General features: G+C 39.1%; 15 protein-coding genes across 28 annotated transcripts; 3 read left to right on the top strand and 12 right to left on the bottom strand.

Annotated features, from left to right (window-relative positions):
- The first annotated feature begins 9,618 nt into the window (after positions 1-9,618).
- On the top strand, positions 9,619-13,308 carry LOC139625951 (angiopoietin-related protein 4-like). The gene is made up of 7 exons (XM_071486044.1): positions 9,619-10,305; positions 10,533-10,643; positions 10,846-10,933; positions 11,663-11,776; positions 12,117-12,212; positions 12,309-12,590; positions 12,768-13,308. Exons 1-7 carry the CDS (start codon positions 9,634-9,636, stop codon positions 12,947-12,949), a joined length of 1,545 nt encoding a protein of 514 aa, XP_071342145.1. The 5' UTR covers positions 9,619-9,633; the 3' UTR covers positions 12,950-13,308.
- A 1,128-nt stretch (positions 13,309-14,436) lies between these two features.
- Positions 14,437-28,923, bottom strand: LOC139625949 (dipeptidyl peptidase 9-like). Its single transcript, XM_071486043.1, has 21 exons — positions 28,757-28,923; positions 26,759-26,849; positions 25,714-25,958; positions 23,476-23,588; positions 22,897-23,070; positions 22,350-22,518; positions 22,155-22,265; positions 21,849-21,977; positions 21,455-21,516; positions 21,252-21,352; positions 20,908-21,085; positions 20,430-20,589; positions 19,691-19,770; positions 19,160-19,330; positions 18,751-18,886; positions 18,520-18,665; positions 17,540-17,686; positions 17,118-17,270; positions 16,652-16,794; positions 16,207-16,318; positions 14,437-15,700 (listed from the first exon to the last, which is right to left on the bottom strand). The coding sequence occupies exons 2-21, from the start codon at positions 26,812-26,814 to the stop codon at positions 15,608-15,610; spliced, it is 2,679 nt and encodes an 892-aa protein (XP_071342144.1). The 5' UTR covers positions 26,815-26,849; positions 28,757-28,923; the 3' UTR covers positions 14,437-15,607.
- A 927-nt stretch (positions 28,924-29,850) lies between these two features.
- dazap1 (DAZ associated protein 1) lies at positions 29,851-50,945 on the bottom strand. Of its 6 annotated transcripts, none has more exons than XM_071486037.1 (14): positions 50,792-50,945; positions 49,550-49,590; positions 47,604-47,770; positions 46,990-47,055; positions 45,728-45,832; positions 45,453-45,501; positions 41,202-41,284; positions 37,755-37,902; positions 37,498-37,530; positions 36,661-36,810; positions 35,761-35,925; positions 32,891-32,983; positions 32,388-32,435; positions 29,851-30,748 (listed from the first exon to the last, which is right to left on the bottom strand). In XM_071486037.1, the coding sequence occupies exons 1-14, from the start codon at positions 50,821-50,823 to the stop codon at positions 30,576-30,578; spliced, it is 1,353 nt and encodes a 450-aa protein (XP_071342138.1). In that variant the 5' UTR covers positions 50,824-50,945; the 3' UTR covers positions 29,851-30,575. The 6 variants fall into 6 exon arrangements, with proteins under 6 accessions (XP_071342138.1, XP_071342142.1, XP_071342139.1 ...); XM_071486041.1 differs by having other exon boundaries at positions 45,728-45,835; positions 50,792-50,943; XM_071486038.1 differs by lacking the exon at positions 32,388-32,435 and having other exon boundaries at positions 45,728-45,835; positions 50,792-50,944.
- A 9,481-nt stretch (positions 50,946-60,426) lies between these two features.
- On the top strand, positions 60,427-65,160 carry gamt (guanidinoacetate N-methyltransferase). The gene is made up of 6 exons (XM_071486035.1): positions 60,427-60,791; positions 62,690-62,835; positions 62,955-63,018; positions 63,368-63,435; positions 63,848-63,958; positions 64,910-65,160. The coding sequence occupies exons 1-6, from the start codon at positions 60,614-60,616 to the stop codon at positions 65,048-65,050; spliced, it is 708 nt and encodes a 235-aa protein (XP_071342136.1). The 5' UTR covers positions 60,427-60,613; the 3' UTR covers positions 65,051-65,160.
- Positions 65,161-67,460: 2,300 nt separating this feature from the next.
- ndufs7 (NADH:ubiquinone oxidoreductase core subunit S7) lies at positions 67,461-72,787 on the bottom strand. The gene is made up of 8 exons (XM_071486036.1): positions 72,676-72,787; positions 71,803-71,839; positions 70,954-71,025; positions 70,730-70,850; positions 70,145-70,324; positions 69,785-69,831; positions 69,380-69,468; positions 67,461-67,968 (listed from the first exon to the last, which is right to left on the bottom strand). Exons 1-8 carry the CDS (start codon positions 72,689-72,691, stop codon positions 67,871-67,873), a joined length of 660 nt encoding a protein of 219 aa, XP_071342137.1. The 5' UTR covers positions 72,692-72,787; the 3' UTR covers positions 67,461-67,870.
- Positions 72,788-75,618: 2,831 nt separating this feature from the next.
- Positions 75,619-83,491, bottom strand: LOC139625944 (uncharacterized). The gene is made up of 5 exons (XM_071486034.1): positions 83,335-83,491; positions 80,450-80,734; positions 78,248-78,814; positions 77,435-77,648; positions 75,619-76,344 (listed from the first exon to the last, which is right to left on the bottom strand). The coding sequence occupies exons 2-5, from the start codon at positions 80,721-80,723 to the stop codon at positions 76,089-76,091; spliced, it is 1,311 nt and encodes a 436-aa protein (XP_071342135.1). The 5' UTR covers positions 80,724-80,734; positions 83,335-83,491; the 3' UTR covers positions 75,619-76,088.
- Positions 83,492-85,112: 1,621 nt separating this feature from the next.
- Positions 85,113-94,298, bottom strand: ctdspl3 (CTD (carboxy-terminal domain, RNA polymerase II, polypeptide A) small phosphatase like 3). 2 transcript variants are annotated; one of them, XM_071486032.1, is made up of 11 exons: positions 94,018-94,298; positions 91,557-91,680; positions 91,266-91,406; positions 90,304-90,418; positions 90,080-90,191; positions 89,024-89,110; positions 88,539-88,601; positions 88,064-88,143; positions 86,522-86,648; positions 85,896-85,991; positions 85,113-85,636 (listed from the first exon to the last, which is right to left on the bottom strand). In XM_071486032.1, exons 1-11 carry the CDS (start codon positions 94,144-94,146, stop codon positions 85,571-85,573), a joined length of 1,140 nt encoding a protein of 379 aa, XP_071342133.1. In that variant the 5' UTR covers positions 94,147-94,298; the 3' UTR covers positions 85,113-85,570. The 2 variants fall into 2 exon arrangements, with proteins under 2 accessions (XP_071342133.1, XP_071342134.1); XM_071486033.1 differs by having other exon boundaries at positions 85,303-85,474; positions 94,018-94,291.
- A 1,856-nt stretch (positions 94,299-96,154) lies between these two features.
- On the bottom strand, positions 96,155-144,533 carry arid3a (AT-rich interactive domain 3A). Of its 4 annotated transcripts, none has more exons than XM_071486029.1 (10): positions 144,203-144,533; positions 132,079-132,148; positions 129,392-130,124; positions 129,009-129,291; positions 109,848-109,920; positions 107,663-107,846; positions 106,848-107,095; positions 106,135-106,422; positions 104,810-104,899; positions 96,155-103,886 (listed from the first exon to the last, which is right to left on the bottom strand). In XM_071486029.1, exons 3-10 carry the CDS (start codon positions 129,730-129,732, stop codon positions 103,735-103,737), a joined length of 1,659 nt encoding a protein of 552 aa, XP_071342130.1. In that variant the 5' UTR covers positions 129,733-130,124; positions 132,079-132,148; positions 144,203-144,533; the 3' UTR covers positions 96,155-103,734. The 4 variants fall into 4 exon arrangements, with proteins under 4 accessions (XP_071342130.1, XP_071342131.1, XP_071342129.1 ...); XM_071486030.1 differs by lacking the exon at positions 144,203-144,533 and adding an exon at positions 143,590-144,176; XM_071486028.1 differs by lacking the exon at positions 132,079-132,148.
- Positions 144,534-149,891: 5,358 nt separating this feature from the next.
- On the bottom strand, positions 149,892-158,943 carry r3hdm4 (R3H domain containing 4). Its single transcript, XM_071486027.1, has 8 exons — positions 158,771-158,943; positions 156,902-157,059; positions 156,532-156,653; positions 155,758-155,875; positions 155,582-155,667; positions 154,972-155,057; positions 153,610-153,665; positions 149,892-153,040 (listed from the first exon to the last, which is right to left on the bottom strand). Exons 1-8 carry the CDS (start codon positions 158,809-158,811, stop codon positions 152,937-152,939), a joined length of 771 nt encoding a protein of 256 aa, XP_071342128.1. The 5' UTR covers positions 158,812-158,943; the 3' UTR covers positions 149,892-152,936.
- A 401-nt stretch (positions 158,944-159,344) lies between these two features.
- On the top strand, positions 159,345-162,679 carry LOC139625939 (uncharacterized). Its single transcript, XM_071486026.1, has 3 exons — positions 159,345-160,639; positions 161,354-161,556; positions 162,538-162,679. Exons 1-3 carry the CDS (start codon positions 159,983-159,985, stop codon positions 162,677-162,679), a joined length of 1,002 nt encoding a protein of 333 aa, XP_071342127.1. The 5' UTR covers positions 159,345-159,982.
- Positions 162,680-162,711: 32 nt separating this feature from the next.
- Positions 162,712-196,356, bottom strand: abca7 (ATP-binding cassette, sub-family A (ABC1), member 7). 2 transcript variants are annotated; one of them, XM_071486023.1, is made up of 50 exons: positions 196,196-196,356; positions 194,636-194,734; positions 194,284-194,377; positions 193,503-193,644; positions 192,524-192,648; positions 191,197-191,315; positions 190,563-190,760; positions 190,325-190,417; positions 189,098-189,335; positions 188,530-188,669; positions 187,722-187,838; positions 187,425-187,622; positions 186,901-187,106; positions 186,240-186,416; positions 185,737-185,959; positions 185,241-185,462; positions 184,873-185,077; positions 184,097-184,210; positions 183,334-183,505; positions 182,812-182,943; positions 182,504-182,643; positions 182,253-182,390; positions 181,546-181,784; positions 181,083-181,140; positions 180,713-180,915; positions 179,414-179,543; positions 179,262-179,285; positions 178,551-178,696; positions 177,867-177,991; positions 177,584-177,691; positions 176,815-177,007; positions 176,503-176,597; positions 175,847-175,879; positions 175,588-175,693; positions 175,425-175,499; positions 175,120-175,289; positions 174,830-175,007; positions 173,978-174,093; positions 173,060-173,204; positions 172,575-172,698; positions 172,272-172,401; positions 171,946-172,072; positions 171,603-171,665; positions 170,368-170,474; positions 169,385-169,526; positions 167,853-167,987; positions 167,436-167,539; positions 167,157-167,249; positions 166,022-166,271; positions 162,712-165,404 (listed from the first exon to the last, which is right to left on the bottom strand). In XM_071486023.1, the coding sequence occupies exons 2-50, from the start codon at positions 194,699-194,701 to the stop codon at positions 164,910-164,912; spliced, it is 7,173 nt and encodes a 2,390-aa protein (XP_071342124.1). In that variant the 5' UTR covers positions 194,702-194,734; positions 196,196-196,356; the 3' UTR covers positions 162,712-164,909. The 2 variants fall into 2 exon arrangements, with proteins under 2 accessions (XP_071342124.1, XP_071342125.1); XM_071486024.1 differs by lacking the exon at positions 179,262-179,285 and having other exon boundaries at positions 196,196-196,355.
- Positions 196,357-196,830: 474 nt separating this feature from the next.
- On the bottom strand, positions 196,831-206,739 carry LOC139625938 (amyloid-beta A4 precursor protein-binding family A member 3). Its single transcript, XM_071486025.1, has 11 exons — positions 206,460-206,739; positions 204,395-205,412; positions 203,978-204,008; positions 203,707-203,852; positions 203,341-203,427; positions 201,952-202,146; positions 200,491-200,670; positions 199,111-199,323; positions 198,177-198,296; positions 197,693-197,833; positions 196,831-197,561 (listed from the first exon to the last, which is right to left on the bottom strand). Exons 2-11 carry the CDS (start codon positions 205,397-205,399, stop codon positions 197,490-197,492), a joined length of 2,190 nt encoding a protein of 729 aa, XP_071342126.1. The 5' UTR covers positions 205,400-205,412; positions 206,460-206,739; the 3' UTR covers positions 196,831-197,489.
- A 415-nt stretch (positions 206,740-207,154) lies between these two features.
- On the bottom strand, positions 207,155-211,970 carry pex11g (peroxisomal biogenesis factor 11 gamma). Its single transcript, XM_071486022.1, has 5 exons — positions 211,792-211,970; positions 210,211-210,408; positions 209,451-209,629; positions 208,808-208,876; positions 207,155-208,662 (listed from the first exon to the last, which is right to left on the bottom strand). The coding sequence occupies exons 1-5, from the start codon at positions 211,852-211,854 to the stop codon at positions 208,449-208,451; spliced, it is 723 nt and encodes a 240-aa protein (XP_071342123.1). The 5' UTR covers positions 211,855-211,970; the 3' UTR covers positions 207,155-208,448.
- A 3,721-nt stretch (positions 211,971-215,691) lies between these two features.
- On the bottom strand, positions 215,692-230,803 carry LOC139625933 (FYN-binding protein 1). Of its 2 annotated transcripts, none has more exons than XM_071486017.1 (16): positions 230,664-230,803; positions 224,743-225,367; positions 223,772-223,886; positions 222,995-223,050; positions 222,761-222,798; positions 222,357-222,388; positions 221,356-221,488; positions 220,925-221,087; positions 219,589-219,739; positions 218,978-218,994; positions 218,358-218,418; positions 218,074-218,116; positions 217,656-217,818; positions 216,910-216,943; positions 216,348-216,385; positions 215,692-216,210 (listed from the first exon to the last, which is right to left on the bottom strand). In XM_071486017.1, the coding sequence occupies exons 1-16, from the start codon at positions 230,664-230,666 to the stop codon at positions 216,182-216,184; spliced, it is 1,701 nt and encodes a 566-aa protein (XP_071342118.1). In that variant the 5' UTR covers positions 230,667-230,803; the 3' UTR covers positions 215,692-216,181. The 2 variants fall into 2 exon arrangements, with proteins under 2 accessions (XP_071342118.1, XP_071342119.1); XM_071486018.1 differs by having other exon boundaries at positions 223,772-223,883.
- A 984-nt stretch (positions 230,804-231,787) lies between these two features.
- LOC139625934 (disabled homolog 1-like) lies at positions 231,788-246,061 on the bottom strand. 3 transcript variants are annotated; one of them, XM_071486021.1, is made up of 10 exons: positions 246,017-246,061; positions 245,688-245,850; positions 240,538-240,677; positions 236,913-237,011; positions 235,953-236,084; positions 235,174-235,260; positions 235,032-235,079; positions 234,810-234,872; positions 234,225-234,315; positions 231,788-232,704 (listed from the first exon to the last, which is right to left on the bottom strand). In XM_071486021.1, the coding sequence occupies exons 2-10, from the start codon at positions 245,767-245,769 to the stop codon at positions 232,280-232,282; spliced, it is 1,167 nt and encodes a 388-aa protein (XP_071342122.1). In that variant the 5' UTR covers positions 245,770-245,850; positions 246,017-246,061; the 3' UTR covers positions 231,788-232,279. The 3 variants fall into 3 exon arrangements, with proteins under 3 accessions (XP_071342122.1, XP_071342121.1, XP_071342120.1); XM_071486019.1 differs by having other exon boundaries at positions 232,133-232,704; positions 235,032-235,097; XM_071486020.1 differs by having other exon boundaries at positions 245,688-246,038.
- Positions 246,062-246,965: the final 904 nt, after the last annotated feature.

Below are 246,965 nucleotides of genomic sequence, written 5' to 3'. Positions count from 1 at the left end.
AAATACATCTGTACTTTTACCTAAGTAAAGTTTTGACTTAAACTTGTTATAGAGCTTTTCCTTTGGGAAGCATTTGATAGGCGACTACTGCTCTCTCCTACCTGCTATCTGCCTTTAGAGGACATTTCATGCTTTTTATTAGTGTGTATTCAACCCCTCACCTCTATCATCTCTCATCAGTTACTTGCTGTGTTGCGCTCTGCTGTGATTTCAAGTCGGTTCTATTGTTTAATTCACTGAAAGCCACAATGAACAAGAGCATCAGCTTGTGCCAGTGTAACATTTCATGTTAACTTTGTGAAAACCTTTGTACATGGTGGCCCGACCAGGGAGGAAAAACAGAGTTGGAGGCCAAACACCAGCAGCTCTTTATCAGAACAATAACCTGTAAAGTGATTTCCCCACTGAGCACTGAGTGGTGCTGACAGGATGGAGGTAGGAGGATACCTGATCATCAGCCAGAGTACGCATCAAAGTCCAGAGACGTTGGCAGCAAAACATGTTTTCTTTAAGGAGAGTTCAGGCTGGGCCAAATAGGAAGATGTCATAAAGACATTTGCATTGGTTTCAAGGCCTTAAAGGAGGGAAATGACCTCTGTGTTTAGCTTGAAAAAAAAATCCATCCGGTTGTTTTGTTTTGACTGATCAACAGTCGATTCACAGTGGTATAAATCAGAGAAAAGCTGCAAATCTTCTGACAAGTAAGAACAAGTCAGAACTTGCAAGTGGTGATGGCAATGTGGTCAGTTGGTCAATCCATCATTTTAATCCAGACAGAAATATCTTAACAACTATACCACGAAATTTGGGAAAAACATTCATATTCCTAACCCAACTGTAATAACCATCATCATGGCATATTTTTGGTTTATGAGCAAATACATGCAAACTATCTGAATAACCGAATACCCCTCCCTGCAGGACAGTGGCCTTCAGGTAACATCCAAACTTAAAGGCCCTCCGTAGAGCCATTGTTTGGTTTGTGCATTCTAGGCTACTGTAGAAACATGGCAAAGAAAACACAACGATTCTTAGTTTCTGGTGATTATACAGTAATGAGAAAATCATTGTGAATATTATATCCCATCTCTGCCAATAGATCCCCCTAAATCCTATACACTGGTCCTTCACAGAGAACAGAGCCATGATTAATTGATTATCACAACAGTGGGCAATTGATTCCCTGCCAATGACTAATGGCAAATCACTTCAGCACTACTTAAAATATAGAGGAATTAATAAAAAGTCTAACAGTAGGGTTTGATCCAATGCATCAGATCAGCGTTAGTGTTTTCTGAAATATTAGACAACTGTGCTGCTAATGTGATGATCGTTCTTCCTTTAAGCCTAAAATAAATGGTTTAGAGAGAATTTTAGAGTCTCTTGATTTTTAGACTTTTCTGTCAGGAGATTTTTGCTCATTGACAAAGAGAATAAAACAAAAAAAAAAAAAATAAATCATCAAATTGAATTAAACTGTCAAAATTTCAGTGTTACAAATGAAAATTATGAATTTGTATATGTCGCTAGTAATGATGTTTTTAATCATCTGATGACCAAATGATTACTTCATGGAAAACAATTACAGCCATATATATATATATATATATAAGAAATAGACAGAATGAATGAACTTTACTTGAACAATAAACAGTCAAGTAAAAACAACAAGAATTCTGAGCATTTTGTCAGAATTTGAAGATGAATCTCTTACATATGGTTCTATTCCTCATCCATATTTCTCCAATTGCAAACAACACAAACTATGAAACATTAGAAAACTAATCAGTTAGACAAAATCCAAAATCACCAGCATTGTGTTGAATGTGTGTGTTTCCTCCTCATATTCACATACTTCAGGCTTCCCTCATGGTTTCTGGGTAAAAGGTGAACTGTGTAAGAGAGTAATATGACCTGGCTCACAGCAGAGGTCATGGCCAAGCAGAGCGTTAAGTAATGGGATGGAGGGGGCAATGAACCAGTGAAACCCCACGTGAGTAAATAGGCGTCTGGACTGAAACAGAGGTTAATACCAAGACAAAGAAAAAGTTCAACAGAGGTTTTATTTTAAGAGGTTGTTGAGTTATTTACATTAATAATAAGACACTGGGAACTGCTGAGTTTAGACAGTTTATCAGTTGCAGTATCATTGGTTCATTGTTGTTATGTTGAACCTAGGTACCAGTATAAATTTTAAGACAGGTAGAAATGTTTTAAAATGCAGAATTGTCATTTTAGAAATGTTACATGTAGATCAGAGTCAAAAATCCTATAAAATTTGGGTTCACTTAAATGAACCTGACAATAACAAACAGTCTGCTTCCGTTCATCAAGTCATTTTCTGTTAGACAGGATGTCAGGAAAGACGTCAAACAGGGAGGTGTACAGAAATGGTTGGACGCAGGCCTCTCCCTTATCCGACACTGGGAAGGTGTGGTGGGATAATCTAAGAGACTATAGTCAGTTTAGCAACTCTGTCAAGTTGTAATGCTCATTGTAAAGGAAGCCAAACTGTATAATGGATAAAGGTTCAGGCTGAAGTTTGTTTTTATCTTTTGCAGTTGTAGTTAAGTAAATGAAAAATGGCAATGGCTGGTATGATTTGGTGATTTGAGTATTGGACAAATTGAAATTTTGACATGATGATGGAACTAGATGAAAAGTCAGAGAATCACCAAAGTTATAACAATTCATCATAAGGGGAAAATGAATGTTTCTACCAAACTTCATGGCCATACATCTAGTATGTGTGAAATATTTGACTCAGTCAAAAATGTTAATTTGCTGGTGGCACTACATGAAATGTCAGGGGATCACAAAAATCATTATGATATATCACCTGGGAAACATGAATGTCTGTACAAGATATATTGAAATACTTCACTGGATCAGTGAAAACTTTGAACTGCTGGTGCTATAGAAAAGGTCAGAATATCATCAAAACCCATTAGGATTTATCCTCTGGAAAAACATGAGTTTCAGAATGAAATTTCAAGACAAAACATCTGCTAGGTGTTGATATTTAAATCTGGAGCAAATGGGTGGAATAACCTGACACTGTCATCCCAACAATGAAAAAATTACATGTAAACTATCATTACAGAAAAAAATACACATTTTCTAAAAGAAAACAACAAAGAACAAAAACACCCAGCACAGTGTGGAACGATTTAGGTGTTTGTTGGATAAACTGAGAAAATGATGCATTGAAACTTTGAGGCAGAGAATGATGATCCTTGTTTTGTATTGTTTTTCTGCCTCCGGCACTTAGACACCTACATTCACAGTGATTTACAGGAGCCACTAAAGCTCAATAACAGTCTAATGAAAACAACACAATTACAGTGGTTCACCTAGCCAACCTCTGACTTACATGCCTCTGCCCGTGTTACTCTCTTTGATCAGAGAGTTAGATGCCTCGGGGAGCGACGCTGCTTTCTAGGTTAAAGTGCAAGCAGGAGAATCAGATTGTAAAAAAAAAAAAAAAGAGGCAACAGGTCCCGAAGCGAGTGAGAGCACAAGGATACAGATGCTGTGTGAGTGTGGAATCTGGGTAAAAGGTCAGTGTGATGGAAGTGAACGAGTATCAACCTTTGACTTGTAAATAAAAGCTGCTTTAAAAGAGTCCTCCATGACATCAACATGTGTCGCTGTATACAAGCTCTACCTCTCACACACTTTTCTGCCACATGCCCTGAGCCTCCCTAAGACATTAAAAAAAAAAAAAAGAGCCAGACTGTTTTCCAAAAATTACATCTACTGTTTATGAACGCCTTTGATATATGAATAAAGCAATAAAATAAATAAAAGGGTGAATCAATTTTTAAAAGATTGCTGGTGATTTGTGTATTTTGGTTAAAAATAAATCTATAAAAAAAATTGATGACACTCTTACTGACTGGAAACTAATCATTCAATTTAAATATGATTTAAATAAATATAATCTAAATATGATCTAATATAATTAGCTTAGCTTGGCATAAAGACTGGAAACAGGGAAACAGCTAGCCTGCCTCTGTCTAAAGGTAACAAAACACAGGTCGTCGTCGTGGCTATCCCTCGGGATTCGAGGATGATGGTCCCCTGGTCGTTGGTGGTCTGGTGGACCCTGAGGTGGCTGAAGAGTAAAAGTGACATGTTATGGTTTCGCAGGCTAAGTCACTACACTTGGCCACGAAAAAATCCACAACATAACTTAGTTTTACTTGTTGGCTTTTGTACACAATTAAACAAAAGAGATATAACGTGTTGGCAAATTCTACAAATTATATTCAATAGATAAAAACCTCACAGTATGCAAATTAACACACTGATCTTAAGTCCAATTTCCTACTAGAACTGTATTTTGGTTTTGGGAAATGAAACTGGAGGAATTGCAAAAATCATAAATAACTGTAAAGCTATGTCACTCATTATTTCCTTACTCATAAAAAAGAACAAATCTCCTAAAATGAAAAGGGAAGTCACGGACATAAAACTTGAAATACACAGAAACTGCTTTAAGCCAAATTACAAGCTCTGAAACTGTTTTAAATACTTGAAAAAAATCACAATTATTGAATTATTGAATACTATTGAACAGACAGGAAAGTTTCAAGAAAGAAAAAAAAAAAAGAAGAATAAGTTTAGTGTGGTGATACAAATATGGTAAATCAGTGTCTCTGCTCTAATAAAAACCAAACCTTATTTCAAATTTTCGGTTTTCTGTTGACAGTTTTATTCTCCTCATCTGTTGTCTCTGTGAATTTCTTGTGTCTGTTATTTGAGGTTACTGTTAATAACGACACAAACACTGGAGGTTAAAGATCACAAAATAAGTTAAAAATAATCTCAGATCCAGCTGCAGCCTGCACATGTGGACATTTCTGTCCTTTTGGGTTCAGTTTCTCGGTGCGTAGGTCTCACTCTCCAGCTGTGCTGTGCGTGATCGAACAGAGTGAGGGGGTATTTTCTGCCCCTGAGGGGCTGATGCAACATACCAGGCACGTGACAACACCCTCACCTTTCACACACTAACCCACTGGTGCTTAAAAACACTGTCTACCCCGACGTCCCCGCCCCTCAGTGGAAGCTCATGTACTGTACATGTGCAGATCTGATTGGATGTTTCGTGTTGTTGTAATCTCCACAGTTACAGTGCCCTCAAGGTTCATCAACAAATCAGGAATGTATCTGTGTGTGTTCGCAGATGAAGACTGTCTTAACCCCTTAACATAACAGTGTGATATGATTTATAATCTGCAGACAACCAGACTCAGTCTGATGTTTAGGGACAACATCACCACTTTATCAGATTTCTGCCAGTCAGCGTCATCCACTTCTCTGTTGATGGAGGTTCATTCAAAGCACAGATACAGAAGCATAAAGGAAAATACAAGTGTAAAAGTTGTTTTCTTTCTTTCTCCTTTTGGCTCTGTTTTTTGACTCTACCGACTCCAGAGGGATATATCTGGAAGAATAGCTGCCAAATGCTCTACTATGTTCACCAGCTAGCTGGTAATTTTGTGCAGGTATAGTGGGGGTTTTTGTTGTTGTTGTTTACAGCTGAAAACAGCTGCCTGCTGAATTGAAAGATTACATTTGTGGGCTGTAAAACCAAAACAATGAGATGAAAAATGCTAAAAAGCTCAGTGGAGCTGAGGGGAACTGCAGCGTCAGGTGATAATTCTCTGTGCGTTTAAAGAAAAAGCTTTAAAGAAATAAATGACACTACAGCTAACCTTACAAGAACCTCATTCGTTGAAATGTTTGTTTGTTTGTTTTTGGTTTAGTTGAAATAAACAGAAGAGTCAATTAGTAAGAACGGTGTCAGCCACGATGATGAACAGCCAAAGCAAAAATCATCGCCTACAGACGTTCAAAGCAAATACAACTTAATTGCTACAACGAAAACCAGTGTTTCTTCAACAAGAAGATGTCTTCATCCTTCATCTTCATCCACATTTATTAGCTGAGGTCTAGAGAATCATTGCCCAACAACTCATAGATAAAGGACAGTAAGAATGCTGCAGCTCATTTTGACCCAAAGATAAACTACTGACCGTGTCAATAAAATGAGAATCACCTGAATAACTTCATTAAATGAGTCAAATCCACTTCAGTTTCATGACTGGTTTCATTTCTGTTTACCAACAGGTGCACTGGAGAAAAAGCAACAGTACAAAACAACAACAACAAAAATCAACTCCTGTTCGGTGTCAACACATTTCTGCCTTCATCAGGCATTTCGCAGCAAATGACCCCAAGTCTGTGTATAAGTAGCTACATAAAATCATCCAATACTAGGAACCAAGCATTCAACAATCTAAAATCAACAGGTGAACGATCCACAAAAATATCCTAATGTAAGTAGGTTCAAGGCCAGTGAACATAAAAAAATCTATGCAATTACCCAAAAAGTTAAGTATTTTACTGGACCACATCCAATATATTACACTAACAGTCTTATAATTATGTCTCATAATATTAATAAAAAGGCCAGAATTTATTAAACTGGAATTCCCAAAAATTTTTACAGGGAACAATGATGAACTGATGATGTACGGGTCAGTGTGAAACTAGAAAGTTTCCAACACCTCATCTAAAGATTTAGTTTCAAGATTTTGTGATGACAACCACCACAAATTTAAATAAGTGTTTTCATAACTTTTTACACAAACACTGGTCTCTTCCAGTGTGTGAACCCCGCGGCTGCTTGATGTTTTACTTGCAAATGACCTGGCTCCTCGGTTGTGTGATGTTGGACTGGCTTGGACGCACAACCTCATTTACAAGTTGAACATTGTGTTCTGATATAGCTGAGCAGAGGGAGAAAACTGCCTCGTCCGGCTGATTTTGGATGGAGCAGCAGACGTGATGCTGCGCCTCACGTCAGCTGCGGGCGGGAACTTCAGGGATACGTGCAGAACAGCAGCCAGCCGCACAGTCACGTGCACTGAATCACCAGCTGCCAGGAACTACCGTGTTCCCTGTACAGTCTCATAATTCAAAAAAAAAAAAAAAAAAACATCCCTAGTATCTGCAGTGTCATGTTAGTGGACACAGTTCAGGATCGCATGTAGAAATGATCATGTAAAAAATCTGACTATGTAATAGTTCCGCAGCTATATTAGGAACACAAACATACATGAAATCAGGTATCCTGGTTCATATTTCAGCAATCTGTCAATAGTTGTTTTAGTTTTAGTTGTATTATGTTACTGTACTTTGGACTGTGCAAAACGCCACGCAAGTTCCTCTTTGTCTGTCTGACATCATTTTTGGCATCACTTCATGTTTTTTTTTTGTTTTTTTTTGAAAGATTAAACAAACATATCAGCTGTTTGAAAAAGTCTAATGTGCTTGCCTTCAGAGTCAGAGATTGAGAATAATTAATAATGACTGAGGAGGAATTTGAGTTTCCTTTCAGTTTCAGTTTCAGAAAGAGCTAATATTATGGGTTTTTTTTTATCACCATAACAACAGGGTGTTTCTCAGTGACCACATTCAAACATGAACCACATTGACCTTTTCCCTTGTTGACATTTGTTGCCATGTGGTTCTTTTTAAACCTTGCCAGCAGCATGGCCCTGGCAATGTCTGTACGTCATCCACTTACTGTAACGCTGCTGTGCCTAATGCTGAGTTCCCTTCAGCTTGGACGTCACTGAACACTGTGGCAACATTTCCTCAGAGAGAGGTTGAACAGTACTGTGTTTACTACTGATGAAGTGCTAATAAACAGTATACTGCTACAGCTTTCACTTCTGTTGATGTGCAGAGCAGCCATCTTGGATTTTGTGATCGGCGACTGTGAGGTTCCTCTGACTTTACAAGTCTAAAAACACGACTTAAGGGGGCATTCCTGTTGAAATTTCTGACTTGGAGCTCGGAAATTCCAACATCCAGGTTCAAATGGATCACACCATAAACACATCCTCACAGAACCGCTGTCATGGCTGTCGACCTTTGGTTTTAATTTAGATTAGGAATACATAATATAATGAGCATTTTCAGTATTTATTATTGGGGTAAGTATTGTCTTAAGTAACCGATCGTTTGGTCTTTAAAGATGCTGTATGTAAGTTTTCTCTGCCACCGAACATGGTTTCTTGCCAGGAGTGGATGGTGGTGGTGATAATAGTCAGAGGTCAGATTGGGCAGCACTACTTCTTCTACCTCTCATACTGAGCTAAGAGCAGAATGGACTCTACATTGACTCACTGTCGCAAAGTCGTAGCCTACAACAGAACGGAGCAGGGCTCACTGGTTAGCATGTTCACTTAAGTAGGAGCGGGGAGTGGAGACCGCTCTTGGCGAGTAAAGGAATAAAGTTTGATGCTGAACTCATGTTTCTTCTTGACTGCTAACTAAACAGCTGTTAATGCTAATGTTGGATATGTTGCAATAGAAAAAAACTTAGATATAGCACCTTTAAAATGCTATTTAGTAGTGTAAAAATGCCCAAAAAGCCACATTGGTTTTTTTTGTCCATAACCCAAAAATATTGTTTACTTTCACATCAAAGTAAAGTAGCAAATTTCATGATGAAAAAATGCTGAATGATTAATGGCTTACTGAAATAGCTGCAGTTTATTGTTGTATTGATTGACTCAGTGAATTATCAAGTTATCATTTCATAAGTCTCTGACATAAGGTAAAAATAAGGAAAAATAAGTAAAATATTGCTTGAAGAATTTCCCAAAGTCACGGGCTGCTGACATGCATGTGTGTGTTCCAGTGTTTGTCATCTGCACCTCATCAGTGCACCACGTGCCTTGTGTCTGGGTGTGTGTGTGTGCATGTGTGACTGTAGGATTTTGTTGTCAGGAATGAGTGTGTAAAAAGGCCTGAGGGTTGAACTTTCCCCTACTTCTCACAGTGACTCCGTCTCAGAGCATTCTGCAGCATTCCTGATTCCTGCAAGACACACAGCAGCTGCCCCACCAAACAATATCAAACTGCGCTTCCAAACAATCATTTTACAAAAACTGAAATCTTTCAGTATTTGGTTAAATCTGTTTGTAGATAGATAGATGGTTTCCTGCATTTCTAATTTTGTTCTGGCAGTTAATTCAAGCACCTTTGAGCTTTGCGATTATTCTAGATCTGGAACAATTAGTCAATGAATCACGAGAAGATTTAAAAGCAATAATTTTGTTAATCAATTAAGTCATTTTAAAAGCAAAAAATGCCAAATGTTCTACAGTTCCAGCTTCTTAAATATAAGAATTCAATGCTTTTCTTGCTCTTACATTATAGTAAATTAAATATTTTTTATGACATCACCTTGTGGTCTTAAAGATTGTCATGTACATTTTCCTTTTTACTGTTTCTTGTGTTTTAAACACTAAACAATTCATTAACCGAGTAAATAATTGACAGATTATTTGATAATGAAACTCATTAGTTGCAGCCCTACAGAGAATAGTAATAGTATTTTAATAACAACTACAAGGAGCACAGCTGGGAAAAATAAAGACATGTAAGAAGTTATGGTATTTTACTCATCAACAAAAAACCTAGAATCTGTGCATCACTGGGGTAAAAATTTAAGAGAAAAGCTCCGTTTGAACTTTGAAAATAAAACTGAATCCATGTCACGTCCCTGTATCAGTGAGTCTTTAACCAGTAATTCAGACCTTTCATTGCATCATGGTCCAAGTCCTCAGACGGGCGAGCACAATGAAAACTTTCCACGCCTACACCCCCCCCCAATCCCAAGATCCAAGCTCTAGCAGCCAATCCGAGGAGCCCTCTGCTGCAGCACTGAGCTATAAAAACCTCACAGTTCCTTTTAGCAGCACACAACAGACAGAGAGCGACATCAGCACCAGCACCAGCATTCATATCGCGACAGACCACAGACTCTCAGCAGACACAAAGATGAAGATGCCACAGCTTCTTATCCTCCTCTTGACCATTTTGGTGCATGTGGCAGCCGGTTTCCCCACTGACAGAAGAGCTCTGCCAAGCCAGGACAAGCACGCCTCCTGGGACGATGTGAACGTGGTTGCTCATGGCCTCCTGCAGCTCGGCCAGGGTCTGAAGGAGCACGTGGACAAGACCAAAGCCCAGATGAGAGACATCAGCGCCAAACTCAAAGCCTTCAACAGCACGGTGGCCGAACTGGAGAAGCAGCGGGAGCAAAATGCCGGAGGTGCAGAGGCGGCTGAGGAGGTGAGGGTGAAGGTGGAGGAGGTGAGGAAGCAGAGCGAGGACATCAACTCCAGGATGGACAGACTGGAGGAGAAGGTGGATGAAGTGCTAGCAGGGCCGACACTGGACAGCAACTACAGCGATCACTCAGGAGTCTCATTTATCCAGGTGAGAGGAAAACAATGTTTTTCTTTTTTATATTTCTGGTAAATACTCAACAATCAATCAACAATTAATGAAAAATAGCAAATCCAACAAAAAACATGTTTTTGTAACCACCAGCTCTTCGAAATGCTCCATTCTAGAAAGATAAATGTTACATTTGAAACAAAGCTGTGAGAACACAATGATGCTGTGAGGCTGACGTTTAGGTTTGTTTGTGGGGTTTTTTCCAGAGACTGGTGGCAGCTCAGAACAGAAGAATCGAGCAGCTGGTGGAGAAAATCAAGCAGCAACAAAGCAAACTGGAAAAGCAGAGTCTGCACCTGCAAGCGCTGCAGAGCAAGGTGAGTTACACTGCACGAACATTCATAACATGTATCTAACACTGAGGAACTTGACTGGACTGATATAAGAGGGGACGAACTTATGGGATGATCCCTCTGAACATAACTGCTTTAACTTTGACGAGAGTACAGTATGTCTTTTTCTGATTGGAGACAAGTGATCGGTTTTGATTTTTCAAACTCTGCTCTGTGATTCTTTCAGGTTGCGCATAAAAGAGTAAAATCACACAGACGCAGAGATGAAGAGAGGGCACTGAGAGGAGAGGCAGAGCAGAGCAAAGACACATCAGGTAAGAAAACAAACTGTTCCAGGCTCTTGAACAGATTGACATTGATGGAGGCAAGTCGCCCTGAGGGAGGGGGAGAAAATGGAAAAAGATGATGATGATGTTGAAAATACTTTTTACGGGTAGCTGCTGTGAGAGTCTAAAACCTCAGGCTGCCCTTGCAAAGATCAACTGCTGAGCTCATCTGCCACTCAAAGCAGATCCGAAACCATCACTCAGTAACAAGTAACCATTGGCCTCATTTCTTCTGGGAATCTGAAGTTTATCCCAAATTTATCAAATCAACAATGCCTGAAAAAGAAACACAGAAAGTCTGTAGGTTATTGGATAAAACAGCTGTAAAAACCTGAGCAAATGTCCATCAGTGTGCGTCACCCAGGAATAAAAAGCATTTACAGGATTGCCAGTGACATCACCGTTCACCTTTGCACCTGATTTTTTTAAACTTGACTTGTTGGCTGAGCAGCTCACACAGTCCAAAGATCAAGGGACTGAACAGCTTTATAAACACACCTACTGTGCTGTCTGTCCTTAGGAGACTGCAACATCTGACAATTTTTTTTGCAGCTACACAGAGCTGAAAATTATAGTTTATATTGAAAACTCTGAGCCACAACACAGAGGCAAATCTGCAGCTGGACTGTGATTGTACAGCTGCAATGTGAACAAAAACCTGCGATGAGATTGGCCGAATGATCTGATCTTTGTTTTTGTGTGTTCTGGTTTTCTCAGGTTTGGCCAGAGACTGTCATGATCTGTTTGTACGAGGGCAGCGAGCCAGCGGCATCTACACAGTCCAACCCGAGAACTCCCAGCCCTTCAACGTCTTCTGCGAAATGACTTCAGGTGAGTAAGCAGACACAATGCCAGCAGTCCTTTGGTTTTCATTATTGGACAACATTGTTACACAGTCGAAAGCCGAACAAGGCAAATTTTTATCCCGCACACTTAACAGCACATAAGAGAACAGAGTCTGAGAGAGGAGTACTGGCCCTCTTCGCCCTAATCAACAGTTTAAGAAACCAAACACAGAGCCCTGCCTTCTCTTAGAAATTTTAGTTCAAATCATTGCACAGCTTTATATGATGGCTGCACATTTTACTTTATTGTATTTTTTTGGGAAACATGTTTTATGTGAAGTGGGATCTGCCTCTTTGACTCAACTTTTCCTCTCCTCTCTCTACAGAAGGTGGATGGACCATCATCCAGAAACGTCAAGATGGATCTCAGAACTTCAATCAGCTGTGGGAGAGCTATAAGCAAGGCTTTGGCCGCCTGAATGGTGAGTATAGTTCACTCAAAATGCAAACGTAAAAAAAATAAAATAAAAATCTAAACTCAATCATGAAATTAATCTTAACCTTTCTGGTCCCCTCAGGTGAGTTTTGGCTGGGCTTGGAGAATATCCACTCCCTCTCCAAACAGGGCCAGTATGTCCTGCAGGTGGAGCTCTCTGATCAGGAGGGAGAGCAGCACACGGCCAGTTATCGATTCCAACTTGACGGAGAAGAGAAGAAATTCGCTCTCCACCTGGGGCAGGAGACGTCATCTGGGGCTGAGGAGGAAATCTGGACCACTGGAGCTTCCGGTCTTCCTTTCTCCACAGCCGACAGTGACAACGACCTCACTGCAGACATCAACTGTGCTGAGCTGCTCTCAGGTACAACTGCTCATCTGAAATCCTCATTAAAAAGGGTCAATTCACCCAAAATCGCACACTACAACATGTTTCCTAAGTCACCCATTTTCCTCAGCACGACAATAAAACTCTCTACCTGGAAAAATGAAAATAAAAGTTGGTAGCAGTGGCTCTAACAAGGATGCTCTTCTGTTGCAGGTGGTTGGTGGTTCAGTGGCTGTGGTCAGTCAAACCTCAATGGCAGATATCCCAGAAGGCCGAGCCTGCTCAGGAGAAAGCAGTCCAGAAGACAAGCAATGTTTTGGACATCCACAAAGGGACAAAACAACTCTCTGAAGACCACTCTTCTGAAGATTGCACCCGTCACAATAAAGCAATAAGCTGCTCAGTCTGTCTCAGAAAAGTTCAACAGAAAAAGACCAAGGAAAACAAGTGTTTTTAAGTTAAATGTTGAACTAGTAAAGGACTGTTGCTTTGATATTTCTATGCTATGCCGTAATTATTGTCTCAGTCATATTGACAGATGTAAAGTCATTCCCTTTATAAGGGTTTTATGTCTTAATTTGTAATATTTGCTGTGTGTTTTAATTACTTTATACTTAAACGGTGTACAGTTGCTTGCTGCCAACATTTATACATGTTAAACATTTTATATTTCATTTGTATGCAGTGGATGGAGATAAAGTTGTTAAATGTGAGATAATAAACTCAACACAACTTATTGAACTAACTGAAATAACAGTGCCAGTGCTGTGTCTCTTTTTTTCCTGCAATTAGTGCCAAACCACAGGGTTCTTTCCAGGAAACTTTAAAGACATTATCAGGAAATAACAGAGCTGTAAAACAAAGCCATTAAGTCCAATGGCACAATGTGCTACATTCAAATCTCTGTCTACAAATGATGCAACTGAACAACAATTCAACAGTGAGATTTTAAATCAACACTTGAAATCTCCCAACCCACATCATTAGTGTCAAGTAAGCTACTAAATAAACACAAAAATTAAACTTCAGTGTTTGTTGTGCCTGAATTGAGAGTTTGCATCTTCATGTGCTTGACATGGGACATCTATTATCTAGCAGAGTCCAATTGAAGGCTCTCACTGGCCCCTAACACTTTTTTTTTTTCATTTACTGTAATTTTGTTCTGACATCCCATGAGTTTCATCCAGGATTCCTTAAGAACTACTGCCCCCTGCTGGAGAAAAGATAAAGAAAATATCTACATCTCTTTCTATGAAAACAAAGCATCATTTCTGAACAGGTTGTCACCTTGTTATACATGTTAAATAGTTATGTTCCACCTGTTCCATCTTCTTTTACTTCTAGTGTCAACTTGGTTTACAACATATAAGAACAGGATAAAATTCTTTTGGTCTCACATTTTTGACAAACAAATCCTTTCTTATGCTCACTGCTGTGTTGCTTTGTAACTTAGACCACCAAAATAAAAGCTGATTTGGAATTTTTTTTGTCGTTTTTCCAGTCTGGAGTGTGATCTGAAGATTGTAAAGCCCTCTCTGCTAAATGTATGATTTGGGGTTAAAGAAGTAAAACTGACTTGACGTTAGTTTTGTCTGTGTAAAGAGGAACCACCTGAGCCTGTCTTGTTGTTCCTGACAAAATATTTTCATTATGTTTCTGAAACTAGCTTATTCATTGACATTGATTAACCAGGTTTATGTTCTAATTCTATTACTTTAATTCTGTTTTATCCTCCTGCTCCAAAACTCAAACACATATCAAAAGACTTAAATTGCTTTCACTTTTACAAGTCTGTAGATTTTCAACTTTATTTCTCACAGAATCACAACTGAAATGGTTTTGAAAAATAATACATTTCATTTGGCGACAAGACTTTGAAAAAGATTGTTCACTTCTGTTTATTCTTCAGTATCTGAGAGTACAGGTGATGGTAGCTCATCTTACAAATGGTCATCAGACACACATGTAACAAGGCATTTTATTGTCTTAGGTCCTCAGACAGATTCCCTGATATAAACTACATGAGCAGGCGCTCTTAAGCTCTTGCAAGGCACCTCAGGCTGCCAACAGTTGTTCTCATTCATTGATGAGTTTGTTGGCACCAAGGTAAATGTGTAATATGTGCAAAAGTCCTCAGCAGCAGAAGAAAAAGAAGCTCCCGCAAAATGAAAGCAAGCGATTGTGTGAAACAGTAAGAGGTCACTACATATTTCCACCAGTTATGGATGCATAATAATCCATAAAAAATATTTTATGAATAATACACAATAAAATGTGACAAGTAACTTTTTTTTTCTTGTAGATTTGCCAAAGTGTGACACAACAGATATAGAGTCTTTAACAGCACACAAGAACATGGATTCAATGCAAGACAAAGAAAGTGGGGAAGGGGATTAAGAGCTTGTTTGTATGATCTTATCGAGGTTTACGTTTGCCAACTTCACTCCAGTGTTTATTCACGGAAACAGGAAAACAATAAGAGAGGTGGGAACGGCACAAAAGAGAGTAAGAGTGAAATCACTTGAAATTGCTTCCAGAGAGACCGGGCGCAGCAGGTCCACTTCTCTATGTTTGCATCGCTGAAGTTTCTGTTATGTTAAAGGTGCATTAAGAAGCATTTTATCACATCACAATTCATCACTTTCACGTTTTCATTTGGTGTTTTTCTTTTTTCTTATTCCACCATCTGCCATCACTAGAAACTCACAAAGCTTCAGCCCTGTTTGTTATGGGGCGAACGGCACCCTCTGCTTGTTTTGAGGCAGTTTCCCCTCCACTGTAAACTCAAGCTTTAAGACAACAAGACACTTATTTATGGTAATTATACATGTGAATATTAATCTTGTGATAATTTATTGATGATAAAAAACTACAGCACCTATGAGACTGACGAACGACTCTTGAGGTGTGACGAGGTTTGGCATAGCCTGCATTCAGCATATAATAAAATCAAGTGAAAGAGAAGGTGATGCAGGTTTAAATAGATGGAGGAATGTGAAGGAGGAGACAAGGAAAGGAGCCAGGAAGGAAAGGTCAGTGTGTTGAAAAGCTTATCAGAGGTTCTGCTGGAGGAAATGCAGCAGCGTAATCTCGTAATGTTCTCCAGACTCTGGACATCGGATGCTGTGTCGCTCATTAGGATAAACCTGGAAAAAATAGGAAACCCCCCCCCACCACCATGTTTAGCTGGATACCTAAACATTTCACTTTTAAAACCACCTCTCTTTTAATTCCAATCTGTTTTTTTTCTCAGACAATATAATGCATGATGGTGAAAGGAACCATCATGGGATTATTTTTTCCAGAAGCAAATTAAGTTTGTAGACAACAACAATATTCATGGTTGTAGATGTAGCCTACTTTTGTGGGAAAGCATCAAATACAAACTTTTCCCAAGCCGATCTTCAACTGAAATATTTGAAAAACCGCTGAAGCTTTGCACCTTGGTCTCTGCCAATGTCCCAAACAAGTTATCTTTTACATTTTTTGTTTCATACTCATTTAAATCTTCTTCGTAATGTAATGTGTACATAATGAAGGCCCAAGGTGAAATGTTGGTAAGTTTTAACTCAAATTAACTGATCCAAACTCTGGTTCACATCTATATCACAGACTACAACTAAAATCAGTATATGTGAGTAAATCCTCCTACCTGCAGGCTGTATGGCTTCCCTGCCCGGATGAGCTGAGACACCAGGAAGTTGGTGTGGAAAAAGTGCACATTCTCATCTAGAAACCCATGCAGGATCAGCAGTCTGTTGGGCCTGTGTTTAATGGAAAGATAGAGATCTTACATTCTCTTCTACAGCTCACATGGAAACATGTAGAGTTTAACCGTCACTACAGCAAACATGAAAGCAGAATCAGAATCAAATCATACGCATCTGCACTCCTCCTCCTGACAAACTACCATCTGTACTAGTCTGCAAAATGAACTATGTTGAAACCAGTAGTGTTAGATAAAAGTGGATAATAGAAGAACAATACTGCTGTGCCTCATCTATATAATCCCAGTTGATTGGTGGACATAGTAACTGGATGTCAGTGAAATTAAAGCATTAACATGAAAGTCTGTATTTAAACAAAAAAGCTCTCACTCATTCGGGAGTTTGTTAACATGCAGAGCAACTGAACAATCCTCGTATCCCTTCTGGTTTTTTTCAGGCGTGTCCAAATATCGCTCTGTGTAGCCGGTGTCGTAGGCCATCCACAACGTCACTGGAGCTCCTGCAATGGCAACCTAAAAAAAAAAAAAAAATGTATGCCTGAGGTGCAGATTGAGTTGAGTCTGATTTTTCATTTTTCAAGCCATTTGAGACTGTAACAATAAATGATGCAAACAAATCTGACGACTGTAACTGACATAAACACAAAGCAAATTACAATGAAGTTGAACGGTTACTTCAGCAGCTGTTACTGTCTCACAGGATTATTTTGTGCGACTGCCATATTTTCATTAACCAATCTGCTGTTAAAAGACCTGTAAACATATTTTAAAATCTCCATTTGAAGTCTCCTACTTGGTCACCAACTGTAAATTCAGTGAATAATCGTGGTTTTCACCTTGAAAATGTCAGGTTTATGGACGAGGCCCATGAGTGAGAGGAAGCCTCCGTACGACCAGCCATGGATGGCAACACGACTCAGGTCCACAAACTTGTACTTGTCGGCTACATAGTGCAGACCCTCTACCTGGTCTTCAATCTCCACCTGACCCTGATTGAAAAAAGGAGGGAAAACAGAAGTCACTTACTTTTAATACAATATGCACAAAGTGCAAAAACACAAAGAAATCAGGCTAAAGCTCAAACACAAATCTGATTGAAGTGTAGAAATATATAGTCCCTATACCATTTATGTCCTCGCAAGCATTATTACATTTCTTTTTATCAGGCAGTTGTTAGAAGATAGGAGGGAGGAGCTGCTCTCTTCATCACGATACAGTTTGTCTGATAGACAGACGGATGCTTGATGTAATAAAATACCATTTTGTCCTTCACAGCTCCTTCAAACTGGAGTCCTCGCTGACAGGATCCCCGCCCATCGATGACCAGCACAGCGTAGCCCAGAGAAGCCAGAGTGCTTAACCGCAGGTACTTGACTCCTTTATAAGAGTTATTCACTAACTGCACCTGGAAGAAAAAACAAACATGTTAACAGCAATCAAAGTTGGTAAAAAAAAAAAGTTACAGATGATGATATGATGACTAATTTCTGATCTCCACTAAAAATCATGTTAACCTTAACTGTGTAACTCTACACTCAACACTGCTGCGGTGTCCTAGAGTCAAACACTGAACCCCTTCTAATCACTCACAAGTTACAATAGCCTTGATGACAATGCCATCAAGACATCAGTCGCAGTAGTGGAAGAGGTACTTCTATCTTTAATTTAACTTACATTGACACCAAAATACAGTTAAAGTACAAAAAGTAAAAGTGCTCACTAAGCAGACTGCCCTATTTCAGAATAATCTATCTAATAATCTACTACTATCTGAATATGCAAAGAAACTCAAGTTCTCAAAATAAAGTTTTCAAATACTAAAAGTATATTTTTGTTTTAAGTGTAGTGGAGTACAAAGTATGAAGTATCAGAAATACTCAAGTAAAGTCTTAGTACCTCAAAATTGTAAAATGTAATTAGTTACTTTCCACCAACTGTACAACAATGACTGATTAAAAAAAAAAACAGGAGTTCTACACAAAACATAGACAAATATGTCTTTTTAAACAAAAAACTTTTATCTATATGCCTTCACTAGGCAAGACGGTTCAAAAACAGTTGTAACAGCTGTTGTAAAATAAGCGATAAATTGTCACTATCACCAGATCAATATAATCTGATAGGAATTCTGTTGGAATACATTCAATTCAAAAGTTCACAAAAGGGTAAATTCCTTACTATTCTACAGCTTTTCATCTACACAACATGAATCTAACTTTAAAGTGGAAGAGATCAAACCTGCGGGCCGCCATACACAAAGACGACAGTGGGATGCCTCCTGCCGGGGACCAGGTTGTATGGTTTGTACAACATGCCGTACAGCTCGAAGCCCGACTTCCCCGTGAAGTTAAAGATCTCTGGAGGAGTGTAGTCAAATGGGAAACCTGGAAACACAAGAAAAGAATTCCTTCAGAAAATCGCACAGTTGTCAGACGACATTTCATCCGTCGTAAACAAACCGTTCAGTACCAGCAGGCTCCATCAAGCTCGCCCAGAACTGCGGCTCTCTGTGTAGCGGGTCACTGTCTGAGCCGATCAGCTTGAAGATGTGCACACAGGGCGCGGCGGTCAAGCTGCTGTAATGGCTGATAAACATGTCAAAGGTCTGTGTGGAAGAAAAGAAAAAGACAAGTTTACTGTATCTGCAAAATCCTGAAATCACTCAATCTTAAGCTTTATGTTTCCATAGTGCAGCACTGAGAGAAAGAAAAATGCTCCTGCTAACACAGGAATTTTAGTCAACTTTTCTTGATGGTCAAAAGGAAACAAGCCAACCCTGGCCAGCATCACTTACAAGTAATCTACAGAGTAGGAAAGTAGGAAAAGAGTAGGAAAAGTTGAAGTTGTAGTTAGAGTGAGTGAGCGTGTGTTTCCATACCTGGCTCACAGAGCAGCTGTGGGAAAATCCTGGTTTGGTGAGTCGGACGATTTCACCCGGTGAGTCGTAGCTCACCACATAAAGATGATGCTCCAGAGGAGAGTCTTTGGTTCCCTGGAAGTAAACCAGCTTTGCAGTCTCATCTACCCAAATCTGAGGACTGGATGAACGCTACAACAAACACCACAGAAGAAGAAAAAATGTTGGTACATTTTATCAGTACAAAGACATGAGAAAAAAAGAAAGTCATCATGCAAGAATATTTTCATGATCTGGTCCTAAAAGGTTTGATCATACGAGTGCTCCAAGTCAGATTCATTTATTTTAGTTCCACTGGACTTCCTGTCCAATTTCATGTCTACTCTTCTTGTTTTTTTAAGCACTATTTGAAGAAGCACTAGTATCATACAATGATTCCAAAACCTGAATTATATATGGTACCATAAACAGAGTTCGGTGCAGCTTGTGTTAATTAAAATATTTAAAACATAACATACTGCACCAGACCAGTGACACAGTAAATTGCTTTACCTTTGCACCATGATTGGCCAGCACCTCCCACTCCCCACTGGTTATTGTCACCTCCTCTTTAACTGGACACTTGAAATCATCTGTTGACAAAGGAGCAAAGATGTCATGTAATGGATTAATTTAAGGACCAGTCAGCTTTGGTAACTCTTTAAGTGCCACTAGTTAACATTCACAAGCATACGATATGTCACATGATAATGTAGTGTTAAGCAGATACGTTTTGATCAATGTATTTTTCGACAACTATAACTTATGTGTGGAGGCTGCTGTGTGATACTAAATGACAATATAGTAAAATGCTGCTGTAATAAGATACAGTTGTTGACATTTACTGTAAAATACTGATGAAAAATACTAACAAATACTACTAAACTCTTAAAAAATACCATGGGGCATTGTACAACTACATACTCTAAACTATAAACTTAAAATAATTAAAAAATGTCTTTGAATGTGACACCACAAAGATAAAGTAAATCAAAACTTTAACTTTAACAACATCAAAAAACCTAAACTGAAAATAAAAATGAAACCATGAAGAAAAACTAATCTGAAAAAGGGCAACTAAAAAATCTGACGGACAGAATTGTCAGTAAAATGTTGGGAAATAAAGTGGTTTGAAAGGTGAGGTTGAGTTAAAAATCTACGGGTTTTATATCTTATTTCATCTCTTTTATTTGTCCCATGCAGCTCGTCAATGAATCTGTGACACCAGCCGGTGTTCTCCACATTATGTTACCTTCAGAGTGTGTGTAGCCTTTGGCCCAGTGATAGCTGCCCCGCTGTAACACTGAGGTGATCTTATACAGGTGGCAGAAGCCGGTTTTGGACTCATTTACTGTGATGAAGGTGATCTCATCATCACTGGTTTGGATGAAAGGATGGAAGATGTCATGGACCTGTAGGACAAACAAACTGTAAATATGTTGCTTTTTTTTTTGTCTTTTTTCACTTAAAATCTGCACTAAACAAAATCTTTTTGCATAAATTGAAAAACTGAGGTTATAGCAGAGAAGATTCCAAAGCAAACAGCTTCCTTGCAACAGCTTGTTTGTGTGAGAACCTGTGGCCAACCTAATTTTTCCACATTAAATATTTTTAAGGAGCACTAATAAGAAAAGATCAAATTTGAGTCAGACTTAAGGGGAAACTAAACTGGGAAACCTTTAAGATTCAATGTTAACAGATCCAGAGACAGATGTGGTGTGGAGTCTCACGTTGATCCAGATGTCACTAGTCTCTTGGTAGATAATGAAGGGCTGGACTGTGTCTCCGAGGGCCTCTAGACTCGCTTGTCTACTGGTCTCGTCCTGATTTACAGGGATGAAGAGCTCTGGAGGCAACAGGACCAACTGGAGATGCTGCTGTCGCCGTTCCATCATGACCGCCCATGCACTGAGACACACACACAGAGAGGGAGATTTGTGATGAGTGGCAATGTGTGTTACCTAATTCCCGGGATTTGGATTTTCAAAAGTTTGGCAAAGTTTAAAGGCTGCGTGATGTGCTTCTATAACAACAGCCTGTTCTGTTTTTTGAACCTCTTACAGAAGAAACTTACTATCGGCCATCCTTTGTCCATCCAGCTCTGGTGATGTATTCAGCACCTGGGAAGAGTCTGGTGAAGGGAACAGGCAGCTCCTTTTCCTGTGTGCTGACAATCTGAGGAAGAAAAACACCAAACTGACTACAGCACAGAACATTTGAGTGTGGGTGGATAAATGTATCATCACATAACAGGATGTTTTGTGGATGAGCACTCACTTTGCCGACATTATCTGTCCTGATTTCTGCGATTTTGAGAGTAATATCTGGATTCTTGCTGCCTGGAAATAAATAAAACTGAGTTACGTACCAAAATATAATTTATTATATTGTTGAACATTATTAACGAAAATAAAAAGGAGAAGAAATGTAACAAACAACACAGTAAAATCTGCAACTAACAATTATTTTTATTATCGATTAACCTGCAGATTATTTTTCTTGATTAATTAATCAGCGATTTGTTGCAGCTCTGTATACATACTACATGTATGGTTTTTCATTTAACATGTCTGCTCTTTGTCCAAAGAAGCAAAATACATAAATCTCACAGACAAAACTACAAAACTCTAAATGCATCACATTACAAATTCACTTTTCAGTGCCTGCCTACCTGCCCGTGGGTATCTGTACACATCTGTCTTACGCTCCTCCAGGGCCGGAGATGGGACATGGATGATCTCAACCTCAGACTCGTCCACCTCCTCATATAAAATCTGTAAAGTCTTACCACCGTCTGATTCTGAGACAGAGAGATGACAAGTAAAGCATGTAGGTATTATTTTGAAAAATCTTTGTCTTTGGAACAAAGTACACAGGTAAACTTAAGACCACATTTATGTTTGTTTCCAAACATGTTGTACTTTGTGATTCTTGTTGATAATATGGCTTCTCCTTAAGTCGACGCTGTACTACTCACCTTCTCGAGCAGCTGGTGACCACCAGTATCCAGTGAAGCGGTCAAACTCTTCCTGTGTGACAAAAGTGGCTACACCGGCAGATTTGGGGTCGTCTTTTGGGTTATCAATGCCTAAAATTAAAACACAGATAAATTTAAAAATACAATTCAGAGGACCAGGTAAGACTGAGTCTGTGAGCATGTTTCATTCCTGACCTTTGTGGCAGAACGTCAGCCTCCTCTCTTCACCCGTCTCGATGCTGGTCACCCAAATGTCATTGTTACTGATGAAGCCGATGAAGTTGGGGTCCCCAGCACAGATCTTGGGGTCCATGCGTGTGCCTGAGCTCTGGCTCTTGATCTCAACAGGATTCATTGGAGAAGTCTGCACGAATGCACAGAGTAAACAGAGGGCAACTTGGTCACAGCTTCTGTAGCTCAATGCTTCATTATCAGTGATGAAGACATAGAAAAGACAGATCATTCATCTATTCATTTTCTATACTAGATGCTGGTCAAGTCTGGATGTTTGAGGCTGGAAATAAGTTATACAATGGGTGAGAGCATGAGTGCAGCCACATTTTTATCTTTAACTGCAGCTATTAGTATTCTTACTGGGGAACTAAATAGAGACCCAAAGGTGACTTTAAAAAGGCAGAAATCTCGCTCTCTGGCTGGAAATTGTTGTCAGCAACCCTATCAAGTCCTGCAGGTCTGTAATAATCATTCTGTGAAAGTCTTAATTAACTGTCCTTTAACTCACAATAAAACTGTCTTTTCCACCGTCACGGCAATAGTACAGACTGCTGTTGGCCTGGAACAGGAAGAGGCCACTGGGTCGGTGGTAGTCATAGGAGGTGATGCCAGACACCCCCAAACGCTTCCTCTCTCGCAGCAGCTCCTCCTCGCGGGAGAAGCCCCCATGGTGTGGGCTGGCCTGAGGTGAGAGGTGACAGGAGGACACACAAAGTGACAATGCTGGTCGAGTGAGGTCAAGGTCAAAGACAGTTTGTTGAGGGCATGGAAAAGAAAACAGTGCCATACTAAATCAAAGAGAGAAAAGCAACATAGCAATATAAAGAACCACTTATCCCCTCCTAAGAACTGTTGACATCAGTACAGCTCAGTATAACAGCTGGATAGCAACGAACATCAACCCTCTGCTATTTTTTCTTTAAGGGGACACTTACAACAGCGGTTTGAAGCTCCATGGAGAAAAACACCATTATGAGGAACGGGTTGACTACCATCCTCAAAACATTATCTAAATAATATCATAATAATATCAGTCATCAAAATAATATCTGGTTTTAATTGGATCAAGAACAAGATATCTCCTCACCTGAAAGCGATCCAGCATCTGTTTCCATGACAAAACCAGAAGGGCATCTTTGCGGACTTTCTTGGGAATGTCTGAGTAGAGTAATGCGTTGTCCCTGCTGGCGTAAGGCATTCCTGTAAGAACAGAAAGAGTAAAGCTAACCTGTTGTACTGCCGATGAGCTCAGCTTCAAATGAGAGCGATAGTGGTGGTTGACAGAAGATTCTTACATGGGACTTTCAGGACATATAGAACAACCTCTAAAGCCAGTTACAGCAGCAGTGCAAACCTAGCTTAGTTATAACTGTTTACTACTAAATTAAAACAGGTTGCACCACACAAACTAGTTCTCACCTATAGAGATTAGTCGTTATTAAATATTTACACCCAGTAACTGCCCGGTGTAACTGTATGTTGCTAACTGAACCAACTGGCCAACAAGATGTTAGCTCACTAACGTCTGACCTGTTTAGAGTGGATAATTAAAGAGACGTGAACTGAAACTTGATAAATGCTGTTCAATAATGTTGTGACTTGAAGATTTTAAATTACATTTCACAAAAAATAATATGACATACTTCAAAATACAAAATATTGTTCCAATAATATTTGGCTAAACATCTAAATAATGTCAATTAGATATAGGCATAATCGGATATTTCCTGTTCATTATAAACTGTATCGATACTTGTAACTCTGAAATGCACAGATTTGTCCGTGTATTCAGATGTAAATAAAGCAAACACCTACATTTAAAAAAGACATATCTAAAGTCCTCTAAAAACTTTCCAAGCAAAATGACTTAGACAAGACTAAAATCTTTACTAGCCAAGACATTGTTTAAGTTTCAGCGGTACAACCTGATTTAGTAACTGATCAGGTCATTACTTATCCGTCGAGTGTGTTTAGTTGCGCTTCAGCAGCCTGAGTGTTTTCAGTTTTCTGTAGTTTCTTACACAAAGCTCAGGGGGGAAGAAACATATGGTGCATTAACGCAGCTGGATTTCTGCTGAAAAGTCCTGATGTCTTGTGCATGTATTTTCAGATTAACTGAGTTTCTGTTCATATGCATGACTTCAGATGTGGTTCATAAACGCAGTAGGTCATCTGTAAACTTAGGATGCATTTGTATAATGAGGCAAACATCTGTAACTAAAGCTTGATCTGTCTCTGCAACAGAAAAAAAAATTACAGATATACTAATAGACTGCTGAAATATGCCTGCCTTGATTAAAAAATATGGTTTGGAAGATTATGATTAATAACCAGACGCATGTGAGGTGAACTCAACCTCTTTGTTGGCTGCTTTGCATTCTGGTTTATCTTTGGCAACAATGCATCTAAAAACTGGTTTTACTTCCTCCTGTCCTTGTTTGATGGTCGAACACTGCTGAATGCAAGCTTTAAGAAAAAGCCATTACTTTTCGATTCTGACACCAAAACTGCCTACTATAGCTGTTTTAGAAAGCAGAAACGTTTTCTGTCACAAAATTGTAACTGTAAACTACTGTAGCTGTAAAGTCAACAGGACTAAGTAAAACCTTTAAAACAAGACTATGTACATTTTGCTGAACAGAGGTCAATGTGTCTACACGTAGAAATTACAGGATGATAGTAAATGCTAAACAAAGCATAACTAAGCTAACTTTAGTTAACATTAGCCACCATGTGTACTGGTCATATCAGACCAAGTGAAGCTGAAGCAGCAAAATCCCTGAGTGTGTTGAACTGGACCAGTGTTTTATTTTTATTTTTTATGAAGTCATCAACTTTTAATTTATAGAAAGAAAACTGTGTTATCAAATAAACTTAAACCAGGCAACAATTGTTGCTGGTATGACTTCTTGTATAGTGAACAAGTGAGCGACTATGAGTACAGGTTAAACAGGCTCTATGATGTGCACATTACAAAATTTAACAAAGCTCTGGAAATAATATCACGCACCAGAATTAACTGTTTGAGATATGACAGCAAAATAACTGTAACCATTTTCCACCAATTCTGTGCACCACAGCTTCACCAGAAACAAGCAGAAATACTTCCACAGTTCCAGGCTGGCAACTCTGACTCACCAGCTGTATTCACAGATTATTGACAGAAGCATGCTACCTTTCAAAGGGGCTGCAAAGAATCATCTGAATCTGTTGGTCAACAAGTCAACACCTGCTAAAAGCCCCTAATCCCAGCTGGATTTTCTGTAGAAAACTGAGATTATTTGCCTGAAAATTAATTCATTGTTGAACAAATGTGGCAGCTCACCAAGGTAGTAGATGCGGTGAGAGTGCGGGCTGGCCTCGTCCTTCTGGATAAACTGGAAGTCATGTGGCGCCTTGCTGATGACCATGCCGGTGTTCTTGCGGCTGTTGTGGATGATCTTGCGCAGGCCATCCCATGTATGCTTCTCCACCTGGAACTGCGTTGGATTCACGTCCTCCATCTCCACCACCTCTGTGCTGTCCGAGAGCTCGTCCACCCCCGTCATACCTGCCAGTGCTTCTTTGTCACTGTAGACAGTCACTCAAACTGATCAGTACGTCCGACAGGTATATTTCTGATTGACAAATGCAGGTGTATTTTTGACTAAGGATAGCAGAGACAAATAAAAGTCATGTTTATGTTCAAAACCCATTGTATCCTTGGGGTTTAATAAATGTGTAGAATACATTTATTTTCTCATAAAACATCTCCAATTTTATGAATATTTTAAATATATTTTACAACCATGTTTGCTCACTAGCAGTCTTCTTTTTTTTGCCTTTGTTGACACACTGATATACATCTTTGTGCATTACTGACTGTCATTACTGAGTCACCAACTGTCACTCAGTGGAACAAGGATGAAACTGGTGAAAATCAGTGTATATCGTCACCCACACTGCTCCATACTGGTAGGTGCTCGTGGTCAAAACCTCCAAAGACGTTTCCGCTGACAACAGACTATTGAATAATGTTAATCTAATCATAAAACCTAGGTGTCTGGTGAAGCAGTTAAAAACATCTTGAAAGATGTAAAAACGTATGAAAGTGTTTGACAGTTCATCAGTTCCTTTGGTAGAAGTGTATTTTCCTGACTCCCTAAAAATCTAATAAAAACCCATTATACTGATCCATTTTGTCATCACTGAAAGTTAAAATGAACCTCTGCCCTTCAGGGTATGATCTAACATACAGAGTTTATCTTTGTAGGCAGCAAAGACATCGGAAAATACGTCCTTTGGTTAAAATCTTTCATTTATCAAAATGAAAGAAAATAAAAACTTAATGAATGCGACTCTGACAACTCTGAGTGAAAACGTTTCCATACCTTTCCTGGCTGTCTTCTGTTTGGTCTTCGATTTTCAGCCTCTTTACTCTGTGCATTAACCGTTCAACAACCCTGGACCAGACCTGACACCCTGTAGAAAGACAGGTAACGGCATGAAAGCTGAACATGTGAAACAGTGAGGTTTATGTCGAGGTAACAGAAATCACAGAACTTTACATGGCAACACCTGGCCTAACTGATGAATAACTTTAACTTTAAAAATTAGTAAAAAACTAGATCTTTCCCTATGCTAAGCTAACATGCTATCAACAGTGAAACTGTTACTGAGAAGACAGCCCCGCTCAGGGCCAACGTGTCTTTGCTGCTTCATCGAGGAGCTGCTGTCCTTCAGCTGCCCACAGCCACACTTCCAGCTGTGTGTTCCTGATATGAAATCTCACGGTATGTGTGACTCAGCTGCACGACTCCAACACTTCAACGTCTATGTCATAACTGTGGCAAATGTTACACTGTTACTCCACATTTTACTGGAGACTGTATACTGTAGGCTGCATGGGAGGCTGTTTTGTTGCCTGGGGCCTTAATAAACTGCAAATTCTACAGAAGTTCATTCCCAGAAAACACTCCAGCATCTTCTTTGATCAAATCATGACCTCTGTCATCAGGTCTATCAGAAGATCAAATATCATACTTTCATAGTTATCATACTGCCTGGAGTTTATTGGGAGCTTATGCATAACACCTATTCATTCCTCCACATTTATGACCATGAGTAATCACGTGACTGAACTTCCAGGTCACAAGATCTGCCTGTAAAGATGTGAGATGGGCTCAAAGCTCTAGAAAAACCTATTCAGTGAGAACTGAGTTAAGGTCTGAAGTATCCTCGAATTTAAACAGAGAATGTCCTACATTAATGTATAGCTAAAAAAGTACATTTGAATTATAGAATTGATATACAGGTATGTTTGCATTGTAACAGCACTATAACTTCATTTCTATTAATTAAGACTATTACGGTCTTATTAAAGGTGTTTCATGTAATGAATTTGAACAAGCTTTGTGTTTCAAAGAGCTATACAAATATACTTGTGAAGAATGCACATTACCATGTTGTTACCTTTTTTCTTGTATACTTTTGCACTATGTGGATGTTGATCAGCTTAAAAGAATTTATGACAATACTCATCTGAAAATATCTGCTAAAGCAAGAGCAGGCTTAATTTAATTCAGCTTTTTTTACGGTAAGATTGAGATTGATTCTAAGAGGAGGAACAACTAAATGGTGTTTCAAAGATAAAATATAAAATACACTTCCTTGAACTGGGTACAGGGTAAATCACTGCTGGTAAACTGTAGTAATATGTGTCCATTTTCTGTTTCTGTTTCTGCAGACTCTTGGTGCACAATTAGACACTGCTGGTTTGGGTACACATTTAAAATTTGGTGTGTATCACAGTTGATATGTGACTTCAGTAATTTTCTGTTGACTACGAGCCTTATCTTTGGATATTTTATCATGAACTCATCAAATAGGACACCCTATGCAATGCTAAATAAGAAGCTGTATAGTGGTGGAGGAAGCATTCAGATCCTTTACTGTAGTAAAACACACTATAAAACATATCTCATTGTGGTCATTTCGACACAGTTTTTAAACATACATGTCTGTCGCCGCCCTGTTAGTTTGTACGGACTGCATATGCTTTAGTGTGTAAAAATCGGTTTTGTGTGTGAAATAGTTTCATTATTTCTGTTTTGACACATCAGCTGATGAAGCTCCAGGGTCCACTGACGGAGCGACAGCTTCAATCCAGACAGAAAACATCTGGCTGAGTGCGTCCTGCCCCTCAAACCTGACTAACACTCATTAAACAGCTTTGAAGAAAAACCCTCTGTGTCACTGTACTTTTCTTTTGATGCTACCAGGTTAGCCGCCCGTACTAACGTAGCGACTCGTAAGCTAACGTACCAAAACGGCACTTCTACACAGAAAACAACTCAAAGCACTGAAACATTCATTCATTTTTAGCTTACACTTTCTGCCAAAGACCTTGGAAGACTTTATCCGTGTGTCGAAGACACGCCTGTGTTGAAATCAGCGGTCAGGGTCTGAATAGATTACAGAAGTCAACTATTTTCAAAGAGAGCAGGTAGTTAGCTTGATGCTAATATGCTAACAACGAGGAAATGGCTTGTGGAATCAAACGTTACAAGATTACAACCTTTACCCCGGATATGATCCATCAAGTTTGGGTCCGCGTATTCCACCTATTTATCAGTTTTTATGTCTTTTAACTCCTTTTTTCACCTTTTAGTCTATAGCCGAATTAACACTCCTGCTATGCTGTGAAACAATCAAGCCATATTAAGGAAAGTAATTCAGAAATATGTTTGTTTTTTTTAAATAGTTCTTAAAATCTGATGAATGCGGGTGGGATTTCAGTGTAATCCCAGTATCTAGGACTCCCCTCTTACTTCTAGGATGTAACTACTGATTATTTTCATGATAGATTTCATAATCTGGCGATTACTTTCTCAATTAAGCAATTACTTATTTTAGTCTATGAAATATTTAAAAAAATGTTTACAAAATGGCTGTCTTTAAGCGCCCAGTGTGACACCTATAAAGGTCTCATTTTGACTAACAATAAAAAAACGTTTTGTTTACACCGACCTAAAACAGGGGAAAACTAGCAAATCCTCATACTGGAGATGATGTAAGCACTGAATTATTTTCATTATCAATTAAGGTGCTGATTATAAATCATTTTGTCCATAAAATATCATAAAATAAAATAAAATAAACAATCCTTTCCAGTTGATGTCGTTTTGTCCAACAGTCTAAAACCCAAATATATCAAATATATTTACATAGACGTAAAACAGAAAAGCAGAAAGTCTTATTTTTTGCTTGAAAAATTACTTACATTAATTGATAATCAAAACAGTTGCCAGTTATTTTGCTGACAATCAACTCATGGATACATTGGCTAGTTGTGGTAGGTCTAAAATAGTTGCTGATTTATTTCCCAGCCATAGGCTAGTTGATCACAGTTTTTAGCCCTACTTTGCAGGGCTACTACTGAAACACCAAAAGCAAATACACTCAACATCCATGACAATCATTGTATCGTTAAAACATTTATTTTTGTAATAATTTGTCCTTTTTTTCTTTTTGCATAAGTGCAAAAAATGCACCCAAAACAGCCACCTGAGGGAAGTCTACATCTTTAAATAAAAAAACAAGCAAAGTGTACATTTATAGTACAAAATTCTCTTTTTAAAAAATTGCACAGTTTGTGTATAATATATATATTCATAATCTCCATTTTAAACAAACTTTAAAGGCTCAGAAAGTAAACAAAATTCACCAAATGAAAAATAAAAACATTTTTTCCCTAGAATTTAAAGCTGAGGAAACTTGAGACCCTGTTTTCATTTGTGTCCACCATAAATATACATATTTATATGCAAGTCTCTTTACATATAGTCTCTGTGCTAGTGTTGACCAGACAATCAAAATTATTGCAAAGTAGTTTAGTTCTACTATAAAACATGGGGTAGAAGGTGGGGGATAAAAGCTTCTTTCTGCTGAATGTTCCTTAAGTTAGGCAAAAAAAAACAAAAAAAACAAAAAAACAAAAAAAACCTGGGTTTCAATACACCCTTTTTGAATTTACTGGAATCCCTGCTTTCACAAAGGTTTCTGTTTCACAAACTCTGTGCATTCAACATTCCCATAGAACGATCCAGAACTCCAGTTTTGCTTTTTAGCGAAAACAAACAATTCCCTGACTTCTTTTTTTGTTTTTGTTTATCAACTTTACACAGCGGCCACGGCCAGAGATGGCGGTCAGCGTCGATACGGGTGGAAGCCCTGTACATTGTGGTTCTGTCCTCTGCCGAACGCACTGGCAGCAGGCTGGGGGGCAGCGGTGGGCTGTGCTGTTGGTGCCCCGTATGAAGCTGTCGGCTGGCTGGGGTCTGCGAAGCTGTGGCCGAAGGCTGTCAGGTCCTGGCCGTACCCTGAGGCAGACAACACACAAACAGTGGAAAGAAGAGGGTGTTAACGTCTGCATCGCCAGACAGTGTTTAGGGACAAGCCTTGCTCCTTTAACAGTATTGATCAAGTAAAGTTGCCTGTGTAAAATTCTCACAATTTTGATGTTGAGGAAAAATCCACCATTTATCCTCACACTGGTACATTTACTGGCACGTCTGGTGTCAAGTGCATTCTAATTGTTATTTGTAGGTCAAGGGTTTTCATATTTGATGAATTATAATTGTGCTGTAGCTACTGAAAGTACTGGGATGTCACGTTACATCATAAATTATTAATATCACAGTGCTCACTTATTCCAATTTTACACTTCTGTCCCTGCAGCTATGTATTACTATGGCTGAAACAATTAGTTGGATAATCAATTAGTCAACTGACAGAAAATTAATTGGTAATATAATAATTATAATTATTTTTTTTAAAACAGTTATTAAGTACAAACAGCAACCTTCTGCTAGTTAGAGCATCTCAACTGTGAAGATTTGCTGCCGTTTTCTGTTTTATGACCTTGTAAATCAAGTATAATTGTGTTGTGGACCATTAGTCTGACAGAAATTGCAACTTGAAACCTTTTTTTTTTTTTTTTTTTTTTTTTTTTTTTACATTTTTGAAGTCTGATCAATTCATCTAAAACAATAATGAACAGATTCACTGATAATCAAAGTAATTGTTAGTTGCAGCCATACATAATATCTCCAATTACTCGTATTTCTTTTATTTTTTTATTTGCTTGATTCCATTTTCTTTTGAGTTTTTTCTTCTGTGCACAGAGACTTTAAGGCTGCTCTTGTATCTTCAATGGGCTTCAAAATGTGATTAATTTATGCTAATAAATTATCCTGCATTTGAGTAAAGGTAATACACAGAACAACTAAATGGCCTAAGATATGCATGTTTTTAGTGTTCAAGGGTTTTGTGGTGGATTTTTACTCTAGATTTAAATACTGTATTCTATCAGTGAGCCTTTAGTGTTATGTAACAGTACTGTACTGTAAAATTACAAAGACAAAAATGTGAATTTCATTTCAATTTAAAAAGGAGTTTAACTTGATTTTATTAAGGAAAATGATGTCTAGATTGTATTAAATGATCTGTGCAACTTGCATACTGTTCTTCTTTTTAGACACTGGATGGCACCATCTCCTTGTAAACAGACAAGGGACACCCAGGGAGGGAAACTAATCTGTCTGGAAAAGTGGCTAATGTATTCCAAAATTCAGCAGCCACTGTCCAGGCCAAAGGGGCTTTTAGGTTAAAAAGACTGATTTGTTAGCTTCCAAATGGCTGGTAGAATACAAAAACTAGTTGCAGCCAAATCTTTCCAGCATCTTGCTGGTGAGTGTTTATTTCCCTGCCCTGGTAACATCCAGTTAACACTTGACTCTTAAGAATGAGAACCAGTAAATACTGGAGCAGAGAGAAGTTAAAAATAACTGGAATGGAGAGACAAGAGAGAGAAAAGGATAGAAAAAAGGGAGAAATTTTGAAAATAATACATTTCTTTTGGCGTGCTCCAAGAATGAAAGACAAATAGGAAATCTGTAGAACGGGGATCGGTCCCAACAGGACCATCAGACAGAAGAATCAGAGAAATTGGAAATTTACTGGCATTGTGTCCTTCTTTACATCTTCTTTCCTTTCTCACCCCTTTAGCTACAATGTGGAGACAGTACATGGGGAAAAAACAACGGGTGAATGGACTGCTGATGCATAGAGACAACTGAACCATGAACAAATTTTCTGACAATTAGATCATCCTTTTATAATCAGCAAAGCAATGCAGACAGAGAGGGAACAAAAAAAGGAGGACATGGTCAGTCTTGGTATAGTAAAGCTACAGCCGCTGAGGGAGATGACAAGCTCCGAGCTCAAATTGCCAAATTTGTATGTAAATTTCTTTCAAATCCACTCAGCAAAGACACAGTCAGTGGCTGCCTTTTACTACACAAGATTACACACAGTAATTTGTATGTACATGCAAAATGTACATGCAAAATACTAAACACAGAGCAAAAGAAAAGAGGCAGAACCAGGTTGCAGCTCTATAAACACTACAGTACTGAACAAATGCTACTTTTGTGGTTGGAGAAGACGATGCTGGCACCTACCTGCACTATATCCTCCCTGTTCATCCTGACCATAACTGTGAGAAGGACGCGTTGGTCCGTAGGCAGAGGGGTCCTGAGGGTAGTTACCCAAGCCTATCAGGGAGATGAGGAGACCAGGTTGACTGAACCCAGATACTGCTGGCCGACTACTTTACATAGTTCCCCCCTTACTGAGCTATCAGAGCTTTACATTTACACTCATTTACTGGTTCTGCGCTATTCTTGGTGCGGCATCACTGCTCAGCTTCATCTGGAAGTCAAAACAAAATGGAGTGTGAGTGTGTGAGCTATCTGCTAGCACCCCTGACTTCTAATCACGCCAGCCTGGTCTCAGGAAATGTAGTGAAATGTGCATTATATGCTAAGATGCAAGTAACGTGAGAAATATGTTTTCCCACCAAGAAAATATTATGAGAAGAGGGCAACTACACACAGGAACTAGAAAAACCACACCAGCGGTTCTGCATGTCGGAGGGCATAAAATACGACTCGTATACACATCACAGAAATTTTCCAAAGCATACCATATGTTTCTAAATTCATTTCATATCTTCCAACTCGCCACTGGTTTCCATTCATTTCAGCACGCTGTGACAATCAACATGAAATTGACTTGAAACTTGTTTCAGATAGGCAATGTGCCAGATTTATCTTTATGTCCTTTCAATTTTTTTGGTTACTTGGGAGACCCCAGTTCCCTGAGTAGCGTGACATCAAAATGAGTGCCAAGATTCTTTATTGGGGTATTAAACAACATTTCATCATCCAAAGGTTGCCAAAACACTCCACTTGTGAGCCATATTGCTGAAAAAAAATCTAATCCATAAAACAAACATGTACATAACTCAAGGGACAATGTGAAGCTTCTTGCATTAACAAAGGCTTAGCAGTCATTTCTCAAATTTCAGATATTACAGTGTTCTTAAATGCACCATGAAGGAGTTTTGACAAAAAAGTCAATGAATTGTTTATTGTGATGAATACCCTATCATTTAAGTTTCAAGTTTCACAGTGTACTGTAATAAAAGTGAAGTCAGTGCCCACCTGGAAGATGGCAATCATTAGAATATATATGGTATGCAGTAGAAAATGGTTGGCATTAAATTAAACAGTAATGAATTTACATGCAAAACCACTGGTTTGATCCTTACTCTAAGTACAACCAATTTATTTTGACTGCCTAACTCCAAATAAGCCGAACTTAACCTTAACCAAAACCAAACTTACTTCATTTTCCTAACCTCCACCATTTGCTAATTTTACACAGGGGAAAATGTCAGATCCAGTGCCTGCTATTGTCATGAATAAATGTTTATGGTAGGGGTATGTGTTTTGTCTCCACAACACCAACATCATCAGCATTTCTGATTTTCTGCTTATTTCACAAAAACTTGGTGACTCTCTCTTGTCATCACTGGCTTTTATTACTGGATTAAATGCCTGAACAGGCAGCGGACACTAAATGCAGAAAGCTGGATGGAAGATAAGCACAAGCAGGAAACACTGAACAAGATGGGCGCCTGTCATGATTCACGGCGATCATATGACTGTTTTAAATGTAGATCCAGCAGTGTGAAGCAGCTGTAAGCCAAGTCAGAAGAAAAATACCAGCCAGCCAAAAAACTTAATGTAGCCTCTGAATGAATATCTGCTTCTTATCTGACTGTGTGTTTATGTTACTGAATGGGTGAATGCTCAGTGAAGACGAAGCCTGTCCCTGTTCCCTGAAAGCTGGTTAGTTTTCACAGTATCTCCGTCTTTGTTTTGGCTCAGAGCTGAAAACCTCCAGCCTCCAGTCGTGCTCTCAGCTCTCACTCTTTATCCTGCATGAGCATACAGTACGTCACTGGAAAAGCTAACCCTCAAACTGTTTTTAATCATACCAATAATAAGGGACATCATTTTCCATAGTTACACTGGAGTGGCTTGATGAAATGTCTCATTTTCAAGTCCCTGCATGCTGACTGAAATTTGGCAAAATTTTGACCAGCTCAGTAGAGATCCAGGAGAAATAATTATCCTGACCTAACTCAGTCCAAAGGTAATATTAGACTAGACCACAAAGACACCCACCAGAGAGTAAATCCTACACATTACACATTAGTCAAAAAAGGACTTGTCCAGGACTCTACTATCTGCACTGCAGAGGGGGAAAGTTCAAATTTGGCAGACAAGCATGCAAAGCTCCAGTTTGATAAACTGATGGACATGTTGAAAATTTTTGATAGGTAACTTGGCAGGTTGGACATGCCTAATTCCAGAAATAAGGTTTCATGGGCATAATATTGTCATGCTGGTGCTCTTCTGTGGCGATCGTGCCAAGACCAGGAAAAGAAGCCAGAAAAGTCATCAACAGGGAGGAAGAGGAGGAGCAGGTGTAGGAGGGAGTAATTAACAGGTAGGATTATTTGAATCAAGTGAAATGTCAGTACAGTCAGTCAGGAGAAGGTTGCACTCCCTTAAAAATTAAAACAAAATAAAAATACAGAACCAAAAAAAAAAAAAACATTGCAAGGCAGGATGATCTAATTAAAACCTACCAAGACCTACCAATCTTTTTACCAATCCACAGCCCAGCTGGACAGAAATGACTGCTGAAGACTCCTGGATATGGTGAAATTTCAGCAGCATCTTCACGGCAGAGCCAGAGGGGTTCATGTATGCAAGAAGCATGTATGCATGTGTAGCTATTCAAGCTAAATGGAACCAAGAGCAAGCTCCTGCTTGTTTTAGGATTGTAAATATGAACTTAAAAGAGCTGTAGTTGCACCCATAAAATATCGAGGGAGATGGGCGGGCCAGAGGGTTGAATAAAATTAAATGGGAGAGAAAAGGGCAGCAAACTGTTTTATGCACAATGCTTTTCTTACCATACTGGCTATAAGGGAAGTCAGGCTGCCCAGTGGGGGCTTTGCTCAAGTCCTGAGTTGGTGTGGTGGCAGGGGCAAAGCCCAGAGGTGCAGTTCCTGGAGTGGTGGGCGGAGGAGGAACCTGTGGAGCATACTGGTCTGCTTGGGGTGTGCCGAAACTGTAACCTGTTGGATAGGAATAAGATAATTTCTATGACCTTTCCTAATGACCATTTCCCTTTGTTGCATTATCACAGATTGTAAATTATGTTGTACATTATGCCCTTGGTCAAGCCCCAGTGTTGCTACTCCTGAGAAAAATACTAAACTTATTCCACAAGTAGTATCTGACTTAAGTGGAAGTCTTTAGTTGCAATTTGAATGTAAAAGAAAATCTAGTTGACCATATCATTATGCATAGTCAAGGTATTTTCGGATATTTCCGATTGTAAGAATAGTTCTGTTCTTTCTGTCTTGTTTTACTAATATTTTTTCTATGATTTTTCACAAAGCATTAACTTGGTCTGCTAATAAGTTTAGTTGGAGGAAAGTAATAATCCCCCCAGAGGCTTTACAGAAGCATTTCATGAAATGCTGGATATCTGCAAGTCCCACTGTCCACCTCTGATAAGATGAGGTTCCTCCCTGACCACAGCAACAGCAAAGCTGCCTGGAAAACCTGACATAGATTCAATAAACACATTTTACATTTTTAGTAAAAATAAATAAATAAATAAATACTGCCATGATACTGCTAGGGGCTATAAAAATTGCTCTGTTTTCAGTCAAAATCAATATCAGGTTTAAAAAAAACTCAGTAACACAGTTAGCCTTATGTATGCTATATCATCTGTAAGCACTTTGTAGTGATGTCAAATCAGCATCAAAGTGTAATGAGTGAGTGGATCTTGTATTACTGACCAAACTGAGGTGCTGTGCTGTAGCCCTGTTGAGGGTAGCCCTGAGGTGCAGCAAAGCCGCCCGCCGGGGTCGTGACCAGGAATGCGTTGAAAGGTGATGGAGGTTGTGTGGGTGTTCCCCGGCCTGCAGACAATGGAGGTCCATACCCGCCTGCTCCAACAGAGAACAGAGCTATTTCATATACATTTTTATATAAATATAATATATATATAAATATCTGTAGAAATATTATATATATCATCAAGTCTTGGATTAAGTCACAGTCAATTGTACTAATTATGAAAAAAGAAAAGTGGTGGCTCAGGTGTACTGTATTTGAACTGTATCTGTTTCAATTTGTCATGGTTTCACTGAACACCTGAATAAAAGATGATGAAGAAATGGTTTTAAAAAACTGAATTAGCAGGATGCCATCTGAAGCTGAATGAAACTGAAGTATCCTTTGAGCCAGCACAGGGCCGACACTGCAGTGAGTGCTGCAGGTTGACCCGGAGGTGGTGATATGAAACCAAGCCTGACCAATAGCAGAGGGAGGCCAGAATAAATTCAAGGCTGCCATCTGTCTCAAGCAGCAAATTATCAGTAGCCTCAGCCATTATGAATCAGTGATAACACGTGCTGTTAACTGTCATGAGCCTATGGGCCACACTGAGTACAGGCTCTTTCTGTGACACAAGCATTTCCAGATAAACACATGATCACATGGCAAACACACACATATCTATCTGCTAGTTTGATCAATTCCCAGTTACGCAACATGCAAAAAAACAGGTAATTCACTAAACTGGAAAGACAGGATATATTCTGCGTGTGGTCAAGTGGAGGTTTAACACCTACCTATGGGTTGGCCAGTAGTCGACACCCACACTCCTTCGGGAAGAGAGTAAAAAAAATTAGACTGAGGTCAGTACTGATGCCTGAAATATAAAATGCTCACATAACAGAGTTTAACATTCAAACAAACACTGCAAGCAGTGACCACAATGCACATGGGTAATGTTAAAGCAGAGGGTTAAACACATTACAGTTACTACTAGGTCTTCATCTGAACAGGGAGCCTCACTTGCTCTGCTCTGGGACTTGTTCCCACTCACCCTGTGGCCCATAAGCCTGTTGCCAGCCCTGGGCAGGCTGTGCTGTCCAACCATTAGCTGCACTCAAGATGCCCCTGGGTGCCCACTGGCCAGGGCCAAGCTGGCCAGGAGCTTTGCTGTCACGAGGTTCAGCCTTCTTTACTTCCACCTGGACAAAGGACAAGGAGGGCACATTTGGCAACACCAGCATAAGATCTACAAATCCCTCACCTAGACATACCTGTCCTACCACTGATATTTAATCTCAACATTTTGGGCCAGGTTGAAATCTTTCACTGTCTGTTCATTAGAATAATGTGGGGCAGCTATGTTAATTAATATTACTGTGTAGCCAGGAGAGCTGTTCAGCTATGTGTCTCAGGTACTAATTACCAACCGGGAATTTCACAGTGCCCAAAATCATATTGCAAAGACAGTACATGTAAATGATGGACAATTTTTTTAAAGTATCATCTCTAGATCACAGCTTCTTAAGGTGTACCTGAGAAACATAGATTTCTTTTTTTTTTTTTTTTTTTTTCCTTAAATGTATTGCCCTATATATGATGAAGACATCTAATGGAAGGTCATGACTTACCTTTCTCCTGCTAACGCTTATAAAGAGTGTCATTTTTATTTCATTTGGAATAAGTTTTGTGGGGGGAAGGGGTGGATGTAGAGAGAAATTTGTATCTCAGTTCTAACAGAATATAAGCTAAACATGCAGATAGTATAAATGAACAGTCTTTTCAGTCAATCTTAAACTGAATCTTCATACTGTGTCAAAGGTGAGAAAACTTTTTTTTTTTTTTTTTTTTTTTTTTTTTTTTTTTTAAATTGAGCACAAGTCACTGAAACAGTTTGACCCCAATATAATGTCAAATTGCTGCTGGAGGACAATCCAAACCTAAAATGTGTCAATGGTGACCCCAGGTTTCTTTTTGTTGTTATTCTTAAAATATATAAAAAGAACACTTTTAAAAGCCATAAATGTTTCTCAGAATTTTTACTGTGTTACACTGTTGATTTATTAATACTCAGAAACTAACTTTACTCATCCACTCGTTTACTCATATTTAATTTTTATATAGAATATCATCCATCGCTGTAATAGTTTAGGCTTGAGTCAAACACAAATTTATTGCCCCAATAACAAAACTTTCCTGTCTAACTGTCTGTAACTAGGCAAAGCTACCAGCAGTTAACCAGAGCATAGAAACAGGCTGAGACTAAGGGGGAGCCAACCAGAAATAGACTGAGAGGTTGAGTTATTGGGGTCACCTTGCAGGAGGAAAACGAATCACAGATTCCTCCCCGCTTTAAGGTGTTGCCACCTTCCCCAGCCTCCCCTCTTCCTTCTCTGTCGACCTAATTACATGCACATGTTTCCGGCAGTGTCCTCGCCGCCGCCGGCAGCTACCTGAGCGCTTTCTCCCGTGGGCATCACAGCTACGAGTGATGGATACCATGACTTCTGTACAGTACCAAACAGCAGAAGTGGGATTTCTTCCACAGTTTGATGTGCTCCAATTTCTAATTTTGTAACTCATATCTCCCAGCCTCCCTCAAGTCCCAGCGTAGGGTAATGTCAAGTCAAGAACAATGGATTAAGTCAAGCCTTGATTCTTGCTGAAAACCAGGGCAAAGTCAAGGGGGGCGGCTTCCACTGGAGAGAACACAGGTTGGGCAGAATCATTTACCAAGGAAATGGGATTGAGATCATCCCTGAAATAATTGGTGATATTCCATCAAAAATTTCATGTTGCCACTCTTTTATCTTTGATTAACAGAAAAATCCATCTTAAATAATTTTTTTTTTTTTTTTTTTTTTTTTAAACATATCCTGGTATTATCACAGGTGTCTGGAAAAAAACATTTGTCATTGAAGTACTTTCATTTATAGTTTGTTCAGAATAAACTGAAAAGGAGCATCCCCGGTAGTCAAGTCATTTAATGTGGTGACCAGAAACACCAACATCCCTGGTTTTCCTCTGGCTGGGAGACTTTTCTTAGGTGTCATTCCCTAATTCAGACCTGACACACACTCTCCCCTCCTGTCATCTCTCTACTGTCCATCTCATAGAAAAGCACAAAAGAATACAAAAATTAATCATGACTTAAAAGATAAAGAGTGCACCACTGACAGAAATTAAGCTTCATAAAGAATGAAATATACACAAAGGTCTTCAGAGAGTCAAATATTGCAGACTAACCTTCAAAAATTTAAAACACTAGTAAAGTGCAGCCATGTAAAGATCAGAAGGACAGAAACGGGATACTTGCGATGATGTGATATGACTGAGTGGATATAACTACACTGTGTTTGACTTTGATCATTTTCTTACACCCACAAATCATTACTGTCGGTATGGAGGGCAGAAGGGAGACTGTCTCTCTCCTGGTATCTCTGCAGAGTAGTTTAAAAGCTGCTAATTACGAAATGTCTCTTTTGGGGAAAAGGGGGGTTGTTAATGAATGAGCGCTTTAAGTGCCTTTAAAACCCAAGTGTCAGACCAATCCTTTAATATACGTGGTATGTACAATATGTTTCTGGTTGGTTTTATTCAGCTGAGGTGCCAGGTGGGTGGTGTTTGCCACATACAGTGGAACAACAGAGGGGATGCCAGAAGATTAGGAAGTGTGCTTAAATACTACACCATAGTGAATTTATAGTTTTTTTTCCCCAGATGGACAGCTTACCTGACACTATCTGAAATGTCTTTGAGCATTAAACCCCATCCATCTGGTGCACCTACTGAGTAAAAGCAAACACTATGAAGTAACATGCAAATATCACTGTGCGACTCATGTCTCATCCTACGCAGAGACTTTTGATTCGTTACTGAGAAAACTGAAAGACACAGTATGGAGATTCTTCAACTGAGGTCACTGAGCTGAGCTTTTTCTTTAACTTTTCAAAAAGAAAAAAAAAAAACATGTTGACAATTAAGTGACCTGCCAACAAAATATCAGAAAACAAAAGAAACAGAACAGAATAGACCAATCCTTTAGGTGATTTGTAGTCAGCGACTTTCTGTAGGATTTAAAACCTTAACTTTATCCTTTTGTTATTTTTCATTTTATTGGCACATCAAAAGCCAGATAATTGTATAACTTACATGTTTGAGGATAATCTAATGCACTTAACACATCCTAAAGGAGTGGTCAGTTTAAACAAAGCCTTGGGCGACAATTGAAACTGTAATATAACAGTATTTGTTAGGATGAGTGGCTATGGAAACTGTGAAAGCAATAATGGAAGCAAAATAAGATTGGTAAATTAAGTCAGAAGCTTGATTATTCTAAGATGTTAGAGGCTAAATTTGTACTGTATGATGCTGCAGTCACTAATGTAAACTAACTAGAGAATCAGCTATGATTAACGAAACAGCATCATAGTAAAATTCTTGCTCCATCGCCCAAGCCTCCGTTTGATCTTAAGGGTAAAATAAAACTACAACTACACACTTTTTTGCCCATGATGTCGTGAAAATGCATGTTGACAGCCTGGTCCACTGATTGTTCGGCCTCGAAAGTAATAAATCCAAAACCTAGCCAACGACCAAGAGTGAATCAAGGTAGCAGGGGGGTTGTGACAACACAAGATGAAGAACAGTATTGGGCTTCAGCAGAGTGAGGATCCATCAAGACTGAGCAAGAGGCTCCTGGGGTTCGGATGATGTTGCAGACTTGTAGAACAACACAAATCCAAGACTAAAGCCTGGGGGATTGAAGGAAACTTTTCTCTTTACTGTGCAAACAAATATTTTGAGAAGATAACAATACAGGACTGATTAACTGCTAAACATGAGGGATGACAGGTGAAGCATTTCATTTGATGTGAAATATCACAATGTCAATTAAGTCTCTCTTTCACCCTCCGATGATAAATGTCAATTGAACCAATACTAAATTGTGTTACTTCATGCTGTTTCATCCAAACCCCACCTTGATCTGTCCCTTGGTATATTGCTGTGGAGCACACACTCGCAGCAGCCATTGTTAATGCATCACAAAAATATGGAGAAACACAAACTGTAGAATGCCTAAAGCTTTCTCCAAGCTTTCCCAATTTCAATGTTTTACTTTTGAGTCAGCCAGGATAAGCCTAAAATGGACAATTAAAATATTGCTCACAACAATAACACAAAGATATAGGCCATAACTGGTTTCCCAAAGTGAAGATTTGCTGATTTCGCTCAAGAGTTTTCATGGGGCATAAACAACGTTCATCAACAAGAATATGAAGTCCAAAGTCTAAGAACTTTTTGGTCCAGCAATTTGCCACACCAGCTGTTCAGTAAACTACTTTATCTGACTATCTGTTACAGAACTTTTCGGAGCTTCAGCAGGCCGCTGCGCGCCGCAGTGATCTACTTTCAACTTGATTAACTTTTCGCTGTGGCAGAATTGGGTTGTGTTCACATCTCTACTTGGGGACTTAACCTGAATCCAACCGAACGTCCTGTGAGACATCTGAGATTTTAGAGACCCCTAGTAACATGCCAAGCATTTCCCAAGCCTCATGATCTATTGCTATTAATAACATCTGTCATTGACCTGTCCTTAATCTAAATTTAAAACCAAGTTGACACATTTAACAGAAGAGTTTGAAAAAGTTTGACATATCTTGGTCACATTGACATGTCTTGGTAACACTCAAATTGAAATTTAATGTGTAACTCAAATCAGATATCAGCTATTGATGAAAAATGATGTGTTCTACATACCATTTGATGACATAAAAAATAAAATTTACTGCGCACCAACTATAATTCAGACTACTAGTCATAGAACTGAGAAATAATTAGATATTATCATTTAAAGAGCTGCAATGATTTTATAACAATCAATAAGTCAACAGTAGAACATTTTTTGGCAACAGTTTTGATAATCGAATAATATGAAGATTAAGTATGTTTTATGCAAAAATTGCAACACTTCACTGGTCTTAGGAATACTTCTCGTTTTGTTACTTTACAATGACCATAAACTAAGTAACTGGTCATGGACTATTGGTCAGACAAACTCAACAATGGAAAATCTAATGCGCATTTTTCACTATTTTATGAATGCTGATGAAAATGATTGTCAGTTGCAGCCTTAATAACAATTATTTGATTACAGCATTTCATTCTTGTGAGACACAAAAAAAAAGCATTTGACCTACAATTGGATTTTTACTGTGTGGTTTTTTTAGCCTATATATTCTTGAGATACTGGTATTTTCAACAATATTGTTTGGCCATATCATAATATCTATGTGGGTCAACTCAGATGTCTATTTTCTTACTATAAATGAATACGCACAGATTAAGAATGAAGACTAGCTCAAATAACATGGTAAGAAAATCCTTAAACTCTTTCTCTCTAATTACTGGGAAGAGTTAAGCCTTCAGCCCAGTGAACTGTTTGATGCAACTTTGTGTACACCCCATTCCGACTAAGTGAAAAAATTTGGGTGCCTTTACATTTGGCCTGTACCTCTGTGCTACCAGTCAATGCACAGTAACCTAAAGGAGAAAAGACAAATCTTAAAGAGACACCGTTAATCACATTCAAACCATTCACAAGGAGAAGGGGGACAGAAGAAAGAAAAATAGAAAGGGCTTACTTACAAAAATACTTAACTTTCTACATATGGGAAAACACATACTATGCCGATTAAGATAAATGTATCAGTTACGTCTATATCAAGGTAAAGAAAACTTATTCCAATGTTGAAAGTCTAATGGTTTTAGTAAAAGAAAGTGTTTATACTATTAAAGATTATGTAATGATTGTTACTGGTGCAATACATCATGTTAAATTCCAATGACAAACTATTCTGGGTTTCTCCCAACAGAGAATGAATGGGGTTTTGAAGGAAAAGCAGCAATACATGTTGTAGGTCAGTGGCCGCTGTATCATTGCTATGTAGGACAAATGCAGATGAGACAACTATGACTGTAACTCAGTAGGCAGAGTCTGACACCAACACTGCCGGTGGCACAGGACTGATTCCCTGTGAGGCCATCCATGCTAAAAGTGTCAGCACATGCCATACACTGATTTTATGTTTATGACTTATCTGGACAAACTCCTCTGAGATATTAAAGTCTGTCATTGGTACTGTCAGGAAACAAGTTGAAGAGATTTCTTAAGTGTCAAAGGACACATTTATTATTCCATTGTTCTCTTGATAACAATACTATAATAATCACCTTCAGCGACTGGGATGAAACTGGGATGAAACTGCCTCTCTGAAGGACAAATATCCACATGGATACTCAAACTGTTCTCAATATGCCAGCTGCATGTTGTGATAAAGTACTGTATTTTTTGGAGCACCTACTTTCCTGCAACCTGCCTTTTCTTCAGCAGTTAGTGAGTCCCCTTGGTTCCTGGAACGCCTTTTAACAACTTTCCAATTAACTGTATCAACTTCTTTCAGCTGAGAGATTTTCTTTGACAAACCAAATGTGTTCAACTCCTCAAAACAAAGCATGCCTTACATAATATGCAGCTGTATCCCCATCTGCTTTATCAAAGCTGCTGTGGGAACATATTCTGAAACACAGTTTTATTATTTTCTTCTTCATTATACACTAATTAATCACCCAACAGAAAGGTTGATTATCCTTTAATTGAAATTTATAGGCAAACATGCCAAAACCCGACTGGACATGGACCTTTAGTTGAACAAAGCAAACGTGATTATGTCAATTTGGGTTTGGGAAGATTATAACAAATATTATATATCTCATATGATTGATTGAGAATAAAATTGGCTATATGAAATGTTTAGTTGCAAACCGTCATCATTTTAACTGCAGCAAATATTTGAAAGTTAAATAATGTCGCATTTACTCAGTTATCTCAATGAGTTGGGGGGTGGGGGGGACACAACAACAAAAAAAAGGCAAAATGTGAAGTACATCACCAGCAAATTCCATCATTTGTTTCATGGTGGAATTTTCCTTTAAAACTGAGAAGGCAGTCCAGCTGAAGCTAGTAATTATTCATATATCCTATAATAAATCTGAATGTGTCACTGCTGAGCTGTACGAATCAAACAAACGTTCCTCAGAGGTTTCATCATGTTTCTGAAGGCCCACTGTGCACCATTAGCTTGACTACTAAATGTTGATTTTAACATTTCCACTCTGATGATGACTCCTTGCTGGTGTTTTAACCTGTGAGCCCAACTAAAGGCTGCTAAGATAACTCTTCTCCTTGCTCTGACTAACGGTGCCTGAAGAATGCTTTCTTGTCAAGAAAAAAGTAACTGAGTACAAATGTGTCCATGAAACAGACTGAAATTGTCCCACAAGGTCATGAAGGACATTACTGAGAGGCCATCTACTGTTGTTTTATGTGAGCAAATTAAATGTATTACTGAACAAATGTGTAGCCGTCACATAAACTGGAGGCCTGTTGTACAATTTGATCACTCCAGCCCGCTTTTCATTTTCTGGAAATATCACAGTATATTTTCCATTTAATGTAACGCTGTGATGACCTTGTATGGGTTTCATTTCACATGCCTTTATTGCATTTTGTGTTTTATTGTGAGTCTTAACCATGCAAAAAAATTCCTGTTGAGGGTCACGGTGTATTAATTGAATTGAACATCTGTGGCTGAAAGGGCTTTTTTCTCTTTGGGCCAGAATAGTTTGTCATGAGATTTAAGATGGTAAGGTATGGAGAGGGGAGAGAAAAAACGGGATCAGCTTTTACCTCGGGGCCTCTGCTTCTCCGCATCATAGATCATTACCACCTCTGTGACCTTGAATGGGACAAAGGGAAACAGTGGCTCCATTTAGAAAAAACAGACAGGGTCCTTTCTTATTCAAATTAAATATTCAGCCTCAATTTGGACAAATAATTAATTGTCCTATCCCATCCCACTAAATGTTTATACTGTAGTATTGACCCTGTTCAATGTCACATCCATTCAAGCAGTCTTAATGACGATATGAGCTGACTTGCATTATGCACTTGGCAATACTCACCACTCCGAATCTATTGAAATAGTCCCTGAGTTCAGGCTCGCCGCAGTTATGGGGGATTCCACCTACAAATATCTTCTTTGATTTATTGCTATCAGCTTTGCTGCCCTTCTGAAAGAAAACAGGGAGTGTATGGATTTCAATATCTGTTAAAAGGATCACTCTGGGAAGGGGCCAGTTAGCCATCATCTATTCAGACAGTGCAGTAGAAATTAGGTTCTCCTCTTGCCCTCGGGTATAATTCTTAACATGTCATGTCAATGCAAACACTGGTCTCCACAGATCAGAGAACACAGCTTCCTCCACTTTCTCTCAACCACGAAGCATTTCAACACTATGTGCACTGCACTCATGGTATAAAGGCTAGAGGCTGCTTACGACAACAATGATTTTTACCAATTACATCTTCTGCTTTGTTAGTAAAACATTCAATACCAACTACATGACTTAAACTCAGTGAAATGAGTTCCAATAGCACGAAGACGGCCACATTTATAAAATCTTCTGACATACAGAGTCTGTGCTTAAGGCCAAATATGTGACTTATAAAAATGTTTTATTGACAGCAAAGGCGCAATAACTAAACCCATGGCTGCCAAAAGGGAAAAAATGATTATAACAGATCTGCAGGGGCTTGATAGAATTGTTGATCGACTGACGAATTACCCAAGTTGGTGCAGAGATTTCTGCCCAACAAAAAATTCACTGCTGAAAGCTATTTTCTGTACTTTAGTAGCTTACAAATCTTGTTGTGTTTTCAGTTTAACTAGAGACATAGAGAGGACGTTTGCAAGAACAACATATTTTAGCTACCAAGGCAAGAATTTTGCTTGAATTCAACAAAGGTAATGCAAGATGTTATTGTAATCCAAATATTTAGCACGGTGATACAGGCCTATGACATCCTCATGAGTCATTTTTCTAACAGCTGGGAAATTCTGACCTTATTATGTGTCAATCCTAGGCCAGTGTAAACTGTACCAGAGATCTGCCGATATTGCTGCAGTCCCTTAGAGGTCGGTACAACCCATGGATTCTTTAATGCTCCTGTGAATTTTTTTTCAAAGCCCCAAAATATATGAACAAAAATGGACAAAATGAGATTAGGTTAAAAGTCAGAGTGATTTTATAAATGAAGCTCAAATTCTCCTCATTGCCTATATAAAGGGGAGAGAAAAGAGGAGGAGAGGATGGAGAGACTGACAGCCTTACTCCATCAGAAACACCTAACCTAGCCATCCCAGAAGAAATCAGATTCCTCTTACCCAGCCCTCCTTGGTTCGAGACTTTTCAGGTTGCATTCCTCTAGGAGTGCATGGCTTCGGGTCAATCTGACAGCAGAGAGAGAGAAAATGTTTGCCCCAAATAACCTTCAAATGTTCATCATCTGCTTCCATTTCAGTATATTGGCTCACCTCACACAACATATGTACTGACATACATTCTTTTGAATATGTGGCCAATAAAATTTCATGTCCTTTTCTGCCTCTGTCGACAGAACAATGGTCATGGTCAATGTCATTCACAGGGAGCTGACAGAGTGGCACATTAAATGTAACATTAAATGCAGAGGGGAAACTATATTAACAGTTTGCTTCTTTTCAGCCATCTCCATCCAATTTCTACTGCCAGTTTTGCTGATTTGTCTTTGAACAGGTAAGTCTTGTTAGGCAAACAAATGTTAGTCATTGCAAAGTACATCATCTGTACCATTGGCTGCAGGCAGGTACAACCCAAACCAAAACTATATTTCTCCTTGAATAACTTCTAACTATGGCGGTTGATGAAATACAGTTAGTTTTTCACTTTGCTCACACAAAGCGCAGGAAGATTACTCAGGCTGCTTTGACTATCTGGTCCTTTGATTTAAAATACTCACATTTCTTCCATCAAGATTATGCGGCTTTGTCTCCAGCACTGTCCGTACACAATTGGGGTCTTTGAATTTGACAAAGCCGAAGCCCCGCGACTGATTTGTAGTTTTGTCCTTCATGATGACACAATCTACTACTTCCCCATACTGTGAGAAGTAGTTTCTAAGTGTCTCTGAGAAAAGACAGAAATAATATAACATGGATCTTCACAAAAATAAGCACAGAATCATACAATAATACTGCAAATGTTCAATGATAATAAAAGATTAGCTCAGCCCAGTTTGCCTCTTGAACACAAAGAAGTGCAGTCATGATTTATAGAACTCATGCTTTCATCGTGATAAATTATACTATGAAAATATCTTCAGCACTTTAACCTGCACTAGAACTGCAAGTAGGACTAAAACAGGTGTGAAAAGAAAAAAAAACACCAGCGCCACTTCATGAAATTACACAGAGAACACCAAAAGTCATTCAGTGACCTTGATTTTGTCTTATGCCAGAATACTGGGGATTGTGCTGATGTGTTTGTGTGAAAACGTAAACATAAACACATTCAAGTCACATATTGACACTCCTAAAGAACAAACAAAGCACTGACCCACTGTCATCTTGCATAGCACCAAACATACAACCAACTACTGCAATGCCAGTTCACGCCCACAGAGGCAAGGCGTGCAAGTTTGAACAAATGAGGAGTCACTTTGGAGAGAGTTATCGTAATTGTTTTTCTCATTGCTGGAAAACCCTGGGGCATTGCTGGGGAAACAAGCTCAGAGTTACGTAGTGCTGTGGTTTAGATCTTAATGGTAACAGTGCTGCTAACACAGACAAGCCCTTGTGCAAAGTTACACAATGGCAAACTGAGCATGAGCCAGTAAAGGGATATGGACAAACTACACCAACTCCGTGCAGCTCTGAATGAGAGGAGAATGTATACACAGGTTCGATGTATGTTGTAAGGGAGAAAGTATCAAAAATCACAATGACATATTCCAAATACAGGAAAACTGCATTACGAGGGAGGAACACTGACCACAAGTAGATCATCACTGACACTGACTGGAAGACACTTATTGGGATATTTGCTATAAACGACAAACTCACAAGAACCACTGAGTTGAGCTGCACCAAAGTGATATTTTCTATGTAGGACTATTGTACTCCAATGTGTTTTTGTTATTTTGTCCACCTCATATTATACTATTGTTATAATATCTATTCAGTGGTTTGATATGTTATAAACATTAATACATAACGTTGGTGTTATATTGTCTACTTGATGCCATATCATATCATTATTTCACCGTACAGCACTTGATATTGTCTGAACTTATGGTGAAGTTAAATGTTATCTTTTGCAAGTTACTTATGGCAGCGCACATTTATTAAAATTTTACTGGTATCAATGTGGTGCTTCAAACTTTTAATACCTTATATTAGTGAATATAAACATGACATTTCTATTTTACAAAATCAACCAAGCTTCTCAAATACATCAGTGTTTATGTGAGTCTCAACTCATATACAGGTACTTCTATGAATATTTTCCCTGAATGAACATTTCTTGGAATCATAACGATCAGAGCAATGGGGTAAAAAATACTATATTATCTTACTGCATGACCATTATAGCCATGTTAATGGTAATTATTGTCAGAGGCCATGTCACACATCCCTATTTTCATTATTGTATAAAAACAATACTAGTCAAAAAATATCATCCAAAAATTACCATGCATATATTTGACTAAAATCTTCCAAATTTACACTTTTTTCCATAGCTGAGTGCTACCTACTTGGGGCTTGATAATCTGTAGTGTTTATTCAAGCTTCCAAACAAGCAACCAGCCAGCTCCTCCAGTATGACAAAAAAGCCATGCAGCTATCAGCTATGCAGCTTCATCCAGACAAATTCCTGAGCCTTCACAGATTAGAAAGTATGACTTACCTTGTGTGGTACTCCAGTCCAATCCACCCACAAAAAGTTTCCTGTGAAGAGTAGATAAATTACCATCAAGTCAGTCACCTATCATCATATTAAGTCAGAGTAAATGATAAACTGTTCCACGAGCATCATTACAACACTCAAAAGGCATGATAAAAACCGTAGGAAAATGTTGCCTGCCCAGAGGCCTTGAACAGACTAACAACACGTACGTCTTGGTGGAGAAGATTGCAATTTTCAGAACCATAACAACGGTACAGCTGACCAAACAGCTAAGTACACAAATATTACACAACATGAGGCACCGCGCCACCAAAGCGCTGCTGCTGCTGCAGCATGGGGAGATATACACACAACTATTGTTTAAATACCCCTGCTTTATGTGACCGATGTTTAGGTCCATTCCTCGCCGTGGATGTCACTTCAGTCCTCTAACACCGACTGTAATGGCCTCGACAATAAAGGTCTTTTTATGAACCTCCTGCCACGTAAGTTACTCCGGGACAGAGCCATGGCGTTTAACAAGCTAACACAACACTGAGCCGACTCCAGAAGCTGCAGCAGTCCCCCTCCACCACCGGCTCCACTGACACCCCGAGTATTCTCCCGTCGGAGAGCGGCTCCCCGGCTCCCCGGCTCCCTGCATGCGGACCGGTGAACTCGGGTGGTGGAAGTTTAATGACAGTTTAAACGGCACTACTCTCACACAAGCTAGCGAGTTAATTAACATATCAATAGGATCACTACTGAAACATAATGGTGACAAATGCAGCGGCTGTGACAGAAGCGAAGGGCTAGTGAAGACGAGCACACTCCATCCTCCGGCAGTGCCCGCTAAATGTCCTCGTATTGGCGAAGTCGAGAAGAGGAGACTTTCGCTTCGCTGGCAAGCGTTAGCTAAGCTAGCTCCGCTGCTTCGAGCTAACTGAAAACAACACTAACAGAAGTAACTACATTTTCACGCCTTCTCCTGGCAGGCAAAGTGGCAGCACTAAAGACAAACGTGGCATCTTTCTCCGTAAACGATAACTATAACAACCGAGGTACTTCAATGATTAGTTTCACTTTTTTTGTCCGTCTTTCCTCGGGCTAGCGATCTCGCTAAATTACTACTGCTAGCTTAGCCTGCTAGCTAGCGTTAGCTGTCAAATGACAGCTTGACCAGAGAGCGCTCTAACTGTGAGTTACAAAGCTTTTTACTGTTGGATGCGTCCGCAGCGGAAGGCTTTGTTAAATGGATCTTACCCGACTTCATCTCCGACTAAGTTGTTGTTCATTTCTGAGGCTAGAGCGGGGGACTGTAGGAGCTGTGACCGGCTTATTGCTTCAGTGCTGCCCCTCTCAGACTGAGAGCGGAGGAAGGTCACTCCGCTTTTTGGTTCAAACTGTTCTGCGCAATGACGACGCTGCAGGGGGCAGCGGCCTTTAAAGGAACATTACACCCAACCAAACGCCCCGTTTGCTGTTTTAATCATCCCAGGGGGTCACCAAGTGCTTTAAACCCAGAGGTCTTTTTATTTTTATTTGGTTCAATAAGCATTCGTATTAGCGAGACGACTTTTATTAGGAAGACCCGGGCAACAAATAAACCTAACAACACTAAATGATGACCAACAAAAACATCTGATCAACAGCAAATTGAAAGCAGATAGACTTTCCTACAACCCTCCTATCTGACCTTTAATTTCTGATAGTGGGCTGATTATACAGTGCAAAGATGTGGGCAAAGATGGATTATCAGATGGGCAAACACGCAGCTATACCCAGAGGCAGGTCTTTGGGTGTATATCATTTGAATAATCACATAAAAAAAATTTTTAGCACTTGAAGTACTCCTATATATCAACTCTCACTATCCTTCATCCCCCATCTTGTGGCCATGATCTTGTTGAGTTAAAATCTAGTTTTAAGATTTAATTATTTAAGTTCATATTGAGCTCATTTGTTGTAATTTGTTTTATCACATTTCTTCTGTGCGTTAAGTAATTAACAGAGGAAATGTCAGGAAAATCTCAGGCAAGGTAGTGTTATTTCATCACACAAGTACTGTCCCACTGCAACCAGCAATTACTTTTATAATCAATACATTTGACAGTTATGTTTTTAATAATCATTGATTGTTCAGTGTATAGTGAACATTAAATAATCAAACTGACATGGATAGTGGGAGTCAATAGGGGCCACAAGAACAAGTTTTTGCCCCTGGGTATCATCAGGAGGTTAATCTGGCCATGCGTGTGGCCTGATTGGTAGGCTCATGATGGGATAAAAAGAAAGATAACGTGTTAAAGACAATTAGCTGGAAGCATTCTGTCCATAGGTCAGATTATATTATGTGAAACAAGATCTAAAAACAGAATCTCTTTTTCAAGACCTGCATTTAAGAATAAACAAACATATACAATATAAAAGTATAAACAATTACAATTCAAACATACAATTACATACGCAATAGACATATTAGTTCTACATTAAAGAAAACAATAGCAAGTGGCATTCAGAGCGCCACAGTGTAATATTTGCTTTTGCAGCCCATTCCTTGCAAGGAGTGAGGTAGGCTGCTTACACCAAGGTGAAGTTTAAAACAAAATATACATCCATTACAAGTCTGTTTTATTTTATTTCAAAAGTGAAAGCTTGGCCTGTGTTGGTGCCACAACAGAGGTCCCAGAGAGCATCCCAATGTCCAAAATCAAAGCGTATCTCTAATCTTCTTTGCATCAAAGTGCACAAAGCAAATGTCATGTAAATTCAGCCATTACTCTTCAAAATCTGTTGCTGACAAACTGCACAGAGATAATCACACGACATCCACTCTTTGGCTGAATTAATAAAACACAGCACAAATGACAAGCATTGAACAATGACACTTAAAACACTAAATGCAAATCCAAGTGACAGAGGTGACACATAATGCAGAGTGATTAAATAACACCTTTCAGGAACAATGCATATTATTTCGTATTAAAAACAGCCCGTGACAACGTGAACAACTGAAGTCTTAGAAGTGTGTAAAACTCTGCGTATGTTAACAAGCACACTGATTTACAGCAGTGTCCAACTATACAACATCCAGATACTACAGCATATTCATTTAATTTCAGATAACAGATCTGAAGAACCTACAATACGTACCAAACAAGCAACTTGTGTAAGATGAACACTATGAAGAAATATCTTAACAATTCACTCATTGTTACATTTCTACATTACAGGCAGCACCTAATAAATTCGTCTATCTTCACATCAAACTTGAGAAATGTGATCTTAGTGACTTTCACAATGGCATGATTGTTTGTTGGTGCCCTTTAATAGCAGTCAATCGTGGTTTGAATGCCACGATCTGAGTATTGTTACTGACCAGGAAACTGGCAGCATGAATGTGCAGCTGACAAATCTGCAGAAATGATGTGATGCAAACATGTCAACATGGAGCAGAAACTCAAAGGAACTTTTCCAACATCTTACGGTAACCATGCCATAAAGAACTGAGACTGTTTGAGAGCAAACGCAAGAACTACCCAATATTAGTACTTTTACTTAAAAGATCTTTCACTTGTAATGGAGTATTATTATTATTGTGTGGTATTATTACTTTTACTTTAGTAAATTATCTAAATACATATATTTATTATATTTACATTATATACTTTATATTTTGTAGTTGTAAATACCCTTATTTATTTACTTTGCTTACTATATTTAATCACTTATTATTTGATTCTGCAATGAAGCTGTTTTTTTTTCATTTTCCACTTTTATCACTAATAAAATAATCCACTTCTACAAACATGTACTGAAGGACTGAATTTGGGTATAAAGATATATACAAACAGGAAGGCCTTCATTTTCAGGGTAAAACTGTGTTTTACTAAGGAGGAAAACTATAAACTACTACTGTACTCAAACTGTTTTCGAGCAGCTCTCTGTTAATAGGCTCATACAACAATTATGGCACATAATCTGCTAAAGTTGACTTCATTTACTCTTAAGGTCTTTGGAGGACATCTGTTAATATTTGTGTACTATATAATTGTGAAAACTAGACCATCACATTTGGACACGTCGCCTATCTATAGTGTATGATTTAAGACATATGCAAAGTCAAATATGTAGCTTACTCCAAGACATTATTGAAGAACTAATTAATAATAAAAATAGCAATAGACAGACATCCATTTTGGTAGTAGCTACTCCCCAAGCTTTCACAGAGCTCCCAGTGGGAATCATGAATGTCAGAATGAATTCACCTTCTCATTCAGTTTAATGTTTGTCTCTGGTAGTTATTCTCGTTTCTATTTATCTCTCTCCCATCAGTTTTAGAGGACAAAATGAGGTCACACATCAGTTTGTCAAGATTTATAACAGACTCTCCGCTGGGACAGAAGTCCATCAAAACAGGGTTTTTCAAATAACAATGAATGTGGGGAAAAAAGCTTGATCGGGTTTCTCAGAGGAAACTGGCACTCCTGAAATGGGTCCTGTTTTGTTAATAAAGACTCAAAATAGAGCAGGAGGAGTAGAAGGCAATGTCATGTTGTTGGTGTGATTACCTAATGTCCCCTGGATTGTCAGTAACGACCCTCTGCTTTAGTGGGTTTTAAACGTACGTTAGAATGGCTCTTGGGTAATCGGCTAATCATCAATCAAGACTCTGGACTGTCAAATTATGTTCAACTATATTCTCCACATATATCTAATTTAGAAAAAAATGCTTATGGCAGACTTTACAGACTTTACAATTTGGCTTAAAGCCACTAGTAGACCTGAAAGTAGGTTTTCAAATCAGTGAGTCACATTTTTTAATTCAAATCTGATGCGGGTAAGTGCTGCACTTCAATACACATCCAAAGGCATTTGACAGAGAGAGAAGACTGTCACCAAAATCAATCTTTCATCAGCCATCTGAGACAATAGTCATCATACCATAAAGCCATGGACAACCATTGCCAAAAAATGTCACTGTAAAAACAGCTCCCTCTCCCTGTTGTCTGCAACGCAGCAAGCAGAGCCAAGTCTGAGCCAATGCTACCAAATCCACTGGGGAATAATACTTCGCGCTATTTAAAGTTGAGATTTGTTTTTCCTCGTTCAGGTTTCGTCTAGATATCTGTCTAGTTTGTATCTGAGATTAATGAGCACAAATGAATGAATTTGTGCATGAATGAATGAATGAATGAATTGATTAATTATGCAGCCAGGTCCACACAACGAAGATGAACTGATTTTTATTTGTGATGCTCACAGAACTGAAAAATTACATGTGTAAAAAAAAATTCAATAGCATTGTATCTTTCCAGGAACAGTGTCCCTGGATCCACAGAAAAAGTTGTCTTCAAGAGAAAGTAAAATGTTAACACAAAAACATTTTTAAATGTATACTGGTGAGCTTTGGTTTTTAAATACACTGCTAATTACAATGTATAGCCTTAATGGTTAAGGCCAATCTTTTAATACACAATATAATAAAATGGTTGAGATAAACTGTTGAATGGGAGATTCAGTGATTGTATAAATAAATGTTTTGCTGTGTATACTCCAGTAATATTCCAAAATGCAGTAGTATAATATATAATATAATAATCATCAACTAAAATTATGAAATAGACTCAAACTGCTGCTTATTCCTTTGTCATAGCAGCAGCACCTTGTACTGTGTAACATCCCATAATCTCTTCAAACTGCTCATTGGTGAGACAGGGAGCAGTGGAGAGGAGCAGTGTATTTAAATGGGATTTGCAAATAACGAGTGTTTGAATGTTTGCTTGGAGCACATACAGGCGGAGTTTACCTTACAGTAAAAAAGAATAAAAGAAAGATGGTTTAAACAGCTTAACAATTGACTGAGTGTTATTATCTGTGACTGATAACTTCTTTGAACTATAGTTTACAGTTAAACCAATGACAATTTGGCTCTATGATACTGCAGCTGACTTATTCAAATGTTTTAATACCTATAATTATTAGGCAAATAATTGCAGTTGAAAGAAGAGTCTTGCCTTAGGATATTGTCCTTGTTCTGCCACACCTTAGAAATTTTTATTTAGTGAACTTAATCTGCTGAGTTTGGTGAATTTGCTTCTTACTGCCTATTTTGACACATTTCAACAATCTGTGATGCTTTGAACAGATATCAGAGCGAAAACCACCCTACATCATGGAGAGTAGGATGTTGTAAAGACCCCTCTCCTTCATGGACAACATCTCCCCGCCTCTACACTGTGCTCTGGTTAGCCAGAGGAGCACATTCAGCCAGAGACTCCGAATGACTAAGTGCTCCTGAATACCACAGGAGATCCTTCCTTCCTGTGGCATCCAGTTATACAATTCCTTCATTCGTCACAGTGCTCTGCTATTAAACGACTGTTAATTCACTGCTGTCCCACACTACACAAGTTTACCTTTGCGCATTATGGTTGATCTACTTTTAAATTACTGTTTATCTACTCTCACATTTGTTCTGAGTACTCTGGCAGATGTCCAAATATTGTCAACACACTAGAGTGACAACTGCGCAAGATACAGTCAAGAAACTTTACAGGTGTGTGGGTGACATTAAAATAAAGGCTGAGTTCAAAGATGGGTGTGGCCTGACTCATTAATGCTGAGTACTTGTGTAGTAATGTTGTAATTATTATTCATGGGCTGAAATGTCACCGTTTTGACAGGCATTGCAGCTGCTGTGATCCCCTCACAAGATGGTTTTTCCATTGGATTTGTATATTTTTCTGTTCACTCACTGTGTATGAATTGCTATGACTATTTTATGTTTTATATTTAATTCCTCTCTCCTAATTGAGTGGTGAACAACTGTAACAAAGCAATCTCTCTGCGGGGTACAATAAAGTTCTTTTGATTCGGAGTCTGATTCAGATGTGACTCACTAGTAACTGCCACTAGGGGACTAAGGTTTTCCAACTGCAAGAACATATTTTTAGAAAATAACATGCAAGATAAATGTGTAGCCTAATGTGTTTTTTTTTAACTCAATCAATTTGTCAGAAACCTGGGAGACTGAGATGACAAAGTTCATGTTAAACTCTGCAACTGTGTCAAAGTGCATTAGATTATCAGACCTCATTTGGCAGGTAAAAATACAGTATTACATAAAACAGAATAAATCAATATCTAAAATGATGACATACTGATTTGCACTGCAAAGATTATATAGGTGTTTTCTATAACCTTGCACCAGTCTATCCCCCTAGAAGATTTATTTAGAAATAACTCTCTCTATTTTGGGCACTAAATCACATCACAATCTGGAAAACGTGAGTCACACTTTTGTTGATGAAATCATCTGGAATGTGAACTGAAAAACCTAAGGGAGTGGGGGTTATCTGGGGTTATCTGACTCACTTGGGGAAGTCAATCTTCTGCCCTTTAACTCTGATAACTGGATGTCACCTTTACTTGATATTGATGGAGAATTGCTGAGAACAGCGTTAAACATCAGTGACAAAACAGCGAAGAGTGATGGAGGACACCTTTGGTGAAACAGGTCACTTAATAAAACAGCTAGTTGTAACTAGCACAGCATTGTTTTAAAAACAAAATAAATGTGGATGACAGTATAACAAAGTGGGAGTGTGATAAAATGCATTTAGTCTGTGCTCCTCTGAAGATGATTTATGTTGGGGAATTTTACAACACTCAAACAAAAACAAAAATTGGTCCCTGTGAGTTTGGGATAAGAAGAAAACTTTTTTTATTGTTACATTATAGTGTTATTACATGGAAATGAACTTCTTCTTTTAACTGCTTTTTCAGTTTGAATATGAAATGTAGCTTTGTGTTTTTTATATTTTATTTTCTACATTTTGGTAATCAGCCCTGGTTGATTGAGATGGGAGGATAATAATTTCCATTTTATTTAGAGAGGAATAAATTCAAGCTTGAACACTGAGATGAAATAGGATGGTACACTCAATTATCTTAACCCGTTTTGCCCCACTGGCAACAATTGTTGCCAAAGTGTATCACTGTCATTTTTGACTCACAATAAAAAATCTCAAAGGTACTAATGCAACTTTTTCCACTGATATGCTAGTAGACAACTTAGACAAAGGTTTTGATTTCGAAAAAATGGTTTCCAAGTGCTTCCTATCGCATGACATCATCTGCTTCCTGCTCCTTCCGGCTGAAGAAATGGTGGATGCAAATCTTCCTGGAAAGAGGTCATTTTCATAAATTTCTTATGATTTTCCCCCCAAACATATTTATAATTATTTAATCATTCAAGTCTCTAGAGTAAAACAATTGTACCTAGGATAAATATTTTTTTGTTCATGGGCTTATTTCTGCGAGTGGCAACAATTGTTGCCAGTCATAAAAATGCTATTTTTCATAAGTACAAAATGGAAAAAATAAATACATAACATGATTCAGAGGGACTCAACTGATAATATGATATGCCTTACAACTCTGAAAAAAATCTGGGCACAAACGGGTTAATAGGTACACCTATCTTAAACAAATGCAGTCTTGTTCAGCTTTTATTGAAGTTGTTTTAGAGAGGTGTTGAACCAACCATATGATCATTTTGGAGGATGTAATTTGTGGTGCTTTTATCCAAAGCAATCAGTGTTTTGCTCAAGGACACTTTGGCATGCAGACAGAAGGAGCTGGGGACTGAACAGCCAACCCCACGATGACTGGACCACCCGCTCTACCATCTACAGAGAGGGTGCTTCCTTTGTTAAAATAAATAATGTGGACAAGAGAATAAAAACACCTGTCCATATAATGCCATACAATTCAACAGCAGCATAAATTGTAATCTGCAACTGCATTAGTTTTATCTAGGTTTACCTCATACAGCACAACAATTGAAACGTGGGTCTTCAGATAGTTTTTAAATATTTTGCAGTGATTTAGCCGTCATGTGGTATTAAGAAAGGGTAATCCAAAGTAGAGAAAGCAGCAAATGCATGATCACCTTCATGCTTTAGTTTAGACCTTTGACCAGTTAAGAGAGCATGAGGGGCTTTGTGGTGTGAATAGTTAACAACTGTGTAATGTTTTGTAAGTCATATTATGCACTGGATACAACTGAGATCCTTAACAGTTACTGTATCTGAAATCAATGGCAATGATCCTCATCAGGTTTTACTCTCAGGTGCCCAAGTGCTTCTGCAATTCAATATCAACATTTACCAAAGTGAGATATTTCCTGGGACTATAACTCATCAAATGGTTTCAGATGGGCTTTTTTGGGGTCTGTGACTGTGACAACACTTGAGAACTTCAGAATAAGAGTAATGGTTTATTGTTCCCAATGTCAGGCGGCTGTGGCTGCCGCATGAATGTGAGTTTCTGTGGAAATAAGTGCAAATGAAGAGCCTCGTTTAAGAGCGGTAGGTGGATGAAAACCTGCGATTTGATGAGGACCCACTCAGCTTCATCTAATGGGAGTGAAGTGGATGATGGGTAAATGGGGCAGAGGGGCTGTGAAGATGATCAGGTGATACATTTTTGACCGTCACGCCGTCTCATTGTGCTGTGAGTCATATAAAGTATTTGGTGACATTGAAAAATGTCTGGGTTTATTGGGGGATTGTGGGCCTTGCTTTTAGGACAACAATCATTTTTAAGTAAAATATTTGACTCTACTGATACATGTTTCTGTCGATACACTCTACTTTATTACAGTGTCTTTGTATTACTCAGGGCATCAATGACAACCTAAAATCCAGTGCTATTGCAACTAATGATTATTTTCATCATAAAGTTATCAGATTGTTTTCTAGTCAAATTGCGTAATTATTTCATTTACAAAATGTCAGAAAACAGCAAACGTCCTGCAGCAGTAAATTTATATTGATGTTATAATGTCCCAGCAAAAACAGTGATTGTGCACCATCATCCCACAGAAGACAACAAGGCAGTAAAAACAGCTGTGGACTTGAAACAGGTGTATTTACAAGATAGTTCAAACTATGAATTTTAAAAAGATATTTTAGGGGTGTAATACAATTATGAAGATAAATGCTTCTATTAATCTAATAAAGACTTTATTAATGATCTATAACCAGTTGATCAGGCGGCTCAGATAATGTTATGCAACAGGAAAAAATGCACATGTGTGAATAAGACCCAGTGCAATGGTTGACTTCAGCTGTCCATGCCAAGAGCAGAAAAAACAAAGAGCACTCACTCTGCTGCTAGATCTGAGCACTACTCAAATTATCAAGAGGTCTGCTGTGGCTGAGGGGTGGAGATAATGCAGTATTTCAATACAATGGTGTCATTTCAGTAAATTTTTTCTCAGCGCTGCAGGCCATTTTAGCATATTTTAGCCTATCATTTTGCTTTTACTGCAACTTTACTGTTTGGATTCAGTCACCACTTTAATCAGCCTTGTTTCCAGCTGCGACAGACAGCCTGCTCAGCACCAGATGCCGGGCATAGTTGGTGAACATACAGCGGAGAATTTAAGAGCTGGATGTCTCTTTACAGCTTTACACACTTCTCATAATGAATTCATGCATCAATGGGAGGTTTAGTTAAATGTTAATGTAATGTTAGTTTAGCAGGAACAAACTGATATACCAACAAACTAAGAGAACATTTTGCTGAACAACTGTAGTGAAGCAATGTCATCCAAATTGAATTTATTTATTTTTTTAATTGAATTTATTTATTTTTTGTTTGTTTTTTCTCTCTCTTCAACACAAAAACAAAGATGAGCAACCAAGGCTGCTCCAAAGTTTAGTATCACTGAGGAGATATCTGAGCTAGAAAAAAAAAAACAACAAAAAAACACTCTAAATCAGTGCAAATCATTTTCACTTTATAAGACGGGACCAGCTATTTCACTAATGAGTGAATCATCCTGTCTAGAGAAGATCTCTGCGCCGCCTCCAGTACAGGCTCTGTGTGTGTGTGTGTGTGTGTGTGTGTGTGTGTGTGAGTGTGTGTGCTTTTGACCCGTAGTGAAACTCCCGCAGTGTCAGCACTTCTGAACCCGATATAAACCGGCGGCTCCTGCCTTTCACCCTCTTCTGTCCGCCAAACAGTTTACCGGAACCAAACAACAACCACCAGCCTGCTCCACAACAAAACAAAATGACCACCGCCGCACAGCCGATCTTCTCAAAGGGAGAGGACTGCAAGGCCTCCTGGCACGACGCGAGCGCCGGATACAATGACACCGACACACACCTGGAGATCATGGGCAAACCCGTGATGGAGCGCTGGGAGACCCCGTACATGCACTCCCTGTCGACTGCTGCAGCCTCAAAAGGTAAAAGCGGCGCTTTGAGGAACTCGGCGTTGACCTGCATGCATTATCGGACAGGACATGAGTCTTAAAGGCCGTGTCCGATAATGGACGCATGCATGCATTGCAAGGAGCTACTGTCATAAACTATTCCAAAGAGTTTTGCATATAGCTATAAACCATCCTTATAAACAAGGTAAAATGTTGCTGTCAGGTGAAATAACTTAAATATGCTCAAAAGATATTCTCAGTGGTATACATTAAATAAGCAGTACCCTACTGTTGTTTGAATATACATTCTGCCACAGAATATATAGTGGGGTGTTGAAGGTGTATATGCACTTAAAAAGGAAAAGGGAAATTAAATTCTAATTTTGAATTACAAATTGTAACTATTTTCATACACTGGCCTGCTGTATAAGTTTGAAAAATAAATCAGGTTTCATAAAGTTGAAAAATCACAGAATAATCGTTATGGTGCATTTGTGAAAACATGAAGCAGGGACAGTATTTGAAGTTAGCACATATATTAGCTCTTCCCTTAATTTTTTGGACACGTGTGAGAGTGTGAGCGGCATGGTGCTTAGTGCTTGGTGAGTACTACAGCAGCTGTTACACTACTCATGAGAACTGGCCAAGAAAGTCTGCAGGGAGGAACAGCTCATCTGCTCGTAGCTTTATGTGAAAATAGACCAGTCCACACACCCTCACAGACACATGGGGAGAGAGCAAGCATTTGCAACAAGGACTGTCTGCACAACATTGCAAGAATGCACATTTCACTTGCATTTAAAAGTTTGTTTTGAATTATGTGTATGCAGTTTATTGACACTGAAAGTGCATTTTCTTTCCATTGTATTGACTTACAGAATTTCTGCAAGTATATTGAAGATACATTCTGGCATTTCTTAACAAATGCATGTTTAAATTCATAATTTGATTTCAAATATCCACTCGACAAAACTAACAGAGGACAGTTTAAAGAGGTCAGCTGTTGCATTTTAACAGGTTTTGTTTTTTTATGTTTAAATGTTAGTTACTTCACAGAGGAAGTGAGGAATGTGAATATGATTTTAACATGTGAAATGAGAGATGTCACATTTTCTGTATTTGCCCGATTTGCACCATTTACCACCAATTTTCCAGAGTCGATACAAAAATGAAAAAAAAAAAAAAAAAAGGTTAATATTAGTGTTTGCTGTTGGGACAGCTGATTATAGGCCCAATAAATCATTATGAAGGGGTCAAGCTCCAACAAATAGCCTTTACTCCTCATCTATTTATATGCTTCTCTGAAAGGAAATGAAACCCTTTGGCCTTTTTGCCCAACCGCATGTTACAGCCAACTGGCTGTCCCACCACACCCAGCAGCGGGAGAAAACTTAAACCAAACAACAAAACTCACTGTCATTAGGCATTATGGTCTGTCAAAAGAAATACTGTGAGCGGCAATACAGACAGTCATAATAGCTCAGAAATAATGCTATTTCTGTGGTAATGAGGCCAGAAACACCTTTTTCACCAGAGGTGGGATTGCAGCACTGGTACCAAAGTCAATGTCTTTGGCTGCTCTGTTGTTTTGGGTGCATTTTGGTATTTCATAAGTTAGTTAACACTGTAGAGAGACAGTTATGTGCATTGCATTGCATTGCATTGTATATGCCAGGATGCCAGAAACTGACAAAAATGTCACAGAGGTGTTTCACAGACATTCAACAGTTGTGCAAATTTGTCAGAAAAGAGGGGAGAACTACACCAAACTGTGTCTAACATTTTCTCTCATAAACACACTCACACACAGACACTGTATCACAGTAACCATGTCATCCTAGGTCATTTAGAGAGAGAGATATTCTTACATTGAAACACTGGAAAGCTTCAGCAGATTTACACTTTCTGTTTGTTTCGTTTTTGTCCGGTAGGCGGTCGGGTTCTGGAGATCGGCTTCGGCATGGCCATCGCCGCCACAAAAATTGAGTCTTTCCCCATCGAGGAGCACTGGATCATCGAGTGTAACGATGGTGTTTTCGCCAGACTGGAGAACTGGGCCAAGTCTCAGCCCCATAAGGTCAGCAGATCGCGAATGACGTACCTTATCACAGATATGTTGGTTGGCTCCGGTGATACTGTTCCTGTCCTTACATGTGAAGATGCTGACTAGTGACATTGGTGTTCATGTTGCCACAGATTGTCCCTCTGAAGGGTCTGTGGGAAAATGTTGTTCCCACCCTGCCAGACAACCACTTTGATGGTAAGAAATCCAACCAGACATGGACGAACTTGTGTGGAGATACTCTGCCCTCTGTTTTTCTCGAATCAGAAGCAGTAGGTCCAAATCAAAGAAGTGTTCACATAGCCTTTTCTAAACGCCACAACACCGTCAAACTGCAACATCCCTCGAAGTTTGCATCACTACAACCTGACTTGGCTGCTCGGTCCACGTTATTGAATGCTGCAACTCAGTGTGAAGATGTTTCATCCATATTCTCAAGTTAGAGTGATAAAAAGACAGAAAGTCAGGATAGAAAACATCTGTGGAAAAGTTATTGATCAACCTTGTATGTGCACTGCTAACACTGTGTCCCCCCTCTCTCTGTCAGGTATCCTGTATGACACGTACCCTCTGTCTGAGGACACATGGCACACTCACCAGTTTGACTTCATTAAGGTAGGTTGTTTAAATCCTCAAACAACACCCCAGTAGGTTATACACAGGACGTGGCATGAAAAGATTAAAATTCTGGGTGAGGATAATCACTGAATACTTGGAACCGTTTGCATGAAAAGTGGATTAAAAACTGTGGCTAATACTGCAAAACATGTATCGATACACAATGTCAATCGACAATAACAATGACTTTTATGTAAAGATATTGGCATCAGCTTTTAAAACCCATAACTGTCAGACTGTAGTTCACAGAGCACAGATAGAAGCTGCATAACAGTGATAACATTACTTCATGTTTCATCTGGTACACACACCAGACCAGTTTGTCTACTTGAGGTCATATCCCAATGGAGCTGACAGACTGATTGATTTGTTGGTGTGTGTGTGTGTGTGTGTGTGTGTGTGTCTGCAGGGTCACGCTCACAGGCTGCTGAAGCCCGGCGGCGTCCTCACCTACTGCAACCTGACCTCCTGGGGCGAGCTGCTCAAGACCAAATATGACAACATCGAGAAGATGTTTGAGGTGGGTCACCTTCATTATATACTAATCATTACGAGAAATCAACATGTTTTACTTCTTCATACTAGCAGGAAAGGACACAATGCCGAGACTTTAGAGCAGAACGTCCCTCCCGATTAAACTTCATTATGTTTATTTGGCGGTTATGTGTATTTTTTTTTCAAGAATCCTGTTTTTTTTAAAGAACTTTCTTTGCTGTTTCGCCTCTATTTGGAGTTTATTTTAATGTTTTCTTTTGTGCAACAAAAAATAGTGTCAAGTTGGGAATCAAGACTGTATTAAGTGTTCTTCAATCTGCATACTGACTTTTCTGAGTAATTATGTTAACTTTGTCAATGTGAAGGCAGTATATACTTAAAATCTGCTTAGAATTCATAGGTTGTATAGAATTGAGACACAGCGATTGTCATTAAAGTTATTGCAACCACTATTTTTCAAAAGAAAGAGGTGACATTTGCACAAAATCGAGAAACCAAACATTATGTCCAGGAGGTAAAGTGCATGTTTTAATTTAACACTTAAATTATGTTTTCTGAGGTGAGGAAAGTGAGTTTAGGTTGTCTGATCTCTTGAAGAAGAAACTTGAAGAAGAGTTTTAGTGACCTGTGGTGCAGTAAATAAAAGTATTCTGCAATTTTTTTTGGCATAAGAAAGATAAAAGTTGCTGAGTACTGAGAAATCACAAATGTCAGTATAATCATTCAGTCCCTGGTAATGGTTGAGCTGTGCCTGTAACTGCAGTTAGATTTTTCTCCCTGTCCTGCAACATGTATTTCAACAGGACTGTTTAGACTCTAGTATTTGATTGATTTCTGTCATGGCATCAGGGTTGAGCTGAAGTGCAACTCGTATTACGTGCTGCGATAATTTCAAGGTAAATGATAAACAGGATCAGGCTGGAGAAGCCGATAAAGCCGTGAGCCGCCTCACACTCTGTCTGTTAATGATTTTCAGGAGACCCAGGTGCCTCATCTCCTCCAAGCTGGCTTCAAGAAGGAGAAGATTAGCACCACCACCATGGACATTGCACCACCCAGTGAATGCAAATACTATTCCTTCAATAAGATGATCACTCCCACCATCGTGAAAGAGTAAAGTCCAAAGAAACTGCCGCAACCTTTTTTAATCTAATGTGCCTTCTCTACTGACCCTCCTGACCTCACTCCCCACTGTTTGCCATCTTTCAATAAACCCATCCATCCCCACTCAGTTTACAGGTGCTTGTATTTATTATACATTTATTTTTATACATTGATCTGTGTCTTTAGCTGTGTGAGTTTCAGCCTCTCTCTAGACTGTAATTTGTTTATTAGAGGTGAATTGGTGTTCAGTGTGGTCATGCATCTGCGCTGTACCAGCACACTGTGCTACATCTCTCCGCTGGTGTATTTTATTCTTCACAGTAACAAATAGGTGAGACGACAGCAGACTGAAACCACCAAAAATACATTTACACCCCACTGAGCCTCATCTGTTTTAGCTCTTACATCACCCAGCATCTTTTTTTTTTTCATGCGTAGCCCAGTTTTAGAGCAAGCAATAGATATTTTACTACATGTTTAGCTGTGAACAATTACACATTGTTCACAGGTAAACTCTGTAGACTCAGTGGGAATTTAACTACAAAATGCCAAATCAGTTCAAGATTGGTAGATATGTCAAGTTTGGTTTTTCAAACTTTAAATGCATTTTTCACAATTAACAATATGCATGAACATTTAAGAGAAATCATGTTTGGTAAATCTTAATACGATTATTTATGATACAACAGTAAACTGAGAATTAGACTATTGACAATATGTGCAATTGGGAAATGCATTGGTTTCATGCATCTTTAATGAGCGTTTAGTGTTCAGCTTTCTGCATAATGAAAAGCCTTTATTTAAAACAATGTTTTACCACTGCAGTGAGATGGACACAGAGTACAGTATACAGTATGTTTTAATTTGTGGTTGTAGATAACAGTGTGTGTTATCTGAACACGTGGGAATAAGTTACCACCTGGCGAGGACACATTAATCATTAGATGGATGGATGACGCAACACTCAGCTGCAGTCAGGTGGGAAACTACAGCAGCTGGTAGCGCTCAGATCTGAATTGGGGGCACGACTCTTATATTTTAGTTAGTCAGTCTTTTATACAGAGAAACATGAAGAGGCAAAAACAGGCAGGAAGCTAACACTATGACTGCTGCAAATAGTCAGTCAGTCTTCAAGCAAAAAATCTAAACATTTTCAGGTTTTAGCTTCTCAAATGTGACAAGTTTGCTGTTTCTGTCATGTATGTTTGTGAAGTTAATATCTACGGGACTGTTGGTCAAACAAAACATGTCAAGATGCCTCATTGGGATTTGGGATTTTAGAATTGACACTATTTTCTAACATCTTTTGGACAAAACAATTAATCAATAAATCAAATTATAATGATCACATGACCAAATGATAATGTAACCTGTAGGTGGAGGTGGGGCAAATTAAAGATATCACGATAAGATGCGATATTTTTGTCCTAAATGTGTTTTGTGATATGAGAGGCTGGCGCCAGTATTGTGACATGTTCTGCTGCAGATATTTAGCTGATTTAGGGAAGTTCTGCCTCTTTTAGTTTTTGGCTGCTTGACATTTAAATAATGGCATGTATTCATATTATGTGTATGTTAAACCCAAACCAGTGCACAGGCATGGCTGGTTTAGTTGGCTGATTTTAGCTTGTCACAGATACATCCTTATCAAAAATATCTATTAAACAAAATACAGACCAATGTTTATCAATATTAAATTGTTTTTACTCACAAATATTAATATCAGCCTTGAAAATCATGTATTGGTCGCATTTATAGACTATGGTTCATAGATTTTATTTCAGTTTTGCTAAAAATCTTAGTGAGTCTGAAGAGGCCTTAAAGTATAGTAAATGCAGTCGTACTTTGCTTTTACTGTGTGACACAATCCCAGTAACAGTGTGTACATTAAAAGATTCACTTTTAAAACGTAACACATAAATCGATCTTTAACTAGTATATGATAACTGCCAACAGGACAGTGTTCACTTTAATCTTTTTAACTCTGCACAACCACCACAGCTCAAAAGCAGAGTTATGCAGAACTGCTTAAAACAAGCAGGAAAGTAGGAAGTAAGTGTTTCACACAAGAACACTTCAGTGTTGCAGAGCGTTGAACCTGTGATTCTGTTGATTCACACTGAAGATGCATAAAAGTAACTCTGCATACATCATTTTAATAGCTGGTTTACTGTTGTAGCCAAACATACTGAACACTGCAGCTGATACAAACCAGTTTCCACACAGCTTTGTTGACAGAAATTCACCTCTAACCAGTTGACCTGACATTTCATCTGTTTGCATAGTGCTCCAACATAATGGCCTCAATTAAAATGCATTTCACTTCCAACCTCTGCTGTGGACACAGAGCAGTGAAGGTCAGAGTTGGTGACCACAGGAGCCACCTAGTGGCATTTAATGAGAACAGATGCTACAACAACGCATTTTCATGCAAGCGCAGTTTATTGAAAGTAATATTTAGGATATTGTAGTTTGCCATCCATATCTTATATTTATGCCTGATTGAGTTTGACATTAAAAATGCGAAAAATAATGCACATGGCTACTTGAATAAAGACAATTCAATTTAAATTGTAGTTTAAATTCTGACATAAGGTGGGTAACAAGCTTACATGTCTTTCCTTCTACAGAAACAATCTCCAGATATGAATATTGATCTAGAGAAGCAGAGACACTGCTGTGTTTAGTTGAAAACAAGCGCCATTGAGCTAAATTACAGCAATGATTTTATTGAAGTTAGTTCCTGCAGCTCTACATGGAGGAGGAGCGTTGCTCCAAGTGAAACCAGAAATACAACATTTACAAACCAGATACACACATACATATTACACATTCACTTCCGATACCAGATCTTCATCTTCTTTTCACGTTTGATTTTCTTCTGCAGCTGTAAAGTCCCATAGAGGAGAGCCTCCGCAGTCGGGGGACAACCTAAAGACAGATGAGTAAAATAAGAATATATTGTTTGGAGGAGATTTTACCTTACAAGGCTTGGTGGCTCACAAGTTCAGTCTCACTGATAAGCATTAATTCTCTCGCAGTCCGTTTATACACGGTATAATCCATCCATTTTATACAGTGGAAACCGCTTTAGTGACCACGGTTACAGTGGTCAACCACTTATATGGATCAAACCGCTTGGACAGAATCATTCCCAAATAAAATGTTGTTTAAATAATTTGCCTATAGTAATCAAGTAGTCCACTTGCAGTTTTCATTTTAGGTCTTTTCATACATCACAATATATGGGAAAAAAAAAGACTGCTGCAACAGTGTGTACAAACCGGTAATGACCAACTTAAGTGCACTGTGTGAGTGTGCATTTGCACTTTCTGTGCACACTCGCACTCCATGTGATATCTTTACCGCTGTGGCTCAATGAATTATTTTGCCCTCGTGCTCCTGCTCTGCTCATGTTTTGGGACTTGTACAGTGCATAATTATCATCCCCACTGTCTCACAGCAGCAGGTGTTATTGGCACTGCAGTGTAATGTTTCCACCCTGACCATTCAGACTGGGCTTGGAGCCAGAGAAGGCCACACTGCAGTTTGTTATTTAACATTTAAATCATTAAATAGTGATGCTGTCCAATTTATTACTTTGTATTCATGCAATCAATTTATAAATGCCAATTAGATGGTAATCTGCATGAGATATTAACAAAAGGAAAAAAAATATTATTCATCAATTGATCAATTTGATCCTGACAGACATGATCACTATAGACAGTTCCCACTGTGTTTCCAACAGTCACTGCTAAATAATGACTGGACTCAACTGGTGGCTGCTGCATTTGTAGTAATACTGACAGCAGGATAGCAAATGATCCAGTCATGAAATACTTACTATATATGACAATAAGTATTCACATTATTATTATTACTGGCAGGCTATTCATTAATAATGCAAATATTATGGGTAATACTGCTATTAAATCTACTACTGCTTCATTACAGCTACTTCTACAAATAATATTTTAACTAACAAATGCATCCATTACTGATAAATTATTAATGTTACTAAGAATACTGTCTCTAACAGTCACATTTACAACTGTTTCTTTTCCTAAACATCAGCCTTAACTGCAGACCAGAGAATGGCTACCATGAGCACTCGATTATAGCTGTAATGAAACTGTTTAACTAGTTAGGACAGGACCTACATGGCCAATGGTTTTCAAAATAACAGGCTTTAATCTGAGCCAGAAGACTGCACACATACGTTTAGCGATATAGTCTTTATGTTTGAGACGTCCTGATTTAAATGGACAGTATTTTTCACTGCCATTTATAAGGAATTATTTTAGATTTGATCATTTTCACATTGTGCAGTCATGTTTACCTGGAACATAAATGTCCACTGGTACAATTCGGTCACAGCCTCTGACGACAGCGTAGGAGTAGTGGTAGTATCCTCCTCCATTAGCACAGCTGGAAGAGGAAAATTCACCAGGACACTTATGAAGTTATTACATTACTTACCCTAACCCTAAATCCATTTGGTAGGAATAAGACAGCTATAAAAGTGAAAAAAAGTTGACTTACAGCAAACTGGGACCACAATAAAAGACACAATGACTTATAAGTTGCTGGGTGAAACTTTCAACTATGACAGTGTACAGTGTAGCAATTCAGTTAAACAGAAACATGAAAGCAGGAGAGCATATAGATCATGGATATGAGTGACAGGTGAGGAGGAGGAGGAGGGCACTGCCAGTAATATAAATCTCTTCAGGAGGTAACTTACCTTCCCATGGAAATGACGTATCTGGGCTCAGGCATCTGGTCGTACACCTGTTGGAGAGAAGGAGGAGTTTAGCTGTGATATAATGTCTGACTCACAGCTTATCTGTCAGCTGGAGAAAGGCTTCGTGCCAGTCTCCCAATCCATCCACAGGCTGGTCGTAATCCTGCCAGCATTTACACAGCTATACTGTTCTCAGCGCTCCCAGACAGAAACGTCTGAAAGACAGCACTTGCAACTGACAATGTCTATGAGCAGTGCAGAAACCCCAGATTTCACAAACCTGAATCAAACTTGATGCAGCAGTGTTATTGGAGTAGCTAAGATACCTGCTGTTATATCCCACTCTTTCCCTCTTCTCACCTTACGCAGAGCTGGAGCCATCTTATTGGTCAGTGTTCCTGCCACAATCATGACATCAGCCTGTCGGGGACTTGCTCTGAACACAACTCCGAAACGGTCCATGTCATAACGGGGCGCAGCCATGTGCATCATCTCCACCGCACAACATGCCAGCCCGAAGGTCATAGGCCACAGAGAGCTCTGACAAGGAAGTACAACAGTGATGAACCAAAAAACAATGGCAATGGTTGCCTTAAAACCAATCATAAGAAAATGTATGAAAGTCAGACCTCAGTGATTCAGTGGTGTTTAACATGATATAATTCACGTGTGTAGCTGCCTTTACCATTATTGCCTCAATTACTGGTGTAAATAATAGTTAAACCAGCAAACTATTAATAAGAAAAACTTTCACCTTCACGTGACTAAAATATGAAACAGTGTCAATTTAAGTGAAAGACAAAGAGATCCATTTACAAAAAGGCACCAAACTGTCACACACAGCACATCATACGTCTATAGACAGTGGACAATTAAAAATGCAGATATTCATTATTTCTACATATGCTGGATGTTAACACACCCGACAGCCGCTAATTGACTCACCCTGCGTGCCCAGTTAACCAGGTCGTCCAGCTTGGTGATAACATACTCCCCCTTGCTGCTGGCTACAGATGCTGGCTTGGCTGCTGCCACTGCCGTGCTCTTCTCTCTGACTGGAACCACACTGCAACAGAAGGAGGGAAAGGAGCTTTACCATGTGCAGCGTGTTTACAGGGTGTCTGTTCTTCATTCTGATATTTGCACCAGGGTATTTTTGGTAAACCCACCTCGTACTGGTATTCTCGCTTTTAGCACTGCTGTGCAGACTCTTCTGTTGAACGGCAAAAACTGAAAGAGGCCTGTTGGATGGAAAGCACATCAGTATTGACAAAATCAGATGATGGCAAGAGAGAAATTGAAATCTCTATCATAACATATTCATATTTTAAAACAGCCAGAGAAAGAATTGAGTTAAGCACCAGAAGACTCTCAGTTCCACAAGAGGGTTTGTAACATTGTAATACCGAGATGTGAAATTTTACCACTGCGATATATGATGAGTGATGGACAGATGGACAGATTTCATTGTGGAGGATGTTGATTTTGTCTGAGCTTCCTGAACTTGATGAAGCTTTAAAGGATTAACTTGACTGTTTGTTTGAGCAGCAGGCAAGCTGAGTGCTCCTGCTGCCAAAAACAAAAACAAAAAAACTAACAACAAATGTTTCAGCACTTGTTTTTAAGTGAGGATCCTTTTATCTTGCAAATTTCTTCAGTGGGACATCATCTGACATGAACAAACTAACTGATGAAATGACAAGTGTACAAAATAGAAATTGGAAAGGTCGGAAACATGTTGACATATGTGTCAGATGTGGGAAGAACTTTATGAGCTCACTGATGTAACTATTTCTTGATGAATGAATATATCATATTTTGGGTCAATATTCCAACTTTTGTTTTCTGTCTACTAAGTGTGAATTTCATTAGTTATGCTTTTCAAATGGCAGAACGCAAACAGAAGAGCAAACCCAACTCCTGTGAAGGATCATGAGACTGTGGCAGTTGCAGGACCTGCAGAACGGAGCTGGATCAAATTAAGTTTCGAAACAAGGAACAGGATTAGAAGTTCTTACCTTGTTGAAAAAGAGCCAAACATGACCAGGCGAGGCGCTGCAAAATAAAAGCATAAAACAACCTGATGAAAACTTGATAACTTGATTTCAAATATTATAACATAAATCATTGCTTTGCTTAATACACCACTGCGAAATGTAGTTGTTTTTTGTAGCCCAATGTAAGGAAAAAAACCTCAAAAGCTACAATATAAATCGATACGATGTCTGAATCATTCAGCTATTGTGGTAAATCCGATCTGATCTTCTCAGTATAATCTAAATATTTATAATTGAACGGTGCAGCACGATACTCCCTGTTCCACGATTTTTAAACTACATTCAAAACTGTATGGGCTAATTTATCACTGTATTGAGTGGTGCTTGATGTGTTTAATGCATGCCGAATTGTAGAGTAGCGATTGGTAATTTCTAAAAGCCTTTAGCTGATACTTAAAGGGGCACAATGTTTGAAAATAGAGCCGATGACCTAAAACTGGCAGAGTTTAAATGCGGAGTTTGGTTTGACGATCTATACATAACTGAAGCGTACTGGAGCTATCGACACATATGGTGTCGCACTCCAGCGACAACGTAGATAAAAAACTTAATAGTTGAAAGATAGCATGTGTCATTATATGTGTTCACTAATGTCCCTGCTAACATCATAACAGGAGTTCATGTTACCTAAACTAGTTAGCCGCTATGCTAACGCAGACAGAGCAAGGTCAGCCTGCGCATTCAGTAAAAGCTCCAAATCCGACAGCCAACACAGTCAAAACAACCGGCGGTGCAGTTTTAAGTGCCGAGTGTTTAAATATCGTGCACATTATAAACCCGAAAACCCGATAAAGTTTATTAAAAGCGTGTCATTTTAGTCAAAACATCACTCACCGACTAACGCCGCCATCTTTGGGATTCTCGTTACGTCAAACTGGAAACTGCTTCCGGTGTCTCTCTGGGCTCAGGCCGCTGAAGGCGCTGCGGCAGCGTGTGCAGCCGGTTTATCTGTGTCATAATAATAACACTGACTGTAAGTTGTAGGGCAAACGTCCCTCTCAGGTGCTCGGGAGACGGAGGAAACATTTATGTAATGGATGTCATAGCTGTGGGTAAATCAGGATGAAGTGCAGAACTGGCTGCAAGAAAATACAATTAAACACAATTAGGCATGCTACAGGATTAACTGTGTGGGAAACAAAAGTGCCCATCCACTAAAGGACATGGGATACTGTGCCCTTAAGATGCCCTTACATAAGTGTAAACTTGCCATTAGAGAAACTGAGATCCCTTTCATGTGGGATGAACCTTAAAACATTTTGTAGTGGTCATAGCTGAAACTTCTCTTACAAAGTCACTTTGGTTGGAAATAAGCCGAGGGGGGAGTGTTATCATCCCTATCCTTTTTAACATTTTAGGTAACAAGATATTTAGCAGAGTGAGAAAAGAATATGGTCTTTCATTATTTGCAGACCACGGGGCCTTCTGGAAGGAAAGGGTGGATAGATAAATGCACTCAGACACTTGGAGGTCTATTTAAAAATAATTGAAATCTTTTGTGTCGTTAAAGGAGTTTAATCTCCCTCTATCCAGTATGTGGCAGCACCCAACCACTGAGACACTTGCTGTTTACTGCGCTGCCCCCGCCCCCCCAGCCATCTCCACCGCTTTCTAAAAAATAATTAAAATATTTGGTCTGCGTCATGAGGCCTCTCAGTACTATTCAAAATATTTTGCCAGGCTGCTACACTTCCAGCAGTACTGAGAATGATCTGGGAGTAAGATTCAAACCTTTCATTTAGTGAATCAGAACGGGATATGCGGCAAATCAAAGGAAGCTGTCAAGAGATATAAAAGAAAGATTAATTCAACTTAAAATCTAACTGTTATATCAATTAGGCCCCAATGATACAGCAGACTGTCGACAACGTCAGAGCTCAGAGGGCACATTAATCCATGCTCTCTGACAATGCCTTAAAATTCAGGACAACAATCCACAATTGTACAAAGGAGACCACTAGCGCTGACTTTCAACCCTAATCAACTTTTGGAAATGCATGACAGAGCAGCCTAAATTTAAGATGTTGTGGTACAGTCCTTAGGATATTCCATCTAAATTTGCTTTGATCATTTGTTCCCTCGCAGGGTAATCTGAGAGAAACCTTTCTCAGAAACACTTTGGGAGGCATATTTGAAGCAGGATTGATTGGTTCTGGTTACTCACAGTCTTTATAAGTCTGATTTTATACTTTGATGTTAGGACTTGAGTTTTATGATTAAACTGGAGACGTCTGTTGTCATAACAAACAGATTTATTTAATCATAATTATCAGTTTTAAAAAATCTCTGTTACAACAGTGGTTTTATTCTGTCGTCCAATTAATGTGTGTTCTCTCCATCAGTTTGAATGACTGTGTTTGATGACCTTTCCAGTAGTGCAACGGCGATCTTAAACTTTTTCTGTATTTTGTTAAACTACTATTTCGAAGTTCAGGAATTAACTCAAATATTCTACCATCTTTATTTTTTAGGCAAAATTCATGTCTCTTAATCTCATTTGTTTTTCCAATAACACAGTGTACGAACACAGCGACTAAACTGCAAGTCCTGGCACTTCAGCACAATAACAACAACCAACACTGTCACTGAGCAAGGCGCTAGAATGAGCTGCAGACTGGTGTCACTGGGCAGCTTTCAGACCAGAGCAGAGCGCTGATGAATGTGAAGCGATGTGCAGCTGTCTGTCCATGGATGTAAGAGTATATGCTTAAATCTTATGAGGCTGTGGCTAAACAGCATCTGAGGCATGGAGCAGAGGATTCTCAGTTAACCTAACACTTATTTTTTGATGAATCAGTTCGTCTACAACAGGAGTCTCAAGCTCAAACTACCTTGGGGTTGTGTCCTGACTGCAAGTTTATTCTTGACTATTGAAACGGTACCTGCTCTGGAGTTTTCGTATGCATCACATGTTCATAAAAGCAGATTTTGGCAGGAATGAGATGCTCAAATTGTGCCATTTGAACTTCTGCAGGCATCTCTGACCAAAGTTCAGTTGATTTTACGTGATTTCAGTGTTTATGTCACTGTGGCATCTTCATTCAGGCACTTGGCTAAATGTTACATTTGAAAAAAAGTTCATTCGGATTTGGAAACCTTGCTAGAAAACAGCATGATTGAAATAAAAAGAAAGCGGGCGGTGGGATGGGAGAAACTGTATTAATGTTAATTAATTAAAAAAAACTTGAAAATGTCAAAAAATTATGTTTGCACATTAGTTTCCTGACCAAAAAAAGTTATAAGCTCAAATTTTAAAACTGCTTATTTAGTCTGACCTGCAGCCAAATAGATTATTTTTGTTATTTGATTGTGGTTTTAAATTGGTGAAACTTAGCGTTATCTAATGCACACCTGGCAGACAGGTGCATAGCAGAATAAAATAATGTGAAAGAAAGAAAAGTGTCAGTCCTGAGTTTATTAGAGACACATGTCATGGACCTCTGTCGGACATGCCTGACAACGTGCAGGAATTAAACCTTTCTTTCATGAAATTGGAACAAGCAAGTAAATCCTAGCATTTGAAGTTGAAAAATTTTTTTTTCTTATTAATCTCTCTCTCAACTCTCTCCAGCATCTTGTTTTTGTTTCTGTTTTGGCCTCAGCAGCAGTGAGGACACCAGCAGGGTGGAGACGGAGAGCAACCAGAGAACATGGAGAGCAAGTCATCACATAATGACAGCCGCAGCGCTGAAAACACACACTGCAGTTTCTCCAGGAATAGCCGCTCAGGCAAAGCAAAAGCAGCAACTGGTCAAAACCAACTGGAAAAGATGAAAAGACGTTTTTACAAATGGCTTTTATTCTGCCTTCATCATGTACAAACTTTTTGGACAGTTGAAATAATAATAAAGTCTGGAATTGAAGTTGCTTTGCTAGTGGGTTTTTTTTTTAAGGTCAAACCAAATTCAGCCATATATATATAGCAGAGCTTTTAAGTACTTAGAGTTCAAAACATTAAATATAGGCACTGGAATAGCTTAAAAGGACACATGTTTTAAGACTACAGCATTGTTCAAAGGCTCTGCCTGCCACTAGCAGGCAAAGAGCTCTTGCGTTTCAGATAATAAGCATGAATCCACATTAAAAAAGACAGTCCTGTATAGGAGGAGCAAAAATACAAGTTAAGCTGTCACAGACTTGGAGGTTATAGTGGCAGCATGTGTAGCTGTGCTGAACTGCAGACCACAGGAATGGCCTATTTTTGGAAAGATCTCCTCCTCTGAAAGAAGAAAGCGCGGCTTGCCTCCTCACTGAGAGTCCAGGATGTCTGTGGGTAGGATGCCTGGTTTGCCACTCGGGCTCTGTGATGTCTCCCCTGACCAGGAAGAGGGGGTGACCTGATTATAGAGGACGTCCTGAGAGCCAAAAAGTGGCTCTCTGAGATTCATGCGGTACATGAGGAGCAGATTGAGAGCCACCATGGCGAGGAGTGGAAAGATGGTCAGGCCGGAGCCGAAGCCGCGCCAGGAGCTGCACACGTTCAGGCTGACCCAGTAAACAAGCCTGTGTAGAGGATTAAAGAAACCAAAACAGGGAATCAGATCAAGTTCAAACCTCACAGCCTATCTGATGACAGTTTGATGAAACAAGATCACCTATTAAACCAGACTCACTTCATGTCATCAGGAATATTGTCAGGAAATGTTCTTTCATAAAAGAGGTTTGAATAAGTCTGACATAAGTTACAATGGAAACTTCTCCCCCAAGACTAGTTTTTGGACTTAGCTTCACAGTTAGCTTCACAAAACACAGTGTCCTCCAGTGCTGGAGGAAACACTGTAAAAATGTAGTGTAAGTATAATCAAGAGAGTGTATTAAAAGTATTAAATATAAAAGTACTCATAATGGTACAATATACTATGATATACTATATCAATAAATACATATATATAAATATATAAATATAAATGTGTGTGTGTGTGTGTTTGTGTGTGTATAATTTATGCTTTCAAGTGTATTGCCATGCAGACATTAAATGTCAAGAAAATGTAAGGATAGTAAATAGTTTAATGTATGGGGAAATACATCTTATCTTAGCTTAGCATAAATACTGTGAATGGAGGAAACAGCTAGCCTGGCTCTCTTTGAAGTTCTAACATTCATTAATTAACACATTATGTCTATTTTGTTTGATCCGCACAAAACCTGTAAAGTAAAATTAAGGAAGCGGACCCTCAGAAACTCACTGGACTTAAACACAGAATGGCAGAACACAAGCAGCACAAGATGCAGCAAACTGGGAAAAACAGAGGAGTCTGGAGGAGCTGAGTTCATCTTTACTTGTGTCACAGTCTGAGTTTACAACATGCTGCCAAAATTCTCTTTGGCTTTGTTAATGACAGTGGTTGTGTTTGTTTTTAGCCATGTGAGCGGCATGCCAGTAGGAAGGGCAGTGTTGGTCTCTCAGTCCACCACTTTGGTCCAGATTGAAATATCGCAGCAACTACTGGATCGACTGACGTGATATTTTGTGCAGAATTTTATGGGCCTGAGAGGATGAAGCCAAATGACTTTGGCGATTCCCCTGACTTTTCATCTGACATTTCTGAGCGATCTTTTCGAAACATCGCCTTGGTCCACTTTTAACCCTCACCTTGCAAAGATGAACATGGCAACCAGTATAGGCACCAACTTCAGCTGGTCTTGAGGAAGTAAAGTGGCCATAACGACGAGGTTGAGGACATAGAGGAGAAGCTGTTCCAAGGACGCCGTGACAAACAGCTGCTGAACCGCCCGTCTTCTGGGAACCGACTCCTGCAGATTGAAGGAAGCGGTGCAGAACTGGCACACTGCACCCACGAGCATCGCTGTGAGGGATAAAAGAGCAATAAGTCATTTCGCATCTTGAATCTGGGCCATTTTTCCACAAACAACTCTCAACTTTCAGCAACTTCTAGCACCACTTGATCTCATCTGACAGCATACTTTGTTTTTCTAATTCCTTCATTTGAATACAGCAACTGCCAGCAGAATAGTCCACATGCAAATACTCCTCACTGTCAACAGCTTGACAAATAGGCGAGAGGAAAATGGCCTGGACAGGCCTTGGTTTTGGATGTTTTTGCCACCTGCCCTCTCGTTCTAGTTGCCCTCGTTGGGAAGTGATTAAAATATTCTGAAACAATTAGGCCACAGCCTGGGAGACAAAAGCAGCGGCCAACCTCTTATTGTAGTTTCCATTTAAAGCTATGTGCAGGAGAAGGAAATTATGCTTCTCTCCAGAGGCCTGGGAAGACGTCTGCTGCACTGAGGTTGAAAGCGCATGAAATTAAAGGGGACAGGAGACACTGAAACATTCCAAGACGAGGCGGCCAGACAAACCAAATCCTCTCTTAATCTTTATCTTTCATTTGTGCTGCTCACATGGCTGTTTTTCAATGTCAGCGTGCAGGTGTTTGAAGCGTACCGAGCAGGATGGGGATGGTTGCCACCACACAGCAGCAGAAGGTGAAGAGGATGCGGCTGGCTATGTCGGGGCAGTCGGGGGGTTTAATGGGAACATAGAAATAGAGTGCATAGAACATCCCGGCCGCGCACAGAAGAGACGCCAGGACTGAGAAGAAGGCGGGAACGCGGCCGCTCTGACAGCATTTACACTGGCAGCAGCGGCAGCAGCATCGTCCCCGATCCGAAGCCTCCTCTGCAGCCTCGCAAGTCTCTCCCCGGCCCTCTGAGCTCCACACTGTCAGCTCCACGCTCTCTGGCGGCGGGCCTATCAGAGGTCGACCCTCGTCCACAGTGCAGTCCAGATTGGTGGATTCTGGACTCCATCTCGGTGTGTCTGTGCCGTTGGGAATGTCTCCCTGACAGGCCGGGGTTGGAGTGCTGATGCAGTTTTCCGTGGCAGCATCCAAATTGTGCGCTGTGATGATTGGACTGGAAAGAGTTTGATCCAGCTCCCCCTCCTCTGTCTGATCTGCTCGTGGCTCTTCTGAGAGGCCGTCACCAAGCTGCTGGTGGCAGGGAGCAGAGCCTGTTCAAATCAGAGCACATTTTAATACAACATCCAAGACCAGATACTAAAAATAATCAACTGCAGGTTTACTCTAGTCAGTCACTCGCCCAGGTTTACTTGACACTCTCTATTTATCTTATTGTCAACAAATACCTTTAAAAGACCCAAACCAGTGATGAATTGATTCCTCTAACCCAGGGGTCTCCAACAGGTGGCTCGCGAGCTACCAGTGGCTCACCGCCGTCAGTAAATCTACTACAAATGCAACTAAATCAAACATACAGACATACCCAACCGTCTTCAGCTCCAAATCATTATTTGTCAGTTGTCAGTCAAATGAGTTACACGGTTGTAGTTTGTTTACATCAGATATGCTGTAGGTGACATGCAGTGATAGAGACTCTTCTAGATAACAGAACTGATATAAACTCAACTTTTCCAAGAGACAGGAAATATGTTGCCATGGATTAGGTGAGTTACACTGTGGGCTTCAACTCGAGCCTCGACTTCGTAGAAAAAAATGAAACACTGTATTTGTGACCTGTTTTCGAGAGCCACTGACAGGGCAGGGACGTTTCCATCAAACGTGACTGATTGCAGATGTGCAGAAAGAGGCCAGATCAACATCAAACCACACTCCAGAAATTAAAGGTCATAAAAATCCAGATTTAGAAAACTGTTTTCAACCAAAATGCTAAAAGAATCCAGCAGTCATGATGGAGCAACTGTAGCTGTAGCTTTTACCCAGGTGCTCGCTGTTACTGCAGGCCATTATATCTTCTGAACATCTCAGCATTTTCTAGGTTGAAGCCTGAGCTACTTGTGTTGTGGATGGTTTCAAACATTCACCCAACTTCAGATTGTAGATGAAGTCTCACTTCTGGAAGACAGTAGCGCTTCTGTCTCTAAACAATTCTTCAACATCTTTGTCTGTCTCTTGTCTTTTTAAACTCTGTTTGTTTGTCTCGCCACAAATGCTGTTGCAGTGGAAAAACATTTCTCAGACACACAAATCTGCCACAAAAAAGGTTCCCATCCCGAAACACAATCTTGAATCCAGAAATACTGATCTAAAATGGACATTTTACAAAACACACTTCAATCATCATATAATGACCAATAAAACATTAAACAGACTTTAAATCTTCAGTCTCACTCAAATCACATAATAAACAAGGTATTTTCTCTTTTGGTAGATGATTACACCTGCCTGTTCCTCAATGCTAATGTTCCACAGTGTATCTGTATTGGAAGCCATTATCATTGTATTTTTTCTATTGATCACAACAAAATCGAAAGATGAAAAACATGTTTTCCCTCCTCATCCTGCTTTGTCATGTCCTCCCCAGCACTACAAACAACTTCGACCAAAAATCCAAATCTGCAGAAAGGATTTAAACATCCCAAAACTTTTCTGCACTGAATGCATGGATGCTGATTTAGCCCAAAGCTCCTGTTGAGCTTATTTTCAAAACCAGAGAGACTTACGCACTATTTATTAACTGCTGCTCCTCTTTAATCAGTCCTGACTCTGTCATAACTCCCCTTGGATCCCGTCTGGACTCAAACCCGACTTTGCTGATTTGCTTGGGCCTCCCCTCAAATCCTACAGCTCCATCAGACAGACGGTAAAAAGTTGCAGTAATAACTCACTCTTTGGCTGATTGGTTGCTGGTGGCGGTTCAAGGGAGCGCTGGGAGCCCGTGACGGAGTGGGAGGACGAGTGCAGCTCCTCCACCGAGGACTCTGGGCTGTCTGACACCGGCGCCAAAGAGATCTGAGTGTCCAGGTCCAGGAAGGGGGAGAAGGAGAGCCTGGCCGGGTCGATGTCCTGGAGCTGGTTGATAATGTCGCTGATGGACTCCTTCATGCTGTCGAGCTCCTTCACGTTCTGCCGGTTAGTGGCCTGAAGCCCTGAGGTGCTCATAGTCACTCAGCCTGGGAGGAGCAGGGAGAGGTCAGAAACAAAGCCAGAAATTAGTTAATACACCAAAGCAGGGACACATGAGGCAGCGAAATCCCCTCTGTTCTCCAAGTGTCAGAGAGGAGCAAACAGAGATCAGTACACACCTTTAAAAAAACATCTTTCTGTAGAAACCAGTCTTTCATCTTTACTTTTTTATTAAATAGTTTATTCAAACAACTGGTGGCACAGAAGGATCCCACATCAACATGAACCAACAGAGCAAGTGAGGTTATTAAAAAAGCTTTGGAAAACTGTTCTCAACAAAAATGATTTCAATCCTGATTTCCACGCAGAATATCACAGAGCAACAAGTCTACAGAAGCTGGAGAGGCCAGGCCAGTATCTCAGAATGAACTTAAAACCTACTTGTTTTCTTTGTTTTTATTCCTAATTTTATTTCACACTTATTTTGTTACCTGTTACCTGTAAAGTACTAGCTACCAGCTACTTGCTGACAGTCAGTTTAGCACTTTTACTGACAGGATAGTGACTGAGTTTTTTTTACTGAGTGACGTCAAACTGATATTATTATGTGAAGAAACTGTTTTTCTTCTTGTGGGAATAAAGGAAATTAATGTTGATATGAGTTCATGCCTGCGATCGTACTATAATCGTCACTGACAGGATGTCAGAGTTTATCTTCCTCTCTGAGGTGATGCTGTCTCTGCCAGTTTGAGTTGGAATCATTTAAATATCTAGTTTTCTTGAGACCTCTTCTAACAAAATCTTTTAATAACAATATGATGCACATCTGATCACATTCAGGAATAACATGCGATAGAACCGACTAACCTCTCTAAACAGAGCAGACTACAGTTTTACTATAAAGCTTAGAGATAATTGGCACACAGAATATTTATTTGTAATCCTGTATCCTGAAGATACTGCACAATCAAGACTGTGACATTTGATTCTGCAGCCGGGACGCTGAGATCATGTCCTCTGTAACTGTTCAGGTCGTGGTAGGCAAAAGCTGGTGGGCTTTTAATGCCACGGGACAGAGCCAGGCTAGCTGTTTCCCCCTGTTTCCAGTCTTTATGCTAAGCTAAGCTAACAGACTTGAACTTGTGACATCAGTGTTTGTAAAATCTTGGCTGCTGCAGCTGTAGTGATGAACCACTGCTAGCACCTTAGGCATAGTTGGCCTAACATCACACTGGCTCCCAGCCTTTTTGGGTTGTGAGCCCTGACCTCAGGCTGTGGCCTCGGTGGGAGCACGGCTTGTGAGCAGTGAAAGGAGCAAGTGTCCAACGTTTTATTTATTTTAAGGTTTTGCAGAATTATAAATATTTTGGAGGCCGATGAGGTGGGAGTACCACAAAGAGAGGGAACCACAGTGATAGCATATTCAGTGGTTAGCACATATGATGCTCAGACAGAGATAACACAAGGGAGGATTAGGTTGGCACCAAGACGGATACAGTGAAAGTTAACAAACCAGAGATACATATCATGGAAAACATATCAAAGATCCCATTTAATCAAGAGGATAATTAACTATAAAATCACTATGGAGACTCACAGACAGTTTGGGCACCAGTGGAGTTCTTTAACAGCTGGAGTTAGTTTTCAGATTGGATTTTACAAACAAAACATTCAATGGCTTTATGAGTCTGGGATCCATTGTAACAGATTCAATGACCACACACTGTATGAATCAGATAAAAATAGCTTCACCTCCACCTGCAAACACTGACGGGGGTCACTCTGCGTATTAATACTTTTACTTTTTAAGACTGAAGTACATCTTGGTGCCAGGACTTGGGCACATTTTGCAAAAGTTTGAATGCAGGACTTTTACTTGTAATGGAGTATTTTACAGCCTGGCACCACTATCTCACTACCTCTTCTGCCACTGTTGGTTACTTTTTCGCTCATTTGTTGCGATGAAAACGCCTGGAAGGCACTAACTTCACGACTATGGACAAAAGCCTCTGAGCAGTGAAAGCAAAAATATCCCCAAAGACGCGCAGTTGTTGCTCTGCCGCTATTTGGACTGTTTGCTGATTGTCAGAGCCTCTCATTTACATCTGCAGACTGAATTTGGAGCATTTCTTTTGGCGCACATCCGGCTGTGGCGCACGCAAAAATCTGCGGCGAGGACCTTTCTCCAAACAATGAGGACTTTACCATGTATAGAGCGCAATTAGGACACGGAGGGGAGTAAATCTCGCTGGTTCTCGGGGGCTGGCGTGGATGTGGAAACGCGCGTAGTGGGGCAATGTGCTTTTTTTTTTTTTTTACTCCCCGCTGAAAAATAACTTTCCTCCCGCTGCTGAGCAACTCTCCCAAAGGAAAAGAAAAAAAAAAAAACCTTTTAAATTCCTCTTACACACAGAGAATGAAGCCTGGTCTTGTCTGGCTCAGTGTAGCCGATCAATAAATCAAATGAAGCCAAAGAGTCTGTGCGTAAACGACACGCAAGTCCCACTGAAGCAGAAATCTTATAGTTATTGGCCATTCAGCAGCAATCACAGCAGCTCTCTGCTCAGCCTCAGAGATAAGTGTGAATTAATCCGGCTCCATTAAAAGCCTTTATGGAATTAGAGACATAACTCATACATGAACTTACTTTTGGCGCAGGCTGCGTGGTATTTGTTGAGTTTACTCTTCTCGCAGTGTGAAAAAAAAAAAAAAAAAAAAGAAAAGAAAAGGTAAAACCTCAGTCCGTCTCTGCTTTCCTTCCCTCCCCCTCCGTTTGCTTTTTGTCTTCAGGAGCCTGAACTTCTGAATCAAATTTCAGGACGGACAAAATACTAGGCTTTTCCTCCGCCCACACAGGAGTTTTTTTCTTCCTGGGTACCATGTCAAACACCATATGGAGCAAATAAAACCAGAGGAGCAGAGCAGCAGGAGGAGGAGGAGGAGGAGGAGGAGGAGGAACTCCCTTTCAGTTTACCTTCAAAGTCAACATTCACAATCACATCACAAACATAAGTTTATCTAAACAGGACAGTAAACATTTACACTGGGACTGAACCGCAGCGCTCCTCTAATATTCATACACAGGCTGATAGTGGTGCTACCACTGTGTTCACTGTGTCCAAGTCCTGCAGTTATAACCCTAACATCAACTCACAAGATGTTCACAGGGAGTTCTTATTGTGCTTTTGTATATATATATATATATATATATATATATAAAGATGCAAAGTGAACATATTTGTGTTTTGGACTCTTTTTTTAAATTTCTATTTGCTACTTGAAGATGTCACCTAAACCATTCATTAACATTCCCAGTGATCTCTGTAAAGTTTCCTGGAAAGAAGCATGTGGTCAGAGGGAGAAGAGAGACAAAGCCCTGACACAGTTATTCTAGTTAGTTCAGTTAGTTGTGCTGAGTTTATTTATTTATTATTTCCAGAAGAAGTTCCCGAAGAAATTGCGTCATCTAAGCCCCAGTGAATATTAATTACTCACTTGTTACTGGAATTTTTTATCATTCATTTCTGCAGAAGTGTTTATAGACACATTTCATGTTCAGTTCACCTGCAGTCCTCTGAATAAAAGTTTCGAGGTTGTCCTTGCTAAGCATTTAGAGACAGCTGAGGTGTGCCAACTGGTCACTGTTTTAGTCTGAAGTTGAACCAAATATTACGGCTCTTCTCCTGGAAACTTCTTAGATGATGTGGAAAAAAAAAAAGGACTTTACAAACCAGTAAAATAACGCATTACCCAGCTTCATAGTTTAATTTCAGCATTTCTATATTATTCATTCAAAATGTAGTTTATATTTATAATCAAATACAAATAATTCATTTCTTGGAAACGTGTCCTCAGCAACAAGTGAAACTTCGTCACATTCAGCTGCTTGTAGGGAACCTGACCACAACAGTAATTCCACCGTATTTCCCAAACTTTTCCATTTGCTCTTCTGAACTTTTTCTTTCCTGCTGCACAGGAAGTGATGAGGCTTTGTTTTAACAGCAGGAATGTTTTTTTCCCCTTTTCAGAAATCAAAAGCAGCCAGCAGTTAACACCACAGTAGTAACACCACAGAAATGGAACTAGAACCCCCCAGATGTCAAAAAAGATAAAAATATAGCAAAAGTCTTACTATAATCCATCAACTTAATAAAACACACCAGAATAGGGATGTGTGGAATCTGTAAAAATTCATGATTTTAACAGAGGATGACACAGATGTGGAGTTTCATTCTGCCATAACACTGTTGACGGCATTAACAGCTGTTCACTCTAACCTCCTCCTCCTCCTCCTCAGTCTAATCTGCAGCAGCTTTCATGACAAATCACTCATCTTGCACACTTCCAACGTTCCAGCATTAGAGTCGGTGTCAGGCCACAGAGCTGAAACACAATCCACACAATCTGCTCAAAGTAAAGCCAGAATGACTGACGGAAGTGCTTTATTTTCCCATTTATTATTAGGGTCATTTTATTGCATTAAAAAAAAGCTTATCTAAAATATACAGAGAAAACAGCTGTTGATTAGGAATATAATCAATAAATAAAAAATCATGACTATAAACAATATATTTCAAGTTTTGTCATGTAAATATACACAAACACTGGGTAGCAATTTATTGCCCTGTGGAATGAGTCTTAGAGAAGAGGGGTTTAGGTGATGAACGACCAGCAGCATGTTTGAAATACCGATCTGCCGGCCTTTTAAGTCATCAGGGAGGACGGAGGAGGGCGAGCAGGTCCACCACAACACATCGGGCTTCAGGTTAGCCAATTCCAACTGGATTCTGCTTTTTCAGCCAAAGCAAAAAAGAAAGCAAACATGAGCTGCGAAAGTCACGTAAAATGGTTAAAGTGAGGGATGAGGTGGTAGAAGAGTCCTGTCAGTCCTCTGACAGCAGCCTGTGGAAGTGATCCTTCCTCTTCTTCAGCACCTCCCGAAAATCCTCCTGAAAAAACACAGCAGGAGATATTCGGACAGAACGATGAAACCGGGGGAGGAAAGACAGCGGGCAGATGCTGCTGCAGATAACCAGCTGCTTCAATCTGAACTGCTTGTCTGGTTAAACTCTGAGAAACCGACCAGCTGCAGGAGTAACTCTCATTTGCCCGTACAGGAGACTGGGGGACGCAGCAGCTAATTTCTCCTACAAACCAGGTGTGAAACAAACATGAAATAAACACAAGCTGATAAGATGACAGACGTACCGCTGCAGACAGTTTCTCCATGTAAGGGGTGAGTTTCTGGAGCTCTCTGTCCTCTGACTCTCCAGACCAGCTCTTGATGGGAATTGTGTTCATCAGCTATGAAAACACATACAACCCAACTTAACCATCTTCACTGTGTAGTTGTAAGATGATACCATTGTCAGAGAACCGATATGGAGGTATTTTATTTAAAAAAAAAAAAAAAACCTCATCAATAATATTTTTGATGTTATTTAAGTGATATTCATTATATTGTTTTGTCAACAAATACCATGAAAAGACCAAAACCAACACTGAACTGATCGAACTGACAAGTACTGTCCTAAAGTAATGTCTGTGTGTCCAAAGCCTGAGAGATCTTTTTCCTCTTATACAGCTCCTCCCTAACAAATTCTGTCCAGTTTGAGTAACATTCAGTGCGGAGCTCAGAAATAACCCTTTTTATTTTTTTCTCACATTTACATCCTCAGTAAGACCCAGTGGCTCGAGGCTGAGTGGAAGTCAGAAAGAGACATGGACAAACACATTGCTGGTTTTGGTCCTTTCATGGGATTTGCTGATTAAAAACCATGAAAAAGATTTGGATTTTAAACTCCTGTGTAGTACAACAGCTCCACAGTGCTTACATGGTACGGGTAAGTGTGCGGTGCGTTGTCCAGAACCACCGTCTTGGTGAGATCCCTCCCCAGGAGGCTGAGATCTTTGATGTAGTGGCCGAGGACACAGGCACAGTCGTCCTGATACAGACGGTGCCTACAAGGAAAAACAGTAAGATGTTAAAAACATTTAGACCTGTTGCTGTGAACCAAATGTGTCTTTGACTTATATGCGAGTTGCAGATGTCTGGGGCAGCAACACCTCGATGTAGAGGTGTGCATCTCTCCCTCTCAGATGATACCATTTTTATCTACATACACACGGTACACAATCCAATACGAATACATTTGTAAATACAATACACTGCCATTCAAAGCTGATTTATTTCAGCAGTGATTAGCTAAAAATAATTTCCTTAAAAGGTCCCATATTTTACATGTTTGCGGTGTTTTATTTCAAGTTTTGATATCAAGAAGATAAATTTGTGGTTTTTAAGATGTAGTTTGACATCTCATCTCTCAGGCTTCTCTCTGGTAACAACACGTTGGTGAGCCAATCAGCCAAGTTCTGGGGCATGGTTGAGAGCAATGACTGCTTTGTTGTGACATCACAAAGTTACAGAAGTCCAAACACCTTGTTTTGAGGCTCAGTTTCTGAATACAGACTGTGTTCATTTCTCTGTAGACTGAGTGCTTTGACAGTATTAATATAAAACCTAGGCCTGCTTTATAATTTCTTTCAGTGTGGCGATGTCCTGAAGAGTTGGATGAAGGACAGGTTGCACACACCAACATACCTTTTTCTCAATTTCATGCAGAATTTGGGTTGGATCTGTGGTTCTGTATCAATCTCACTCTTTCATCAATTTTCTGATATGCAAACATCCAAATGCAGAAAATATGTGATCTTATTGACCATGGCATGATTGTTGGTACTGGTTTGAGTATTGCTGAAACTATTGATCTTCTGGGATTTTCTCACAACAGTCTTTAGAGTTAATTCAGAAAGGAAAAACAAGACACATCAGGGAAGCAGCAGGCCTGCGGATGGAAATGCCTTTTTGATGAGAGAAGGCAAATAAGTGAATGGGCAGACTGTGTCATGCTGACAAATCTGCAAAAATGATGTGATGCTATTATGTCAACATGGACCAGAATCTCATAGGAATGTTTCCAGCACCTTGTTGAATCAATGCCACCAAGAATTCAGGCAGTTCTCTGGGCCAAGTGGGGTCCTACCCAGTATTAGATGATAAAGCAGCAGCTGTGTTTATACCACCTGAGGCCAAATGGAAAACTAATTTATACTGCCCTCACTATATGACGGGAACACATCTGCACTCATTGTAATTCACTCTGGACAACAGTCATCTCAGTCCCTCACACTGTTACACAAGAACACTGAGAGCAACTAACTAATCGACCCAGCACAAACAGAGCATGTAACACTCCTGAGCAGCGTCCAGGAGACAATCGCTGGCTGAGTCCGATAAACCTGACAGAGTGCACGTCTCTGCGGTCAAGCAAAGAGTTTATGGAACACAAGTGGAGGGAGACGTCAGGGAGACATACCGAAACAGTTTTCTCTGCGGGTCCAGGATGTCCAGTATCTTCTCAGCATAGTCCTTCTTTGCACATGTGTAAACAAACAGCTGGAACAGAACACAAACAGCAGCTGGAACCGATTCCACACAAACCAGAACTCAATGGGCATCAGAACACCGTGAAAACTACGCATTGTTTAATTCATTTTCATATACAAAGATAAATAAGATAACGGTGGAATTAAACTGATTGAGTTCAAATTAAAATAAAGGGGGAGGTATGAAATAAGTATGTGTGTGTAGAGATGGAGAGTATTGGTTTTGAAAACTTGGAGCAGATCTGTTCATCAGAAAAGCCTTTAATATTTGAAGTTCAAACATTGCTGAATAAAATATATATCACCTAAAACAAAACAGACTTTCTCAAACAGACAGCACTTATCTACAGCCAACTGTAGCAATAAATGACCCGACAATTTATTAACTCAGTGATTAACACATACCTCGTAGATTTTTGCCATGGACTGCAGAAACTCTCTCACATGTGGTCGTAGGACCATGTGAACCTGTTGAGAACAAGGGAGGATGAAATGAATGAACAGGTAAATACAAACTCTCAGTTTTCTTCCTCATTTCAAATTTAATTATCGTTAACCAAGCATTTAACATAATCTTAGGCTGAGTTTTCTTTTTTTGCATTCTTTTGGTGTAAAAAAACCCAAAATCTTACTGTACATTTCTCAAGATCATTCTCACAGCTTAATACCAAAGCTGATAGAGTTCAAATTATTAATACTAAAGATAAAATGTAATACTAAAAAAAATGTTGGTTCTGTGTTATCAGAGCTGAAATGAGATGTTTTTAAATATTAAATGGTCGGTTTTTCAGGATTTAGCCCAATAACTACAAACCCACAGCAATAATTTGCTCAGTGTGCTTCAACTTTAAAGACAGGTTTGTGAACAGCAGCGAGCAGTGAGCGGTCACCTTGTATTGGTGGTCCTGGAAAGCTGTGTGGAAGGTGAACTCTGCGTCCTCAATCACGTTCAGAGAGCTGAACATCAGGGTCTCCTCCTGGAAGATTAGTTTATTTTAGTTTTTTTGAGTCTGCCTTCTTATTATGGTGATGGTACAGTATCTCTGCTTTAACTAGTCACATTTCACATTACACAAAGAAGAAAACTGACAGTTCCACCTTGCCACAGCAAGATACTCTTGGAAACTACCCAGATACATCCAAACACACGTATTTCTGGTCCAATTGAATTTGAGCTGCATCCATACAAATCAACACAAGTTATCTCACCAAACAAACAACGATGGGCATGATCTTAGTTTTAAGTTGATGAACTCACTCCTGTCTGGCAGTGTGACATTATGCTACTGTGGTGCAACATGTGTATGATGTAATACATGTTAACCACTCATAACAAGGTCCTCAATACTCTGAAGAGGTTGCTCTGCCACAGTTATGTGGATTTTAGTTGCTGCTGGCTCATGTAAGATCTCTCTTCATGGCCATGGCTCTACATCTAACCCACTGTGGCCCGGTCATTGAATGTTGATAAATAACCTACAGTGATTCATTTATCATTCATAGGAGCATCTCAGCATCAGCATCATTCTACCAACCTGAGGACTCAATCAATCACAATAACTATCCATACCTTATTTAAAAGATCAATACTACTGGTGTATTAGACATGTTATGTTGTTGCTGTGAAAATTATTAGACATCAGAGATTTTCTGATACCAATTTTTCCTCACTGATAGTGATTTGGAAACCTGAACTTGTGTATCAGCCGATACCGAGTACTGATTCGATACCAATGCGTTACCAATGATTGCCATCTGACCTACTTTTAATCTATTCAAAAATAGGTAGGTAAATAAATAAATAAATAAATAAATAAATAAATAGGTAAAAATAAGTACAGGTATTGTCTATTAAAAAAGTGACCAAACCAAGGAAAAAATGAATTAGAATTTGACTTGTTGTGCCCATGTCCTAAGTGAAGAAAGCTACAGAGGTGTAAACTCACCAGGTCGACCACCAGCGTTGGCTCTGGAGTGCTCCTGGTCTTGGGGGGAATATCTCTAAGTCGGGGTCGGGAATACTGAGACTGTGACGGTATGTTCTTGATGAAGGTAAATCTGGAAAAGAAAATAATCCTCTCAGAAACAGAAATACCAGGAGAGACAAATGGACATAATTGTATGGGATGAAGTTACACTAACAGCAGAGGACATTGAGACATGTACTCACGGGTTGAAGACGTCATCGTCCTCGTCTCCAGCCAGAAGATCAATGGAGCCATAACCAAATACACCTTGTTCTGGGCTCATCAACACATTGTTTCCAGTGCCTGGACATTTCATATCTAGACAGAAAAAAACAATACACACAGACTGTAAGAAACACAGGTCTGTTCATCTCTGAGTGAGCATGGAAACCTAATACTTTGGCACTGTCATTCAATGAGATTTCCATGTTTCCTTTTTTCACCGGGCTAGAGCGATTTTCTTGAATTAACAATAGCTCTGCCCAAGTGTAAAGAAAAGAACGTGAAACCAGGTTAAGTTTGCTTTACTTGATTAACTTGATTTATAAATTACTATATGATGGGATGCTCTGAAGTACTTTGTTTCCTGTCTATTCTCAGAGTTAAAGGCTGCAATAAAAACACCAAAATGTAATATTATCAAAGCATTTCGAGCTTCTCACATAGTGCACAAAAAAGTGAGAATCATTTACAAAAGCTGTTTACAGCATCAACATTGTTTTCAGAATTACATTAACTTTTTCAGACTAATTCATACCGGCTCTTACAAAAAGGACAGTAAGTCCTTTACCAAAGCAATAAATACCAACTGTCAGCTCACCACATTAATGTCTGTTGACCAGTTTAACAGGCTCACATTGCTCTTTCCATTTAATGCACTCAGGGTGGGAATTTACCACAAGCCACCAGAAAGATGCTGGTACTTTTATGCTGTGGTTGGTGAGTGAGTTTATGCGACCACTCGCTTTCGTCATGGAGAAAGTAAACAAACTTAAAAGGAATGAGTATCTCCCAAAGTGGGTGAAAAAGCAGCGAAAGTGTTAAGTGCATTTCTAATGTCCCACAACACAAAAAGGGTTGATGATGACAACTTTCTCTTTTTGAGATCTTGTAATCTTGTAGTCTAGATTGTAGAAAGTCATTCACGAACAGTAGCTGCACTCACTCTCTTTGCTGGGTGTGAGGAAACGCACGATGGGTGAGTAGATGTTTCTGGCTGTTGAGTTGCAAGGAGACACTGGGTCAATCTCTGACAATATGCGCTCATGGCGCATGATGGGCCTGATCGGAGTCTTGAAAGCCAAATCTAGATGACAAGAAGATGACCAGTCAGAAGACACAAAAACAAGAGCAGGAAATGGCATAAGGAATTCAACAAATGTAATGTAATAAAAATAAAAATGGTTTTATTAAATAAAAAATGTCCTTGACAATAACTATATCCTGCCAAACATACCTGTTTCTGTGTTGTCAACAGCAATGGCTCTTTTCCTTGCCCGCCCACGAGGCAGTGGTCGCCTTGTCATTGTGGGAACTTCATCATCTGAGTGGTGAGAGTCATTATCCAAAGTCTCTTCAACCTATGGAGTAAAGATTAAAAAAAAAAAGATGGGCAGCATTTATAAAACTTTATTACAATACTTTCATATTCCAATAGACTGTAAATGTTTGAGCATCAAAAGTGAGAAGAAAATCATTAGTAATCACACAGAGGCATTTATTTTTGTTCGCGTTTTGTTCTGAAGCAACTCAGAAACCTTGTTTAAAAATTCAAATACAAAAAAAGCCAGATTAAATACTGGACAAAAACTAAAACAAGAAAAAAGGGGGTCAGGGGTTTTAGTAGCTGACTCAAATAGAAATTTAAGAAATCATTCTCATTTCCTCATCACAGAATACTGTAAACTACTGAGGAGTAGTCTATAAATAACACTATTGATATCATTTAATAATATGTCAATATAAAATCCCTGGATGGTGATGCAGCTTTTAAAGCTACGAAAACATTCAAGCTCCATCAAACCAAAATGTCATTTCAGAAACTACTTACAGCTGTTAGTTTGAGAAAGAAGCTAGTTTCCACATCCCTGCTGAGGTATAATTCAAATCATATTCAGGTCTGGCTACAAAATGATGAAAACTACAAAGTGTGATTGTTTAGATGTTTTCAGACCAAAACCCAAACCACCACCACAAATGTTACGATGAAGAGGTCTTTTGTCCAGGATAGCATGCTGACTGAAGTCGTACAATTTCACCACAGCTTGTGATTGTGCTATTATTTAAATGCAAAACAGATACATAAAGAAAAGAGCCTTAACTAGCCAAAAGAGAACCATTTCAGACTTTAAATGTCTGCTGTAAAGAAAGGATACACAAGGTAAGTTTGCTTTTGTCCTTGATAAATAAAATAGCAGCAAAAGAAACTGTTTCTCAGTCTTATATTATATAATATCTATTTGTTGTATTTATTATTTTTTTTCTTGTAACTCTGCAACAGTCACACTAAAGGAAAATGCCCACATGTGAGCATGTCATCAATCTACCATGAAGAGCAAGTATACATAGTTCACGTCAAAGTGTATACAGTCTGCATGCATGTGTCCTGTGACCTACTTTTACTGGGACCCTCTCTCACATGCAACTGGTCTGTTTAATCCTCTGTCAGACACCACGTCACAGCGCTGTATATTCTGAACCTCACAAAGCCATACAGGGATGTAGCCCTAAACACTGGCAGAGCTTTTGACTTAAAACCTTCATCGACAGCAATGTTTCTGATACATAGGCTCTACTTGGGCCCTGGTAGATTAAGACTGATCCATGTGAAAAAAAAAATCACTCAGTTTCAACTTAGTTTGAAAAGAGTGATATAAAGAATTGTAGTGCAGTTTTAGTGTAGTGTAGTTTTGCCCAACTCATTTTTGGCCACAAACCTGTCTGAGTGTTATGCGCTGCACTAACTGAGTGGGGACTAAAGGCTTCTGTGTGAAGACACCTAGCTAGTGTCCACCATTAGTCTGCATGTGGGGCGTTTAGGGGGCACCTGTAAATTGTAGCTGAAGAAAATAACCTGAATTACACTCCCCCTCTAAACTGCGTGAATCACAGCATGCACATAACTCACACGCTGTGCCACCCACTACCACAAGTAAACTCTCAACCTTTGGGATGCACTGGACTGCATGGGATTTGTAGCCAAGTGTTAAGTGCACATAGTTTTGTCCAAGACATTCTTCTCGCCTAAAATTATTACAATGCTTGACTAAAAGCCCTCAAAATAGAAGGCGACAGTTTAACTAACAGCCACTACAGAGTGACACACAGGTGCAAATTATGATGAAATAAGAAGTATGATTGTCACCATAGCCAAAAAAATGCATGAGAACAACAAACAGTATAAGCACTTAAAGTAAGTAATAATGGCAGAAGAGACAGGGAGTACATATTTATGAGGCAGAATTCAAAAATTATTTATAAAGCACAATGGCACACAATAACAAATTAGCTGGTGGAGCTAAGGGAAGCTAGTGTTAGCTACATGAGTCCTGTAGTTTAATGGCTTTATTATTTATTAACTTCCCGTTAACTACAGCTCAGTAGTTTCAGATGTACGTAAAATAAAAACTCGTCTTCGTAACTGGGGAGGAAAGGGGAGCTGGTGATCTAGAGGAAGATCCCCACCTATCGTCCAGATACTGCTTCGCCACAACAACGGCGAGCTAACGTTAGCGCCTACTGTTTTGTTATTGGGACACAGGCTAACAGGTTAGGCTAACAGGTTAGGCTAACACACAAACGACCGTTAATACTCCTTAAACTGTGACTGACACGACGAGGACTGATACTACTGATAATTACGGGGCTATTACAAGGCTGCTGACAGAAAATAATCGCAGCAAACATAAATTAGTTACCTTGGTTTGAAGCGGGCTTTCGGCCACCGACAGGCGCCTTCGTCTCGGCGTCGCTTTGATAGACTGGCGGCGGTTGCTCCTCGGCGTCTCCAAACAAGAGGAAACCGTTTTTTGAGACCTGAGTCTCATTTTACTTCTTCATATGGGACTTGTAAACATCTAAACACAAACTCCTCCACGGCAGTGCGGACGCTTTAGATGCTTTTCTTTTCTCTTTTTCCCCCCCTCACCAAGCTGGATTCAGTTGTCGATGTAGCTCCGCCCGCCCCGCTCAGCCCCGCGGCTTCTCGAATCACCCTGTGCGGGTTTAAATCTGCCGGGGTGCGATAGGTTCATCATTGCGGACGCCGTAATTGGGCGGTGCTTCAGAAAACTCCAGCGTCAACGTGAGACGCGAGTCACGTTGCAGGGCTGAAGAGCCAGGTAAAAAATGTGTCTGCATGATTATATAAGGCAGGAGAGTGCGCGTTTTGTTCTGAAGCAACTCAGAAACCTTGTTTAAAAATTCAAATACAAAAAAAAGCCTGATTAAATACTGGATAAAAACTAGGTCAAAACAAGAAAAAAGGGGGTCGGGGGTTTTAGTAGCTGACTCAAATAGAAATTTAAGAAATCATTCTCATTTCCTCATCACAGAATACTGTAAACTACTGAGGAGTAGTCTATAAATAACACTATTGATAAAATTTAATAATATCTTAATATAAAAATGCCACATTTCCCCCCCTGAAGTTTACTGTCCCTGAGGCTCCTGATTCAGCTGCATATTGCTGGGACCTGTACCTGGTCAACACCTTTCTACTAGGAGCTAATTTAGATTAGCTGTTTTATCTGTAACATGGCCTTATATTTTCATTTGATTGTATGTGCTCATGAGGCGCGATGGGCCTGACTGGGGTCTTGAAGGTAAAATCTAGACCACAAGAATACGATCAGTCAAAAAACACTAAAGCAAGAGCAGGGAACAGTGTCAGAGATTCAGATTCTAGAAAACAAAATGTTTAATGAGATCAATCCCATCCTTCAAGCTTCATCTTTGTGTACACGACCTCTTTAAGGGAAAATTTAATTAAAATAGAATCAACATATAATACTATTTTAATGTTGTAGTTTTTTTATTTTATTTTTGGACTTAAAAAATGTTTATATGCTGTTATAACAGTAGATTGTAAACTTTACAGTACTTACTAGTTTCCACCACTGAACTTTGAGCTACTTGAGCACTTCCATTTTGTGTTGATTTACATCTCAGAAGGAAATAATGTAGTTTTTACTTAACTACATTTATCTGGCAGCTGGAGTTACTGGTTACACAGATTTGACATAAAAACCCATGAAGACCTTATAAATCTGATGCTTTGTTATAGATTAAACGACTCAACGACTTAAAGTTAAATTAGCTCCACCTCAACCACAAAAAGCTGCTTGTATAGTAGTGCCTCAGTAATAATAATAAATTAATATCATAATAATAATAATATAGACGTGACAGAGGACATTTTTCACATAATACGTGTTTAACTTGTCAGTATTTTATAGTCCGGTATCGCTACTTTTAAAGGATTTGAAGACTTCCGTCACTTGCAACTATTAATGTTTAAAGTGGGAAATGTTTAAGCTACTAATATAAAATATATGACCATAAAAGTGAGCACAGATCTATAAGTCTCTTCATTTTGTTAACTGTGATTCTGTTTAATTCATGCTTTATTCTGTGTATTTAAAAATAAGTAGTGATATATGGTTTTGAACATTTGATCTTACTTTATTTGACCAGGTTTATCTACTCAGTATCAATTCTCCTTTCTCGTACCTGTGTTTAAAACAAAGAATATAAAATAACCCAATTAAAACCAATGAGGTATTTTAGTCAATATGTTAGTGATATAGGTTTTTGGTAGCTAAGCTCCCATTATGCAGAAGATGTTCTACTTCAGGTAACTAAAATAATTTGTTGAAAGACTGATGTAGAGCTTTAAGTGCTTAATAACTTTTTGGAGCCAACATGAATGTGAATAAGTACATAATGGACACATTTTAATAACAGACTAACTAACTGAATGGGAAGGAACATATAGCTTTTTAAAATATACTGATTAAGAGGTTTGCTAATTTATAAAAACACCCAAAGCTCTGCTGACATTTAAGAAAGGTGATATTTTATTAATTTCAGATTCAAAATAAAAGTATTCACACAAACACATATTGAGTAAATAGGCAAGAATCGCTCTTCACCCTTCAAAAAAAAACAGAAAAAAAGGAAAACAAACAAAAAGAAAACAGTTGCATTACCCGCTGCCACTTCACTGTTACTGTGGTTACCGGGAAACATCCCATTCATCAAAAATGTAATCATTTATAGAAAAAAGAGGAATAAGCACACATTAATAGAACAGACTGAAAAACGACTCCCAGTACTAACAGTGGTACTAGAGGCAGTACTTGTCGTAGTACTAGTAGAATTTAGCTGTTGAGCTGGAGGTTCCCTGTTGTTGGTGCTTAAATAAACTTTACAGCAGAAGTGTTACGAACCTGTAACACAGAAGGAGAAGCAGAAAGACCGAGAGCAAGCCACCTCAGTGTCCAAAATGAACCTTTTAGGTCACCAACCAGGGTGAAAAAATACCTGATGAAGATATTTATTTATATCTAGCCACTATAATGTTAGAAATACTTCCACAATATTTGTTTTCAATACAATCTCAGTGTGTACTTCCAGCAAACTGTGTTCATATCTAATCTCAGAAACTATACTGGTATGTTACAGAGTTCATTTCGGACCCTGGTGTTAGCCTTCATGCCCTCTTTGTGTACCCATTACACTGTAACTTGAGCCCTCATTGGGTTAAATGCATCAAACTGGAGGCAGAGGTAGATTTTCCTGAGAAAAAGTTGTAAGAGACAAGAGACAAAGCCTTGTTTCAGTTCTGAAATTGACGCAAAGATGCACGTGAAAATCCACGCACACACATCACATCACATGCTTCCCTAAAATAATCACATTATCATCATAATCACTATATCAATAAATCTGCTCTACATGTAATCTCTGTGTGCACGGGTTGCTACAGCATATCCAAAAAAAAAAGGCAAAGAAAGAGCAAAAAACTAAACAAACAATATAAACATGATATAATCCAGAGCCCTAGTAAGCCATATTTCAGAAATAATCTATTTAATGAATTTTAGTAATACAGATTAATTCATACAATTGTCACAGCAGAAGGCATCTTGTTATACTCCGATCGTCATTTTCCCTTCTCCACCGTCCACCTGATGGAGGTAAAGTCAGTGGTGAAGTCCAGTCAAAAGCCCCCGAATCCACATGCACCTTAACCCGTAAATGTTCCGGCAAAATTTCCATGTTGGCAGCAAGTGGGAACAGGAGTCTGAGTCAATTTTCCATGCAAGACGCTCTGGACCTGGTAAGTTTTTAAGAGGTTATTTAAGCTACAGCTCTATTGGGAGTAAAAGCAGCAATGTTTCAAGATAAAACACCTGAAAATTACGACGTTCTCATCTTAGACTTTTTGACAGAGAGGGTTTTGTGCCGAAGCTCCAACATCTGAAATCCTGAGCAGCACAACATTTACTACTTATACTATCAGAAAATCAAACTCCAAGACAAACAAAATGCAAAGTAAGAAAATTAGTCCGGCTAAGTCATTGTTCTGATCAGTACAACAGCACATGAATGCATCAAACAAGCAGACTTTTAGAAATCAATCCAAGCTTTTAACTGCACTACCACACAACAATATTGTAACTTTGACAAATAAAAATAAAGCCAAGAACTGCAGATGCAAAGTGTCTAAACTAATGACCACAGATACAGAGAAACAGACGAGAAAGGTTGTTTGATTATTGATTGTTTACTGGTAATGTTTTTAATATGTGAATATATATGTGGTTATTAAAATGTTCCATGATGATCTAAAGGCCATTTCACCTCAACAAGAAGGAAACTCTGGAAACACTGAGAGGAAATGAAGATATGAACACTGAAAATATGTAATTTTTTGCCATAAATGGCCATACTGAAGGATAGTGAGTCTTGGCAGCCCTGAATCAAACCTTTCAGTTTTTCCCATCCAGGAAATCTTAACTGGTTTATTGTGTCATAATGAAGTCCTCCACTGTGGGGAGCTCTTTCTACAGGGGTGAGAGCTTCTCAACTACACTGACATCACTGATTCCCCTTACATTTCTAAAATGGTTATTGATAAAAGGTGCGAGTCACATTTTAGCTGTAATCTGATTGTCTGTGGTCTTTACAATCTCTTTCATTGTCAAACCAAACTCTTTATAAACTAGCATCAAAAACGTCTTGGTCGGTCTTCCTGCATCGACACAGCCTTCCACAGGAATCTCTGTAGGGGATGAAGCGAAGAAATCTGCCAAAGCTTTTAGTCTTTGAGGTAGAAGCGGGGCTTGATTATGGTTGAAGGGATGTCAAAGTGTTTGGAGGTATACAGTGTTGTCATAACATCTCCTGATTGTCGCTACCACACAATTACAAACATGCCAGCCTTCCCTGAAGATGCTGCCGTGCACAGAGAGACAGAGAGAGCCGCAGTACATCTGCTGTTCAAATGCAAATATCTCGCAGAGCAGGTCAATAGATATACGATAAACATGGATCCATAGAAGGGGGGCAGGTGCTTGAGTGTTGCCTCAGAGGCCAAAAGGTCACAGGGTCAAATCTAAAGAAGCAATGTTGATCCTTTAGATCAGAATTGATTGGATTTCGCTTTCTCCAGCAGCCTTCCCCTCCAAACTAAAGCTTTCAGCCACAGCATGTCTCTATTTGATTGTCAGCCACTACCAGCAACTGTGACATCTGCTACTCACAAAGAGACAGAAACATGGAGAGAAATGCAAGGCTCTCCGTGTGCAACTGAACTGACACTAACAAGAGCAAATACAGCCTTTAATATGGTAATACATTAAATTTACAGCAGCTTCTGATTAAATGTAAGAATCAAGCAGAAAGATGAGCAAAACCTAAAAGAGCTTGAACTCATTTTTTTTTTTTTTCCACCCTGGGTCTTTTTGTCATCCTTATGATCTATGTATTGTGTATAGGTCAGCATAGCATGTATTCACTACCATTACTATAGAGACTATGCTGCCCTACAAAGGCTACACATAATAACCATGGATTTGGTCAAAACTGAGTTAAAAACCTGTTAAAATCTGACTTTTTGACATCTAACATTACCATAGAAATTATAATACCATCAAATGTATCATTTTTGTGGACAAAAGAACTGCATGGAGTTGTAAGGTGTGTGACACTAATTAATAATGTGCACAGAAGGCATAAAATGAAGGTTTTACAGCTCATTTTTTTGTTACACATGTTTGCTAAGAATCTCTACTGTCATTTATTCTGTAGTTACTGCTCTCTAAGGCAGTAGGTCTAAATGAAGCACAATAAGTGGTTCCAAGAATGTTGTTGCCAAAACTGTAAGACCCAGAATGAAATAAAAAGATGTAAATTTCAAAGAGATTACAAGGTATATATGTAGCTACATTGCATAATGCTTTGCATAAATATGTCTATCAAATGGAAAGAAGACAGATTAGCCGTAGTGTGTGTCTGTACTGATTCATGTCACTGGTCAGCATCAGAAGGCACCGCCTGTTAGACATGTCAGCTACATTTTTCACTGTAGAAATGCACTGAATTCCTCTGAAACATCTACAGTGAGAAGCTGATCATTATTTCAGATGGGGTTGTGAATCTTGACATCAGGCTCCATCATATGAATTAAAACTGCTAAATGTCGTTCACCTTTTAAAAGGCAAAATGGTCGAGGTCTGATTGGTCTGCTGTCTGACTTCACAGCCACACCGCAGGGCAATAGCTGCAAAGCAACTAGTTCTTCCCCAAATAACTAAATTCATCATGTAAACACCCATCTGTCCTGTATCTTCTCCACAGATCTGGGGCAAGCTGTTCACAAATAAAAAATGAACCCAGCTCCCACCTACATAAGGCTGCTGACAGAACGCTCTAATCTTGCACAAACTGGAGTTTCAGTTCTGCAAATTCTTCTCAGACTTAAAAAACGACTCCACTGGCTGAATTAAACCTCTGTGGTCAGAGCCAAAGAGTTACTGTTTTTAAGAGGCGCTAGACTCATACCCACAGACAAAATACAGAGGCAGGAGAGGAGGAAACTTTTATCTAGGTTTGCTGCTTGTTATAGATATGATCGTAGATCAAGCTAACATTCGCTCTGTCCCTGTTGAATGAATGAGAACACAGTGCCACTGATGCAAACTGTTACAGAGTCACAACAACAGCAGCAGTTTCAGAAATGTAGGCGCACTTCGAGCCAGTCCAAGTTGCACCACCTCGTGGTAACAGCTGTCACAGTTTTGACACGTGCCACCTGCAGGCAACAGGTTACAACAGTTTTTCCTCTGTCGAACTGCTGTTAGGGTTTGTTTTGTCTAAGGTTTTGCATTTATTATTTTACACTGATAAAACAAGCTTTGTGAACATACTCTGCAAATTTCTGTATTTGGTGTTGAATAATTTAACTATAAACTTACTGAAATAATGAACACATCTGTTGAGACTGAAAAATGATCTCACCACAAGGTCCAGCTGCTCTGGGGCTTTCTATTATATCACACGATCTAGTTGAGCTTGTCTGAGGCTGATTCGCCTGAAAAAGACAGCTGGTGTTGTACATCCATGAGCTGAATTATATTTAATAACCACTGCAGATTTATGTGACACAGCGACGCTCTGCTTTTATGTTTTTATCCTGTGAGCCACGTCAAAGACAAATTTCCATCGACTTGTAAAGCACAATTAAGTTCTTCTGCCTCTGATTACTCATTATTTTAGCTGATGGGTGGCACAAATTTAAAACCTCAGACAGATGCAAATACAGCAGCAACTATGTAGACTGTAGCTGTATCCTCATATCTTCATCTGAAGGTCAAAACTGCTGCTGTTACATTTATTGCCTATAGGTGGCGCAAGATTATGTGCATTAGACTGGTCTGGCATTGTGAATCTACATAAGTGAGTTTTAGTTTTGTTATGATCTTTACATCTAAAACAAATATGATTTGTGTTTCAGGTTTCTCCGACAGTTCCTCTTTTGTCACTTAAGTAACCTTGAACTCAGTCACTTTGGAAACACTGTGGTTCTCTGTCATATTAAGATGTGACTCAACCAATGAGATCCTGTTTCTGTCTCTGAAAGTTATTTTCAAAATCCAACTAAAGCTCCACTTTTCTTTTCTATGGAGAAATAAAACCATTTATTTTTGAAGTTTTGCTTTAACGCATTAAAAAAGCACTTGATGTTTGTGTTTTTGAATGGGAGTTGTTGGTCATCTGAGTATAAAGAGTACTTTCTAAAACTGACCACTGTTTGTGTAGCAGCTGGTGGTGATTTCCCACCGAGAAGCAAGTCCAATATCAAAGCCTTGACAGCCATCTGGTGATATTTGACTGGAACAGTAAAAACTGATTAGACGGAGGTACTGCTCGCTCTCTGGTCATCTCATGCTGTGTTAAGGCCTCAGAACAGAACCCACATACAAAGCCTGATTTACTTCCTAACGTCAGTAGGAATGAGGCTGCTTTGTGTAGGGGTGGGGTCGAGGGGGTGGGGTGGGGGGGGGGGTGGGGATTTAGTAACAATCTTTAACAGCCAACAGTCCAGAGAGGTAACACAGGTTAAAGTTCAAAAAGCTGAGTGATTGATCTACTTCAAAATGCAGAGACACAACTACTTATGAGGTAACATTGTGTCTCCGCTGTGGCAGATTTAACCTATTATAAATCCAACTGCAGAGAGTGTTTGTGCAAACACTAAGACACAAGCAAGCACTCAGCTGAAGCTATGAAAGCCTCTGATCTTACATTATCAAAAGCCCCAATTAAGCAACATCTAAAAACAGTCAGAGGACCACAAGACATTCTCTGTGTTATCCTTGATAGCAAGCTACTCTCAAGAGGACCCTGTCCTTGTCACAGCACAGGATAAGAAGCACTTGGATCAGAAGTCATGCAAAAACACAAAGCTGAAACAAAAAACAAAAGCATCTGTAATCTATTATACAAGAAAAAAATAACAACAAAACGTCAGATATGAGCTGAAATAATTGTCAGGATATTTATCTTCTGAAGCTCAGACTGCGTCTCCTGACATTTGATTGTCCATGTGAGTGTCACCACAAATACAAGGACTCTTGTAATTTCAAGACAGGAAGTCACAGTTTTCCTGTTTCCTGAAGGGCTTTTATCTACAAATACATGCATGCATCTGGCTTTAAGACAATCACTCCACTAGAAGGCCAAGTCATAAAAAAGATAAAAATGGATCTTTCTGCAGGGAAAGATGTTGAAAAGCATTGCTCCATCAAGTGTAATAGAAGACTGTGGGATATTGTACAAAGTGATGAGCAGACGGACACCTGAGAACAATGCAACGTGTTATTCACATAAAATCTGAAGCCTGAACAGCAAGCAGTCGTGTGGACGCCGCTGAGGCTCAGAAAGTCCAGCGTGTTGAGGTGCAGTGAAAGGCTTTAGTTCATTTGCCCACCTGCACAGCTAACCTTACTCGTACATACAACCATTTTGAACACTAAGCTTGTTGATACACCCGCATGATTGCCATGGATATCTATTGAACTGGCCTTATGTCAACTAACAGGTGGGGGTTTTAGATAGCCAGCTGTTTCAGGAAGAGCAACCATAACAACTGCTTGAATTCAGCAGGGACGTCGGCTACCTAGCATTCTAGCTAACTAGCTGCTACCTAAACTGGGGTAGCAATCGAAGAATGGACCAAATATATTAAAAAGTCAGCCAATATCCTTGCAGATTCTTGAGGTCCAGCCATTTCAAATTTGCATTTCACTGGAGAATCTGTGGCATAGGTTTGATGTGTATCTCCGTACACAACAAGAGTGCAGACCTGCACCAGACTCACTCTTCCACATAGAGATCCAAACTGGCTGCCATGTGAATAAGGTTATAAGGTTTTACACAAAATGAGGTCACAGCGGTACATGGTTATATGCCCTGAAGAAACAACATATACCTTTAAAGCTTTTCTGATTAAAAATAGATTATATTCATATTTTCTTTTTTTTAATAGAATTCTAAATATATAGATTTTTTTTTTCCTGCAGTGAGAGGATTGTTAAAAATTTAAATGATAAACACAATAGAGAATAACAATAATGATAATAATGACACTGAAAAGTTAGAATAAAAAAAAAAAAAAAAAATCTCTCCCCTAGAGGATAAAACATCGCTGTCAGTCAGTAGCTGTGTTTGTGTGTGTAAACAGTGCATTGCTCTTCCTTGTTATTATCATCTCTTTTGTTCTCTGATAATCTGTACATTTATGCAGAAATAAATAATTCACAGGTTGTGCATACATATTTGTTTAGCATATACTGGCTCTCAGTTGGGATATTTTTTTTTTTCAAAATTATTTTGGCTATGAAGAACAAAAGAGGTGAGTATGTGAGAGAAAACCTGAGATAGTGTACTTCAAGTGATCTGAGTTTCAGTTTGTGTCTTCCTGTACGGTTTATGGTTCTTCTCTTTTTGGCATAGATGATATAGAAAATGAGGTTGATTTTTGGCTTTACTTAGCGTGGTAATTTGAAAAAATAAAATAAAATAAAATAAAATACAAAAAAAAATAAAGGGGAAAGGCTGTGGGTTTGTTAAGACAACAGGTTGCTGGAGGTTGAGGTTGAGGTAGGTGTGTTCTCCTGCTGCTGAGGGGCGACACGACCGCCGACCACCGAGTTGGAGACGGACATTCCAGATGCACCAGATGAGGCCGACCCTGCTGCTGCCTGAGCAAAAAGTACGCCTGGACAGGAAAAGACACAAGAAACAGAAAATAAAGTTACAAATATACAGTATTCAATGTAATCCCTATTTAAAAATGAAACTTGAAGGAGGTGTTCAACATTTCATTGGCTTTCTTTCTGAGTCTCAGAGGAGAAATTGGATTTGGAGCTGAGAGGCAATTAGCTTAGCTTAGCACAGAGACTGGAAGACACAGCTATCCACACTTTTAAAGATCACCAATTATCAAGCTGTATCTTGTTTATTCAGTTCACCTTTTCCACTGACTTCACACCATACTGTGCAGAGGTGAGAAACGAGCAAAGGACTGAACCTCTCTCTAGCTCTGCTCTTTCATTCTTACCACAACGCTTTCCGTCACTTTTTACGTGTATAATTCAGTGTAGGACTATAATCTCAAAGTCTCCTGTCCAGGAGGGATTGTTTGAAAGTGTCTGCTTCATATATAAACCCCCTCTGCTTTTTACTCTGCCTTTGAGTGAAGCCATTTGGAAAAGCAATGAACACGTTTGTCATCTGACAGGTCAAACAAAACTTTGTACAAATAGATTCTTTTCAAGCATAATTCCTCCATCCCAAAAAAATTCTCAAATATTGCAAACAAATTATACGCCTGCATGAGGTGGTTTTTCAGACTATTCAACAAAGCAATATTGCAAAAAATTCATATGGAAACATTTTTAACGCATTCAATCATGGTGCTTGCTATATCATCCTCAAGGGAGTCAGTTCCAATCGGGAGGCAGACAGCTGGAAATCCATCGTCACATTTAATTACAATGATATTGCAAGAGGAGAAAACAAAGCTTCATTCACATAACATACCTTAATGGAAGTACAGACCATTCGTAACTGTATTTTGTTGATTTTTGAAAATCAGCCTAAAGAAAGACTTTCATCATGTAACATAACAGCGATGCTCACCAGTGTACACTACTCCATTGAGCTCCACTGACATGCTGATGCTGTTTGTGCCATTGGTGGTGAGGTTCAGGGCTGAGTCCTGCCTGCCATCTGTTAGAAACACAGGAAGAGAACAAAACTGTTACACTTTGGTTGTATTTAACATAAAGACTGTGCTAGATGTCTGTGTATCACTACGTCAAAACTGTCTTTCCCTTTATCTGTGAACCAAATGAGCAAAGGTTCACAATATTCCTCTCCAAGAAAAGCAACTTTGTGTGTGAGTGAATTTGCAAAAATGTCCAGTTAAACATTTCCCTGAAGTCACCTGTATTATCAGTACTGAGAAACAGTTTGTGTGTTCAATCAGATAGACACTAACCCAGAAAAGCTGTGCTATAAGATCAAAGTGCGTACCTGCAGAAGGGAATCCCCGCACAAACACCCACGTTCTGTATGAATGTGTGCATGCATGGTGCATAAGCTAAACAGGTCAGCATATAAGCCCGCTATAGGTTACTTCCTCACTGTTGGGTGTTGTGGTTTGTGGTAAAATGACAAAAAAGTCTTGAGACACTAACTGTCAGGAAGAATGAGAATATGTGAAATTCAGCTTAGAAATTCTGGGGTGAAACAGGGAATGTAAAATCCACAATAATACCCACAGCAGACGTGATGTATTAATACTGATGTGTGTTAAGATCCTTCATGAAATAAAATAGCGGAAAAACACAAGTCAGACATACAGCAAACCACAGGACAGAAACTGTGCCGGTCAAGGTGGTAAATAATTTTAGACACAGAGCAGATTTTTGTTTGATGAACTGCTTGATTATTGAACTTCTGAGCGCATGAATATGGATTTTCAGATTCCTCAAGCCAGCATGTGGCAGCCTCTTGTGTCATGTACGTACACGTTGCCTTTTGGCAATGTCATCAGTCACTAGGGGTTAATATTTGACCCTGTTCCTATGTGCTGTCACTCTGGTGGAAATAGATGAATGGGTATTAACTGCCAGAGCGAAGATGAGATCTATTCATATCGAGACAGGACAGTTTGGTTTTGGTTTTGGTTTTAATGTTGAAGTTGACGTCAGTGTTGTGACAAAATTAGCCTTATTCCGTCTAAGAAACCCCTCTGAAGTAAGAACTTTCGAAACTCAGCAGAGGGAAAAAAGCATGTTGACGCTGTTGTCTCCTGTTGATTAGATAATGGAGGAATTTTTCTAAACCCACAGGGGGCCACAAACCCCTTCATCTGATGTGAAAACATGAAAATCATATCTGACTGGTTGTTTCACTGAAGTTAGCGGAATAGGTCAGAAACTTCCCTGCGTGTTCAGTACCTTGGTTGTTAATGCGGATATTCATGGGTATCTGGGCGGTCATGGCCAGCAGGTTGTGTTGCAGGGCTCTCTGCAGCAGTCGGTGGTGTTCCTCGGCCGGCAGTGCCATCTTCTTCTCTGGAGGCTCGCCAGCCTCCAGTTTGTCCCTCAGCTGCTCCAGAGCTGCCACCTGTGCTGCCATTGCTGCCTGGGCTGCTGCTGCCTGCACAGCAGCCACTGAGTGACCTGCCAAGGCCCCCACTGGCAAACGAGCCACACCAACTCCCGGCAGCGGCTGGCCTCCCTCTTCTTCCGGTAGAACAGCATGAAAAGGGAGAGAAGGGGGAACTGAGTCTGATGTGTTACCAAAGCAAGATATAGTTGGTCTATGATGCACATGTTACTGAAATGTCCCTGGTTAAGATCTGTCAAGGTAGAGAGAGAGCGGTAGAGCAAATCATGTTTTCATTCCTTTCATTGAGGATTGATTACTGGATGAGTGCTGGTCACGTGATTGAAGTTGGAAGCAAGTCTCATTTTACATGTGTTACTGTATGTGATATTTCCTGTGAATGTGGTTAAACCATAAGTGATGCTGGTAAATGAACGGTGAGGTTCTAATCCCTAATGGATGTGCAGTGGGCTTGAGTGATAAGTGATAAGAAAGCGAGACTTTGGTTTGGGAGTACAATTTCTGGAATACTGTAAATAGCAGCATAATAAACAAATTTTACCTTTCTTGATCTTCTGGATGGGGGTCAGCGAGGCCCCGTTGGTGCCCACCGTCAGGCCCACACTGGACGTGGGGAGCTTCGGCGAGGAGAGCATGGTGGGCGTCCCATTGGGTGAGTAGGTGAAGAGGGAGCAGCCAAAGCTCTGTCGTCGTCCCTCCCGCCGATTACTGTCGATGGCTGCCTGGAGCTCGTTGGGGTTGCTCAGACCCCTCTTATCACATTCATACGGGTACAGGTACTTCATGTATCTGTGAGGAACACAAAATATTTAACTAAAAGGTCCTTAACACTGAGATGCCCTGGGCTCAGATTATCTGGGACATTCACATCTTGAATCCATTTAAGTTTTAAGCTAATTTCTGGGTGGGCACCTATTTAAATACTTAGTAAGGGTCTCCATGACATGATCTTTGGCTATGATGAAACATGGCAGCTTAATCATACAAGAAATCAAGGGACTGATGATTTTACATGTGTTAACTTTAGGTAACATAAGGAGATACTAAAAATATGACAAAAGAAATTTGGAAATTCAAATCTCCTTTATATGACATGATATCTGTGGTTCAGCTGATTAATAATGAAAACGTACATCTGAGCAGCTCCTCTTACTTGAAACACTGGGCAGAACAAAAGGATTTTATAGCTGTGACAGCTGCCACTACCTAAAGTTATGGAAACCCAAATCACTTGCGTTGGTGTGTCTGTCTGTCCAATAAACAAGTAATTGGTTTTTTTTTTTTTAATTTTTACAATTCAGACCAAGGAAAAACAACTAGAGGCGTGGTGACACTCCTGTGTGTCTGTGTACTGACTGTGTGCGAAGGGTGAAGGCTGCACTGGTGATTGAGGTAGGCAGGTTGAGTCCCTTGGTGATCTCCCTCCACAGTTTCTTGTTGATGACCTCCACTAGGCCGCCCTTCTCTGTCACCAGCCTGTAGAGCATGTACAGATCCAGGACCTGTTTGGCCATGATGGGAATACGATTCACAGGGGTTCCTGGAACAACACACACACACACACATTGGGGAAAGGTCAACAGAGAAATAAAATGCTATCATGGCAAGAAATTGCTTTTCATGTTGACTGCGTGCAGCGTCCTGCTCACTTGCAGCAGAGAAAAAGACAACCAGAATATGACCAAGAAAAGTGAATATTAAACCAATAAAAAACATGAGAAATAATAACAATAAAGACAAAATAATAAACCTAACAGCTGTAATCTCTGTTTAAGAATAAGAGGTAGTACACTGGCCCATTATATAAGATAGCACTTAACTGCAGAAACACTTTTCCTGGACTGTTTCCTCCTGTGAATTTCTGGAGTATGTCCCATGTTAATAAAAGAATGCAACACAGGCCCTCATCTCCATGAACCTAGAAATTCTAAGCGAGCCACTTTCATCATTGTACCAGCCAAATGCATGTTTGTGTTTTTTTGAGATGATCACGACAAAGAATTATGACTGAAATATAATGACATTCATCATTATTTCAAATTAAGCTGCTGTTTATTCATTACCTCATACAGTATAATATAGGACGTTTACTCTACCTCCAGCTGAAAATAAGGCTTAAAATTCAGTCATTGGACTGATCGATGGATTGGAGATAAATAAAGCCATTTACAGACATGAAAATGTTGACTACAAGGAAGAAGAGGGTCACAGGCTGCATGAGTTATGGATTATAAAACTTATTTTACTGTTGATGCCTTTATCATTAACCAACGTGAGCACAAGGGACACTATTCACAGTATGCATCCACCTAAATATTTCTACAAAAACTTAATCACACAAGCATTGAACAACAGGTTTTTAAGTTTACATCTTTACATTTTGACAAAATTATAATAATTTTGACAAAAACATTTAAATGTTTAGAGTGTTTAAATGTGTCTGATACAACACACAAACCAGTATTTGTCTGGCTGACCTTACTCAGCCTGAGGCTGTTTTCTTGTCTTTGAACTGCACATGCAAACCAAGCATGAGACAAAATGCCTTGGGACAAGACCCAATCAATACTTACACTTTTATATTAATATATGACATATGTTCTTTACCCAGAAAAGAAAAACACAGCTTTCATTAATCTGATCATCAAATTACATAACTTTAAATAATGAGCGATCATAAATAAAGTCCTCAGGCCAACACATCTTTACATTAACATATCTGATCTTTGATTTGCATGTTAAGGAGGAATATATCAGTTATCAGTGTAGCCTGCAGATGGTGCTCTCAGATTCTCACAGATGACTTGGCAGACCCGCCCATCGGCAGTAGCTCTGACAGTGTAAACATCTAGGACTGGTTTTTCAGCTGTAAGCACATGTCCGTTGTGTCCAACGTCAAACAACAACCCACTGATCTGATTAAATCAGCCACTACTCAACCTGTAAAATCAGAAAGGCTGCTTGGTGTTTATGGGAATCATCTGTAATAAGCTGCTAGGCATTTGCATAGCCAATATGTGCAAATACAATTTTACACAATCCACATTTTCCCAAGTATAATGAAGAGTTTTCTGAATGAGGAGAAACGTGATTTCTTTTGGCTCAGTTTGCAGTTTTAGCGTTGTGTGTGTCACCAGTGTGAATCCTGTGTGTGTGTGTGTGTGTGTGTGTGTGTGTGTGTGTGTGTGTGTGTGTGTGTGTGTAAACCAATCCATTCCCAGGCATTGATACGATGTGTTCCTTCTAGTTATAGCCTGGGAACGACGCAACCATAAAGCAATCATTTCTGAAATGAATAAAGACCCCACCCATCTGAGTGAAAGATGAGTAGACAGCACTGTGTCGTATGTCAGACAGAGACCGGGTAGTTCATCCTCTCTATATTCAACTATCAAGAGCTTCTCAGTGACACTGAGAAGATATAGTATGACAAGATAAGAAACTGAAGGGATACGGTGTACTTTAATGAGGGAGAGCAAATGTGATGCGTTGAGACAGTATGTATGGATTTAAAAACATACACACGTGCACAGGAACATACCTCTTTTTTGCATGAAACTGAAGAGGTCATCCAGAAACTCCTTCCTCTTTGGGTCTCCATCCAGTTCATACAGCTGTGCAGAGGAAGAGGAGGGAGAATGATGAAGACGAGTGATGTTTTTATATGTAACATCAAATGTGAGATCTGACATAACAATACCAAAACCAGGATGCTCAGCTGTCATCAAAACAATCTCAATACAGTATGATGCATCGAGTAGTTTACAAAAAAATTACCTCGATGCCAGCACTGTTACTATGACAACCTGCGTCACAATGTGTGACAGCGAGATGACCACACTGTCTAAACAAAAAATACTTTTAAATGAACAGTTGTACTGTAGGATCAGTCATGAGAAACCAATCGGTTGCCTTCTTCTGATCACAGGAAGGGACGACAGAGAGAGAGACACAGAGAAATGCTGTGGACCAATGTGGCCTGATGAGAACCTGATGTGGGTCCAGCTGCTAGCGGGGCCCCGGGGTCTGGAAAGTTCAGTGAAAGTTAGCAGTAAAAGTGGGGCACACACTCGGGGGAGTACGGTGAGACCATTGAGCCTGTGGCTGTTTTTCCAACCTAGTTTGCCAGTGTGATAGTGAAGTCTCTCATGAAATGTTTTTCTATTTGTGTGTCAACAAAATGTGTCGCACACCGAATGCTAACATTTACTTTCTCATCAGCTACAGTGAGTTGTCTCAACAACATCACATCTATTTAAGGTAATGCAGTTTCATAATCTGTTACTGAAAAAGGCAGGTTGTGAAAAACAACGTACATTGAGCACCACCAAACAAAACCACAGAAATGGAACCAAGGCGCACAGACACAACAGCCCACAGCTAGCAGACCAGGCCATTACTAAGCCTCATGGTGTACACAAACACACACAAAGTTCCACTCACACAGTGTAGCGCAAACGTCACAACACAGGAAAGCTTTCAGCTTAGCACATAACTGATGCACAAAACCAATATGAACAAGAGGTGAAATGATTAACAGAAACTATTTTTTTCAGCAAATATTTTGATAGTTGCTTTATAAATGTCTTTGTTCTTCAGGCAAGCTAATCAATTATCAAAAAACTGCCAATCCATTTTCTGTCTATCCATTAAATGACTAAATGTTGCAGCTCTTCTCTTTATTTAGGAATTTTCAATATTATCCTGTGACCTGCGTTTACAGTGAACACGCCTGTGTGTGCCTGTGTGAAACTCAAACGAGACATCTGCTGGAAGACACTGCACATTCATTTGACGAAATTTGCAAACTGGGGTTTATCCTGATTTACTCTCTAATCATAAAGTTATTCAGCTACTACATCAATGACAGGGAATGAAACACCTTTCCCGATCTACAGGTTTCACAGACAACAAACTGCCGTCACCTACTATAAGCGTTTGCTTTAAGCAACAGCTCAGAGAAATTGAAAAGGAAAGGCTCATCCAGCTGAAGTTTGCTGCGATGGTGACAGTGATGGCTTCTGAGCTCTAACAAACTGTCCCTCATTGTGGCATTCAGCCCTCATTAGCGATGCCAAGCTGCCGTAAGATCTTATTATCTAGTGGGTGGGAGGGGACAGAAGGATGGGGGCTGCTAAACTGCATTGAGGGCTGAGGTGGATGGTTTGGTGGGGGATGCAGGCTAATGTACATGCCTGCTGGAGGCAAGGGGGAGTTTTAATTACAGGATGCATGCATTTCGTGAAGTGCCATGCCATAAATCTTGGAAATTACTCCCCCACCCCATACCCCAGACCCACATCCCCCAATGTTGCTTTATTCCCTCTCTCTCCCCCCTCCCTGTCCGAATCACACAAACATTTCCCTAGCGGCGTTGTGGGTGCACTGTCACATGGGAACAAGGGAACTAATGCGCAGATCTGAATCCCACAAGTCCTCCACATGTGGTGACATAGCTGGATACTGAAAATAAGATGTAAAGTTTAGTATTCTAGTTACTGTAATACCCCCATCAGTGTGAGCGAGACTACAGGGTATGAAACTAATTACTAAAACTGTGTTTTTCATGTGATGATTCATCAATCACAGCAATTTAAACAAGTGTGACTGCTCTGTTACAGTGTTTAAAAGCAGTTTGTTGATAAGTTTCACTGTTTCCCTGCAAACTGAAGGAGCTGGCAGTCAACAAGTGATGTGTCAACTGTGTTAACACGCTCACAGTATCCGTCTTACTAATGCATATCAAGTTTCATGTCTCATTCAGTATTCGCAGTTGACGTGGACACAGTATCCTGCTTTGCATCAATGAACAGGCAACAATAATCTAAATTCCTGTTGCCTGTTACCTTCTGTTTCGGTCTCCATTTTATTTTAAATCAGCCAATTTTCTAAATATTCTCTGCAAAAACTAGGACAAATGACATGTCAGCGTCCCCTTGTGATGCATCTCACATCAGCATAACAAAGTGTCTATATTTATGATAGTTTATATGAGTATTGATGTGGATGTATAGAGTATGTTTAAATTATGTTTAAATGAACTGGATCATTCGTTAATCAATCCAAGGGAGAAAGCACTCCAAATAAGAAATGGCCTTTTTCGATCCCATTTTTTAATTACCTTAACCTTAAATCCTGTGTACACCTTAATCAAATCATGAATATTTCACCGCAAATGGACATGTACATCAATCAAACTATGAAATGACACATGGAACGGCTTGACGCACAGTTATCTCGCAAAAAATTTCACAAAACAAAGGCTGGATGTGGAGTACAACACTGGAAGCAAACTGATGCTGCAACGTATTGTGGAGGTTAGGCTGTAGGAGATTAATGAAATATAGCTGTTCCAGTATCCAATGGCTACCAATGTGCACATCACTCTTCATACAATATATTTAGTTTAAAACATGACAACCTGCGGCATGGACAGAAGCTGGTAATGGACCAGTTCCATTATAGAGAGTAAAGCCGCAGGGAGTAGAAAATGAATTAGCAACAATTAATAAGATACTTTTCAAGCAAAAATACTAAACAAATGATTTTTGGAGCAGTGGAAAGGCTAAATGTAAAGATTTCCTGATTCTCCTTGTTATAAATCTTTGGGTTTTGTTGGTCAGACAAAACAAGACATTTTATGGTCTTTTCACCATTTTTTTGGCATTTTATAGACCAAAAGATGAATTGCTTAATTGAGAACATTATCAGTGTATTTATCAATGATGAAAATAATTGTTAACTGCAACCCCAAAGAAGAGAAATGGCTGAAAACATTCAGTTATGTGAAAAGGTGATACCATCAAAATGGGACACCTGTTTGATCGAATCTACTGACACACTGAGAGTCAACCAATCAGGATCCTGTCCAACCGGCAAGACCACTGCCACCCACAATCCCTCATTATATCCTGTCTGCCTTTATCTCTGTTTTCCCATGATAGTTTTCCTTCACTCTTCCCTGTATTTGTCTCATTATTACACTCTTCTGTTTTTCTCTCATTCCCTTAACTACCCTCAATTTCTATCAGTTCCTCTCTGTATGTTTGTCACTTGCCCTCCTTCAGCCCCATGTACATACACTCCCACCACCCACCAACACACATACACACTACATACAGACATTATCAGGCTGAGATGGGTGTGGTTGTTGTAGGCTCATATAGGTTTTCATGTCTATAGTATGTATGCTGGGGTTAGGGGCCCCTCCTGGATTAAAGCTCTGCTATTCAGATAAACGACAAGAAACTAGATAAATGACTAGAAACTGGGCCAACTAGTAACGCCTGGAGCCAGTTCACGCCCCTTCACCAAATCCCCTGGAACAAAAAGGCCTAATAAAACTGCAGAGCTAAAGTCCAGATCATTTAATAGGCTGCTGGGTTTCAAAACGTAATATTTCATGAACTTTTTATTTTTTTTTGCACTCCCAAACAGACAGGAGAGAAAAAGAGCAATGTTTAAAGATTATATGACTCAGAGAAGATTTACAGAGATCTTTCGTAGCATCAAAGACAAAAGTTTGTTGTGGTGACAAATGTGACAAGGAAAAGTTAACCAAATGCTGTTTTAAGCACTAAGCATTTAGTGTTTGACTGTTGTCAACAGTCCCACCCCCCCCAGCTGTGTATGTAGGTCAGCAACAGCCTCTCTACAGATAAATTATAAACAGAAAACAAAGTGGATTTATATGGCAAATAATCAGTAACCAAAGAGCACCCTGTTGCTCCAGCTTTGCTGCCATCAAAGCAGTGGTTGTGGTAGGTAATATTGTACAGAAGGTTTGTGTGTGTGTGTGTGTGTGTGTGTGTGTGTGTGTGTGTGTGTGTGTGTGTGAGGGGGGAGGGGTTCACTCCACCATTAATGCAAATGGAAGTTAGTGAGCCAGCGGCACACAAGTGTCACATAGCACATAATAGAGGCTTTGCAACTGAAAACCAAAACTGAGAGTAGACCGGGGTATCGGCAACATGTTTCCTTACACCTGCCAATCACCTCCATCACCTTGAGGGGAAGCTGATACACAAACAAACATGAACACAAACTCTCTAAGTTAAAAAAAAAAAAAAAATCTGTTTTTACTTTATGTGTGAAATTTTATCCTTATAAATGTTTGGCTCTAATTGGCCTCACCAACCTTGACCTCAAAATCCAAGATGGCTGCTCTGCGCACCAACAGACGCTGTAGTAATATACTGTTTATTAGTGTTTCTGTCGAATTGCCTTGTCTTACTATCTCATCAAATCAGATACAAGCTCATCTTCTATCTGCTTCTACAGTGTTTGTATCTGCAAAAGACCAACAGGTATTGTGAATACCAACAACCAGGCAAGCAACAACAATAACCATTTTTTGACTTGTTGTACTGGAACACAGTCAGTTCTGATGTGACGTCATTCCCAGCTCCGACATCCGATTTCCGAGGGCAGTGGAACACAGCACGTGTGAGTGATCAAGTTTCACCATTGCTAGGCCGGCTGAGTGTTGTAGTGTAGTGTTGTTGCCAACTTAGCACATTTGTTGCTAGATATACAGACTTTTCAGACCACTTTGGTGATTTTTTTTTTTTTTTCAAAAAAGCACCTAGCGACAAATCTAGTGACTTTTTGGACAAACTTAAGCTACTTTCCATTGAAGAGATTTGCCAGTATAGCCCCACGAGTGAGAAGCTCTCCTCTCTCTGCATTTATTCTGTTCAGTGACTCGCAGAGAGGCAAAGCACTAGTTTATTACCCAGACGAAGGCTGTATGACAAAATGAAATATTTAGTCTGTCACTTGTATCTCTCTCTCTCTCTGGGCAATGATTTCCCAAGTCTTACAGTCTTTGTCAGATGAAATCACTGAAATCAGGATTTTAGAAGTGCAGAGGAGCAGCTTGGAAATGGATTGGAAGTGGCTGCTGGTTAACATGGTCTTAATGGGCCAGGTTTCAGTTACCATTTCATACTTGTTCTGTTGTCTGACAACAGAAAAAACCTGCAAATGAGACCAGTTTTATTGGGAATTTGGCTGTTTTGAAAAACTGTCCCCAAAGAGAGTAGGACAGAAGCAAACACGCACAAAGGTCTGAAACTGGCTGACACTGGGTAGAATGCAAATATGACGTGATGACATCAGTTGGTTAGAGCAGTTCCACAAATTTTCAACTACTTCCTACATCACTGACCATACACGGTCCAGCTGTATACTAAGTTTTGACCCAGGTTTGTTCAGGCAGAACAGGTTTTTCAGAGGAAGTGTAATGGCGGCACAACACACTGGTACAACTAGTACACGTACGTGAAGTGGCACCTCTAATAGTGCAACATGCACATACATGTAGCACTATTAGAGGCTGGGGGGGGGGGGGGGTCATCTTCATACAGACTAAGTGCCTTCTTTATGCTATTCATAGTTAAGTATATTGTGTAGTATATGTGAGCACTGACGGCTGAGTGTATTTATCTCTACCTTGTTGAAATTAGTGGATCTGTTTGGTTCAGTTATTACAAGGAGCTGCAGTGCAGACTAAAGGGGAGTCTTTGAATGGGACTTTAAAATATATTCCAGAGAAGTCTTTTTTTTTCCTGTGGCTGTAGACAGCAGAAACCTGGTTTACACTGAGATGAAATCCCCCTTAATCCAATGCTGAAGGACCAGTTTCACAACTTCATATTAATCTAAGTCCTTGAGTTTTCTTCTCATGAAAGAGATTAGTATGAACATGTTTTCTTCATCTCCGCCTGCCTGACTTGAATGAAAAAATGCTGCTGTCTCATCTATGTAAGGTTGCTGTGTGTAACACTTTTAAGCATGACTAGATCAAATTAACTCTGCTAATCTGGGCTAACAGCTGTACAAAGAGACCCCAGTGATGGCGGACTGAGTCACAAAGCTAGTTTGTAAACATAAAAAGTGCTGATAGGAATCAAAAATGTAAACACACATACACATATATGAAAGAGGGGGAAGGGAGGCTGCAGCTAGCAGGGAGAGGGGTTGAGGGTGGGGGCTTGATACGGCTCACGAACACATGATCAGCCGTATTAAAACACAGCATTGTTCCAGGCCAAAGCCCTTTTATGAGTGTCATTAATGTACCAAAGCAAATACAGCCACCAACACAGCACTGCCTCAGCGTCCCCACAAAGAAAATACACAGTAGTATCAAAGCATCTACTGTACTTTAATCGCACAGACAATGCCTCGCCTTTGTTCCTGTAAGTACAAAATGTCAGTGGTGACATGCAGTGATGTATGCTTCAGTGTCAAACTCTGATTTACTGTTTGCTTTTAAGCGAACTGTTTTTCATTATTATTATCATGTAGCAAACATGAATTGGTGAACAGTGAACCGGTGAACATATGACACTGGTTATTTCTTACTCTTGACTTGTGATTGTTTATTTAATGGTGTGTTTTCACTAGAGTGCCACGTCAGAGGATATTTCATTATCCAAATGTAATGAGAGTAAGGCTGTGACAAATGGTAATTTTCATTATTTTTGAATGTGATGATTTGTTTTTTGTTTTTTTAAATCAAAAAAACGCACCACACAACACGCACACAAGCAACAAATTCTACCATTTGAAAAGCTGGAGGTATCAAATGTTTTAGCTTTAACAATAACCTGAGCGATTAATTAATTATTAAAATAAATGCTGATTGTCTGCCTATCAGTTTATTTATTAATGGACTGATCATTGCAGCTCTGCATGAGACAAACTATAAGGCTAAAGTCAAAGGTTCAATTTCAATATGAAAATATTTTTATTTAATGTGAAAAAAAATGAGGACACACTAGCTGAAAGATCGTGGTTTGTTAATGTGGTTCATCAGCTTTAAGTTCACGTCAATTTGGCCTCCGTACAAACACAGTTTCTTTTGTGGACAGAAGGAACTTCATGTAGGGGATTTACATGCAGGCCAATAATTCAATTTTATTGCATTGAAGGCAACACTCTGACGTCTGGAGCTTTTATCTGATTTTGATTTGATGTTGATTTTTATTCTGATGTTAAGGAATCTTAAGTTGAAGATAAGTGCAGCTGTAAGTCATGAAACACAGTAACACCACAGCCTGGTTTATTCAAACACACAACGTGTTGGACAGGAAAACAAAAAGTGAGTAGAAGCTTAGGGTGGCCACATTTGTTCCTTCTTGGATTATTATACTGAGACTGGGACAAATTGGAGTGCTTTTGTGAACTGAAACATTTTAAAACACAAATCAAAACAGCAAATCTTCCAGCAAAGACAAAGACGGGACAAAGACAAAGTCCATCTTCTAAAGAAATGGTGAGAAACTGGATATAAAAATGGCACTTGAAGTGAGCTCTTAATCTGTTTGTTCTGCTTGGCAGCTAACTCATAAAGAATCAAATTCTTGAAGTGACAGGCCATGTTCTTGGTTTTCTGTCTCTTTGTTGCTCAGGATTTTGTTTTGCCACTGTTGGCATGAGACAAAGATCACGCATTAATCAAAAAATGCAGTGAGCAGAACTTTGACGTCTCCTGAGTAAAGAGTTTGACTTTTGTACACACATCTACACACATACTGGCGATCGTTGCTCATCACTCGATAGTGTTAAACAAGAGAAATGCAAAGAATTATGGCTTCAAATTTCAATTCATTCTTTAAAGAGTAGCTACACGTTATTGATTTTGCAGTTCACATTTTGGCATCAGCACCTCAGAATCAAACAGTGTGTTTACATGCACCTAAGCTAACAGGTGACTCAGAGGAACCAGGTGACTCAAAAACAAAGGGTATCTTTGTGGAATTACATTTAGCACTGAGCCTCTATCGGTCATTCAGGAAGAAATCTGTTGTAAAATATAGAAAGAAAGATATCTATACCCACAGTAGTAGAAAACAGAACAGGATGCAAAACAGCTATAAGACAGCCAAGCATGTGAGCAAACACACTCTTCTTTGATCAGAAGCAACACATTTCACACACAAACTGAAACAGAGGATGACAAAGGCTAAAACTGAAACACTTCATCATGAAATAACTTCTGGAACTGTTTAGCATGAATGACTGCTGAGATCAATTTGCATAAAAGGATACGAGAAACATTTTCTTGCTTAAAAAAATGATAATCTGTAAGTGCCAGTAGAAATTAGCCACCTCTCTTTAGTCCGATCTGATTTTAAACTGCATCCTTGAGCGTCTTATGGCTCATGCGGAAAATACTTAAATCCAGTCAACTGACAGAGCAGACAGCAGCGTGACAGAAACTGCACTGACATGTCTCCATAAACTGACATCTATAATGAATCCATCTTTGTTTTCTCTCCACTCTGTTGTGCTTCTTCCCCATCCCCCACATGCACACAATTAACAGCAACAATAGAGCTGTCCAATTGCAGATGCATTGAACAGTCTTTTATTGACAGGAAGGATCAAATACATCATAACCCTAACTGACTGGCTGACCTTGTAAATTCAACTCTATCGACTGAGGATGAGGAGCGAACAGCCTGCCGAGACAAACAACGCAGCTGTGACTGACAGTATCTAATGTTGCTTAATCTGCAACAGTCACATTCGTGGTGATAAGCAAGTTAGAAAAAGGAAACTGAGAACGATACACAGGTAGTCTGCACAGCTGCTGAGCAAAACCACACATTTGGATGTGTAAAATGTGACACTACAGCAAGCAGCAGTGATTCATAAATCCTCTGCAGCCATCTCTTCCTAAAGGTGCCTAAAATGGACTTGATTTAAGGTTTCAAGAGTTTTCTGAGATTTTCTATGACTAAAAAAAATATTCATAAGATTCTTTCCGTTTTCTTTAATGAACCCTCTCAGGTTTCCACGACAGTTAGCCTGAAAAACATCAACCTGCAGGACCAATGTTTAGAAATCCCTTTTAATTCCAGACAGCATAAGTTTCCTGGTGCTGTAACACAACTCTGGAAATTCATTATTGTCCCAGACATCTTTGAGGACATTCTTTCTTAATGGTGTGAGAGGTTGTAAGTGATGCCTCAGTCTGCATTACTTTAATACTTGGCTTCTGTCGAGTATAATTGGATATACATTATCCCCTGCTGACATGAGAAAAAGGTGAAAACCAGTTGATGAGGATAGGACATGCAACCAGAATGAGCACTATCCCGCGCTTACATGCACTCCATTCCTGCCTGCTACTGTCAGCTGCCATGGCTTGTAGATTTGGATAAGAATCAGAAATAGCAGCCAGCTTTCCCAGGGCCCTTGAGAGTTTGATGTATGTAGCTGTGAGCAATCTGTTCTAACCGCACTGCTAATGAGTACTATCATGATGATGGATGCCCAGTCTGGGCAGGGCAAAGCTGAGCAGACCGAGGGAGGGGAAGTGGGTGTAACAGCAATTTAGAATCATAAAACGATGTGTTGGAAGGGAGCAGCCCAAAAAAAAAAAAAACAAAAAAAAAAAAAAGGTAAAACACTATCAGTTGTACTTGCTACTAGTACTGCTTCAAAGCGTTCTTCAGCGTTATTACCCTCACAAATATATCTTCATAAATGCATCTCCAAACCAGCCTTTGATGGAAAATGGCAGATACTGTCTGACCTAGATAATCATCTAATGAGCATTTGTGTGAAAGCTGAAGGTATTTATTCAGCGCCAGTGCAGATGCCGTGATAAGGTGCTCGTCTTGAGGCAGAAAGATGGAGACAGAGATAGAGGAGTAGCTGAAGTTTCAGAGGAAGGTCTGTAACTGCTCTTGTATACAAACAGGCTGCAAACCGATATTTAATCTGGCCCGGAAAGGCTAAAAAGAGGCATCCTGCTACACTGCTGCTCCTCAGCATGGAGCCAGGTGCTCCATGCTGAGGAGCAGACACATGGTCGGGTGCTTGCTCTGTCAATCAGAGTGATGGATGGGCAGGGCAATGAGTTTAATGGTTGACAACGGTGGCCTTAAAAACATATCTGGCCCACCCAGCCCCATGGAGGGCAGATATCTGTCCATGTGGCTCATCAGAGACTGAGATGTTGTGGCCACGTGCCTAATCCCACCCCAATCAATAGGTGGATGGGCTGTCGTTTGACCTCAAGCAACCCCTGGCTTTGTCTTCTGCATGGAGCAGAAGTCTTTTCATTTTGATGTGGAACACTTGGCAGTGCAAAATGAAGCCCTAAGACAAGCAACTGGAATGGGTCTTAAAAGGTACCCCGTGGAGTTTATGCATGTATGTTATTTTGTAAACAAACAAAGTTTGTTTAAAGTGAAGTTTACGGTCACTGTTTCTCTTTGTGTGTGAATGCATCTTCTTTCACATAAAACATTTGCAGAGCTGATTTTGGAATAATTTATATCAATGTTTGCTTGCTTACTGACCCTCCTCTGAACCTTTACCCACCGTTTCTTTCTCTGTCTTTTCGCTTACCGTTGTTGGTGCATTGCTACATTTCTTGGCCTCTTCAGTTTTAAAAGGACAATTTGCCTGTAACTATTTGGAACTCTAGTTTATATAGTTTATATAGTAACAAAAATGTGTATAAAACAAAACTGTCACTCACACTGTACATGTGTCCTTTCAACATAAAAGGCATTTTATGTCGGTTTTAGTTGACACAGCAGGCATACCACAAGTGTTACTAATAATATTACTGAGTGCTTCACTCCCTTTAAAGCATACCAATAAGCCTGGCCACTGATCCAGCATGAACAATACCAGAGCCCTGGAATTTAAATGTAATAAACCCGTCAGTAATGTTGTAAGTAATGCCCAACACCCCCTTGCTATGACATGTCAAGATATCTGAAATGAAAAAGGTCTATTATCAGTTCATATTGGTGTCAAATGAAAGATAAGAATTACTATTTGTACCTGTAGTGTGAACAGAGAGTGACAAGTCAGGCCTCTTGCCATATCACACAATTAAAAAAGGCCAGCTATTATCACACAGACAAGAATAGGCAGCTTGAGTGTCAAATGCGCCTCAAAGATTATGAGTCAAATCACTAATAGGGTCTTTCATAATACAATGTCAGGGAAGTGTGCCCTGTTCTGCATAATGTTTGAGCTATTGGCCACTTAGCCTCTTAGAGCCACATCTGAAAACATGCTGATTTGTTTTGCTATCCACTGCGATCCAGTCCAGTTTCATTTGACACTGGGACAAAGAGCGACTCAGACCTTGAAAATGTGCAGCTAAAGTATCTTTATCTGTGTTTGACCTATTCCTTAATTGATTCTTTGAAGAATGAAAGCTTTCAACACATGCTACCTATTCAGAAGCATCTGAAGGTGATAGCACACACGCAATGCTTTTGTTCAAATGAATACCTTCCACTGGGTCGCCATATGAAAAGATGTCATGTAGGGTTTTGTTTGCTGCCAACCTTTCAGTGCAGGTCTTGCCTCTTTACTACACACTACACTGCACTATAGCTATAGTTATAGTGCAGGCTAATCCAAATGCCCTGTAATAAATCTTCCTTCATGAAGGTTATTCATGCACAGTACAATACTTTTGGAGGATGTAGATTGTGGTGCTGTTGAAATGTAGTTGTTAATACAGATAAGCTTTTTCTATCATTTAGCCTACCCCAAATGATATAAACACATCAGTCAGTTTATCACAATACAATTTAACAGCACCACAAACTGCCGCCTCTGAAATGACCACACAGTTGAATCAACACCTTGAATAAACTACCAACTGAGCTTGTATCGAGATAGGAAGCTAAAGTAAAGAGTTTCTTATGTAGGGACAAATGACAAGACAGAGCTGAATCAGCACTCACATATTTCCTTTAGAGGAAGAAGGTAGAGAAAAAAAAAAAAAAAAAAGAGTCCCACATAACCTTGGCAAAAGCAATAAAGGGTGAGGGGCCTTTGTGCGACTCTCCCAAGCCCACAATAATCATTTTCTCATCAAGGCGTAAACACATTTAAGTCAGGAGGAAGCTTGTGAAGACATCCCTTACAAGTCATCAGAGAATGTGCCAAAATAAATGAATACTGCACAAATAAAACAGAACAGCCAATGAAATAGACAGGACGAAAGAGCTAGCCTCAGCCTTTACGCAATCTTTGTTTACATTCCTGCTTCAACCCCCTTCTCCTCCTCCGTATTGAGCGGCTGTCAATTTCCAGAATCCCCATGGCTGTACAGTTTCTGACATCAGCTCCGTGCTGCACACTAGATGTTGGACATGATTCAAATGCTCTGCAGTGCTTCACAGTCAAAATGAGCATGTACTAAATGCTCTACTTGGCAGTGGTTCAAAGCCCGACGCCAACCAACTGACTTTTCCTGCTCCCTCAGTCACACCTACCCTTTCCCCTCCTGTTCCTTCTTCTCTCAACAGGAAGACTTTCAGAGGCCTTCCCATGCTGTCTCGGCCTTTGTATTTGGCCTTTTGCTTTCATGACACGAACAGGGCCCATTAACTCCTTGTTTTTTCTTTTTGTTAAACGCAGATCACTGCACACAGGCACAAGTTAATAAATTAAACTCTCCTTTGCTAATTAATTCAACCCTCTGCGGGAAGTTAAGAAAACAGATTTCAGATAATGTGCTTTACAAAACTTCAAATCGTTGGTTGCTCTGGAGTTAATGTGCTCTGAAATATCGAATTAAATCCAAGCAAATTGACTGGTGTAAAATATTGTCTGAATAATGACCATACCATGCAAAGACACAGCTTAACATAGCTTCACATCAGTTGTTATCAGTTCATTAACAACAAAAAGGCCAGGGGATATGGGGATCCACGAGAAACTGTAATTTAATCTGAATCAATACAGTTAAGTACCATTTAATTGCATAAGTTTATAAACCTACCGACAGCGGTTTGTGGAGAGTGGGTGCAGAAACAGTCATGGAGTACATTTAGAAATTTGAAATGAGCAGACAAGCAAATCTTCAGCTGTGACAATGCACAAGTTCATATATAATGCAATAAACAACATGGTCAGACCTGTTTTTTACAACCCTTAGGCTCATCAAAAGGCCTCACAGTGGAATATAAACCCAACGATCACTTATCAGACAGCTGTATCAGCAGAAACCTGACGGGCAATCCCAATAAGTGTCGCTTCCAATTGGCTCTCATTCGAGCTACACTTCCTGCAGTTACTAACAGCTCCCTCCCCCCACTCCCAATGTGTGTGTGTGTGTGTGTGTGTGTGTGTGTGTGTCTGAGCAATTTAATGTTTAATGCCAACTCCCCTCCATTCACCCTGATCATGGTGAGTGCCATGAATTTTTAAAGACATCCCCACTTTACTGTCCATCTGGGCTCCATCTGCCCAGCTGCTGGTGTTTAAAGCAGACAGAGACACAGGAGAGGAGACTTCAAAGGCTCTGCATGGCCTCTGGACGATTTTTGGCCAGAGAAGGATATTGTTTATAAAGAGGGCAGGGGGAGCAGGGCAGTTATATGAGATGTATACCATAGCATTGAAGAGACAACACATTCATGAAAGCAGACTGCAAATTGTACATCCATGAACATTATGGCCAAGTGCAACATCCAAATCGTAGGAGCTGCAAAAAAAAAATTACAAAAATTAAAAAAAAATTTAAATCACAAGAGCTGCATTTTTTTGATAAAGGTAAAATGTGTCCACAAGCGCTGTGGTGCTACAGAGATGCACTGGCCTACAAATGATATTCTCCAGATGTAAGGGAATGTCCTTGTTTGAAACAAGCCCCAACACATCACATCACATCATCATTAAACATTTTTTTAAGTGAAAATGAAATGCAAAACGATCATTCCAACTGAAATAGTGACTCACATCGCAATCACAATATCTGCCAAAATAATTTTAATGTGATTTTTTGGGTATATTGTGCAACCCAAATTAATTGGATACAGAGTAACTCAGGAGGCGAAGATCTGCTGTTTCTGGAGTACTGAAACAAGCAGGACCTGGTGAAATTAACCAAGAAATTCAGTTGATAAAAACACAGTTTGTCATGACTTCTCTAATCCCTTCATATCTCGCAGTCATTATGTTGGGAGTTCAGCAGGCAGCAAACAAGTTTATCAAGAGAGCTATTTGCTAACGTAGCTAATATGGATAACATAGGTAACATATAATGGCTGGATTTTATGATTGATATCAAGATAACACAAAAAACTAGGAATTATAATGCGTCTTAAAACCACTGAATGACTGTATATTTAAGGCCTATTCAAACAGTACAAATTTATCTAAACTAGTTACCACAGCAACGTTAATATCTAGATAATCTCCATTTCACAACTGACCTCAAATTTTGACAGCAGCTTTAAAGCAGCAGTTTTTTCCACTAACTGGAGGGAAATTTTTTTAAATGACAGATTTAGTTTAGAGAGGTTTTAAGATATTCCTCTCTTTTCTGTTGCCCCATTACAATGGAATTAAATGAGTTTTGTCTGAGGTACTCAAAGCATTAAAACAGTTTTCAATGTAAGTCTACTGAAGAAAGAAAGCTTTTGAAACTACAGTATCTGCACAGCTAGAAAGCACTAGTGGTGACAAGATATATACACACACATATATATTATAATTTGGTTTACTAACGCCTCAATTAAGTATGCCTCAAGTAAATATGTGTAATATGTAATATTATCAGTATCAATGAAGTTTATCTTCTGTTCAGGAACCAAAAGTTTATTATTTAACAACAGAAGTAAAATACAAAAGAAAAAAGAGCCCTCTGCTACATCATCAGGAAAGTATTATTTTTAATCAAACCAAAACAGATGCATGCAAGCCTATCGGCTGTCGGACAACACTTATATGATTAACTATAAAAGGAGCGTAAACATGTCCTAGAAATAAAATTGCAGAGCGTGATGTAAAGAGTGACATTGATATGGATATCTTAAGGGCAGAGGGTTGCACTGGTATCACTGAAATAACTCAGTTGAAATGGCAATCCACCAGCAATGCAAATCAGTTTCAATTACAGAATAATCCAATGATGCTGGCATAATTTGATATCTATATTTTTGATATCTAGTCCTTTATTTAATTCTGCTGCTCTCTGCTGCAGCCAGATATGACACCGCTGGCAAAGTGCCTTGAAAGTTTTGATTAATTCCATTAAAAACCACAGTGTAATCAGACATCCGAAAAGACAGCACGTCCTGGCTTGATTTAGTCTGACCTTTCAGTTGAGTGGGGAGAGAGGATAGTGGCCGTGTGATCCACCAGGAATGCATTTTGGGCCTAGGCTGAACTCAGCCACACATGGCCTGGGGCAAACCCAAAGTAAATGTGAGGGATCGCACGGATATTTCCTCACCTACATGGCACCTTAAACCTGGATAGGTGTGAGCAATTGATATAAGACTTATTCTTGGACTTTCCTTGAACCTATTCTACTGAACATTCTTCACTGGACCCATTCTTTGGACTTATGTTACTGTTCCTCTTATTTTGGATTTTCTATGTTAGCACTGGAACTGTTGTAAACCCGTTTATGTTGCATTTCTGCTAACTATTAAAACTCTGCTCAGTTTTTTCAAATTTCTAAGCCAACAGCAATTTCTGTTTTCAAATTTTCTCTACTAAGGTTTTGTTAGTTTTTCTCTTCACACCCTAATGTTTTTCTTATGTGTACATTTTTGTTCACCTTAGGGTGAGTCAGGAACCACTGCTGTCATGGACCTGTGTGACACATCGAGACACTGTATGTGACGCTGGACTATACAAATGATGAGACATGAACATAAGAGAGCAAAGGACAGTTTTCAGTTTGGAAGAGCTCCAACTGCTGCAGACTGATAGAGGCACAGAAGATTTCTGCTGAGGATCTGGGGTTCCTAGTGGCCATATTATCACCCTCCCTCAGGCACATTCCAGCAGCCTCCACCCACCTGCCCAAAATAAACTGTATAGCCTTAACCCTTTCCTCCCCACCCACAGCCCTCCAAAACACTCAACTTGCACATGATTGAAGTCCAGAGCGCGCGTGTGTAAGTTAGAGAGTTTCACAATGCCGCTCAAAATAAGAATTACATTTTCATGATTTTCTCCTATAATCTCTATGATTTCTTAAATGAAAAAAATCTTTTGTATACTGCCTTCATGTAGACAGAACAAACTGTTCAACATATAGCTCATACCAAACTGCATGAAAGGCTATATTTACCAATAATCAGCCAAGTCTGATTTGATCATATTTAAAACACATTGAGGCATGATCCAGTTATCACAGGGAGCTGCTTTTTTACATCTCCATTGTGGATGCCTGTGTGGTCAGGCGAGAGGGATTTTCAGGTGAAATGATTTTAGCCTCGATAGCTGTATCGTATTGAATTTTCCTGGTGATAGTTCATGTGACTGCACAAATTTATAGTGGTACATTTGTTTGTGTGTGGCCCTTGTAATTTATGTAATCTTTGCACACTGCTGGGAAAAACTCAACTGTGCTCAAATCACTACTATTATAGATATTACTATATAACTTGAACATTTTACAATTCACAACTACTTAATCAAGCAAAAAGGAGACTGAAGGTTTGCACTGAAAGTTTAAAAGTGTGGTCTGCAGATTTAACTTACTGTCTCCTCTTCAAATAATAAGATGCAAACCACAAATGGGACACACCAAATATAAATTAAGACTGAAATCACTGAGTCTGATTTGCATAGGGTTAGAATTACCAAGGGACAGACTGTGCTCATCATCACAGGTCAGTCATTTTTACATTACACACTGCAGGCAGAGTAGATTTACTGAGGAATATAATCACAGGCCATAGCTACAATTATTACTAATCACTGTTATCATCCAAGAGCAAAACTGGCCCTGAAAGAATGGTGCGCAGGATTAAAATTTCTGGGTTCTTAATATTATAAACTATCAGCAGTAAGGAGTCTGTGGGCCACAACTTGTGGTGCTGTAGCCATACAACATAAAATGCAACAGGCTTTTTAGGACAGTACGCAGTTTGGTCTCCTCCTTTCTCTATAGTCTCCATTGTAGGAGGAGTTTCATGTTATGTAGGCGTCAAAGGTTTCAATCACCAATGGATTGGGTAACACTATCTTAACAGCCAAGGTACTGTCTGTCTTGATTATATAACCGTCAGCTCAGTAAATTCATGCTTGCATGATGCATGGTTGACTGACATGTGATAATAAAAATGTCCTGTATTTCCTACCTGACATATGAAAACCAGCAGGCTGAGTGTATCAATTCAAGTCATTCACACAAAGCTTTGCAGAGGGAGGGGTGGACTATTTAGAGAAGCAGAGTATAGGTTTAGGGGAGTTATATTCCTTATACTCTGTAATTACAAGAAATAGGCCTTAAATTACAGAATCTATGGTTAGGTTTAAAAATGAGGAGCATGTAGACCGGGTGAGTGCAGTAAATTTACCTCCAGCATTCCAAAGGCATGAATAAAAATGTTTGAAATTTTCTCCTAACAATTCCTAAACCTTTCTCTGCTCAAATATGTTTTACAGTTTGAAATACTGCTGCAGGCCATGAGTGTGTTTGCATCTCTATAGTGGCTTCCATTAAGTTATATAAACTGCATTTGCATGAAATTGTGGCCCAGTATAATCCACTTCAATAAAAGTAAGCCCGTCAGTTCGTTTTTTTGTTTTTACACAGAAGCAGAGGCCAGTATAAAGAGTGTCACTGATAAATTAAATTAAGGATTCAAAAAAATACAGCTCGATGTTCCTGCTTTACATTTGTAAAATACACCTCCAGTACTATCTCTAAAATGTTACTAATTTGAAAGGAAAGTGCACGAGCAGATAAGTAATTTCAGTTATAATAAATAACGTCATCCCACAAAAAGTCATTCTTGCTCTCAGAAGCTTTAAAATTTTTTTTCGAAGAAAGGTTTTCTGTAATGATTCAAATTCTCCAAATGGAGCTTTGTCATCTCATGACATACTGGGTCGAAGGTGGGTGACTAATTTGCAGAGGTATCAATGTACAATGTGCAAATATGACAGAAAATGCAGTCTCTCTGAGTCTTTTTATTGACAGCAGCCCTCCATCTAAACTTAGCTGTTGACAGATTTAAATCTCTTCATGTAAACAGCCCGTCTTATTCCACTGAGGCCTCCCTCATAATATCCAGCCCACAGCTTGTTTACAGTAAACGCCAGCATGGTAAAGCTGTTAAAGTGCACCCTAACCCCTCCTCCTCTTCTCCTTGCTGCCCTCGGCCTCTCTTCCTCAGCTCCCAGTCCCATTTGTGTCAGGAAACTACCATTTTCTACTCGTATGCCACAGCACTAGTACTGTTGTTGTTGTTCTAGACCAGAACCTTTAAGACATGTCCCCTGCCAGTATGTCAGGTGGCAAAGGCAAACTTTAAAGCCTAAGCTTAGGGTTTATCAACATTTGGCCAGTGGCTGGTGTTAATTTCCCACCCTGGTCAGATTACTTAATGTGCTGCTGAGAAAGTAACATGCAGTTTGATGTGAGGGGTGAAAAGGCCAGATGGGCCTCACTGGTCAACAATCAACATTTCTGATTTATGTACTGCCTCTGTGTGCAACAGCAGCTGGCTTTAGAGTATCTTTGGAATTTAGCTGATAAGACTCTCCACAATGACGACATGAGGGACATGATCATCCGTTTATAATATACTCAATCAATTGTAAAGACACAAAGACTCAAGGCTGCAAATTTTGAAATGACTGAATCTCCAGTGGCAATGTTCATTTACATGTAACCGTCTAACAAAAGTGCAACAAAAGAACACACTTCCCATGACACAAAGAAATGAAGAGATCCTACCTGTCTGAACTGCTCCTCGTAGGTCCATTCTCCGTGGTCCTGCCCACCCAGATGGCTATGCGTTGCATGTGGTGGTAGGATAGCTACGCGGGGCTCTTGGTCGACACTGGGGCGGGCCTTCAGCAGCTGAGAGTGAGGGTGGAGCTGGCGGTGGGGCAACAGGAGGATGCCTTTCCCAGGGGCCACAGCCTCATGGCCTGTTGGAAGACCTTCCTCTGCCAGGTCATCGTCAAAGTCCTCTTCCATCTCGCCTTCGAAATCCTCCTCGTCCCATTTCTGTTTGCTGTGTGTGTGTGTTAGAAACAGAATCGTATTGTTTAAAAGACACTGGAATTAATGACAGAAGTCTTAGGACAACTTGAGCAAAGACATTCAGTACTTACATCTGCTCCTCCTCATCTGACCCCATCATGTCCTTGTATTGCTCCTCCCCTTCTTCATTGTCATCATCATCATCACCTTCCTCCTCGCCGCCACTGCTGCGCTCCGACATGGGGCTGTCTGACACCCTCTGCAGCCCGGCTGCTGCGGCACGCATGGCCGCTAGCGCTGCCATCTGGGCCTGCTCTGCCTCCGGGGCCGGGCTTCCCATCAGCTCATCCCCTCCTCCTCCACCTGTGCGGACTTGAGTGTGCTGGGCGGCTTGCTGCTGTAGCTGCTGCTCCATCAGCAGCTTGGCCCTCTGCTGCCTGTGCAGGTTCTCCATGACAGCCTGCAGCTTCATCTCCAGGGAAAGCGGCACGGCGTTCAACTGCCTTCCTTCCCCTCCCTCCCCCACAGAAGGAGCACCAGTCGGGGCCAGTCAGGGGCCGATGGTCAATCCTTCTGCCCAGGGAGAGCAATTACCAACCGCGCCTGTGATAAAGTAGCTAGCAGCTGGCTGGAGGTTTGGAGGTTATGGTTATGTGGAAATGTGGGTCCTTGAGGAGAAGTGGAAGGAGGAGGAAGAGAAGGGGGGTCGGTCAGAGCTCTGAGACATGCAGTCAGGGGTCGACTTCACTTCTTGAGACAGAGGCCTCTCTCTTGTTCCGATGGTTTTTCCTGCAGTTGGGGGGAAACCAAAGCTGGCAGCAGAGCTGAGTTGCACACAAGTGTTCGCTGACAGACTACAAAGACCTGAGGGAGAAGAAAGAACAACAGAGTGTCAGACTGCTACTTCCTCACTCTCTGTTCACGTCGATGCCTTCAGTTGAAGGGAAAAAGCTTTTTGTTGTGGCAGTGACAAAACTGTGAAACAACTTTCTTCAAAGCATCAGATCAGAAAAACATGTTTCTATTTTCAAAAACCAATTTTCCATTCACTGGCCTTTCACTAAAGTGGACATCTTCTACACTATCTCTTCTGATCTGATTTGAAGCTATAAAGCAAGTATTTAAAAAGTATTTAAAAACACACTTTTAATTTGAATATGTTGTTAGTATTGGATTGGTTACATTTCAATGTTTTGCAATCCCCTGCATTTAAGAGATAAACAAAATTAATGGATGATGCTGCAATAAAAAGGTCCAACATGTTTTTTGATGAACTTGATCAATCATTTGAAATCATGACTGACTTAAGTCTTCTTCAAAAACTTTTGCGAGTTGCTGAAGAGCAGAAAAAAAAACACCGTTGTCTGCAGGGCTGCCCTGTTGACTAAAATCACGAGTTAAGAAAATGTGACTCGAGAGAAAATGCCCAATTTCACACACAAAAATGCAGTCTGTGAGTTCATGTCGGCTGTTTAACATGCAGGATTACTCACACAATCACAGACCAGGCACGCTGCTCACACAGGACAAAATGTTTTAACCTCAACAACAAGAGGAAGTGAAATCACAGGAAGAACCGTCACTTTCTTCACCTGGTTGGCTCCCAGCCAAAAAGAATTTGAGCCAAGCAGCAAAAATGAGCAGTATGAGTCAACATTGTTTGTTAAAACACACACAATTAATATTCAGAGCTGTTACCCAGCTGAGGTATGACTGGTTGTGTTTTTCCCCTCATTAAAATGTTTTATTGTAAGACAGAGACACAGTGGGGAGTTTTTCGGCAACTTCTGTGGGTGGTAATGGTTCTCCTACATACCTGTTCCCAAAATGCTCAGGTATGCAAAGCAGTCTCAGTTTTAAGCAGTAAGCTTTGACACTTTGGAACCAATAACATGTGCTCTCGATTACCAACAACCTATACCCTAGAGTCATACTTGAGGGACAGTCACTGTCTATCCTGCCCACTGTCTGATTTCTTAGAACGTGTCGAAAATGCTAAGTCAGGGTTTGGGGAGGCTGTGGCTCAGATCAGTCGGGCAATGATAAGAGCTGCACACCAAGTCAACAGCACATGGGAAAATTAAATTCAAGTGCAGGTGCTGGATATGTTAAAGTACCAGTCATGACAGGAGGCAGCAGTGACTGTATGCCACTACTCATTCAGCTACACTGACTAATACATGAACAGACAGACCTCTGTAACTACCACCTGCCCTGATCACATACGTTCAGAAACTACAGGTTTCTCACTAACCTTTTGCACAGGGTGCACTGCGGATAAAAGCTTGAATAATGTTCTCATTAGAGTTGACACAATTAGTTGTGCAAGTCATTTTTTACAGGAAATATTAATATTTGCAGGTTTTCTTTGGGGCTGTTTTCAATATTCTCTGACATTAAACTAAACCATTAATCAATTGACTGAGAAAATATTCATTAGTCACAGACATTTTTCTTATGTAACTTCAGTTAAAATTCCAATCAACACCTAAAGCATTTCAACCAGCGTATACTGTTTGAGACTATAAAAAGTCTATTCTCCCTTTGGTCAGCCTATCATATCTGCCTGTAGGATTATTTTAGAGATAATATTATTTTGTCTCATAAATCACCTAATCAATTTGTCTTGCCCTTAGGATTTTGATAGCTGATGTTTTGTGATGACATTTACCATTATTCCATCTGATGAAAAAAACAGAGTTCAGAAATCCTCTGAAACAGCAGAGTCATGAAGCACTAAAACAAAAGCTTTCACAAATGAGTCCACAGCCATCCTTTCCCACATTAACCTGTACCTCATCAATTACAGTGCACTTACTAGAAGAGATTTTTTTCTTTTCTTGAGATGTAGGGAAGGTGGGTTGTTTTATTCCCCCGCATGTGGCTCACTGGAATTCCACAGAAAAGCACAGTAGTCACAGCTGTGTTAATATAATTATGGTGTAGGCACATTCTGAATGCACGAGAAAGATAAACAGTACATATACTTCAGGTCCAAGATCTCTCAACAAGCTGGTAAGGAAGACAGACTGTTTTCCATATCTATTGTTTATATAGTCATGCATACATAATGAGAAGACAACACCATAAACATTCTGGTTATCACTGTTACCCTATAAGCAGTTTCATGTGTTTCAGTTTCAGTGCAAAAAATATTAAATCCAAATGAAAAATAACAACTTGTGTAGAATCACATGTATGGGACTCATCTGGGAGACCAATGTAGCTTTACACAGTAAAAGTTATGTGCAAATGCATAGAAATATGTACAGAGGTGTATGTGTAACAAGTGGGATCAGATATGTAAATAAAAAATTCAACTGCACAATTTGTGTACCTGCGGTCAATAAGAATCATCATAATGAAGACTGGCTGATATCTGAGACATAGTTGTAAAGTTTGAAGAAAAACAAGGAGACAAAATGTACTTAAAAAGCACTAAGTTCTGCCACGACTGCTCAGAGTATAAAAGCCTAAATATGGGTCACACTTTTGACATAACAACTGACATATAAGCAAAATGTTACTGTATATGAATCCAAGTCAACTGAGCAACAGTCATTCTGCAGAAGTTTGTTCTACTGCATGGACAGGAAAAATATTTCAGTCACCCTATACCATGTCTGTATGTTACAGAAATGTTGCGCAAGGAAATAAGAGCTGTGAAACTTGTGTTTCGTCAGTGGGTGAAGGAAGTGACAACTGACGGAGCAGATGTAGTGAGGCAGCCGACAGATATTCAATATTGATTCATGACATTCTACAGGCGATAGGGGCACAACTGAACGGCTGCAGTTGTCAGATGGGTGAATAGCCCCAGTATAAGCAGATCAGCACATCTTGCCTAACTGGATCTGGTTTGACTGAGACAACCTGTCTCTGTTCTACATTCTGGGCTCAATGTGGAAAGACATCAAGAATTACTGGTGGCACCTTTGGACTATTCTGTTGCATTAAGTGACCTGACAAATGAACCTAACTATAGCCCATAAATGCACTGTTTGTTTTTTTGCACTTTTTACACACTATGTAAGTTACACCATCCATTACTCAACATGTTACACCGCCACACTAGAACACGTGCAAAATGAGCACACTGTACATTTCAAGTTTGAGCTAAAAACAATACCAGCTCCTATACTGTCTCTCGGTATATCATATATGTAAATTCAAAGACAGAAGTGACTACAACAGCGTTGTTCTGATGACTCTTCCTGTGCAGAGGGAAGCAGAAGTGGTCGCTTTGTTTCATTCCGCTGCTGATCACAAGCATCATGATTTCCTACATGCGAGATGGTGCAAATTACATTGCGCCACTGCACATGTTCTCCCCACTTCCCCAAATGATGAGGCACGTTTGATGCTTAGAAGAATTTTGATGTGACAGTGATAATGATCATGCACCGACAAAAATATATGGCATGTGTCAGGATAACCTACTGAGTGTAGTCACTTTCTGTTAAGTTTGATCATGACCAAAAAGTCTAATCAAACATTACAGCAGCTGATCTCCCCCTCCAACACTAACGCTCAATAAATACAAGCAACAGATGCACACAGCCACGGCACATGCACAACCACATGTTGTTGATGGCAAACACAAAATCAGAACAGCAACAAAATCTTCCAGAATTAAGTTGTTTCAAGAGTGACTGTGCACATACAGCAAATGTTGCTACCTCTTCCAGATAGTTTGTCGACTGTCACAGTGGTATCTTGAAAGTTCTGAATTGTGAGCGGTCCTGAGAGCACCAATTCTTAGTACTGGTCAAGGCAAAGAGCCTGGTTTGTACTACAGTCTACAAGCCAGACACTGATTTACACAGGATTTAGTGTTTAAGCAATGCTTAAGAAGCTAGTAGAGCTATGCTAAACCAGAGTTCAAGTCTGCTGCGCAAAATGCTGGGTGTTGGTTTTGGTACCTTCATCTCACACATTCCAAATTACGAGACCTTGGCCAGAGTGATAAGGCATTTAATATCTAAATCATAACTTGTCATGAAACCAAGTAGTCTCAGTGGGCAAGGGCCGAATCCCCTTAAAACCCCCTGCTGGGTCTCCTTCACACTGTGGCAATGGTGGGAAACCACCTCTATACATTGTGTAATTTCTTAACATTTCTTTACATCAACCCCTATGTGCAGTAACCAGTTATTATTTGGAAGGCGTGCTTTGTTCTAAAACTGTTGCCTAGCTGACAAATTCTGTGAGGAAGTTGCTACTATGGCCAGGGAGTAAACAGGTTTCATGGTCTGTCTGGAGCCCTTTTTCGTCCAGTCCGAAACGCTGTTGAAACTAAATTACAGAAACCAACTTGCTTCATAGTTTTGCTCCATCACTGAGTAACATTCACCATATCTATACAACCAGGGTAAAGGTCATTTGAATAGTCAGGGGAATATTTAGCAGAGTAATTGACGATTTACGCTTCACGGTAAGTCTCTGAATTTGCCTCTAAATCAATATGACTACTTGGCATCTTGTGTTTGCCAGGGACAAAAGAACAACTGTGAAGTCTGCTGTGATGGCTGACATATGGTGATTTTCTTTTAAGGACAATTATCTGTTTCAGTGACTGTGAAAAACATGTTTTATGCAAAGCAAAGCCCTCCAAAAATCATTTTCTGATTGCTGTTACCTGCACCACCTCAACACCACTTGTTTGTCTGTTTGACATCTTGACGTGTCAACTTTCTCTCACATTCATATTTTTCCTCTAGGTGCTTAAATTTGCATTTTTATAACAGAATTTGGGGGTACACAAAATTTGCTCGGTACACTCAGTTCCCCTCAGAGAGACAGAGGTATTACCACACATTGCTTTTAAACAACATGAAAGACAATCTCTTAAATTGCACAGCTGACGATAAGACCAGGCTCATTTAACACCTTAATTGGCTAAAGGGAGGCCGGCCTGTTGGGATAGGTGGATGGAGCCCATGTTGGGGTCAAGGAGGGGAGGAGCCACCAGGACAGAAACTTTGACAGTTGGCTGAATAAAGGATAAAGCAGAAACAATGAGAGCTAATGGGTTAATCCTCTTTTTTTTTTTTTCAAACCCACATTTGAGGGGTGGAAGACTGCAAGGTCTGAGCAAACAGGACAGAGTGATAAGAACAAGAGCTAAGGGTCTAATTCCAACGAGATAAAGAGGCCCACTCTGCCTCACATACATGCACATATATATATACACACACACACACACACACACACACACACACGTGTGTGTAGTGACTACATGTAAGACTCGTAGTCCGTTAATGAATTCTGGAAAGCGTCAAAGCTGTCTTATACTACAAAAATATGAGTGCATTCGTCTTTGTGGCCTTTTTTCAGAAACACGTTAAAGATTCACTGCTGGTATAAAACACATATGATGTTTTCAACATGTTTGCTACAAACTAGTTTTGATAGTGCAGAAAGAGAGCAACACACACACCAAGACCAGTGTCTTTTCTCAGTAGGTAGTTTTCTTCTCATTTGCCAACATCAGTACAGACGCATATCTCACATTTAAACATTTGAATTCAAATTCTTTATTTCCTTTTATGTACTGAAAGAGCAAACCATCTTTTGCCTGATAAAGCCAAGGGGTTTGAGATGAACTGGGTGAGGTCTTGTGAGACTTGAAACTGGGTATTAATATATTGTCTGTTCTGCTTGACTGGAAAATCAGAAAGAACCAGATTCTTAAAGTGGTAATCCACAAGATTTCAGTTTTTCATCTCTGCTCATCGCATGCACTTTTTGGTGCTGTGTCTGCTCTTCACTCTCTAAAGATCACATGCAAATCAGCGTGGGTGGTACTGTAATGTCTCCCTTGGATTTCTCATAATGCAGTTTGAGTACTTTTTGTACTGTACTTTCTTTATCAAATTAGCTATCACACTGATGCTCATGCTACACCTGTTTTGAATGAAAGACTATCCAACCTGATTTGTAGTCTACATAAGATCTCTATCGTCTTCTATCTTTACCAGTTTCAGTGTACAGTATATGGGTAGATTAAAGGCTGTTGTCGGGTTGTATCATGTCATCGCTCAGCACTGTTGTCATGCAGTGTGGATCAGTACATACTATACTGCTGTTAGTTGTGAAACAGGCTTTGTACTGATGCTATCAACACGCACATTCCTGGACAAATACTTCTCGGTTGTTTTCTGTATGTAGTAAGACCAGACTGCTTTTTTCAGTTTGTCTCCTTTTTAGATATTTATTTATAACCTAATGTAAACCTGTCAGTTTAATGCACTATACTGCAGTTTACAGGGTAACACACTAAAACAACCTACCTATCAACCTAAACAAAGTTAATTGACATTTCTCCAAGGATTTACTATACTAATACTAATACTATGAGCTTTAAGATATTAGCGTTTGCTTCAGAACAGCCTGTCAATTTCAATTTGCCACAAAGCACATAAGAGGTTTTCCTCTTTGTTTTTACTTTACTCACTAGATGTTAAGAGACTGTAGAATAAAAAATACACACAACCACACCTCTCCTACTTAAAACTCTTTAAGTCAATTTCAGTTTACACATGTTTTTACATGTATACATTTTTAAATAGCAGCAGGATATAAAATTGCTGTAAATTACTTAGTTTCCACAGAATTATGTAACAACCAGGAAGAAACTATGGTCTTGTTTGTTTGTTTTACAAAGAAATTATTTGTTTCAATAAACAGCATTGAACTCTTCCTCACAGTAGGCTACTAATAAATCTAAAAGGGACAACATAAACAGTATGAGAGGCAAATGTTATAAAGGTTAGTGCCAAGTGTCCAGTGCTATTCAGTGTCCCGTATCGTGCTAGGATAGTGCCAGGTGCCAGTGATACTTAATATCAAAGGAATTCTGACTGCAACATGCCAACATGCCTCATAATAATCAAAAAATGATTTCAATGTGTTTTACCTGTTGATATAGAACATGTAATGTAAAACTATATATTTACAGCATTTATAGCATTCATTCATCATGTAAACACAAGTTAGCATTAAATATCACAGAAGTTAAAGAGTAATTATCTAGGAAGTAGCCAAACAGTAGACATTCATGATCCTTCCTCCATAAAAAAAAAAAAAAGGGGGGGGATAAAAACAAGAAGTTGGTCAGTGGTGCTGGTCTTGATTATGCGTCCCTCTCTCACATTCCTTGCACTATTACCTCGCAAGGCAATAACACAGGCTCCATTGAGTCGCACTGCACCAACAAGAAGATCATTGAGGAAGTGTCGCACAGGCTGGTCACGCACTTTCCACTAACCTCCTCCACCGAGCTGAGGCAACGCGGAGAGCCAAATCTGATTAGCCCCAGCTATGCTATAAATTAACTGGACATATAGCAAAAATAATCCGGTGATCCAATTCTCTGCAGTGAAATCTGTGGTTATCTATCAAGCAACAGGACTCAGCTCTGCATGCAAGTGAGGCTTAAAGTGATTTGTTGCAACTGTTCAACAAACCTGTATGATCTGATGTTTGGTCTAGTTAATATGAAAAGGCCAGATTCAAATGTTTGCACTGAGTAGTAAGAAAAGCAAAGTAAGGAAAAGTCTTTTTCCTCGTGGGTGTTGCATCTGTCTTACACGTATTTATTTGGTCAATGTAAAAGGGGCTTTTTACACTCTGAAAATAGTGAGGAAACAGTGGAGGAAACACTTAAGGTATTAAAAAAACAAATAAGTGTGACTCAGGTCAAGAAATATAATACCATCAAGGTATTATGTTGAACAAAATATTCCTACGTGGGTAGGAAATATCATATATTCATAGTACGTGTTAAACAAGTGCTATGCCAAGAGAGAAAAGCCCACTGACAAAGCGTACAGCAACCATTTGAACTCTGCTATATGGTCGTCTAACCACAGGAAAAGTCAGCAGATGAATAGTTCATGCTGATTCTGCTGAAATGGTTGCAGGCGTTTATGTCCTCCGCCTCACTCGTGGATATTGACCTCGCCATGTTACAACCCTACCTACAGTTTCACCTGGAGACCGTAGTATTATGAGAGCAAACATAAATCTCATGTGATGTCAGCACTGGTGGAGAAACACAGGCAAACGCAGTCACTAAAACAATGGCACTTCATGTCAGGTTGTCTTATGATTTACTGGTTGAATAGTTAGTCTTTTTTGTATTTTTGTGGCATTCAACCCCAAGTTAAATCAACACTTTATGGACACAATCTTGATATAAGGTGAACAACCTAAGCTTTTCAAACATAGTGCAGGGTTATTGTACTGAACTGCATTACAGCAGTTATTGTATCCATTACCTGCACATTTCTATTCATTTTTACTCAATATCGTAGCTTCCTATTGATATAATAAGTCAGTTTAACCAGAAACCCAGAAAACCGTGTGATAACTCTATAGGAGAAAAACATTTACTAAACTGAACTTTGTTAATGTTATATTCAACTACTTTTGCGGTTTATGTCCTACTTTAATACCTCTAAATTTAATTTGTATACAAGTAATTTCTGTTTTTATGATTATGTGAGCTGCAGAAACAGCCCACCAAGTCAAATACCTGTGTGAAACATGACTTTGCTATAAAAAGTGAGAATTCAGGGGGCTGCATGTTGCTGCTTGCAGAGTTCAATGCATTTGCTATTGTAGCTGTGGACTGACGGTATGATGACATTTCCTCTAGTGCGGGAGGGGTATGGGAGTTCATTTTCATTGAATGGCATGAACGTCCCAAACTGGATTAACTTGTTGGTTTATATGGTGACTGTGTGGTCACGTCATTGCATTGTGATGTTTAACAATCAAGTCTTTTGTCTGCTGAGAGGTGATGGATGAGTGAAAATCTTAGATAAAGCACTCTGTGTATTGTACATAGAGACATCCAGAACAAAAATGGTCACTTCTGTGCTAAATGTGGGTTATCATTTCATGGTCAGGTGCTCTGCCTAATAAAACCTGGCTGCTATGTCTGCTCACGAGGGATGCATATCTTTTGGCAAGGATCTGATTAAATTAGATCTTGATTGCTTGGGAAGGCTGCCAGCACCAGCAGATGAAAATATGAAACACAAATGCAGCTGGTTTGATGGACATGTCAGCATGGTGTGCTGGTATCCAGGCAGACAAGTACCAGGATAGATCACGTAGACTAGCATACGACCCTGTGTCAGCCACTGACTGAATACGCAGAGCCTACAACTGTCCCAGCAGCCTGGTTGAGAAACTGTAGGGCATCCCAAAACCTCAGACCCTGCTCTCTGCCTGCGTCACCATCAGCCCTGCTGGGATTCCCCCGTGGCTCCGGCCCAAGCACTGAAGTAACTTGTGAGTTTTTTTCCTGCATTTTTGGCAGGATAACAAAGTTCAAAGCTCCACGTGCTGTGCAGGCCCTTCACAAATGTTGCTTTTGGCAGAGGAACAGCTGAAAGCCGGCCAAGCCACGCTGCTTCCCACTTCTTTAATGGCAGGAAAGCTTGTGGTGTGCAGCAGTTGCATTCACAGCCATACAATTCATGCTGATATTTACAGGTGTGTTACTGAAACACTCTGACACAATGTAGGCCTTAAGCCCACGCCCTTAAGCCTCGAGGAAGATTTGAATGTAGTGACAACATAAAAGCAGCCTTTATAACCCTGTAGAGGATTACGGTTTGAGAATAAAAACACAAACAGGCGTCAGACCTGTTTGTCTTGCCTGTGCATGTTTGTCTGTCATTAAGTCACAGCCACTAACCTGTTTAGTGGCAAACTGCTAGTGACCACAGCTCTCTTAGCTATAATGCTCAGAGGCAAACTAAGCAAGCTCTTTGCATATTACACTCAATGCTTCCAAATGTTGTTCAAATACCTTTGGGCTGAGATCAAATGTCTGTGATGACAGGAAGCTGTGTGGATTTCTGCTTGTAAAGGTTTGAATGACAGCACAGCCCGCCTTGCATCTATATGTACATTGAACAAACTCAAACACACTGAGGTGTGAATTTACTAACATCACCAGCCTCTCAGACAACAAGCAGAACTCGTGCTCTGAACATGACTAATACACAGGTCTTTGTGTGAACCTGACTTGGTTTCAATACAGATCACACCAAACACTTGATTAGAGAAGAGGCCACAGGGACCAGTTTACATGTCAGGAGAGGGAAGGCGCAACAAATGCACTCTGGAGAACTAAGAACAACAAGACAGAAAGTAGACATACTGCCATAAAGCAAAGCCATGATAAGACTGACGTGACCAATGGGCAAGCAGAAATAACATGTGACGACTACAGCGAGACTGATATCAAGCTTTCATCACAAGTGCACCGGTGATATGATGCTCAAAAGCCAATTTTGGACCCCAATAGCTCTGCAAGTAACAATTCATTTCATTATTGATTCGTCTTTATTGATTATTTTTTTTAATGATTTGTTTATTGAGCTTCTAAATTGTAAGAAAATAGTGCAAAACGCCTATAAATTTGATCAAATTATGCAGTAAATTCTTGAAATTTCTTTCTTCATCTGACAGTCTAAAACCCAAAGACACTGGAGAAGCTTTAATCAGTGAGTGATGGGCTTTTTCCTTCCTCTTCTTTTTTTTTTTTTTTTTTGGATTAATAATTGATGATGACTGATTAAATGGTCTTTGGTTAATTTTCTGCTGACCAACCATTTCAGTATGACATTCAATTTTTATAAATCAAATCCTTTTGAAGGAGTTGATCTTATTACAGCACTTCATTGTTCAGTTAAGATTTCTTTCTAGTGATATGTCAACTGTCACGGAGGCTTATCCTCCACAATGAGAACTTTTTTAGGGCAACATTTGCAACTTTTGTTATCTTCAGATATTTACAAATTCACTTTGATATCAGATTCTGTCTAAAATTATCAATATCAATGAGCTAAAATGTTTACAAGCACTATTGATGATTCTAATAAGCTTTAGCTTTAGAAACCTGCAGCTTTTAAGCCTTGACAGACATAATAATCAAGCTATATTATGATAGTTTATCAACCAAAATCCTATGATTTGTGAGATCACAATATTAATATCATATTTATATTTTGCCAGCGCAAGGTTTGCAGCTACTTCAACATGTCCCTCTGACGTGAAATGACAGCAAAGGCATCAGTTCTTCAATTCAAGAGCAAAAACAAGCGTGTTTATCTAGTTTTGTAACAAGGAGAGTTGCTCATTAAAGCCAACCTACATTATGCAAAAGCAAGGGGAGGCCTTTTAAGACCTGAACTTGATCACCGGCCATACGTTTCTAATCCACTATGGGCCAATTACAATGCAAACACCCCCCTGCCCGCTGGCTGCAGCGGTGGTTCTCTCCATTGGAAACACTGAGCTGGCGCAGTTGGCTAGTGACGGTCAGAGGAAACCATATGCCAGATTGGTCCAAACAGATTAGTGTGGCAATTTCTAGGCAAGCCTCTAAGATGATTGGAGGATGGTGAGGTGCAGGGTGCGATAAGGGCCTGGAAATCTCTCTTAAGAATTTCAGTGCTTAATAATCACATTGAGAAGCTGCAGGTGGCAAGTTCTCCTATAGAACATCTCACTGATTCTTTCCCTTTGTCAGCCACAATTTTAAGAAGTTATACATACTTAGACTTGGAAGACAATGGGTGTAAAATAGAAACTTGCCCACTCAAAATGATGTATCAAGTCAAATTTTAAATGTAGTCACGCCTGCAAATTAGTGGTTCCCTGTCTAAGTGCCGGGTAGCATAAGAAACCAGGCGGAGTAAATCCTGCCCTGTTTGTGACCAATGACTGGTGGTAAATCCCCACAAAGCATGAAAAGCCTCTTTTCAAATTGTTAAGCTATAAAAATCTAAAGTAAACTTTCAAGTGAAGAGACTCTTCAAATTTCTGGTTCAGGTTTTAAGGTTTCAAAATCTCATTTCCTCATCAATTTGTGATGTTACAGGAAACCTTATGTTAAATAAACTTTCCTCATGCTAAGGACATTTCACAACAGTGTTCCTGTTATCTTACACAGTAGAATGAAAAATATGGGCCAATATCTTGTATCCTACTGACATGACCAAATGTTAATGTTCATTTTGCCAAACATTTTCTGAATAAGTGGAGAAGTCACTAAAGCCACATTTAGATCAGACCAGGACAATGAAAATCTCTACTGAAACCAGTGGTTGACTGATAACCCAGTAGTTTTCAGGACATGCATGTTTAAAAGTCATTAAGACAAAGTACTATAAAAGCTTTAAAATCAAACCAGCTTCCTGTGTCTGTACTCCCCCACCCCCACTACTTGGTGAGAAACTACAATGTCAACCACAAACCAAATGCTAGTCAGTATTGGTTGTGGCTGTGAGGTTTGTCAGCTTGGCATAACCAACCAGACTCCTGAAAAATACAGTACAAAGACCTCTTGAGCCCCCCCTTAATGTCTGTTGATGTCATAGAGAGGAATCCACAGCTTATTAGCTACGGTGGATTTTCCCACCAGACTTCTGTGGTACTGAACACATTCATTGTGTCCATATCGCTCCCCTGACATGTTGGACTTGTCCTGTGGATGTTTTGACTTGATTTGTCTTGATCTCAGCCACTAACAGATGCTGACAGACTCTATTATCCGCCTACTCCACCTTTGTTTTGCACTTACAAAGAACAATTTAAGGGATTTCACCAGTGAACAACTCTCAGATACAGAAGTTAGAGTGGGACAGATCTGCACCTGTGTTGATCCTTAAGACTTGTTTTTACATCTTTAAATACATGTCAACTCCACATGACTGAACTGGATTTCAATTTTCTCAGATTTTACTCTTATGTTTAGAACCGGTCTTCCAAAACCAATTTTACCACAATATTACATCATAATGAATACGTGAGCACAGCTGCAACCAAAACTATTTTTTACTATCTTTTAGTGTGCTGATTATTTTCTCGACCAATCGTTTAGTCTGAAAAATGTGAAAAATGTCAGAAAATAGGAATAAAAAAAAAAAAAAAATCTATCTCAGTTTCTCAGAGTGCAAATATGGCTTCAAAAGTCTTGTTTCGTCTTATCTGACGAGAGTTGCATGATTGATCGATTATCAAAACATTTGCCAATTACTTTCATGAGTTAACACCCGAATTAACCTACAATCTCTACTTTGACCCCCCAACCAAACTATTTCTTAAGGCCCAGTTGTGGATGCTGTGACATGCACTGACTTTTACATCCGATACATTGCACAATCATCCAGTGGGTGTTTCTAGTGGCATTTGTAAAACTAAAAAAACATGTTGGGCCCAAATTACGCAGTCAGATTGTACAGTACGTACCACGACTGTGAGCGTTTTAAATTAACTTCAAACAATTTCACCTGTAAATCCTTACCAGCAAACACATGAGCCATTTGTTTATCCTCTGGCTAAAGCACCGGATAATACGGTAAATAATCAGCTTGTAATGCTAACTGCAGTAGCTAGCCAGGTTACGGTTTTAACGTTTGTTACGAGTTTTGCGTAAAATCAAGTTAACGGTCGGAATTCGGTCTTTCATACCTGACAGTAAACACGGGCGGCGCTAGCTTACAACATTATTTATTTTTTTACTCCACTTCGTTTAAAATTAGGTAAAACAACCGAAAACTTACTAAAAATAAACAAACAAACAAAACAAACAAAAAAACAAACAAAAAAAAATCAAACCACCCCCTCTTCCGTTTCATTTTACTACAAGAAATAGTGCCACTACACTTAGGCGTAGGTAAAATTACACTCTTTGGGTGACATATGGCAGTCGAGTCCATCCGCTACCTTAGCAATATCCTATTGATCAGGCGATGTGATAACGTATCGATTAAAAAAAAAAAAAAAAGCTACCCCGGTCCTGTTAGTAGGGAGTTAAAGCTGAAATCGCTTGGAGGAAGACATTTACATACATGCTTTACACGCCCGTACATGAGGAAACAGAGTAAACAACAAAATAAAACGAAATATAAACTTACCACATCGGCTTCCGTTTGCTTTTTTCTTCTCTCTTTGGAACCGGAAGAAACATTCCTGTTTTCCCCGTCTGTGAATCCAGTCTCCCCTTTCGATTACAAACAGAGAAAAAAGCACCGAAAAGATGAACAGGAAAGGTGGTTCGTGTGTTTATCGGCGAGAAATGAAGCAGTTTCATGTGACTGCATGATATCCACGCATTCGGCTTTTGCGTGTGATTGTGTTTTCACAGTTTGAGAGCCCGCATCGCGCAGACAGACAGCGAAAGAGAGGCGTGGAGAGTCTCCGGGCTGCTCAGTCACATCATTGGTTGACAAACAGCAATCAGATGCAAATTCCTAACCTCTGAATCAGCAGGGGCCAGCCCCCCCATATACCCCCCACCCTCCGGCCGCAGGGGATGTCGGTAAATGCAAGGGTGTGAAAAAAGTAAATACAGCCGCAAACAAAAATGGCTTTTTTTTTTTTTTTTTTTGCTGTGTTATGTTATTTTCAATTTAATTAATTAAAAAAATATGGGAAAAATTAATAGTAATTCTGGCAGGTGCTAAAAGTTTAGGCAACATACAGAACATACACACAGTGTCTTTCTGTTTTTGATTTAGCTTTTTTTTTTTTTTTTTACCTAATCACTTCAAGTTGCAAATTTCGTGATATTCCATATACTTAATCCTCTGAAAATACTAAAATCAACAATGAACTGTTCCTATTAAGAATCTCTAATATACAGTATCATATTTCTCCATGCCATGAAGCTCAATTGTTGTCCTTCATTATGAAGAACATAGACACAATTTTGAGTCAGTCCAACATTTGCCATCTCTACTAGCACTCCAAATCCGCAGCAGAAAATAGTGCCCTGCAAATACACTATTCACTCTAGGTTGGTTAAAATCTAAAAACCACAGTGACCATATTAGTAAATTGTTTAGCTTTTTTTTTTTTTAAAAAAAGAAAGTATATATTATTACCAATTTTTAAAGTCTTTGATGGAATTTTATTATAAGCAAAATCAAGAAAAATACTAGCCTTATCCTATAAGATTTACCCATGGGTTTTCAATGATATTCAAGTCAGAGGATGGTGATGGGACTGCCAACCCAAAAGACGATTTAATTTTTCAAAATATTTACACCCAGTGAATTAGAGACTACATCTTCACTCCCACAGTGTTCACAAACACAAGGCAAAACGAGCAAGCAAAACAACAAACCAAAAACCTGACAGTGATCAAGTTAACACAATTACAGATGATATACACAATCTTGATACAATAAGGTGAGATATGATAACCTGACTATAACTTAGACAATAACCTATTTCCATTTCTTGACTGACTGCAAGACATTGGCAGATATCTAGTTCAACCCATTCTTCCCTCGATCCGTGCAATAGTTCCTGGACTCCGAAAGGAGTCACAATATCCTGATGTATATAATAAGATTATTTAGGGGATAAGAAAGAAACAGTTACACAAATTATTAGATCTGGAAATCTGAATTAATTAGAGATTATGATATAATAATTGAAACATTTCTCAGCTGTGATAATTTGTTGCTTTTCTTTGTCTTAAGTAACATTAAACTCAATATTTTCAGCGTTAGTCTAGATTAGAGTTTAGTCAAACAAAACAAGCAATTCCATTACCATATATGAATAAAACAATCTGCAGCTCAATCAGTAATGAAACTAGTTGTTAGATGCAGCCCCACAAATGATGTTGATTTATTTACTGGAGTTCTTCTTATTAATGTTTTGTTTTGTCTGCTGACCAGACTACGATGTTGAAACAAAGACAAAGACATGCAAATTATGTTAACTGGAAACTCTAAATTGTGAAATTGTGAACTCTAAGTGAACTCCAAGTGTGAATTAGAACGTGAATGGTTGTCCATGTCCCTATAAGGATAAGCCTTATGGCTAATGAATGAATGAATGAATGAATGAATGACTGAAGTAAACATATGGCTTCATTTCAAGGGGTCTCAAGCTGAAACAGTTGGGTACCACTTACATATGTTTTAGAGAGGTTCAGGGACAAAAAGCTAATCATTATGAAGATTCCCATGTGATGATCTAAAAAATCAAAAGGTTTTAAACTGTAAGACGATCCAGTTGGCATAATTGTTTTCTTCCAATCAAGACACTAAACAAGCTCAGAGGGTTAAATTCAGCCCAAAATCATTGTACATTTACAGCATATTTTCATATATATATATAAATTTGTACAGTGCAACTTGCAGTGTTTGTCATGGAACTTACAGTAAATCATATGTTGTGTTTACATTTCCTCTCAATGTTGATTTTTAGTGACGGTCCCCCAGTGGAGAGCCCCCTGTTCAGCAGGGAGGCTGGATGGTAGAATTAGTGTTTGGGATGAAACATGCATACAATAAGCAATAAAAATGAAGCCTAACAACTCAGCTCATCTGATTTCACCAGCTACAATATTATGATATATACTGTTATGGTTAATTTAGTTTTATTTAAATCATTGATACAGTTTTCTTTCATTTCAATAAGCTTCACAAAACTCATTTTGAAAACATGAAGGTGGAAAAGTAGTTGATTGAGCTGCTGGGAACTCACCTAAAGTCAACTTTTTACTTTCAGTATACGATACGCAGTCGAGCCCTGCAAACTGATGAATGAGTTAGAGTGAGAGTCTAAGTCCATTATTGATTTAAAAGATAAGATTGTGACTGAGTTGTCACCAAAAGTGATGGAAACTGTCGCTGTTGGTTGTATTTAATACAGAACTGGAGACTTCACCTTAAATAAAGTGACAGATCCGTCATGTAGCTGTCTCTTTTTTATGCTTGATCAAAATAAATCCACTAAAATGCTATTTGCGTTCAAACTGCATTCAACACATTGTCATATATATATATATATATATATATATATATATATATATATATATGTATAAATCACAATTCAAGGACCTTGAGATGCCCTACACCAAAAATGAAAAGTTTAGTACACCTGTAACCAAGGCTGGATTACCAACAGGGCCCCCAGAACTCCCAGAAGCCCCAGATTTACTCAATATTATCTGGGTTTACATAATTTGATTGCAAATTTGTCAAAATTGTTATAAATTGTTTTTCTGTCAAGAAATTAACACACAGAAAAGCTGAGGCAAGGTTGCATTATTCCACCATGGGGTGGGCTGTAAACCTGCAACCAACGATTATTTTCATTATCAGTACATCTGACAATCCTTTTCATTGATAATCAATTGCTCCATCCACAAAATGTCTGAAAATAGTGAATAACAACATATTCAAAGTCAAATTGTGTTTTTCTTTTGCTCTGATAATTAAAACCAAAGGTGTTTGCCAGGGAAAACTGGCAGTTAAGACTTAAACTATGAATCAGTTACCAACCAGAGCACTGGAGCTCTGGTTGGTAACTGAATGTCATGTTTCGTGGATGTTAATAGACGGGGCTCCTCTTGGAGATTAATCCAGCCATGACTATGATTCAATAATTTAATGAGCTGTTTTCCAACTTAATTGAGGCAAACGTCTGTTTAGGTGTCACATATTGACATCTCCTGTTGGACAGAGAAAACTAATAACATGCTTGAGAGTTGAAACATAAAAAAAAGGTAAACAGTAGTAGTAGTAGTATTTTCTGTCCTCATCCCACAATTGTTGACAGCTTTCAAAAGTCACCAGCCCTGTCATCTGTCTCCAGATATGATTTTACATTGAACACAGGCTGGTTGCAGCTGCTTACTAAAAAAAAGAGCCCAAAGATATTTAAAACAGAAAAACGATCCTCCCTCTGCCTCGTCAGAAGTAATAGGATCCTGGAAAGAAGTGTGGTTGTGGCCCTGACAGTGAGAGATGAAATTAAAATCAAAAGCGTCTCTGTGGTGATGAAAGCTTTAATTTCACAGTTGATACCAAAATGATTAAAGATGACTGATGTGTTTCAGCTTGAGTTGATCTTTGCCAGGGTGAGGTCAAACACAGGAAATGATGCATCAAAAATCAAGAAAGCATCGCTGATAGGGACAGTGTATGAGAACACAACCTCGTGCAACATATTCTTTCACTATTAGAAATAATCAGGTGTCCAGACAAAAGGTGAAGTTTTAATCACTTCAGGTTGATGTTTTGATGTTCGGTCAGTTTCTGAAAGAATTACTAATGAATCTCAAGTATTCTTGGTGTGACTTTAATCTTCTTACTGTGTATAACATAAACAGAACAGGAACACGTTGCATTGTATTTCTGTTTTCATGTACATACTTGGACTTTGTGTTATAAAGTTAATGCAAAATAGTTTCCTTTGCATATTTAAAGTATTCAGATTTCTCAAAATGTGTTATGATAAACTGATTAATTTGTGTTCTGAAAGTATAATAAATAATGTAAATAAATGCTTAAGTTTATGTTTCAATATGGAGCCGGATTCTTATATTTAAAACTTTTTTAAACAAGCAGTACAAGGGATAGACAAACATTTCACAACTGGAGAGACCTTAATATTAAAGTTGATATGTACTGTAAATAACACTGCAAAGGTGGGTCATATTCAGCTGAATACAGATTAGCAGTATCTGTTGACCCTCTAGATACTGCATATGGTTTTCATATTCATGGTTGCTGTTTCAAGGCCCTTTTCTGCTTCTGAAATAGAATAAAATAAAAAAATGAAATAAAAAAACAAAAACAAACAATGTCATCTATCACCTATAACACACCATTTTTCAAAGCTGGTGCTGTGAAAAGCTCTTTGACAGCTCCAGTCTTTAAAACTACAAACTACATGTGCGCTCTGATCAATTCAGACCCTTGTGCTCACTAATGACCTGTATTTCTTTGCACTAGTACGCCATCTATTGGTAAGAATCGAGTAAATCAACACAATTTTCATACTAAAAATACCACTATCATGTAAATAAAAAATACAAATATATATATATATATATATATATATATATATATATATATATATATATATATATATATATATATATATATATATATGAGGCTGAGAGAAACTTGCCTTAAATCAAAGTATTCTGCAGTTGCGTGGTTAAACCAATATTTTAGGATTTTCATCAGAGAATCAAAGGATTCTGCTGAATCTATTTTCCAGAATCTGTTTCCTGAAATTTCCAAATTTCTTGTTTCTAGACTTGCATTCACACCTTCATGAGTGAATCTGAACATAATGTGCAGTCTGCTTGTACTCTTTATAGCTGAGAACCATATCATGACTCAGCCAAAAGACTGTATAGTCATGTGCTCAAGCACACAACATGAAACTCACAGAAATTATTATGAGCAAAGAAAATGTGGTCAGACAGCAACCTCAGTAATTTCACGTGGGCGACAAACAGTGGTGGAAAATGACTAAATACATTTAATACATCAATCATAAAAATCCATTAACATAAAATATAATACACTGAAATACAACATATACTTTTACTTTTCATACTTTCAGTACATTTTGTTGCTAATATTTCTGTATTTTTACTTTTGGATGACTGATTTTTAATCAGGTATTTCTGAAGAGGGGTACTGATACTTCTACTGAAGTAGTAGATTTATCTACTTCTTCTACCACTTATAACAGACTGGCTGGAGCTGATATTTAAAAGTTCATGAAATTAATCAAGAAAATTGAAGACTTAGTGTATCACTGAATTACAAAGGTAAAAAACAGAAGTGCAGTTAAACTGACATTTATTAAAACCATATTTTCAGACATGGCTTTCAACATTTTTAAGTAAAAAGTACACAATGACATGAGAAAAAAATATCTTAAATCCTTTAATAGTTGCAGTGATAACTATAAATAGGTACCGTAGCACATGTCATTATATACACAAAGATGTTACAGTCTAGTGTATAAAGCTTTCAGACGATTACAGGATTTTTCAATCCAAATGTTGGCACAAGTCAATTATCTGAGTTCATTATATACAGCGCAACTACTTCAACAGGTATTTAAAAAGTTGGCAGTGCCAAACAAGTTCATCTTGATGAGAGTATACAGTACACAGAAAATGACACCATGCGAAATCACCGCATGACATTCAGAGTGAGAAATTGGAAGCCTGAGAAGTTGGATTTCCACACAACAAATGCACAAACTTTGGTTGTTGACAAAATGCACCAATAGGTCAAGTTTTGTTACACTGCAGACAACAGCATAAAAAAAGAAATCAGGGATAACATTTTTTTTTTTTAAACAACCTGGATAAGTGTTTCCAAAATCTCATCAAGTACAAATGTAGAAATACATGTACAGAAAAAACACAGAAACTTGTGTAAGGCAGAAGTGCTTTTCTGGGGTTGTAAATGTTAATATTGAGATGAAACACATCCAAGAGTAAAAACTCAGCAGGTTTTTACCATCAAAACACCTTATTAGTAGTTATTTCTCCATTAGTGTAACACATCTACTGTTCATACAGTATACCTTCAAACCATAGTACCACTTCATGTAAGACAGAGGCTGTTAAAGTTGTAGTTTTGTGTGAAGAGTGAACTGAGTAAACATTGTGCATGTTGCAAAAAAATCCATCAATAAATGTAAAAGTACAGGGATGCTAACATTTTTAACAAGAGTATAGTTCCTTATTTTGTCTTTGAATATTGACTGAAATAACATTTACACCTTGTCTACGCTGGTGTGCAGTGAAAGCAATGTATCAGCCACACAAGAGGAGCAGCTACAGCTGTCTGCCAGTGTCTACACTGGATCTGTGCAGTCACAGCGCTGTTATACAGTTACATAATTAAGCCTAAAGTGGAAAAAAAAAGCATAAGAAATACTGTCTCATGTCACAGTTGTGATGCAGTCTGCGCTCAGTTGTTTCTAAGTTGTTACTCTATCAGTGTCAACAGTTTGGTTGGTGTAAAGTAAATGTATCTCTCAGATGATAAGTGAAAAAATGCAGGTGAAACACGTCCAGTGTAGACAAGGCCAGACAAAGCTAGCAGAGAAAGAAGCGTAGAAAGAAATCCCCAAAGCAGATCCTGAAGAAAGTCTACCTAAAGAACAGGTCTCTTCTAATACATAACAAAGAGATGATTATAAAAGAATGACTTTACTTCCCAAGCATATTAGAAGCTGTTATTTTACACCCTTGAAGACAGACATTTACTTCTTTACCTATGATGATAATTGATGTGTCTGCGCACACAATGTAGAGATTATTAATATTCATGCTTCATACCTCACTACTTACACAAATCCTCCAGGCTAATCCCTCAGGCAGTAATGCGTCTCCTGATGCATTAGAGCGCCTTCTTCCGTCTTAGCACCTTTACAAACTGTCATTTATTATTAGACCTACAGGGTCCATACAGCCTGAACAGAGCTGAGACTTCATGCAGTGGAAATGGGTTCCAAGTAAACTTTCCATTCATTTTTTTGTTTTTTACTTTATTGTCATTATTTACTCTTATGAAGTTGTGCTTTACTGAAATGAATTAACAGATATGAGTCCTCCCCGTTACCATGTTACCATTACAAACTCCAAACTTGTGCAGTTGTTAGAGCAATGTTCATATTAGATGATATATTTTAGAAACCTGTTAAAAATCATTAGGGATATAATGATGGAAAATTAAGTATTGACACTGTCATCATGTTAAGGCGCCAGTGATTGTGTAAGTTTACTGCATGTCACACTGTGTGCGATTGGTCTACTAAAATCTCTGTCCCTATTTGTGTCAGACTGTAAGATAATAGTACCAATGCATGGTTAAGTGTAGCGCTCTGATGTAAACACAAGAACAGTATATGAGGAGAGGCACACCTAACTTTTTGAAAAAGCGTCTCCACAAGGTTTATTTTTACTGTAGTCTCCATTGTTTTGGTTTGTGTGTGTATGCATGTGTGGTTTTTGTTGTTGTCGTTTTGTAGATGTGAGTCATAGCAGCAGTCACATAGTGAAAATTTGATGCTAAATTTCTGCCACTTTTTTTTTCTCTTTTTTTTTTTTGCTGCAGGCTGGTTGGCAAATCTCTAAATCTGCTGTGAGTGACGTGGCTCACAGTGTCATCTAGGACCACCGTTTTATCAGGTTTCTCTCAAGACTTTGAACTACGTAAATCTCGGATGATCTACAATGTAAAGGGTCCTTTACTCTGAAATGACAAGTGTGCTAGAAGGCAGCAGTATGGTTGCTCTGTGGGGTTACAGAGAGACTGTATGTACAAATCTGATCATGAGATTACCACATTCTCCCAGTGTGAATAATAATTAATCCTCATTATACTAGTATTAATGTAAGCATCTGAAATACTTGGGAAATAATGGGAATTTTAAAGCCCTATATTGTATAAGAAACAGTACTTCATTTGTTCTTAAACTAAATGAAACCATGCAGGCCAATTCATGATGCTGTCTGCCTCAGATGTGTGAGCTGTGCTTTGAGCTGAATGTTAACCCCAGCATATTAACATACGTACAGTTATCAGGCTAACACGCTAATATTTAACATGTAACATTTTGGATGTATGCAAAGCCGGTTTACATAGAGAGATGGGTGAACTCTGATTTGTTTGTGAATTAAATTAATGGAAAATTTACTACAGTAACCAGAGATCAACCAGAAGGAAGCAGGCATCTTTCAGCAGTTTGTGGAGCTTGGAGGACATTACACAGACTACTACATACGGATTGCACACCTTATCTACATCTCTCCGAGCTCCCGCCTGCAGAGGAGCCATGCAGAGGAAACAGGGCCCGGTCCTGGTCTCAGCTCATCTGCTCCAGGTAGGCAGACAGCAGAAGTGTAGGAGGCAGAAACTCTTCTTGTTTGTTCACCACTTCAGTCTGACGTGAGCCTTTATAGTCGGCGCCTGAGGGTCCAACAAACAACACACAGACTTTGATCACTCTCATGTGACTCAAACACATTAAGATAGCTTTGTAAGTCCAAGCAGGCTGCATAAACAGGATTATGTAAACAGAAGTGAAATGATTTTACAAAGATTTCTCTCTAATGCAATTGCTTATGTGCTAGATGGGTCATCTAGCACATATTCAATATTCTAAATGATTCACTGGTGTTTTCAAAATTGAGCTGCCAAAATTTAAGTATTCATTGCTCTGCTCTGTATTTTTTCATCATCAGTGTAGAGAAGCCATGAAACTGAAAAATAACCCACCACACATATTTACTGGTTGGGAAACATTATTGCCTTTGAATGGAGGATTTATTTACAGTATTTATCAGTGAACAAATGTCAATGTCATGGATATTTGAACGGCTGCACACACAAGGAAAAACATACTATACAAATACAAAATTGTTGTGCAATGTTTAGACATGATCATATTTTAGTTGAAAAAACGCTGACTAGTCCGATAGATATTGGTTTTATTATTATATTACTATTACTATTTACTATTATATTATTCCACTCACTTGCAGAGACGAGGTCCATGTACTGGCAGACGGCATGAAGCAGCAGTCTCTCAAAGCTGATTTTACAAACACAAACAAACAAAGAAATGACTTTCTGCTCCTTCCCTCCACAGTGTCCTCACGCTGAGAATTCATTTGCTTGTGTACTGACGCATTTTTCTCCACACAGATCCATAAATATAATGTATGTTTGTGTTAAATGCCACCTTTTTTGACATTCTCTCACATCCTCTTTTTGATTGCAATAAAGTTTTCATGTAATCTAATATAGATTGGTTTTTCAGGTGTGGAAATTGGTAAGTAGGATCCATCAGTCTGGGCTTTCAACCTGGATATTTGCCAGGGAGTGTGTTAACACAGTCCAGGAGGCCGTGTAAGTGGGGTTCTGTTGTTTCAGGCCCTGGCAGTAAGATATGAAACACAATCCAGGAAGCTCAGATTGAGTAACACTTGGAGTTTGAAGGCTTATCAAACAAAACACAGCACAGTGGTTTCTAAAACTCTGAGACAGGATTTATCTTGCGATTATTGCCAGGAAAATGTGTCGGCATGTGTATTTTTTTTTTCAAACAGGTCTGAAGTCAGTCTGAACATGGTTTTATACAGCTCACTGATAAGGGCTGATAGTGAGCACATGTGAGAGGAGTGGAGGTGTGAGAACCTAGAGTCTTAACAATTAACCTTAATCAAACTTGTAACTTTGAAAACATTTCAACATTTTCTCAAACGTTCAATTTTAACTCTCAAAAACTCTGCATGTTTGTAGAAAATAATTATTTCTACGCGCTGGAAGCCTATACAGAATACCAAAAGGGTTCAAGTTAAATTTAACACTTCTTAAGACCTTTTAGTTTTAATAACATGGAATACAATTTATCATCTGCTACCAGTTTAACTATGACTGAAAATCAGAAGGGAAAATGTGTTGTTTACTAATACAGTTTATGATTTCAGCACTTCCCAGCAGTTTATAACATTAATAACAATAACAGTCCTAATGACATAAATAATCAACATTAACAGATGATTAATGGACAATGCGTCCCCTAGCTACGATAGTAGCAGTAGTGACGGTGTTTGTTACAGGTCTGACGGTGCTGACACTCAACCAGCCTCCTGCAGCACAATCTACTGTTACAACAATCCCACTTTTAGTTGAAGTGTAAAATGTCTCCCAACAGCCCACAGAATTTTACGACTAACATTACTGCCTAAGGAAGACAAGAGAAAATATTTAAGATTTTTGTTCATGAATTTTAAGACTTTCACCTTCCAAGGCCTTTCATTAAAGAAAGTGATTTCAGTGCTTTTTAAGCCTTGAGGACCTGCAAATATGTTGAACATATAAAAGAGGATTTCTACCTGCTGGTGAGGTTGGTTGTGTAAACTGAGTGAGGCTGAGCATTGAAGAAGCTCAGGAGATTTTCCTCAAGTACTTCCAGGGTTCCCTGTGAGGACAAAACACAACACAGAGGGTGGCAGGAGGGAAGAGAGGTTAGAGGTTTGATGTACACAACAATCATATTAAGGCTGCAACTGACAATTACTTTTATTAATTAATCTGCTGGTGATTTTTGCTAAGCAATTAGTTGTTTGGAAAATAAAACAGTGAAAAAAATATACATCCCAATTTCCCATAGCCCAGTCCAAAACCCAAAAATATTGAGCAATCAGAAGCTAAATCTGGTTCAGGGTGTTGGTCAATATGATTTTTGCCACACCAGATCAGTGTCACGGTTTTCTAAACAACCCAAAAAAACCAAGGTAGAGATTACATAATTAGCTGACTTAGAGAAAATTAGTCTGCTTTACTTTGATAAATGAAAGAACTGCCTGCTTTTCTCTGTTTTATGTAACTGTAAATTAAACATTTTGGGTTTTGGACTGGTGATCAAACTGAACAAGACGTCACCTTGATCAATGATCAAACATCTACTTTCCAAGCACAATGAGAAGAAGACATGAACCTCACCATAGGGATTTGCTTCCGTCTCAGGGTGGCTCTGAGCCTGCGATCGATTCTCTGGAAGCAGTCCTGAGCACTGAAGGCAGGATTTACTGTGAAGAGATGAGTGATAGTAAACGAAACAGCCGTACTTTAAACAACCGGCCTACAACAACAACAACAACTCAAACTGTGTCACTAACCATTCCTCTGGTCTTTGAGGAGTCGGTTGGTGTTTTTCTTCTTTGCCTCCTCCTGCTCCAGCAGAGACAACAGCCTCTCCTGCTCCTCTCCGGAGCAATTCATGAAGTCATTCCATGGCTATAAGAACAAGACAATAAGATAGATTTGACATCATGTGTAGATCACAGATGCAAGACATGCTGTAATCTGTGTGGTTTTTGCAGAAAGTTTAAAAGACAACAATTCCACCAGTGTGTCAGTATGTCTGCAGAATGCTCTCAATGACATCGGAAAATGGTGCATTTTTTAAAATTTAAAAAAAGGCTTATATAAAAGCTGGGCTGGAATGACCAAAACCTGAGCTAATACCAGAGTATTGCTGGCCAAAAAAGAATAAGCTCTTTTTTACTGGTATTTTTGCAAGTTCAATATGAATCGAACTGATAACATGCTGCCCACAGGAAGTAGTTGTATGCCGTCTGACACTGACAAAAGCTCTAACCCTCCACCATGCACACTGATATCCTGGCACTACACTTATTCAAGACCAAACAGCCACCACACATACAAACAAAATTTTATAGCATTTTTATGAGGATCAGCACAGATGTTGTTCCATCTGTAAGAGCACTAAATGTAACCATTAAACATTCAATTTATCAATAAATAAGATTTTAACGTTTCAGCTATTACAGACATATCACATACATACATACATAGTGCGTAAAAAATGACAGACTGACATGTTTCTCTTAAAATGCCAAGGCAGACGTGTTTACACATAGCTGTCTTACCTCTACGTAGTTTCCATTGGTACAGGCTTCAGTGAAGATGGATGGGATGGCTGGGTTACTGCAAACCTCCAGATCATCTTTGGAGCACTCATCCCTCTCAAGAAGATTAGCAAGAAAGCGCGCTGGTTTTCAGAGAGGGAGAAAAGAGACAAATGGAGAGTGGTGATATAAGCAAAACTTCGGTGACAGATCTATGAATTTAAAGTGGATGTTTGTAGAAACAGAGAATTCAATATAAATGCTCTTTTCCATCATTGAAGGCACCATTTTTCTGATGGTGGCAAAAGAGACTTAAAGGCTCTTAAGGCATAGTACAGCCCGCAGTGGATGACAGCATCTTCTCATCTGGTCGTGTGAAATGAGATCTTACTGTTCTCCTGTCGGCGGAGGCTCTTCTTGCCTTTGGCTCGGGGAGTGAGGTCAGAGTTGCGGATGGCTTGGTTGATAAAGAACTGCTTCTTTTTGGTGGGAGACACTCGCTTGGCGGGAGAGTTTGGCAGGGAGGTGCATTTACGCTCCTCTATCAGGCTGGGAAAACAGACCAACATTCACTTTAGTCAGTAAATATATACACACGCACATGGAAAGTAGTCATTCAGCTGTGTGTTATACAGGCAGACAGACAGAGTGATACTGAGGGCATATGCCATATTATATGGGATGGATGGTGGAGATGGGAATTATTCGCATGTAAATGATGTGAGTGTTCACGTCATATAGATAGTTACAAAGTTGGTCGTGTGAAAATTAAAATATTGTGCCGTGACAATATCAGTTTGGTTTTAATGACACTGAATGACTATGTTTAGTTTTCAGGCACTTACATATTAGAAAGTGCCATTTTGGATATAGGGGACTTTCACAAAAATCCATGTTTCCCAGTTGAAATTATGAATTGGATGTTTACATGAACCCCATTTACAAGTCAGAAACTCATAATTACAGCAACTCCAATATGACACGAACACAGAAACAGAGCAAGACAACAAGCTTTTCTTCTGTCATTAATTTTGCAAAAACGAACTGTTTATTCCTCCACTGCATGTGCTCTGTCTGAATTTGACATTTTTAAGGCCCACAGTTAATGTCATTTTAAAGTAGATGAGGGTCTGGAGCTTCATATTTGAGGTGGACAATGAGTTTGGGTCCTCCTGTCTCTTCAACAATAGCTTACTAATTGTATAATGGCTGGGTGTTGTGTGAAATGGTGTGAAAATTACCATTGCAGCTAAACAGGGCATGCATAATCTTACCATTGCAGATAAACAACATAATGTTATTTGACATGTTATCCAAGGAAAGAAGAGGAAAAACAAACAGCTGTAGTGGCCGTGTATGGACTTCACAGTTGTGTTTTAAGACACTAAAAATTGAATTTTGTGCTCAGTTTCTCTCTTTGAGCCTTGGAGCCTATAGCTTTATCAAAACCACACCTAAATGTGTCATCAGGAGACACAACTACTTTTGCTGTACTGTTCTGCCTGATTTGTTTCTGCAGTATCTTTAAATGGATCAGAGCAATGAGGAGCACCCTGCAGCAGCAGCAGCAGCAGCAGCAGCAGCAGATGTAGGTCAGTGGGCGCCTCTGCTGGGTTTTCTGCCAACTTGCTCAGTGGAAATGCCATTTTTAGCCTGAGCCTGTTAACAAGCAACACTACAGGAACATAATATGTCATCATCTCAGCCTGGCTTATTTAGGTTTGCCTACAATAAAAAAAAACAAAACAAAAACGTATAATGTCAAATTCACTCTGAGATGTACTTGGTTGTAACACAGGTTTTTACAAATATTTAAGATACATATAGCGACTTCCTCTCACTTTTGTAACTTCACCTTTAAATGTTAACAACTACATAATCTATGTAGTGGTTTCCTTGTTGCATGTTGTAAGAAGATGTGTTGTAGGAAAAGCCCAGAGCCGACATGGAAACACCCTGACGTGGTTTAACTGTATGAAATCAAAATACAACAACCAACAAATCCAGGTCGGCTAGATAATGGCTACAAGGATATCGGGGAATTTAACTCAGCAGCCTGCCAAACATAAACATTGACGTTAACCAAACTCGTCCAAACTAACAACTAAGAGTTTTGTCGAGTAGAAAGAGAGCTGGCGGCATATTTGGCTGATATAAACCCGACTACAGCTCCTGGCGTTAACTCAAGCTAACTAGCTGTTAGAATTGCGGCTAATGCTAAATAGCTTGCTAACGTAAGAAACTGGTAATTGTCACTCACATATAATCCTGTTCTTCATTGTTATTTGTCAAAACGACCATCGTATTGGAGCAAAACCGCACGAAAAGAGCCCGCAGCGTGGATCTTTACGGTCAGTGTTGGAAAAATAAACACAGATGAAGTTAAGACAGAGACTGTGTTGACTGTTAGCTGGACAGCCAGTCCTCCCACTACTGACAAAGAGAGGAGAAAAAAAACAGGAGCTCTCACTCCCTCTGCATGTAGTTACACCTGCTGCAACTCTAGAACATCTCATCTCTCCTACATATCACCTCTTGTTACTTCATTTTAACACATTTAAGAACATTTAAGACAGCATGTGTTTTCTTTTTAGATCTTAATTTAACTTTTGTCACGTTTGGTTGTGTCAGGAAAGGGATCTCGGCTAACCTCAAGGTGAGAAAGGAGGAACGTGAAAGGTACAGTGGTTAGAAATAGATACAGGAAGTATAGGAGGTAGAAATAGGAGGGCTGTGTAAAACTGAAAAATGCAAAAAAAAAGATGTGTGGAGTTGAGGTGAATTGTACAGTAAGGTGATAATTATCTTCATATTTGATCCTTTATTGGTATCGAAAATATTGATTAGTGCAGCTTTGAAAATGTTCAGAAACAAACTGTGGCAGAAATGTCTTTATTGTTACAGTAATTGTATTTAGACTTGTTGATAGCCCACTAATCACCACTAAGAAGCTAAAGTAAATGATTTTTGTTTCATTTGGTAGCTCATGCATTATTCAATTCCAACATTCAGATAAAAATGTGCATGACTCAAGTGTGTTTTTCTTAAACTCCTGGTTGATTCATCTTGCCAATGAACAATCTTTGGCACAACCCATCAAGCAAAAAAATTAATTCAAAATAAAGTCACTGCCACCTCCATTATCTTAATGATCCTGCTTCTTAGGGTGCTTTCATTTTAAGCGTTGTCATAAAATCTAAACTAACATTTTTTTCCTCCAAACAAAGGGTGACTGGGATTTGTGTGCATGTTACCATAACAGCCAGTTTAATAGGCCTGCCACATACTCACCTTATTGTTCTGAGCTTTTCTCACTGCTGCTGCTTGGAAAAGGAGCTGGGAAAATTTGGGCAGGAAAGAAAACACTTTTGAGTCTGAAAAACTTTTTATTTTTATTTTAAGAAGCTTTTTTAAGAGATGCTTGGACAATATCAGAGAAGATTCACTGAGGTGTTTTTATCTGAATTTTGTGATGGGGAAAAAGAAGAAAACGGTAAAACTAGAAAAACATGAACCAGACACACATCCGATCATCGTTGCAGATGTAAAGAGATCAGTTTCCAGGATGAGAATTGTGAAGTCAAAGGAGAAGGTCAAAGTCACCTCATCTACCAGGAGATCCACCACAGAAAAGGGTACAACTACATGTGAGACATCAGGGAATATAATGAGGCTTTGTGTCGACTTGATGCCTGTTTTAGCTTCAGCCAAGGAGTCTGTGGAGGAGGAGGAGGAGGAGGAGAAGGAGGAGAAAGAAGAAGATATCAGCTGTACAAATGAAGCAGAACCAAAATCCAGCAAGAATGACCCATCTGTAACCAAATTATTCCAACAAACACACGATACATGTGATTCTTCCACACCTTTGGACGGAGCCACTGAACCCAAACAATCACTTAGTCCTCTGTTTGTGCTGCCACCTGTGACTCAGCCTAAACCAGCCAACGAGTGTTGTGACCATCGGGAAGCCAAGAGATTCCTCACACCTCTACCTCCCATCAGTTTATCTGAGAAAACAACAACCATCTCTCCAAACTTTACAACCAAAGGCTGCGGAGGCGACGCTCCAGTTGCAGGACAAGTGTCGGACAGCAGGCCCTGGATAGATAATCCCCTGTTCTCAAAAAGTGTAAGTTAAATAAAATTTATTTACTGAAAATCTAGAGATGAGGAGGGGGTGTTGAAGGGTAGGGGGCATCAGGGAAAGTGGCATTTATTAAGTTTTACTGGCAACCCGGAGAAAACGGCATAATCACTGACAGATTTAGCACTGCTGTGATTGGGAGGAAATGTTGAAGTCACAACTTTGCTTCACAGAGACATTTTGAAAGCCAGAAATTGCAGCAACTTTCTGAGCAATGATTGACTCACTGTATGTTATACAACACAGTGCAAGACGTCCTTATTACCCCATTCATTTAGTCAGAGTAATAAAAGAGTTATTGAGAAACATTCAGTGTCTTTGCTCTAATTTCTTTCCTCAACATTTTTAACATCTTTCTAAATCTTAAAGGTGATGCAAATAGTTTGAGGAATCAGACAGACAAGTCTATAAAGTCAGATTTAAAATAAAACTTTGAAATGACATTACTAAAGAAAACGTGCATACTTAAGTGTACCCTAAAAGAACTTTAAAAGTTGGAAATTTGTATCTGCTTTTTTATGGTTTTTTTTTCAACATTTCAGTCACCAAACAGAGATGATATAGAACAAGGTGACATAAAATAAAAATTGAGAGTTTTGTCTGGCAATCCAAGGGATCCAACATCTACAGCAAAACATTTCCACATCTACAGCAACCACTGTTTTCTCAGCCTGCTGATGAGCTTTGTTCTCTGTGCAGAGATCGGCTGAGTTTCGTCTTCCTGACATCTCCTTATCCAGTCTGGATGCTCTGCTGCAGACGGTCACACAGAAACTGGCGAGGAAGAGGAGAGGTGATGAAGCTCCATGGAGACAGGTCCAGTCTGATCTCCTCCCCAGGGCTGTTGGTGAACAGCATTTGAGAGAGAAGAGGGTGGGGCAGCAGACCGACCTGGCCAACATGTATGTTTGGTGGCTTTGGGTTTATTATTACATTGTAGGCCTATGTTGACCAGTACATAAGGGGAATGCAGAATGATTGCATTTGATGTGCCTGTCTGACCTTTGAGGAAGAGACTGGAAAATCTGACAGGATTTTTATAATTTACTTATTTATTTTTTGCACCTTTTTTAAATTTTTTTTTTATTAAAGTTAAATTAAATTTGATGTCTTCTCTATAAATCACTGTAGCTATATTTTAACAGTGGACCCCCACCACTGACAATAAAAACTATAATATAGAGAGGTAACTAATGAGTGTAAATATAGAATATGTTATGGTTATAACAGAAAAAATGGCAGCCATAAATAGCATTAGAAATTAGGACTGATATGATGAAATTCTTAAGATTTCAGATCTTCATTCTTCATTTACAAACAACTGTATCATAAAGAGACACTAACTTAAACTTTACATAATGATCTTAAACTGTCTCTACCCAAACAAAACAAATAAGCAAACTTTGTTGTTTTTTTAGGCATTAAAAATGCTCAAATTTTAAGATACCCAATATCATTATAGAGATTTTTTGCAGGTGGTTGTAACCATGTGTAAACTTAAAAGTTTACAAAACACTTTAGTTGAAGTCCCTGTATTTTGCATTCATAAGCAGTATATTAAAATTACAAAATGATTTATAATAGACTATAATGTAGTTATATGCAGATATACGTGTTTATTAATTTATTTGTCTGCAACTTGAATCCCTCTTATGGACATCTGTCACTGGAGGCTGCCGTATTAATGATATAAAATACATGACTACAAGACTTAATAATTGTTGTCAAAGTCTGTATATTAATACACATTTTAAAATATCCTTACAGCTGCGTACAACTACATTATAGTGAGTTAAAGACCATTTATTAAATGTTTATATACTGCTTATCAATGCTAAACAGTGGGCCTTAAAGTAAAGTGTTGTCTTGTTTTCTTTAAACAGTGGAGCAGCAACACAAACATCAGTGGATGGACACAGTGTAAACAGACAGAGGAGCCTTCCTCCGCTTTTTTCTGCACCTAAACCCACACTCATCCTCACTATGACGAAGAAAAATCTCCCGACTTCGATCCCCCTGCAGTGACTCGTCAAAAACAGCAGACTGGGATCAGCGTATACAGCAAACAATATGTTTTTATTTTCCTTCACGACAAAACATTCACAACAGACATATACCCCTTGTTTTTTTCTACACTAGTTTTTCAGTATATAATGTTTGTCTTATAGTAGATACACAGATAAATTCATGTTCAAGTAGAATTGTTCAAGCTTAATACCATAACAGTACATTTGGTAGCACTGACTTTCATTCCAAAATGAGACTTATTAAATCCAGTTCAGTGTTGCCTAATCTCATTTTTTCCAACACATTTAACCTTTTTTAAACATTTAATTTTGATGTTACAGTCTGCATTTTGGGATGAAACCCTTCTGATATATTATGTTTGTCTCATGCCAATACTGTTGTAACAATCCTCTAAATATGTAACAGTGCATAACAGTGCAATAAAAACCTGCTTTGGACATTCAGTCAGCTGTGTCATTTTTTGATAGAAAAAAAAGAAAAAATATATACATAAAGAATTTATTAAAAGAAATGAAATGAAATTTAAAAAACAACTGTTGACCAAAGGCATTGTTGTTACATCTGGTGTTTACAGCTCAGACTAAACGCCACTATTAATCCTTTGATTGTTTATTCTTCATTTATTATTATTTGTTTGGTTCAGTTTGGAGTGATTAGGATAATGTAGAGGAATTTGTAATGACAGTTGTAACAATGTAGAGTCACACCTGTGTCTAGACTTCAAAGCTTTTTCAATAGTTTTATATTTTGAAAATATCTTAATATCTTATAATAATGCAATCAGGTTCAAGAGCTTTCAAGAGCTGAAGTCTGGATGTCTGATTCCTCTACACTTGACATATGGAAAGACAGAAAAGAAAACATGACTTCATCATTAAATAACCAAAACAAGAGTAAATACCAGGCAGAAATATAGCCCCCCCCCCCCCCCCCAATCATACGTAACACGATTCATTTGGACAGTGACACTGGTTCCCAATGATAAATCACAAAAAATAAAAAATAAAATAAAAAACCATTTTGCCAAAAGTTGGACAAAACTAGAATTACTGACTCATGGTTTTATGCCTCCGCGACTCAGACTAGTTCCAGATTACATCCCTGGTTAACCAGAGTCATATAAAATATTGACCACTTGTGTGAAATTTTGTCATATTTGCTGTATGACGTCTTGAGCAATGGCTAAAAAGTGTTTTGTGAGGTCACTGTGACCTTGACCTTTGACCACCAAAATCTAATCAGTTCATCCTTGAGTTCAAGTGGGCATTTGTGCCAAATTTGAAGAAGTTCCATTATGGTGTTACTGAGATATCGTGTCGAAGAATGGGACTGACAGACACACATATGTATGTATGTATTGGACAGCCCGAAAACAATATGGCTCTGGCCCTGGCTGTCGCTGGTGCGGAGGCATAAAAATTCATAATTTACAAGACAGCAATGTTAGTAAAGTTCATGATTCAATATCTAAAAGGTATTCAACAATGAACTTGCAGTAAGAATTCTCTCTGTATAAGAGATACTGTATATTGTTCAGAAAGCATTTACAACCACATAAACGCTTTCTAGCATATAAAATCATCTCAGCAATTACATTTAACACATTTACTTCAGCTATTGTGTGAGTGTCTGCAGCTTTTTTTTTTTTTAAAGTGCTTTCTCTAAAACCTGAGGAATGTCACCCATTTTTTTAATAATTATATTTTTGGGTAGGATAGAGACAGGAAAGGTGCGGCTAATGTGTTAATGGTACATGCTAAAAGGTGAGCCACTGTTGCACCACCACACATTGTTTTTACATTGAACCTTGCATCATATCCTTTCAGGATAAATAACCTATAACTTTGGACTGATGAGACTGATATAGAAAGAAGATACACAGTGTAGGAGTGATGAACCCAAATAAAGGTTATAAAGCTACAGATCTGTTAGCAGGTGAACAAGGCACCAAAGCCATTATTAAGAAACAATAACTTTTGGTTCTTTCTTCAGAGGAGGCAGAGGGAATTAACTGAACTTAACTGCGTCAGTTTTGCTGAGAGTAACACTTTCTAATTCCATCTTTTCCAACATTACTTCTTCCTGACAGACTCCAAGTGAGCTCAGTTGTCCTATGTTGCATATTGAGGTTGCTGCCAACGCTGAGCAACATTCAAATAAAAATACAATGAGCAATAAAAAATGTTTTTGTCTATAGTTGGTCCTTCGTCCTCTGCCACCAGTAACTTCACAGTGCGCTGTCCTGTGTGTCGCTGCCGACTACAAAAAGTGCAGAAGGATCTTTACTGGAGCCCTCTCCTCTGTGTCTGGACCTACTGGATTTACTGGATTCTCCGTGAACTGCACCATTGCTGCCGTCTGATCCACTGTTGCCGCTCTGGCTGGTCTGAGGCATCTGCTTGTCCTTCTCCTCTGCCGGAGGTAATCTGATCATTGCCGTGCTGCTGCTCTTCTCTCTGCTAGCTTTGCCTTCTTTAGATTTACCCTTGCTAGCCTGTTTTGATTTACCCTCTTTAGGACTGCTGTCAGATAATTTCGCACGCTGCTGTGGACTCTTGCTCTTGCTTTGCTGAACGGGTGTGATTGGCGGTTGTGGCTGGATGGTGGGAGGGTTGATCCTGGTGGCCAGTGCAGCCAGGTTGGTCTGTACTGTCCCGTTGCTGATGACGACATCTGTGAGGCGGTTGTCATCAGTCTGCTCTTTGGCAAAGTTGACAAACACCTGAGAAAATGCACCAGCTTTAGTATCACAGAATTAATTTATATTAGAATGGTCAGCTATCAAGCTAATGATAGTCAGCAAGTTAGCATGCACGCTAACTAACATATCTCGTAGAAGCATTAGTTTTGGTTTGTAGCTGCGTAACACCTTCTTTGGATTAATTAAGATGGTCTTAAACTAAAACTTAAAGACTGTTTAAGAGTTGTCACTATCTGTCTTTTCTATTCCATCATTACAGCAGACATCAAGAAATAAAACAAATAATAATTCTCATACTTGAGTTGAGAGTAGAGCTGGAGACTACAGTTTACTACATCACAGTTACATGCATTTAAAAACAAAACTATCTTATGAGACTATAGAGCACATTATTGAACAGATCAGACAGCTCTTTTGTCTTAGAAGTCTTAGTTAGTTGTTAATTTAAAAATACTTGTTTAACCTTCAAATTCATGTGTTTTGTGACTGACACACTGCCTCAGTAAGAGCTCTGTTTAGTTGTATTAACACAAGATCCCGGATCAGAACCACTGCACCTATTTCTCACAGAAATATTCATTAGTTAACGTGCTGAAAAGGCTTGCGTGCCTTAATGCCAGCTGCATCATCGTCCTCACCTGGTCCAATGTGGTCTGTGAAACAGAGAAGTCGATGATGCCCAGCTCCTCATAGTTGTTGGCCAACACATTGAAGACACGAGCCAGGCAGCAGGCGTGTGAGGGCAGCTGGTACTGCAGCACGTTGTGGTGACGCTCCTTCAGCTCGATGCTGGGAAAAGAGTTCTTCATGAAGGCGCTGACGGGACAGGAGTCGGGGTCGGAATTAATGTCTGACAGACGAAGGATGATGGTGTATCCGTCGCCAAACCTGAATGATGAAGGACGGAGAGAAACAATAATCAGCGTTTTATATGTAATATCAATATAGTTTAATGGGATTTAAGTCTGTGCAGCTCTAAAAAACAGATGAATATGTAACAACACACAGACTACAGAAAAAGCTGAACTTCTCCAAGATTTTAATGAAATGATTTCCTGCACAGGTATATACAGCAGATCCACATATACGCAAGGGATTGTATCCATAAACATATATCATACAACTTCTTAGTGAAGTCCATTAGTTTTGGTGCACTTACCTTTACATAACCCTTAAACTGGAGAGGAGTTATGCACTGTAGAGTAATAACTGTTTATTAGTATGAGATATTTAATCAGTTTATCATATTAAATACCAGTCAAAGCCTACTTCATCACATTGATGCAAAACTCAAATAAAATAAAAATACTGCTCCTTGTTTTTGAAGTGATAAATATTCAAAATATAGCATTAACGGTAGAAAAAAGCACTGACAAATTCATATTGTCTCACACTTGTATATGTAATGTATGACATGTATAACAGACTGACTGATTCATCTCATGACTGTAAACCTCATCAAGTGACTCAGTCAGCTGCTTTAATGTGACAGGAAACTCCACAGCTACATCAACACAGACAGGGTCCTTTGATAGATGTCTTCACCTAAGTGAGGATCAATTTATCAAGTCAGGAGGCAAACTTTTGTTTCAACGCCTCTAAAAAGCCCAGTGTTAATTAAATAAATGATGCAGCTGAGGAGGGGTGAAGCAATGTCAGGACATGAGGCTTTTGGCTTTAATGCAAAATGGCACAAATCTCCATAACATTTATCCACTGACCGATAAACTGTTGGGAGTTTGTCTTGTATTGTTCAGGTTAGAATATGCTTACCTGTTCTTCAGGTGTTGAACAGATCCCAGACACTGGAACCTGCCGTTGACCATGATGGCCATTCTGGTACAGAGAGCCTCACATTCCTCCATACTGACCATACAGGCACAGAAATAAATCCATTAGAGAAGAGTTTACTGTCCCTGCTGTGCTCACAATAACCACTGATTTCATTTAAAACCACTCAGCGTCATATTTGTTTCTCTGTGTTTTTCACTGCTTTGATAGTTACAACTGGAATTTGTTGAAAATAATAATTTAGTGTACATCTCCTCCTACCTGTGGGAGGTGAGAACAACAGCTCTGCCTTCTTTAGTGACGCTGAGGATGCAGTTCCACAAAAATCTTTTGGCTTTTGGGTCCATACCAGTGGTGGGCTCATCCTGACATGAAGTAAAAAGATCAAAGCATGAAGAAAACAGGTGGAAAGATGTAAGTTTAAAAAGATTGAGCCATTTTTATTGTGCAGGTATGTTTCTAATGTAAGGACTGTTATATGTGATATGTTGAGGATTTGGGGGATTTTCTAGTTCAAAATATTACGTTTTTCAAAGGTATTTTTCAAATGCTATCTAACCATTATTTGTAATTTAACAGGTGAAAGTGTTTTACTCGTCGACAGTTAAGCTTGACTTATTTCTAAAAGGTTCATCCTGTCTTGATGGCAAGTGTTTTTGCACATCAGCTGATCCTCACCAGGAATATAACAGGTGGAGCCCCAATGAGGGAGATAGCAGTGGAGAGTTTCCTCTTGTTGCCCCCGCTGTAGCCTCCGGCCTCCCGCTCAGCGTACTGCGTCAGCCCCAGTTTCTTAACCCCCCACTGAGCCACCTACAGGACAACAGAGAAGCAACATCATTGTGACATCTTGAAGCTTGAGAAACCTGTTGCTCCACATGAGTGTGCCAAACAGTTTGGTTATTAAATAGCGTGACATCTCTCCTGTGTGCTGCAGCTGAGGTGACAACCTGTAAGCGTCAGGCCATTGAACCTGAGACCGAATTCTGTTGATTTCTCTGGTTTGCACCAGAACTACAACAGACAACTAGGAACTGGCAACCTCATAGTGTAGTATGTAGTATGTATTCCTACAATATTGCCACAATGGAAATGTGATGGCCGCACCAGCTGTCACACACACACACGCGCGGTAACTCTTTTCATCTGTTTCATTTATTTGGTTTAGAAGTCTTCCTTTTTTTTTTTTTTTTTTTTTTTTTTTTAGAATGACACTCAAAATGTGCATCTACAAACAGATAAATAATTGGACAGAGAGGTTTTGGTTTGATATAACATGTACAGTATAGTATTTTTGACAGTATAGTTATCTATTTGGGTTGCACACATTCAGCTAACTTTCTTCATTAGTTTTACCATATTAGTTTCATATAAGTTATTTGATTTTCCTGAAGTAAATTCAGTTTTCTTTGAGTTACCAGTTCCTGGAGGTTGGTGTTGGAGTTACCTGGCTGGCCAAGGAGTCCCAGCTTCATCAGATCTGCCTAAATGGTGTCGATTGCCAACTGGGCTGCACCATGTTCCTCTGGCATTAAGGGAAAGGACAGCGTTTTCCAGTTTGATTTTTGTTATTATTGTCTATTGACTGACCATATACTAGACTTTGACCTAGTCTTGTTTGTTTGACAACTGTGTTTTCGAGTTTATTGATGTTTCATCACATTTCCTTAGTTAATATTATATGGTTATTGTGGTTTGTTAAATGGTTATGTCTTTTCCCTTGTGTCAAAATGGCCCGATATGCCACTACATATGCTTCTCCCAAGTTTCAATTTGTAAGGTCAGTTTGTGCTGTTAAGTTCCCTTCTGTTAGTGCTTGGGTTTAGTTCTGTTACGTGACTTCTTTTATGGGCCCAGAATTATTGTTAGAAGTATTTTTGCTATTGTTTTTGCTTTTTTGTAAATGAAAAAATATTTCTTTAAAAATCACCTGTGTCTCTGGTCTATCAGCTTGATCCCTGACAGGAAAGAACAGGAAAAAATTCCCTTAGTAGAGGGGTCGTGCCTCATTCTGAGGTGGTTAGCCCGAATGCTAACCTTGTATCCACAACAGATAAGCAGCCTGAATTAGCTTCTTTCGTCATGTTATGTAACTGTAGCAGTTCCAGCATCTACATCTATAAATGGCAGATGGAAGGATATGTATGTACATGTTTCACCATATGGTTTTAATTAATTTAGTTTTGGGGTGGACTGTTGCTTTATGGTACCTTGGCAACACAGTCCTCTTGAACACCACGCAGGCGGGCGTACAGCTCCAGATGTTCCCGACCTGTCAGCAGGTCGCTGAGGGCGTCAAACTGTGGACAGTAACCCATCAGCTGGTGGACTCGCTCCGTCTCTGTCAGCACACTGAGAATCACACATGCACACAGTTTATCACTACTATTAATATTAATGCTGCTGATATTACTACTAGGACAACCACTGATAGCATGACTGCCATTGCAACTACTACATTTATTACTTTATTGCACTGGTACTACTATTAATGATATCTATAACCCAACCACTACTGCTGCAACCTCGTCTCTTCATGGTACTACAATATCTAATATTAATACTACTATACAAATGGTACACCCGAAACAGTGGACTATTGCTAATACTGCAATGACTACTATCACTACTAGGACTTTTACGACCAGTGTAACCACTACTGCTACTGCTGCTACTACTACTGTGACTGTTATTACTGCTGCATCTACTAATACTACTGATGTTACTGAACTACTCACAGATCTAGTGCTACTTCTATGGCCGCCTCTGCCATTCCTGTATCTGCCACAACTTCTGCTACAATTACTGGTACTTCTACTGCTGCTAATACTACCCCCAAAACTAGCACTACTTCCATTTCTAATTTCCTCCTACAATTACTGATAACACTGCTATGACTACAACTACTGCTCTTATTGCTTATTTCCATGTTTAGAGATCCTGTTGATATTCAAATCCCAAATAACTGAAAAACCGTGTGAAAATCCAGTCTAATTACTATGTCTGTGAGTAGTTGCTGACAAGTCCCCTCTTCTCTATTGTGTTTACAAAGGAAAAATAGCACAGTGTGACCATATTTTTCGTGCCAAAATATATAAAAGGGACACTTCATGCGCAGTGGTTCATGTCATTCACTTTGTGGAACAAAGCCAATGTATAAGTTGAATAACTGGGTGGCAGAGACCATCTGTACCTGTAGTGGCTGAGGAAAGCGTCTCCATAGGTGATGGGTGTGTCTCCAGTCAGCATGCGAAATGTAGATGTCTTCCCTGCTCCGTTCACCCCCAGCAGGCCGAAACACTGGAGGAAAGACACAACAACACAAAGTTACAACATGCAGTTGTGTGAAATTACACATTTTGTACATTTTTGAAGTGAAAAGAAGTAACTACAGCCCCTGTAACAAACAGATACCAAAAACAAGTCTTTAGACGTTAATGGACTTTTAGTACTTATAAAATTCCCTTCATTAACTAATCAGGTCCCAGATGACTCGTTAGGACTTATAAGGCAGGTCAATAATTGTCATTAGTATTCTTTAAATTCTTAATCAATTAACAAAAGTGTGGCTGGAGAAAAAAATGAACAGCATTTGATGAAAAGAACAAATTCACAACAAATATTCTACTTTGGGGTTGTAGGGCAGACATTGACACAGGAAATGCTGCACTGACAGAGTAAAGGATGGTTTCCACTAAATATCAGCAAATTCTGGATACAAATGTCCTGCAGTCAGTCAAGAAAGTGAAACTGAAAAGAGGCTTCATCAGAACAATGATCCAAAGCAAACCTCAAAATCCACCATAAACTAAATCAAATATCTCCTTTTCAATTCAATATCAACAAAATATAAAATTTGCCCAGGGCTGCTCAAACATTTGCATACAACTGGATCGATATATAAAACAGTTGCAATCAGCAGCTTGACGAAAAAGTCATATATGTTCTTCGTCTCTACAGTAGCAGCACCAGCTTCTGTAGTAGCTGCAGTAGTAGTAGTGGTTGTAGCTGAAGAAGCTGCAGTACTAGAAGTACATTAATAACAGTGACTGCAGGCTCAGAAGCAGGAATCTCACCAGCAGCAGTATTTTTAGAAACAGCAACACTATTTCCAGAAGTATTAATAGCAGTTACAGTAATAGTAGACGTTGCATGAGAAGCAACAGCTATAGTAGCAAAAATAAATATAAAAGCAGTTGTCATTGTTGTAGTAGCAACAGTTATAAAATAATAGCTATTTTCTAATTATCTCTTTTAGGAGAAAAAAGTGATTAATCAATGAAACTATGTTAACTAGCAGTATTTTCAGATAATGATTCACAATCACTGTATCTGTAGCAGATATATATATAGCTGACAAACAGTGCTGAATAAAACAAAAGTCGGACAGAAATAATGAGTAGTGCATTTGGCATGTGAATGTCTCACCTCGCCACGAGGAATCCCGAGGCAGAGACGATCCACCGCCGGCTTCCTACCTGCTTTGTAAACCTGAAAAACACAAAGAACAACACTACAATGAAAGCCAAGAATTTTTAGTAAGACATTAACAACTTTAGCTACTCTGCTGTGTAGGATCAGTGGTGGGGATTTATCAAGGACTGTGCTCCTCTGGTTCTATCAAGTAAAAAAAAAGCAGCATAAAAATGACACATAAAGACAGATTTCAGTTTTATGAAAACTACAGAAACTTTCTTGTTACAAACAGGACTGTATTTAACACAAGAATAACAGTACAAGTTGACTTTGTAGGCTTGTATGCTGGTTGTACCTTGCTCAGGTCTATCATGGAGAGTATGTCTGATTGGGCTTTGCCACTTTTAACCCTCTCTCTCTCTCTGGCAACATCCTCATCTTCTGGACCAAGAGGAGGCATCTCAGGCTCAGCCCACCACGGTCTGAACAGAGAGATACAAGAACAGAGGATGACCACTCCATTTTTTTACTACAGTTTCTGAAGAGAATACATTCACTGATTTATATGTTTATTTATCTGCACATTATTAAAATATTTGCATCCCACCTAATTTCTAAATACAATATTTCTATTATTATTTCATGCCTACATGAAGGAGACAGGACTAGTTTTAATCATACCTGAGGCGAATGAAAAACTTGTATTGCAGCAGAATGGTGAAGATAAAGAAGATAACACCTTCAGCTGCCATTGCAAACAAGTTCTTCCCTACAAAATCCCACTGGAGAGGATTCAGAGTCTGTTTGGTGCCTGGAAAAGGAAGAAACACAAAAAAAGACTTTAATGAAAAAATGAATCTTCAGTCCTGCGTGTTTGGCTGCATGTGGCAAAGTGTGTAAGTATGTTTTCAAACTCTAACTGGTAGATATAGAAGAATATATATATTTTAAGAGTAGAGAAAACCCTCCTCCCTAGCTTCATACCTAGTCTCTGGAAGGCGTCTGCCATGGCCTGATTTTTGGCCATGTCGATGAGCCCTCGTCCCAGACAGAAATGAGGGAAGATGAGGAAGACCTTCTTCAGAATCCGGTTCACCTCATTCAGATGCTGCAAAGAACGAGTAGTTAAAGGAACACTATATAGATTTTTTTTGTAGCACAGTATCACTTAGAGATTACTGTTCCATGTGTCTAGATTTCTGGCTTTCCTATCTCACTTTATTTTTGCTGATGTAATTTTAAAACTTAAACAACTGATTTGTAAACTTCTTCAATTTTGCAAAGCTTGATGTGATTTAATTTAAGCTTCAGCTGATGAAGGCAGCGTTGCAGTAATGCAACTCTAAGCTTTATGTTTCTGTATATCTGTGTTGTTATGATTTAGCCATGAGACTAAAGGCTTTTAACTTGTTGGCTCATGTTACATGACATACTATCCCTTTTTTGTTCGATACTGGTGCAGTTTGTACCTTGTCTACAAACAGCTCCAGGACAAAGGTGGCGATGCTGCCATTGATTCCAATGAAGAGGTTGATGGAAGTCAGAACCACATAAGCCGTGCTCGGGACGGTGAACACAAAGGATGCTGGGTACATAAGAGGGGTGATGGACCACCTAAAAAAGATTATTAGGTTATCCATTAAGTACAGACAGATACTTTACTTTTATTACAGATCATCCCTGCAGGCACGCAGCTGGACACCAATGTCGTTAGATCTTATTATTTAGTCGAATGTAGGTTGTAACGTCAGGTGATTAAAATTCAACGCCAGGACAATGCCTAATGCCACCAATCTATTTCAATTGGACGTAGAATACTGACAACAGCTGATCTCTATATTTTGGTTTTTTTTTTTTTTTAATTGTGTTGTTATGTAACCAAAATCCAAAGTATTCCATGTGTGCCAATGACATCTTCACATATAAAATACTGACATTCTTGTCAGTAAACCCCAATGTCTGCCAAATATCACAATGTCAATTAGCCAATGTTAGGTTCTGATGTCAACCTAATTGTCATTTGTCAACCAAAATTTAATGTCTGTCCCATGTTAGAGTTCATCCTCTTGATGTTGCATTGATGCCCAGTGCCTACTGGGAGGACCAAGTTGGACAATAGAGACTTTGTCTACAAAGAGACACAAAAAATTAGAAAATAATGTATCAATAGATTGAAGTGATATTGAAGTCATTTTAACTTTTATTATTGGTGTGAATGAGTGAGTGAGGCAATTAGATTAAAATATTGAGACAAACTAAAATTTGATCCTGGACCACAGGAACCGACATGAACCACTCTGATCGTTCTGTCTGGTCAGACTGTATAATAGATGACTTTCAGAGAGTATCAATATGGACTGAAGTCAGCGGAGTCTGTTTAAACATACCCATAGAGAAGGAGCAGGAGGATGAGAGCGGGCAGGTTTTTCTCAGAAACATATGACTGCTGCTGGAAACAGATGAAGATCAGCACCACTATGGTGGCTGAGATGGTGTAGTTCAGCTGAAAACAAAATGTAATTCACCAGATGAAGTCTTTCTTCTACAGTGTGTAAACTAGAACAAGGGTTAATCTGAGCCAGTGATAGAAAAGTGTACGATTTCGGTTAAGATGTTATCGAGTTGACCACAGCATTGCTTCAATATTGTTCAGCTTCTTCAGTTACTGGCTGTTTAGACAGAAAACAGCACCGCGTGAAATCAATGGAGCTGTGTCAGTGAAGGTGTGCTGCTTCAGGGAGTGGGAGGGGATAAAATACAACCCAGGAAGGCCAGTTTGAGTAGAGAGTGTAGTAGAAGAGGAGAAATCTTAAGACTTATCGTCATATATCACTGATAACATATACTCACTAAAACTGAGCTAAGCTCAGGGCCCTCTGAGTTGGCACTTCCACTGTGTCAACACAGTGACCTTATTGAAATGAATGAAGGGTGCTATTTGTTATTTCACACACTGTCTGTCTGAACGCAGTCTTAGTTTTTGTACAAGGTCCACAATCTGAAAGATGGCAGTAAATCATTAGTTGTAATCCAAGCGTTATTATCTTAAAGCACATTAGTTAATATTAAATTACATATCTCAATATTCTGTGAGTGGAAGGTCGTGTTCTGTTGAGGAAGCCAATCGTAAGTATTTGCAAAGTGAAAAGTGATATTTTGTTGATTTTCAATCTGAGGTTGTTGTGAAAATCTATATATATAGTATTGGACTTGTGGCTGATTTTCTATTGAGTACTGACCATGTCCCATGTGAAGTTTGCCAGCCAGTAGAGGATCGGTTTGACCCCGCTGACAAACTGAAGGTGTTTGGCTTTGCTGACTCGCTCCTCGATCAGAAAAAGGACGAAGCTCGACGGCACAAAGGACATGGCAAAGATCACGCAAATGGAAACCAGAACATCCACTGATGTGGTGATCCTGAAAGAGTGACACAGAGTCAGGTAAACACATACAAAACATACACATTGAGTAAGTCTAGCCTAAACAGCTATGAAACATCTACCAAAATCAACCTAAAAAGAGAACTTACAAGGCAATTTCAGTGAGTTGCTCCTTGGTGAGGTTGAGCGGGTGGTTGTAGGCAGTGATGCCGTGCTTCCTCCTCTCTGGACCTGGTGGTAGGCTCGCTCTCAACAGGCCATTATTCATCACATTGACAAATGACACCATGGCATGCCAACCTTTGTTATTGTACCAGACCTGAGAACAACAAGGAGACACACTTTTCACTTAATCTGAGTTTTATCCGCATCGAAGTGTTTTATGTTTGATTTTTACTCTTCAGACTCGCTGCAGACAATGAAGAGAGAAGTTAATACACAGACACACATTTACCTTGACGTTGTTTTCACTGTTCAGTCCTCCAAGAAAATCCGGCAGGCGGTTAAGAAGATGATTCAGTGAACTGTTCTGTGATGAACCAACAGATATCACAAAACATTAAGAGCATTCTTGAAGACTGTCTGATTGGGTGAACAAGCCTGAGACTTCACTGTACCTGTGGAACTCTGTAACGAGTCCTGATTGCCATGACCGAGTCTTGGACATGATGGACCTGAGATAAAGTCTGGGTGGCGCTGCCCCCGAGGGAGAAGCCTCCATACCTGCAACACAGATATTAAAGTTTAAATAACTCTTTTCAGTCCTTCAGAAGAGCAAACTTTAACTGGGTTTAAGAGGCTGAAACTGTAGAAACAATAGCTATGGATACTGCAAACATTTTGCTCTCAAAATGGTCTTTTATTCCAGCAGCTTACCTGAATTCATTCACCCACTTCTTGGTTTTCAGGCTGTAAATTGGCACAGGGGGGAAAGAGTGAATCTATGAGGAAACTTAGTGTACTGTAAATATAGTACAGGGCTGAAATCTCTACATTAACATCAGCGTTCTCACTACAGCTATCAGGGATTTTGATATTCAAAATATGATGCCATTCACAGTCAGATATTTCCATTCTCATCTCACTTCATTGGCCTGCTTTCAGTGGAAAATGTTTGTGTCATGGTCATAGTCTAAATGTTGCATGTAGAGGTAAACATATTGTATGTCATCAACCCTAAAATAGATAGATATAGATATTCAAAATAAAACTATAAATAAGGTTATGAGTTATATAGTACACTAAATTAAATATTTTGCTTTTAAAAAAAAGGCACCTACAGAGAAATAAAAGCATTTATATTTCTGAGGCATTTTGGACAGGAATAGGAATTGGAAATGAACAATTAATATTTTCCTAAATAAAATTGGGTCTTGATCACTGACGTCAAAAATAGAAGCTTCAGCTTCCAAACACCAAAACATGAGAAGGGACAGCAATGGAAATTTATTTTTTGACCCTTGCTTATTGCAACAACAAAACTACTGTAAATGGATCTTATCAATCTTATTGTATTGTGTTTAATGAAGTACCTTTTCTTGAGGATCTGAGAGTAGGTTTTCACCAGGTAATCAGAAATGTTATAACTTGTCAGATTTTGGAGGATGTCTCCAGTATGCCTCTTAATCTGAAAAATAACAAATTAAAAGATTGCAGCTGTAAGTAGTAGAACCAAATAAAGGACACGCACTAGTTTATTTCACCCTGCACAGCAAACATTGAAGGAAATGTTTGTTTGGGATTGAATTTCTAACTGAACAAACATCAAGACAATTTCATATCAGTATATAAAAATGCAAAAGTCAGATCGATCAAAACTGCACTCAATCTGACACCAGTCCTACCTGAGGAGCCGGCAGTCCACCGGCACCCTGCGGGCAGTCAGGGAGCATCCGGCGCATGTCCTCTGTGCTGCACTGACATTCAGGAGAGGGTCTGTCTCTGCTCCAGTTGCCTCTGCTGAACATCTGCCACATGGAGTAAGAAATCTGCGGCCGCATGAACAGGCCACCCCGCACAGCTTCACACTGAGGACGACTGCAGGGAGAACAGGGAGTGAACATAGTGTGCGTTGTTTTGTGGTTTTCAAACATGGAAAAAAGTTGCCTGAATATCTGGTATTAAAAAGAAAGTGCATCAAACCACTGTGACAATTTGGAAGCATACAGCATCCAACAAAGTGGGAAACTAAATCCCTTTGATCACAGGTTTTTAGTTAATACATATGTATTTTTTGCCACCTTTCACACTATTTTTCTACACTATATTTCACTATAAATAGTTGTTAAATACATTAGTTAAACCTATAATTAATGGACACGTCAATATTTCTCTGATACCTTGGTCTTAAATTATATTAGCTTAATTTATTTATGTTATTGTGCATTTTTTTCATGTTTGTGATGGCACAGCTAATACAGCACATTTAAATATGTATTGTTTTTTATTATGATGATGAAATTTAAATGTTTTTTTTAACTTATCATTTGTGATGTATGATGTAAAATCTGATGTTGATTGTCATTAAAGATGATTTTCCACCAATTTTCTTACAGTTTCTACCTAAACTGATGCTATTGAGAGAATTTGATGTGTTTATAGAGATTATCTTACGTGCTGTTTTCCTCTTCCTCTGTCTCCATACACTTGGTACCAAAACCTGGCTTGTCCAGCAGAGCTTCCAGCAAGTTCTCCATGGCGGGGTTCCCAGGGGCGTCATTGCTGTAAGTATCAAAGCAGAGGTGAAGGAGCTTTTGAGAAAAACAATAAGAAGGCAGTAAGTGACAAAAACAATAGAATTAAACGTGCAGTTAGTCGCTGGTTCCCTCTGACAGAGGGGCAGAGAAAAGTCTTTTCTGTGCAGACTAAGGTAATGGATATTTAGGTGCAGACTAACCTGAAGAAGGTGTACTGTTCTCCATACATCCAGGGCTGCAGCTGCAGGGCGGGGTACTTCCCAAATGGAGGTACAATGAAGCTGAAGAGAAGGGCAACCAGGACGAACAGAGCAGGCAGAACAATCTGAAACATGAAGCAATCTTCAGCTGAGTGACTCAGCAATTTGAATGGAAAATAAATCTTTCTCAAATGACTAATGACTAATAGCTAATAACATCCATCCATCCATTTTCTATATTGCTTATTGGAACTGGGTCACGGGGGTGCTGGAGCCAATCCCAGCTGACAATGGGTGAGGGCATGGTACACCCTGGACAGGTCGCCACAGGGCTGACATATAAAGACACACAACCATTCACACTCACATTCACACCTACGGGCAATTTCGAGTCACCAATTAACCTAACATGCATGTCTCCACACAGAAACGCCCCAGGCCCGGGGTTAGAACCTAGAACTTTCTTGCTATGAGGAGACCACTGTGCTGCCCTAATAGCTAATCCCCAATTGAAAAATAAACATAAAACAGCCAACAAAACATTTTTAAGTCAACAAAGATTCTAACGACTGATTAGTTAACGAACTGAGGATACTGTTTTCATTATGGAAACCATAAAGCCCATAATGATAGATGGCTTTTGAGTGGAGCTCTTCAACATCTGCTGCTGGTGTTTGTCATCACCTGAGCTAAGAAGCCCCTGCGGCTCCTCCGCGTGTAAAGCCAGCGTTTAACAAATAGAGCCCACAGCTGTTGCCACGTCAGCCACCAGCCGGTCAGGGGGATCCCACCTCGGCCGTCTCCGCTCAACAGGTCTGTCTCCTGAGGTTCTGTATACAAGAAAGACACAGGTGAGAACTTACAGTGATCCACAGATCCCTGTCTGTATCATCCACCTTTGAAACGATTGGGACACTTGTCTGACCAGAGCCAGAGAAAACTAGAGCAGAAACGCAACATGATAACTGAGTTACATTTTATTGCTGTATTACTATTTCATAATTTTTCATCCCAAGGAAATCATGGAGCACAGAGTTCTATTCAATTCAATAAGTTTGGTGTGTGGTGGCTCAATCTGGCAGCTACTAAAACTCAAAGACCTTCAGAAGTCTGTTTTTTAAGGACAATTCATGTCCCATTGTTTTCTTGATGCTTTAACATAAAGCTCTAGGTGGAAACACTGAGTAGGAGATTTAAATTCAAGCTTAAAGATACTGAAAACGAGGACACTCAGCACAAAAACCTTGGTACGGATTAGCTTTCATCAACTGATACTTAGTTAAATAGTTGTTGCCACTCTAACAGTTAAAGTTATAGAGAGTTAAGACAAATTTTCAAACTGCTGTTTATGCTGCTGCTTATGATGATTTTCAGTGAGTGATGATCTGAGGGTACCTTGCTTACGAAGCCTTTTCCTTCCTGGCAGCAGTATGAAAACAAATAATCACAATTGGAGACAAAGTGGTAAACTGAACTGTACATAGAAACACTTTGTGGCACTGGTATGTACACAAATCTACTGTATGTCTGTGAGTGTTAGTGCATACCTGTCTCTGGTTCTTCAGCATGTTGTCTCTCCACTCTCTGCCGAGCTGATGGCTCTCGGCTGTGGGGAGATTCTGCCTGCAGCTCAGGTTCAGCATCCACACCAGTTTCCTCCGCCACTCGCAGAAAGATCTGGAGATGAACAGGATGGCCGTGATAAAAGATTCAAGCTGCACTACAGAGTTTTATTTATGACAACAGAGTAAATCTACAAGGTCTCATTTAAACATGAAACTCCTCTCCGTTGCAGCCCTAAAAAGGATGAATATTTAATAAAAACTGTCACCTACTTCAGCTTTAAATTCAAACTGAAATTTCAGCTTGTCCGTGTTTAGATATAATCATATTTCTTGCCAGGTTTGAGAAGAGAAGATTTTCATTTTTTAAATTTAAGACTTGTTTTGGAAACTATTCATCTTCATGTTCCGATATCTGAAGCTGCAGACAGCAGATGGCAGTAAAAGGTCAGAGGAGCAGAGAGCAAGTGGTGAATTCACACTGAGTAAACTTATCAGGCTCAGCGTGTCTGCTATCTGTGCTAATCTGATGCCAATGTTAAGCCAATTACGACCATGGCTGCTCCACAAATATCCAGCCCTGCTGATGAGACCTGGCCGAGTCAGTGTGGGTCACAGTGGCGGGACGTGGTGATTCTGACACGCACACACACCGACAGACACACAGCCAGGTATGGTTAGTAGGAAAGTGTTTTCAGGGCCATACACACATTTACCGGGGATACTTTATAGAAACCTGTTATTTTTTTTCAGACATCATTATTTATTTATCTAATTTATTTATCTTTTTATTTATTTACTCTATTTACTTTTAATCGTGTAGACTCTTTGACTGTGTCCAAAGTCACAGTCTGTGTGTATGTTTGCTAGATTATGTGTCTGTGCACTGGATTTACCAAAGCGTTTTGATCCTTCACAGTTTTTTTCTGGCATGAGGAAAATGAAATGAAGAATGCTTAAGAACTTTTTACACAAGTATGCATGACTGACTTTCACATTTTTTCAGAGTAATTTTATCATTTTATATTTTATAATTGGGGCTAATAATATATTTCATGAATAAGATGGTTGGTGGATTGATCTCGACTCCTCCAATCCACATGTCAAAGTGTCCTTGGGGAAGATAGTGAACCCCAAACTGCCTCTGATGACTGTTCCATCAGTGTACGAGTGTGTGTTTGTATGGTAGAAGCACTGTATGAATATGTTATAATATGTTATAATTTTTTTTATTTGTATTTTTTTTTTTTTTTTGATGATTCAAAGTAAATGTGAATGTTTTACCTCTTCCAGCGTGCTGTCTGAAAGGCCATAGCTGCTGATGCCCAGTTCACTCAGCCTCTGATCCAGTTCGGACAGAAAGACGGCCAGGCTGCTGTTCTTAGCAGCCGTCTGTGGCAGGTTGATGACCGCTTCGCGCCCTGACTCCTCCACCAGCCTTGCACCTGGGATGTGGTGCTGTGCCAGGGAGAGCAACGCCGCCAGATCTGAAGATTATGACCAGAGAGAATGACTTGGGTTCATTGTGATCTCATTGGTATCTAATCATTAATACTAAACTGGAGCTTATAGAAAGTGAAAATGCATTAAACTGCAACTTACTAATATTTAACCACCTAAGTTTAGAGTCTGTACCAGCCTGTTAAACACTCACGTGAACTGCTGTCCTCACTTCCCAGTCCTGTGTCTTCACTCATGGATGACTCGCTGTCCTGAGTTGACAACATTTAAAGACAGGGACAAACATGATGCTGTCACATGAACTACAACAGCTGAAATCCCAGTGGCTAATCGTCCACTAAGTGGTTGGATTTTGACTTACATGTCAATATAATCATATTTGAATTTCCCAATAGGGATCAATAAAGCATTTTTATCTATCTTTTGTTGTTATCACCTCATTTCAGTTGATTCTAGATCAAAACTAAACCAGTGTTTTTCGTAATTTGCTCTTTTAAGAAAAGATGGCTAATTTAAAAATTGGGTTGGTTTTACATTTGGTTTTACATTTACATTTATTTGATAATTTAAGTTTACAAACCAAAATCAAACCCTGGAACACATAACTTTTCCTGGAAAAATCGAAATTCAGAAAAAAAAAAAAAAAAAAATCTAACCTTGAGAGGAGGAAACTTGTTGGTGCTGCTGGTGCTGGTGCAGATACTGTAACTGCTGGGAGTACTGGTGTACAGGCCCTCCCTCTTCACCACAGTGAGGTAATAACCAGATCCCAGCTGGGATTTCAGGAAGAGCGGTGAGCCGCAGCAGCAGAGCTTCCCCTGGGAGATGATGGCGATCCGGTCACCTAATAGCTCTGCCTCATCCATGTAGTGAGTGGACAGGATGATAGTCCGGTCTTACGAAGAAAACAGCAGAGAAATATATTCACTTGGTCTTGTCATTTGTGTATTGTGTTGGTCTCAAGCAGGTCTTGCAGTATGTTTGACTTGTCATGTTTGAGTTTCTTTTTTTTGCACACTGATGAATCTTTGAATGGTATAACATAGGAAGACGGTGCACCCAGAATAAAAGGTTTAGCTCTCAAATTGGTAGATGACAGCAGTAATGGCAAATGTTGTGAAGACTGAAAAGACTCATTTACCACTAACACTAGAACTCATAATACCAGTGCACTGAGACCGAAGCTTTCAGAATTGTCATAACTTACTGACAAAACTGATCAGATATTTCAAATCTCTGAATATTTTGTAATCCTCCTATTCAAGTGAAAATCATCCCAAAAAAGGCCAGCATTACACTTCATATACAGCAGTTGCTCTTTGCCATTTCCTTTCCTAGCTAAGTTAATCACATAGTCCCACACCTTTGCGGTATTTGAGCAGCAGATCCCAGATCCCTCTGCGGGAGTAAGGATCAACCCCAGCTGTAGGTTCATCCAGAACAACCACCTTAGATCCTCCAACAAATGCTATCGCCACAGACAGCTTCCTCTGCATGCCACCTGACAGAAACACAGAGGGAAGGTTTTCATTTTGGGTCAGGAAAAAAGTATTTATCAATAAAAAATTGACGAACCCCTTTACATCACACTCAAAGTTAAACTAGCAAGTTCACCGGAGAGGTTTTTGGTCTGTTCATGTCGTTTGTGCAGCAGGCCGACATCATCCAGAAGAGTGTCCAGCTCAGATTTCACCTCATCTGTAGACAAACCCTTCAGACACCCATAAAACCACACATGCTCCTCCACTGTTAGTCTGAGAAAGAGAGACAGAGAGAGAAAGAGACACACATATGAATATGTAAATCTGTCATAACCAGATTAAATAAATCTGGGTATTTAAGTCAGACTTTTTCAGACTTGCTATTTATTTCTAATGTCTCTTATTCCAGAACACTGCAGACATGGGAGAGCTGAACCCTACATGTCAAACAGGACATTGTGTTGTGGACAAACTCCCAGCGTCCTTCGGATGATGTCCATGTCATGCCGAATGTCCATCCCCTTGATGTACACGGTCCCTGAGGTAGGTGGGAACAGGCCTGTCAGGACAGATCTGACATAAAAGAAAAGAAATTAAAGAAATTCTTTGTTCTGGCACACTTTCACATGAAATTACACAATCCCATATCTTATACAGACTTTAATTCCTGCAATTAAAAACAATTATGTTTCTATGTACACTAACAGCTGCTTAATGCATAATTAAGATATTAATTAGCTGCAAGGTAATGCAGATGTGAGTCTTGCCTTCTGTACATTGCTGAAAACACTAAAAATGTGTGTTTATTTTTGGTCTAGCCACTTTCACTCAACCAAAGAGATTATTTCTGCATCTTATTTCATGTAAAAATAAAAATCTACATTTCTTCAAAAGATAATAATAGAGGGCATTAGTGTTAATGGTGCTGATAATCATCATCTTTCGGTCCTTAGCTGTACTCACATGGTGGTGGTCTTGCCAGCGCCGTTGTGGCCAAGGAAGGAGGTGATTTGTCCCTCGTAGAACTTCAGGTTGAGGTGGTTGACAGCCAGTTTGGCCCCCTTCTTGTAGATTTTCACCAGGTTTCTGATGCTGACGCCCAGGATCAAGTGACTGGGTTCTGGTTCAATGTGATCTGATGACAGACAGAATTTATATACTTAAAACAGCCGATATGATTGGTCTAGTGTAAAAATCTTGTACTACTTTGGTCTAATAATCTCTCTATAATCAGTACAAAGAAGAAGAACCCAGCCAAATGGTCACAATATGTTTTAAATACTGAGAGCATAATTCCAAACAACTACAGGAAATAACTCCAAAATGCAAGGGATTATGGGTGGCAGGGATCAGACACAACTCCTCTGTCAACAGAACAATGTGTCTCCATGTGCTCTTAAACATTGTAGTTAATATGCTTATTGTCTCAGCTCATTAACTAGATTTGTAGTTAATGGGCTTAAGCTTACAAAACTACGAGAAGAGTCTTTGCACTGGTATGAAAAGCAGCAGAAGATGGTGGACAGCCTCCAAACTGCCACCGAAATCTGTAACTGGGCAGCACGAAAGGCTACTAAACCACTTTCCAATGGACAAGCTACTTATCCTCTGTTTACAAACCAAAGGCTGCTTGTAAATAAATGTGTCCACTATGAATCAGAGAAAGAAAGCCAACTGTACGTATGATTGTGAAAGGTGCTGGTGAGCAGAAACTTGAGTCTCGCACCTTCATTCTGCTCTGCAGGTGCCGGTGGGATCGGCATGCCTGCCTCCAGAGGAACTCCACCCCAGTAGTTGATCTGGAAGATGAAATACCACGGCCTGGGGATCCCAAATTCACCTGGTGTAAAAACACACAAACATGTTCAAACATTCAGTTGTGCTGTCACTAAAATGACAGTGTACAAATGACTACTAGTCTACAATGGTATGCAAAGATAGTTTTAAACAAAACACAATTTTCCTTCACAAGGTGGAAAATTATCATAAAGCCACTAGCAACACACTGGGGACAGGATTAAACAAAAGTATTTATAATCCTCTTTTTTGGTCCTCTATTAAGATTTAATTCTACATTTTTAACAAATTGAGAAATTGGCAGTTGTTGAAATAAAATCAGGTTTACATTTCAGTTTTCAAATGTAATTGTGTTTTCTTTTTAAATTGAGGTACAATAGCATTGTACCTGTATTTTGTCATTAAATCTTAAATTTTAATGTTTTACTCCAACTCACTCAACTGTAGACTTAGAAGGTGGCTGAAAAGAGTTTGTTGTTAGCTACTTTACAGAGAAGGGAACCTGCTGTCACCTTGCTTTCATGGCACTTCTAACTGTAACTCAGATGGAAAAAGATTACACACTATACTTTTTGTACTTCTAGCCAGACCAAGTTGGAGGAAGAGTATGCCTGAGGGATACACCTCAATGGGAGCTTTAATCCAGTGCACAGACACTACGTTTTTTTTCCAGCCAGATTAAGTTGAAAGTGAATGAAGTCGTACCAGGGAACACAGCTTCGATGTACCAGGCTGCAATGGCGTAGATGAAAGCGTCCACATAAAGCATGATTATAGAGGTAGTGAAGTTGTAGGAGTCTCCTTCCACAGGGCTGGAGTGCAGGTTGTACCACTGGATGCCCACACCTTGTTCCTCGTACTGAGAGAAATACTCACAGCCAAACCCGAACGCCACAGGAGAGAGAAAACTCTGAGGAAACAGGAACAAAGCATCTCTAATCTAGGACACTTGCTGTGATAATAGCCAGGACGAAAGCCCCAAATATTTACATTTAGTGAATTACATAAATTCATTGCAGCATAAAAACTGCAAAAAAAAACTTTATGATTGTACCCATAATTATTTTACTCACAGCAAGGACTCTGTGTGTGGTCTTGAGGTGGTCTCTCCAGGCGACACACAGTACATAGGGCAGGTAGAGACTGAAGTATATGAGCCCCCCACAGGCAGCAGCCAGGTTGGCTTTGGAGAAGAAGGTACTGATGAGGAAACACTGCATGATGGTGGCGGTGGCAAACGCCATGAGGAAGAAAAAGACAACAGCTGGGTCGCTGTATGGCAAGATGTCCCCCCACTGGAAAGAAATAAGAAAAGAAGGAAGGGTAGAGGGATTTAACAGTGACTATAGGAGCCTATCCTTTCAACATCAGTAATAATATTCCAAGAGCAATGAAACCCCAATACTAAACTATTTTCTGCTTCTTCCAAATTTGACTTCCCACTGCTTTTAATTCATATTTCTGATGTTCACATTTCTGTCTGCGATCATACCCAGTCCTCCATTTAGAATGTAATGTTTATTTATCTGTCCTTCAAAATGTTTGCTGCAGAGCGAGCAGTCATCTTACCTTGAGCAGAGCAATGAGAAGCCCTGCAGAGACCAGGAACGGAATCACGCTGCTGATGAACCAGCTGAGCCACAGCGTTCCTGTTCCCAGACCCATTATCCTCATGGTTTCCTTCAGCCTCGCCTCCTTCTCGTACACCATACCTTTAATGATCATGGCGACTGAGTAGATCCAGGCCAAAGTCATGAAGAGGGGCAGGGAGCGGTTCAGCACACGTAGGAACCTGTGGAGAATCAGGAGGGAGGAGAAATCATAAAAAGAATTTGGATTTACTTCTGAACAATAATCGGTTAACTCACAACTATTACATTTTCAAAATAAAACAAAAACTCCTTGATTGCCTTTCAGGACTACATATGATCCCTAAGCCACACTGAACCACTGGCCATCAGTCAGAGATCCAGAAGGGAGACTGTGGATGCATCCGTCTCTTCCTATTAAAAATGTGTGTTCCTATGCGCATAGTTTATAAAAACATCAATTTACAACAACATACGACTCACACATCATCCACATAGCAGGGGTAGGGCATCTGCTGGATGTAGATGCCTGTGGTCTGCTTAACTCCAGTCAGGACTTGGCTCACAGCTCTTTCCACCAGGTCCTGGATGTACACGAAGCCGCCCCAAATGTAGCGCATGTCATCAAATGGGTCGGCTGCTGGGCCAGGATCCCAAAACCTGATGATAAAATATGAAAACAGTGTTTTTGTTTTTCGAAATGCAAGTGCCAGAGAGGGACATCACCAAGAAAAACAGAATCTCCTTGTTGCTAGGTGAAAACTAAAAGCTTGTTTTTGGCTTAATATTATTGATTATAAAGCTCATGGAATTTCATAAACCCAAGAGTGGCACATTTCTTTCAACACACAGAGGAGCAGGTAATCGTTTCACAGCTAATAAAAAATCGTAATGAGCAAAACCTGAGTGTATGTAATTATTTCTTGTTCTTTGAGTTTGGATTTCTTCAATCAGAAATAATATTAAACTGTATTACAATTACGTCTGTCCAGTTATCCCAATATGCTCTAATGCTTTAAGTCTCTATTTCCCAGAGAAAAGTTAAGTGTTAGTGATGGAAAAACCAGCAGCTTTCGATGAAACAACCTACTAATTACTGTGAAAGAGAAGCAGAATAAAATCAAGACATTCTCAGTTTTTCTACCTGTCCTTGATTTTGTTGGTCCGAGTCACATCATCGATGTCCATTCGGATCTTGTAGGTGACGTGGGGTGGCAGCTCAGGAGACGAAGAGTTGGGCAGCAGGAAAACCACACCTGCCCATAACTGCCTGTCCTCCAGTAGCTCCAATGCTCTGTCAATCAACTGACCCTCAGTCTCCAGCCCCTCCAGTTTGTTCAGAGAGAAACACTGCAGCAGAGGAAATAAAAAATGTCAAAGATACAAATGACTTTGGCTTAGGGATTTACCTTTCACAACTTTGCAGTGAAAAAACAAAACAAAAAAATTATTTAATATCTAGGAATAAGTTTATGGTGAGCAAACTGGTGGGGTGTTAAAAGTAGAAAGCACAGATTAACATATCAAAGTGAAATATTTTCAAAACTACACATAGCTTCCCTAATAAATTCTTTTGTACTTATTCCTACTAGGATTTCTGAATTTCTTCTGAATTCCCGAATTCAGAAAGAAAAATAATGAAAAGAAAAGAAAACAGGAGGAAAGAACCTCAGTGACTTGTGCGAGAGTGTTGATGATGTGGCTGATGTCGTCGTAGATGTCCAGCCAGGAAGGTGGTGCCCCAGGAGTCCTACGGGCGTTTGGTGAGGGTGTGGCCAGGAAATTAGCGATCTGTTTGGCCCTCCAGGATGTGTTCGCCAATCGCAGGTTGACAGGTACTGCAACCTCTGGCCGCCTCAACAAATTCTGTTATACGGCACAGACACATCTTTTTTATTTTTAGCACTAAATATATCATGACAGATTCACCCCCCTTGCACACAGACAGTAGTTGGTTCATCAGACCTGCAACATCTTAATCTCCACGCTGGTTTCCATGTAGTTCTTGATGCGTGGTCCCACCTCTATCCAGGCTTCATTCAACTCCTGGAGGATCTGCAGGTCCTCAAAAGTTTTGTTCACCTTCAGCAGACACAACTTGTAGTTAGCTTAGTTAGCCTTAAGTTGTCTTACAATAAGTACAACAGCAAAATGCACTTCCAATCCAGAAATCATGAAGATTTAAAACTACTGGTTCTTTGTCTAAGTGTATTGCAGTTAAGCAGTATCTGATTTCTCCAACTGAGCCACCAGGAAATCCAAGAACAAGGACATTTTAATTTGATAAGCTTGTCAGACTCTTGTCCCAGTGTAAGATACACAACCCGAACATATGCCTTTCCGCTACACTCTAAAGTGTATAACACGATTACACATTAAAAGTGTGACACTTTATGAATTACAACACAATTGAGCGTAACTAGTGATACTCGTTGGTTTCAGCAGGAAGTCCTTTAAATGGTAATGAGGCACGTTCTGGTTCTGTTAAGTAACAGCAGTGAAACTTCCTCTTCAGCAGTTCCCCTCTATGGTAAATACAGTATATATTACTCTTTTCAGTGAAACACCTAAAGGACTTGTTGGTGGTATGAACCAATTCAGTGGACAAACAACCATCAGTTCCTTTCTTTCAATCTTTCTCAAAGGCGATCAATCTTGATAACTTGTCTCATGATGACAAAAAATTTTACTTCCTTGTCTAACTTCCTTCTTCTTCACTTTCAACAGGTTAAAGGAAAATCCTCATTCCAACTCTGACTTTCTCTTGTTGTACCTCTTTCATGACTTTTTGTACAGCAGGAGTGTCTGGTGTATACAGCAGTTTTCCAATAAAGAGAGGTTTGATTCCCCGCCACACAATGCGGGACAGAGGGTTGGACTCCAAATTGTGGATCAAACTTTTACAGAAAGGCGCTGCAAGGAGGAAAGAACAGACCAAACAGGACAAATGTTAGATGAACACAGCTGGTTAAACAATACAGTGCACAGAGCTGACACTGCTGGAATCTGATGCTCAGTGATGTTGTGCTGATTGTTGGTGTTGTTAGCAAGTGCAAAGCTTACAAAAGTGTCTAACCATGTGAAATCCATTTGTCTTTAATTTACAATATGCAAATCAACTAAAAAGTTAAGGAGAACACTTCCCAAATTTTAGTGTCATATGGAAAATAAAAAACTCTGAAACTGTTACACAGGAAATCATTCATTCATCTGCGTATTTAAATGACCTGTGACTTTAGAGAACAACTTGACATATATGAGCACAGATTTCAATTCATATCTAGTCATAAAGCATGAAAGAAAGTAATACCACACAAACTCTGATCTGCAAAGCCTCTTACTGGTGTTGTTGTCGTGGTCCAGGTCGGTGTCTTCTGTGGCATTCTTGCCCAAGAAGGACGTGATGTCATTGTCCTCGTACCAGTTCAGTGATGGGATGCGTTCGCCACCAACCTCAGGATGACCGCACATGATCCTTGTAAAAGCTCGGAAACTCTCTCTGGGCAGCGCCGTGCGATTCTCTGGAGACAGAAGACGAAGCGCTGCGCTCATCTCTGCAAAACTGGAGAGGGAGGAAAACTGAGGGAGGACAGAAGTAAGAGCAAAAGGTTTAGAGGAAGAGAAATGAAACACACAAGAGGGAGGAAATGCAGGGAGAAAACAGATGGAAAAAAAGATGACAAACATTTTATTCAGTCAGAAAATAAGAAAAAGCATTAGATTAGAACAGCAGAGAATTCTACACAACAACAGCAACAATAAAAAGAACAGGAAGAAAGACTTAAGTATACAAACATAACAAAATCTTCAAGTTCCATTTGCAGCCACTACCTGTATAAGCTGCAAGGCTGACTACACCCCATAATATTAAAGAGTCACAAGCAAAATTCAAATGTCCACCCTTCAGACTTGCAGACTGAGCAAGTCTTAATGGTATTGATGTTGCCCACTTATGCAGCTTTATATGCAGCATTATAAATGGACAAAAACCAACATCTGCCCATCTAGTTCTGTAGATTACAACAAATCAAGCCTGACTACAAAAATAAACTTATACAACTACATAAATATATAATAAATATAAAAATAAAAATTAACATTGTACTTATTATTGTGATTATCATTATCATTAATATCATTCATTTATTTATTTAAACTTTTTTTTTTCTGACTGTCTCATCCATAACGCTACGGATTGTGGGTAATTTTCCAAGTCCGGTGAGGTCTGCATCCTAAACAGTCGCTTTGGAAGAAACTCTGCTCGAGGACCATGTGGACTTGATGAGTTGTGGATTTTGGACAGCCCTCAGAAGACACGGACGTCCTGTTAGGTCAGTGAGTCTGCAAGTGCGGTGAAGTCTGGACATTTGGATTCAGCCACAACATAAAAAACAGCGGCCGCCTCAAAATAACAATTAATTCAGTGATGGTCTCACTTGTTTACAGTGACTTATTGATAATAAATGCAAATGTGCAGCACCTCCAAAACATTCTGTCCAGTCTTCAGGCTGTTATCTGAATGAAATACAGACACAGATGCATATGAATAATCACATGTATGTTCTTACGTCATCTATGAGGACAGCCAGCTCCTGGGAAGCTGAGGTGACGGCCTTACTGATGACCCTGAGGTCTTCAGCATTGGCCATCAGACGGTCTCTCTGATAGAAGGGAGAGATAGAGAGGTTTACTGCTGGCACTTATTGTAGCTCATTAGATACGTAAGCAACTCAGCATCACAGCAAACAGACAGAAAACTGTATCTCAATTTACAGAATTTTACTTTCCCAGTCCGCCGATTCCTACCGTGAGGAGCTTGCTGAAGTCGAGCTGAGAGATAAAAAGGCGCTCGGCCTCTTGCAGGACGTCAGCAGGCAGGCCGCACAGCTCAGTCTGAAGATCATTCATGACAGCTTCTCCTCCATCCACTGTCAGAAACTGTCCTAACATGCTCGCATTACACACCAGGTCCTTCAGCTGCATCTGAGCTCCGGCCACAGAAACCTGGATGGGACCAAATTGATTCCTCACATTTACTGTTACAAATGTACCTTTAATTATCATCTGTGTTGATTTTCAAGGCTTTCTACAATGCTTCCCATGTCTTTTTTAGTTTTGCTGAATTCAAAGTTGAACATGATTTTAACCCAGTAGATCAGATAACAGCAATTCATATTTCCTCTTTTATTTGTGAATATTATTCATTATAATAGATTCCACTCATATTTTTGTTGAATTGAGACTGAATTGAAAGTTGAAAGGATTTGAATGAATAAATAAATTTGAATGGATTTAGCATATTTTGGGAAAATCACTCCATTGGCATATGCCACTGATTTAACAAACTGATTTAGCAAAAGGCAAATTCTGAGGCCCTTAGTGGGCCCTTATTCTATACATTACATTTTTGTTCTAGAAGTATATACAGTCAAAACCTCACCTGCAAGTTGAGACGAGCCTTCATCAGCTGGTCCACGGCACCAGGTGACAGGCTGCTGTTGGTCAGGAGGAAGGTGGACAACGTCTCATTGGCTCTCATGTAATCTGCAATTGTTTCTGCTGCAGAAGAAACAGAAACAAGCATTTGTTGTTTAGTAATTCTTGACATCCAGCACTTTGCTCTGTTCTTACTTTGCTCTGGCTAGCTCACTACCTTACCTAAAGGGCTGGTTTGTATGGCTACATTGAACTTGGAAGGACAAATTTCATATTATTAACATCCTCCTCTCTTTCATTTTGGATTTCAATGAAATAAAAACCTGTTTAGCAAGAAAAAGTGGTTATTTTCTTTGGAATTTCCAAATATACAAGTTATTTTTGTCCCCAGGAAAGCTGTGAGGCCAAGAAAGCTTTATATAAATAAATAAATAAAGCAGCAATTACTTACTCTGGGAATCAGCAGATATTCATTTGACTGTTGATACGAAACTTGTTGCAGGAAAAAAAAGCCTGCTTTCATTCATCCTATTATTTGTCACGTAATTTAATCTGCCTGCAGCAAGGAGAGGCTGAACAGACACTCTGCGCTGCTTTCACAAAAGTAGTGAATGGCCACATTCAGCCGGTCACTCAACACCTGTTTAAAACCTTTCATGGCTTTACTGTAACCCTGACTGCTGCTGTAACCTCTCAGTCCTGCTCAGGTAAGTCTGAGAACAGTGCCGGATCAAAAACGAATCCTGAAGAGATTTCTTTCTTTCTTGTTGTTGATTACCTGGAGGGGCTTAAATCTGTTATACTTTGTGTAACTTTATTTGTTTGCATGCTTGTTGTTTTTACTTTGCTTGATAAATAAAGAAGGTTGTGCAGTTGTGTGAAAGTCAGCGGTTATATAACACTTAAAACATTAAAACATGCATATATGTGATCCAGAAAAGTTCAGCTACATGTCAAAGAATCTGTGCCTTCATTGATATATTCACTGATTCACTCCAACACACGATGACCTTTTAAGTTGCACTACAATTACTGACAGAGGCCAAGGCTCTACTGGGTTTCTCCATATACATAATTTATTCTGATTCCTGGAGGGCAATCTCATAGATATACACTGATATAATATACTCTTGTCCGTCTTGTGTGTTTTGCCATACTACATATCTGGACTCATCAATTCCAGGAAATCTAATGATATCTAACTTTCTCACTAGCATTGAATACGATGCTTGCAAAAAGTAAACCCCAGTGTGTTTAAGTGTCACTATGTCGGCAGGTCAATGCACCCCTTCAAGATCAGTGCTAGAGGATATTCAAGTAAGCTGTGGTACTTGGCCAGGCTCCAGGACGCTCTCCCAGCCTCTGGACGCTGTTCATCAGGTCCTGAAAGCCCAAGAAGCTCCGGTTTCCGCTGTAGGACAGAACAGTCTGTGCGTCCACGAAGAGACGAGACAGTCTGTAGGAGCAGAGCAACAAGACGAGTCCTTACTGGGCCAAACACAGGCAAGATATATTCAACTGCAGAGATTTCAGTTAACCAGAAAACACCAACTTCCCGTTTGTGAACGCCACCAGATGTGCTCAACGAAGCACTCAACTGAGTCCAAATTTAAATTGGGTTCATTCAAACAAATGTTGTTGAAAGAGATTTTACTAAGATTGTCTCACACAAGCAGCTGGAAGACTTTTTAACAGACTGTGATCTCAGTTTGATCAATAATAACACAACTCAGATGAAGGGCTAAAACTCACAATTATTTTTGTTATCATTTAATTTGGCAATCATTTTCTTGATTAATCTATTGGTTCATAAAATGTCAGAAAATAGTGAAAAATTGCCATTTCAGTTTTTTAAAGTGCAAGGTGAATTCATCAAATACTGTGTTAAATCAGCAGTCCAGAGCCCAAAGTTAACAGATTTACTATCACATTAGAGAGAGAAAAACAGCCACTCTCACGATTGAAAAGCTGTAACTAAGAAATTTCTTCTTCTTCTTTGAATTATTTGTCTAAGGATCAACAAATGTATTTATAAATTGATCATTTCTTAATGTAAATAAATAGATAAATAAACTAAATGTTGACTGTGATGGATTTTCTAAGTTTCAAACTGATTTCAGTGTCACCGCGGAATGAAATAAAAGCAGCTACTGCCTGGAAAATAAGTAATTATCCAGAAACTTCAGGTATGCTTTGGAAAATGGGAACATTTTTTTACTTATCATACAAATGGACTGACTGTGAATTCATCCACTTCACACAGCTGTTCATCCTTTCTGTTTCATTTTTTAAAATCTCCAGTCTACCTACATGGAGTTGTCAAAGTTGCCAATTTGTCCCGGTGTCTCCCCTGGTGTCGGGCTGTTGAAGCAGGGGTTGTTGATGTTGCAGATAATGCCCTGAATCCAGGGCAAGGTGCCCGCTGATGGCAAGGCTTTGTTTGGAAAGTGACCTACAAGCAAAGGAAAAGAAAAACAAACACACAGTTCAGTAGAGGAAGATTAGCCTGAAGCACAAAACAATGAATTTATTGTGGTACTGACCTGAAATGCGATCTAAACGCACCAGAATGAACAATAATCCTAGCAAGCTGCTGTTATCTGACCGAATACTGTGTATTTTGTACAAGTGATATCAAATTTTTATGTTATTATCCTCAACCCAATGTGAACTGCCTTTATGAGCAAGACTGATCTGAAGATGAAAAAAACAGCACAGAAAAAGTTTGTTACAAGTTTGTCTTCATGTAAGGAAAGTTTTTTTTCTCCCAGTTTGTCTATGGACTTAAGTTTTTTTATTTGTAAATGTAAGTCAGTGACCAACTGGCTTACACTGTGTTGTGTCTTGCGATGTTCATTACATGATGTTATCACATCATGCCACCTTATGCTAATGCAGGACTTCTCAATTAAGGTCAAGAACACAGCAGGTTAGGAAAACAAATCGTGCGTAGCTCAAGAATCACTCTGAATCAGTTAATCCTCTTTAGGTGGTTGCCAAAGGACTAGTTCTGTGACCTGTAAGTGTGTGTCTGTGTGTGTGTCTGTGTGTGTGTGTGTGTGAAAGACACACGTTACATAATATTGCTCACATTGGGTCTGTTTGTAAGGAGGGTGTGAATGACGGACAGAGATGAGGATGACGAAGAGGAAGAGCGGCCACAGGAGCTCGATGATCAGCTGGATCTGCATAAAAGGAGAACATGGGAGCTGCATCAAATACTGAAAAACCTACATTCATGTCAGAGACCAGCCGGACTATCAACCCTGTCACCTTGCTTGTGCTATACTGTAGCTGATATGGATAAAACTTGAGGATTATTAAAATCAATTTGTGCTGTGCAACTGTAAAAAAAAAAAATAATAAAAGATTATTTAATGTCCAAGCTGTGTCTGATATCCTGTTTTTCCTTACAGGACCAAATCTATTCTTTTCGTTGTCACCTTGTTTCTCCTGCGGTATGTGATGTTCTTCCAGAGCAGGAGGATGAGCTGTCTGAAAAACCCCATGGCTTTCAACAGCTACCTGGCCATGTTGTGATACTGGAAAACACAAAATGTGGTTAAAAAAAAATAAAAAATTGAAGCTGTTGCATTCAAATGCTCCTGAGAATGCTCTGCCCCTGCGTCAATTACAGCTGATTTAATTGTCTCATTTAATTGTCCTCTCTGTCTCACTGTTTCCTGTCTTGTTCTGCTCTTCCTGTCCCATGTCCTGTTTTTTCTGTCCTTTGATCCCCAGTTGTTCATGTAATTAGTCATAAACCATGATAAATTTCAAATTTTCTTGTGGTTATTATCTACTCGCCTTTTTGTTGTTTCTTATTATATTTCACGGTTTTTAAAACGTGGGAATTTGACTTCTGATGTTGATGATGATGAAGCTATTTATTAGTGAGGGACTGTACTGAAAAACTATACCTGACCTTTCCCCTGCAGGGGACTAAACCGGCTGAGACCAGCTGAACTTAATCTTCAGTAGAATATATCTTTTTTTTTTTTTAACTTTTCAATTTCATACACTTTGCATTGACAAAAATATGTCGAAGAATATGAAGCCTCCTGTGTGAGGCAGATAAATTGGATGTTTTTATATTCATTGTGAGTGAAGGTTGTCTTGTGTTCCTGGAGTGATCTGCCCAAGATCGACAATCCCCTGCTTTATCCTGAAATCCTCCTGATCCTAACAGCTTACCTGTGTCACTCTGAGACCTCAACATTCACTTTTGCTCTGTGAATGCTTTTACACCGTGGCATCTTCTGCGTGTTTTTGCTTTAGTCAATAATCTGGATTGTGATTTGTGCCAGGTTAGAAAGAAGGCTAATTTCTTCTGCATTTCTATCTGAAACACTGTGCAACTTTAAAGTGAAACTACTGTATTTATGTACATTCATCTGTTTATACTTAAAGGCTTTGAAGATGTCTGTGCAGATGTCAAATACAGGTTTTGCGTTATCTTTTTTTAATTTTAATTTTTAATTTTGACCATGTACATAGATTTCCTTCAAGTGTTTCCCTATTGGGAGAATTATGGAGGTCTACAGCAGCAAAATATTGGTTATTATTTCAAACTAATATATTTGCAAGTTCATATCATGGAACATCTTAAAAAATATATGATGCAAAAACAATTTACTGGTACAAATTCTTGCCTAAATTAAATTACAACGTAGCGCAATTTGAACAATATGAAGGCATTGCAGCATGTCATTTGGGAAGGAACTCATTCAAACAAAATGTACAGTAATAATATGACTTAAATGTTATAATTAATGCATTTAGCAGTTTATTTAACCGTCTCCTCTGTTAAATAAAATAATTAACAGTAAACTAAGTAGGAAAAGAGGAAAACTCCGGGCTAACTAGCGTCACATTAGGATGTAGCTCTCTTTTTAGCATGTTAAACACAGTGATGTTGTTTATCGGGTAAACAGGCTGTTTCAAAGAATATAAATACAACATAATGATCTCTACGGTCTCATAAAATTGTAGTTAATTATTACCTTTCTGTATTATAGGTGATAAAATCTCCTTTCAGTGTTTCGAACACAACAGCGGGCGGAAGCTGGACAGACTCAATGTTTATGATAGCAGGTAGAAGTTCACGATAGTTCCGCCCACAAGCGACGCTGATTGGCTGGTGTACATTCCAAGGGCGGTGGTCAAAGAAGCCGGTAACGAATCTGATTGGTCCTTTGTCTATATTTTGGTAAACGTTGACAGCTGATTGGCCGGCCCTGGACAGCAGTGTTACATACGTGCCCTCAGCGCCTTAGATAACAAGAACTGTATGCCTAGAATATTTAGGTAGTAATTAAAGGCATTATTTTATTAGTACAACCAGCATATTATTACATATTATGCCTGCACCTACATAAAATATTAGTAGCAATAATAATTAATTATATAATATTTGCAATTATCACATTATTCTTATAACAACAGTTTTCAACTTAATACTTTCAGTTACATATATTGTTCAATGATAACATCCTCACAAGTTGATCCTTATCAAAAACATAACTCTTACTTAGCAGTACTCAATACTACGTCATTGGTTTTCAAAATATTATTGTCTTAATATTCAGAAACTGGACTTATTCAGCAACCAGTAACTCTCAATAAATAACACCAAAAAGACATCTTACAGATCATTTTAATGAACAACCAAAACAGCAAATTCATAAAAATATAAGCATCTCTCTGTCAAATAAGGCAGCTACCTTCAATTGTGCATGATATCTGCTTCCTGTCAGGCACAGTCGGCAAAAGCCTTGAATGAATGAATTACAGTGCTGCACTCAGTAGCCTTCTCTGAAGCTTATGACAGACACTTGTTGATATGCACATATGTGGGGGACTGGAAGTCCATCACAATGAAATAAACAGACCCTCTATGTTGATTCAGTAAAGTTTCCTCTCCAAGCATGTTTACCGCAGACACACCAAGCTGGAAGACTCATATGAGCACTTAATATTGTTCACCACGATGGAAGTTAGTGTAATCAAAAAATATTGCGCTTATGCATTATTGCATCTCAACTATTGCCTGCACTGTTAAATATCTGATAAATATAAATTGAGAGCTATCTATCTATCCCTGTCACTTTAAAATATGTTTTCACAATATTCAAATGGACTTTACATCTTAAAAATATATAGCTAGGCTAATTTGTTGTATTCAGTGGTGTGACAACAGCTTATAATATGCTGTACGATCAGTTGCATAATATTTTCTGAGTTTGGCAAAAGTTCATGTAGTTTGAACACTGTGTAGTATTTTTGTCCTTGATGCGCTCAAAGAAACACTGGCTGCTCCTGTCCTGTTAAGAGCCGATATGTTGAGGCAGGCATCGTCTTCAAGTGAATCTGTCCAGAGAGAGAAAAATCATAATTTAAACTGTGAGACCAGAGTATGATCAGTTTTCGTATTCTCCAAAATAACCAACCATCTTGCATACATATGTGATTATGTATGCAAGCATTTCATCCCCTCTCACCTCTCCGACTGCATTTGTCAGGATCTGGATGATTTTGTCGTGTGGAGTGGCAACGACACTCTGCCCATTGATTTCAATGATGCGGTGCCCGACACGGATGCCTCCTCTCTCTGCTATACCGCCCCGCATCAGACTGCAGATCTACAACGGGAAAAGAGGAGTGCATGCATTTATGATGTTTGAAAGCTGGAATAAGCAAGCAGATGGACCTCAAGATTATTTTGTTAAGTTATTGTTTCCCAAGGTTAAGAATGAAATTTAACACCCAAATTCAAAATAAAATACTAAGTGTACTTGGGGAGTACTGCCTTAGCACATTCTGCTAACATTTGTTCTCAAAACACATTTATACATTTAGACACATTCCCAACACTAAACTGTCCAGTAAATTCTGCTTGTAAAACAAGACAAAATACAACTACTAACTGTGTGTGTCCAAACCTGACTCAATAGCAAGACAATTAAAATATGAATATTGACATACAATGCCGTCTTCCACACTGAAGCCCAACTGAAACTTGGGATCTGGCCTCCTGATAATCGCCATGGTGACTGGAGGACAGTGGACGATACTCAGCTTCACATACTTTTGGCTTTTCAGGTCCTGAGATGGAAGCAATGAGAATAAAACAAGTTAAGGGGATTGGTCCAAGGTGACTGCAGTATTTTTTGATGTGTTTTCAGTGTTCTGTGGCTTTAAGACGTTTTCCTCTCTAATGATTTCTCAAATGTTCCTGTCTGACTCAAATACTTGCAACATACAACTTCAGTGAATAAATACTGTTGTTTTTCTTTAGAAAACCCAACTGTGTGAATTCACTGCGGCAGTGATGTTTATTTTCACTATTGATGAATATGTCAATAATATTTTTGATTAATTGTTTAGTCTATGAAACATCAAAAAAATGTGAAAAATGCTTTTCACAACTTTGCAAAGCTGAATGTGACCTCAAATGTCTTGTTTAGTTTGACCGATTCAATGATGTAAGATGAAGAAAAGGCGCAAATTCTGACATTTGAAGCTGAAATCAGACAATGTTTGGCATTGTTTCATACGTTTTGCTTAGAAAAATACTTAAACAATTAATTATCAAAATGGCTGACAATTATTTTTGCTGTTGTTCAACAAATTGATTATTAGATTGATTGTTTTTGCTCTGGAATCCACTTCTAAATGAATACTGATACACTCTCATATTGCATGGAAACACTGCCATCTAGTGTGCACTCAAGACAGTACATGAGCAAGATTATCTGAATCTACACTGCAAACAGTTCAGGCAATTTATCTGAAGCCTTATTGAGATATTCAGCCACTGAGCCCTAAAACCAAACCAAACCAACTTTTATTAATACTAATATTGTTTTTATCATCACAGCATTTGAGTCTGAGTCTGTGTCGAGTCTCCCCTTCTTACCCGGATGATGTTCTGGCAGGTGGTGATGGGCAGACCCACCAGGCTGGTGCCATTGACAGACATGATGCGATCACCAATGCTGAGCTCGCCGCTGCGCTCAGCTGGACCTCCGTGAAGGAGATTGGCCACAACCACAGTGGGCAGGATGGAGCCCCAGCCTGACTCCACCACTGCCAGACCCAAGATCTCTCCAGGACCCTTTGTGATGGCTATCTGAGCCACAAACACACAAAAATCTGGTTAACCAGTGATTTCTCTAGAATTATCTATCACAGGATAGCATGTACACAACGTAAAGGAGTAATATACGCTTAAAAACAACAATGAACACATTTGTATTATTAAAAATAATCAGTTTTTTCTCTTTGTAACCCCGTGTATCAATACTTAGACCCACTCTTTAACTTTATTGAGGAGTTAAGCCGCTGTTATACTTCTAAATGTTGACATGTATCTAGAGTACAGTATTACAGTGGGTATCGCATGCAGTTGTCACATTTGTAGGTGTTTACATTGTGTGCAGATTGCAGACGCAGATCTTTAATAACCGAAATATAACCTATAACCTATAACCTATAAAAACTAAAACTAAAAACTTTATACTCTACTTCCTTGTTTCATTTGGATGAAAGAGAAGTGGGAATGTGTCTGTCTTTTAACATTTCACGCAACTGTTCATTCCCTAATTAACTGGTGAACTGGGGAGGCAAAATATGAACACAAACATACTGAGTAGACAGATAGACAGTGGACAAGTGGATTATAATGCAAGAGTAGTTTGAAACATTTCTTTGGACATTTTTATACACCATTGGAATATACTGTAACTACCATGAATCCAAACTGACTATTGCTGCCATACTATAAAGGAGCAAACTACATGCAATTTAAGGCTGACCTTTCAAGTCTGTTGGCAAGTAGACAGACAGATTTTGGTGAGCTTCACTTTAAAGATGACAGTCACATAAAATTCAGGACAGATAACATACGAGAAATGAGATTAGGAAAATGACAGACAAGTCTTGGGGCAGAAAAACCAGAGAAAAACCAGAGGAGAGCAGGACTGAATGCTCTACTGTAAGTGCTGAAAGATACACTGAGCTGAAGTCCTGTCCCACTTCTGGACTAGACACTGATCTGCTCTGTTCTTTGTGGAAAAGCTGATACATCATTTGAGGATTTTGTTGATACTCAACATTTACATCTCCCAGAGGTCCTCTCAAAAGTATTCTCAAAAGTTCTTCATCTTTTTAATGCCCACCTTCTGCTATTAATGACTATGCGGAGGTGTGTGAAAGAGAAACTGATACCACTATCACACAGGTATCAGGTCAGCTGTATATTTTTGGAAAGATGTGAAACCACGATCACTCTACTTACATCTCTGAGGTTCTGAGAGTCAGAGAAGTGGGCCAGGTCTCCGTTGTAGAGCTCCTGGCTTTCCAGGTAGTCACTGTACTCACCGGGCCTAAGATCACTGGCTTTGATGCCATTTGCCTGCAGGAACTGCTGATAGGCCACTCCGAACGCCTGACCAATAGCCTGGGCTATGGTCTGAGCCTGGATAGAGAAACAGGAAGGAAGAGGAGAGAAAACTTACTTAGGTTTCAACATTGCTGTTATACCATAGCTAGACAGGTAGACAGATAGATACATTATTAATTCTGAGGGAAATTCAGGCATCCAGCAGCTTACATGACACACATAAAGCCCACTATCCACCAAATATAAAAACCAAAGAAACAAACAAAAGGACATACGATAAAGAATAGTAGTAAAATAGGCATAAACTATTAAATAGAAAAAAAAATCAACTGCACAGCAGTAAGTGCTACCAGTCATAGAAAAATTACAAATATAATGTATTATGCAGAGAAATAGAGCTGTCTCTATGAAAGCATATGTGGAAAGGATAAAACAGTGTAGGTATACAACAGTCCAAATGCCGGTTGTGGCCAGGGCTCAGCAGGTGAGCATTTGTAAACCACCTATGTCTATATGGAGACTCTGTCATCTGAATGGTAAGCTTCCGGGGATATTTGTTAAGTAAATATTCTGCCTACACTCTTGTACCCTCTGTTTTCATATGAACAAATTAAAACAAATGAGTTCAACTGCAAAACACTAAACTTTTAGTACAAATGTTACACCCTAAATCAAGCATTTGAAAAAGTTTCCTACTTTTCTATAAAAAGTGGTCTATTTTTACTGTGTCATTGAAGTTTTATGTTACATTCACTCACTGACTTGCCCTCACCCATTGTAAAACTCATTCCTAAATAAATTAGTTGAGTTGGGAAATCCTAGAGGCAGGAGCGTCATGGCCTTCAGTATCCCACAGCTAATTAGTTTCTAAAAGAAACTGTTCCTCCTCCTATTCAGTCTTGCCAACAGTGGGAAACTGGGACGACAGCCAGACCATTTTTACATTCAGGAGAACTCGCTGGCTGTCTGGGGGGAGGAAACCAGGCCAAGCTGAAGCTGAAACTTTAGTCCAGCAGGAAACGGCACATTTGATCTGAGATTCAACACTAGGCAGAGGAAGAGACACTTTAATAAATGTCTTGAACTGTGAGACTGTTTGCATAATGTTATGGGCTACAAGAAAAGGGTCTTGCAGCTAAAGGCTCAAGACGTCTGCTGAAGCAATTAAGTTATGGCCTCTATGAAAATCATAAACAGAGACAGAACAGGAAACACTTTTTTATTCTCAAAACTCACCAGCTGTTGGGAGTCCAGGGTTCAAAATTTTAGATCTAATGAATAAAACAAATAAAGTCTTCACATTTTCTATGAAAGAAATGTCATGCTGCTGTGAGACCTCTGAATCAACTGACTCACATCTTCGGAGGAGAAGACATGGCAGATCATTAAGCACTTCTTCTGAGCCCCCGAAGAGGATGATGAAGAAGAGGAAGAGTTAGAGTGTGGGTCACTATCCTGCCCTTTACGCTTCCTTCGTGCCATGAGGACCACAATGTCACCAATGTCGGCAATGTAAGAGATCATCTGCAGAGCATGATCCATCATTGCTTCCTGAGTGGAAACAGGACATGAGGGGGTTAATACTCTTAGAAACTGAGAGAAAACAGGAAGGTCTGGTTTACAACTTCAACTTGCAGAGACTTGAAACTTGAAGCTTAAAATAGGTAGTCAATTACAAAGAACACTGCCTGCCTTTATCGTTTCTCTTTTTAACATTAAGGGTTTTATTGCCTGGTACTTTCAACCACAGACCATTTCCAAAAATCTTCATGGTGAGAGGACACTGTCTGACAACAATTATCTGCCATACAGCTTTGAAAAAAAATGATATGTGAATTATCATATGTGAGCTATATTCTTGAACTGTGCGTCTCAAATAGTAAGAATATTATTAGTAATTAATAACTGAAACCAAGAAACATCATCAAAAAGCTGTGATTATTTAGTATGGTGCAGTGAGGCACAACCAGCCATGCAAAGGGGGGGCTGACAGTAAATGACCCACTTTTACTCTCCAGTCAATTCAACCGCACAGTGGAAGAAAATAGACTCAACATCACTGCCGAGCTCTCATATTAAACCACCATCCAGTTCTATTTCAAGGCTTCCTGCTGTGAGCGCTCAGCGTGGGGGTGTAAATTTAGGAGTGTCTTATAAAATGAAAATTAAATAATGCAAATATGAAATATGATAAATATGATGTTTTCACAACAGAAATCAAACCCTGAATTGAATTATGTTTTAGGTACACACTTGACACTTGGACACTTGATCTGGAAAAAAACCCAATGTGGACACACTGGCAATTGTAGACATCTAACCACCACTCGGTTTCTACATATTTTAGGATTCTAATTTCATTACCTTCCAATAAATCCTCCAACTAAATTGTGGCTTTACAACACACTTAAGTGACACACAGATCCTAGTAAAAAAATCTTGTTGTTTTGGGTAAAGTAAAGTAAAAGGAAGCTGATACATTTTACTTGAATCTTTAAGATTAGCCAGAAATACTACTACTTTGAATGGCAACAAAGTGGTAGCACTGATACTAATAATACTGTACTACAAATAATACTCACTTACACTTTATTTTACATTTTTTTAAATTGAGAGCAATTCTAAAAGTGCTACAAGAAAAACGTTATGCAGTGATAAAAGTGGGCAAAGCACAAGAGGTAAGGAAGATAACCTTAAAACTACTTGGTATAAACAGTCAGAAAATGTTTGCTGAACATATAGTACCTGTGTGTCAGCAGTGAGCACTTTGATTCGCTGTGTTGAGATGAACAAATCCACTTCTGTCATTGGCTGAGACTCACCCTCTGGAGCCTGAAAGAAATACAGTCCAGTCAAGAGTACTATATCAATACTGGGCATAGTCTCGGTCTCTAGACATGTACATGACGACATCCCAGCCAGCTGATCTTTTCCTAATAGAAAAATCTGGACTTTACTTCAAGTGTCCTTACTGCAACTACACCACACAGAAACACTATCAAGCAATGTTGCACAGCAACTACAGTGCTTTATTTTCATGATGTCACAGTCAGAGCTGGTGTGTTGTCAGTCTGTTTTAAAGCAGTATCCATGGGAAGCCAATTGCTTTACCTTTATTCGGTCCACAGCCTCCTGAGCCTGAGCCATACGAGCATTTGTTGACGGGTTCCTGTCTGATTTGATCTGAGTGGAGCCCAGATACTTGGCTCCAAATATTACCCCATCCAACAGGTCTTCAGGGTCACAAGGACCAGGCACTAAAAAGTAAAACACCTTAATTATAAAATGACCAGGTTTCTTAGTTTTTAGTGTGAGTATAACATTTGGCAAAAAATCCAGCTGAATTTCATCAAGATAAAAAAAGTAGAGTGAAGTGACTCACCATTTTTATATGACGGATTTTCATCATCACCCTGCAGTGAGAGCAGAGGGAGAGGGAAATAATTGCTCAGATCGGTTCATAAATATAGTAGATGATCAAAAGAAATATAGAAGATCATTATTATGATAATTTATGATTTTAGGAATTTAAGAACTTAAAAAGACCAAACACTCGCTGATTGCAACATCAAAAACAAAGATGAATCACATCTCATTTTGTCATTCTCAAAAAACAACTCATAGACTGAAAAAATTACAGATGATGACTAAATGTTATTGTTGGTCAAAGTTCAACAAGATGATAAACATGCAATTAATCTATATTTCAAGTCAAATTTTTATGGAGTTTTATACTTCATAGTTTATACTTTAGTTCATCCTGCTTTTAGCTAATTATAGTAATAGTACCTCGACCTACCTGCTCACTCTCTGCAGCAGCCTCTTTGTCTGGAGGCTCCTCACCCAGCTTCATCCATACTGGTTCAGGATACTCTTCATCGGGCAGGGAGGCCAGGGAGTCCTCCCTGTGCCGCTGATGTTGACCATTCCCGTAATGCCCCCAGAACCTCTGAGCATCCTCCTGACTGTAGGAAACTGACACTACAGCATCCACCTCCCCTCTGTGGGGCAGACAGGTGGGACGGGGTGTAGCCCCGATCTCTGTGCACTGCAGCAGCCCCAGCAGGTCTCTCTGGTGGCTTTCAGAGAACAGCAACCCAGTGGTTTCAGTGCTGTCATCTGTTATTAGGGAGGAAGCACAGTGTTCTAGCTCAGACAGGCTGGAGTAGTGATGGTGAGGTGGTGTCCGATGACTGGGATGAAGCTCTTCACCCATCAGCTGGAGCTGGCTGAGCAGGGTGTGAATGCGGCTGTGGTCTTCATCACCTGATCTTCTGTTAGCAACTTCCTCTCCAGTGACTATATTTTCCAGGTCCTTAACTGTTACCTCCTCCTGGTCTTCCCCACCCTCCAAGTCCTCCACCCTCACCCCTTCCTCCTCATCAACTTCTGCATCCCCTTCCTCCACTTCTACCTCAGTATTCTGGACTGGCTCTGAATTATTTTGCACCAGCTCCTGCTGGTTTATGTTGAGTTGAGCCACTGTGTCACTCACGTCCAAAGGCAGTAATACTGGCTCACTTGGACTGGCCTTGTCCAAGCTGTCAGCAGAGGGAGAGAAGCTGGGGTCATCCAGGTCATCTGCTGAGCCCCCCTCACTGGAGGAGTCAGACCTCCAGTCTAATGGAGGAGGCTCAATCAGGTTGTAGGAATCTGGATCCTCCACCTCTGAACCTGGCAGAGCTGCTACAGTCCGTCTGATGGCCTCAACCCCAGAGGCATCATTAACAGGGACAGAGTCAGACAGCTGGGTTTCTGAGGGTGCAGAGGTGGGTTGATCAGCAGGGCAGACGTCTGTGTCCATTTGGTACAAAAGCCTGTCAGAGGAAAACTGGCATTACTGTGTTGATTCTAGTTTGGGGTCACAATGCAGCAGACTTAAAAGGAATTTGGTGAATAAAGTTTCCAACTACAAGCAAATCAGTAAGTGATGTAAATAAGCGCTGCTGCACTCCCAGTATAAAAGACTATTTAACACCCTGTCTTCAGTGCCGGTAGACAAAGCTGCACAATTTATCTGAAATACAATCATTCCCCCTCCTCTTGTCCTCATTGCCCTATGACCATCTAGATAGAAACAGCAGCCTAAAGCTCAAAGTACATGGACAATGTGTGTTCTTTAGAAAATGCTTCACATCTCTTTTACCTATGAAAGGCATTTTTAAAGAAAACTCATTCAGCTGTCATTACATGTTTATCTATAAACCCTTATATTAACTGACTGGACAAAAAAGCAATTTTGGATAAAGATAAGATAAAGCATACCAAACTTCATTCTGAATAAACACATTTTAGGATATGTTCCCTGTCAGTACATGTAGGAGCATTAATGTAATCTGATGAATGCTGCACCAAAAATGATCCAGCGGGCGAAACAGTATCTAAAGATAAAAATCAGTTCTGTTACACGTTTATAACACTTACTAGGACGCACCAATATTCATTTAAGAGGAGAAAGATCCCAGATATAGATTTTACAGATGAGCAAATTGCTGGTTAGTGGATGCAATTCTGACGGTCAGAGTAATCGATCATTAGAAATCAAACACAACTTAATTACGTAGTTATAAAAAAAAAGCACTTTGTGGAGCTAATTTGTTGGCTACAGGGCTGGCAGTGATCTAAAATAAAAAAATAAAAATAAAAACCAAACAAACGAATAAACCCAAAAAGCCTGAATACAAATTTTACACTGCGGTTCAAAAACAGCTGGATTTGGCTAACCAAAGTTAGCTGTTCCGACAAGCTAATGGCTAACTACTTTGCCAATTAACACTGCAGCGCCCTAACAAAGAGGTCATTAACAAAACATGCGAAATACATATAAATACAAAAGTGTAAGTGACTAAAAGGGAAGCTCTCACCGGATATTTTAGGTCTTTCTCGGTTCCTTTGTGCCCAGACTGAGACTCCTGTAGGTGCCACGACAGAGGAGTTGACGTGGTTCGGGATTTGAGCCTTTTCCAAAACTTTGGCTTTGTTTTATTCGTCATAATAACATCAACAGTGCCCGTAAATGTAATAATTTTACATGTTCCCCAGGCAAAAACAGTTATATAAGACAGTTTTCCTGTGGTTGTTGCTGCTGTAAAACTGACGTCTTCTACTTGCTGGCAGACTGTATTTGTGTTGCGTTAAAGTGCCCTTGTCAAAGTCCGTCTCTCGGGTTTTAACATCCCTGAACACGACTTAACAATACACTTGAAAATAACATGAAAGCACCGTAGTTATCCTTGTGCTGTGTTTATGATTACAATTCATTACGATGAAAATAATAGGTACTTTGCCCTGCTTATATACAATAAAAGACGAATCTGACATGTCTTTGCACTCTAGTCGTTTTTTAGATGTCCGTGAGCACTTGAAGGCAGCAGTTACACGTCACGATGAACCTTCAAGTCCTGCTCAATCAAACGTCAATACATCGATTTATTTATGAAGTTCATTATTTTTACGTGACCTACGTACGTCCACGTCAGCTGTTCTAATAAATTCGGGACCAAAATGATACACCAGGCATTTCAGTATATTGGAAAAAAAATATACTATACACAGCACAGACAATTCAACAGTTTATTTTAAAAAGTTCATTATTTTACATGATCTAAAATTATTTTACATTTTATTCAGTTTCCATTTCAAGTGTCTTCTGTCCCATTTGACCACTGATACAGACTGTTTTCATATAAAACTTGGTCGGGTGTTGTGAAAGAGATACTAAACTTCATTTGAAAATCTCAAATTCGTCCGTGAGCACATTTGTACTGATTCCTAAATGCAATACAGATATTTTGTCCGCTGATTTCAACAGGTTGGACAATTTCCATATCTCATGCACTTATTATTGTCACCAGTTGCTCTAGTGTTACATGCTTCAATCAGCAGTGAGTTGGTCTTTAAACAGTGACAGGAATATTATGTTCCTTTGATCCTAGCAGCCCAATCATCATCATAACAAGGTTTAATAATAAATTCACAGTTTATTAATCACTGTAGACGAACAGATGCAAGATTTAAACGAGATGTATGGAGTGTGTCTCTAAGGCAACAATATTTGTATTTCTATTGAAATCAACACACAGATCTAATTTCTTCATAAAATTCCCTGTTCTATCTACTTGTGCTATGACCTTCTAGGGTGACAGAACAGGAAGAGGTTTGGTGTCACTTTGAGTCTCCCTTGCCTTTAAACCCAGTGTTAAACATGGTGACTGCTGCAAAAACCAGCTTTTGACCTGCTAGGAACAGGATGAAGTCTTAGACCAATTTGAATACTGACGAACAAGGACACACAGTGTAATAAGTGAGTCTTGTAGTCCTCAGGCAAAAGAGCGTTGTCCTAGTCAAAACTGTTGCATCTGGAAACCTACTAAGTGCCTCCAAGTAACCACGATGTCATTAGGACTTTCTTGTCATGCAGGATCTAAATCCTGCTCTCTGAAAACCTCTAAACTCTATTGAAATGCCCTGTAATACTTTTATCTATGTAACGACATATAAATTGTCACTAAATTTCACGGCTGTGTGATTGTAAAGCTGCAGCAGTTATCTTAGAAATAAGAGTCAAATAAAAGAACATTTGATTGGGTAATCTCATCATTAAATCTTGAACATGTTTTGCTTACTTACTTACTTTTTCAAGCAGCTTTCAGGCACATCTGAAGATTGGCTACAGGTGTATTAAGTTTATTCACTGACTGTGCACTTATAGGTCCAGATGATTTTGATTTCATATGTTCTGGATCAGCTAAACATTGTTTCATTCAGCATTTTCCACCGATATACTGTAATGTAATCGTTTGATGCTGCTCTAAGCTTCTCTCTTCTATCTATTCCTCACTGCGAAATGAAGACTACGTGCTGTCTGTCTGGTCACTGTCGCCACCGTTCATCTGGATTAGACCAATCAGAGATGAGATGGTGCCCATCAGCCCCACCAGCCAGTTGGGGAATCGACCGGCCCACAAGAAGCCAGGTGGCATCCAGTGAATGGCGTTACTGAGGTCAGCCATGTTGCTGAGGACGGACAGAACCTCCCCCTGCATCTGTCTGTAGAGCTGAGAGCGACTACAGAAAAGAAAAAAAACAAGAAGACTGATTTCTCAGGACACATTTTTTTTAGACAGGAGGAAAATGTCTGACAGAGTAAAGAAGCCTGTCCTATGTTCAATTCAGAGACCAAATATTTCTCATGAAACTGCAGAAACAACACCTGTTGCCAGCTCCGTCTCCCCCACATCTCTTCAGCTTCCTCTTCAGCAGCAGCAGAACTCGAAGTGACCTGGAAAAAAAGGATTCACAACTCAGACTGAAGGTGTTTTATGCTCCATATCTAGCAAATAAAGCAAGAAACAATGACAGCAAGTACCCAAGGTTACAAAGTGCTCCACCAACTTAGTGTTGGCGAGATTAGGTCAAAGCAACATCTGCTTTAGTTTTTGTTTTTGTTTTCCACAGATTATACTACAATTAAACTTTCAAACAGGAACTATATTTTGCAAGAGAAGATTTGAAAAATGAACAGAGCTAAAATAGAGAAATTAAAGTGTCAACTAGATCTACTTTTGATCTATTTGGGCTTTTTTTCACATGAAGAAAAAATATGAGCCGAGTTAAATTTATTGCCTTTAAACACAATTCAGAACTTGCCTTGGTGAGTGCAGTACTAACATTTAACACAGCATACTACTCATTATATAAATAAGAACATATTAAAATATACAAGATACCATAAATATAAAAGGTAAACTAATACAGAAAATTTGATTAACTCAATTTACTGTATTCTTCAAGTCTGCATTCAGTTATACCTCTCAGTAATCAGACAGCCTACGTTTGTTGACCGATAACCTCACCTGAGTATTCCCAGCAGCAGCGACGCTCCCCACAGCACCGTGCTGAGGAGCCACCATTTATCAGACTTCACTTTGATGAGCTCAGCATCGGCCGCCCACGCAATGTGTTCACAGGGGTAATAGAGCTGGTCGGCCACGTTGGTCAGCACAGAAATCCAACGCACACCTGTGTCCTCCTCCTTTAAAAGACATGTAAAATATGTTAATGCTGGATATATGTATCATGTCAGCTTATGTCAAGCTAAAAGTTTTTTTTTTTTCAGAGTACAAAACTAATGATGTGTTTAAAACGTGATATTTAAATTTGTTGTGCTACACCTCATAAATGAATATCTACTCATGTGGGTGGCACTGGTGGGTAACATGTGAGCACCTCTTCTTTTTTATCAGAGATGAATCAACCATTATTTCGTTAAACATGTATGATATGTATATATGTATCCTGTGAGTCTTGGCAAACAGCGTCACCCTCAAAGCTTCATGGGAACTTTATACTGTTGAATGTTAACAAAATAAAATAATAAAGTACCTCAAAATTCTACTTAAGTACAGTACTTGAGTGAATGTACTTAGTCACTTTCCACCACTGCCATTTATCTTAGGATATGGACAGAGAATCACAGTATCAAGTTCCAGCTTTTCAAAAAGACATAAAATAAACCATCTATTGAAACAGATGTTCATCCATCCCTGAATTATGAAGAATGATAAAACTTGAGGGGGTGAAGTGGACGGAGCAGAGCATTGTTGTGTGACTCACCCTGGCTCCAAACCCATAGCTGCGGGAATAAGCCAACATGGAGAGATCGTCAAACAGCCTCAGCACCGTCCTGCATTGGCTGAGCTGAGCAGAAAATAACAGCAGACTTTTCCCGAGCCGGATGGACGAGACATCTGCTTCTGCTTTACGGGAAAGCACTCCTCCAATAAGCTGGGAGCCATAACAGACTGTCCTGATCTGGAAAGACAAACAGAGAGAGAGAGAGAGAGAGAGGAAACACTGGGAGGTTCTCACAGTATTTTTACAGTCTATGAAAGAGGAGACTTTACTTACAGGTATGTAGTGAAACCTGATCTTTTTACATATTTTGTGGAATAATTCTGAAAAGGATAAGGAATAAGGAGTGTTGTAGTCCTCAGGCAAAAGAGTTGTTGTCCTAGTCAAAACTGTTGAATGTGGAAACTTGGCAACACTAAAGCAGTCTTGGAGGACAAGTAGGAGTTATTATGGGATAAATACAAAGATGATTTACCCCAGTAAGTAACCACAATGTCATTAGGACTTTATTGTCATGTAGGATCTAAATCCTGCTCTCTGAAAACCTCTAAACTCTACTGAATTGCATGTAATCCTTTTATCTATGTGACGACATATAAATTGTCACTACATTTCATGGCTGTGTGACTGTAAAGTTGCAGTAAAGCGGCAATAAATTCTTCAAATTTTTTTCAATGGCCACTATTTTCCACCAAAATTTCCCAGAATCCAAGATGGCAGCTTCATAATGATTTTATCATTACTTTATTTTATCTTATGCATGTCCACAGATCTAAAACCAAAAGGTCTTTTTGCTATTCACATTTAGAGCTACAGCAATTAGGCCATTAATCTATTAGGGGGGTTGACAGAAGATTAATTGAATAATCGCTTCAGTCATTTTACTCTATTTTATGCTTTTCTTTGTCATACATGACAGTAAACTTTGGACTGTTGGTCGGAAAAAATAAGACATTGACGATGTCACATTGGGCTCTGGGAAATTTGAACAGGCGTTTTTGCCAAATTTTTGACATTTTATTGACCAAAATCAAGAGAACAGATCAGAGCCTTGCAAATACGAGGCTGAAACCAGAGAATGTTTGAAAAATTACCCAAATAATTTTCAAAATAGCTGCTGATGAATTTCTGGCTAGATAACTAATGATTTATTGTTTCAGCTCTCAACATATTTTTTTGAAATTTGTGTTACATAATGCACCATATTTCACCATTTATAAAGTAACATCATAGCAAAAATGATGCGTACATAAAGAAAACAGTAGTCATACCTAGTATTTACATTTTTATAGGGTGTAACTGGCTCTGTTAATGGTTAATACTGGAGGAGATGTGATGTGTTCACAGGACTCTACCTTCGACTTTTGACACTATTTCTGCTTTTCCTGTCCTACAGGAGTAAACTTCAGGTCACCTGGCAGTAAACACTGAACTACACCCATGCTGAAACTACACCTACACTCACAATGGAATATTAAAACAAAGTTATGCAAAACTAATGGCTAACTCTCCCACATTAGAAGGACAGCAGGTGTTTATTTTGCAGACTCCATGAGTACTTACAACTTTATCTCTTCCTCTGTAGGACTCCAGCAGTCGGACCAGAGACTCCACAGACTCCTGCATGACTGTCACACAGACTCACGACGCGGTTAAATAAACAAACACTTCTCTGTTAAGCTCCTGCACAACATCTCCACTTCAGTCTTTCATCACTGGAGCACTTCTCAGCTGGACTTTGAAACAGGAAGTACCCAACAAAATAGACCCAAGTAGATGATCACCGAGCAAACGGAGCTTCTTCTTCGTTTGTTTTTTTCTCGCAGATTAGACACAGCGCTGGTGTACTGCTGCCCTCCACAGTTTGGGCAACATAACTTCTGCCTCAACAATACTGGCTAATGTGTGCATTTCAGTAAACACAATAATGTTTGATGATGTTGAAGAATATAAACCACACAGGTAGTTCAGTAGCCTTTGATATTTCCTGTATGAACCAATAGTGAGTCCAAAAATATATAGAGGCTATACAAATATTTACGTACAGTACCAGTCAAAAGTTTGGACGCACTTTCCCATTGACTTGAATGAGAAAGTGTGTCCAAACTTGACTGGTTCTGTATATGAAGCACCTGTAAATATTGTGAAATCTGAAGAAACATACCAGTCAAAAGTTTTTCCACTTTTATTTAGTTTTTCCAAGTCCAGTGAATTACCCTAAATTGAACAAAGGTAAGCCGTAAACTGCCCAAGGTGAAAAAAAAAAAAAGTTTAGGTCACCAAAAACTGAAAAAACATGTAAATTAAAAACAAACAAATAAACAAACAAACCAAAAAAAGAAAAAAACAAAACAAAACAAAAAAAAACCCCCCAACAAAAACAGGCCTTTCTCAGGAATTAAGAATTTGTTTAATTTACAGGTCCTTGTAGCAATAAATGTAAGTTAACCTTTGAAACCCGAACCCTAACAACTCCTACAGGTGCCCCAACAGTGTGTGGATTATTGTTCTCATCAAAGACATCAGAGGATTTCGTTTTTATTTCCAGTTATCACCATAAAGTCTCCTCATGTTATCTGTCAGGAATCCTGTCAGATGAAAAAATATAGTTATTTAGTGTGATAAACTCTCCTCTGTTTGTTAGAAGCTATGTTTTTAAACCAGAGTGGACACATGGAAAGACTCAAACAGCAAAATGAACCAACTGATTTATATAAAAATCTACTGCTCGTTATTATTTATCATGTAATTGTAAACTCTTTCGATCCCATTGGACCCCTGTAGAAATAATGATACAGTTCTTCCAGGTATCTGATTGGTCAATGGTTGGGTTGTTGACAGGTTGTGATCTGATCCTCTGAAGTTAACCTGCCCTGGAGGAGGTTAGGAGTCCAGCATAAGTTACTATGGTGATTTACCCCGGTAACAAGTGAACCACCGTCGTAGGACTGAAACCCCAGAGTTAAACCTGAAGTTACCTCGATAACCTCAAATCCTGCTTCATAGTACAGACCTCTGGCTGTGGGATCTTGACAGATTACATAGATTATGGAGACTGTAGCTTCCATCACAGTTCTATGCACCACTTCAATGGAATGAACAGCAAACAGCCCTGAAGCTAGACTCTTACATTTCTCTTGGAGATGGTACATTTTACTGTCAATCATTTGTTTGTTAGTTTCTTGTATTGTGTGGTTGTACTGTGTAGTTGTGTTGCTTTTGTTGTTGATTGTTTCCTATGACTGCATCTCAGGTCTCTCTAGAAAAGAGATTTTAATCTCAATAGAAATGCCTGATTAAGTCAAGATTACTACTACTACTACTACTACAACAGATACTACTACTTATACCACTTATAATATTAATAATAACAAGAAAAAAAGTCTGTATTTTTGTAACATATAGAGCAGACTGGACATAGAAGCAGCTTCAGCTTCATCATTTCTTTGGCAAAAATAAAGCTCTATAGCAATAAGACAGCACAGTGCTGACTTACGAGCCTTCAAGCAAATAATCACCCATTCATTGTTGGGAGAATTTGGAGTTTCAGAAAAAAAAGGGGGTAAGATAGTATAGCATTGCGCCCAGCCATTGAGCTGGATGCCTCGGGAGGCGACTGACTCCCCCGACCCTATATAGGCTCAAATTAGGATCTAAATGATTTTAAGATAATAAAGTAAAGTTTACAAATAATTCCAAAGCTCGTAGTTGTAAATCATCCTTTGTAAACCTATAAAATAAATCTCCGTGAGAAATTCAGTTTCTGCATGTGAAAAAAGATTGTGCTTGTGGCAAAGAGATTTGTATCTGTTAAAATAAAAAGAGTGAATCAAAACTGATAAAATGGTTGGTGAGATTAATCAAAGCCACAGTAAAAGAAGAAATGCTTTGGTGGATGTCTGTACACAGAGCAGAAAACTGTAAAACTCAGTGCACAACATTTCCAGTGTGTAACACTGACAAGTATGAATTTTGAACCTTTTGGTTGCAGAGTTTAACACAGTTTTCTGTTCTGTATCAGTACACAGATGTTGACAAACCCATTTCTTATTTTACAGTGTCATCATTTAACCTCAATGCTAATCATTTGTTGCTAACACATTTTTTTCCCGTGCAGAAACTAAATTTCCTGTGCAGATTTTATTCATAGGTTTACAAAGGTTGATTTACAGCTATAAACATTAGAATTATTTGTGAACATCACTTTACAAGTTCAAAATCATTTGGACCCTAATTTGACCCCATATAATGTGCGTGACTTTCCATTTCTTGTAGGTCATTGGGGGCCATTAGGTGCGGTACTGGCCTGAGTTGGATTATGGCGTCTTAATGAAAACACATAATGGTACAGTAGTTACTGTTTTTGTTTGTACAGCTACAACAGAAAAATGTGCAAAACTCTGCCTTTAAAGTTCCCACACAGTGTAGGACACTGAAGTTACAAGTGGAATTGTAACCCCATTTTTACACCTGAATATGATAGGACAATGACGGAGAAGAATTCAGTCAGAGGGCAGGTGGCTCTGACTGATGTTGTAGATTTTCAAGATGGTGTGTTACTGTAATCAGGTGTTAGTCCAGACAAGTCTTTATCGTCCTAATAGGAATTTGGGATCGTGTTATGCTAATTACACTTTGATTCAGCTGATGTTTTAGTTCCATACATTTATATTTATATAGGATCAACTGAAGGGACTTTCTTTTCTTGCTGTTAACTTAAATTTTACCTTTGAGTTTACAGTTTACAGTACGGCAGTGAACAGAGAGGTGTTTCGAAATGGACAAAATACTGGAAATACCTGCTGATATAATGCAGTTCAGTTCGATAGCATCACAAACCACATCCTCCAAAATGACGATAAAATTGAATGAACCCCTGAATTAACAGTTTTAACACAAACTGAACATTACAACCTTTGTGAAGGTTTGCAGGACTGTTGGGTTAGACTGCATTAGTTTTAGTAAATAATGGCCAGCCGAGTTTATATGCGATTTAGTTGCTTTGTCGTTGTACTACTTAATTTTTATAATACGTTTGGTTGTTTATGAAATCTAACCTTTTTCTTATTCACTATCACTGGAGTTGTTGTTGTTACCATTTTCACACTTTCACACAGTTTCACAAGTCACTTCCAGAAACAACCTCAAAGACCAGTGGTGACTTAAACTCACTTCCAGTAAAGGTTAAAGACGCAGCCTTTACTGGAAGTGAGTGTAGCTTGCTGCATGGCTGTGCATGAAATGAGAACATTTCTTGATGAACTGATTTGAATTCTTGAGTCTTGATAAGGGGAGTTCAATTCAGCCCACATATTATTTTAATGGTTTTTGATTTTTTTTCCCTCCCAGATATTACTGTTTTTGTCAGTTCATTTCTTCTGCCTCTTTTCTCTATGGCTCATCATGTTCAAAAGATGTCCACAATCCTCCTCTGACTTTAATAAACATGACACACACAGGGGGTGAGCAGTTTTCTATCTTTATTTTTTTCAAAAAATGGAAGTACAAATTGACTTCTACCAAAATGGGACACAACTAGCAGAAAAAGTTATTGTGTTTATTTTAAGTTATCTCAGATGTCAAGCAAATCACAAAGCTACAGTAATAGTGTATTAATTTTCTATACAAGCAGTTTGACAAACAATGCAAGTAATGACAGGTTGCAGCACAGGGAATGTTCTGTGGATCAGTTTTGTAGGACTTTATATAGTTATATAGTTTGAGTTTGAGTTACATTCTAGTTTGTTTGTTCAAGAGCACGATATCTGTATTTATGGATTCAAATACAGCATTTGTATCCAGATGGATCTCTCTTCATTTGATTTTTGGAATCCAGTTTTGTAAAGTTAAAACAATAGATAGCTTAAGTTTTTAAGTTTTTAGTTTTCATATAGTTTGATTCTTTCTTTGTGTCTGTGTGAAATTGTATGTGTTAAGTTTGATGTGTTTATAATCAGTGCGGTGAGTCGTTGTCATAGACATCTGAAAAGAAGAAAAAAAAATAAAATGAGAAAAATGTATAATTTCCTAAAACAAACATTGGCTTTCACAATTTCAAATTACAGATATTTTAACACAGTTTGTATGACATAGAACATGAGGATTCAAATTTAACTCACCGCTTGGATAGTCGACATCGTCGTAAATGTCTCCTTCCCTGCAAAGGTAGACTGATGTTAAACTAACTGCAGAAAAGTTATTTTCATTGACATTTCTGTGTAAAATCTAAACCAAAACTTTAATACATGACGTCAACATAGCGTTTACAACTTTGTGTAAAAATCGGTGCATCCAGTTCATGTATATTTACAACTTGGACAAATGTAGCTATAGCCAAACTTACAGTATACAGTATACAATACATACTGTATGCGTGTGCACAGTGTATATAAATATGTCTATGTTTGTTTTTTATTTATTTATCTTTTCATTTATTAATTTTGTTATTTAATCACCACCATCAAAAACAACAACAAAAAAATCTTTATCCAGAAATCCAGAAGTCAGAGACAAGCTGTTACCCTAACAATAACAGTAACATGCATTTACAAAAGGCTAATTCATTATTTATTAATTATTTTTATTATACTTATACTAATATTAATTATTAATATTAGTATAAGGACTTTCTATTTGCTGATGATGGCAGGGTCACACATGAACTGATTAAGATTCACTTACATTGGAAGAAGAAGAGATCTGGACACATAACCATCTGTGAAAGGAGAGACAAAAAAGACCTTTATTAAAAAAGTCTAATCAAATTAGAACACTTATATACACTTGACTAATATAGTGAACACATTATAATCTTAACATCATGTTGACATTGTCTTCGTGAGCATGTTCTTATGGTGATGTACAGCCTGACACAACTAATAGCAAGGCTGCAGGCTCTTGTTAATCACATGGCCTTGAGCGTAAAAGATCTTCAACTTTGCACTTGAATGTAGCAGTGTGCTCTACATTTCTGAGGAGACTATTTTCTTTCCTCTAGACACCTGAATCACAGAGTGAGCAGTGTAATGTGAAAAATATGAAAACGAACCAAAGCTCAAATGCAAACCATGAATTGTTCCTGAAAAAATCTCAAACTGTTTTCACTTTGACTAACTGCTCATGGGACCTATTTCATCCCACTTTTATTTTATTTTATTTGTGACTTGTAGTTGGTGTTGTTGAGCGTTGTAGGAGTTGTGTTGTGAATTATGAGCCTTATTGTGAGTATGAATGATTTGGAAGTGTATTGATGTATCTCTTGTCATTGACGTATTGTTTATAAATGTATCGGGACCCCAGGATGAGTAGTCACTGTTACAATACAGTGGCTAATAGAGATTTAAAATAATAAATAAATGAACCACCCGCTGTTTTTATCTTTTTGTGATTAAAATAACATCACAGAGGGATGCATAGGGTTCACATACATTTTCCAAACCTGTTGCGACACAGAGCTTTCTTGCTGCTGGTGAGCTGGATGATGTCCAGGACTTCTCCCTGGGACACTTGCAGATCCTTCCCTCCTGGCTTCTTTAATATGCCGTTAGGATCCACCATCATGGTATGTAGGACCCTGGGTGGCCCTTCATACTGTAGAACAACAGTTACAGTGACCCATTTTTAGCATTTTAAAGTGGGGGTTGTATAACATGTTTATGATATATGCATCATGACATGTATCTGTGGTTCTTCAGGGATCAATCCTGGACCCTGTTCTGTCCGTATATTACTCCTTTTGGACAAATTCAGAAATAAAGGTCCTTCCACTGCTATGCCAGTGACACTCTACTCTATCTAATGCTTAAACCAAATAATCTGATATGAATGTGTGAAAAAAATGTTTACCTTAAATTTTTTTTTTAGCTCCTTCTCCAATCTGGGATCTATGCTGAAAATGATAACAGTTTCACAATTTGATTCCAGAGCATGATCACCAGCTCTATAGAGCAATCCAATACATTATGAATATATCGTTTAACACATTTTTAACAAATGATGTTCTTCTGTTTGAACATCAGTCTCCTCACGTAACAGATCTTCACAAAACATTACATTACAATTACACTGCAGTCACACTCAACCAGTCATTTCCTGTTTTCTTTTTTAGTAAGTCAGATATGAACAGATACCTGACTTCAGGTGGTGGTGGGGGGAAGTCCTCATTCAGTGGTTGAACATCATCATAGTCATCTGTGGACAAACAACAGGTACTGAAAACTGAAACTAATTTTATCTGGTCTTCTAAATAAATAATAATCTTTAACATTATTTGCTTCAAACAATCATTCACTAACAGTAATAAAACATTTATGTTTAACTATTAAATATTGAAATAAATGATAAACAAAATAATTAGAAAAAAAGTAAACACCCACACGAGATAGACAAGTCGTGATTTCATAATAGTATTTTTGTTTGGGATCTAGTCGGTCATTTTCTTAAAACTTAATCTTCAAGTTGTCAAATATCATATTGAGCAACCAGTATAGCAATTGTACAAAAATTGTAAAAAATTCTTTCACCTTTCCTGCAAATTTTTTAGATTGTTTTTAGAAGATAAAATGAATGAAATCAAATGATCTTGTAAAATAATCTTTATTTTACAGAAATAGCTGTGACTGTGTGCTGTGTTTCTGATGAGGAATAATGAAGTTAGATAAAAAGTCACACATTATTATTACTATTATCATTATTATTATTATTATCCCAATTAGTCAGTGATGTTCGTGTGTGCTTTGCTGTTACTTACCGTCATCTTGAAGCATGCTGCAGATTAGAGGAAACACAACGTACATGTTAGTTGGAACCAACCAAACAAGTGGGCGTGTTTGCAGGTTACAGAATACAACAGATGCTACAGAGATTCAAATCACTGATACTGTACGTCACTGAACATAACTTTGGAAAACCTGTAGGAAAAATTCAATTCAATTCAATTCAATTTTATTTGTATAGCGCCAAATCATAATATACATTATCTCGAGGCACTTTACAGGGTAAGGTCGAGACCTCACTTTGTTATCGAGAAAAACACAACAGTTCCCACAAAGAGCAAGCGCTTGGCGACAGGGGGGAGGAAAAACTCCCTTTTAACAGGAAGAAACCTCCAACAGAACCAGGCTCAGGGTGGGCGGCCGTCTGCCTCGACCGGTTGGGTTTAGGAGGGGAAAAGGGGGGTGAGGAGAGAGGAGAAAAGAGAGAGAGAGAGAGAGAGAGAGCGAGAGAGAGACCAGGAACTGCTGTAATGGTGTTATCAATAAAAAGTCAATATTAATATCAAAAAGTTGGCTGAAGAGCATTGAGAGGTTTTTTCTCTCACTATGCCAAGAAAACGTTTCCATACAGCAGGATGAACTGTACCTGTCTCTGTGATCGGAGTCCATATTTAACATATGTGGGGGGTCTGGAGGTGGAGGAGGCAATGGTGATGTGTCTATTTTTTTGGACTGGAGCACTTTGCGCTTCACTGCTTCATAGTCAATATCCACACATGTGTTGCTGATGTATCCGTCTGCAAGTTTACACAATGACGAGATAACGTACTGTAAGACACACAACACAGAGCCAGCTAATGCAAAGAATGATGGTCAGTATTATGGCTGGGTGTCTCTTCCTATCAGAGTCGCTATTAGAGCTGAATACATGAACCACAAGTTGAATTTTTGTTATATGAATTTAATACAATAGTAGATATCAAAAATATCAATAAAATACTTCAACAATTATTGTAATATTAATTCAGTGCATATTGCGCTCTGCTACTGATGGGCTTGCAGAATCGTCATACTGCATAGGAAATAGGCTTCTTTCATTTACAACAACAAAAAGTGATCAACATAACAAATTAAAAGGAAACAGACTGGCAGATTGTGATGTGCCTTAGATTCTTATCTAAAAGTGGCAATTAGTCTCAAACACTTTACAGTATATAGTATACATATTTACTGTATAAGTTTGAAGCACTTGTTTGTTAGTGTCATCACTGTGTGGAGTCTATATTAAACTTGTAAGAATAGTAGCACTACTTTCATGCTCCATTACCAGCTTACTAGAGAAACCAATTTAACCACGTGTTAATCTGACTTCAATCAAATGTTACACATACTTTACACTTACACACGCTGCGCTGTTTTCCTTTATGGCACTCTGTGTTGTCCTTAACCTGTCCACTGTCTATAATCGCTCACATAATTTACTTTCTAGAAAGACTAAATAAACGGAGGACGTAGACAACAAGCCAGAGAATGAGATGTTGAGAAAGAACGGCCAGAGGGACTTTTTGCTTACTCAGATGAAGTTTTGTATTATCTGCCACTAAAGATTATGTCCACTACAAAGTAAAGTAGGAGCAAAGGCAGGACCATAAGAAACACCTGCCAGGACATCTTCAGACTCAAAACTCAATAAGTCCTCACAAATACGACGACAGACACATTGTTTGCAAAGAGCACAATACGAGGCAGCTACCATAACACTAAGGTGTATTTGAAAACTATTCTTGATAGGCTTGCTTTTCCACCTCAAGTGTAAAAAACATTTTGCAATATTGAATTTCAGGTATTTCCACTCTCAAACTGGGCAACAAAGGTCTCCTCAGTGTCTGCAGAGCTCATGTAGGGAGGTGAATTTGCTGGATGTGCTGCTTCATGGCTAACTGAGACGTGATTGATTCAGAGGAATTTAAAGCAAAACTCACAGCTTCCATTCAGAGAACGAGCCAACCATTTGCCCCCTGGGTTATTCTTCACCCGAAGGATCTCCACACTCTCCCCTTGTCGTACACTGAGGTCCAGTTTTGATCCTCCGTGCCAATCGTGTCGGACTTTGGCTGTATGAAGAACCTCCACCTCCCCTTGCAACTTCAGATGAACAGATAAATGAGGTGGGAAAGTTGTCAGTTAACAGAAAACAATGAGATTTGGATGGGCGTAGAGTGGGAACATTCAAAGAACTTCAGTGTTTCGGGATACATATAAGCTAAGTTGCAAAACTGAATTTCAAAGAAAGATCTCTGGTTTAAACTGGAAATAAAATGCCAAATGCTGAAGGTGATGCTATCTGATCTGCTGTTGAAGGAGCTGGACCTCAGGATGTTTTCAAGATGGGCAGATGTTGTCGGGTCCCCACCTGAAAGTTCTTCCTCAGCTCATTCTCTTTTTTCTGACGCTCCAGCTGCTCTTTCTTCTCCTGTTCACGATGCTTCTTTGTGTCTTTCTTGTTTATCTTCTCAGCATTTACTTGGTTCACCCCAACCTGGTCCCTATAAACGAAGAATTCAAATGAAAAATGACTTCCCTGCGTGACAACATGCACTAACAACAAAGTAAGACCTCACAGCATGTTTGTTTTCTCATAGTTCTCTATTAAAGTGCCATTACCTAAACTTTCTGGAGAGGTGTATCTTTACCCACATTTATATATATATATATATATATATATAGTATATATGGTCACAGATATGTATTATCACTGATTTTATTCACAGTAAAGCCTTTAACATGACAATTAACATGTTTTTAAAGCCATTCATTCTGCACTAAGGAACTAAACCACTTTACCAACTTCAGCATTTACTCTCTTTTACTGTTAACTGTTCGGATTTGCCCACATTTCAACAGTCTCTGCCTGTGTTTTGTCACAGTTTCCTGCTTTGATGGGAAACGCATGAGTTCAATCACAGAAACAACCTAGGAGTAAAGAAAAGCTGCACAATACACTTGAAGAAGCTGCTTGCTCACTCACTCACTCACATTCAGTGAGTGAGTGAGTGAGCACTGGACATACAGTCTTTAAAACTAAAGGGGCAGATAATGAGGCACTTATTCTTGAAGGCTTCTCATTGATCTGTTGCGGTTTTGATTGTCATCTCATTTGTAGGTAGCTTCAGACAAAAGTGTCTGCTAAATGGACGAATCTAAATGTGTAAATGCAGATATCAATTTAGTCTAGCAAAGTACTGGGCTAGAGGTTGTTACAGGTGCTGCTGTTATTTTTGCAGATGCAAAAATAACAGCAGCAGTAACAGAAATACTAGATAACATTCATACAACTGCGGCTGCTTTCTACTTTGGGCCTGTAAAGCACTTATTAGACACAGACAGAAGCATTAGTTGTTACAATATACTTACTCATCAATAAACTCATATACATCGTCATCATCCTGCAAGACAAAAGACAATTGGATTTGAAGACAAAAGAAAATATTGATGGGGGGGGGATTAATCACATCAAAGGAGAATGCCACCCATTGTAAGAATTTCCTTGTGTTTTCCTCATTGTCATGTATAAATATTTGCATTACACTTTCCTAAAGCTTAAAATCTGAGATAACGCTTAAAAAGACTGACAACGGATAAAGGTATTTGTCATTTGTTTCCCCTGTACTGAAGTATTACAAACAGGATTGAACTGGAGCTGGAGGAGGAGTGCAACATGTTCTCACAAGAGGAGCCACCTGGCTTTGACTTCTTCAAATGGGTGGTATTCGCATTTGACAGTGAGCTAAATTTCAGTTTCATTTTTCTGTACCCACCCCGTCCATACACTGTGAACTGTTGTCACTGAAGGACTCTGCAAAGTCATGAAAGACATGCATTTGAAAAAGTGGCACAATCACTCACAAATTGCTTGATAATCATAACAATACAAGTGAATTACTAACTCGTAACTCTTTGCTTAATCACTTAAAATGTGTCATAAGAAGAAAACATTCGTTAATGAAAGAGGCTACAGTGATGCACCAATAAAAAAATGATCGTAGTTTTACCGTTCCTCTCAAAACTTGCAATGTCATCATAGGTTTCCTGGGTATCGTCAATGTCTCTGCAATCAATGAACAAACATGTTTGCTCATTATCCATTTTTTCCACTCTGACAGCACCGATGGCCTTTAATGTTCAAATGTTCAACTCTGTCTCCTCAGATAAACTGAAAACAAAAACCCACAAGGCCTAACACCTGCCATCACATTATTATCGTATATGTATTATTAACACAATATCAATATTTAATTTTTTTAAAATATCATGGTTATTATCAAAACTGGTATATCGTGACACCCCTAATCGAGTGTAATTCAAACTAACTTCTGACAGGGACACAAAAAGCTTTATACGTATAATTACATTAATTATTTTACATTACATATAATTTATACATATAATTTTGTCAGTTAATGCCATGATTATGTTACACCACTTGACACCTAGACACCAGACACCTGCTGTTTAAGAAAGAAAAATTTTTTTTTTTAAAACTCTGCTGCTGTCTTATATCATTTATATGTTTTGTGTTACATTTGCTGTTCTCAACATGTGTTTTTGATTTTTAAAAATGTAATTTCTAACATAACTGCGCTCCTTCTGTACGTCATGACAGCTGTGAAGGAAATGAGAATCTGGATGTATTGTGGCTTTCTCAGTGATTTTGTTATCATTGATTGTTTATTTAAAGATATGACATAAATGATATAACATTAAAACCAAAGACGGGTTTTTTTCTGCATTTAATAACACCAGCATATTTTGAACTGGTAAATACTCACATAGAGGCAACCTGGTGCGGCAGCCTACTTGGTTTGTTGGACCGTTGAGGCAGTTGTGGAGGATTGAATACTCCTGGTATGGACATTTTTCTGCCATCTGAACCTAGTGAACCTGCTGAAGGGAGAAAGAGAGAATGTCTTTACTCATATGAAGAAGTTTGTTACAATGAGACAGATAACCAGCAAGGAAAGCACTGTCAATCTCCCTAAAAACAGTTGACGAAAAGGCAAAAAGAGAGAGGCATAAGCTGAAATGTTTCCAATTTCCTCCAGCTTTACTGCTGTTGATTTACAGACAAAGATGAAGCACACTGCAGTTTGTTGGTGTAACGGCTTGTCTTAAAGAACGCCTTGAACAGTTATAATGAGATTTGTTTTAAATCTTAATGTTTTATAGAAGACTCTTCTTTAGGTATTTGATGCTCTGTCAGTAATGTCAAGGTTGGAAAAGTCATCAATTTAAAGGACCTCGCTTTCCATCAAATGTTTCAATTCAGAGATTTAAAAAAAAAAAAAATCATAAACGATTAATAGTAAAAACGGGTTGAATTGCCGACAAGCTGTTACTATTAGCAGAAGCAAGCTGTGCTCTATCCCAGTAAACCATGACAGGGTGACAGCGAAGCAGCACTCGCAGCACCAGGAGCCAAAAACTGAAACAGCTGAGTGGAATCCAGCCGTCATCAATTTTATTATTTACACCCGTGCTTTTCTTACTGTGACATCTGAAAACAACCCAGTTTGTCTCTGTGTTATATTGACCAATCTTCAAATTACAGTAGACACTGTCATGATTTTACTTGTCAAATTATTTTTAAACAGTGTTTGCTTCTCATCTGCAAGACATGGACCAGCCTTTTACAAACATTTAGCTAAAGAGTTATAAGCACTACAATTCTAGTTAGTCCAGTAAGTTGAGTAATATATAATTTCAAAAAACTGTGTGTGAATAATAAGCCAGAGAGACTCACTGTCACTTTTCCTCGGGGCAGGAAGGGCTGGTCCTCGACTGAACCTCATAAAGGGCTCCAAGTTGACAATAGGGGGCCGTTTTGGCTTCAGGGGCAGGGGTCCTTCAGGGGGCAGGGGCTTCCTCAATGGGGTCACTTCCCCTGCGCTCCTCTGTCTGGGCTGATGTCGGAGAAGGGTGGAGGTGGAAGCTGGTGGAGGGGCCTGAGGTGAACCTGGAGACGGAACCAGAGCTGGTTTGATGCCTGGGGGCTTCTGGTGCCTCAGCATCATGTTCTGTAGCATCTCCCCTGTCTGCTTGACCTTGCTGGTGTCTGTCGGCTGGATGCTGGACGCTCTGACTCCAGAAGTGGGAGGTGGTCGAGGGACAGAGGCAGGTCTGAAGGAGCTGGAGGTGGCGATTGGCTCTGCCCTTGGGAACTTCACCAGCCCTGGGCCATTCAAAGGCGGAGGAACAGTGGGAGGCAGTCTGTGATGGATCAGATCGTTCTCAGTCACTGGCAGGATTGCTCTCCCGAACCCGGGTCGTGGAGATTTCGGGGACCCACTGTCTCGGCTGCTGGTATCTGAGGTGTTGGCCCTGCTGTTGAACCGGGCCCTCAGAGCCTTAACATCAACGCTCTCCTCCTGAAAACAACATAGGAGCACAAACTCAAAGCTGCAGCCGCTCTGTTTCTGAAGCAGGAAGTTAGCAGCACAGCACACAGCAAGGCATGATCCTCACATTCACAGACACACACCACTCGTGAGAAGCCTGCGCTATCTTTATAAAGTGAGACTGCATCGTGCAACAACACAGTTTCCTGGTTGTTTTCATCTTCACAGAGCTGTCGAGTCCCCACCAACTCCCTGCACACACAAAACCTCTCAAATTGCAAAAAGGTACTTGAAGACAGAAAGTAGTTAAATAGTTCAGAGCACAATTTAATGCATCAATGGAAAAGTGGGAAAGTTTGACATTGGTACAGTTACTGTTTCAAACAGATTTTAAACAGAATAAATGACAACATAGTAAAACAACACAGTTGTAATACACACACACACACACACACACACACAGAATACATGTGTGAGGAAGAGTGAGCTGTTAAGGCTGAATAATCAGTTCCTCAAAACTTAGTTCAGTATGATGTTGTACAGAGGCATTGATGTTATCTATGCATCTGCTTTCTGCTGGTGTTCAGTCCTTTTATTCTTATTACTGTATGTTTAGGAGTATTTTTTTTTGGGAATTCACCTGTTGCCAAGTCCTTGCTCATTGTAGGAACTGTTGGGTTTCTCTCTCTATAATAAAGTAAGGAAAGTAAGTAAGACCTTACCCTTTAAAGGGCCTTGAGATAATGTAGATTATGATTTGGTGCTATACAAATGAAATTGAATTGAATTGAATTGAATTTCCTGACTGGTTTATTGCACTGGACTGCACCACACTGCTGCTAAGTGGAACTAAAAAAAACTAAACTAAACTAAACAAAGTTTACTTTCAAGGTTGTATTTTTCAGTGGTAAGAAACTGGACTAATTTACGTTGTATTGGGAGATGTTTATAATATTTTGCCCAACCCCTTTACAAACTCACCACCAGCATTGGGGAAGCTACTTTGAAAGCATCATTGCAAAGCTACCTGAGGGAGAAATCTAGCCTCGTTAACTACAGCTACCTTGAAAAAAAAGTTCAAGCTATTAAAAACAACAAAAACAAACTCAATGACAATGTGATATGAAATGGTAACAAAATATAATACAAAAAAGTCACATACGAATGTATTGCAAAAAGTGCCTACTTGTTTATAGTTCAAAACACTAAAATACCATAATATTAATTGGAAAGTGCAAGGACTGTCAGCTGTGGTTTTGGTCCCATATCGTATCAAGTGAGATTTCCATGTCTTTTTTGATTATAAAGCAGGTCTAGGAGTTATATCAACACTGGGAAATTATCAAACGCTCAAGTCCAAAGAGAAATGCACATAGCCCGTATTCAGAAATGGTGCCTTAAAACAAGCTGTCATCACTTCCATAACTTTGTGATGTCACAACAATACAGTCACCACCCTCAGCCATGCCCCAAGCCCAGCCCACCAGGACCCACTGTCCAGCCTTGAAGGATTTGGTTTCTCTGAGTGTTTAGCTGAAATCTGCTGTATTTGTATTCAATCATTCAGAGAACAGTCAGCAAATCAGAAAAGAAGCTTATTGTCTCCTTATGGTTATTAACATTTCAAATAAAACACAGGAAAAATCATAGATTGTATATAAACATAGATGTAGAGTCCAGGGTCTGAAAACTGAAGCCAATACAGAAGTGCCTGCATTCTAATGAATCTAATGACCATCAGGGGCGACTCCACTGGTTGCAAAAAAAGTCTGATTGTATTGAAGTCGATGGAAAAATGATCCTACTTCTCACTTGATTTATTACCTCACGTTTTCCTTATCAGTTTATGGTCTCAATTGCTAGTTTCAAGTCTTCTTCAATACAACATGCTCATTTTTTAAATTATGGTCCCATTTAGAGGAAAATAGACAATAAAGCGGGGTATGTGTTAGGGCGTGACTACCGTGTGATTGACAGACTGTATCACACACAGCGCACAGACGTGTTAGATCCACCCCTCACCCCTCCTCAACTCCACCTTGTCGTCCAAATATGCTTTCTTGTGGATTCAAAAAACCATGATGGAGACAGCCAAACTGCAAACTTGAGGCTTCAAAACGACAGTCACGGTGATGTCACAGTAAATTGTCAGTTGGGAAAAATGTAAAATAGGATGGCCGTGCGATTCTTCCTCAGGCTGAGATTAAGGAGGTTTATCCATGATGATGTTGTTGCTATGTGAGCTATAAGCAAGAGTATGTTATGTGGACTGTCTGACGAATCCATTGCCTGGGCGTGCCTTCACAGTGGTCAGGAGGACACTGAGAGATAATAGTAAAATAAAAATGAAAAAAGCATTCTTTTGTTTTTATGGCCGAAAATGGTTTGTAGCTTCAGTAGTTAAGTTTTGCCAAAAATGGCAAAAAAGTAATTTAACTACTTGAATCACTATGCACACAAGAATGTAGTTGAACTGCCATCTAATTACTGCAAAATGTAATTATACTACTATTTTGATAATGTGTTCACTACTCACCAACTCATCATAATAAACAACTCTGACAGTGTCAACAAAAACTGGACTGTAATCTTCCTGTTGCACTGGATTGAAGTAATTGGTATATGAGTACCTGACAGAGAGGCTAGGTAGAGTAGATTTATTCTCTTTGGAGTATTTTTGAAAAGATTTAGTTTAGATGAAAATCAAAAAAGAAAGATCTCAGTTCAGTTCAACTTCACTGGCTTCCAGAGGAGGACAGGGCATCATATCAAATTAAATATTGTTTGTGTTTGTAGGAATGTACACAAAAGTGTTCCTTGCTATTTTAAAATGACTTTAAGAAGGTCCATAAAGCCATAATGTCACAGCCAGGGTAGCGAATGTAGTGCTTCGTAGAGTTAAAACAGGTCAGAATTACTGTCGGTATTCTGAATAAGGTCAAACTAAAACTCCCATGTCCCAAAACAAAGGCTTAACAATGGCTCCTGAATAGTATTCCTTAATAGAATATGCATATATTAATATGTTATTATACTATCTTTTATTTCCACGATCTTCATATGTATATAAATGAATGATGATATTTACATCATGAACTACTATATGTCAAACAGCCAGTGTTTTTCATTATGTTGGTTCCCTTTAATGTGTCTTTGTCACTTTTACTTTGTGTGGTTTTGAAAAGATTTTATCAATTGTTAACTTCTCCAAAGAAATTGTGCTGTCACCTGCGTCTGCTTGTTTGTTTGTCTGTTTATTTGTCTGCAGGATTACGCAGAAAGTACTGAACCAATTTTCACTGAACCTGGTAGAGGGATGGGGCATCGGCCAGGGAAGAATCGGTTAAATTTTGGGGCAGATCTGGATATTTACTAAGAATCTGAATTTTTCTTTGAAGTTTGGTGTATGTTGTTTGACACTGGCCTTGTTTGAAATCTGCTCTCTGAGTATTCTTCTAGTTTGTGTAACTTCTTCTGTGTCATCGATTACTTTTCTTATATCTTAATGTTGGACTTGATGAGGTGGGTGGACTGTGTAAACACCAGGGGCAATGATGGAAATAAATCAACGGCTGGTGAATTATAACGAATTGTTGTAGTTCTGACAAGGTCTGATGTGTTGTACTATTTTTGCAGATGTACTGACACATTGTCAACAAACCTAAAAAAAAAAAAAAAAAAAGAAATTCTCTGCATTGGTGTCAACATGAGTTAGTCAGAACTGAAACTTTCAATATCAGGTGTCTCTTGTGAGATTTTTTGGGGTCATCATCTTGATGAGTGGACTGAACCAAAAGAGGAAAGAGAGTTTGAAGTAAGTGCTCAGAGCAGCAGCAGCAAACATAAATACAGTCATTGGTTTAGATAAATTCAGCAGGTGGAGTCATGAAACAGTTTTTAAAACCAGAGCACTGGTTATGCAATTGCCAAATGTGATTGCAAAACAAAGATGGTGGAAATAATAATTGGAGAGTAGTGAAACATGATGAATGAACGTCAAAAAGAAAAACATGATCATAATAAAGGAATCACCCCAACTACTGTGTGAACACCTAAAGCTGAAAGCTTTACAAAGCCATACAGACGAGTGTGAAAAAGTGCAGGAAGTGCTTACAACCACACACGTCTTCACCTCAGCCAGCATCCTGCACTGGTAACCATAGAAATACCCCCCACTGTCGCTCGTGCACCAATAAGCTGCAAGCTCTGCTCGCTCGCTTGCTCGCTCACGCTATATTGTCACAAGGAACAAAGGAAACAGACAAAAACTTTTCTCTGCACCACAAAACTCAGACATGGGGTTCCACTTTCAGTCAGCATGTGCCTGCAGAAGAAACTGTGTGTGTGCATGTGTGTGTGTAGGCGTGTGTGTGTGTGTGTGTGTGTGTGTGTGTGTGTGCGCATGTGTGTGTTTCCCTTTATTTGGCACACACTAACTCAGGTGTCTCGCCACAGTCTGTAGCTGTGCAGGTGCTCCAGAGAAAACCTGACTACATTACTGTATTTAAAAGAAAGTGACAAAATAAAGGCAGATAAAATATGACATGATTGTCGTTATGACTCATATTGTTCTTGTTCTTTGAGTGAAGCATTTTCTGGAATATTGTGTAACTCTGTTGATCTCTATTGAAACTACTAATAAAACCAATTTATTAAAAATTGATCTGAATATAATAATGTAATACTGGTGTTTTACTGCATATTATGTACCAGCCAGAAAATCCAGTAATAAGTCTGAGTTTTAAAGTCAAGTCTTTAGACACCCAAATATGGAGAAAAGTTTTAGGATATTTTACAATTTAAAGACTAAATTTCAACCATCACTGAACCTTTTCTATATAAAAAAAAGTCTTACAATCCATTTAAAATACAAGCTGAAGTGAAGCAATACTGAGTGCACACTGTGAATCATTAACTAGTGATAGCTGTGTAATAAAGCTTTTATTCACCAGCAGCAGGATGAACGTTTCTTTAGGCAATTTCAGATTCCAACTTCCCCCTTTTTACTGTGAAAATGATGTAATTCCTGTAGAGAATAAGCGTAACTGACCACATTAACGTCTTACCAGACCTACCAGAGAGCCAGAATCAGCTGTTTTAAAATGTCAGATCATGCATTTGCAGGATTTTAAATCAAGTTAAAAGTTTTAAAGGTTATGATAGAAGGTAACTTAAGTTTTACCCACAGTGAAACAATTACAACTGTTGATGGACTTTCTGCGACAGTCAGGTTATTCATAGATTGATGTTCAGGAGGAAATGGCCAGAATTAAACAGCCAGCACAACCAAACTTTCTACACAAGAGTATAAATAAGGATGTCTTACCATATTTGCCTTTAGTGATGGTTCAGTGGTGGATAAAGTGCTCCATATTCCAACAGTGATGCAGTATCCAGGTTGATGCTACTGTACAAACACCTACATGACCTGTGTCACTAAACTTACTGCAAATGAGGAAATGCTCAGCAATTCACTGTGGGCAACGCGGTGACTGACAACGCCACAACAGCAGGGACACATTAACATGCTGTCACCAGGTTTGTTTCATTTCTTCTTGAAAGGTCAAAGCTTTCATTCTGAAATAAAAAGGGCACACCTCAAGGATGGGCAAGTAATTTTGTCTCACCAGCATTTATTCATTTTTGTGTTTTATCATCTCTGTGTGTGAGTAAAGCAAAGGAAAGCAAAAAAAAAAAAAGAAAGTGAAGATGAATGAAATAATTTCAATCAGAAGGTACAAAACAAGGTGAAGCTCTGATGTTCAAAGAAAAATATGATACAGTAAAAGTGAGGTGTACAAGTCAGGTCCTTTTTTTTATATATAACCCAATATCACAAATCAAAAGAATTTTCAAAATGAGACTTAACAGTCTGTACAGTATATGACACCCATTGTCCTTAGACCCTTGATCTGGATTAGAAAAACTCCCACAGTACAAAAACTGAAGAAAACCTTTTATATACAACATCAAATTGTAGTTAATTTGATACAGAAAAATCTAAGTAACACATGGAGACCAAATGAAGACATTAAAGGTCATTTCAGTGTCTCAAATAAAACTCAAAAAAACTGAGCAGACTGGACGAGAAATGAAATATGATTAGTATCAAATGAAAACAACTCTCAGTTCTAATTTTTTGAGAATCAGCAGCAGTAAAGCAGTTTTCTTTTGGAAGAAAATTTCCAGTATTCCATATTTTCCAGTTTAAACAGACAGTAAATGTCATGGACATCTTATATTATAACTATTATAACTCTTATAATTTTAATTGTTTTAAATGATACTAGTGCCAAGATCTTCACTAACCCTCACTCCTCTGCTAAATACTACAACTAATACTAATAATAACTAAAAATAACCAATAACTAATAATAACTAATAATAACTAATAATGACTAATAAGGATAAAAGGGTAAAAGCAAAAGCAATAGGGCAAAAGCATTTTAAAAATTATTTTATTTATTTCTCTTTATATTCTCTTTATATATTCACATTTTCTTTACTTCACTTATTTATTCTTTTATTTATTCCTGTTTATATTTCCACATTTATTTTTCTAATGATATGTTTTTTTAATGCCACTCCTGACTCCACATACAGCAGCCAAGAATGGAATTACGAACACACAAACATATCAATAGGAGAAACATGAAAAGCAACCAAGCTGTGTTATCATTATCATTATCATCTTTAGTAATAATGTTTCCATTTTAACCACTTCATTACAGGAGCTAAAGATCTGTGCACTACACGTACAGGAATGGATTATGTGTAATTGAAATGAAAGTATAGTATATGATTGCAAATAGCTGGTGATTCAATTTACTGTCAATGTATTACATCTGGGTGGGGACAGGGTGTTTGGTTTTAATCTGCTGCAGACTGAAATCTTGCCATTTAATGCTGAATAAAGCCGTGAATGAAGCGTTGTGGAGTCCATCACAGGAGGAGATCATTGTCCAAGCCAGGGGCCGCTGACTGCAGTGCTCCTGTTGCCGCAGTCGGGGCATAGCCGGAGTTTAAAGGGGTGGGGTACCCGTTGACAGTGGTGGGTGAAGTGGGTGTATTTCCTCCCCACATGAACCCTGGCTGAGCACTCACCCCACTGTGAGTCTCAATCCGGCTTCCTGCAGGGGGGGCTGTGACGCCTGCTGGTGGCCATGCTGCCATGCTGCCGGGCATGGTCGGCCAAGGTGCCATAGCTGGACCTGCCCCCTGGTTTCCCAGAGGCCCTTTCTGGTCCCAGGGCATGGCAGTGGGAGAGTATGGGGGAGAGGCGTATGGAGAGCCCCCCAGTGGCTGGGTGGGGAACATGGAGAGGATCTGCGAGGTGGAGAGCATTGGCTGTGGTGGCTGTGGAGACTCTGTGAGAAAAGTAGAAGAAAGTGAGGCTTTAAACTCTTTCATCTCTTTCTTTGTTCTTTTTCTCTTTTTCCCTCTTTATCGTGTTAATGTTATTGAATATCAGGCAGGTACGTGTATAATACATCCACTGGTTTTTATTATTATCAAACTGAGCAACAACTGATTAATTACCTGATGATTCAACTGATTTATTTTGTTTATGGACCAAATAATCAAATAGAAATATGTTTGAAAAGAAGAAAAACAACCTCAATAAAACAAAACAAAGAAAAAAAATTATTTTTTAATAATTAATTATTTAATCAGTCTTTGGTAAATAGTAAACCCTGCACAGTCTTTCTGTACATGCTATTAAAATCTTACTGAAACTCGACTCTTTATCAGTAGCGCCATGGGAATTATGGTAATGTGACGTGCGTACTTATACAGAGCGATCATGGGAAAATATTGTGTACATTCAGGGATGCTGACGTTTCTCTTACGCCTCCGGGTCAAAGGTCAGACGTCAGTTGAAGTAGAGCAGCTGTTGGGAATAAGTGTATGGTTTGTATATAAATCTAATTATCTAACTCACTGCCTGACCTTTTGATTTTATCTCAGTCTGCAATCTTATGCATATTTACCATATTTTGGAGGTTTCAGTCTGTACTTTGGCCTAATAAAAACGTACCAGATATTATTTATGTGTTTGTATTATTTGCTTTTCTGTAAAGACATGAATTAAGTTTTAGTGTGCAGGCTCCACAGCACTTCAACTACCTTATTTAGATTTGACCACAGTCTCAATACCACAGTGTGATGTGTGTTAACACACTATAGAAGTGTCGATCCAGTGATTGTATAAACATGAATGAAGTGCCAGCAGTGAGTAACCTTGAAGGAGGCAAGTGATGAATATTTGTTTTGTTTGAGGATATTTACTTGCATGATAGATCAACATCTGAGCTATATTTTGTTTTAGGTTTTATATGTTTTCAATATGTAAAGAAAAAAATGTACAGAAAATATGCCATGAATTCCAAATATTAAGCAAAATATGGAATAAATTTGGGAGAGACCTAGAAAGCAGGAGAAGGTTCATTTTGCCCTGGATTTGGCCTCACAGGTAGTACTTCCACCCAGGCTCTCAGCAGTTTAAAAGTGCTTTCCCTGAGGCTATTTGGCTCTTGAAGACATTTTGGCACTTTTTGGTCTGTGGTTGTATCTGCCTTTTTGTTGCTTTTCTGATGTTTGGATTATATGACTTCTGAATGCAAACCTTTTGCACTTTAATGTGCTTTTCTTTTAGCTTCTCTTTCATTTGTGTATTTTAATACATTCTTATCCATACGATGGTTTTATTTCGTGTTGAATGCTGTCCTGTCCTGCTGCACCATGTGCTCACCAAGGCAAATTCCTAACAGCATTTGTTATGAGGGTAATAAAGTCAACTCGGCTCAACTAGATGGTTGATGAAATGAGCCGTTTAAAACCTGCCTGACTTGTGTCAGGGCAAAAACATCCATATGTTACCACTAACCTGGTTGACTGGGAGATGAGCTCTCGATGGGTGACATTGGCTCCTCCAACTGGACTGAAAAAACTTCCATCAGCTCTTTACTGGAAGAGACCTGTTGACACAGAAACAGAAAACATTCATTTGTATTTAATTTGTTAAAATATAGAGTGACCAGGAATGGAGGACAATGTTAGCTGATTGGCAAAACATTTATGGATATGAATAAAAAAATATATAGATAAAATACAAACTTAAATAAAAGAGAAATTCTGTGTCAACTCCTCTCGTTTATCTGCTTAGTTCAGGACTTTAGAAGATGAGCTGCTGGCTAACTAGCTCACCTTAATAATCAGTTTGTACTTCAGAGGTCTTATCTATTGAGAATAATGATATATTTTTATTACTTTTTTCACGAGGACATATGTATCCATCATTATTTGAGTTGAAAACACTGGGAATCTGAGAGGTCAATTAATTTATTGTTTGGATTAATTTAATGTAAATGTATATGGTGTTGTGGGTAGAGCTGTTTAGTGGTTAAATTCTTGTTGTATAAGGCATAATGGATGAAAACATTAGCATAATGAATGCTGTGTTGTGGTTTACTTGGTTTGATTGTCCAGGTGAAGAGTCTGGCCGTGGACTGAACACACCCTCAAACGCTGTTCCCTGAAAATAACAGTCAGTATTGTTTCAACATGTGACCTCAACGACCTCCATTTTTATAAAAACAGATAAAGAAATGTTCAATGATGAACATTGGCAATTTTTTGAAATTTATTTAAACATTTAGGACTAAAACTGAGCTTTTGTTGTTCTTTTATTTACCTCAGGTGGAGGGGCTGAACTCTCATTTAGAAGAACTAGAGAGCTGGTCTGGAAAACAAGAGGAAACTAAATTCAAAATGCAGACACAAGACACAAGAAAAAAAAAATTGAAATACTGATAAACCCAAAGATTTTCTCTGACTTGTGTCGGTGCCTCTGCAGGCTCCGGTGGCGTCTCCTGGTCCACACTCTGACAAACCTCCTCGATGTCAGCCAGGACTGGATCTGCCTGATGAACCCAGATAAAACCAGCACAACAAAAACGACAGTTGAACAGGATCAAAAGTGGGTTGCAGTCTTATTCAAACTCATATTCTGTGTTAGTGTGAGGAAAACTTTCATTTCCCCCCTTATATTTTTAAAACTGAACAACGAATCCAAAAACTTTCACTCTCATGATACAGAGCGAGTTAGCTGAAAATCTTGGTTATTGCTGGCCTCCATTTAAAATAAATTTAAACGTATATATCGGCATGTCAGTTTTGGTTCTCATTAAGTTTGAGGTAATATTGTTCACCTTTTCCATAAAAAATGTTTGTTGAATTACATCATATCCTATGTAAATGCAAGGAAATGCAAACTTTCTGTATTTTCTAGTGCTCCAAACACCTTTATCACCTGGGTAAAGTAAACTAAAGTTGTTTAGTTGATGAAATTTGAGGGAATGACATGTCTCATTATCTGCTGGCACAAGGAAGATGTTACACTCTCTCATTAAAACAATGTAATGCATTTGTGATTAGCTGAGATATAACTGCGTCTTTTCAGGGAAATATTTTCTGGTTGTCATGTTTCCTCAGGTTTCCTCATCATTTACTTAAACATCAGCAAATGAAGAGCACTACCCTATACATCCTATTACATAGTCATAGTTCCCATATGTCATGTTTGTTCCCCTTTGCATGTTCTACTGTAGGTTACCAGGTTAGCCGTCTTGATGTAGAAGAGGATGTAGGCGTCTTGGTGTTGGTAGATGTAGGCCAGAGCTCTGGGGTCTGACTCATCTTTTGTCAAAGAGCTGATCCTGCTCCTCTCGTGGTCATGAAGCACAGCCTGAGCAGCAGATAATAAAGAGGATTTGAGCTTTTAGTCCTGGTACAACATCTCTAACCACTACACCACCATTCAGCAATAAAAACACCTATGGGAGAACAGAAAACTACCATCACCACAAGAAAAGAAAAGGGAAGTTAAGATAGAATAACCATAAAATGTACTCAGATTTGTCACTAAAAATTATTTGTCCACTCATCTCACAGAATTGTTCAGTTCAAGCAAAAGCTTGAGAAGTTTGTAATCACTACAACCAGCACTTGAACCAAAAACTGTACCAAAATAGGGATAGATGTGGAAGCAAAACTTAAATCATCTCCAAATACCAACTTCCACATTTACTACAGTATTCATTTCACATGGGAAACACTACTTCCTCATTTCATTCATCACTACTTCTTTTAAATGTTTAACAGCTGCACTAAAAGCCAAACATCATGGTGTTCAGAGGATGAACACAGATCTGTTATATCTGTGTTTTCCCTTTATCAAGAAATTAGAAATTAGAAAGAAAAGGGATTGGAGAATAGTTCTGATGAATGTCTGTTGTATAAATATTCAGCTTTACCTCCCAGATCATAGAAATTGTCTAATTGTGGAAAAATGAATAAGAATGCAAAAGCTATGTGGTATTAATGTGGTAGGAGCAGGAAACCAGCTTTTTTCTCTTCACTAGAAATCCACAGTGGTTGTTGTGGGTGCATGTAATAAACAAAAAGTTTTCAAGATTAGCCACGAACCCCAGGGGGGCGCTACAACTACAGGACAACACAATGAGAAAAAAAATGAAGAAAGGGAGTTGGGAGAGTTTTTGTCGATGTGACGCACCCCAGTCCTCTCATCCAGGATTTTCAGGCCGGTGGAGGTAATTTTCAGCCAAACTCTCTGCTTGTGTTTCCCCTGTTTCCTTGCTGCTGCCTCAAATCCCTGAAACACACACATACACAGTGCCGGTGACAGGAAATATGAGGCATACATGAAGATAAAAACACAAGTTTCACTGAGCAACTGACACAAATAAATATGAATTTCTCAGCTGACTTTAAGGCTCTTTGAAAGTTTTACAACCATAACCTTCCAGATGAGCTCATAGGACTTGATGTCCTGGAACATTCGCTAAAAAGTTATTTCTGTGGAGCTGTCAGGAAATATTAAGGGAACGTTCCTTCAATGTAATTTCATAGAACAAAGAGTTTGTGCCAATGCTTCTCCTGTGGAAACAAATAAAGTTAATGTTAATAAATGTTTACACTAATGATAATTTACATCAAAACCACTATGTGTATTATTATTATTATTTTTTTTTTGCTGGTGGTTCACTCAAGCGCTCCCCTTGAGAATGATTGTCTAATCATAGCCACTGTAGCAGTTACCACATGCCAGAGTGTCAACACTCAGCATTTAAATAGTTTGGATTTAAATAGTTTGGATGGTGTTATACTGAATGTTTTCATTGCCCTTTAAAAAAACAAACAAAAAAACAAAAAACAAAAAAACCCCCCACAAGAACACAAGTGTAAGGGATAAAATAAACCATGTGTTTGTCCACTCTAACCTAACCTGAAATAGTTAGCATGTCTGGCCAACTAGCTTAGTACTATAGTATATCCTCTGCGGATGCTGAGGCGCATAGTGCGCAGAGGTCGCCAACTTTCTGCACAGTCAATTGCTACAGACCTCCAAACTTCATGTGGTCTTCAGATTAGCTCAAGAACAGTGCGTAGAGAGCTTCATGGAATGGATTTCCATGGCCGAGCAGCTGCACCCAAGCCATACATCACCAAGTGCAACGCAAAGCGTCTGATGCAGTGGTGTAAAGCACGCCGCCACTGGACTCTAGAGCAGTGGAGATGCGTTCTCTTGAGTGACGAATCGCGCTTCTCCATCTGGCAATCTGATGGACGAGTCTGGGTTTGGCGGTTGCCAGGAGAACGGTACTTGTCTGACTGCATTGTGCCAAGTGTAAAGTTTGGTGGAGGGGGGATTATGGTGTGGGGTTGTTTTTCAGGAGTTGGGCTTGGCCCCTTACTTCCAGTGAAAGGAACTCTGAATGCTTCAGCATACCAAGAGATTCTGGACAATTCCATGCTCCCAACTTTGTGGGAACAGTTTTGAGATGGCCCCTTCCTCTTCCAACATGACTGTGCACCAGTGCAAAAAGCAAGGTCCATAAAGACATGGAGGAGAGAGTTTGGTGTGAATGAACTTGACTGGCCTGCCGGGGTCCTGACCTCAACCCGATAGAACACCTTTAGGATGAATTAGAGCGGAGACTGAGAGCCAGGCCTTCTCGTCCAACATCAGTATCAGCGCTTCTGGAAGAATGGTCACAAATTTCCCATAAACACACTCCTGAACCTTGTGGACAGCCTTCCCAGAAGAGTTGAAGCTGTTATAGCTGCAAAGGGTGGACCGACGTCATATTAAACCCTATGGATTAAGAATGGGATGTCACTTAAGTTCATATGTGAGTCAAGGCATGTGAGCGAATACTTTTGGCAATATAGTATATATATTAGAACACATCAGCAGTTCTGCCCATCATAAGTCATATGATGCACAAGGATGGAAGTTCTTTGAAAAACATTTATGTTTTTAGCAGCCTTTAACAAACATCATTTCCAGGCTAATTGTCACATCTCAACAGAAGAGGTGAGTCCATGAGCGAGTGGAGGGGTGGTGGTTACTTCAGACATGTCTGTAGTAACAACACAACAATGCTGTAGAAGATTAAAGGCTGCAGAGATTTCAGAAAGTTGAGAAAAAAAAGACTTTTGCTGCTGTTGTTTTTTCTGTGGTAACAAAGTAATTGTTGTTGAAATCATGAAGGTGTCTGTCCCCTATGGCAACATCTGGATGCAGATGGTGGATGCAGATTTATCTCAGAATATGAAAAGAAACATCAGGAACACTCTTAATCTTTTCAGAAAGACTAATGAAAGAAATGCTGAATGAGAGATTGCACACATAGTAGCTTTTATATGAGGACATGGAAAAACTGTTCTTCAAAGACACTGTTTGATCTCCAGTTCCCTGAGAAGTGTTTAGCCCCTGCAGGACCATGTCTGCTTTATAGTTTGTTGCTGTTTTTCTAACTTTTGTGGTCTTATTTTAAAGCTGTTGCATACTACTAGATATGAACTCTCCCTGGGTCGTGCAAAGCCCTGTGAGATTAGAGGGCCTGAAGTCAATGACATGTCAGGGAGTCAGTAGGCTATAAGTTATATCAGAAGCCTGTTCTCCACTGCAGGAATTTTCCCACAACTGCTTTTCCATCTGAGAAAACCAGTTCGTTTACTGTATCTAGTCCCAAAAAAAAAAAAAAAGAACCTGTGATTGAGGTTTTTGATGAATGGAGTGAGCATAATGAACCACTTAAATTCAGTCTGCACAGAATTAGGTTGAGATCCTGGATGGAGAGGCATATACAGAGAGGAAACTGGAGGTGAGGTGAACTTTGTAAAATGATTTATATTTTATAAATAATGTTTATATAAGTGACTGGCAGCAACTGAATCTGAAGACTTAAGATTACAGTCTTTATACATCACCTCCATGTAATTTTATCTGCTGACACCAACTGACCCAGACTGGAACAGTCTGAACGGTCATCACGTCCAAAACATATTTATTATCAACTTGAGTTGTCCTCATACTGTATTCATACTGAATTTTTTTTTTGACACAATCTCAAATGTTACTTAACACAGGACTTTGTTATTGAAATGTGGCACCATGTTAAAACTGATCCAAAAAAAAAAAAAAAAAAAAAATTAAAGTAAAGGGGTTTAAGCTGTAGATTGTGTTTTTTCTGTTGATGAAATGCACCTTGGGAGTCATAGTTAACTTCTTACCCAATTTTTGATTTAAGCCTGTATTTTACATATCCATTTTTGAAGGGAGATTGAAGGGAGAGTTCCATGTGTGTCCATGATGTTGAAATGCTCAATGCTGCATGTAATATTGTCTACGGGAGAAATAAATGGGGCTTGTATGTCCAAAGCAAGGGATGCTCAAATAGTTCTTCCTACTTCTATAGTTGTCAAGACATTTCGCTCATGGTAGTACAAGAGGGAAAGTCAGAGGATCACCGGTAGTATTTATCATCTTGGAACCATAAATTTCTGTCTATAAAATTTTATGGCAATCCCTCCATTAGTTGTTGAGATATTTCACTGTAAATCTAGAAAAATTTGACCTTACTAGTTTTGAGCAAACAACATTTTTGTGCAATGGTTTGAATTAAATGATTCCCATGAGGTCATAAGAACCACTGATGACAGATTTTAATCTCACTTGTCATATGACACCAGACTGGTGTTTATTTTTAATTTTCTCTCTGATAAATTGATAGCGAATGTAGAAGACGAGAAGATCATCTCACAGGCAATTACCCGCCTTTAATCAAGAGAAGACAGAATTAAGGTTATTTTGGCAGTGGAGCACAGACTACCTTTAGTTTCATCATGGAGTCCAAGCACATTTTGTCCCCCTGGGCCTCGGGTACTGGGTCTACGCCGATCACCTTGGCTTTGTACCGAACTCCGTCTCCATGAAAACGGGAGGTGGTGTAACTGGGTGTCCTGGCGGCTCCTGGGAAACATGAGGAGAGGAAATAAAGGGTCAAACTATGAGGATGAATCTGTGTGAGAGCAAGGAAATGCTTGTCTGTGTATATTTATATTAAATAGTTGTGTTTTGATAATATGTGTGTCATAATTTAATTAAGTCCGTGTGTATTTGTGTTTTTAATATGTTTGAAAGTGGGTGTCTTTTACCGTAAAGCCACTGTGTTTGTGCATCTGCGTTTGTATGTGTGCATTTGTGTGTTAATAACTGTATATATTTGTGCGTATGTTTGTAAATGGATAAACAGTACAAGTATGTGCGTCTTTGTGCTCTGAATGCGTTTTCCATGTGTGTGTAAGCAAATTGCTGAACGAGTATTTGACTGGTCCTTGGTCAATGTTTCATCTCATTTCCTGGAATAAAAAACGGTAATTTAGTGATTATGGAAATGTTAGTATGTGTTGATGTAGCAAAGGTCGGCTCTTACACAGTTTCATGTGTGTTGTGTAACAGTTTACTGGCGTTTAGTCAGAGTTTAGTTTAATGTTAAACTCAAATAGGCTACACGTTGGCGTTAAATGATGGTCAGTCAAAGTCAGTACTGTAAGTTGATAACTGTAACAAGCTAAATACCCAGTAAAATGAACAAACACACGCTGCAGCTTTGCAGACAGTAACCTGGGGAAATGAGCCAATAAAACCCCAATGCTAAATTCTCACATAGGTGTGAAGACATTTCTGATTGTGCCCATTTGTTACTGCTCTGTTAGGTGTGGAGTTTCTGACTTTGTGTGTGAGTTATAAATATTCTGCTGACAATGTTCACTTTCAACTACCTGCTGTGACAGATAAACTTTCCTGTTAGAGATCTCTTTCCTGTTATTTTAAAAAGCTCGGTAGAGTGACTGAGTTGGCTAAATAAACTGCAGTAAAGGCGTGGAGGACACATGATACAATTCAAACAGCGCATCCAAGAAGAGTTTAACTGAGGACAACTGGACTTGGTTGTGGATACTAGAGGACGTTTCACCTCTCATCCAAGAGGCTTCTTTAGTTCTGACGGACCGGTGGGGCGTCCCAGGTGTTTAACCTGTGCAGGGTCTTTACCAAGGCCACGATGTCACTTGGTCCGTCAGTGCTCCTGGCTGTTGTAATGACAGTTGTTAGAGGTGTTGGAGTCAGCTGAGGCCGCGTGTGAACGACAGTCTGAGTGTTTGCAATCACATGAGGCCAAATGTGAATAGCTGTTAAAACTTCTGGGAAGGGTTGAAAGGACAGCATTGTAGGTGGGGATAAGCGGCGTCATAGACCTTCGCCTCCTCTGAGGAATGGTTTCTCTACTTTCATGTAGATAGCCTCTTTCAGTACTCTTTCAAACCACCTGTCCTCCCTATCTAAAATATATACATTGTAGTCCTTGAAGGAGTGTCCCATATCCTTCAGGTGTAGATTAACTGAGGAGTCTTGACCCGAGGAGGTGGCCCTTCTGTGTTCTGTGTCACATTCACTGAGTGAATCTACTGAATGATTGAGGGGAATTATTAATATTAGGCAAAGGGGCACACTGATGATTTGGTAGTGAACCACCATAAAGTTGGGGGACAAGAGACATATTTAAAAAAGAAGGGTTAAAATCTAAGGAACAGAGGCCAAGATGTCCTGACTTTCTACTAAATATCAGAGGCTGAACGGCTGTGTACAAAGTCAGTGGCAAAAGGAGAAATTAGATGTGAATTCACACAGGGTGGTACGAACTGATGCAAAGATGCCTCTGCACAAGTTGAAAATGCCTCAACTTGAGTGAAAGATGTTCACATATGAGGAGAGAGACTGGAAGAAAATATCAGGAAGAACCACAGCTGAGTTCAGTCAGAGGCAAATAAACATAACATGCAAAAAGTGCCCAGTGGCCAAATTCATGCGAATGATGCAAGATGTGAAAGTGACTTTGCTTTCTGTCAAACTGGAGCCCACACATCCAATTCTTTTCTTTTCTTTTCTTTTCTTTTCTTTTCTTTTCTTTTCTTTTCTTTTCTTTTCTTTTCTTTTCTTTTCTTTTCTTTTCTTTTCTTTTCAGCTTTTGGATTTGGCCTTATTTCGGAAGAAATGCCATGTGTTTGTTCAAAAGTTGTTTATTTTCACCGATATATAAGTCTGTCCATCTCTCGCTGCGTTTGACTGCATACACTGGACTGCTTTTCTAGTTTTAAGGTGTACAGTCTTTTGGATGGACTAATTTCTGTCTTAGTGTGTTGCTGGGTTTGAAAAACACAGGGAAGCAGTGTGATCCTTCTGTGTTTTCCTAGATACTCCAGACACATATGGGGTGACAACATTGTTGCATTTACCTTTCCTTTCTTCACCACCTGTAGTTTTGGCGTGCACAGACTTTTATATACATGTATATCAGTGAAACTAAACCACCATTGAACAAATGCCTGGTTGTTATTACAACATCCAAGAGCACTGATGAACCAAGTGTCATCAATGGTCTTCACAACGACCCCACGGAGGCTGAATAACCAGGACTCCTCACCGGTCAGTCAGGACTAAAGACGCCTCTTGGATGAGAGGCTTCAATTATCTATATATTATATTATATATAAGTATTGGATGACTAATAATCTTCAAGTCCACACTTGCTTTTTCTTTTACAGTGTGGTTTTGGGCGTGTCTGGAATATCTTCTGCCCTGTCTGCTTTTTAAAGAATCGTTAAAATAACTGTTATGTATTTTACTTTATAATGGTTCAGGTTTCCAGTATTTTATTTTTATTATTTCTTTGGTTTAACATGAAATGTCCACCTCCAAGTCTTAGACTGTCTCATTCTATCACAGACAAAGTCCAACATGTTGTATTTTCTGAATATATTACAGTGCTGTCAATAACCCAAACCCAACAACTAAACCAAAAATTATCCCTAAAATGTTACAATGATGCTGACACTGCCATGAATCCATTGTTGAGCAGCTGTGGCACAACACAGAAAAAAGGCAGGCCTTTCACTTGGCTGAGCAGACATCTCTGTATCCTGACAACTGGACCACAGTCCTTCTGAAAGTCTTTTGATCAAGTATTTAATGTGACACCTCTCTTGATTTCTTCAATATTTTCTCATAAAAAACTCAGTATCCAGTTCAAGATCCTTGTGAACACTTTTGCATGTTTAAGCAGGGACTAATTAGTCAACTAAAACAAAAGCTCTGTATCACCTGATTTCTTTACTAATTTACCAAATATGTTTTGCAGGAAACGATTCTTGCCTGGATTACTTTTGCATATTTTTTGAATGAACAAATAAAGCCCAGGAGTTTGACACTGCAGCCTTGGGTTCATGCTGAATCCCAAGGGTTAGCTTTTGGCTACTGAAGCACTTTAGTTAAGGTTAGTAAAATGTTTTTTATGGGCACAGAATATAGTCTAACCCAAAGTGATAATATTCTCATAAAACCATAGTTTCTCCTGATGGCTAATGATTAACACATCTGAGAAGTGTATAAAAAGGATTATGCAAGATTTACATTTTTAAAGCTTCTCTGACAATCCATCACTCTTTTCACTAAACAGCTACTTTTCCAAAGGTAAACAGACGAGGGGATGGCGTTTTGGAGCAACATAAGCTGTAATTTACACCAGATAAACAGACATTTATCCACTTGGCATGAAGGTTTCACAAGGTTGGAAATGTGTTAAAGTATTTCCAGTAAGACACTATATTATAACTCAACAAGTGGCATCAACGGTATGTCCCTCGAACAGCTGGACACCCTCCACTGAAGCAAGATTGAGAAACAACGCAGAAGAAAGAAAAACTGTCTTACCTGACAATGTCCCTGTTTCCCATCAGACATGAACAAACTCCCTGTCCCACAGCTGACAGTGGGACAAGCCGTGTTTTACCAGTAAGTTATACAGTGTACAGACTGCCTAATTTCAAAATAATGTGTATGGTATCCAGTTGAAATCAAGTGTCACTGATTCTCACAACAAAGAAACCACAGTTACTGAGTGAATCTACTGAATGATTGAGGGGAATTATTAATATTAGGCAAAGGGGCACACTGATGATTTGGTAGTGAACCACCATAAAGTTGGGGGACAAGAGACATATTTAAAAAAGAAGGGTTAAAATCTAAGGAACAGAGGCCAAGATGTCCTGACTTTCTACTAAATATCAGAGGCTGAACGGCTGTGTACAAAGTCAGTGGCAAAAGGAGAAATTAGATGTGAATTCACACAGGGTGGTACGAACTGATGCAAAGATGCCTCTGCACAAGTTGAAAATGCCTCAACTTGAGTGAAAGATGTTCACATATGAGGAGAGAGACTGGAAGAAAATATCAGGAAGAACCACAGCTGAGTTCAGTCAGAGGCAAATAAACATAACATGCAAAAAGTGCCCAGTGGCCAAATTCATGCGAATGATGCAAGATGTGAAAGTGACTTTGCTTTCTGTCAAACTGGAGCCCACACATCCAATTCTTTTCTTTTCTTTTCTTTTCTTTTCGGCTTTTAGATTTGGCCTTATTTCGGAAGAAATTCTTCATACTGACAGTGTTGATTCAGTTCATGCCCATTAAGCAGAAAAAAACTGTTAAAAATACTCTAAATCTAGTCAGTCACATTGAAACGTTATTCTTCTCACTGTTCTGCAACTGTCTTTACAGATATTGTATATATAGCTTTATCCAGGCGGATTTGAGAGATAGCAAAGTTATGTCTTTTTTTGTCTTTTTTTTTATGTTTTAACAAAGATGAAGCAACACAAGTATAGAAAAACAGATTTCTGCTGAGACATAACTGACTTTGCTTATTTTTCAGGGTTTATGGTGTAACAACTAGAATTGAAGAACTGAAGGAATTTCAAGCAGCCAGCCCAAGCCCAAAGACAAGAAACAGTATATTCAGCAGGTTTTGAAAGGTTTTTCTCTGGTCACAGGTCAATGCTTCTGTCACAAGAGGCACATCTCTGAACCTTTTTTTTTTTTCCTGAGAATGAATCCTGACACTCAGCTGCAGCCAGATACTTGTACCTCTTGTGCTGGAGGGGAGCCAGGTCCTCACAGCAGCTTGGCCTGGGGCAGGACAACTTCCAGCCGTTTGCTCCATCTCCATCTTGTCGAGGTCTGTTTGGAAAGTCAAGGCTGGGGGGTCTCAGCTTCCCCGTGAAAACAATGTGGCTGTTACAGTTGCTGGCTGCGAAAGAGCATGCTAATTCAGTTCATCAGCTTGAGGAAAAGTCGGCAGGTCTGATGCAGAGATAATCAAATATTGTTTTAGATGATAGCACAGAAAAAGCATCCACAGATTGAGGGACTTCTGAGATGAATTCGTACAGGAGAGAGTGTTTAATCCACCTCACCTGCTGGGAGTGTGTCTCTGCTCTGACCCTGCTGCTTGGCTTGGCTCACAGACGAAACTGCTCAGAGTCAAAGGTCAAGCCGCAGACACACTGGTGATATATTAACATCCGCTGGGAGGCTCAAGTACATGGGAACTAATGTCAAGGACCTCAGAGGTTCTTATTGGAGGGATAGTCAGTATGTGGTGTTTTCCCTCTCAGGGGATGAGTATGAGATCATGTGTTTCTCTCAAAGACAGACTTTGGGTGGTATTTTCTTAAAATAACAGCTGAACTAAATGCGTCTCGCTGCCAAAAAAACATACGGAGCTCACGGAAAACCTCTGCAGGAAGGATGGTTGAGAGAAACCAGAAAATGCTAAATACTGAAAAAGTGCTGTTTTAACAAACAACTAAAAGTAACGCTTGAAAGAAGGTTCATAAACCCATCAGAAAATAAATATCTTGCTCAAGAGGTAATTGCACTTGGTGGTGATGTTATGTAATGTCTCACATAGACCATTTCAGTTCAGACTGTTGTTTTTTTGCTTGGGAAAATTGATCTCACAGATACTGTAGTATTTTGCAGTTCATTATTTATTTGATCTTAAAGTGATTTAGTATCACATTTCTATGACGTTGGGGGATTTACAAGAGACAGATTAAAACGGTCTACAGCTAAATGCTAATATCAGCATGCTAAAATGCTTACAATGACATGGCTAACATGCTGATGTTTAAAGGGTATATTGTTAACATGTTAGCATGCTAACATTTGCTAATTAGCTAAGTAAGCTGATGCTGATGGTGATTAGTTTTGCAGGCATTTGTTTATTTTGTCCAAAGTACTGGACAAATTAAAGTTTTGACCTGATGATGGTGCTAAATTCAGAATCATCCTGAGGCGAACATGAATGTGTGTACCAAACTTCATGGCAATCCATGAAGTAGTTGTCAAGATGTGTCACTT

This window comes from Trachinotus anak, unplaced genomic scaffold, assembly GCF_046630095.1.
Source record: "Trachinotus anak isolate AG129_WGS33_773 ecotype Australia unplaced genomic scaffold, CSIRO_AGI_Tana_v1 ptg000010l, whole genome shotgun sequence".
Lineage (NCBI taxonomy): Eukaryota > Metazoa > Chordata > Actinopteri > Carangiformes > Carangidae > Trachinotus > Trachinotus anak.
Note: the sequence above shows the minus strand (reverse complement) of the source record. Positions and strands in the feature narration are given on the sequence as shown.

Coding starts and splice junctions, on each gene's coding strand:
- LOC139625951 (XM_071486044.1), top strand. CDS start 9,634: ATGGTCCAAGTCCTCAGACGGGCGAGCACAATGAAAACTTTCCACGCC. Junction 10,934..11,662: donor GCAGAGCAAAGACACATCAG/GTAAGAAAACAA, acceptor TGGTTTTCTCAG/GTTTGGCCAGAGACTGTCAT. Junction 12,591..12,767: donor CTGTGCTGAGCTGCTCTCAG/GTACAACTGCTC, acceptor CTTCTGTTGCAG/GTGGTTGGTGGTTCAGTGGC.
- LOC139625949 (XM_071486043.1), bottom strand. CDS start 26,814: ATGCACAGAGTAAAGAGGCTGAAAATCGAAGACCAAACAGAAGACAGC. Junction 21,086..21,251: donor TGGACAAAGGATGGCCGATA/GTAAGTTTCTTC, acceptor TGTGTGTCTCAG/TGCATGGGCGGTCATGATGG. Junction 16,319..16,651: donor GTTAACAAACTCCCGAATGA/GTGAGAGCTTTT, acceptor CATTAAACACAG/GCCCAACAGACTGCTGATCC.
- dazap1 (XM_071486041.1), bottom strand. CDS start 50,823: ATGAACAACAACTTAGTCGGAGATGAAGTCGG. Junction 41,285..45,452: donor GGAGAAGCAGAGGCCCCGAG/GTAAAAGCTGAT, acceptor GTCGTTGGCTAG/GTTTTGGATTTATTACTTTC. Junction 36,811..37,497: donor GACTACTGGCCAACCCATAG/GTAGGTGTTAAA, acceptor CTGTTGGAGCAG/GCGGGTATGGACCTCCATTG.
- gamt (XM_071486035.1), top strand. CDS start 60,614: ATGACCACCGCCGCACAGCCGATCTTCTCAAAGGGAGAGGACTGCAAG. Junction 63,436..63,847: donor ACCAGTTTGACTTCATTAAG/GTAGGTTGTTTA, acceptor GTGTGTCTGCAG/GGTCACGCTCACAGGCTGCT. Junction 63,959..64,909: donor ACATCGAGAAGATGTTTGAG/GTGGGTCACCTT, acceptor AATGATTTTCAG/GAGACCCAGGTGCCTCATCT.
- ndufs7 (XM_071486036.1), bottom strand. Junction 70,851..70,953: donor AGCGAGAATACCAGTACGAG/GTGGGTTTACCA, acceptor CTTCTGTTGCAG/TGTGGTTCCAGTCAGAGAGA. Junction 67,969..69,379: donor AGTGGACATTTATGTTCCAG/GTAAACATGACT, acceptor ATCTGTCTTTAG/GTTGTCCCCCGACTGCGGAG.
- LOC139625944 (XM_071486034.1), bottom strand. CDS start 80,723: ATGAGCACCTCAGGGCTTCAGGCCACTAACCGGCAGAACGTGAAGGAG. Junction 78,815..80,449: donor AGCAACCAATCAGCCAAAGA/GTGAGTTATTAC, acceptor TGATTTGAACAG/GCTCTGCTCCCTGCCACCAG. Junction 77,649..78,247: donor AACCATCCCCATCCTGCTCG/GTACGCTTCAAA, acceptor TATCCCTCACAG/CGATGCTCGTGGGTGCAGTG.
- ctdspl3 (XM_071486032.1), bottom strand. CDS start 94,146: ATGAGACTCAGGTCTCAAAAAACGGTTTCCTCTTGTTTGGAGACGCCG. Junction 90,192..90,303: donor GACGATGACGTCTTCAACCC/GTGAGTACATGT, acceptor TTTCTTTTCCAG/ATTTACCTTCATCAAGAACA. Junction 88,144..88,538: donor CCATGGCAAAAATCTACGAG/GTATGTGTTAAT, acceptor GTTCTGTTCCAG/CTGTTTGTTTACACATGTGC.
- arid3a (XM_071486029.1), bottom strand. CDS start 129,732: ATGAAGCTGCAGGCTGTCATGGAGAACCTGCACAGGCAGCAGAGGGCC. Junction 109,921..129,008: donor ACGAGGAGCAGTTCAGACAG/GTAGGATCTCTT, acceptor TCCTCTGCACAG/CTGTATGAACTGGATGGAGA. Junction 107,096..107,662: donor GCCTTCACCCTTCGCACACA/GTCAGTACACAG, acceptor TGTTCCTCACAG/ATACATGAAGTACCTGTACC.
- r3hdm4 (XM_071486027.1), bottom strand. CDS start 158,811: ATGGTCGTTTTGACAAATAACAATGAAGAACAGGATTATAT. Junction 157,060..158,770: donor AATGAAGAACAGGATTATAT/GTGAGTGACAAT, acceptor CTGTTTTCCCAG/CCTGATAGAGGAGCGTAAAT. Junction 155,876..156,531: donor CCAATGGAAACTACGTAGAG/GTAAGACAGCTA, acceptor TTGTTCTTATAG/CCATGGAATGACTTCATGAA.
- LOC139625939 (XM_071486026.1), top strand. CDS start 159,983: ATGGGGAAAAAGAAGAAAACGGTAAAACTAGAAAAACATGAACCAGAC. Junction 160,640..161,353: donor ATCCCCTGTTCTCAAAAAGT/GTAAGTTAAATA, acceptor TTCTCTGTGCAG/AGATCGGCTGAGTTTCGTCT. Junction 161,557..162,537: donor CAGACCGACCTGGCCAACAT/GTATGTTTGGTG, acceptor TTCTTTAAACAG/TGGAGCAGCAACACAAACAT.
- abca7 (XM_071486023.1), bottom strand. CDS start 194,701: ATGGGGTTTTTCAGACAGCTCATCCTCCTGCTCTGGAAGAACATCACA. Junction 185,463..185,736: donor TTCTCATTGCTCTGCTCAAG/GTAAGATGACTG, acceptor ATTTCTTTCCAG/TGGGGGGACATCTTGCCATA. Junction 177,992..178,550: donor GCAGGGGCTTCTTAGCTCAG/GTGATGACAAAC, acceptor TTCATGTTTCAG/ATTGTTCTGCCTGCTCTGTT.
- LOC139625938 (XM_071486025.1), bottom strand. CDS start 205,399: ATGGACACAGACGTCTGCCCTGCTGATCAACCCACCTCTGCACCCTCA. Junction 204,009..204,394: donor CTGCTGCAGAGAGTGAGCAG/GTAGGTCGAGGT, acceptor CTCTCACTGCAG/GGTGATGATGAAAATCCGTC. Junction 202,147..203,340: donor TGCTCACTGCTGACACACAG/GTACTATATGTT, acceptor GTTTCCACTCAG/GAAGCAATGATGGATCATGC.
- pex11g (XM_071486022.1), bottom strand. CDS start 211,854: ATGCAGGAGTCTGTGGAGTCTCTGGTCCGACTGCTGGAGTCCTACAGA. Junction 209,630..210,210: donor GCTATGGGTTTGGAGCCAGG/GTGAGTCACACA, acceptor TGTCTTTTAAAG/GAGGAGGACACAGGTGTGCG. Junction 208,663..208,807: donor GGAGACGGAGCTGGCAACAG/GTGTTGTTTCTG, acceptor TCTTTTCTGTAG/TCGCTCTCAGCTCTACAGAC.
- LOC139625933 (XM_071486017.1), bottom strand. Junction 222,389..222,760: donor GTTCACAGTGTATGGACGGG/GTGGGTACAGAA, acceptor TTTGTCTTGCAG/GATGATGACGATGTATATGA. Junction 216,944..217,655: donor TCGCAACAGGTTTGGAAAAT/GTATGTGAACCC, acceptor CTCCTTTCACAG/ATGGTTATGTGTCCAGATCT.
- LOC139625934 (XM_071486019.1), bottom strand. CDS start 245,769: ATGGAGATGGAGCAAACGGCTGGAAGTTGTCCTGCCCCAGGCCAAGCT. Junction 236,085..236,912: donor TCCTGGATGAGAGGACTGGG/GTGCGTCACATC, acceptor TCTGCTGCTCAG/GCTGTGCTTCATGACCACGA. Junction 235,098..235,173: donor CTGCAGAGGCACCGACACAA/GTCAGAGAAAAT, acceptor TTTTGAATTTAG/TTTCCTCTTGTTTTCCAGAC.